Source organism: Xiphophorus hellerii, chromosome 23 (genome assembly GCF_003331165.1).
Source record: "Xiphophorus hellerii strain 12219 chromosome 23, Xiphophorus_hellerii-4.1, whole genome shotgun sequence".
NCBI lineage: Eukaryota > Metazoa > Chordata > Actinopteri > Cyprinodontiformes > Poeciliidae > Xiphophorus > Xiphophorus hellerii.
Window position 1 is genome coordinate 24455612 of NC_045694.1, and position 268163 is coordinate 24723774.

The 268163-nt window shown below is 40.6% G+C and overlaps 5 protein-coding genes across 22 annotated transcripts; 2 read left to right on the top strand and 3 right to left on the bottom strand.

The window, feature by feature from the left end:
• Positions 1 to 38033: 38033 nt before the first annotated feature.
• Positions 38034 to 58455, bottom strand: LOC116714254 (androgen receptor). The gene is made up of 9 exons (XM_032554697.1): positions 57144 to 58455; positions 52854 to 52990; positions 52415 to 52531; positions 51048 to 51182; positions 50719 to 50919; positions 48997 to 49141; positions 45722 to 45852; positions 45425 to 45576; positions 38034 to 39237 (listed from the first exon to the last, which is right to left on the bottom strand). Exons 1-9 carry the CDS (start codon positions 58016 to 58018, stop codon positions 39073 to 39075), a joined length of 2058 nt encoding a protein of 685 aa, XP_032410588.1. The 5' UTR covers positions 58019 to 58455; the 3' UTR covers positions 38034 to 39072.
• Positions 58456 to 59769: 1314 nt separating this feature from the next.
• Positions 59770 to 86116, bottom strand: msnb (moesin b). 6 transcript variants are annotated; one of them, XM_032554700.1, is made up of 16 exons: positions 85614 to 86116; positions 84881 to 84972; positions 82622 to 82770; positions 69166 to 69249; positions 68975 to 69070; positions 68716 to 68838; positions 67468 to 67619; positions 67280 to 67363; positions 67048 to 67194; positions 66833 to 66929; positions 65641 to 65804; positions 65338 to 65468; positions 64947 to 65107; positions 64520 to 64612; positions 63434 to 63667; positions 59770 to 60755 (listed from the first exon to the last, which is right to left on the bottom strand). In XM_032554700.1, the coding sequence occupies exons 4-16, from the start codon at positions 69226 to 69228 to the stop codon at positions 60591 to 60593; spliced, it is 1710 nt and encodes a 569-aa protein (XP_032410591.1). In that variant the 5' UTR covers positions 69229 to 69249; positions 82622 to 82770; positions 84881 to 84972; positions 85614 to 86116; the 3' UTR covers positions 59770 to 60590. The 6 variants fall into 6 exon arrangements, with proteins under 6 accessions (XP_032410591.1, XP_032410592.1, XP_032410593.1 ...); XM_032554701.1 differs by lacking the exon at positions 84881 to 84972; XM_032554702.1 differs by lacking the exons at positions 82622 to 82770; positions 84881 to 84972; positions 85614 to 86116 and adding an exon at positions 73541 to 73679 and having other exon boundaries at positions 63434 to 63592.
• On the top strand, positions 85301 to 96374 carry zc4h2 (zinc finger, C4H2 domain containing). Its single transcript, XM_032554707.1, has 5 exons — positions 85301 to 85481; positions 86125 to 86296; positions 86522 to 86694; positions 90494 to 90656; positions 95689 to 96374. Exons 1-5 carry the CDS (start codon positions 85429 to 85431, stop codon positions 95800 to 95802), a joined length of 675 nt encoding a protein of 224 aa, XP_032410598.1. The 5' UTR covers positions 85301 to 85428; the 3' UTR covers positions 95803 to 96374.
• Positions 96375 to 100297: 3923 nt separating this feature from the next.
• Positions 100298 to 107995, top strand: asb12a (ankyrin repeat and SOCS box-containing 12a). 4 transcript variants are annotated; one of them, XM_032554705.1, is made up of 4 exons: positions 100298 to 100451; positions 100584 to 100926; positions 105557 to 106085; positions 106174 to 107995. In XM_032554705.1, exons 2-4 carry the CDS (start codon positions 100624 to 100626, stop codon positions 106317 to 106319), a joined length of 978 nt encoding a protein of 325 aa, XP_032410596.1. In that variant the 5' UTR covers positions 100298 to 100451; positions 100584 to 100623; the 3' UTR covers positions 106320 to 107995. The 4 variants fall into 4 exon arrangements, 3 of the variants coding, with proteins under 3 accessions (XP_032410596.1, XP_032410597.1, XP_032410595.1); XM_032554706.1 differs by having other exon boundaries at positions 100300 to 100451; positions 100584 to 100908; XR_004338033.1 differs by lacking the exons at positions 100298 to 100451; positions 100584 to 100926 and adding an exon at positions 102913 to 105447 and having other exon boundaries at positions 106174 to 106661; positions 106740 to 107995.
• Positions 102786 to 165713, bottom strand: arhgef9a (Cdc42 guanine nucleotide exchange factor (GEF) 9a). 10 transcript variants are annotated; one of them, XM_032554688.1, is made up of 16 exons: positions 165422 to 165713; positions 160153 to 161816; positions 157573 to 157911; positions 156681 to 156807; positions 156478 to 156587; positions 131808 to 131987; positions 129226 to 129315; positions 126946 to 127146; positions 125118 to 125297; positions 122874 to 123106; positions 121816 to 121945; positions 119273 to 119404; positions 117407 to 117650; positions 117061 to 117129; positions 115209 to 115276; positions 113274 to 113391 (listed from the first exon to the last, which is right to left on the bottom strand). In XM_032554688.1, exons 2-16 carry the CDS (start codon positions 161731 to 161733, stop codon positions 113386 to 113388), a joined length of 3690 nt encoding a protein of 1229 aa, XP_032410579.1. In that variant the 5' UTR covers positions 161734 to 161816; positions 165422 to 165713; the 3' UTR covers positions 113274 to 113385. The 10 variants fall into 10 exon arrangements, with proteins under 10 accessions (XP_032410581.1, XP_032410577.1, XP_032410583.1 ...); XM_032554690.1 differs by lacking the exons at positions 113274 to 113391; positions 115209 to 115276 and adding an exon at positions 102786 to 102858 and having other exon boundaries at positions 165422 to 165712; XM_032554686.1 differs by lacking the exon at positions 115209 to 115276 and having other exon boundaries at positions 108679 to 113391; positions 165422 to 165712.
• Between the last annotated feature and the right edge of the window lie 102450 nt (positions 165714 to 268163).

The following is a 268163-nucleotide window of genomic DNA, read 5'->3' on the forward strand; positions in this document are numbered from 1 at the left end:
CAGCCGCGTCTTACCAGTGTTTATGCAAGTGGGGATTGGTGGTGTAATTACGCAGAGCTGTGCCTAAAACGTGCTCACGAACGTTTAGGAACGATTCGAGGTTCGAAGCCCGAAAGGCTCTGAGGTTGCCCCCCGGCCCCCTCTCATACGGCTCGACTCCAAAAAAAAAAAAAAAAATCTGCATCGGATCACCCAAACATGTCACTCACGTTTTCAAGAAGTTCCACCCCGACAGCTAACCGCTGCTCCGATCTCCCCCGTATGCACAGCCAGTTAGATCATACTCACACGCACCACAGACCTCTCTACCTCCTGTCTCAGTTTCACAGTCCAGAGCCGGGCGAAATAGCCAACACATGTTGGGGAAAATAAATGCGGAGTGTTGGAGGTCAAACCATGGTCTCTGCACAGCTCTGTTCTCATTTAGTTAAGTACAGACCACCGCATACTTAGCTTGATTGTGAGACGCTGTCTACCGTTGCTCCTTTGCTCCTTTTTTAAATATTTTATATCATCCGTAACTCGCAAGCTGCGGAAAATTAAGACCACTTTCCAACAGCTGTAATTTGAGAGAAGAAACAAGTCAGCCGAGTGCTGCATGTTGACAGTGATGTATTTACGCAGCACTGATTAGAAATGTACAAACTGCTATGTTACATGCATTAGAGGAGAAATAGAGCCTGATGTATTGCACGTTGGCATACGGCGCTGTAGCGGAGTGTTGAAATACACAGAGCTGTGGTCCAGGACCTTCGTAGGAGCGGGCCCGTTTCTCCGTTCCTTTGGCGTCGAACATGCCCGGCAAGAAGATGTATGACAAGGATCTGCAGTCTTTATGCAGCGGAACATCATGCGTTAAACCATGACTTCCTTATGTTACAGCAGTTAAAGAGGGGAATGTGGTGTTTTATCATGCGAGCTGCAAAAGTTATTTTTCTGTGCGCATGAAAAATGTTTCAAAATCTGCTGCCTCCATAAAGTGAAAGAGAGCGAGAGGAAAAAAAAGATCCTCATGCCAAGCGATGCAAAAATGACACATGAAAACCACTCGGAGTGTTCCCAGAATGTCACAGAGCCACAAAATAAAGTAAAAAAAAACAAACAAACTCAGAATCTGTCCAGATCCGGCAGGCCATTTCTGTTCTGGCGTTTTCCTCTTGTTGTTGTGGAATTATCGATCTCTCTGCGAATGTGACGGGTTGGATGCCTTTGTTTAATAAAGACTCGGAAAATGTGTGCATCAGCCATTTGTTAAAATCTGACATGTTCGCCTCACAGGCTTTCATTCACAAGCTACAACAAAACGCTGCCTTGAGTCTCAGGAGGCCGTCGCACGACACAGGGAAAAAGGTGACCTGGTAGTAAAAGTGACTAAAAAAACTTCATTAACTATTAATATGGATGATTTATGACCGAGTAATATTGAAGGGGAATAAAATGAAATCCTTAAACGACTTCAACTGTGACTGGACTCCTTGCATGCTTGTTAGCTGGACTTGGCCTTCTACCATTAACAGGAGGAAGCAGCAGAGGCGGGTCCTGCGTGGCACCATGGGGGGAAACCTGTTATTCTGTTTCCCCATAACTTTTCAGAACAAATGATAGACTGATCAAAATACTACATTGTTGGTGTCGAATTGAGATTTTATAATTTTATAAAAAGCAAGCCGTGCGGATGCTTGCAGTCTGTTTAAGTCCCACTCGGGCCCATTCAGTGTGGAATTTGCATGTTTTTCTTGAACATAACTGGGTTAGCATTAGCACTGTAAGCTAACTAAAGACTCAAACTTTAATTCTTGCTCCAAAGTTCTAAAACCATAAGCCATAAGACAGGTTTTTAGCCAAGTTGGTTTTAATTCACAAATCAAACATGTGTCAATAAATCTGCTAAATTCCAACCAATCTTTACTTACTGGAATAAGTTTTAAAATTATTTTTGCTAATCTGTTTTCAATGAAGAATTGCTTTTATAATAGCAAAAACATACAACTGGACTAAAAAAAATAGTAAGAAACTTTTCAAAAACTTGTAAATTTTCACTCTGACGTCCACAATTTAAATGTGACGTTCATATCCAAGCTCAACTTGCTAGCAAGGTTGATTTTAGCATTAGCACTATAAGCTAGCTAATTCTGGACTCAAACTTTCATTATTGCTCCAACTTTCTAAAGAAATAAAACAAGTTGTTAAATGAGTTGATATAATTATTCACAATGTAAAAACACAACAAATGAGTTTACAGTGACGTAAAGCAGCACATTTAGCTAATGCTAATTAAAGTGTTTATGTTTTTGTTACAAACAAGTTATTTTTATCAGAATTTAACAATTATTGAACATTGCATTGACAAACTAAAAGTCAATTTAATGTCTAAGATTTAATACACCCCAAAATGTCATTTTGTAGTGTAAATTCTCTATAAAGTAAAATTCAATTCAGCCTCATATAATAAAAGGAATAGAGATAGTTAACTTTTGTTTTCTTTCTGCTTTTCAAAGTCTTTTTCATAAAAATAAAAAATCCTCCACAACTCTCCAGACACCAACTCTCAAATTTCACTGTTTACAAAGCATAAAATGAAAATGTATGAAGGAAGGAATGCTTTGGCTAAGTTTATTGACATAAACACACAAAAGAAATAACAGTCCTCTCCTCACGAGGTGTGAGACTTTCCCCCCAGCAGTCGAAGGGAAACAAAACCAGAGAGCAATCCTCATGCTGGGTATGAACCAACAACAGAAGACAGATGAAAGAGTCCAGCTTGTCTGCTGTCCTTCATTAGGACTTGTCCGGAATGCAGCTGGATGTACTTACCTTTAATAGTGCTGATAATTAGCCCTGCCATTCTACATTCGCCTGACATAAACACACCGCCACTCACACACGCACACACGCGCTCTCCACAGAGTTTATTACTTGGACGGGAATCATTATCGGGGATAATTTGAAAGCAATTTTGAGGCTCACCTATTACCTCTGTTTTGGTTCCTTCTGGTCATTAGCGGAGCTGTCAGGAAGATTGAATATTACACATTTCGAGGGGGGTCTCTGACTCCAGGTGTCAAGAGAGGTTAGGAAGAGCAAACGCACTGACAGAGCGCCGTGAGCGCAGAGCCTGAACCGGTCCCACAAACTGGACCTGCACTCGTGCTTCCAGCCGAAACAAAATGAGCTCGGTTAGTAAATTTGCCCCGGTTGTGTTTCAGAGACAGTCCAGGATTTTGCTCTTGCTACTTGTTGTGGGCAACGGGCGCCTTAGAAAGTTAAGCACGTCTCACCGCCATTTTATTCTTTTCATCATCCGGAGTGAGAGATTAATCACCTTTCCAGGTGATGTGAGAGGAGAGGGCTGTGGAATATCAATAAAGAGCCCAATTATGTATGTGAGGTGCGACCATTGTCTGCGGAAGTCTTCCTCTTTGTGGGATTAATTATGAGGCTGCATTTTACCTGCTGATTTTATTAAACCCTTTCATGTCTCAGCTCCCATCTATTCTTTGGGCATTAATATGCAGATCAAAAAAGATAAAGGAGCCTGATTTTCTCCAGCAAACAGAGAGGTCATGCTTCAAATTAGCATATTATTAATCTACATTAAACTGCTCCAAAGACATAGTCTTATTAGTGTCACTGCTCTGGGTGCAGTTTCCCATCGCCTGAACCGTGACAAGCCTGAGTGGGCTTGTTATTCTGAATGTAACACTATTAACTTTACACTGGTACATTCCATGGTATGCGCATGCATACGCTCCGGCTGAATGACGCTGCATTCAGGGCGCTGTGATTTACGGCTCCTGTATCAGATGTCGCCCCATTGTAAACTTCACTACTCGCTCATCTGTTTCAGCTCTAAAGTCTTACAGGGTGAAACCAGAAGACAGAGCAGGAAGTCATGATTTTTTATTTTATTCAATTATTTTTTACATTTTCATAATGTAGAAAAAAAAATTTCTATTAAGCCACGTTTACTCAGATAATCCGAAACAAAGTATTTGATCGAACCACATTTTTCTGCTACTACAGCTACAAACATTTTGCAGTATGCTTCTCTCAGCTTGACAAATCTACAGTCTGGACATTTTTTTTTTTTTTTGCCATTTGTTGCAAAATAACTCAAGCTCAATTGAAGTCATGCTCTGTACTTCACTCCATTCATCTTCCCATCATGTCAGAGAAACTTCCTTGTCCCTGCTTAAGAAAAACATCCCTGTAACTCGATTCTGACACTGCCATATTTTACTTTAGAGATGGTATGTTATGTGCTCTAATTACGGGATTTCTTCTGCTGTCGTATAAGAAGTCGATAATTTACTCAGTAGTTTGTGGTTGTACTGTGTAAAAAATTTTTTAAAAAAATGTGTGAAAGGTGCACGAATACTTTTGGATCGCTCTGTAATTAGGGGTCCCTGAGAGGCCACGCAGGCAAGGCTGGGCCTATGAATAAACTACCAGAGAGTTGTTGGTATTTACAAGCTGAATGCAAATGTCAAAGTCTCTGTAGATCATCTGCTGCTATCCGCTGAACTCTTTAGACTGTTTCGTATTCTTACGGCGCTTTAACTTAAAGCCGCAGAAAATTAAATCATGGAATCATAACGGCGAAAGGTCAAAATATAAATATTTCATCATCTGATATTTTCTATGTAAGGGCTGGGGTTTACGCAGACTGATGTTCAGGCTGTGGGAATGCACATCCATCAGGCTTCTGCGTCTTTATTTTGACTGAGCAAGGTCACACTTTGATGGAATAGCTAAACTCAGACCGGGGTCGGAGTTGAGCACGGGTCAGTGTGCGATTCCCGTGGTGTTATTATGACCAGGGGTAAAAATACAATTACTTCCACTCTTGCTAAAACAAAATAACACTGATTAAAGTGGTTATGATAATCCAGTGTTGAGGATAAGACACAAAATATAAATCCCGGTGTAGAAAACACTGATCACAGTTCAGAAATTTTACTACATTGTATCTCTTACTTTTACTTGATTAATTTTACCATGAAGTATCTGGATATTTTACCCATTCTGAGTGACTACAGTAAGCAAAGAACAAATTTGTTTTTACCAAAATACACCAGATACAGAACCACAGCTACGGTTTAAGATAAACACAGTCTTAGTTTCTATTTGCTGAAACATTTGAAGGTCAAAAAGATACAATAAACACTACATATTGTCACTAGAAGCACTTTACCGTGTTCTGATATTCAAATACTTACCTATTGCATTAGTTTAATAAGACTTATATTGAAAAAACTTCAATATTTTTCCTGCCAAATTAAGGCAGGAAAATTAATTTGTTATTTTGTAATTGTGTTATTGATTTGTATTATTTTGTTTCATTTTAGTCTTTAAAATACAGGACTTTGCCCATAACTTTACACTTTTTGTCTGCATTTTATTATTTTTAAATATGAAATCAGATGTTTTGATCTGTTACTCAGTACTTTAGTAACTTTTTCAGCTAATACCTTTTTAGTCTTGCTTGAGTAATTTCTTGGATGGATACTTATTACATTTACTTAAGTGAAATACGTTGAAGTTGTCAAGTAGGACAGCTTCTGAATGTGTGTAGCATTCAGTAACATGTTGCTGCCCCCTCCCTCATGACCCCGCTCAGCTAGCTGAAGGGATTTTTTTCCCCCTCCTCATATGTGTTACAGAAAAGACCTATTCGGCTTTCTGGAGACGCTTCCTGTTGGGAAAGAAAAGGTCAGTCCTCAAACTACAAGATGTTTTAAACTAAAGCAATTTCCTTGTGTCATACATTTTTGTTTTAAATCTGTGTGGGAATACTGTGAAACCGTGGTATTTGTTCTCAAGGTTATCATACCAAGAGGATCTCGCACCGACCCAAAGTAGATACACATGCAGAGAGTGACAATGAACAGGTGATCACACTGACCATCTGCTTAAGATCAGTCACCTTGTTCATGGACGCATTACAATAACTAACAAAATCAGTTTTCAGATAAGAATATCCTTAAAATCAACGTTTAGAATCCACTTCATTGACAAGTAATGAGGTTCAATTTCAACTCAATGTTATCCGTTAGCAGCTAACATTTAGCCAGTGAGAGGGATTCATCATACAAACAACCTAAAAAGAAGTCGCTTGGCTTAAAGCCTTTATATCCTGCCTTAGATGACTTTATTAGCACAAAATATGATACTTTTTGATCTTTATAGAGCAACGCTAGGAGTATAACAAGCTAATCTTTTCTTGTATAGGTATTTAGGCTATTGGCTCTGGTAGCTAGCTTGTTTTTAGCTTTCCAAATGTACTTTCAAATAAGTGCTACCATACAAAGAGTGACGTTCACCACATCTTTCTTGTCCACACAATGATTTTGCAACCTTTATCTTGCCAGTAAACATAAACTTGCAGGCATGAACAAACAGAAATAGGCGGGGAAAGTGATTCTTCTCCAGACAAATGAAGAAAACTGTGGCTTTCATTTGGACCACAGAAAGTGTACGACACTGACATATGGCGGGCCTGAGCAAAGATGGGGTGGAACTAAAATGGCGGAAAATCTTTGTAGTGTTTGCTCCAGCTGTCTTTGCGTAAGTTAATTCATTTTAACACTTCGGGCAGATCAATAGGCCTCCATACCTGCCGGTGGTGCGGCCAATAAAATGGTCGAGTAACTCAAGTCTCTGCACCCTGTCCTGGAGCGCTGAGGCCCACTTGTCTGTGCAACCCCCCCGACTCCACACACCCTTTTCCTTTCTTAATGATCAGGATTAGAGAGGCTGGGGCCTCTACTGTAGGAGGAAGCAGCTGCTTCCATGCTCATTATAACCTCACAACTCCGCAGAGTGGTAACAGCTGGAACACACGTTCCAGAAGGAGAGAGCCGAGACACTATGAAGATCTCATGTGGCAATAGGCATTCCACGGCGAGCGGCGGCAACGCATGTCACGCAGATGACAGGGCGAGCAGAGGTGGACAGACTGACCCATTAACGGATCCGTTTGTTTTGGTGGCTTGCTTTGGGATCTCATGTCGATTGAAAACTCCGCGCAACTTTCCGTCACAATCATGTCATCTCATAATTACCCCTCGTTTCTGTGTTCAGATGAAGAGATGGATTCGCTGTAAAGTGACAGCAGAGTGTTACTTAATAGATCACTTTAATCAAAGGGTTGTAGTGTGGTTAAATGACAACTGTTATCTCCGGCAGACGATATCAGCTGCTGCTGATGATAACAAGATGAGGCGGGCTAATGAAATGAGTAGGGGGGGATGCATTGATAAGGCTGCCTATTCAGAGTCTAGACTCCAACGCTGCTTTAATGACTTGATGATCCTTTGAATTTATAATAGGACAGGGCTCATCTGTGGAGGGATGATAAAGCCGTACCTTAGTCTGGAGCGGTTGATGGGCCATTTGCTTTGCAGAACCTCTCGAAGCCTCTGCATACCTGCAGGGGAAGGCAAACAGATACGAGACGAAGGGGGGGGGAAATAACACATTTGCACCCCTAACTCATAACATATTGACTCTTCCTGTTGGTTTTTGAGCTGCTCTACATAACGAGTTTGCTGTGTAACAATTACACCGTCGGTGCTCACAGATCACGTAAAAGGGAGCGCAGGGAAAGAACGGGCTGTTAGGAATTTTAATTACAAAGCTCAGGTTTTCCCTCCTTTCTGTTAAGATAATAATTCTGTTGTAGTTTTGACACGTTTCAGTATGTCATGTTAATAAAGCAATTTGTGCAGCCTGCATGGCTGAGTTATTATGACCAGGACGGCCTCACCTGAACCGTGCTCACCTGAACCGTGACTAGAGATACTTATGGGGATTTTGTGGTTCAGCTCCAATCACAGATTTTTACTGATTTGGACGTCTTCCATCTTTTCTGGGTAAATTGAGTGATAAATTGAGCAGTAACACATTTACAATAAAACAAAAGCATATTTTCTCTAACTGCACAGCTGCAGCATTGAAAATCTACTGAGTAATATTCTCTGGTTTAAAGGATAAATGTATCCGTATCTTTAAATGAAAGCAGGATAAAAGCAAATGTAGAAGAGCACCGTACGATAAAAGATATTTCAGTTCTTTTCAGGAATATGACATTAAAGTAAATAACACTTGAGTCAAGCTTGATATTTGAAAGGAAAAAAAGCTCTGGTCCACGTTTACGTAAGACTGTTCATTTATTGTTAATATTCAATGAAGCCTTTCTGATATGATTGGTAAATATTTATTTACATTGAGACTAGAGTGTAAGAGTATGCAGCTCTGCACTTGAGCACATCTTTGCTTATATTTCAAAACAAGAACAACGCGATAAGGACTTTGATATCGTAAACCGTTTTTATTGTAGCAATTAACGTGGCTAGCGCCGTTAGTGTTGCCGCCAGTAAAAAGCTTCTCTGTGTGCGTTCCCTCTGTTATCAGCTGATGCATAACTCCCTCTGGCAGCAGCCTTGAGTTTCTTTTCTCAAAGCTTCCTGCACGTTTTGAGCTTCCAGGAATTTAATTCTGAAACTGAGAAAATGCCATCACTCAGTAAACCCGTGCAACCTGAAAAATGATCTCGTCAGAGCAACCCGGTACCGTTTGCGTCGCTTTCACTGGTGGGAAAGATCATCCCTCTGCATGTCAAAATTAGAGGTCATATCAAAGCACTCAAAGCAGTGGTCAAGAAAAGTGTAAGAAGGAAGTAATCTTTTGATTTGCTTGTCCGGAAACCAAACACACCGAGTTGAAACACGTGGCAGCTGGCTGGAAAACTCTCTTAAGCAGACTCTTATTAATTCGATTTGCTGGAAGTGCGGCTGAGATTCTCCAGTCGCTGCTCACGGAAGCTCCCTTCAGGTCAAAATTTCCATCTGTGATGTCTTCTGCAGCAATCTTCTGAAAGTTTCCACGTGGGAAACGGGGTCGAAGCTGACCCTTCGCTGTTCTGGCTCTCAGGGATTCAAAGGAATTTGTGGATCTCACAATAAGACCCTGCAATCAGCGATAAACAAATTTGTTTGTAGTTGATGCACAAAGAGAGTGCGAGACAGATGCAATCGCCCATCATCAATTGCTCTGAAATTAATTGCAAATTCATCTTTACTTTATAAAAGATGACTTTGTGGATCCTGTAGTGTCTGTCTTTGTGTGCTTGAGTTTAAATTCAAACTATTTTAGTATGTGGGATCATTTAACTGAACCGAGAGAGTGTGGGCTTTCATTTCAGCATAATTGTATCTCTTTCTGCTGCCGCGCTTTGATCCTGCAAGCTTTGACTTATTTTTAATACAGTTAATAAACCTAATTAGACCAACAAGCGTGCCTCTTAAAGCCCCTGTTAAAATTACAGCCACTTTCACTACAGCTTGCTAATTTAATACGACTGTTTGTAAAGTTATGCTTTAATTCAAATTACTTTTAGCGAGCAATAATTTTTTTACTAGGCAGAATAAAAAGACGCTCCAAACCTATTACCTGGCGCAGAGCAAACAATCGAATGGTGTGTGTGAACTGCTGAAGGACCAAACTATAATTACAATCAATTTATCTTCAATAAACAATCGTGTTTATAGGTTATGGTTGAAATAGCTATTACAGACTAAAGGAATGTCAAATTTTGTTATTTGCAACAAAGCTTCTTCCCAATGCGCATGGAACTCAAGACCCGGGGGCCAAATCTGACCCGCTGTAGCTTTTTCTGTGGCCCTTTAGACTCCAAATTACATCAATACTTTCTTCCAGTTTTTCACAAATCTGCAAAAGTCACACAAAATTAACAAATCTCCACATTTTGTGTCTGATTTTACTGAAAAATCTCAGAATTGGTCAAAAACATTGAGTTTAAGTGACAGCAGCCTTACTTGATGTCATGTTATAGTCCATAATTGATACAGTATGTAATAAAAGGTCATATTTAACATCATACATTAGCGTAAATATCATAAAAATTCCTTACTCCTAATTGCTTCCTAATTTCTAAATTGGCACCACAAAGTATGCGATTTTGATTGCAGAAAAAATCCACTAAAACATTCACAAAATCCTGGAGGAACAGCTATTTATTGATATTTTAACAATTTAATTAGTTCTATCAATATATTCTGACACAACCGGCCCTTTTAGAACATTCAGGTTTTTGATATGGCCCGAAATGAAAATGAGTTTGACTCCCCTGTCCTAAAGGATTAAAACTGTTTTGTTGTTTTCCAGTGAAGCAGAATTACTTAATCAGCCTGTAGTCTGATTCTGTATGTTCCATCTGTTCCTCTGTGTAGCATAACGAAGCAGGTGCCCTCCTTTTACGCGAGTGGGTTCTTCATCATGGCCGGCAGCTCACTCCTATTTTCTACCTTAGCTGCGGCAAAGTTTGACAGGGGTTGGCTGTCAAGCGGGTCAACACCGCAGCCTCCGGCATCTGCGTCTTTGTCTTTTTTTGGGAATTTCAACACCGCGTTTCGCCCATCAGTCACAGCAGAAGTTTCTGGAGTTCTGCCACAGAGTGAAGACTTGCTGGACGAAAGTAGCAGACGTAGTTACACTGAGCAGCACCGCTCTGACAGGCTGCGCGGCCCTCCTATAGAGCGTGATCAGTTACAGACAGACCACTTTCTGGCAATTCACTGGAGCACTATTTTATTTTATTTTTTTTAATTATTGCTTTGCCCTCTTTTCTTTTTTTTTCTTCTTCAGGGAAAGATGTGAGTCAAAGTATATTTAAGCACTGCACATCAGCAAAACGTATTTAAAAGTAGAGATTTATTTCCTCGGTGGTCTTTTGGGGGAAAAACCATTTTCACCAATTTAAGTGGACCCTTCGTCTTCCTCCGATTTTTGCCAAAGATAAAAATCGATTCTGCGGGGGGGAAAAAATAAAAGTGCAATCATCCTGGTTATTGTGGTGTGCTTATTTTAGCACTTTGCCAAACTTCCATACTAGCTTCACTAGTGTTTTCAGAAAATAAGACCACATTTTCTCAAATATTGCTACTCCTTCACTTTAAATCATTTGTAAATTCATCTAAAATGTCTACTCTGAGGTGTTTAAGTGTTTTTTGCTTCATCTTATCTGTAATCTGCTGCTCATACATGTATATTACTCTTTGGTCAGGAGGGCAGAAGCTGTGGTGATGGAGCTCTGGAACGGTGCCTGCCACTTTCTCTTAATGTGTTTAAATCAAAACATACTTTTGCTCTTTGGTTTTTGACCTAATATGAGTAGAGGTCTTACATAATGCTTAAAACATGGCACATTTCTGTAAAATCATGGATCTGTTGGATTACTGAAAAGCACAAACACAAAAACAATATTTCATAACCGCCGTTTACTTGTTCTGTGGAATATCACAAGGCTCCATTCTTAGTCCTCTTTTTTTCTGAAAATCTAAAGTTCCCTTTAGTTTTTAAATTGTGCTTAAAACACAGTCTCTTGCTCTTGTTCAAATGTACTGTATGTACCTTACTGTGGTTTTATTGCATTTACATTTTTGTCTTTTTCTGTAAAGTTTCATATATTTTGTTCATTTTAAGAGTTAATCTGACCTTGTGAATATTAAAAACTCTACTTTGTACCTGCACCTTGTCATTTTGCAACCTTTCTATTTCCATTTTGTACTTGTAAACAATTTTGCTCTCATGCAAATCATTGGTGATTTTTTAATTGGATATATTAAAGAATCATGGCAATAAATGGGAAGAAATAATGCCCTAATCTCACATATAATTAATTAGTTTCATTATCTGACAACTTTGTATTACAGTTTCCCCAATTATTCTGATCTTATCCCTTATAAAGAGTTTACTGTTAAAAAATATGCACATAGTAATGCTTATGAAGGAAACCATAATGAATATATTTGAATCATTTAACTTCATATTCTTACAATGTACTATGAATAGATTATCGGTTGTTCAATGAGGTACAAACTGTCCTCCTGTTTTGTGGCCACAAAACCTACAACTTCTGTATTTATGTTTCATGTTCAGTTTTTTTACATTGTTGTTTCAGATTTCCGCTTGATTTATAAACATAGTGGTAAAAGATGTGGCAACTATAATTCATTATTTGCCACCGCTGGCTTTGCCAACATTTTCTGCACAGCTACAGCAAAGCGCCTCACGATTGTTACGTTGCAAACTGGGAAAACCTTCAGCATCAGCATCTGACGAGGCGGTAGTGAGAGCAGCTTGAAAATGAATGTGCTGAGGCAGAGATCTCCCCGACACGGAAACACTTAGATGCTGAATGACTGCCGCAACCTCACTTGACACCTTCAAAAATACCTGTCGAAATTGAACCCAGCTCCTTTTGAAGTTCTCCTCGACTATCTATTTTCTCTCCTCCCCTCGCTGAGGAAATCTGAATACATCCCTGCTGGCTGGCTGGCAAGGCCAGGGCCGAGGCGAGGCGGAAAACGGTGAAAATACCCAGAGGCTCCCTTTCTATAATTCTCCACTAATTGTCTGGAAGGCTCTGCGTTCAGGTGTGGAATAATACTGACCCGGCTGCGTATTGAAATTCCGCTGCTCTACTCCCCGGGGTCACATTCGCCATATTCAGCCTCCTTCGCAGAGCAGCGAATCTTGAGTTTTGCCCCTCTGCATGAAGTAATGAAGAGCAGCATGCATTTAAAAACGAAAGTAGCTCCTCCTCCACTGTGATGAGGCCCTGGCACCTCTGGGCCCATTATCCCGGCAATGCTGTGACAGGTACAGACGCCTCACACCAAGAAACTCTGAACTTTCATTAAACCTCAGAAGAGGTGTCAAAATCTTAACAAGCACTTTTATGTTGCTACATTCATCCCATCGTGCCTACGAAGCGGCTCCTACAATAGGACGAGGCAGAGAGTTGGAGAGAGGATAACGGGGAGCGGAGGCGACAATGGAAGGTAGGCGAGACAATGAGAGACAGAGGGGGGAAAGAAAGACAAGGAGAAGAGATTTTTGCATGATAAAGTGACACATGACAAAAGCTCCACAGCAACGCCATGGCAAGACTCCTTCCCATTGTGATCCCCGTCATTGAATGTATGGCCTGCGCATACATCCGCTACCGCAAACTCCCCTGATGACTAATGACGTTGACACAGCGCCTTTCTACTATTCATGACTCGAGGCCTGAATTATTTGTTGAGATGATGCAAGCAGGCAAACCGTGTTTCCAGCTATCAAACCTCCGTGAAAAACGGTGCCCCTCTGTGGGAATTTTCTGACGAGGCGCGCCTTTGATTTCGGAAAAATTCCCGTCTCTGTTTTCCACATCAGCGCCGTGCTCCTCCGGGTGGACGCCTCGCCGTGCAGCTGTGGGGATGTGAGGTAGAAGAGGAAAAGGGAAGAGGCTAAGTTAAAGCTCATTATGCCACTTGCTTACAGAGCGCTGTGTGTGTATTCTATTAGCCATATCTAAAGTGTAATTGTACCACTGGGGTGGTGGGGAGAAGAGGGGAGTGATGGGGGGGGAGATGTTGGGGTGCCAAGCTTTCTCTCAGCGACTAGCGAAGTGTGGTAATCTCACACACCATCTCATTACAGTCTAAACCCCCAGCAGCTGCTTGCATTAGACTTTTATTACACGCTGCCGCTCACAGCTGTGCTGGCACAGCCCCGGACAGGATGGTGAGAGACGGGAACAAAGACAGACAGACACGGGGATTCCAGCGCAACATTTGGCTCCCATCAAAAAAAACTAAAAAAATAAATCCCCAAAAAAGTGGAAATATTGAAGCAGAGAGTTGTAATGACCCTAACAGCCTCTCAGTATGATAACCCTGCAGTCCCCCTCTCTCCGTCCTCTACCCCAAACCTTACACCAAGGCCAAGGACGGTTGCACAGATGGACCGAGTCAAACTCAGTCAAACTGGGATTCAATCAAAACTGCTGGAGCGCCGGTCATGCTAAAGCGTCACGCAGGGGAATGCTTTCACAAGCATTTGTCTCCTTCTGGAAACGGTATGGAGCGGCAGCGCTCTGTTATCTCAACAAATACGTCGGCGCTAAAAACAAAGGTGGGGGATGATTAATGTGCTGCGGCGCATGAATGCAAGTAGTGTTCACAACTGCATAACCCGGAGCTCGTAAGCACTGTGCTTTATACGCAGGGCCCGCTGCAGGGATGTTCTTGGTTAATGCTCCTGACCTTACTGTAAGCAAATTCTACCGCCGAGATGTAAATACACAGCTGATGTGATTTCTGCGTAATCTGCTAAATCTGATTTTGCTTAATGAAGATATGCGCTGAAAATCTGCTTCAGTGGCTTTCAGATGGAGCAATGACGAGCCTTTCCTGGCTAAATATCCCCAGCTCTATCCAGTTCACCCACTGTCCATCTGGGAGCTGCGCTACTGGGTATGGCAGGTGAAAATATTGTTCTTTAAACTGACTGCAAGCTGGACCGGGCATAAAATGAAACAGATTTCTCTTTTTTTCTTCTTTTAATTTCTTGCTTTAGGTGAGTTGTGTGATGTAGCTACGAGTAACTTCTCAGCAGGAAGTCAAACCAAAAGACACTTAGAAAATTTAAGAGCAATTTCCATCATAAAAAGAAAATATATCAAAGGTCTTCTTTGACTATATGAACACTCATTTCTGTATTTTAATGTAATTGCATGTGACAGTTGAGTTTATCGTCCTGCCTAACAACATTTTTGTTATTATACGTATGAAACTGAATCATCTGAAACCTGTGAGGTTGCCAGTACATTACAGGTCAAAACAGATAAACATAGGACAAACAACCACACACACACCCACACACACACACGCACACATACACAAACTTGTATCTTAGGGAAATCTGGAGAGACCAATTAACCCAACAGTCATGATTTTGAATAGTGGGAGGAAGCCAGAGTACCAGGAAAGAGCAAATGCATGCCCATGGAGAACATGCAGAAAAACTAAAATATGCTTATTCATCTGAATTTGTCCAGTTCAAGTGCTCAAGATAATCTGTCTTGCCTGTTTAAAAAACAAAACAAAGAAAAACAAGTATTGGTTTGTAATTAAGACATAAAACATGCAAAGTGGTGACAAACGCTTTGAACCTAGATTACCGATGTGATATGTAAATCTTTTTTTCAACTGCAGTTGTAGGAAAGAGGCTCATCTTGTAGCATGTTTGACTTTAGCATTAGAACTACAACTAACCTACTGAAAGCTGGATACAGATTTACATTCTTCTACCAACACAGAAACTCTCTCAACCATAACTCCTACCGTCGTTCCTAATTGTTCCCACATTTATTTACATTTGCTGGTGATTTTACTCTTGTTCAATTGCCTGAAAGTACTAATAGTGACTCAGTCAATCACAAGGAAGCGACTCAATGCATATTGGTAACTGGACAAGGTGAAGAGGATTTATGAAGCTCAAACTGAACACCAGCCAGACGGCCTGGTTTGAGTAATCTTCAAACTGCTGATCTACTGGGATTTTTACAGAGAGCAATGTTTCATGTTTACAGTGAAAAGTCCCCCCCAAAAAAGAGAAAACAACAAAATATCAAGCGAATGTCAAAACAAAAGCTTCTTGTTGATGTCAGAGGTCAGATGATCATGGCCAGTCTGGTTTCAGATCATACAGTAGCTACAGAAGCTGAAATAGCCACTCATTACAACAGAGGAATGCAAAATAATATCACTGTCAGCTGAGGACAGGCTGCTGTTCACAGAGGGTCACCGAAATTGGACAATAACGTTTGTGACCCGACGTGTCTCTAATTCAGCCGCAACATTCTGATGATAGGGTCAGAATTTGCCACCAACAACATGAAAGCATGAATTCATCCAGCCTTGTATCGATTCTACAGGCTGCTAATGGTGCTCTAATGGCTTGGCCAATATTTTCTTGCTACACTTTGGGCCCTTTGGTATCATTTCAGCATGCAAGGCACTGTCAGGCACTGCCGATTGTTGCTGGTAATCAGGTCAACATCACCACGGCGACGAAGGAGAGGTGGTTGACTGATGTGTAACCTGGCTCTGCAACAAAATAAAATCTCTAATGTTGTAATAATTTACTTCGTAATGCATTTGAACAACTTTGGTGGGTAATATTTGATGCCTTTCCTTTCCTATGGTCAAGTCGAGTTTATCTATACAGCACAGTTTCAGCAACAAGGCAGTTCGAAGTGCTTTACAAGATAAAAACATCATACAGAAACCAATCATGAAACAAGTAATAAATATTACATTTTACCAAAAGCCATTAACAAAATCATCAAGCAGATACACATCAAATATAATGATCAATGTTCCAGTTATTATGAATCAAAGGCAACGCTAAACAAAAGCGGGTTACTGCTAATGTGGTTTCTTATGCAACACGTGTTGTTCGGCTGAATAAACAATAACTTCCAGAGCTCTAAGTGGCAATTTATAAAAATGCATTATTAGTAGAACAGCTTGTTATTTTAAAATGTCACAATATTTCTGATCAAAAATATAAGCCATTATGATGTTGCTACATAAGATGATGTTCTGAAGTAAAATATGACAGCGACAGACAAGACTGAAAGGATGTAAAAGGTAGGATTTACAAAAATAAAAAAGTTCTAACAATTCTGAAGTTACAATCTGCATACTAAAGGTTGTTTTACAGGGCGGGGGGAGGAGGGATGTTTAGAAATATTGACTGCATTTGGTTGTTTAAAATACTTTGGTTAAATCTGGATAATTTCATACAGAACAGAGATTCTTCAAAACACAGTTTGAGATTTAAGAAACCCCTGTGACAAAATTCACTTTTTCAATCCTTTTTAAGCACTTTAGATTGAGACAAGCGCTGAAATAGCAATACATGGCCTTGCACCTGGACTACATTATTCCCCACTGATTGCAGCTTCTCTGAAACGCAGTTTATGATTCACGACAACTTAATTCTGCTTACGAAAATGACAACATCAACAAAACATATTTTCATCTCATCCAGGTAGCCGGATGTGTTGCATTAAAAGCAATCGCACATTTCACTTTAAATAGTTGCTGTCATTTTGCTCTGTGCTGCTTCAACACAGTCAAAGAGTACAGTACAATTAAATGATGCAGATGCAACTTTTTGTATTCTTTTACACATCCAACACCTGACTCACTTTCAAGAAGCAAATATATTGAGTATAACTTATGGAAAAGAATGTCAAAATGAGATACTGTACGTGCTTAATTGTAGGACACGAATGTAAACCATGAGAAAAGCATTATTCAAAGCAGCAAAGGTTATTTTCAGAACTGGCACTTAAGGTTCGTTCCATTAAAGCAGACATGTGCATGAAAGCTAGATAAAGGCACACGAGTCGGTGGACTGAGTTGCAGAAGTCTTGTAGGTGGGAGGAACAATCAGGACTAAAAGCTCTTTATGGCAGCTCATCAGCTCAAGAATGTTCTTCAGGATGTAGGCGGAGGTGTTTCCCTGTCAACAATCACTGAAGGACCTCATTAACCAAACCTCAGAAGATTCACCTCAAATGTATACTGCAGCCATTCCCCAACAACAACAAAAACCAATGGCTGAAGAAAAACGAAAAAAAAAATCAGGGGGTTGTTTTTCATTAAGTTCAGCTAGCAGATGATGGGAAAAAAAATGCAGCTATAATCAAAGTCGGCCTCTTTAATGGCTTGGATATACTCAGCGTGATTGTGAGAGGAAGTGGTGTTTATTGATGCATTTCCTTTGTGACTTTAAACCAAAAACATTAGCAGTTACACATAATCTCTAAGCAGGACAGAGGTTTTAACTCTACAACCAAAGCGCTGGAGGACGTGGAATGTGCTGGACTGGCTCAGTCAATCACCTGACTGGATTTAACTGCATACCACACGCTGAGGAGGAGAATAAAAGAGGGGGGGGGGGGGGTAAGAGTCCCCAAAACAAGGAAAGAGATGAATGTGGCAACAGACTGGGAAAGGTCTGGGAAAACATAACCACGGGGCACACAAAAAGGATGTCAAGGTCTGTGGACTCAAACTCGAAGTCAGTCGGGACGCTGCTTTCTGATGAAAAGAACTTGTGATTTTGTTAGTTTGCCCACAACCGATCTATATTGAATCTATTGTAATATTACAGCCTGACTGAAACCACAACAAAGGTGATTTACACATTATTACAGCTTTTTAGACGTATTCATTTCCTTTGACTTTTTCGTCAATGCCGTGCTACTGAAACAAGTGGTGCGTAATTACCGAAAGAAGGAAGGAAAGTGATACAAGGCTTTAAATTTACCTTTGTTTTCTAGATAGCAATCTAAAATGTGCTGTGTGCATTTTTGATTGTACCTGTTCACTCTAAAAAGCCATAAATAAAATCTGGGCCAACCAATAGGTTTCCAAAGACACCTAATTAGCAAATAAAATTTGTCCGTATTATCTCTGTATGAATATAGCTGTTGTGTGAAGGCCTTAGAGGTTTGTTAGGGAACATTAGTGAACTAACAGCAAAATGGAGACGCCAGACAGGAAAAAAAAGTTTTGGAGGAGGTTTAGGCAGAATTAGGTTATAAAAGATCTGTGAACATCTCAAGGAGAACTGTTCAACCCATCATCTGAAAATCAAAAGAATATGGCCCAACAGCAAACCCACTGATATGGCAGTTCTCTTTAATCATCAAAATATCTAAGGACATCATTATTCAAAGAAACACCCAAGAGGCCGATCATAGATCTGGAAGAGCAGCAGAGATTTAAGGGCTTAGTACGGTCGGACCAGACCAAAGTGGAACAGTCGACATGCGGTCGCGTGTTGCAGGATGTGCCCTTCAAGGCAACGAGACACAGCATGCTGAGCTCTTGTGAAATCCCTTTCTGCTGCAGTATATGTCATGTACTTGTCTGTTATTGGAAGCCAGCGTTGGTGTACCGAACATGTCCAACAGATGTGGTAGACAGATAGCAAGAGTTGAGTAGTTAAAGCGAATACACAACACTGCTGTCCAACCGCATTTCTATGTATACAAACAGGGCCATGAAATTTTGACCAATCACACCATAGTTTTGTATGCAGAGGGGGACAAAAAGTTTGCCTTGGGGGGGTTGTAATAAGAAGGAATGAACAGCAAGGTGCTAAAGACAAAATTATGTGATTTGCATCGTGCAGCTGCGACGACAAAAAACAATTTCTGCATGTCAGCCAGATGAATCTTTCCAAAGGATTGTCAGACTGAAAACTACACCTCACCCTGAACACATCAACCTAATTTGAAGACATAGTGTTCATAATGTTCTTTTTTTCAGCTGAGACAAGGTCAGAGATGATGGGAAAATAGATTCAACTAAAAAAATAAACAAGACAGTCCTGGAAGAAAGGATTTCAATTTGGACAGAGGTTTGTCTTGGAGCAGCATCAAATCATACTAATGTGTTAGAGTGCCCCAACATTCAAACCTAAATCCAACTGAGAATCTGAGGCAAGACTTGAAAACTGATGTTTCCAGCTGCTCTTCATTCAATTTGACTGAGTGACTGACACTTAAAAATATTTGACAGAGTCCATTTGGCAATGAATACTTTTGAAAGGCACCAAATGTGTACAGGCTAAGCCAAACTGCAATACATGTGCAGTTGGTATTAACTCAGGAAAAACAAATAGCCTGAATTGGAACAGAAACACCAAGAGGACAAAAATCTACAAGCGTAGATCAACTATAAAGTGCATACAGCTGTGAAGACTTATGAAGGGTCTTAATCCACCAATTATAATTGAAGTAAATGAATGCCACCTAAATTGTTCGTCAGTCGTTTGAGTCCATGAGCGAGTATTCTCCTTCTGTGATCCAATTAAATGCCATAGTCACGCTGTAAGCTGTGCCAGCCCCTTAATTGGGCATGCTCACACTGCCGGGAAGTAATGACCATATAATCAGATGACTCTGCTTTATTTCGTGTATATTTCCCTAAATGACCTCAAACAAGCTAACTTTACTTTTTACACTTTTTTTGTGCAACATCCAAATAGCAGCTAAATCCTACCATGTGTCCAGGATGAATGAATTAAACTGCACAGGTGTTCTTGTTATTTCGTCTGTTTCTACTGATCTCTGCATGGATGGTCTCTCTGTGAGGCTGCATGTCAGTCTGTGCCACCTTGGTTTGTGTGTGCGTGTGGGTGGGTGTGTGTGTGTGTGTGCCCGTATCTGTATCTCACCTTGACTATTCTGTGAATGTGGCATACTTGTAGAGGACACTGGGGCACCAAGCCCAGCTGGGGAGGGAGATGAGACACAGCTGGGGATAATTAAACCCAGCACTGTCTCTGTGAAAGGGCCAGGGCCGCCAGATTGGCTCGGTTCCCCCCGCCCTCCACTTTCCCAGACAGAGCAGCTTAAATTGAGACCGCATACATAAAAGTCCCCCCCCCCCTTCTCTGTCTTCCTCAGTTGGGGAAAACAACACAAATCCGACAGTGACACAGCAAAAGAAAAAAAAAGATCCAAGAGGCAACCAATGTGACTTTCCCATAATGAAATTACTCACACAGTCAATTGCCTTCATCCTGTCTTTGCGTCGCAGTGATAGATGATGCACCAGTTGCCGCATGTGGAAAGATAATTGGCCTGAGCCCCTGATAACATGGAGGTTAACAGCAACAAGCCCGGCCAACACTATCAGCTCAAATTTGCCTTGGCTCTTCATGAAACATGGACGCCGGCCATATCACAGCCAGGGCGTAGCGGCATCAAGCTGGGCTTTGGGAGTTTGTCTAATTTGAGGGAATACTCCTCCTTCCCGACTTTTCCTCCCTCCAAAATGCTAATTCATTTCCAGTGGCAGCTCTCTGACTCTCCCCGTCACTGGACCCGCAAAAGGTTTACTTTGGACGTCGAACCTGAAAAGCGAAACCCTCTCCGGATCGCCTGAATATCTTTTTAAAAACCTGTAGGGCGAGCCAACTCAAACAGTTTTAGAAGGTACAATGAATTGACCTGTCCCGCATTTGAATAGGCCGTATTTGGTGAGATGATAAATACTGCTTCCTAAGAGCCATCAAGGCACTTGCTCCTGCCAAAGCGAGCTGAGGTGAATGACCTAGTGCACAAAAATCTCCGAGCGATTAATCAGGAGCGTCTTGGGGAAGGAAGGCGCTGCTCTCTCTCTTGCCGCAGCTTTCAGTTCCCCCAACTGTTTGTTTAGCTGAGTTCAGACTGAGCCGATTCATTTGATTACGAAGACACTGAATTGGCTCATTAATGGGACTGTTAATGGCGTCCTCCATCACCCTGGAATCACCGCATTACTGCAGAGGCAGTCGACACTCCGCGCGCATTTTTGCCGCCTCCACTTTACTGGTCTGTAAAATTTGACTACGGATGTTTTATTTGTCACTTCGTCTACGGCTGTGCTCGAAATATACTTGTCTGAGGGCGTGCGGGGGAGCCGGGGCCAACCCCTCACGGTGTTTCCCGCTGCACTTAACGGGGCCTGTAAATAATGCAACGTTTCATTCACCTGTGTGCAATTTCGTTGTTCTCACCGGCGCGTGGGGAAAACGAAGCGGCCCGCTGGGAGATTATTAGCTTGTTGTTAGCTCATTTATTTTTCTGATTAAAGCTTCGATGGCCAGTCCTGGGGAATGTGCAATATGTCTTCATTACAGAAATCATTAGAATGTATTCCACGGGAAAAGGGAGCCTGATCGCAACTCTTGTATGTGAACTGCTGGAGGATTTCTTGATTAAATCCCGAGGCGGCGGCGAGGACTCGGATGAAATGAGCTTCATCGGCAGCGATATTACCACTTATTGCCTGAGCTTTCACAAGAAATTATATTTTAACCAAGTAAAAGGGGCTTTCTCCGATTGGACTTATAGGTGCTGATCTACTGGAAAGATGTACCAATCTCTCTCCTGTGAGCGCTGTGCTTTTAATCAGTTAGGTGTGAGTTGCAAAATAGACTCGGGGTTCATTATCAGGCGGATTAGAAACAATACTGATAAACCCTGTAATCAGAGCAGTTCCCAAACAAGTCGGCTGTGTGTTCATTTGCCTTTCATATTTGCTCCAGCCTCGGCAGCCAGTGGAGAATGACACTCATTTCATATCAGGGTAACTATGGAGATTAGCAAGCCATCCCGCTTTGGTTGCCCTTGCAGCAGCGATAACTCTAGGCCTTTTCCAAAATGACACGCACTCACAGAGCGAGCAAAGCAAACATTTTAATTTTAAAGCACATTGTGTCTGCGAGAGGATCATTAAGCCGAGGCCTAATAAACTCAGCTAACCATGATGGATGGCCGAATAGCTTCACGGTCCTCTCTCCCTGCCGGGATGAAGATAAGTTGCCCCTGCGATTCTTTATACGTGGTGACGTCTCCTTTGGGTTCTCACAGTCAGGGAAAACACTCCTGCTCGTGAATCCTTCAGGCTTCAGAGGGAAGACTCCATTCAGCTTGTTAGAGTAACACGTATGACCGTACAGGAGCCCCTAATGAGCGGCGAGCTAACCAGGAGAGCAGCGCGCGGACGACAGAGAACATAAATCTCCTGTCCTGCCCTGCACCCCACAGGGACTGCGCGAGCACCAAAACTGCGTGTCTGCTCGAGCTCGCAGAGTGTGTATGTGCGCGCGTGCCGGCGCACTCTTAACGCAGAGGACGGAGCTGAAGCAGTGTCCTCCTGGGAGTCTCATCTACGACAGTTGAAAGAAGCGGGTTGTCTGAATTATGGTCTAACAATAGTGTTCCTCTCTCAGTCTATAAATGAATCCAATATGGGCATATCCATCATTACTGCAGGACTTGCAGTCAAATCAGGCCCTCTTTTTATTTGAAATGAGGTTCAGGGATGAATTGGGTATTGCACAGAGACCACCCTGAAGGCACCATCCTTTTCTTAAGATTCAACTTTGAGGGCAACTGACTGGAAAGAGGTTTGTAATAATGGTATGAAGCGGCCTTAAAGAGGTGATTTACAGGCCGAGTTCATCGCTGCTTTGGGATGCAGTGCCTTGCAAAACTATTCCTACCCCTTGAACACATTCACATTTTGGCAGCCGCTGTGTTAGTAGAACATACTTGTAAGAAAATCAACCCACCTTTCGCTTGTACTGAAATTTCTACTCCTTGGTACATCAAATCATCTACAGGCTCAGTCAGATTAAATTGAAGGCATCTGAAAATATTACTTTTCAGATCTTGTAAATGTTTTTCCTTTTAATCCCCTAGCAATTTTTTTTTTATTAAGAAGTTTTTTCTGGTCCGAGATGAGACGGGCATCTTTCAAAATATGATAAAATAATGCAAAAGGTGTTTAAATTAAAAAAAGAAAAAAGAAATCTAAAAAATCAAGCATTTTTTTGAGATTCCATTTTTAATAACATTACTCAAAATAGCTATTTCACTGTCAGTTATACATACATATATGCATTATATAGCCTACATAGCTATTTGCATCGGGCTTTATTTAGGTGCATCAGAGTGAAGGGGGTTGAATTTGAATGCACTCCACAACAATGGAAAAAAACCTACTTGGTAATACAGCAAACAAACCCTTGATATAAATAACAATAGGTTTTTTTTTCCTCCACTGGTATTTTGGTGATTTATCTTTACTGATGACTCCAACTCTTCGGAAAACTTCTTGACACCATCCTGCCATTGGCTTGCCAATCCAAATTGTTAATATTACTTCCAGTTAGAAGAAATGTGTTGGCAAAATCAAAAGATTATTTTTAAACATGTTTTTGTGGCCTTTGTTTACCTGTAGATGGACAGCAAGAAGAAACGAGAAAGAAGGTGACGATTTGGAGCGTTGGGGTCATAACCTTTGCATATCTGCTGAAAAGTTCAATTTCTGCTTGATAGACCTGATTGCATTGGACTTTTTAGGGGTATCAGAGTAAACAGGGTTGAAAGTAGAAGCACTCTAATCCTGTCATACTTCCTACCAAAAGCAAAGTAGTAATTATGCACAACTTTTCTATGGTCTGACATATAAAATCTAAAAAAAATAAATAAATAAAAGTTTGTAGCGTATGCAAACTTTTTTTTGAAGCACTCTATGAGTTTGTTTTTAGTTCGGGATAAAACTCTGTGTGGCCAAATATAGCAGGATAGACAGACAGCCTCCATTTGTGCCAGAGGAATGCATATCATATTGTGTGTCTGTGAATGTGTAAGAGAGAGACACTTTATGTGCAACTTATATAGCCTTGGGGAGCTGCTATGGTCATATTTTAATAACTCGCACTATGTTGGATTATGTACCATGGGCTTGTAATATCACACCATCAGGGCAAAGTCCTAACAGATTCTCTGTTAGGTGGCCCTTAACAGAGAAAAAAAAAGAGAAACGCGTACCAAGGGACTCACCAAAACATTGTTTTCAGTTCTGCTGCACTTGTGAAAATGTGAGCTCCCACATGATTCCAGTTCAAAGGTATCCCTTCGCCGTTTTGTCAGCCTCAGCATGCAGCTCGGCCTCTGCCGGCTGCGAGGAACAGAGCTCCAGGTTTAATAGGCCTTAAGTAGCACAGCCACTCAGCTGCCTTTGAACACCAGAGGGTCTCTCTCTCTCTCTCTCACTCACAAACACACACACATACACTGTGTACATTCGCTCTGCGGAGCGAGCAATAAAATAAAATAAAAACCTGTACAACGGTGGCTAGCTCTCTCGCCGACACATGAAATGGGGGTGGGGGGGGGAGTAATGTGTGGAATGATGTAAGTGTAGTCCAAGGCCGGGATGCCATTCATGGTTGTAGTGTTATGGTTTCGACTGTCCAAGGAGGCTTTAAGGCTGTGACGGGCAAGCGTGAGCTGTTAAAAAGGAAAAAATGCGATCTTCTTCGTACAAAGTGCAAAGAACACAACTATATTGCTCTCACATGCTAGATTCAGAAGATAGCTCCACCATGCACCACCTTGGTATACAGTGCTTTGGTATTTACTCCCTTGCAGATTTATCATAGTTTTCCCTCTTTTGTCACTTTGATGTTTTAGATCTTCAAATAAATGTTAACATCAGGCAAAGTTAATCCTCAGCATCAAGGACGTTTGCTATCTACTGTAGCAATAACTCTCGCTGTAGAGGAATGTACTCCCAATATTTTCTTTGGAAAATTGTTGTAATGCAGTTATATTAGAGGGCCTTCAGTCATGAATTGGATGTTTTAAAGTCATGCTTCAGCATCGCAATTAGATTCAAGTCTGAATTTGGACTAGACCACTCCAAAACATTGACTTTTAGTTTTTTTAGAGGTGTAGTTTTCGGTGTACCGCTGCGTAACCCAACCGTGCTTGAGCTAAAGGTCACAAGCTGATGGCTGGATATTCTCTTTCACAATTTTCCGGTGCAAGAATTTGTGGTTTCATAAATTACAGCGAGTTGTACAAGCGCTGACGCGACAATCTCGCCTCAGGCCATCGCACGACCACCACCATGTTTGTCTGTTGATTCAATTTTCTTTCCCTAAAACTCAGTTTCTTTTACTGAAGATGTAAAAAAAAAAAAAAAAAAAGAAGACGCACTTTCCAAAAATGTTCTGCCTTGTTTTATCAGGCCAAATAATATTTTCTGAAACCATCAAATGATATTTTTTGTCAAATGCAAGCCAGGGCTCTGTGATTTAGCCGCATCAATGGCCTTCCTTCCCTAGTCTCTCTTTCTTTTTGCTGCATTCTTCTGTGACCTCTTGGATCAGTCGTGGATTAGCTCTACAAGTAATTTTTGTAGACCACCGACACCCGAGAAGGCTGAGCATTGTTGCATATTTTCTCCATTTGTATACAATGTCTCTCACTGTTGTTTGTTGTAGACCTCAAAGTCTTAGAAATGACTTTGTAACTCTTTCCAGAAATAGACGCCAATGACTTTGTTTAGGTCAAAGCAATGGCGTGTTGCTCTTTTCCAACCTCACGCCTACTTCATGTTGTCAGACAGATTCTGTTCAAGCGATTTCTCGACTCTACATGTCTGGCAGTAACCAGGCCTGAGTGTGGCGAGGGGATTTATAGTTGGCTTAAAATGTGGTTAATTCATAACTGCTACAAATTGGACCAGATTGGGTTGGATATTTGAAAACAGAGTTTTTGTATTTACTCCAGTTTATCTTGTTGGATTTGTTATTTAAAAATCTGGAAAAAAAATCTGCAAGGGGCATTGCAAAAGCAATAAAACAAGTAAACAACACCGAGGAGCTTCCCCTTCTTTCTCTCTCCTTTTTTTTGGTTGAAATATTGAAAGTAAAATGGCCCTGAGCGCACACGCAGCATGGGAGCATCTGTGTGGGTGTGTGCTTACATGCAAGTGCGTATGCATATTCTCGGGTCTCACCGTGAGCTATCGCATAACTCAGGAGGCACTGAAGGAGAAGAGGAGAAGAGGAGAGAGGGTGGTGGGGATGGGGGGACTTACAATTAGCCTTCTGCCGAAAGCGCAGCCTCATGTTTACGCTTTACTCATGCGGTAATTACATATGTCGTCTTTTGTTTTCTATTTCCCATAAAGCGGGGTAACATAATGAGGGAAGAAGAAGAAGAAAAAAAAAGTTAATTTCTGCGCAGCATTGTGTAACACTACACAGTGCTCTTTTTGTCTTCAAGCTCATTTAGGCCTTTAGGATGTCTATGGGGTTTGAAATGGGGGGGGGAAGGAAGAGAGAAGGGACTGTAAACAGGGACATAGCATCTCTCCAGATGGGAAACTTCTGCTAAAGCTGTAATGAGAATGCATAACGACTCAAACAAACTTGATGGGACCCGACGTCGCAGCAGCCTCTCAGAGATATATGAAACCGAAAAATCTATTAGGCCTCTTTCCTTCTTTTCTCCCGCGTTGTGTCCATACCGAGCAGTAAGAGGAAGAGAAGCGTCTTCCCTGAAACGTTTCAGGGAGAGGGAACACGTTTTAATTTCTGTGTCACTCTGGATTGGACGATGACAAGCTAAGCACAAGTGATGCAGAAAAAGAAAAGAAAAAAAACCCCAACCCAAACAAATAGTAGGAGTGACTGCTCCTAATGGGACTGTTTTCAGCAGCTGCATTAACAAGCCCGTTTGATTTGCTGTTCCTAAGTGAAGTTGTCAGCCCATGTGTCCGGGCCGGTTATGTTTAGGTCGTCTAAAAGAGCCGGTGTTTTCTGGCGCGGGTGGATAATAATAAATGCTAAAGGCTTGACCCCGTCGCTGCTCCTTCCGGCGCGCTGCCCCGCGGTCATGCTCAGAAACAGGCCGCGAAATCCTCCTCGAGCTGATAGGTCGGGAATCCATCACCGGGCGTTCGCACAATAACATTCATTACCATATCAGGCTCGGCGAGAAGCGGGAACAGCCTCCGGTTGTGGCGGACCCCATTCAAAAACCATCATAAAGCACCATATTGCTTTCGCTTTAATCGCTCATGTTTCAAATTAGGTTAAAATACTTGTACCTCTCCGAGTGCCGTTCTTTACATATGCAAATGAGAGAGCAGTGGATTGTCTGCTCTCATTTCCATAATGTGAGCCGTGAAGAAGCCTCAGATTTGCTTGGTTGATTTTGAGCTATGTCTAGAAACAAAAACCATACTTGGCTCCACATCAAGGCATAAAAAGCTTTCTTTTTCTTTTTTTTCATGAAAACCACATTACACATGTAGACATTGAAGGTCAAAGGTTTACATACCCTTATGGCAATGAATGTTATATTTTAGCATTCTTTTCTAAGATTACATTGTCCAACCGGAGTGATTTATAACCACAATTTTCAAAATAGCCGCACAGGTTTGAAATTATAAACACAGAACCAAATTTTTACATACACCCCAGTCGTTTTTGCTAGCAACTTGCAGAGAAACCCCCCACCCCATTGCTTTTAGTAGCCGTCAGCACGCTTCTGACATAACTCTGGCTGGATGTTTGTCTTCTTGGCAGAACTGGGTTGCTTTCCTGGCACGCTCCCAGATTTGAAGCATAGCTTTTTCAAGAAGTTTAATCCCAAGCCTGCTTTATCCATTACCAAACCAGCTCAGATATGCTTCTGGGGTCGATTTCCTGATGGAGCGTCCAGCTGTGTTCAGATTTCAACATTCTGACCCAAGCGGCCACCTTTAGATGAAAGGAAATTGGTTTAGGAACAACCCAGGAATCATTAGGCCTGTCGGGTGCTCACCACCGCGAGCGAGCTTCCCGTCGCTTTGAACTGGGAGCGCGAAGGGCCAGGAAAAGAAGCTTCTGCTCCAAAACGAGACTCTCAAGCTCGATTAAAATTTACAGCTCCCCACATGGAAAAGCAAAATACCTTCTGGAGGGAATTTTCGCAGTCAGATAGGACAAAAGTTATCTGGCTTGGCGGAGGAGACAATGGTAAGGTGTTTGTTGGGTTTGTCCAAAAGGATAATGATCCCAAACACATTGAAATAGTAGGAAATAATGAGCCTTCGGATCGCCTTGACCTCGGCTAAACCAGAAAATTGTCAGCTATTTTTAAACGTCAGGTCAATTTGAGCGAAACAAAAGAATTGAGGAGAATTTTAGTGAGAGGTATTTGTGATTGTAATCACAAATACCTCAGGAAATAAGCCTGAAGTTTATTGATGGGAATACAAAAAGTATGCAGGGAAGGTTTAGCTTGCTTCAGCCGCTCCTGCTTTCACAAACTCCAACTTGAGAACTCGACTTTTTCCTATTATTATTATTCTTTGACTATCTGACTTACTGACGACGTCTGTTGTGTCATCGTCCCACCGGAGCAGGTCTTATTTTTGTATTTTTCCCCAGAACCAGTAGCAGATTCAGCCCCAGGGTGGTGGATTGATATCACCGCCGTGAGCTTTGAAAGAAATGTATTGTCTTGTCCTTGGAAATATGGGACAGAAGTCAATAAGCTTCTGGAGTCTCGCTCTCGACTTTGGAGGCTACGTATTCTTACGATTGCTATTTGACTGATGAAACAATAGCAAGGGAGGAGATGCCGAGTCTGCGTTATTGGATTTGGATTGTAACACTGTAGGATCAAATAAGACTGGGAAGAGCCTGCGAATATCACGTTGGACCCACAACAGACAAAGGCAGATTGTTATTGCGCCGAACCGGCATTAATAATTCAATCATTTGACCCGTGACATGATTTCCCGTAAAACAATCTGATCCTCTGAGGGCTGATATTTGAAATCTATGAGTGTGTGTGTGTGTGTGTGTCTGTTTTGACCTTCGCAGTATGACAGAGCCGAAGCCTTAGGCAACAGCTACAAGTGTAATGTTTAGAAGGCAGGAGAGTAAAGAGGAGAGACGAGATACGAGAAATTGTGTGTGTGTGTGTGTGTGTGGGTGTGTGTCTGTTTGTGTGTGGGAAAGATATCTGAAGTCTGCGGCAGCCATTCCCCTCAGCGTCAGATGTGCCTACCCCCAGGGGGGCGTCAATAAGCATGCCATAGAAAATGCAAGGTCTGAGAGAAAAAAAAAAAGAAGAAACGTGAGAGGCATTCTAAAAGTCAAGTAGAAAACGTATGTAGAGGGCATTAAAAGTAAAAAAAAAAAAACAACTGCGTGTGAGCAAGTGCAAGAGAAGCTCCCCCATATCATTGTAACGCAATTGTTTCAAAGTAGGCCTTCTGCCAGTGCACGCAAGATGAATGGAGCGACGTAAACTGCACCGCATGCACACGCAGAGGGAGCAACCCGGCTCCTTGCATGAATGCACAAGCAAAAAGCAGGGGGTGCCATCTATCAGGACGCGGGAAAAGAAAGGGGGGGGGGAGGATTGGTAGAGGAGGAAATCTGTCCTGTGATGTCTGCAAACGAGGACTGCGGCGGCGCTGTCACATTGCATTTGGCTGCGACGTGGGAACCACGAAAGGGGGCTGCGAGGGATGAACCCGTCTGTGCGTGTACAGATAATGAACTTGGAAGGTAGGCTGGACGCTGCGGTTCTTGTCACAGCTGGTGGTGCCTCTGACGCCGCTGAGGGAAACCGAGAGAGGAGAAGACAAGAAGAGGAGGGTGTGGGGGGAAGAGAAACTAGGCAAGAGATATGAAGAGGCCTGCAGGAAGAGGAAGAAGGAGAAAAAAAAAAGACGCAGAGTTAATTGCTGCCGGAGTGACGAGGCAATGCCGCCGTTGTACCAGAATGAATATTTACTCTAATTAGAGACGGCTAATGTGTCCCCAGGTGTAAAGGTTACCGTGCTTCCCTGAGAATAATTAGAGACACAGAGCTCGCATTGTCCAGGAGAGCGCCGCGGAGCTCCCTTTGTACATCATTAACAGTTCAGTGACAACAAAAGCCCAGTTAATAGAATGTAATGCGGTTTCCTCAACCATGCCTTTGTCCAAATGGTCATTAGAGTAAAGCAAAAGCCAAAAAAAATAAAACCTCAGCAACTCCTCCCACCTCTTCATGTGACCCTCCACTCTTTTTTTTTTTCTTCCCACCTCCGTTCTCCCAAAACCCTCGGCCTTGTGTTTGCTCTCCCGCCGACTTATTATCGCCACCCTCCATATATCGAGACGATAAACAAGATTTCACGACACGGTTTTTGCAAAACACAGTTAAACCTCGTCTATAAAAGAATTAATTTTGCCAGAGAGAGAGAAAGAGAGAAAAGGAGCCAAATGTATAGATTTACAATTGCACACTCGAATTCCCCAGCATGTTTTAATGCATCGTAAACACTTGCTGTTTTTTGGTCTCTGTTCCAATAAAAACAGAGCGGCAGCGCGGGGGTGTAATATCTGGAGCTGGGGGAAATTAAAGCTGAGGTTCTTCCCCTCCTCAGTGCACTCCCAGCTCTGACACACACACGCACGCACACACACGGTTAATCAGCAGCCCAAAGAGAAATCTAAGACCACATCTACACCCAGTGGAGGAAACCTGATACAACCACATCTTCCCACAGCCACCCCCACCTCCACTCCTCCCCTCACTTTCTTTCTTTCTTTCTTTCTTTCTTTCTTTCTTTCTTTCTTTCTTTCTTTCTTTCTTTCTTTCTTTCTTTCTTTCTTTTCTCCTAATCATCAACACACACAGACACATGCCCCCACTGATAAATTCGACACAAGGTTCAGTATGATTAACTAAAGTTAATGAGCACTGAAAGTGATCCCAAACAAGGTAACCGTAGAAGGGAAGTATTTGAGGAAAACATTACGTCTCCCTTAGAAAATAGACTTCCTTTCTCTCTCTCTCTCTCTCTTTTTCTTTCTCCATTTCAGCTTTTTCGTTGCTATTTCTAAAAGTCCTTTCACTGCACGGTGACAAACATAACCCTTCCGACTGGTGGAAAAATAAATCATACTTTCAAGTGAAGACAAATGCCTCATCCGCTGGGAATAGCTGCAGGCTGTAGTCATAATGGCCTCTCTTTCTTTCAGCCTCCTTTCCTCTTTCTGTTTCTTTTTCCTCTCCAGGCAGGGAGTTTCCCCTGGACTAGTTTTTAAATATCCTCACAAACCGGCCTTACGCAGCAGAAAGCTGCAGTTCGGGGAAGATCAGCGGCGGAGATACTCATCTGTAGTGTAGTCGTACACTACATTACACATTTTTAAGGGCTTTTGTCACATTACAATCACAAATTTGGTTGTATTTGTTTTTTTCTGGAGATTCTATGTGACTATGACTAATGGTGAAGTGAAAGAAAATGATACATGATTTTGACAATTATTATTGTTTGCTTAAACAGAAGAAGTCTGAAAAGGGTAACAGCAGGTCTTCTGAGAGACGCCTCCACCAGCTTTGTTAAGCTCAGAATTATTCATACCCCTTGTAGATTTACATGTAAAATCATTTTTATTCAATATCAAGGTTTCCCCCAATGTTTTATAAGCCTGGCAGGCCACCAGGCTTTACTTGTGCCCCCACCAGGCTAAGCATTGCTTATTTATTTAAGTTTTTTTTAAATGTTTGCATTTTTAAGACTTTATAGTTGATGGTCAGGTATTAATCTTCCAATCTTCCAATAACGCATAATTATCAAGTGATATTTTCAAATTTCCTGTCAACTTTAAACATTTTTTAACTCAAAAACTCGACAGGGCGATGGATGAATGACTGCCCTAGCACACAACCACCGAGCTTAGCAAGTTTTATGGTGGAAACCTTGAATGTCATCTTTAAACACACACAACAGATTCACAGATAATCTAAAAAAATGTATTGAAATTTGAACAATTTGTCAATTTGAAAAAAGAATGATTCATTTACATTTTTTATTAAACATGGGACATCACAATTATTCTTATTCTCTCTAAGCAGTGAAAATTTCTTTATTGACCTTGCAGGGATCTAACCCTTTGTAAATTCAACATGTTTCCGCTGGCATTTGATGATTTTTCTTTGGTGATGAGTGAGCTTTAAGACTTGGAGGCTGGAAGGCCTCTTTTCCATCACCCTCATCTTTATCTCCAAGGACTCTCTATCAGCCTTTGACTGGGCTTAACCAAGCCATAACGTAATGCTAACACTACGTCCAAAATTAAAAGTTTAAGTTAAACCTATGTCCAGGGCATGAAATGTTCAAATTGTACTACTAGACTTTGACTAGGCCACTTTAATCCATCGATTTTGAACCACTCAATTGCAGTTTTGGTAATGTGTTTAAGATTGCTCCGGCAGTCTCAGGTGTTTTGCGGTTTCCTGTAAGTTGTCACCCAAAATGATCTCATATTGATCTCTGTTCACCTTTTCGTCGGCCCTTGCTAGCGTCTAAACAGCATGATGCTGCCACCTTCAAGTTCGCACGTGAATTGTGTTTGAAGTTAATATGAGGTGTTATTTTCCCACCGATGTTGTTTTGTATGTTGACCTAAAAAGGCTTTTGCTCTGTCCCGTGCAAAATTTGACAAAAGCTCCAAGGGGTATTCTTTGCGTCTTGTCATTAACTCCCTAACGTTAAGCATCCGGCTCAATTTGCTGCTGTCTGCTTTCGTTTCACTGAGCAAACAACAGGAGTCATCGCTCACATCTCAAAACGCTCAACGCGGGCTCGCGAGCTCGTTACTCACGTCCAATCTGGTGTCAGGGTACGGTGAAAAACCGACGGCTCTCACTCCCCCCACCCTCCCCAACACTGCCCGCTCAGTTGTGCGCGCTTGGCCCGACCTGGGCTTTGGCTCGGCTCGGGGCCGGACCAGCTGCAGAAGTCTGTCTCCCCTCCTCAGCTCTCAGTGCTATCGGGTTGCCCCTACTCCTCCTTCAGCCCATTACACAGGCCTCTTTATGCTGCGCTAAAAGCTGCTCATGTTCAGACCCTCCTGGGAAAAGCTCCTTAAAACATGTCAGGATGAGAGGCCCTGTCTGGTAAAATATTAATAGGAAGTTAATTGGTTGTTAATGGACTGGTGCTTGGGCAGGAATCATCCTCCATTAGATAGACCACACCAACACTCCCCCACTACCCCTTTTCAGGGGTGTCAATTTACCACCTTTTTTAATCTAATTGGTTTCCGGTCACTGTAGCAGTGGCGCTTGCTGTAACCTGTTTTTTTCTCTTTTTTTTAATGCAATAACTGCTCCACCCTTTCTCAAATATATTTCCTTGCTGTGTGCTCAACCTGTTCTGTTACTCTGGTGCCAAATTGTAGCCTACCCGTCCTCTCTGTTAATTGTTTATTGTTTTCTCTCTCGCTCCACGCTTGTGCAAATCTTCCCACCCTCTGAAACATAAGGAAACACTTTCCACTTTTTTTGTTGTTTGTGGTCAGCATAACTGTACTTTCTGCGGTCGTCCTCACCCCAAGCAGAAACAAACAACTGAAAAGAAAGAATGCAAAAAAAAAAAGAAGAAGAAAAAAATCAGCCTCTTGCGCTGGAGCACACATGTAATATTGATGCAGAGCAGACTCGGAGAAACAGAAAATCAAATGGAATCCAAGCTAAGTTCAAATGTCGACATCGACACATGCATTTTTGATCTCTGCAGAACCTACTAGACGGCGCTCCGTTTTAAAAGACGGCGGAGGGGGGAGAAGCCAGGCGGGCATGGGCGGCCGGGAATATATTTTTAGAAATAAGTGATATTTCAGCGTTCGCAGCGCCGTTCAGCTCCACTTCATTTATGAGAGGGACAAATACTTGTTGAAAGAAGTTGTTCAGGAAATGGGACCTAAGATGGCGGTGGAGCTTACCCAGACTGACTTGTTTCTTTCTCTCTCTTTTTTTTTTTTTTTTATAAATTGATTGAGCTTTCAAATGCACTCCAACAACAGCCAGCTCTCAAAGTGTATCAGTTTCCTGACTAAAACTTTTAAAAACTGCTAAATTAAATCAGATTTTGTCAAGACACGGGTAAAGAGGAAGAAGAAACAAAATTAATGATTGAACTCAAATATTTCTTTAGATTTTTTAGTTTTTCTGTAATTAAAAAACATCAGGAGCTACTGCGTCCATCTTTAGCACTAATATAGAGATCAGCTGACTTTATTTTTCTAAAAAGAAAAATCCAGAAAAAAAAAAACAGTCTTCGCCTGATTTAAAAGTTTAAAAGGTACAAGAGCTAGTAAATTAGTGCCATAATTTACATTTACACATTTCATCTGGGTTGATTTTTAATCCATAGAAACAATCAGAGTTGAACAGCTGATTAAATTAGATCAATTGCAACTATTTAAAAAAATGTTCTAACTCAACAGAATTAGCTCAATTTCAACATTCCAACAGAAAGGCTCTAAAACTACAGGGGATCATTTTATGTTCAGTGTTCTTGTTACCAGAGGGCAACTTTTTTATTGCCTCACAGTTGCTTTCAGTGGAAGCTGTTTATTTTATAATTTTTTTCCCAAACATGGAAATGGCCACAATAATCATTGTTGGAAAGAGGACTGCAACAATTATGCAAAAGTGTGTGTGTGTTTTTTTAAACACATATATGCATAGTAAAATATAAATAAACATATCAAAATACATTTTATCAGAAGTACACAGTAACTAATTTGAAACTGACGCTCTTAAACTGAAAGGGAAATCTTTTGATTTAATATAATAAATCATCTTCTCTCATAGAACATCTCAAACAGGAGGAAAGCATAAAATGCTCGTGGAGCTGCAGAGGAGCCTACGTTGCCACATGACAGCTGCTATAAAAAAACTCCTCGATAATTGCCCGGTTGTCTCTGCACTTTGACAGTTCCTCCTGAGAGCTGCAAAACTCTTCTGTCCTCCTTCGACAGAGACACGAGAGAAACACGAGGGACGCTTTCAAATCTCCAGAGAGGAGAACTGTAAACGCTCCATCCTAGGCCCACACTTTTGTGGAACCTCACGTCGAGTCGTCAGAATCCGTTGCGCCGGGGCGGATGGGGGCAAACGTTCGTCCTCCTGATTGAAGGCTGGATCGTTGTCGTGTCGTCGCTCTGTCCGTCTGTCCAGTTTCCGTCCCTGCAAGCCCGGGAGGAGTGCCGAGTGCTGTCCAAAGAGAGACATCAAAACCAGCTGGACTATCACTTTCACAATTCACAAAACTGCTAATTTAGTGAGTTTGTTTATGGAGTCATAAACCATTTCAAAATCAAACAGATCAGGATTTTTTTTTCCAGTCATAAAATTTTTAATACCAGTGAGAGACTGAGGACATGTCTGGGAGAAAATGATCAGCTGACGTGGGAATTAAACTGTTCTCTCAGCTAAAGAGACAGCATGGATGGTTGATAATTAATAATGACCCGAATAAATAATAATATAATGTTATTTTTATAATGCAGGATCTTTTAGAATCAATCTGATCCACTTATGGATTTAACTCTGACACGTTTTCAGAAAAGCTTTTGGGAGTTAGTGATTTGTTTAAGTAACACCAATTAGCATTTTTATAATTAATTAGCTAAAAAATAAATAAACTAAGAAGAGCATTATTGGGCTTTAGCAAAACCCCTTTTTCATCAATTTACAGCATCATTAATGGATGTGACTGTAATTAGAGCAAAGTTTTCTATTTAAAGTCAACATAAATACTAATAAGTTACATCAATGCATTTAATTGCTTTCAATCTCTAAACAAAGCCTGCATAGTTTGACACGTTAAAGTACACTTTTGTATTTGATCTGTCATAAATCAGCTCATTCAACATCAGTAAGAAATTAATATCCCATTTTATATTACTTTACAGTAATATAAATAATCGTTGCTACTTTTTAAGGAGTCGTCGTCGCCTGGCAGAAGCGAGAGCGAAGACATCCTCATCTGATTGTCAGAGCGCCCTGACCTTTGGGTTCGTTGACCCCGCATCATTCCATGTCTGTTTCATGTATATTTTATTTACCGTAGCCCTTCAGTGCGGAGAGGTCCACGCTTGTGACCGTCGAATGGGAACTGCTCTGAAACACGGGAGTGAATCTGTGTCCAATTACGTCGCGGGGCAAATGTCAATAGATCCAACAGATGTCCCACTTGTGCTTATTTCCGATTTTATTTAGCTAAAGCACCGCTAGATGGTATAATGTATTCAGACTTGGATGGCTAAAAGCTATGCTGCACCATGTGGGCGTGTGTGTGCACCACACACACACGCCCACATACCAAATGAAAAGACATATACCTTTTTTCACAGTTTAAAATGAACTCAGACCAAACTTCTCCTGTTCTAGGTCAGTTAAAATTACTAAAATTATTCCTGTTTGCTAAATGCCACAGTAATATGTCAGCAGTAAAATGTCAGCAATGTAACTATTAATTTTCATTATTTATTTGTTACAGTTCATCATAATTTCTAGGGAAGTTAACAAACCCTTGCGTCTTCTCTTGGCCACTCTTCAAAATGGGAAACACAAGGAAGTCTTGCGTTAGTCTTGACAAGTCAGAAAAGACGAGAAACAACCACATGAAAATGAAAATGGCAATTAGAAAATATCAAGAAAAGTCTAGATGTACCCAAATCAATAATATAATAATAACAAAAAAATTATATTTATTCGACAAGGATTAGGAAGGAAGTGGGCTTAGTCCCTCGTTTGATCCACTAATCACTAATTTCCACAACTTCTTGTTTAAATTTGCTACGTTTATTTAGCTGTCAACCCCGTCATTTCTGTTTGTGTTGTGTCCTGTTGAGCCTGTCTAGCTAGTGGAAAACATGGCAGAAATAAATCAATTTGACAGACAATTAATGCTTGAAACTGTAAATACAGCAGCACCACGCTATAAAGAGGAATTTTGGAGAGTATTAAATGTCAGCCACTCTTCTTTTGTTTAAGTCATGATGAAGCACATTAGTTTCATAATGTAACGTCCATAAATTAGCTCCTTTATTTTGGTAATAAATCCCAACGAAAGCTAAACATGAGACTCTAAATATGTGGATTCAGTTAGCTGGTATCCAGCTGGAAATGCTAAAGCTTATATATTCAGATGCCTCCTATTATGAAAGAATATGTCAGCGCTGTTGGAAACAAGTCACAAGATGTGTGGCTAGAGTAGTTTTTCTGTTGGAGCAAAAACTTAAGCTTGTTTCCAGATTTATCTCTTTAAGCCACGGTGCTAACGCTAGTGTCAGAGTTATCAGTAAGCTAGCATTTCTGACTGTTGCCACGGCGCGTCCTAGCTTTGGTTGTCATGGAAAAGGTTTACATTTAGTCTGTTACAATAGACCTAAAAGGTTTTACTATGATTCCAAAAGCATTTCATGCCTTAAATACAAACTCTTTTCTTCTTAACACTGAAGACCAACCAGATGATTGCATCTTCATGCTTCGTTTTTATCTCTCTGAACTTGTGGATTTTAAATGTTTTTAGAGAGAATTGGACTTAGGACTTTTAGATTACACGCTATTATCCTGGAGTTTATGAAATGTTGATTGTCTTTCATAACTTCATTGGTTCAGCAAGATAAAAACTGACAAATATTCCCTGTTTTGTCTGAGGTTTACATTATCTATAACCCAATTGATTTTATTAATAGTAATTTAACTCATTTTGTTTTGTATTTATATTTCAAACAGTTTCCACTTTATTATTAACAGTGCCAATTATCGTATTAGCAAAGAAAAAAAAGCAACTCTTCTCATTCATACTTTAAAAATGTCCAAAAGTTAGAAAAACATTCGAAGTTTTAGCTAAATGCTATATCCCTTTTAGGGTTTTTGTGTCTTCATTGATACCGTCTGTGCTTTGGCCCATAAATCCAACACCACTCATGCAAGAAACACAGCAACCAACGCGTCGGGTCTTTACTGGACATTTATTATCGAAGCTACAATGAACACATGACGACACACAAGAAAGCATTTTGCAAAGAACACCTTTAAGAAACGGTAGAAAAGTTCCACAGCATTATGAAATATCCACTTTGAAAAAGTTGTACTTGAACAGTGTTTGGCACTCCAAAAAGCTTATTTTTTTCTTTTTCTTTTCTGTTTTTTTTTTTATTTTTTTTTATAAAGTTCCCCTCAGTGTTAACTGGCAAACAAGTCTTTGAGACTTTTCTGTCTGATCATTTTCTACTTGGATCCAAAGTATTTTTTTTCATAAATATACATTTAAAATCAGCTTTACCGCAGTCACTTGCACTTTAAAGGTGTTCATTTTAACACACTGAACAATACATAAAACTATTTGTCAAGTTTTTTTTTTTTTTTTTTTTTTCTTTTTCTAAGACATGAGAACAGCTTTTAAAAATGTTTTTATATGCCTTCGGGCGAGATAACTTTTCCTCTTAGCATGCAAGTCACAACTGCGTTATTATTAACTGCCAATCAAGCAGTTTTTCTCTCTCTCTCTGACTCTGTCAGGTGCACACAATCACATTCATTGTGGAAAAAAAGCTAGTTCAAATGTCATACTGCAGCACACAGAAGAAAAGCTTTTTGGGGATGAGAATTCTGCAAACATGTTTTTCTCACTACGATACTGGCTTTATCTTTCAGCTGACAGTAATCAGTGAGAAGAGCTGAAGAGGTTTTACATGCCCAACTTCGTTGGCTGATGTGCAGGAATGCATGCAAGTGTTGTGATCAGCTCTCCAAGAAACCAGAAAAAGAGAGAAAAAACCATGTTGTGTGTGGGGGTGTGCGTGTGTGTGATGCACTGAGCAGGCAGCGAGAAAGAAGAGCAGAGTGGACTTTACTGGATTACAAAACACTGGAAGAATGCGCCATCCCCTCCGCCTGTCAGGGTCCGATTGAAAGGCTCCGTCACCTCGTGAAAACCGCAACGCGTCCCTCGTGTTTCAGATCCGCCCGGACGTGGCCGTCGGAACCCCTTAGGCCGTGTTGTGGAACAGGATGGGCTTGACCATGCCCGAGAGGATCTTAGGCACGTGAACGCTGACGATCTCGGAGATCATCTCCGGGAAGTTGACGCGCATCTGCAGGGACTGAGCTTGGATGAAGAGGTCGTAGGTGAACTGGTGCAACTTTCTCACGACCTAAGATGGAGGAGAGAACAAGGTGGAGAAAAGAGAGAGAGAGGTGGTTAGGACGTACGTGTGCACGAAAAATGCTGAAAAAGACATCTGACGTTCTACGCTCCACAGATGGGTGGAAAAAGGAGGAAAAAAAAAAAAAACCCCTGAACTGCGAGACCTTAATCAGTTCTGCCTCTTCTCTGGCTGCTCTCCAACTCGTGACACACACAGCAGAGCATTTAAGGGACAAAAACTTGCTCTCTGTAGGAGAGATCCGATCCTCTTGGGGTTACACCTCGATCAATGATCTCAGGAGTTTGTCTGCTGGCACTTAATTGTTTCCACTCAAGCCACTTCAGGAGGAAAGTGGTCGACCTGCTCCCCCTAGTGGCGAAACATTTGTTAGGTTTAAAACGTCAGCTGGACCAGTAGAGCTGCTGATGTATTAATTTGTTAAAATAAAAAGATACCCATCCGAGCGTAAGTGATTTGTAAGCCTTTTTTCCTTGAGTGAAAACATTTACTTTGTGTAAATAGAAGTCTGTTCTCAGGCGCTCCCTCGGGTCATAACGACAAATACTTGGGCGATAAATTTCGGCAGAAAGAAAGCTCACAGCCTGCCTGACATGTCCGCATGATAAACAAGCTCTCAGCCGGTGATTTATTTCAGCTTTTACTGATGGAATTTATCTTGGAGGCAAATGTGCGCAGATGTTTTAAAGAAAGAAAGAGAGAAAAGATGGTAGAGGATGGATGGATAAACCCCCCCCCCCCCCCCAAAAAAAAAACTACGCATAGTGACCCCCTTTAATCTGGCAAAGCATTCTGTGAGTTTTCAGGTTCCCGTCTAGCCATACCTTCTGTCCCAGACTTCTGTGAATGTAAAGATACGCGGCGTAATTTACGACTTTTAGAAGTCAAACGTCTGCTGCTAATTTTTCTCGGTCGGTCTGGTTTGCCGGGGGAAAAGTAAGCATTCCTGCGAGGGTGGTTAAGTATCCTGAGCTGACACTGCTAATAAAGACGGCATAGATGATTTATTGCTCCAGTAGTTCATAACCTGATAGCACAGATGTTTAAAGACGTCAACCTGAAAGTATTCATATTCCTTTGAACCCCTTTCTTTTTTGTGGTATTTATTTGTATTTGCCCCTTTTTTTGTGCTGATGCCTCAATTAAAATCCAGTGCAACCAAATTAAGCCACTAAAGGCAGCAAAAGATTTGAAACAAGGGTGGAGTTTCAACTTCCAGAAGGAAAAACGACCCTAAACACAGTTAAATTGGTTTTGGGATGGTTTAGGTCAGGGGTTTTGGGGACATTTACAAGCCAAACAGACTTTTCTTTCCCCCCTGAATCCAGCTAAATATAATCTACTATTGCAATCTTCTTTGTAAGTTTTAAAATATAAAGAACAAATCCTTTGCAAAAAGAGAATGAACTTCTATGTGATATTTAAATTTATGGAAAAATGATAATTAAAAAAAAGCACATACGTAGACAAAAAAAAACTGGTATCTCTCCATTAAAGACAAAAGAAAATCCACAATGGTCACTGAAATAACTTGAAAACTAAAGATTTACAAAAAATTAAGCCATAAGAAGCAGACATTGCTTTTGAAATGTGGTTAAACTGAATAATTTATGTAAAAATAAAACCAAAGAAACAGACCTGGACAAAAATGCTGGTATTTCTAAAAAAAAAAAAAGATTGGCATAATCGACCACAAGGATACCGTATGTTAAGCTAAGGTGTGTCCTCTAATTAGCATTACGAGAGAGACTGTCTCTAAGCAGCTTGGCGCTCCTGTGATTACAATTGCACGTATTATTCAGACGTCTAAGGTCTGCGGGACTCTAGCCAACCTCCCTGGCCGCCGGAGGAAAATTGATGACAAATTGAAGAGCAGGATAGCAAGAATGGTAACCAAAGAGCCCGGAACAACCTCCAAAGAAATTAAAGGTGAACTCCAAGGTCAAGGTACATCAGTGTTAGATCGCACCATCCATCGTTGCTTCGAGCCAAAGTGGGAGACGACCAAGGCGGAGACCAAAGCGAGAGAAAAAAAAAATAAAAACGCAAGACTGGAATTTTCCACAATGCATAGTGACAAACCACAAAGCTCCTGGGAGAAAGTTCTTTGGACAGAGGAGACAGAACTGGAGCTTTTTGGCACGACAGTTCTATATTCACAGACCCCAGAATGAAGAAAACCAAGAAAAGAACACTGTCCCTACTGTGAAACATTAAGGAGACTGGGTTATGTTCTGAGGTTGCATCTGGCACAGGGCGTCTTGAATCTGTGCAGGGTACTATGAAAACTCAAGACCAGGCATTCTGGAGAAAAATGTGCTGCCTAGCGTCACAAAGCTCGGTCTCAGTCGCAGGTCGTGAGTCTTCCAGCAGAGTAATGACCCAAAGAACACAGCTAAAAATGCCCAAAAGTGGCTAAAAGCAAAACACTGGACTTTTCTGAAGTGGCCTTCTATGAGCCCTGGTCTAAAGCCTGTTGGAAATCTGTGGAAGGAGCTGAAACATGGAGAAGGCAACCTTCAAACGTGAAAGAACTGGAGCAGTTTGCCAACTTTGGTTCCAGAGGCATCGCTTGCAGACCCCTGGTCATGTGTTGGAGTCCAGACTTAAATTCACTCAAAAATATGCAGCAAGGCTTGGTAATTATTCGTAGATGCTCTCCATTAAGTGTGATTGAACCTGTGCTAAAGACTTCAGTCTTGAGATGTGCAGAGCTGGAAGAGAGATAACTGGAGTAAAAGTTGAGAGAACAAAATATTGATGAAGATGGCTGAAGCCAAATGTACATCACACCTTCTTTTAGTCTTATTTGTAAAAAAAAAGTTGAAAACCATGTGTTCCTTTCCTTCCTTTTCACAATTATGCACCACTTTGTATTCATCCATCCTCATAAAATCCCAATAAAATGCACTGCCTGTCCAAAAAAACATAAAACATTCACAACCTTGATTATGAAAGCTAATAGGTCAAAGCCTCAAACAGGATAATTACTATGGAGATGAGTATCTTTCAGCAGACAACAAGCTATTTTACCCTACCTTGTTTATTCATTTTAGAGAAGGTTTTCATACACCAGAAACCATGTGGGAGAAACCATGGGTAGGTGATGCTTTGAACTGGGCGCACTAATCGCACCGTCCGGGTTGGCCGCCTTGCGTGTTGTCGTTGTGTCTGGTCATGCACCGCGTTGCAGATCGCACGCGCCACTTCTCACTCAAACCGGGTGATTTGGAAGGTGTTCTTACAGAGGAGGTTCACTTGTACCCGCATTCGCATGAACCATCCTGTAAGAATTCATTGTAGAAGGTCAAGAAAACCTTCTACAATGAGGTTTTCTCATTGTAGAAGCGTCACCAAGTAAGCGTCACCTTGCTTACTACACCAAGGTAAGTGTCAAGTGTAAAACCCATACCGCTCGCGCAAGCTCAATGCGAACTGCAAATATGAGTTAACAAATAGTCGCGGATGTTTGTTTTGAGAGCAGCAGTGAGAACAAAGAAAAGTGTGCGGCATGTGCTTTCAAACCTCACATTTGCTCCCTCTATACATGTTGTGGCACATGCTTGGCTCTGTGTCGGCGCTTGCAACTTGAAGAAGTTTTAATGTCGATGAACCACAACAGTCGATCACAGACATATCTTTTTCAGCCGGTGTTCCTTGCAAATCCTGCGTTCGCTTGGATAAACACCAACCAATCACAACCAGCAGAGCAAAATACCACACCAAGCAGCAGACATTATTTAATACTTGAATTTTGTACTCTAAGTATATTTAGACAAGTTTACATTGTCCATTTTGGTAATTATTTTACTTTCAAATGTGACCAGGGCTGGCCCACGATTTTATGGGGCCTGAAGCAGAATATAAATTAGGGCCCCCCTCTTCCTGTTAAGAACATCAGCACCACAAGCAACATTTTAAGATTTAGTGAAATCTGGGAGAGGAGGTCAAGTAACTTTCACCCCCAAAAATCTTACATATTGGGTCCATGATGACATTGGTGTCGTCATAATAGTTAAAGAGTTAATTGGCTAAGCTTAAAAGCACTCAGTCATAGTAGGTTATTATTTTCTGATACATATCTGTGAACAAACCCAGCTCAAACACAAACATCAAACTCCTAGCATCGTTTCGTAGCTATGGTAACAAATTATAAACATTTATTTTTTGCACGTTCACAAACGTAACTTGCCATCTTTTTTCAATTTTAAATTTAAATACTAAGCAATTTAAGGTTTTAATTTATCTCTGGTGAAGCCATTGGGTCAGATTCTCGATAAGCAAACATTACAATTCTAGATCTGTCGTCTGTGTTAAAATATAAGCAACAATATATGCCCCGGGGCCCCGAGTTGCTACTTAGTCCACTCAATGTCTTGGGTTGGCTCTGAATGTGACCAGCATTACGTAACTTGTTTTAAGACCAAGCTAATAATTATCTATATTTTTTGTGTTGTTTTTTATCAGTCTCATGGTGTGTTTAAGTGTTGTCAACAATGTCTTCCAATAACATATAATTACCTAGTCATACTGTTAAATTTCCTGTGAACTTTTGACATTTTTTAACACAAAAACATGGTGGGGCGCTGACTGACTGCTTCAGGGCCCCTACCTCTGGGCTTAGCAAGCTTTATGTGGGAAACCCAGCCAGCAACTACAAAAAATGGGTTAAGGGCTGTCCAACACAAACTGGACAGACAATGGGGAACCATCATCTTCGCAGAAGAAATGTGGTTGGGAAAACATATAAAACGATCTGGATCTGCGGTCATTTAGACAGTTGGTAAATTCACGTCATAAAAAAACAACAGCAGAACTCGCGGCTCTAGCCAGAGATTAAAGTAAGAGCATTTCCACATGCACAATGCGAAGGGAACTTAAGGGATTAAGCCTAAACAGCTGTCTAGCCTTAAGAAAAGCACTGATCAGTGAGGCAGAGGGAGCTTAAAGACTGGACTCTGGAGAAATGTAGGAAGGTCATGTGGTCTGATGAGTCCAGATTTATCCTGTTCCGGGATGAAAAGAGGCAGATGAATTGATGCAGACATCATCCCTGGACTCTACTATGCAAGTCTGTGGGGGCAGTGCTACGATCTGAGGTTGCTGCAGTTGGTCAGGTACAGGTTCAGCAACATTATGTACCCAAAGATTGTGATCAGCTGACAACCTAAATATGTCTAATGACCAGGTTGTTCCAATCAATGGATTGTTTCCCCCTAACCTGACGGCATTGGTGTATTCCAAGATGGCAAAGGTGAAATTTATTGAGCTCAGATTGTGATTCAAGAAGCATAAAACATAATTGTCGCCACCAGAGTCCAGAACCTGGGATGTGCTGGAGACTAATCCCACTGTGGTCGCATTCTCCCATCGTTTCTACATGACCTTGGCGAAAGCCAAATGCAAATCTGGATAGAAGTCAACACCGTGACACTGAATGAGCTTACTGAAACAACGGCCCAGCGAATGGCTGCCGCAACCCAAGCAAAATATTAGTGTCATTTTTTTCTCTCTTTTTTTGAACAGGCAATATGTATGAGCATTTTTGATGTGACGAAATGTGAAAAATAAATATATACACAATTAAAAAGGAGGGGAAAATGGGTAATTAATTTGATTTTTGGGGGGGAAATTAAATATGTCTTGGTTTTTATTCGTACTATTGCCTTTTGGTACTTTGCTCCAATTTTTTTATCAATGTTTTTATTTTTTATTATACTCGTCAAACTTAATTTTATTTCTTGTTTATTCACTTATCCACTTCTGACGCTGTGATTGTTGTAAATGTGCCATGTAAATAAACTTTCACTTGACTTAAACTAAACAGAGCATTTTTTAAATTCCAGCAGTGACACTCTGCAGCCAGCAGGTGGAGCCAGAGCAGAGGAGATGAGAAGAACTGAACTGAACCTTTTCTGCCAAGGAAGTTATTTCGTTCTCTTTTTTTTAATTACATAAACATAATAAGTGACTCTGTTGGCGTGTTTGGTAAAAATAAACCAACACTGTACTGCCGGGAGCCAAATACAGTGTTTGTGTTCTGAAATCCAAATGACTTTCACCTGAAGTAGGCCAAAAATGACAAAATGACACTTACATAACAGATCAGCAACAAGTAAGGAGTGGAAGGAGGGAGGTTGGGGGTTGTGTTGGGTTACAGAGTCCCATGTATTACCGACTGGAGGTAGTCCAGTAGCTGCGTGAGCTGAAACAGCCTCTGTGTCCGGGTGGTCTCCCCGTGGTGGCTCGCTAAGCGGTCCAGCTCCTTGATGTAGGAGGTCCGCAGTTCGTCAAAGCAGCGCTGGCTCCTCAGGCCCTCCACTGGCACTGTGACCACAAAGCCAGAACACAACAATAACTCTCACAGACTTTATCCCTCCCCATCAATTCTCAGGAGCATGGGCCGCGCTCTGTTCAAGTCGTATTTCACTTCAACGGGTCTGTTTTTTGGAAATGATCCCGGGTGACTCACTGATGCTGAAGAGGACCAGGGCCTTCATGCAGAGGAACTCCTCCTCGGTAACCTCCAGCTTGCAGAACCTCTGGGCGAGCAGCTTCATCCTCACACAGTGTTCGTACATGCTGGACACTTGCATACGTTGGCTGGGGTGGTGGGAGGAAGAAAAAAAAAAACCAAACACAGTATTAGAGAGAGGAGAGAGGGGTGATCGGATACAAGGTGTGACAGAAGCAGAAGTGTGAAGCCAGGAGATGTTCTGGCAGGAACATACAGAGAGGAGGAAGAGGATTAATAGTTGTGGGGACAAGAAAAGAGGAGATCGGAGAAAGCGCGGCAGGGGTGAGAGAAAAATGAGTTAGATGGATAATGGAAAAGGAGAACGACAGATAGGCAGAGAAAAATGAGGGTCAGCAACACGGGCAGGCGTATCCATTAACCGCAGCGGTCACGGGCAGCCCTGTAGGAGTGACGGAGGTCTAATGCGCAGAGAACGCGTGTTTTGCTAATGTAACACAAAATGGCAGAAAAATTGAGAAGGCGCATGATTGGCTGTACGCCATCCGAACGCCGCTCACAGCAGTCCACCAGATTGCAAGCCAGCGGCGTACGTTTAGCGGCTCACAAAACGGAGAATACCTCTGTCACACCGCGCCACCTTAAAGTAATTTCTACTGGGATTTTACACCATACACCAACACAAAGTAGTGCATAATAGTGAAGCAGAACAAAAATGACACATCGTTTTTGAAATGTTCTGTAAATATCTAATGACTAAATAACAAACTATTTGGGCCTTTGCCCAAAGATAGAAACTGAAATTCGCCCATTTCATTTCTGCAAAGTAGCTTAGTTTCAGTTGTCTCTTTGAACAGCGCCTCTCACAGTTTCTCAATCCTAATTTAGGTCTGGACTTTGACAGAGCCATCCAGACACTACTACCTATTTTGGTCTAAAACCCTTTGCTTGTAGCTTTGTCTGTATGCTCAATGTTGCTCTCCTGCTGGACGGTAAAACTGCCCCATTCTTCAGTCTTTTACAGCCTCTTAACAGCTTGTCTTCCAATATTGCTCCTTACAGCACGTTGCTGCGACCACCATGTCTCACTACAAATATACTGTGTTTGGGGTAATGTAAAGTTAGTTTTTGGCCCAAACACAGTTGCCCGACAAATTAGATTTTGGACTCGATTGACCAGAGCCAAAGGTTGCGCTAGACGTTTCTTGTTGTTTGTCATTTAGACTTTCTGTCATATTCTGTTTTTTAAATAATAATTAATTCAGTTTTAAATAATTGCATAACTGCGACTGAATTCTGGTTATTCAGTTGCATTTCATTTTTATTTGGACATTCAACGAGTTGAACAGAAAATCCAGATCCCGTCATACACCAAGCAAATGAGCACATTTACTTTTTCTCCGCAAAAGCCGCTGGCTGTGGCCCCAATAAATGCATCCAAACAATGAAATTAAACAACCCCATTTCATTTTTAGACCAATAATTTGAGTAAGCAGAGCCACTTCCCCGAGCTCTGGCTTTTGTTTTTCATCTTCCGGCTCCAGTTTGGCGCTTGTTGTAACCGCATGGTGAGTCAGGTGCAAATCATTTGGGACATGTGACTGACAGAAGCGGAGCAGGGCGGGGAGATGTACGCATTTAGTTGTCCAGCGCGCTGCACTTGTTGCAGTCTAATAAAATTCTGTGTCTTTCTTCTTTTCTTTCCCCAGTAAAGTAAACTGCCTACTCCTCTGTTTACACGAGCATTCACAACATAGCATTCTCTTTAGTTTTATCTGGTCTGTATGTGCTGCACACTTGTTAAAGGCGCCAAAGAATCCAGACCCGACCTGTCCATCCAGGTAAATAATTTTGTGCCGACAAAGCCCGAAATTCGCGTCGGGCTCCGGCTGTAGATCTAGACGCCAGCCTGAGCTCTGCCGCCACACTGGAAACTGGAATTAAAAGCAGCACTCGAATGCGTTTTGGAAGCGGACGCGCTCCAAAGCGTCCCGTCCATAACTCTGTCAGCTCCCGGTCAGCAAGATGCATTTAGTTCGGCGTCCATGTCAGAGCTGATGTTCAGAAGGATTTTTATTTTTTATTTTTATTGATTGAATTAGCTGGATGTACTCTTTGCGGAAAGTAAGTTTAAAATGTCCGCACGTCTGCACCTAGTAATCAAGGGTGTAAATTGTAATCCCTCAAAATGACGGCCGACCTTGAGATTTTTCTGTCGTTTCAAAAACAAAACAAAAAAAAAACTCTCAAATACAGAAAATATTCCGTCAACGCGACCCCTGACTCAAGTGTCACTATCATGGCTCGTGGTAAACATTAATCTGACATCGACTTCCTTCTCCATAAAAACCAGATTTATGGACTGCGTGTCAACACACCGCCTCAGCAACTCCTCCAAAGTCATCAGAAACATGCTGCCACCACCGTGTCTTTCAGTGGCAGAGGTACGCTCACAATGTACACAGTTAGCTTTTTGAAACTCATGTAAGCCACAAAGCTCCATTTTGGTCTCATCTAACAAAAGAAGCTACTTCCAGAAGTTCGCTTTCCCCCTACATCACTCGTGACAAACTCCAAACAAGACTTCTTATAGATTTGTTTCAACAATGGCTTTACCACTCTATGAATATGAATGCATTTGTAAGACACTATGTACATGCATATCACGCATTGAGATTTGTGATAAAAGCGGCAGTAAGTTTTTTTTTGTTGTTCTTTTTTTTTTTTGGGAAGTTCAAAGCAAAGACAAAAGACGAAAGTTGAAGTTAAAGACAGGTTTTTGGGTGGAGGCTGGAAGGTTGCAGCGCTTATCAAGGTGAACGAAAGCAAACATCTCAATGAGACGTCTGCTTTGGTAAAAGAGAGATTAAATGGAATAAATCATCAGAGGTGATCCCTCTGCGGCCACGCGTATCAGATGCAGAGGAAGTGCTAAGATCAGAACGCGCTTGTTTACCGCCGCGTCTTGAAAACGCACGAGTTTCATTGTTTGATTAGTCAGTCTTTCTCTGAAGCGCGTATTCCACCGTGGTTCTGCTTCCCAGTGACGGTGACAGGTGGAAATCTCTCGATATTTCCAACAAACCCCCACGCCGCTGCGATTATTACAACTCATTTCGCCCCAAACAAACTTTTTCCTCCTCCCCCTCGCACGTTTTCTTAAGACGAGGCGACAGGCTTGGGAAACTTTAGTCAACTTGCTCAACTTGCAACCAAGAACTCCTTCCAAGTTTACACGTCTGGGACGGAAAAAACTTTTTCGCACGACTTACTCGTTGAACACCAGGTCGGGCGCGAAGTAGAGCATGGAGCAGTTGGTGAGCGTGTAGGATCTCCAGCCCAAGGCGAACACCATCACCCCCATCCATGACAACTGAATCACCGACATCTGGTCGTCCACATGCAGGTCACGGAAACCTGTTAATAAAATGGACATTTTAGAAAATGGGAAAACTATAATAATAATAATATGAATAACATAATATAGACCATAATAATATCAAAGATCACACTGGAGACCCTGCTGGGCATTTTCATTTCTCTATCATCTCCTTAAACAAGAACACATCTCCCTCTAGTGGCTTATAGTTGAACAGGCTAGCTTGCTCTGCACCAGACTGCTTCAGTGTTTAAGGGATCGGCCTTTTTGTTTCTTTTTTTTTTTTTTAAAGTTTGCAAGCAGTTGGTGTTTTTACCTGCAGTAGACAACTCTCGTGGTTTCTACATTTAGTCTACGATGTATTTACAAAGATCTAATCTCAAAAAATTCACAATCGTCTGAGTAAAGCATATTTTACGACCGTATGTTTTTCTTTGGATGGTTGTACACACGGAAACTGAGGACCATAAAAATGACGAGCCTTTCTGTGTGAAACACATGAAGCATTTCCCAGTCTGAGTCTCCCTGAAATAAATGCAAAAACTGTATAAAAGGCAAAAATTATAGGCAGCACTGAAGCAGTTATGGGCCACGCCGCGTTGCAGGACAACATTTCATGTATACGTGGAAGCAGGGGCGTCGGGTGACGATAATACGCTGAAAAGAGACACATGTGCAAAATCTGTTTTGGCACGAAGCGCTGCGGTCATGTGACCGGCGATGTGCCTAGCACGGCAGCAGATTTACCATTCAGCAGGGGGCCTTTGTGGTGGATTCTTCAGGGAGATCCTTTGTTTTGGACCGGCTGTCTGCATTAGGGTCAGATGTCTGCACTATAAAATGTGTCAAGCGCGCCAACAGGCATGGAGAGATGATACCAGGGAGACAAATGTTAGTTGTAGGAGTGCTGGTGGGGGGAGGGGAGGCGAACTGTTTTTCAAAATAAAACATTTCCGAGTCTTTCTCCGACGTGGGCAACTCCTGATTAGTGACCGCTAATGTAAGAGAACGCTAGCTTTCTTACTCACATGGGAAATGCTTTACATGTTTCTCTCTCAGTTCATGTTTCACTCTGAAATATTATTAGTGGTGCACCTCCTCCAACCTCCACTTCCTGTGTAAATAATCCTCAGCTGTTGGATAAATTACTGCGCAAAGGCAAAGTGAGAAAACTGCTTAATGTTTCACAGAATGCCAACATAAAGTGCTGTGATTTTTTTTTTTTTTTTTTTGGGAATTGGATACCTTCTGAGGTGGACCGTCCGGCCCGTATTTACACCGAATGAAAATGCCTCGAGAGTTATCTGCTGCAGGTGAGATATTAACGGCTTATAACCTTTTATAATTACCTCTTAAACTGAAACCCAACCCTTTCGAGGTCACGCACCGAGCTAAAAGATACTTCGCGATTCTCGTGCCAGCTTTCGAAATATTTTCATAGCCCTATAATCTGATGAGTCACTCAAGTGACTGCGTATCTGTGGACAGGTCCGACCAAGCGGTGCTGTTATTTATCACATATTGAGACGGAGACAGCTGCCGCAGGTATTTTCAGCTCGCGGCGCTTTTCACAAATAAACATCTGCCCCCTTCGTCCCGGCTCATACCGGTTTACCTGGTATTGCCTTTGCCCAGCGCACGACGGTCACCAGCTGTCTTTCCCCGAGCTCGTTGAGGCTGGTGAGCAGGGAGGCGGGGCTGTCCGGCTGGGCGGGGTCGTGCCCCGCGTTAACCACGGCGGGCTCGATGGACTGCAGGATGGTGAGCAGGGAGAGGCAGGAGCGCATAGTTGGGGGGATCCCTAAAAGTTGAGGCCCTGCAGGAGTTCACACAGAAACAAAAGCAGAAGAACGATTTATATATATATAAAGATATATATAAAATGGTCACACTCTTTGCAAATCTCTTTGATATTTGAGCTTGTGAGCCACTAATCCTCCCCACCTTGAGCCCTGGCAGCAGCATTTCCAGGCTCCAAGACAACGTTGTGCTTCCCTTCCGTGTCTCCATGCCCCCAGGCACCAGGCTGCTGTTCTTCCTCTCCCCCTCTCGTCTGTCCGGCTCCCTTCAGCCTACGGCCTACAATCACACACCAGGTGGAAGATAAATTGCTGAAACAGGAAGAGCCACTTACAAGTGAGCTCTTTCTTTTTCGCCAAATAATGTCCCTAAAGAAAACAGCAGCACGTGGTTGCTACAAATGAGGCTAAAGTTGCTCACAAGCTTCTTGTGATGCTTCCTATCATCGACACGTCGGTTAAGTTCCTCTTTGACGGCCAACAGGCAGACAGGACAGAAAAGCTCTTTTTGACCTCCGTTGAATTGAATTTGTCACGCTAAATTTTAGCAGGAACAGTTCTGCTCTGCTGAATGTTAGGCATTTGACCACACTGACCCATTCTTTATCCACGTGCGCAGGGAATACAGCATCCTGCTAAAGTGTTCATACCTTTTGAACTTGGAATTTTGCCACACTTAATGTGTTTTATTGGAGTTTCATGCGGTAGACCAACACAAAGTACTGCGTGTTTCTCGGCATTCTTTTTTACAAATAAAAAAAAAACACACAAAAAAAAAAACGCGAAAAGTATGGCATGCATATGTTTTCAGCTCCCTTTGGTCTGACAGGCCTAAATAAAATCTAATGCAGGAAATTGCCTTCACCTAATTCGTAAATCGAGTCCATCTGTGTGTAATGTAATCTCCAGCTGTTCTCTGAAGGCCTTAGAGGTTTGTTAGAGAACACTGGAGAACCAACAGCAGACAGGTCAGGGAGAAAGATGTGGCGTTTAAAGCGAGGTTTAGCTTCGGAAACGTTTACCTAAAAGCGCGGCTTAAAGCGAAAACCCCAAAATAGAAAGCGCACGTAGGGCAAAACTTCTAGAAAACGAATCGGAGAGAAGCAGCTAAAGGCCCCGACATAACTATAGAGGTGCTGCAGAGCTCAGCGGGAAGAAAGTGTTAGCTGTACTATTAGTGTTCTTAAAATATTTGGAAGAGAAACAATGAGAAAGCCGTAAAAGTTGTGTTTGGGGCGTGTCGAAGACATGGTGAACATCGCTCTGAAAACTCCACTCCAACTGTGGAAAACGGCGGCGGGATGGCATAATGTTTTGGGGACGCAGTTTTAATTGTAGGGACAGAAAAAGTTGGTCAGAGATGAGGGGAAAATAGATGGGAGATAAATTCGGTTTAGGTCAGTCCTGGAGAAAAAAAAACCCCTGTTAGACTGAGGAAGATATTACACTAAAGGTTGTTGTTGTTGGGGTACATTTCTCTCCTTTAGGTTTTATTGCCTGCAAGCTGCGTACCTTTCAGGCTCATTCCGGACATGAAGCACCTCTTTAGCCGACACGAGGCGCAGTTTTTCCTCCTCAGCTTGTCGATGGTACAGTCGTTCCGGCTGGCGCACAGGTGGTTCTGCTTTCCTGGAGGCACACCAAAAAAAAATAAAATCCACATTGCCTCGGCCTTTTACTCATAGCAACGCCATGTGGGTGTTTACTGATAACAAACTGCTTGGCCTCATAATGTCAGGTCACTGTGCCCTGACGGCATTAGAGAGTAGGTGGGTGTATAAAATTAAATCAGGGGATGCATACTGTAATTTTGATGTGCACTCAGGGATGCTGGCGTGCGTGTGTGTGTGTGTGTGGGTGTGTGTGGGGGTGGGTGTGTGGGTGTGTGTGTGTGGGTGTGTGTGTGTGTGTGTGTGGGTGAGTGTTGTGGTGTTGTTTGCATCACTCCCACCTGCAGCAGCCCTCTTGAAGAACACTTTGCAACTGCCGCAGGTGACCGCTCCGTAATGACAACCCGAGGCGTCGTCGCCGCACACCTGACACACTCTCCTGTCTGACAGGAACACGCCTGGGAAAAAATCCTCGTGCCTAGAGGTGCACACACACACCCCCGCACGCACACACCCGCGAGCACACACCCACACACACACACACACACACACACACACAAATTGTGACTGTTATAATGGTTAGCCATGGTTTAAAAAATGTTCCAGTTTCAAGAATCGCTAAAGTTTTCCGTCATGGTTTGGACCGGAGATGTTTAATTTAGGGTGACGCCATAAATCGATTCTAACATTTAATCGAATTTTTAAGATTCAATTTTTGGAAAATTTTGATTTATTTATTTGTTATTAATGTGGTTCTTGGGTTCCCATAATCCAAAGTGGCGTCAGCACTCCCAGGGCCGCCGTCTTGTGTTTTACAGGTTCTATGTGTTTGCACTTTGAATTCAAGTCAACATTACAACGGAGAATAAAGTCGGAATATTACAAACATACAGGAGCACTACAATTGAGTTGGAATAATACGGGAATAAATACGTAATCTTAGGACAAATAAGTACTATTTTTATGAGAACTCCAACAAGAAAAATAACAAAAAATAATTAGAAATGTTGAGCGCTGTGTGAAGTTATACTTTGGCATTAGTTTTAAAGGCAACACATAATACTTAACAATACTTTATATTTTAACTTAGCACTAAATTATTATAAGTAGCAGGAGTTTGAAACATTCATGCAAACGATTGGGTCTGTTTCGAAAAAGGAACCGTACAAACTAAGACGTTTCTTTCTAGTGAAATTACATTTTTACTGATAATATTCTGGTCTCTGACTATATTCTGAAGAGTAAACAAAAATGGCTCATAGCCTGGGCCTGGTACTCCATCATACAACTCACGGAAAAGATAATTGAAATAAAAGCCACTCTTTGAAAATATTTTCTGTCATATGTGTTTTCTATGACAGAAAACACATATGGGGGAGGGATCTGGATCTGGTCTGAAACAAATCGTAGGTTTTATTTTGAAGCCCTACTTTAAATAAGATGCCAGAGAAAGACCAGGAGAGTCTTTTTTCCAGCTGTAGAGTAACACAGCGCTGCCACCTTCCACACGTTAGCTGCACACTGCAATCAGCTGGCTGAAAGAAAGCTTCTACTATTTTTTCTCACGGGCAAGAAAGAAACTACAAACAATCATGATGTGAGCGTTAAAAAAGCACCACTTCTGCAAATTGCTTTATGGCTAAAGAGTATAACACAAAAAGTATTTGAAAAATGTCACCAAGTTTAATTTAGATTTATTTATGAAGTCTGCATGTCTAAGTAAAAGTAAAAATTTAACAGATAAGATTGTTATAATTGACGTGATACATTAATATACCATCAGTACAAAACAAATTGTTAGTTTCTGTTTTAAATAAAGCAACTAAATCATGTTATCATCTGACTGCCACCTTGGGTCGAAGCGCAGAACACAATACTGGATTCACAAGAGTACGACGAGGATTTTTTGGAGTGATATCTCAAACAGAACAAAGGTTTCATAAATCACAAGTTTTGTTTAACTTTTTTAAAATATATTTTTCATTCTGATCAAATTAAAAAGTCCACAAGCCCCAATTCAACGTAACGGTGAATAGAAATCTTAAATCAGATGCCAATTCTATAAACCAGCCAAAGCGAGCCGCCATATACTTCACAGTCCTTCCGCCGTGCACAACACCCCCCTTTCACACTGGCGCCCTGGGTGGTGAGCCGTGTTCCTGAAAAGCCGCCACCGACGAGGCCAGTGGATCTCACTCCTTCGGTAAAGTTTCACAAGCACATTAATAACATCCCTAGATTCTTTCCTTTAGCCATAAAGTTATTTCAGGCGTCTCAAGCCGGAATCAGCCGCTCGCGGAGAGGCGCTGAAAAGAGGAAGAGACGGATCAGCCAAGATCTAATGAAACCCTGCGCAGGATTACTGAGGCAGACACCAACTTAATTAGCCAGCAGTCGTGTACAACCATTATTTCTAACACTGTTTAAGCTCCACTTCATGTTGCACAGGTCAGTAAGTGATATCTTTTTTTTTTTCTTGTGCCACCCACTAACCCAAGGGCACCCTGGGTGGTGGGCCATAGCAAACCCTACTAATGATGCATTTTTGCTTAAAAAAATTACTAAAGCGTAAGTGATCACGCCATGACAGCCTAATGCTGACCAATGTCTGAATGGTTTTAAAAGATGCATAAACAGTGGGGGGAGGCGACAATATTAGAGTGTTTCAGGGTCCGTTTTATTACTTTCAGTCATAACATGCATGAAAAAAAGCATTTAAGGACACAGTAAATCAGATATATTTCTAGATTAAGGTCAGTGGGATCTGTTCCATGTGGAGAATTAGAGCACCAGCCCTTTAAATCCAATCCAATTACAACTAGTTTCCCTATCAGACAGAGCCGATGACACAAGAGATGAATTCAAATAAGATACAAATAAAAACTTGTGATTAAAGAATGCCACAGTTCTGGAAATCAGCAACCCGTGACATTTAGACTCTTCCACTCCGAGCAACAGGTGCTGTATCTCTTGTTTATGGCCACGCTGATACATTAACTCCCTGTCTGGAAGTCGGCTCTAGCTGCAGCACAAATAAAAGGACGTTTCTGGAAATTTTGGGGAGGGGACTGGGTGAACTTTGCTTCACAACCGCTGTATGTTGAAACGCAGCTCGGCCAAGGCCAAGAGCAGAAAAGCGCCAAAAAAAAAAAAGGGTTGGGGGATGTGTGTGGGGCAGTTCTCATGTAGGTACGCAGCTGCTGCTGCAGCGGGACAGGCCATGATTCCACAAAGTAACAATGCGAGTCATGGCCAATAAGGGGGGCACGGTCACGTTTTTTTTTTTTTTTTTTTTTTTTAATCAACACACAATCTATTGATGCCATGTGGCTTTTCAAAGAAAGGGAAATTGGGTTTGAAATCAGATATCAGGGGGTTTCACCACCACTGCGCTTTAAAAGTAAATGCCTGTCAGTAACGTTGCTGTAACGAAGCGTGATCCCCACCAACACGTTGCTCTTTTGTTTTCCACCATGCGCAGAAGGGATTGACTGATAGCCCGTGAAAATTAAAAGTGGCAGGACCCAGACCAGACCCGGCCCAAGACTGTATGGAAAACCCTGAACAAGAATTTCATTTGAGACCCCATTTCCAGGTCACGTTTCAATAAAAAAAAAAAAAAAGAAGAAGAAGAAGAAAAAAAGAAGCTGTAAATAAACTGCGGAGACAAGCCTGGGTTTGGTATTCGTGCCTGGAGTGCAGCAATTCAACGCACACTCAGCAGAGTCTGGAAGGGGGGGATTATTTACCTTTTAATTATTGATTAGTTTGTAATCACCTGGGATATAAAATATGACTTGAGCTCAACACAAGGAGAAGAAGACACGGTTAAGGTCAATTTAAAAACTTTAAATCGAAAAGAAAAATATCCACAGTATTTGTTTTAAAGGAATGCCTTTTTAAAAAAAAAACAAAAAAAAACATTTAATCAAAAGCAACTAAAAACGTAAAGTTTTGAGATGGTTTTTGGTCTGTGCCAGAAAATAATTCAAATCGCAATGAACAATATTTGATTTTTCTCCCCCCCTCGACACACACAGCTACAAAATCTGGCAGTATTTTTTTTTTTTTTTTTTTTTTGAAGATGCATTATGTTTGATTTCTTGGAGTTAGGAGCTTGGATCTGTGAACCCGTAATACAGGAGTTAAAGGCTCATGAAGCTAATTGTTGTGGTGTTAACAACCAGGAGGAGCACAAGCTGATAAAAATTTAACTAAGCACTAAAAGAACATGTTCACAAGTAGAGACTGCACTGCATTGTGTATGCAACAGGTTTCACGAGATACAAATCATCAAGTGTCCTAATTTATAGTTTTCATTTGGCAACTTTCCCCATGATTTATGTGCGGCAGCCATATTGGATCCAAAGTTTGGTGCTGCTGAGCAACTCTCCGACACTCCTAGTTGGAATTCTGGCTTAATGGGGCGGTCTTTATGACTAAGAACTTGGAAAATTCAAGTGCAAAGAGAAAACAACATATATTCTGCGTGAGAGGTCAAGAACTCTTGCGGTCCTCCTGGTGGCCTGGGTGCCCTAAGCAGTTGCTTACTTTGCTTATGGCGGCTCTGGAAAAAGATTGTCCTCTTGGTTTGAAACAAATAAAGAAGGAACTCAGAAGCAGTAATTTACCTGAAGCCGCGATCTGTGCAGTGCACCCAAACGGAAGGTTCAGTCTTGATAGTGGAAAAAGCGCTTTGCCCTTGAGGAATCGCGTCTGGGTAACTTTCCACTTGGCCGAACGCCTGAACCGTCGAAACTGGCGCGCCGCCTTTACCGCCCCGCTCACCTCTCCTGTACCACACACAGTCGCACTCTTGCCTGGGTCCGAAAGAGGTTTGTCCGCAGTATTTACACAAGAAACTGTGTCCGTCGTATGCGCCTCTGTGCGGCTCGGGTCGCTCGCCGTATGCGCGCTCGGTTGCGCACCACACACCTTGGGTCTCTCTGTACAGGTTCGCCTCGGCGGAGTAGGGGGAGTACGGTTTCAAAGATCCAACTTCAGTCACTTGAGGGGTCGTGGGAACCTCCGCTATCGAGTTCATGAACATGCTCGAGTCCCTGCAAACAAATCTGGAGATGACCGAGCCGCGCGTCACAGACTGCGCACCGTCCATGTCCCCCGAACTGAACTGATCCACGCAGCTCACCTGCCGCAAACCGTGGCATACCTCCCCAAATTCGTCCACTCCGAGGCTGCTGTCGGCTCGGACCAGCCTGCTTCCTTCCGAGCTCGCGCTTCCAGGCGTGCCCAACTCCGGCGCACCGCAGGAACTGTTTCCGCCGGCGGCGGCGGGCTCGCAGTCTCCGAAGGCGCTGCTGGGGCACTGGTTCAGACCGCCGAGCGGAGACGACAGCGGGTCCAGCCCCAGAGACACCGACACGGCTCGGCTGAGCTCGAGAGTCGGACACGCGTATGCATCGATGGTCTCCATGCGATCCCTCTCTGTCATCCTCAGAGAGTTTGCCGTCTCGTCTCGGTCGGGCAGCCTGGAGCGAAAGGCCATCTTCGGCTCTCGTCCTTGGAGTTAAAGCAGAGTGCACGGAGAGCAAACAAACCACTTCCCCCCCCCCCCCCCCCCCCCCCCTTCCCGGCGAGAAAACGCCTACTCAGTAAGACTCCACTCATGCGTCTCAGCGGATGGGGAATTCAGATCAGCCGACGACGTCGCTGAAGGGAAGGGACGTCCCGCCGATCCGATCCGCAAATGAAGCGCTGCACAACTTTTTTTTTTTTCTTCCCTTCTTTCCTCTCTCCCCGTGTCTCTTTCTTTCTTACAAAGAAACCATTTTCAAGAGCGGCGCTTCGGGTTAGGCTGTTTGCACGCTACTAAAATTAACCTCAACTGTAACCGATAGAGACAGCAGTGGGAGGACTTTGAACCTTGATTGGCTACACTGTCAGAGCTGCAAAGTGAACAATAACTCCGCGGTGCACAGGCGAGCCGTAACGTAACTTATCTGAGTGAGGGCTCGCCCCCCTGTTATTTGGGGGGCGAAAAGTAAATAGATCTCGCGAGAATAGCAGCGATTAGGCAGTAAATCCACTTAATGTCACTGTCCACACCTAAGAGCAAAAGACTGCAGCTGTCATACTTCAGTTGCACAATCTAGTTTGTCCCCCCTCCCCCCCCTCCCCCCCCCATCATTCCAAATGATAAAATCCCATTAAGTGTGGGCCGGATGAAATATTCAGCTAATAACGTCCGTGATCACAAAAAAGAAAAACAAAAAATCCTTGAACTGTTTTACCTTTTATGACGTTAGTGGATTCTGAGAGAATTTTCCACGATAGTAGAGGCCAGTTGTGAAGGGAAGTAATACAATATTATTGTTAAAATAATTTCATATTCAAAAGAAGAAGAGGGAAAACGTATTCATAAATGAATGAAATGTATTCCAAAACTGGATTTTGATATATGTGAAATGCTGCTTGAAGGCGAAAACTAACAGTGCATATGTCCCTCTGCGTACGCAGCCTCCGGTATGAAATTAAGACGATGGCAGCATCATGCTGTGGGTGATGCTTTTCCTTCATCAGGGACCGGAAGGCTGGTTGGAACTGGGTGGACGATGGTTTCAGCTAAATAAAGAGGGGAAAGGAAAGAAATCTCCAAAAAGACTTGAGAATGGGGTCAGAGTTCACCATTCAGCAGCCGGAGCTACAATGGAACGGCTGGAGTCAACGTGTAGCGGGTCATGTGTTAGAACGACCTAGTCAAAGTCCATTACCCGAATCCAACCGAGGGTCCGTTTGGTGCGAGTGATATTCAGAATGCCAAATTTGAGCGTTGCAGTCTTTTAGTTTAGTAAAAGCCAGTCCCAAAAACACAACGTAGAACACGTTGTTGTACAGCGGCAGCGATGCGTCGAATGGATACCCGACGTTTTAGAGTATTCTTTGGAAACATTTGGACACCGTGTATCATTTTTCCTTCCTGTAATAAAAAAAAAAAAAGAAGAAGAAAGAAATCATCTCTAGCTTGTGTTGGTCCCAAAAGAAATAAACTGAAGTTTGTTTTTATACTGTGCGACAACCTTGTGTATATTGAGTTTAAATGATTTCTTATTTACTTTTAAGAATCATTTTGGGGTAAAAAAAAGAGTAAAAAAAAAAAAAAAAAAAAGGGGTGGGGGATTTTTAGGTCAACACAAATGCATGCCACACTTTTCAAATTTCTATTCATGCCACGTTTTACAAAAGACAACAAAAAAAACCACTCAAGTGTTAAACCACAGTGAAATATAAACCGACATGTACCCAGGGTGCACTCTCTCTTTATTCTCTAATTATGACAAGCTTACAAGTGTGAACAATTCACTCATGTTTAAAACAATTATTGACGGTAAACCAAACAAATATAGCCTAATAATGTACCTTTGTATTTTCATTCATTAGAGGAGGGGAGGCGGGGAGGGAATAAAGACCCAACAGAACTGCTCCAAATCTTTGATTTGTATCCAAACACATTCATTTTTGCAAGACTGGGTAATAAAACTGTAAGTGCAGTGATGAGGAGATGATGCTGGGAACTTGGTGTTTTGTGTACATGAATGGCAAAAGTTATAATTGGCGACTATATGCCTCATTAGGCACATTGAAGGAGAAGCTCACTTTTTTTTCTCCTCTTAATTCTCTAAGACAGACAACAAGTGTAACATGGAATACCTGCAAAGCGGCTCAAAATCTTTTCCCGATCGGTCCACGGCGGGGAAATGTTTCACAAGGACGGTCGTTTTAAAATGGCAGCTCTGTGTGTGTGTGTGTGTGTGTGTGTGTGTGTGTAATCAGACTGTCCGGGACATCAGGCGGGGGAACAAAGGGCGAGAAAGATACAAGTTTCCAACTACTGGGTGGAACTTGAGACGTGCTTTCAGGGGGCAGTTTGTTATTTTCCAAAAAAAAAAAAAAAATAACAGAAAAAAAAAGGAGACGCCAAAGAACTCACAGCGTGATAAATTATTTTTCTGTCACATTCGGTTACATCGAGACGTTTTCCTGGGTAATAATCAGCCTCTACTCATCTAAAATCTCCACTTCGTCCTCGCTGTGCAGCGCAGCTCTGAGCCTTCGCCGTCTTACATGGACTCGAACTCGTCGATGCGCTGCTTCGTGTTGCCCTGGCGAATCTGACGCAGGGTCTTGTATTTGTCACGGCCTGCCCTCACGTTCTCAGCGTGGATCAGGTCATTGGGGGTCTTCTTGCTCTCGTCTACGGCTCTGGCCAGCTCGGTGCTCAGGAACTGAAAGCGAAAAAGGGAGAATAGAATCTTTTTTTTTTCTTTCCTTTTTTGCCTCATTCTGCGAGACTATTCAGCAACCTCGCTCCTCTCTCTGCCACACTCTCCCCCCGCCGAACCCCAGCCCCCACGGTTCCATCTGACAAAAAAGAAGAAGAAGAAGAAAAAAACAAAACAAAACAAAACGAAAAAAAAACCAACCTCTCGATTGGCGTCATTTATTCAGGTTATTTTTCATCCAGCCTGCTCTAAAACACCATATGTTGTTCAGATGGCGGACGAGATCCGCGCATTTGATCGAAAACCATAACAATCATGATGTACCATGAGTGCAACGATGTTTAATTATGTAAAGTGCACTTAGTTCTGGTGAAGCACAATTTGGAGGAGCAATTACTCTGCCATATTTACACAAAGAGTCAAAACCCGGGGTAAAAACAGGAAAGAACGAACCAAACTTTCAGAAAAATTTCAAATTTGCTTTTCCAAGTATAAACTGGTTGACACAGAACAGGAAATAAAGAACTTGCCGAAAGGGCAAGAGTAAAACAACTCTGCAGCCCAGTCTTGAATGGATTCGTAATCTCTTCTGTTTATCACAGAGGACAGCTTCGGTTAGTTAAATGAACGTATGATTCAAATAAAATAAAAGAAAAAAAGAAAAATGCTCATCAGCCGTGTCAACAAGCACTGCCTTTATTTGTGAATGTGAATTTTCACGTTTAGACATTGAAAACCGCACTTTAATGGATTTTATTAGGGTTTTGTGTGAATAAACAACGGCGTCATTGTGAAGCGAAAGGGAAAAATATACATTTTTTTGCTAATAAAATGCAATTTTCAAGTCTTCCCACAAAGACTCAGTTAGATTTCAGGCTGGGGCTTTGACTGGGTCAACCTCGCGGATAAACACAAGCCGCGTTTCCAATCATCCGTATGACTGTGCAAATTGGAATTAGGAAAAATAAATTTGCCTAATGGAAACACGTCCATTTCACAAAGAGTCACGTTTTTCTATAAAAAGTTTGTGCGCTTGCCTGAGGTGATTTGGGGTTTTTTTCCCATCTGTATCAAAACTAGCGATATTTTTCCAAAACTACCGTGGAACCACATTATTCTTTCAACGCACGAGTCGTGTAATCTAACAACAGGATGTTGCTTCCGACTCATCCCGTTAACAAGCGTATTCATGTGTGATTTTAATCGTGCGTCTCACCCCATCAGTTCAGGAAGACCTCCGCGTCTTTTCCATTTTTCAGTTTGTAAATTTTAGCTGCGTCAGATGTTCGAAACTTGGGATTATCGTTTATAACCCAGATGAAATTTTCTCCACAACTCCCTCACCTCTGAGGCCTTCACCGGCTGTTTATCTTGACGTAAAACTGCAAAGGCAGCAGAATGCAGACACACACTCCACACTTTTAAGATGTTTTTCTTTGCAAGAAACAACTGCCACGTTTTGTTTTTCTTCCGCTCCACAACGATCCAACTAGTTTGTGTTGTTCTATCATGTAAAACCCAATAAAAGCAGAGAAAATCTGAATAAGTTCAAGGGGTTTGAATATTTTTATTTTTTGGTTATGTACTATTACAGTCATGAAGTGCACTGTTCTTAGATTACTTTTATAAATAGAAAGGGCTTAAGCCTATGTGTTAACATGGACTTGTGCAGATTTCTCAGCTTGCCAACAGAGCTAAAGCTTTGTATTTAGAAAGAAGTAGGATTTGTCCCTCTTAATGCAGCCTTGTTTGGCTTAATTATGTTATCTGCTAATAAAAACTGCTCATTCCCTGTCTGCAACATTTGTCTCCCCTTTCAGCAGGAGCGCTTTCCTAATTCGCAAAACGCGGTTCCCAGAAAGTGCATTTCAAAATTAATTTGTTTAATCTCCTAAAAGCTCCATGCGGCTCGGGAACGTTTAACCTGTAGCTGGACCAGGACTCCTGGAACCAGTGGTGCTTGTTGCATGAACAGCGCCCTGGGCGAGCAGGAGCACCTCTTCCTCGCGCGCCGATGTCAGAGGAGCGAGACGAGGCAAGTCGAGGCAGGAGATTTAACAATAATTTTTTTTAAGAACACTGACAATTTTCGCTTTCATGTTGCGCAGACACATTAAAAAGATTCACGGTAATAATGATGATAAACATTTTTCTGCTCCTTTTCACCAACACAAGCGTAGGTTTCGTGGAGTCTGAAACGGGTTTTAGCCCCGTAGCCGCCACCCGCGACACGCTAGGCGCTACCCGACGGGTCCGCGGCGGACGCGGGTGTCGTCACGGCACTCGAGGGCCTTTAAAGGAGCTCTGTTCAGAGTTCAGTTATCCAGCTTAGTTTAGGCCAGTTTGAGTTTTTTTTAAAACTTAAAAAAAAAAGAAGAAGAGGAAAAACTGCAAAATGTTCACTAATGCTGAATCAGAAGCTATGAATCAGGGCCGCATTAGTCAGTGGTGGTGAACGCACCTCGTAAAAAACACCCAACGCCTTGGCGCGTTGGGTGTTGGCGCGCTAATAAGCAACAGAGACGTTGCTCGGCTCGTAAAAAAGGACGGTTAAGTACCTGCGACTCCTCCAACCAACCCAAACGGAATGGCGCCCTGGGCAGTGAGCCGTTTTTGTTTTGTTTGTTTGTTTGTTTGTTGTTTTTTCCCGAAACCTCTGGAAAAAAAACACACCCTCTCACCTTCAGGTTCTTCTGCAGCCGCTGGTTCTTCTGCGCCTCCGTCACCCTCTCCTCCTCGCTGCGGTCGCGGACCATGCCGGGGGCCGTCAGCTCGGCGCTCGCCTCGGCGCTGCTCTCGTCCGTCTCGTCGTGCTCGTGCATGTGGGGGTGAACAGAGTTCTGGATTTGGACACCCATTAGTTTAGTCTTCAGCTCGTCTTTGGTTCGCTCCAAATCAGCTTCTACCATCAAGGCCTGTCAACACACGGTGAGGCGCTGTGGTTGGAGCCTAAGACGTTTTGGAGTTGGCCTGCAGATTTGCTCCAAAAATATGGAGTTGCTTGATTTTAAGGAGGATCGTTTAACTTAGTTTGTTCTGTTTGTTACCTTTTGGATTCCTGCACTGCAAAAAACACAAAATCAAGTATGTTTGGCCTGCCTTCTAGTACATCTGAAGTAAGACAAAACTGACTTACAGTCAACTTTTAAGAAATATATCAAAGCTTGTTTTAAGTCAAGAATTCCTTAATATTGATGAAAAATGTACAAGTTCCACTGGCAGATTATGTCACTTAAAACAAGACATTCTTCCCATATTATAAGTGCTCAAATCTGCCAGTGTAATTAACACTTTTTGATCAATATTAAGGAATTACCTTTTAAAAACAAGCTCATATATCATGCTGAAAAGTTACTTGCTAGTTTTGTCTTATTTCAAGTGCAGAATCTAGACAAAAATAAACACTTGGTAACATTTAGGGGTTTTTTTTTTTCAGTGTAGTCATGATATGTTTGTATCTGAGCCACTTTATTTTCATAATAAGCTGGGACAGTTTTGCGCAGCAATAACTCCTAAGTTTTACATGCGGGCTTAAAGCAATATTTGCGCTCCGATTTGCTTTGCATACGCTTTACGTGGCCCCTAAATGAAATCTGCATTCGAAACAGAATCCCTTCCTAGATCAAACACCATCACCCAGGACTGCCGCTGACAGGACACAATGAAAACATACCTGCTTTCTGGTTCACAGTCATCTTCCACCCGACACGGACCTGCCGCCACACATCCCTCTTTCATCCTCTATCCCCTCTCTAGTTTTCTCTCACCCTTTTCTGCCATCGCTGCGCCTCCTCGTCCTTTTTCTTCTTGGCTTCTTCCAGCTGGGAGATCTTAGTGGTAAGCTCAGCCAGCTCAGTGGCCTGCACAAACCATGCACACAAATGGAGAAAGAGTTAAGAGTGCTTCAGATCTAAGGTCATTGTGCTCCGCTCGCGCGTGCGAAGTGTGAGGGAGAGCGCGAGCGCGCGTGCAACGTATTTACATGCTGGATTTTTTTTTTGTTTTTATTATTTATTTTGCATAACCGTAAACCTTTCAGTTCTGACTTTGAGGCCCAGATCTATAAATCTTGAAAGGTTTGGTTGTATTTCAGGTTCATCAGCCCCCGCCCCGCCCCCCCTTTGGCCCCCTCAATGCTTTTATTCTGTTCAACCAAAGATGAAGGACAACAGAATGTGCATTGTGCGTGAATACCAGGCCTTCCTGGCTCTTGATCTGGGTCTCGGAATGGTGCAGCAGGGCCGCTTTCGCCTCCACTGCAGCTCTGCGGTCGTAGTCCAGACGCTCTGCCTCCTCCTGAGCAATTGTTCTCTCCTTTTCCAACTCCAGGGCTCTGCGGGTCTGCTCTTCCAGCTCTAAAGCAACATCCCCACATGTGCAGGTCACACACACACACATACACAGAGAGGGGCTTATACATGGTTTATTCTACAGGAATCCTAAAAAAATTTAAAAAATAAAAAAATCAAGCCTGTTTAAACTTGTGAATCTGGATTCTTCTTTTCTTTTTTTTTTTAATGCTCTTTAGAAGAAAACTAAATGAAACTGAGGTTTGTATCGGTTTGTAGTGGGAAAGTCGTCAGACCGTCTTGAGCTCTCTTTGTCTGCTCTTCAATCTGTCTCAATCGTTCCATCAGCTCCATGGTCTCCCGGGCAATCTTCTCCGTTTCCTTCTCGGCGTTTTCTCGCTTTTTTTTCTCGCTCTCGAGCAGAGCCCTGACAAGGAGAATTGTGCATAAATACACATTAGAAAAACTTCATCTCCTGACAGTTTTCTTTTCTCTTCTTTTTTTTTTTTTTGCTTTTTGAAAGTAGAGAGAACACAAAGTAGACTGTAAAAAAAAAAAAAAAAATCAAATGAGAGTTGTGTTATTTAAGCCTCCTTTACCGCTCCATTTGCCTCTTGTTCTTCTCCTCCCTGGCCTGGGCCTTCATCTGCTGCACCTCGATGGTGTCGGGTTTGCGTCTGCGCATGTACAGGTCATGGTTTCCCATGCACAATGCCAGGATGCGTTTGTTGATGCGGAGACGAGGTACATAGAAAACAAAGTCCTGCATCAAAGGAATCAGCAAATGCTTTTAGCCATAATGACATACCGATATTTTTATTTTTTTTAATCCCCCAATAAAGCGATGGGTCTGGATCTAAAACGATGTTTTTTTTTTTGAAGAATTTTTTTTCTCCCCCCCCCACCACATCCCTCCCAATCTCTTGGATGATTCCCTAAATCTGGGCATGGAGTCAAAAGATGGGGCTGCCGAGGCAGAGCTCATGTCTGTAGATGAGATCAAGTAGCAGCTGCTGTTGAAATTCTACTCTCTGTAATTTGTGCTTTTTGCAAATTGATATTTTCACCAGAATCAAATGGGTTCTGTCACACCTCCTGTTTACAGACACAGTTAAAGAGATACAAATCTCCATGCCTCAGAAGGCAAAAAAAGAACAAAAAAAAACAAACTTTCCATTTAGTTATGCAAGTTCTAGCTAGTTAGTTGAGAAAGAGCGTAATTTGTTTTTCTTTTTTCTTCTTTTTAGCTCAATACATGAAGACGTTTCAAAACATCCGAACTACAAATATTGTGTTTAAGGGGGAATTTCATGTCATGGTGAATTCTTATTCCGGCTGCTCAGTCCATGTCCAGCCTCACCTCGTCTCCAACTTTCTCTCCCTAAACTGCCCATTCTTAGCCGTTCCTCTGATCTGCTCATTTCTAATCCTCTTCATCCTGGTCAGTCCTGATGAAAATCTCCGCTTCCTCAACTCTGACACCTCCAGCTCAGTCTCCTGTCTTGGTCTCACTGCACTCTTATAGACTTTCCCTTTTAATCTTTTCGATATCCTTATGTCACCTATCTCTCCGGACTTCTATGTCACAGTTTTTCGTTTTGTTACTTTTTCTTTTAATTCTTTTAAATCACATATCTGAAAAGTTTTGCATTATTTTAAGTGGGGTTTGTGTGCTTATTTTTTTATTTTTTATTTTTTTAAAGAGGGGGTATGATACGCTTTTCCCCAAAGATGCTACTGAAATCGAACGTATGCACTGTGTTTTTGTTGTGTTTTTTTTTTTTAACTTACCGGGGCTTTCTTGTCAATTGGCTTGATGACAAATTTCTTGTCGTTGAATGAGATGTTTCTTATCTCACTCCAGGGGAAGCCGATCTTTGGGGTCATCCTGCGGAAACATTAGCAGGCGAGTCGTTTCGCAGCAGATGAGATGTTTTGGTCAAACCGATGCGTTTTGACGAACTGAGGTAAATCTGCGGCGGTTTTCGGAGCCAGCTGCAACCTACTTGTCTTTCTTGTCATAAATGTTCAGCCCCAGCGCGTCCACCCCCAGCCACAGCTCGGACCCTTTCTTGTTCTTGATGTTGAAGTAGTTGACCCCGTACATCTCCAGGTCCTGGGCTATCTTCAGATACTCCAGCATTGCGTCCTCCCTGCAGTGATTTGCAGTTTAATGGCATGCCGAAACACAGGTTTGCTAAGAGCCCATTAACTCTCCTCGCACTGCGATCTCCCTACCTCAGCATTCCCTTGTGCTCTTGATGCCACACCTGGATTCTTTCCTCCCACTGATTCTTATTCAGCTTGTGCTGCTCCAAAACCCTGGTTTTATCCGGAAAGAGGACACACCGATTAGAATTCAGGTGACTGGGACTGGAATTAAGGTGAACCTTTTGGTTTATACTTATATGAACGGGATGCTCTACCTCTGTGGCAGCAACTTCTCTTTGGTGAGGTATCCCGGTACGTGATAATCTTTGCTGTAGTCTCCGTGTTTGACTTGCACTGCATACGATGCCAGGAGCACTGCAGTCTCGGGCGGACAGTATATGTCGTCGTTCAGGATGCTCTCCTTCACCTGAAACCGGGAGAAGAGACAAAGGCTCCTGGGGGAAAGGTACAATGCACTCACTTGTTGCCTCCCCGAGAAAACAACGCATGTGCGTAGACTCTGCGCCTTACAAAAAGTATTTGAATTATTCCTGTTTTGTCTCACTGCGACTGCAAACTTTGGTGTGTTTTCTTTTGGGATTTCAGGTGGAAATCAACACAGAGTGCCACGTTATTGTGAACTGGGAGGAAAGTAACAATGATCTCGAATGTTTTTACAAAAAAAAATAAAAAATAGTCTGAAAAGTGACATGTAGTTCCCCCCCCCCCCCCCCCCCCCCCCCCCCCCCCAATCTTTTTTTTTACTCTGCCTTCCCTAAATAAAAGTTGTAATGAGACCAAAATGTGGCTTTTTGATCTACATGCAAAACTTAAGACTATTTTGTAGAAAAGTAAAAACGGAAATCGTCTGAACGCAACATCCCCGTGACAAAACAAGGTGGTGGCAGCATCATGCTGTGGTTCAGATTTTCTGTAGGGTCGGGGAAAATACAAGGAACTAAACAGAGACATTTAGTGAACCTCCATCCAAAGTGTATCATGTAGCATCATACTGAGAGCATGCGTCTCTTTGTGAAAGCGTGGTTCTGACACGATGGGAGGTTGACGCCACGCTGTTTAAATTTTTATTCGTCGACGTTTTTAAAACAATATTGAATTTTCCTTATGTAAAAGTATCACATAAAAAAACGGATGTTAAAATATACTGACGTTTTCGTAGTCGCGGTGAGACAAACTGAGAAAAAGTGCGAGGTGTATGATTACTTTAGCAAGAAACTGCATGTCTTCCACATGAAACTGTGCTTTGTTTTTGTTTGGTCTTATACAGAACACCCATGTGGATTTAGAATTTGTGTGTGAGTCATCATGAAAGCCTCGCCGGTCATTAAGAGAGGTCCTACATCTTGTTTGGATTAGTTTTCTTTCTTTATTTCCTTCGTGGGCTACTATACATGAATATTAGAGGACGACTGTTGCTTCTGTTTCGACAAGCGAGATGCTCGACAGCTGGAGGACGTAATTCCTTTCTGTCGGGAGGAAACAAAGACACGGCGCGGTCCGACCTGCAGGAAGAAGAGGCGCTGCGTTGCCTCCTGGATCAGCTCCTCGGCTACCTCCTCCGGGTAAAACCTGGCCCTGAACTTAATCAGCAGGGGGTTGTTCTTCTTCACATCTTGAGCCGTCACCTGGGATTGATGCCCCAAAGTGGTGGAGTTTAAGAATAAGTAGATACTAATTAGCCTCATTAGGGTAAAACAAAAAAAACAACACAGACGTTTACACAAGCAGGGCGATACAAAGCCTTTCAGACTTTCAACTCACTCTCTTGTTCATCTTGAGCCAGGTGGAGAAGCCTTTGCTGTCCTGATACTGAAGGCCGAAGAACCATGTTTCTCTTAGTCCGATCGTCTTCACCACCTAAGCACATCCGTGGGTGGGATCAGGGTCATTCTTTGTTTTGTTTTGTTTTTTTCTAGCAGACTTCCTATCTGGTTGCAACACACCCGTTGTACCTGGTCAAAAAGCTGTTTGCCAGTCGTGCTTGGCAGGATGGCAAACTCCAACTCCGCGTCCATTGTTGTAACTCGGACATTGATCTGCCAGAGAAAACAGAGGAAAAGCTCCCAAATGTTCATAAGCGTGAGTCACTGGGAAAAGTGTTGGAGTGCATGGAAATGCACAACTGGGAGTACAGGGAACACTAATTCTGCGAGAAAATGGCTTTGTTCTATGCAACAAAGTTATAAGAGCTGGCTTGTTTACAGGGAAATAAGCAAAAAGAGAGTTCCTGTAACATTCCTCTGTTCAGTCAGGAGCATCCAATCACAAGAGGTTGGTGGGGACTACAATCAAAAAAAATGAGCCAGTAGTGCATTATAGTCTTAATTGAGAATATGGAGCTCCTTTTAAGGCAAAACTTTGGTTGACGGGTCAAAAAAAGTGAGACTACGAGCAGTTGTACAACTCTTTAAGACAAACTGTCAGAGTTTCTTAATCTTTTCAATCAGCACCTCTACATGTTTGACACTCATTCAGCATAAGCACACATAGTCCTACATAAGGAAGAACTTAGGTGGTCATCTGAACTAACTAGGAACTTATGAAAGTCATAACTATCTTCCAGGATTAGGAACTACTGGATAAAATGACAACAGCCCTACGGTAACCATTAGGCAATGGTAAAGAAACATTTATTGGGAGGCAAATCGGCGGTAATTCTGACTTTGTTCACAGAAGGATACAGGCAGCATCACTTTGCTTTCACCTCTGCAATTTCTAAGGCGGTGGTTGAGTTATCGGGGCCAACAAAGCTAAAGGGTGAAGGTGATTCGCCACTGGCTACGTTGACTGCCACCTCATTCGAATGTCTTTCAGGAACCATTTAATGACATCAACAGTCAATGGAAATATTGAATAACATCAATGCTGAAGTGTACAGTATCGGTTCACAACACGTTCCCAGAGGTTCGGCTTTGATGGGGTAGAGCTATAAAAAATGCCCAAAGGAGAGCCACGCTGAAGTTTGGACAGGAGTACGATCATCTTCACCGAGTCACGTTTCAGCTGAGCTCAACACATAGGCTGTCTAAAGGTTTTAACGGAGGCCAAGTGACACCTAAAAGCCAATGTGATTGATTTAGTGCGGCAATCACTGGGCACTAAAGGAAGCTTGCTTACTTGTGCTCCGGCAATGTTACCCAACTCTGAGGATTGGCTTTTACCAGCAGAAAAATTAATTGCCACACAGGTAGGTCCACCAACATGCAGGACCAAGCCATTCCATCTCCTGAACTGAAACACATTGAAAACTTCTAGAATATAACCAAGAGGAAGATGAACCAAACACACCTGAGTAGGCTGGAGACATTAATCGTTGATGTTTTGCACCAGGACTTTAAACGGCTCATTCTGACATACGTACATAAATGTATTCCCTTTGGGAATTGAACTTCTGCAACCTCTAACAGGTTATCTTCCGGTGTTGCCTTGTATTTACCTCCATCCAGCTACCTATCAACACTGTCCAACTTATGTGTTCTTGCAAAGAACATGCGTCACCACATCAAGATGGTGCCACCAATATGTTTTTACATGTAGTTGTCCTTCACTCACAGTATTTTGCATTTAGGTCAAAGGATTCGGTTTGACCAGAGCATCTTATCCCACATGCTGGGATTGCTGTGCCTTTCATCATGTGACAACTGCAAACAGGTCTCGTGGCATTTTTTTTTTCCCCTAGCCACTCTTGCATAATGGTTAGATTTGTTGATAGAATCAAGACTGGAAGAAAATCCTCATGACAGTTAAAGGGTTTTAAATGAACATAGCTGAGCTGCTTGGAGATTTGTATCATGAGTGGCACGACGTCAACCATAATGTGAAAGGCTGGATGACCAGTGTTGTATAGTAACGAAGTAAAAATACTTCACTACTTTACTTAAGTATATTTTGGAGTACTTCATACTTTCCTGGAGTATGAAAATTTTTGATGACTTTCACTTTTACTTCACTATATTTCCGAACTTAATTGCGTACTTTTACTCCGATACATTTTCAATGTGTGGTTTAGTTACTCGTTACAAAAAAGCGAGAGAGAGAAACGCAAGTGTTTTGACCCCACCTACTGATTAGCAAGTAGCAAGTAGGCTACCGAACAAAGTCCGTAGCCTGCTTGCCTGGGCTTGTTCATCACCACCAATAGGATACTTCTTCTTCTTCTTCTTTTCTATTATGGCGGATCACAAGCAACTTTAAGGTGCATACCGCCACCTACTGTACATGAGTGTGTAGAAGCATTACTTCATATCTATTAAATTCTACTTTTTAATTTTGTATTCTTAAGATAAATAAACAATGCTTTCCTTAATTTGTGAATATCTGTTATGTTTCCTTCATTTCCTAATATACCTTTAAGATTCCATTCATGCCCCATATTTCTAACTATTCTCTTTAATTCTTCCCTTTCGAGTTCATTTGACTTACAGTTCATCAATATGTGTTCTACATTTTCTTTCTCTCCACATCTCTCACATTTATCATTATTTTTCCTCCCTATTTTATAAAGCATGTCATTTAAGTAGGTATGACCTACTCTTAATCTACTAATTATTATTTCTTCTCTTCTGTTTCGTTCATTAATGCTTCGAATTCAAACTGACTTTTGTACTTCATATAATCTTCTTCCTTTCTTATCTTCATTCCACATTTTTTGCCATTTCTTGATTTCTTTACTTTTAATTAGGATACACCTGTTTCGCTTCTCCCATTAAACACAAAGCAAGTCTCGCAATCAGTAGCAGTCACATGGAAATTCTATCTTACAAAAACTCCCCGTCCAACTTGAAGAAACACATCGAGGTAACGTCTTATGAAATGGTTATAATCCTCCTGTTTCAGTAACTATAGCTTGGTCACTAGGCACTACTGTATTGTGAAATCTTGACCATAAATGAACTTTATTTGGCATTGTTTCAGTTCCACACGTGGTGTATTTAGCTTAGGCCTAATGTTGACTGTAGCAGGCTACCTAGACTCCTCTGTTCAAGGGGGGACAGAAGCCATAGCGATAGCAATTTAGACTAAATTTAACGAATATAGGAAAGGCATGCAAGTTCAAAACCAGGTTTACAGATGCCAATAAGCTGCATTTCCCTCCCAATTCTTTTTTTCTTTTGCATAATGACCAGTTGTGTGCACCACCTACTGACTGTAGCATTGACTGATTCACTGATTTGTGAAGTAGAGTAATCGTAACAGCTCTTTTTATTCATGTTGGCCGCATTTTCTGTACTATTTATTTTTCTCATTTTCAGCACTGACCTTACTTGAAGGGAAAACTTAAGGCTTACAAAAACTTTGTATTTTTTGTCCTGGAGGGTATACTAAGAAGCTGGTTCAGTTGTAAAGCAGGTTAAGTTAACCTTGTGCTATAGGTAAAGCACCTAATTTTCTTAACTAAATGATGCCTGCAGGTATATCTATTAGTAGGTTTAATTTTGCCTGCACTTGGTTGGGTACATTATTTTAAGTGTATTTGACAAGTTTACCAAAATATAAAAAATGTCATTCAAACTGCATTTGCTTTGTTTTACTTTTTACTTGTACTTTTCATTACATTACTTGAGTACATCCATTTTTACAGTAATTTCCATACTTAAGTACAAGAAGTTTCAAATACTTTAAGACTTTTACTCAAGTAACATTTCAGTCAGTGACTTCGACTTTTACCAAAGTCATATTTTGGAGAGGTACTTGTACTTTTACTTGACTCTGAGATTTCAGTACTTTATACAACACTGTGGATGACAAGACACACGAAAGCTCTGATCAGAGTTGATCCCACAAATATTGATTTCTGAACCAATTTCTTATCTAAAAAATGTGGAATTTAAAGGAGAAAGTCGAGAGTAGTTTATGAAATAATAAAAGATGTTCAGTTGACGTAAAAGCATACAAATGGAGGTCATTTTGCGGTTGCTTCTTACGTTTCACCTTGTTGTATTTGCAGGAGTTGCCACAGTCAGAAAGCAAAGAAATCAGTCAAACTAACCCTGTTTGCAATGAGGGCGCTTTCGGTTGGTCCCTGCTATTAGAGAAATTATCTCGCTTAAAACACTGTTATTATTTATAAAGACAATAATGAGCTTGCTAAGGTCCTCTCGCTAATGGACTAAATCCGACAACACAGTAACAGTAGGTGGGAAACGTTTGGCTAATATGTCATTTGTTTAGCCAAATACCTTTCCTCCAAAGACGCTTCCAGAACTACAACCCATCACAACGTTACAGCTTCGACTGAAAACACACTTCACCAAACTGTCATTCAGAGGTTTAGAGAGGAATGAAGCATAACCAAAATATGGATATAAAACAATAATATCTACTTACAGTTGACATTTGTGCTGTTTCTTTTTTCGGCAGCTAAAATCTTTCTTCACAGATTGTTGGAGCCTTTTCTCTGCAGAGTCATATGAAAGTGCTTGCAATACCTATAAGGATTACGGTGACTGAGAATAGGCCATTGTATTGTTCCTAAGTGCTGCTTGTTTAGTTAATCCAACTGCAACTCTGGCCCAGACATTTTAAAGAGGCAGGCTTTGCCTTCTCTAAACACCTTTCTCCTAAATTATCATAGGATGTGATTTTGTGTTGCTCATGTGACAGTTTTTGTTCAGCGCAGAAAGAAAATGGAAAATAACCGAAATGGATTTTCTGAGGATAGGGCTGCACACAATAACTAATGTAGACGTGGCAGGGGGCAAAAGAAAATCATCTTCTTTTTTTTTTTTCGCCGTAAAAGATCTTTATTCAGGGTTCCCAGTCTGCAAAAATCACACCTCATAGCATGTTCGTTGAACAAGACGGGGGGAAAAAAACAAAAAAACTTTCTAGTTTGAGGGAAACACAGCTTTCCGGCTTGTTGTTTGTGGAACATGTGGTGGTAGTATCATGGTGCTCATCTTTTATGGCTTCTGGGTTGTAATTTAGTGTGTCTTCGTCTTCTTGTTATTATTATTCTGATTATCATTATTATTATTATTATTATTATCATCTGCTATTTTCCTTTTCCAGGGAAAACTTCAGACAGGATTTTTTAAATGTGGTTTTCTTCAGAAATGGCCCATCAACAGATTTTTCTGACTGAGCTGTGTATCTTCGGACCTCCTCTGGTTATTAGAGTTGCGATCGATGCTCTTCCTTCCCAACAGTCCAGCTTACATGGACAGTTGGTGTGGATTTTTGATATGGGTGATAAAACTCTTAATCCAAGGCTCAACTGAGTCTGAGGGCCACAGGAGTGGGGGAAAAATAGAGAAAGGGACAGAAAAGGTCTTTCCTCAGTTAATCACTAGTCAACAGTGTGTGGGTGGCCCCCTGTATTGTGCAGAGAGGAAGCATGGTCAGAAAAAATGTGGGGTGCTGTGGTGGCGCAGGGGGAAAGCACAACCATGTGTTGAGGCCTTAGTCCTCGCGGCAGTGGTCGCAGGTTCGATTCCCGGCCTAGCGACATTTGCCGCATGTCTTCCCCCTCTCTCGTTACTCTGTTTCCTGTCAATCTACTTTCACTAGAGCCAACAAAACCTTAAAAAAAATGTGGCTGGCTAATGACAAAGTTGGTATTTCTAGGCTACACTAAAACAATGTTTTTAAGGAATCTGGAACGAATCTTGGCAGCTCTGGTTCAAAACCTAGTTTTTTTACGCATTTTTTTTTTTTTTTAGAGTTTTTGTGGCAATCAAGACAAGTTCAAATTGAGAGGACCATGAACATTGTCATACATATACTTATTCTGGTCTAACGTAGACTGATTCAAAGAATCTAGTTGTACAGATTCTTTGAAACTCAGTTTAGGTTTGTGAAACCTGTCTTTAAAACTGAGAGGAAATTGTGATACACTGTTTTACAGGTTTGGATTTATGCAAAAAAAAATAAAATAAAAATGTAATCACCTATGCATACATTCATGTGTTGATAGGTTTGCATTTGAGCTCCACTCTTTTATGACCGTTTGAACTGAGATGTTGTTTCAGAACCTCTCGGCAACTTCAAACCTGACGTACTCCTGTGTTTTTATTCGCAGTCTATTCACAAATGCTTTCTGACTAGCATTTAAATCTGTCACAGAATGGTTGTTCTTGTGCTGAAACTAAATTACACTTTTGATGATCTTATTTAGAGCTGTCAGAGTGGGGGTGTCTGGGACCAGACATTTCAGATGTTTACTTGGGGGTGGGGGGGAACTTGGAAAAAATTTAGCATTTTTTTCTTAGGTTTCACTAAAATGCACTCATTTGTGTTGGTCTAGGACATAAAATGTCATCATAAAAATGGAGACTTTTACAAGACACTGCAAGTTAGGCTCTGTTCCAACTCAGAACAAGTTTAAATGTGCAAAATAAAACAAAGACATGTTTAGGATTCAGCACTAGATTTAGGTCAGCAGTCAAATTTAAACAAATTTGTTGCTTGACCATGCCATCTCCTTTTTGAACAAAAGGTCAGATTTCCTTAAGTTTTATTCCTTCCACTGAAGCACGTGTTGAAAAGGAGCTCTAACACTGAGGTTTGTTTGAGGAAATGCACCAGTAGCCATTGTTCACCTGCTATAAAAGTGGGTGTATCGCAGGCCTCCAGCAGGACATTGTTATAGTGAAAAATATGGCTGCAGTACAAAGAAAAAGTATGAGAAGATTATTTTTTTGGTTTGTTTTCTGAAGCAAACATGTGCTTTCATCTTAAACTCACGGCTAGACTGACGGTCTCCAAAGAGGCAGAGTCAATAAGGTTGACTAAAAATGACCACATGCTAAAAAGATTGAAGCTGCAGCGCTTTGCTCATTGAGAGATTTAAAAAGGTATGAGCTGACTGAGAGAAAAAAAACAGGCAAAATTCCATTCAACGTTTCACAGATGATGGAAAAAATTCCTGTTCAGAGCTGAGTCCAAGGTAGAGGTTTAAACCAGCAGGAGGGAGCGTGTGTAAGGAGGCAAACAGGAAACAGAAGGATTCAGCGAGGTATTAACATGTTGTTGACTGTCATGAACCCCCATCTTGAACAGCTGAGGCTTTCTTGAGTTATAGCCCCACACTTTTTTTTTTGTTTCACACATTTGTAATTATAAATTGTTTCATTTGACGTGTGTCCGAGGTGCCTGCCCGCGATTCAAAAACACTTTGACCTCTTACTCTTTTCTGATGCTATGTTTCCTATTATCGCCATGTGAGAAATGTTCTGCTGGAAACCTGAAGCACAGTCATATATATAACAGGTGAATGCCGGGTGACAGTAGGCTTAGGTGATTGTGTCAGTGAAGAACAACCTCCTGCTAAGACCTTTCACTCACTAAATTACCTCAACATCAAAACTCTGAATCTTGGCCCGCTCCTTTTTTCAGGACTGGTTTAAGTCAGACTCATTGGAGGGTTTTGGAGCCTGTGTACGGTCATACCACGGCATCTCGATGGGTTTTAAACATGACCTTGACCATCCTGTTGAGCCATTTAGAGGCGGACGTGGCGGTGGACTTCAGATCATCAACCACTTGCACAACCCAACATCTCGAACTCATTGACTGACGGTTGGACATTAGCCCGGTAGTAGAAAAAGCTTTTTACGACGCTTTGCTTCGCATAGAGCGTCTGGGTCCTCGGCTATTGAGAAACAATTGCTGAATACTGTTGAAGTTTTGAATTTTATCCATTCGCCAGCGTTTGGCCGTGACGTATGTTATACGCCATTTTGACGCTATGAAGCTAACTGGAAATTGCCTGTGCTGTAAACAACCATCTTCCACTATAAAGAGAGAAGTGCCAAGCTGAACAAGATGGCTGTTGATGCTAGTTCGATATTTGGAAGTGTGGCCAACACGGACTGAGTGGCTATGTTCAATTCCTTCGCCGCCACTGCTAAAACTACAGGCAAACTACAAATCTAAAACAGCACAGAAAATTAGCATCATTATTTACAACTTCTCCCTCTGTTCTCAAAATACTACTACCAGGTCTGGCTGTTGGTAAGACATGTTGTTAGTTTTACAGCAGATGCAACACACTTTCCTGAAGTTTCTACTTTTGTATCGACAGTCCATAGAACCTTTTCCTCAAAATGTTAGGGGATTAACAAGACGGGTTTCTTTATGTGAAACATGAAATGGGCCCTTTGTGTTCTTTTTGGTCAGTAGTGTTTTTTGACTTTCCCCATCAAAGCCATTTTTGTCAGTATTTGGTCATTTCTTGTTGAATCTTGAACTAAACTTAAGTGAACGGCTCCCGCTACAGTTAGCTAAAGTCCAAAAAACCTTAGAAACTCTCCCAGTTTGATAAATGTCAATGACATTGTTTCTCATCTGTTCTTGAATTGTCTTTAGTTGGGTATTTAAGCAAGATGTACTGGCTTTTGAGATCTTTTGATCTACTTTGTGTTGTCAGCCAGGTTCTAATGAAAGAAGCTAAATTAAGGACAATCCTAGAGTTTTAAATATGAGGCAATCCAAAAGACTTAAAACTTGGAGAGAAGCTTCTAGTAGCCCTAAACCTATAACAAGGAATGGTCCAGATAAAACTGCTTGATGTATTTGATTTTAGACTAAAAGTACAGTCTAAATTCATTTTAAACATTAACATGTTGCACACTCTACATTCCTTGTTTGTACACTCAAACTCGTGTAATAAAGCTAACTCTGATTCTAATGTTAACAGACGCTTTCCATCCGATTAACTGAGCTTGAGCTATTTAAGCTAAGATGAATAGCCTCTTGCAAAGCTGATAAGAATACACCCCAGAAGACTTGGGGCTGTAATTGCTGAATACAAATGCACTCCAGACTTTTCAGATTATTATTTGTAAAAAGAAAAAGAAAAAACAGAGAAGAAAATAATGTATCCTTTTTGTCCCACTGTGTAGGTTATGTCCTCTTGTCTTTTGATCTGTCACATTAAATCCCATTGAAATACATTGGCGTTTGTGGTTGGAACCTATCAAAGTATGACAAAGTTCAAAAGTTATACTGCACAGCATTGCAATTTGATCGAAAGGAGAGGGAGCTATGTAATGCACATTTTACCGGATCACAAAAGTCCCCAAATATGTTTGCTCTCTTAGAAAAAAAACATTATAAACACAAAGAAAAGCAGCATGGTTTCCCAGTTTGAGCCCTGTGATGATGTGGAGTATTTAACTCCTTAATCACCTCTGAGTATACTGTGTCTTAAGAAAAGCACAGAACCTTCAGGTGTTACCATGGGGCCACTATTTAATTTCAGGTGGATTTTTCTTTCACAGGACGACATAAAAGAGCTGCTTTGCGGGGCGGGGAAAAAAAGGAAGCTCCAGTAGCTGCTATATTCTTTCAAGCAGTTTGTAACTTTGAAATGATTGTATTAAAACCATTTTTAAAGGAAAAAACATCAGCTGATTTGCAACAAATTTGATGTACTGTATGTGGTAACATTAACCATACTCCATTCAAGCATACTAATACTTTTATAGCCCGCAGAGCATCAATAAATATTTTACTGCTGTCAGATGTTCGCCAGCATCACACGGCTTGTTCCGTTGGGGATGTTCCCTTGAAAAAATAAAAAAATTCCAGAGGAATCGGTTTCAGATACACCAGAGGCACCGCCTAACTACGTCTTCTTAGTTGATCTCAACAGGAAGCTGTAATTATGGAAACAAGCAGGAAATAACCAATAGGAGTAAATGTTGGATAAGTTATTATTGCAAAATGTCAACACTGTGTTTTGATAAATCTTACTTAGAATATCTCAATTACTAAAAATGATTTAGTAGTTGTGAATACATTGGTGTTAATCTGTTGTTTTATACATGTTTAAGTATTTCCAAAATATACTGTTGCTGTTTTTTTTGTTTGTTTGTTTTTTTACCCCTGCAGGGGGTCTTTTTTGTGGGCTCTAGTGTCCCTTATGTGATAGTAGGCTGACAGGAAACAGGGAAGGAGAGGGGGGAAGACATGCGGCAAATGTCGTCGGGTCCGGGAGTCGAACCCGCGACGGCCACGTCGAGGACTGAAGGCCTCCAAATACGGGTCGCGCTACGCCCTACGCCACCACGGCACGCCCCTGTTGCTGTTTTTTAATCAAAGTTTGCAGATGTTTCTTGAACGTGTTCTTATCCAAAATTCTATTTCATACATTATATCAATAGGGTGTAGCATCTAAACTACACCCTAAGTATTGAACTACTGGGCGACTGTGGCTCTTTGGTAGAGTAGTCGTCTTGCGATTGGAAGGTTGTAGGTTCGATTCCAGCTTCCTCCTGCCACACATCGATGTGCCTCTGGGAAAGGCACTTAACCCCAAATTGCCTACCGATCTGCTTATCGGTATATAAATGTGTTTGTTTGTGAATGTGACTCTAGTGTAAAGCGCTTTATAAGTTCAGTCCATTTACCCTTTGCTACGTATTTTTAACCTTAATACGGGGGTTGTAAGATTAACTTTTCTGAATGCAAGTGACAAAACTCCTAGAGTTAACCTGAGAGAGAGAAACGTGTAGAGATGAAGGTGGCTCCAAATGTTCTGCAGGACTTTTGGGGGGGGTTGTTCTCCTAAAAATGCACTACTGTAGGTTTTTAGTGAGCTGTCTGTTGGGGTCACAATAAGGTCACCTTAAGACAGGGCTTCCAATTGTGTCCACAGTCTGAAATATCACACCACATTTCCCTCTGCAACAGAGATGACCTGGTAGCTTCTCAACTTATAAGGTATGTTTTATGTTCAAGACAAAAAAAAAGAAAAAAAGGGAGAAACATAAAGTTAATGAGGATTCTAAACCTGCCAGAGAATTGGATGAGGTTCTAGTCATCCCTGCTCCTCCGACTCCTGTTCAAGAACTGAAGTCCTCCTCTTCAGTTCACTCCAGCAGGACTTGAAGAGAAAGGTATTTGAGACATTTCCGACACTCAGTTATGAGACAGAATCCCCCTTCTCGCCTCATCTCCAGCAGCTCGCAGTGCACCTCTTGCCGAATTTCCTGGGAGTACTGACATCTAAGACAGAGAGGTTGCAACTGGGAAAGGCCACCTTGGTTTAAGATGATCCTTTCCCTGTGAGTACTTTGAACCCACAATTTTCACTTAAGTCTAGGAGGAGGTGAAGACATCCTCGAAAGAGATCGATAGACACCCCACCACCGCTTGCTGATGAAAGCTCTGACAGTTCTTGTAGAGAGGTCAACCTGAAGGAGGACTGACTCTGCTGCTACATGTTAATCCACCATCTCTTTTCAAACCCATGCTTGTTGTTGAAGTTCACTCTGAATCACCAGGAAGCGATGAGAAAATTGCTTCCTTCTCTGACTCATATACAATAAAACAGTCTAGCTGGTTTTTTTCATTAGACTAAACTGAACTCTGTCGTAAATCACATCATTCTCCACCCACTTTCAAAGCACTGCCATCAAATCCATTCAGCGTTCTATGATGCTATTATAGGTTGCTAAGCATAACATAAATTATATAGTCAGTTTATTCAGAGAGACTAGATCCTGGAATCCAGTAATTTAGAGGAAATATGAGGTTTGTATTTAGATTTTGCTAAATGCCGTTCCGTGTTCAGTGAATGGATTCATTTTTAAAACTGATACATTAACCACAACGGGATATAAAAATATGTATGTATGAATGTACAGTATATGTCTTTTCTATTGTGATGTTTTGTTTTTATTTTATTTCATCTTTGTCATTTTATTCTTTTCTCATTTTATATTTTCCATGTGTCCTTGGACAGCACTTTTGTGTCGCTTCAACCTGCTTTTAAAAGTACTATAAAATAAACTTGATGAGGCACAACTATGATCACTTAAAACAGAAAATAAATTAGGCAATGAGAATAGTTCTTAAAGGTGACCTATACTGCTTCTTTGAACAGGTTAGGATGGGTCTTTGGGCTACACAAAACATGTTCACTACATTTTTAGTTTTTTGGGGGTTTTTTTTGCAAAAAATCATTTTTAAATAATGAGATTTCAGTCTGGTCAGGTCTGCCTATTTTCAGATTGAGCTGTTTTAGGGCCTCTTGTCACTTTAAGTCCAAATAAGCTGCTGCTGATCACGCCTCTCGACTCAATGCTTACACTAGCATGTGAAAATGCCAGCAAACAGATGCGCAATTATACAACCGTACATCTTTGAAAAGCAGAAGTGGAGTTTCCTGCACAACAATCGAGAATGCAGCGGGTGGTTTACGAGTGGTAAGTCAACACCCAGACATTTGTCTTTTCCAGCAGCCATTGTACAGCACGGTAAAACCATCTGACCAAACGTGCTTTAGCTTCAGGTAGGGTTGCCAGGTAATGGCACAGTGCCCATAGATTGTGACTCAGCATTTGAAACTGTTCATTTTCCAGACCCCAAAAAACATCAACTTATTATTGCCAGAAAATGGCTGTGTGATGTTTCTAAGTGCGTGGGCTGTTTTTCAGAAGCAGCTGAGATACAAATTGAAGAATAAAACGTGAAAAAATGAAATTTGCATTGGTCCCATTTAAGAAAATCCCAGCTTGTAACCAGTCGACAGAACCGGAATCACCCGTTCTGTTTTATGTTAATTATCTTTAATTCTTTTAACCTTTATTTACCTTGGTGAGTAACTGAGAACAAATTTTTATGTACAATAATGACATGGTGGGAAATAGATGACACATATGCGGATCTCGAAGAGCACGGTTAAAATAAACAACAAGCATTAACAAAGCTGTTGAGGTCATAGAAACATTACAAGCAGAGGACAGAATTTAACACTAAATATATTATATTTCAGGCGGCATCTCCATTAAAATATATTTTTTAAATTTCTATTGAAACAAAGGTGCAGAGCCCAATGGATAGATACCTCTCTAAATGTTGGTGTAACTTTGGGAACATTGAGCATAATGTGTTGGGGCAAGCATGTGCTCTGGGGAGTAACAGCAGCTTGTAACAAGTTGCAAAGATAGGGCGCGGAAAGATCACAGACATTTATAAACAAACACAGACCAATGAATTTTTCTTCCTTTGTTTTACGGATGACCAGTTAGCAATAAAGTGTGTTTTACAGTAATGTGTGTGTGTGTGAAAAAAGAGGCATTAGCTATAAAACATAAAGAAGAGTGGCATAACATCAAGTCTCTGTAATGAGGGCTTTGGGACTGACCTATATAATATTATCGTAGTCAAACGTGGGATTGATAGTCATCTGAACCACATTATTTTAAAAAGGATTTGATATTCTTGATGCTTAATTGAATTTTAAGCAAGTAAGAATTTATTTCTTCCTCGTTCAGTTCAATGCAGATTATTTATTAAGTCACATTCAGATTTAAGGATGAAAGCCTTATGGTCGGATGAAATTCCAACACCGAAATCAGGTACAACATTATGACCACCTTCTTCACAGTGTGCCACATTCCACAGTGTTGTCTGTCAGACAAGATCATCATCTAAGAGGAAACGACTGGATAAACTCACCAGAAAGAAAAGGTCTCGTCAGGAAGTCCCTTCGACACGGTGCAGGGGGCGAGGGACCAGCAAAACATCTCTCTTGGAAAATTTCTCCCACTGCATGCATGATACTGTTACAGAACTGGAGAGCTCCCTCAGTGACGGGGTGTTGCGTCCTAAATGCACAAAGAAGTGTTATGGTTGGTCCTTCCTCCATGCAGCTGTTAGACTTTATAACCATCTCTACTTCCCAAAAAGCACAACAAACTGTTCACGTTACTGCTATTATTTGCACAGGTTTCCATATTTTATTTCTTCAAATATTTTGTTTTTGAATTAATATACAAAAGCTTTTACATTGTCTTATTACACTTGAACGTTTTGTTGCGTCTGCTATTTTTCATAACTATTATAGTTGTGGTAGCTGTTAGTATGCCTGCACAGAATTATGTTCTAAAATGTTGTCAGTAATGTTCTGTTTTTTTCCGTTCCTACAAAGAGGGGAAGTCCAACTCGTTTTTATTTTGGGCCATATCAAGATCACACATGTCCTCTAAGAGTTAAAATATTAACAAATAGCTATTTAATTTGGCAGAATACAAATAAACATTTCTCTGATTAATACAATAAAAATCAAGCACGAAACTTTTTCTTGAAGGTTTTGTCTATCTAGAGGGCCTCAAAAAAACTAATGCTGGCCGGATTTGGCCCCCAGGCCTTGAGTTTGACACATGTGCTCTAAAGGATTTATTGGTGTTCATTCATTTATTTCCATTTTCTAACTCAGCTTAACTTGGAATAAAAGTGATACATAATTCTGTTTTATTACACTCCTGTGATAGAAATATGTAGAATTTATAACATAATATCACGCTGTTGATGATACACCTGGTGAAATAAAAATCCCTGTGATCCTTATTTAATCATATCATAGTAAAGAAAAAAACTAACTAATCACGCCTGCAGATCGTAAATACATAGAGCATGACGAGGATTTTTACATGATGGTTCAACTATTTTATTTCTCTTGGCTCACCAGGAACACTCAGTGGAAACTCTAAGTCAACATTGTGTGTCTGACATTGCATGTTGTCTGTTTTGGTGGGTTTGAATACAATGAGAGTCAGAGATACAACTGTTCATAAGTGATTCTTACCGTAATTATTCTAAGAATCTTCTCTGTCAGCGTGGCTATTACCCAGTCAGATGAACAGGTTTATTTAGAGGGTATTGTCATCGAGTGCAGTGTTTCCGGTCCCCGGGGACCACTGTTCTGCATATTTAAGATGCGTCTCTGTTCCAGAACACCTGATTCAAATGATTGCATGACGTCCTCTGGATGCCATCAAGTGCTGCAGAAGCCTGTTAATCACGTACGTATTCAAGTCAGGTGAATGGCAGAAGGGAAACACCTAAAACATCCAGGGCAGCGGTCCCTGGGGACGGGAATCGAGAAACACTGATCCAGTGTATTTATCATGTAATGGTTTGCCATAGTATGCATGTAATTTAGATTAGGTCTGTGAGTTTCCCTAGGGTTCCTTGAGTTTCACTGTCCCGGAGTTCTCTAAAGGTGCTAATCCTGCTTTGAGTGGAGGCATTAATAAAGTACAGATAACTATTCCAAGCATGGGACTCTGCGGAACGCAGTAACTTAACTGGTGTGTAACGCAAGATTTTAGCGTAGGATTAATTATTAACACAAACATATTGGTAGTTAAATTACTGGGACAGGTTTCCTGGTGTGGCAACAATTTTATTGGTAAGGGGTTGGATCAACAGTTAGCTCATAATTGTAAAGGTGAAGAGAAATGTTTTTCTTTGTTGTTGTTTTTTTTTTAACAAATAAAATTTGGCAAGTGTGGTGTGCATCTGGATTCAGATGCAGCTGCTAATCTTTCTGGGGTGTTCCACTGTCAGTAAAAACTGCACATGTATACCCTGAAGTAATAACCTATTTTTTAATGCAAAAAAAAAAAAAAGGCTCAAATTGGATGTAAAGCAAGCAGGAGTTAAACCTCAAGTTTTATTTTTATTCTTTTCATGCTCTGTACTTATCTCCATCTATCTCCCTAACTCTCATCAGAGTCCCTGAAGAAATGCATCCCTCATATGCAGTATGATGCTGCCACCGCGTCCTGTCCATTCAGGTTGATGTACAACAGACTATTAGTTATCCTTTGTAAACAGAAAATAAAAGTCCAGTCTCATCTGACCAGAGAACCTCTCTACACAGTTTGTGATCCCTACTTGCCTTGTGATACACTTAAAAAGTAACTAGCTTACCTTAAAGAACGGCTCTATTTTTGTCACTGCTGAAGCCTGTTTAAGCTTTATAGTTCATCACCCTTGGTTGCCCTGTCAATAAGTTCTCCCACCTGAAAAATGTGAAGAAAGAAAAAAAAAAAAAGTAGTACACACGCCAGTTTTCAGATTTTCATTTCGAGAAAAAAAAAGAAAAAAAAAGAAGTGGAAACCGTTAACCATTGAGGTTGAAGTGGTGTGGATACTTTTCCAACGCTCTGTACAGAAAGCAGATGACAGAAATAATGGCTCCATAATTTATTTATCGTTTTGCCCTGCTCCTTTGCATCTGTCCTTTAGGGTAAAGGAGGTAGAAACTAAGTAATTTAGCTCGTGCTTTCTCTGTCGTCTAACGTTGCCACGGTTTCACTTTGCGCGCGCGTGCACCAGTGCGCGCTCACGATGGCTATTGTGGGTTTTTTTTTTTTTTTTCGTTTTTTTTTTTTTATCACCAGGAGACAACTGTGTGGCCTTGCTGGGGTAACGGAGCGGGTGACCAGCTGAATAATAACTAAGGGGCATTAAAAACCATGGCGGACGAACAAGAAATAATGTGCAAGCTGGAGAATATCTTGGAAATACGGTAAAGCGCAAATTCTGCCTCTTCAATGAATGTTTTCCAGATGTTTGGCTAGTGTTTCGAAGCGTTAAGTTAGCTAGCTTTAGCCGTCTGGGAATAACTCCCCCTCCCCTTGGCTTCGCTTTTGTTTCTTACCTCGCTAATATTAGCCGTTCTGCTTTGAATTAAAGGCGTTGTGCTGCTCTACATCTTCCATTATTCTGTCTCTGACAACGTGGACAGGCGGGCTAATTGTGTAACAAATACAGACGGAATTCGGGTGCTGAAAGCGCCTATTAGGGCTAATGCATCAAAATCCCAGATGTATCACAACAAATGCCAGATGTGCTCTGCTGAACTGTGCTAGCTAGGTCCTTAGCTTAGCTATCTGTCGTTTGGCTGGTTAGCAGAAGTGGACGGGATGGTGGGATTTTTTTTTCTTTTTAATTAGCAGCCTTTTCTTTAGAAACAGGTTTGTGCAGTTTTGAACACTGTAATTACAATTTACGGAATTGATGGGTCACTTTTTTTCTTTCTTTCTGTAAAAGATGTTATTGTTTGGGGTATAAATTATCTGACTCGTTCGTGATAGAGTAAACCTATTCAGAATCCTGATAGTTGGAGGGGAGGAAAAAAACCAATAAAAATGTGTGCCACGGGCTTGCAGAAACAAGACGATCCAGATGCAGAAGATTAAGTCTCGCCTAAAGATGGAGTTTGAGGCTCTGGAGTCGGAGGAGAAGCATTTAAAAGAATACAAACAAGAAATGGATCTCCTTCTGCAAGAGAAAATGGCCCATGTTGAGGAGCTGCGCCTCATCCATGCAGATATTAATGTGGTGAGTTGGTCAAATTCCTAAATGCTCTTGATGCCATAAACCCATTTGGTTATTGTTAAATAAAACTTCCAGCGGAGTTCCAGCCACTGAAAGGGTGTTATTTGAAAAATTCTTCATTGTCAATCAAAGGACTGGCATCTGGCTCTAAGTGGAATCCATTGTTTCAGGCTCTGAAGTCTTACCGTCTTTTTTGGCTAAAACGTCTGTATTAATCTGTCATGTTAGATGGAGAGCACCATAAAGCAGTCAGAGAACGACCTGAATAAATTGCTGGAGACAACTCGCCGCCTCCATGACGAGTACAAGCCTCTGAAGGAGCATGTTGATGCACTCAGAATGACTTTAGGTCTGCACAGACTGCCCAACTTGAACGAAGAGGAGGAAAAGCTCTCTCTGGAGTAAGTATATGCACACACTGACAGGTAAATACAACACAGCAGATGTTCTACTTAATGCGGTCCCTACTGCATTCACTAAAAACATGTGTCATCTTGAGTTTTCTTAAATATGCATTTTGTGATGTTGCAACCACAAACCTAATTCTGTTTTATTTTTTGTGATTGACAAACACATATTGGAGTATAATAGTAAGTAGAGAAGATGTAGAAGTATCCATAGTACACATAAAATATTTAAAATGTGATGTACATTTGTAATTAGCTTTGTAAAACAGCCTTCTTTTACAAAAACTGCTGCCAGTCCCTTAGGCTTTGCACTACAGAGATTAAGATTTTTGTTGCAGTATGATGTGGATCTGGACTTTGGAACAGAATTAACTCATTAATAAACTAAAGCTGCACAATATATCCAATCAAAACCACCATAATAATTTCATAATTTGCAATTTTGCAATTGCATAGAACTGCTTGGATCCAATATTTGATAGGCATGCATGCAAATATTCTGCATACTGACAGTTTATTTGGCCAGTGGGAGAAGCAGTCATTGCCCATGATGGCCACACTTGATGTGTATTTTGTTGTGACTGTGCCGCGGCGGGTATCAGGAAAAAGTGATTTACTCTGAATCAATCTGGGCATCAAATTATTCAGCAAAAGTATCCTAATGACATACTTGCGCTGCAAGGGAATCTAAATCATTCCCTGGTGTCTCTGATTGTATGATTACAGTAAGATGCCCTGTAATTAGCTCTTATCAGCTGCTAAATGCTTCATGACCAGCTTTTTCATTGCTTTCTTTCAACAATGTTTTCTTTTAAAGCTCCCCTTCCATAAATGCCAGATTTGTCGAGAATCAACGGTTTTCCTGTCAATGTATGTCTGCAGCTTTTGAATAAATTCTTCATCTGGCCTGTCAGCTGTGCCACGTTCTTTCCATTTTGAAATGGTGGATGGTGCAGTGGCCTGTGAGACTGTCAAAGATTTTGATGCAGTTTTGTGATTTAATCCTTCTTTGAATTTGCCCACAACTTTTTCCTTGAGCTGATTGTTCACTTCATGTAAGTTCTTCATCATATCATCCCAACAGAACAGCTGTGTTTACAATCTAGTAAGGTAAAAACCTTTCAGGGACAAAAAAAAAAACTGCACTGAAATTTGTGGCTGTGATTTGACACAATGTGAAAAACCCTTTACGGGATGCTGTAATTTTTTTATTATTATTATTCTACAATTAATTTGTAACAAGTCCTGGAGGTAAGATACTTTTTTTGTTATTTGAATATTATGTAAAAGATCTTGTATACAAAATGTCTTGATATTTGCGTAGTACGCTTTAATTCGTTTTATTTGCCTTTAGTATCATAACTTGTTTACTGCTTGCAGTGATAAAGCAGAAGCCTTACAGATGAAATACAGTAGGTTAAAAGTAATCCTTTACAGGGTTTATTTTAGCATCATGGCGCATTGAATATTTACAGCAATGGATGGCATTTTAATGTGCATTCCAGCTGACCTCATAGCTTTACGCTTTGAAGCTATTGACGTTCTGGTGTTTCTCAGGCAAGACCATGTAATCTTACTTTATGACAAGTCACAGCTACAGTTACCAGCGCAAAATAGTTTTCGAGACAAACTTGGTATGGGCCGACACTGAGTTAAATCTGACGCATGAAGGATTATAGAGTGGATATGGCTATATGTTGGCCATATAACAGACGTATTCCTTGTTGGTTCATTAGTGTATAATTACAGTTTGGATGTGTATGAAAATTTGTGACACTCTTTTGTGGGCTTTAGCTTGAAGGACAAATTCTGTGCATATTATTTTGAGAACACAAATTTGACACGCTTTATCGAGTTGCAGTTGAGTGGGATGTGATCTTTTTGCAAACACTGGTCCAAGAAGTTCCAGTTTGATTTTAATTTCAACTAAGTATGACAATACTGACGATAAAATGGCTAAGTTAGCGTTTATTTACTATGCTGTACACAATCTGAAGTAAAAATGCTAATAAATTATCGTGAAATGCCTTTTTTTGTGTGTGATTTAGGTGAACTGGTCCTTTAAAAACTCCATCCTTTTGATAGTGTTTTAAAACCCTTTCAGTTTCTCATTGGTATTTTCTTGATCAACTGGACAGTTCAGACATTAACATCCATCGAAAAACTTTCTTTTTTATCCTAATTTTGTCCAGTCTTTTCCCAGCTGTAGAAACTGCCAAAATGATGGTGACGAATGAGGCCATTTCAGGCTTCATAAAAATCCGTGTCATCCACAAAATTGGAGGTACATCAGGGTGGTCTGACAAGTAGGCTTCCAGCAGCACAAACCGCAGGCTGACATCCATCAACAGCAGATGATTGTACAATTTGCCGCTGCAAATCATAGTTAATGGCGCTAGAACATAGAAGTTAAACTCATCCAGAGTTTTTTTTGGACGGACAGACTTTCAGGTATCCCGAGTCCGGAGCGTGGGGTGTTGTTTTTAGTTTTGTCATCCGTGTTTTTGCTCTACGGGAGGAGTGCTGAAGTGTAACTGAAAGATATTCCTCATGAAAGTTTATTTATAATTGCCGTGTTTATTTACACTGAAGGCCACGTTCTTGTCTTGAAGTCAGTTTAAGAAAGAAAAACTTTTCATAAGAGATTTTTCTTTTCCATTTTACTAACCTAAAGAGTGCTACTATTAACAGCTGGAAAATAACATGTGAGCTTCCTTATAAGTAATAAGGCTCTTGAGATTTCTTGTAGACTAAAACACTCACAAAAAAAGTGTGCAGTAAGAGCCCTGACCTACTGCTGCTCCGTGGGCTGACAACATTGTTGGTCGGTTCACTTTGCGATTTGGCCGTGTATTGTGCACAGGCTCGAGTGATGAGTTCATTGCTGGCCAGGTGGTTGTTGTCTCTCCTTCCCGTTCCGGTGACATTCCCACTCGACTATCAGCCGGCCATAAAAGAGACTTCGAAAGCTGAGGCTTATGTTCCCCTGCGGTTTTTCTTAGTATATGCAACTCATCGCAGAAGCAGAGTGACAGATTTATGGAGTAATTGTAGTAAATAATAAAAGTTCCCTGCGAAACTGTATGACAAGAAAGAGAGAGAGCAGATTTGAAGAAAATGAAATCACACCCCCAAACAGCTTGCTGGGTACGTTTTAGGAGAATATCAGAGAGTGACATGTCGGGAGAAAAATGAACATTCTATGCCTCAGAAAATGGGGTGGGGGAGAAAATCTCCTGTGAAATATTAACCTGAATAGAAGTTAGAAGCTAAATATCAGAAACACATGTGGGTTATGCAGTGATAGTAAAAAGGCCAACATGCTTGGCACAGGGGTCACTCGTGTTCACAGGAAATGTAACACATTAAATTTGTTCTGTGAATGCACAAAGATCTGCTCTAGCCCGGACCTATTTTGAGAGAAACCAGAGAGGGTAATGAAAGGGGATATCACTTTTTTTTGTCTTTGAAAAAGGGCCAGTCATGCATAAAGTCCAAGGCCACATTTCTTTCCCAGCCCTCCCCTGCACACACCCACGTGCACCCCCTCACGCACGCACGCGTACACGTGTTAAGCGTGCTAACAGTCTTTTTTTAAATACTTCAGGCGTTTGGTCCGACTTTTGCATTAAAAAAACCCCCAAAAAAACGGTGACACAACTGTAATTTTCTTCTGCGTAAGATGCTCATTTTGGACTGGGGTAGTGTCAGCTGTGGGAATTCTAAGATCTAAATAAGATTTGCTTACCAGCTTTATTTCCTTCTCTTTTTTTTTCCATTATGCTTTGAACAGTTATTTTGAGAAGCAGAAGGCAGAGTGGCAGAAGGAGCCACATGAGCCCGCCATCCCAGAATCTCTTGCTGCAGCTGCAGCAGCGGCGCAGCAGCTTCAGGTGTCCAGGAAGCAAGACGCCCGGCAGACGGCCACCTTCAGGCAGCAGCCGCCACCCATGAAGGTATTCTCATTTAAAACAGATGCAGCAGAGATCAAAGTGCGTGGATAGACACCCTTTTTTTATTAGGTTTTTTTTTTTAGATATTAATAATATCTTTATAAGAATTTTAAATAAATAATTTATAAAGTGAATGCTATTTTAACACTATCCATTATCAGCAGATTTTCAATCTATTTTTTTTTTTTTTTTTTTTTTTAGACTTTTTTTTCATATTTTTTGCATGAAATAAGTCTTCAGTATGAGGGAAACTAGTACAATTGAAGACTTGTTTCCCATGAATAAGAGTCAAATATTTGACTGGAAATTACCAGTTTTAAGTGGTTCAGTCATAAGTGGAACAGAGGAAAATGAATCTATTAAGCCCTTTATTCAAAATGTTATGTAAAGTGAGTACAATGTTATTAACTGTGAGCATTATTTATTGGTTTTACCTGGTTTAAGTTGCATTTATTTCCATATTACCATTATGTACATGGATAAATGTGATCAAAGTGGAATAAAGCGATTTGTCCTGGTCCATAAACTCTCACATTAACACAAGCAGACACTGGGTTGATCAATGACCATCTATACATTTATATAATAAATGTATATTTTATCAAAAAACATGCATCCATTATATAAGCTGCCTGTGTTTCTGCAGTTTGCAACAAAATCTTATAAGAGGGCCCAAACCTTATATAACGGTTATTATCAAGTGCTTCCATACTTAAGAACATTTGGCCGTAAAAAGAATAATAATACAAAACTTTATTTGGATGTAAAGCAAACACTTTCTTCCCCCCAAACATACGCAGTTGAGTTCAGCTTAGATGGAGCTGAACTCAACTGCGTATGAAGCACACACACAAACACACACCCCTACACCCACACCCACACACACCCCTACACACACAAACACACACACAAACACACACCCCTCTGCTGACTGTAGCCAAGGGTTTTTACACACAGGAACATGGAGAAAATCTGTTTCACCTCTTGCTAGAAAGCTTTAAAATACAAAAGAGATTGTCACCAAAACGTCATCTAGATTCAAAATAATGTCAGCAGATTATTAATAAGAATGGTTTGATATAAGCTGACAAGAAAATCTTAATTAAGGACATTTTTATGCATTATTGCCTAAATAACTGAACTGTAATTCCTTCATTTAACCATAATAATCCAGAATGACAGCACCTCAAAGAATGCAGGGATTATTAATCCACTAAATACTTTCTGGTTAAAAGAAAAATCTCTGCACAACTTTTACTCAGAGCTGAACTCAATGACCATCAATACATTTGTGATAAACATATATGTTGTCAAAAAACATGATAGCAAATGGCCAGCAAATGTATTATAAACTACTATGCATATATAAGAAATGTTTGATAACAGATTTGTACAGTTTGCTTTTCACAGTGGAGTAAGTCCAGGGGTTTGTCACCAGAATGTGCATTAAATAATGTTTATGAATCCCAATCAGCTGCCTCAAATTAGATATGATAATAGAAATATTTGCATTCAAGTATAAATAGACCATCCAGGAGAGATTTAATTTTCTTTGTGTGCTGTTGATATTTTCCAGAGATTTTCATGAAATGTCTCCTGCCTTATGTGTCTGTGTTCCTGTGACAAAAAACACCACGGATAAAAGAACTACTACACTCTATTGACCCTGCCTTCACACCTCTTTTATTAGTATCTGGTTTAAGTGGCTGGAATGAGCACAACGCTTTGATCAGCAGGATGACTTGTTGAAGTTAAAGATCAGGGTGATGGCAAGGAGGCCGTCTAACCTCAGCCTTGGAGCACATCACCAAAGACGATATGTAATATTGGCATACTGGGATTGATAGCAAATATAACCGATTATGCTCGGATTAGCTAATATATCACTATTGGTTACCAAGGTGCTAATAGCATGTGAGCTAACAGTAAAAGCTATTTGCTATGCCAATAGCCGGAATGTGCTATTGGCAAAATTGCTTAACGTGAACTAAATGCAAATATCAGCATGCTAGCAATCAATCGCAAAGGTTATATTAAAGTTGGGCAGTATGCCACTGTTTGGTATGATGTTGGTAGTAAGCAAATGACTTATAACATGTTACCTAACAATAGGTGTCACTGTCTGCTACAAAATATTATCATTAGCTTGGCTAATCTGCAAAAATTAACATGGCTATCACTAGAAGATTAGCCAGGATTAGCTAGCTTTATTGCTAATAGTAGCTTATGCTGGTATTGGTTAAATACTTAAATTTGCTAATATGCTAATTTAAGCATATTAGCCAGTATGTCAGCCAACATTAGAGTTTAGATTTATGACCTGAACTCGACTCAAAATTCGTACCGGGTCGAGCCAAAATTATTTGCTTGATGATCGGGTCAGGATTGGCCTTGTGTCGCGGTTAGTTGGCCTACAATACTTGTAGTACAGAGAAACCCAAACGAGAATGCACAATATTAAGTTTGTTAATCTACTACTTAAGGGTACAACAATTTATTGGAGTCAATTTAATCTTCAGAGATTGGTCATCCGCTGATACTTACTGTACATGTGAAACCAATCTTATCCATCGATCTTGTCTACCTCCAAAAAGGTATAAAAATCAGCCACTGTCCTCTTTTGTTCTCTGCCCCACCAGGGCATGTTTGCACATTTTCAGTAATAATAGTCACCCTGCTGTTGCCAACTCGGCGACTTTCTTGCTATATTTCGCAATATTTAAGACAAAACAAAATCGGTATCGGCCAAAGTCGGAATCGGCAGGTCAGACTTTTTAAAGATCGGCAATCGGCCATAAAACTGTAATTGGTGCAGCCTTAGCCTTACTACTTATAGTCTAAATAGAGAAGTTGGCAGCTTACCCTATTGAGGAAAGCAAAAAAAGGTGCAAAAGTTCGTTAGACTTTAACAAGCACAGTGCATTGCACAATAAATGCGCACGCAGACCCGCCCTGCTCCGCTCCTATCTATCACACACACCAGATTATTTACACTTGACTCACACTGCAGTCACACGCAACGAGATGCTGCTTGAAGACATTACATAAAATCAAAAAACGGGAGAAGCTGAACTACTTACTCAAATTATGTTCTAAAAATGAATGCTCTAAAATCGTAATTAAAATAATATGTCAGGTTTACTTCGGACGCCGGCCTATAATTAAAGTTAATTAGTTGGGTCAGATCGGGCTTGGACACGATGTCTACGGGCTCTGGCCAGATCGGGCTGGATATTTTTGGCCCCAATCTAAACTCTTAACATGTACATTCTGCTAGCAGCTAGCTAAAATGCTTAGCTAGCAAGCTAAGATTAGCATAAAAGGGGCTTTCAGTGTATTAATTTGCAAACCTTTATGGTGCTTTTGTTAAACCTATGCAACCAAGAAGCCATGCAATATACTTATTGTTCATCAATGCACTACTGTCTGTCCATAGCTGTGGTAGCCACCAGTTAGAGCTTTCTAACTTCTAAGAATAGAAGTGCAGCAACAAATTGGCTTTTTAAGGCTTATTTGAGAGCACCCAAAAATCAACAAAGTATTCATACGACATCTACTTCCCAGGTTTAATGATTTAAAAGTGGATCTTGGTGGAAGATAATGATGGGTAGGTCTTGATAATTCTACTCAGAGCTGGTGATGTACCAATCTCCTGCAACCTTACATCAATTTGGATCCACTCAAGCACAGTTTTTGGTTTTTTTTAATAATCTGTTCCAATTTAGTTTGGCATGTTTGTTGGTAAAATATGTTTAAAGTGGGTTGCATTTGGTTACTCATTTACAGAAGACCTTTGTTTTCTATCGTTTTTATATCAAACTAATTCCTTTCAAGCCTGTAACTAAACACTGGGCAGTTGGTGCTTGTGCTTTGCTTTAATTGTGTGTGGGGTTTTTTTTGACCATATGTTGTAACTGTGAAAGACCTAGAGAGTTGTTCAGATTTGGGACATTGCAAAGACAATTTCCCAATGCGCCTCGGTGACAGAAAATTTGGGAAGTGCAGCTGAAATGCGAACACAGATGGAACACATCGATACTAATATTGTTAGCAGCAGGGTGTCACAGCACTTTTCAGTTACCTTTTGATCTTGGAGCTCTATCTCCTGGTTGTGATCTATGAACAAAAACTAGTAAACAACCTAAGTGCTGCCCTTACTTTAAACGAACAGGGCTTTGTTTAGGTCAGTGTAGTCATAAGTTTATGTTGCTCATCTTAACAGATGTTCTCACATCCTGTTAATGAGTAAATCCATAACTTATCCACGTAGCACCTTTTTATATAGGAAGAAATGCAAGTTTGGTTTCAGTGGGACAGTGCTTCACATCCCTTAAATTTTTTTGTTCCCCCCACATTTTGTCTTGTTACAACCAAATCCATTTCTTATCCTCCACACTGAGTCAATACTTTGCAGAATCAGTTTTTGCAGCAATTAAAGTTGCTTGCTTTTAGGGGGTTTTCTGCTATTCCTCTTTTAAAAAAAAAAAAACCTCAATCAGATTGGACGGAGAAAAGGATCTGAAATTCAACTTTCCACAAGCCTCTTAATTAGATACATCAGGATTTTGTTGGGCTGTTCTAGCCATTGTACAGTCTGTTGACTAATTAGGGGACTGATGGGAATTTGTTACGATAGGTTTGATTTAGAAACTCTCTTTGTAGAAGTAGCTGAATGAAAATGGATGCCACACTTTTCAGATTTTTATCAGTGACGATGCTGAAAGCCTTATATCGTTCTCTTCCCACAGTTATGCACTACTTTGTGTGGGTCTATCAAATTAAATCACTGCCAAGCACATTGATATTTATGGTCATAACATAAAATTTAATAAGTATAAGGAGTGTGACTACTGCCTGGCACCGCAGCAATCGAATCAGTCTGACCAAAGTCATACTAACCTTACTGGATTTATTACGTAAATCGGTTTAGGGAAATTTTACATGACTGAATTATTTCCTTGATTCTCCATGTCGGAACAAAAGCAGCACTCAATAAGTGTAGAATAAAGTTTTTGACTGGACCTCTTCTCTGCAGGCATGCCTGTCCTGCCATCAGCAGATTCACCGCAACGCTCCCATATGTCCGCTGTGCAAGGCCAAGAGCCGCTCCCGCAACCCAAAGAAGCCGAAGAGGAAACCAGATGAGTAGATCCTTGTCACAACATCAACTTCTCGGTAGGGTTTAAACTGCTCCGATCCACTGATCTTGGATCAGCCAGATTTATTCCCCCACATGACTGGAGGAAGGGAAAAAAAAAAAGGTCTGAGCTTGAGGACGATTTCAACACTCTCTGTTTCAGTAAATTGTCTCAGTATTGTCAGCGCTTAATTGTGGATTCAGTGATGTCATACAAGTCGTCTGTGTTTTCATCGCTTTGGATGTGTTTACTCTATGTAAATGTGTGACTTCCACCGTAGTGTACCAGCTCCCTGAATAGTATGTTGCAATAATGCAAAGTGAACTCATTCAAATACTGTTGCCATTGTTGCTCCTGTTTGCTTTTAATTATCTTGTGTAATTCATTCTTCTGCAGTGCATGCCATGACTATTGTGTAGTTTTTGTGACGATGTAAAATTACATGGTTTCTCTAAGTTAAACGCAGTTACACTATTGTTTTATGTTTACAGTCAAAACGAAAGAGGGAAAAAGATAAAAAAAAACAGCTAGTATGTTTAACTTTAATACTGCGAAAAGGAAATAAATTGATGTTTTGTACTAAGTTTGTGCCACGTCTCTTTCTTGTGTGCATAGAACAATTACTAGAGCTAAACATCTTGTGGTTTGGTGTTATAGTTTCCAAACATTACCCAAAATGAGACATTGTAAAGTGTGACATGCCACACATTTTTATGTCTGATTGGACCATTTTAAAACATGTAGATGCTTTGACGTCAACCTTTACATTAAAGCTCTGGCTGAATGATTTTTGAGCCCCATTTTCAGGTGTTTTTCTGCCTTTAATAGATTTCATCTAAGATTGCCTTTTTGCAATTAATCCACACATCCTTCTCATCAACTCTAGCCACCTTGCTGAAGAAGAGCATCAACTCGCAATTTACCACGGCATTGATGCATTTAGGACGACTTTACTTGTGCTCTAAGAAACTCCTGATGCTTTCACAAAACAACAGCTTTGAGATTAAGCTTCACGCAGGTGGAATTTGTCATAATGAGGCGACTTTTGACGATACATTGTCTTGTGGCGTCACAATAAAACTGGAGGGAAACACATGCCACACTTTTCAGTTTTTCATTTGAAGGAACTGTTAAAAAAAACCCCAAAAAACACAGCCTCCTCACAATTATGCTTTTTGTCGTAATATTCAGAAAAACAAAAAAGTTTAGAGGGTATCATTACTTTTATGGAGCCCTATAAACATTGCTAGCAAATGGATGGACTTAGCCTTTGTTTGAAGATAAAGAAGGAGGAATATGTTTGACTCCAGCGCATCATTGTGCCTTTCACTCTGTTAATATGCTGTCATGTCTGCAGCTATCTGTCTGAAAAAGGACAGCGAGGATTTGTTAAATGAGTTCCTGTTGCGTTTTTGTCAGGGTAACCCCTCATTTCATCTGTTGCCAGGGCAACTCCACGTTCTTTAGTGGTTGCTAAGGCAACCCTAGGTTGCTGTGACCGCATATTTTCACCTAAGAAGTTCCTCCCAAATCCAGCGAGGGCCGGAACTCTGCACCAACTCCCACATAAAGAGTCCAATGTAGCAGAGAGGAGACATTTAAACGGCAACAATTAAGAAAGTGTAACCTGTCCGCCAAGCTAATCTGTCCTTAAGTCACTCGCTCAAGTTTGTGTTTAGTCTGTCCTTCAGTGTCTGGAAGTGCAGTTGTGTCTTTTTCCTCCAGATAAAAGTTGCCAAGGCCAGTTAGGGCTGTTTGTGCTCACAGACCCTGCAGACACTGGGACGGGGGAGCTCCGCCCGCCTCCCCAGCCTGTCAGCACAAAGACATAAACAGCAGAAATAAGGCCTTCTATCCTCATAAAAGCTACAGAGCTGAACCACAGAAAGATGGCCTCTCACATGTCCATTCCCCTTGGACCGAACAGGGACAGGCGGGACATCCGGACCTTGACGCAGATTAAAGAAGGGATGGGTTTCTCCTTCAGTCTGTCCGGTCAGCTAGAGGCAGGTTGGAGAATGCAGCAAGCCTTTCAGTGTTGATACCATAACTTGAAATTATTCATCTGAGACGCCTCCTCATCTATTCAAAAGAGCAAAGAGAATTGCTTTTGTTCCAGACACATAAAGTCAAACTGCAGCAGTAGCTTTTAAAATGCCTCGTCTTCATCCCAGGGTTCCAATATATGCCTGGGATGAATGGATTTCTGCCACACCTTTTGGACAATTGTATGCTGGAGAGAACAGGGATATTCCTAAGTATATAAATGATCAAAACTGAATAAAAATACAAATTAAACTTCTGTTTTTTAGTGCTTCTCTTTTGTATTGTTTTTCCAGAAAGTGCCATTCATTCTGCACAGCTGCCCAGTCAAAAATACATACTCATCTCAGAGTTAAAATATTTCCTGTGAATTAGGCATTTTTATGCTTTTTAAGCTCTTTATTAGAATAGAGTAAAAAAAACAAAAAAAAAAACACTAAGGGATCAACAGAGGCAGCCATTAAAGAACTCATTTGGCTTCTTTTGGCGGTAACTTCGTTCACTTGGAAAACAGCTTTCCTCTATTTGCTACAGTTACACTTCCTGCTACAGGTGCGCCTCTACCGCCACCTGGCGGCTCATGAGGGAACCGGAAAGAGCGCACCAGTTTTACTTTCCAAACGGCTTTGTATAGCTCTTTTTATGCTGACATTGCACTGCCATAAACACGCAACACTCCCGAATAAACGACCAGACGCTGACATTTGAAGTGCTCTTGGAAGGAGGACCGAAACTGTTAAGTCTACACCCATAAAACCAAAAATAAATCCAGGTGACCCATATATAGTTCTGGTCATAAGAGGGTTAGTGAACTATGGCCATTGGGGTTTTGATCTTAATCCCCAGACACAAATAGTCTGAAAATGATTCGTGGCTTTGCCTGGAACTTGTTTGTTTTTGTGCAATTTATGAATCGTAGTGCACGTTACAGAATATGTCCTGACTGCTAAGCGCCATTAGTCGGAGTGGCGGCAACAGAACACCTTAAGGTTTTATTTGGAATGACAGATATATTTCACTAACTTGGCGTGAAAATGGAAAGTAAACATACCTCTAGGGAAAATACAGATTTCTTCTACAAGAAGTGCTCTCAACACCCCTCATTGCTATGCAAGCCAAAACATTCTGGAAATTGGGGGGGAAAAAAAGAGAAAAAGTCCAGTAGAAAGAATTTCATCCTTAGACATTATGCAGTAAAGTATGCTAGTACACTAGCAGCAAGTAGAAGTGCCAGGTAATAAAGAACACAGAGGTTCATTTCAAAGGCTTGGACTTAAAATGCTGCGAGTTTCACTCTCCACATGTATTTACTTCCCTCTAAGCAAAATGACCCACCATTCTCAATAATAGAAGTCTGAAAAATGTGGAATAATCAACCAGTTTCAATCTGGCACTCTAAAAAAGAAACTCCAGTGAGTCCAACTAGCTAACTATGCATGGCCCAAAACTAGGACAGTACATTGGATTCAATGAATACAAATGCATGCCACAGGTTTAAGGTTTCACTTAAAAATAAAATAAAAATGCAGCCCACATCTGCTTTTCCTTCCACTTCTAAATAAAATAAGCTCTAAATTTATGACACAGAAGTTTGAATCTTGTTTCTGTAACACGACAAATTGTGAAAAAGTTCAAAGGGTATGAATACAAATGTGTTGTGACACGTCAGAGCAAGAGAAGGATTCCTGGACGGCATTCAGCTGCTCCTGCTTCCGGTCCAGCTTTATTTATTTGTTTATTTATTAAATGCAAAGAAAGGGATAGAAATCCAAATATAGATTTTTGTATTTCACTAAAAGATTTGGCAATTCTACAAAGAACCGACACTATTTAAAGACGCAATGCAAGGAAATTAACCTGTGTGGTCAAAATGCGGTTAATGGTTTTTCATCTCATATCGAGTCTCTTGTTCTTGGAAAGGTTTCAGTGAGCTTGTATCAGAGGACCCTCGCGTGTCCGCACCCATTTCATCTGCGTCTTCTGTGTGCCCCGGCAAGTAAGCGGAGCTTCTTTGTGGGTTTGAACAATGCCGTAAATCTGACAGGCTGCCATCTGCGGCGGAGCCTCCTGTCTAAGCATGGGACAGTGAGAGCACGCGGGCCGGGCGGGAGCAGCTGACCGGATTCCCCTAAAGCCCCCCGCCGACGGCCTCACAGCTGACGGTTACTAAGTTAGAGGAATCAGGAAAGAACAACAACAAAATAAATCAATCAAAAGGGCCCGTTTATATTATTCACTCAGTAAGATGTTCTTGTCCACTCGATGAGGTGATTCTTTATTTTGGTTTTATGTGGCGAAGGAGGGAGGAGTCAGTCATGCTCTCAAATCACAGTGTCATAGCTGTATCACCTTTCTAATTATAAACCTGAGCCTTCACTCTCCCAGAATGGAAGTTTAGCCAGGCCCCTGCGTGGCCTAAAATTAGCCCCCCAATGGACCCCCACTAGTAAGAAGCCTCTACCACCCATATTGTTAACACGCACACACATGCGCACACCCACACACACACACACAACGGGCATACTGCACGTTTTACAACTCACTTCTTGGAGGACCTCTCTGTCTTTGCTTCCTACTTTAACAACGCCAACATCAGTGGGGCTAAAAGCAACTTAAGGTAGGGGTCTCGTCTCTTCTGAGTAATCTGTGAAGTTTATGTTCTACTGACACACACACACACACGCCCACAGAAAAACAAAAAGAAAGCAATCAAGCTGTTCACCGTGAGTAAATCAAAAATGATTTGCAGATGAAGTCGTCCTGACCCCTCCTTTGCTCGGAGTGTCGCGATGGCCGTGGGCCAGCCTGTCAACATGAGTCTGATGGACATATCGAAGATCTTCTCCCTGCTCCAGCCCAAGGAGGAGGACGAGGACGGCGAGCAGGCTCGGGCCTTGAACGACGCCGTGGGCGCCGACGACGCAGCTCTGCTCTCCGAGCTCCTCGCCCAGGAGGAATACCGGCGGTGCATCAACGCTCCGAGCGGCTGGGGGGTCCCGGTGACCCCCCTGCGCACCGCCGCTGCCCTCGGACGCCTGAGGTGCCTGGAGCTCCTGTTGGGGCACGGGGCGGAGGTTTGTCACCGTCGGCGGGTGTGTGTATTGCTTTTAATGACATAAATCGCATGCTGCGCTGTGCCGCCACCGGTCAACCCAATTAAGAGAAAACACTCAAATGGGAAAAGAAGTTGGCACCGATCTCCGGATTTATTTTGTGTATTTTAAGCCCGCCGCGATAAATAATTTCACACGAGTCGTGAATCAAACGTCTAAGTATAGCGGCGTGCGTGGCGAAGCAATTGCTGCACTTTGTTTACCGAGTGCCACTTCATACCAAAAAGTACAGTCGTCTCGGATGCCTCGGCTCGCCGGGGTTATGTTTGGAGCAACAAAAGCAAGAAAATAAATCATTATTTTAAATAGCCGCTGCATGATTGGTTGAGGAATGCAGTTTAATTATATGTCATATTTTTTGCGCAGAAGTTGAAAAATGAACCAAAAGCTCCCCAGAAGGGAAAACTATAAATATAGTTTGACCTCAGAATCAAATAAGCTGCCTTGCTTTGAAAAGTATTTGCAGCCTATGCAAAAAGAAAACTTCAAAAGATTCTTTGTTTTCGCTCTAAGTTGCAGCCTGACGTTAGAGGGGGAGGAAATATTAAGTAAAACCCACTTTTTGGTGCTTTTTGTCACGTTCTAAAGTCATTCCCTCGACAGAAACAGAGTTGCCTTGATTCTTTTCATGCGTGTTGCATGCATGCCATCCTGGGGGCATCTAAATGCTCGCTCTCACAAAACGCTGCCTGTTTCCACACAGCTCCAGTCTCCAGGCGAGCTTCCGCCTCACAGAGCGCCCCTCCCCCACGCCTTCTTCTTCTTCTCTCTTTTTTTTGTTGTTTTTTTCCCCCTCAACTACATCAGGCTTAGCAGCAGCAGCAATTAGCAAACACCTGGTGGAACTGAGAGTCTGCTGAGCGTTATTCGTTTGCAGTCGCATACGAGGACGTGTTTAAAGCGCCGGAAAGAGCAGAAGCTTCTTAAAGAGACAGAGGCGCAATTTCAAGGCGGCCAATCTCAATGCCAAACGTCTTTTTAGGTCGTTTTTGATATACAAGTCGTTTTGAAGGTAACATAGCTGAACGACTGTGCCATGAAACGACACCTGGATGTCGGTTTATATCACAATGTGCCTCTAAAATACATAACCGTCCCTTTAAATGGTGTTACAAAAATATACAAGTAGAAGGAAAAATCTTCAAAATGTGGCTTTACGTTTGTATTAAGGCTCCCTGATACCCCGAAATTAAATTCAGTGCAACTGTGTTAAGACTTCTCATAAGTACTTTGGAAGCTCCTTCATTTTACATGTACATTATTAGCTAGCAGTGCAGGGTTTCCCCCTGAAAACCTGCTAGTCCCGGTGGTATTAGCAGTCATCCAGCGGCCCACCGTGTTTTTGAGTTTTGAGACAGGAAATTTGAAAATATGACCAGATTATACCTGCACACCAACTACAAAGTCTTAATAAAGGCACATAAAAAAAAACACAATTATAGTAAATATACATATTTTGCACTTCGGTTGTTAGCATGTCGACCGGTAAAGACAGGAAGTGGTTGCAGAGTTTTCATTCCCCCTATATGTTCACATACTGACCCTACTGTGTTGCCATTGTAGTTCTATCCGTTTCACCAAACAGACACTATCACTGTTACAGTTCCATAAATAAACCTACAAAAAAAAAACCTGGTGGGGGCAAGTAAAGCCTGGTGGCCCGCCAGGCTTATGATACACTGGGGGAAACCCTGCAGTGCTAAACTGAGCATATAATTTAGAAAATCTCACCTGTTTTTAAGAGGTAAAGTTGAGCTTGGAGTCATTCCCAGATCTAAAACTCCCAACTTTAGAGGTGAATGGAAAGCAGCAGACCGGCAGGCAGCAACACTTGTTTGTCCCTTGTCCTCTGTCATCCTCTTCCTGGGTATTCTCAAAGGCTTCCTCACTCTGATTCTCTCTGAGAAGTTCCTGATAAACCACAGATCACAGGGTTTTTGAATAGCTCATCATTTAGGAGAGGTTTTTTGTTGTTGTTGTTGGGTTTTTTTTTTTTTTAGCTTTTTATCTTAATGAGCTTCATTGTATTTAACTTGGAAAGAATCAATAGCGAGATTTCTTTCTGTGTACCAAACTTGTGGCACAGTTTGAGAACAATGTGTGTTCTGCATGACTTTGTATCCACATCCCTACAAAGTGAACTGATTAGTTAGAGCCAACACTCCCAGTGAGTGAATCAGCAGTTGTGCTGCCCTCGCTGGTGACCATTAGCTTAGCATATTGTCCCCTCATTAGAAGCTCATTGTGCTGTGGAAGCCTCTCAATTAACTACATTTTTTCCCCCCCTTTTTTATTGTAACAAGCTGCCGAATTCTTGGCTTTATGCACAGAGCTTGCGCAGACTAAACTCTTCCCAAACTTGGACAAGCTGAAGAACTACTAAAACTGTTCACTTCGATACTGCATGCAGTTGGCAGGTATGGAGCTGTGCAGCACAAAGTTTCGGACTGCTTCAGTGTGTTGCATCTTTAATCAGGTATTTCTGACAATAAACATTTTATATTTATCAAATGCAGGGTTTTTTTTGTCGAGAAATCCATCAAATTTTGGCAAAGCGTTTTTCGATGAGTTTGGAGGTGTTTCCACCAATAATTTCAGTGTTTTGATCCCTTAGATATTTTGTCGTTTCCTTTTGCCTTGCGGCACGGAGCTCCATTGTGCCGGAAAAATCCGTGATCATCATCAAATTACTCCCGGACCATTGAGCAAAGTTGCTCTTGGAGGACATTTTGATCCCATTCCTTACTCATGGCAGATTTAATAGGCAAAATCATGAGTGAGGTCACTCTCTCGCACATAACAAGAGGCAAGCCCAAACATAAATTGTCTGAAGGCTTCAGTGTTAACGCTAGCATTCACCTTTTTCTTCCACAGACAATCATTTTCCCAGATCCAGAAGACAACAATCCTTGTGTGTCCTTCTGTATTTCAGCCTGTCCCCTCCATGTTTTTCTCCTTGAGGAAGAAACACACTAATCCTTAGTTACCCCTTTAGCTGCCACATCTTTACCCGTCTACTCCTTTTGTTGCAGAGCAATGACGGCGTTTTCTTCAAGGTAACCGAGGTTAAAAAAAACAAAAAAACGATTGACTTCAAACACAAACCAATCACATGTTCCAAAGCAACTCTTTGACCTCACCATGCAGTCACTGAAGTGATGCCAAGAGGTCACTTAGGGACAGGGTCAAAGCAGTTTAAATCAAGCTTTCTGGATTAGGTACAATTTCCAATTTCACTAAAGGGAATAATTAGAATCACCCTTTATAGCAACCTAGACGCAACTCAATCAACTCCCATAAGAACTGAAGGTTATTTCTGTCAGTCTCTAAACGTTTGGACATTACTGTGTGCTACTAGACAAATGGATCATAAATCATATTTCTGGGGGGGAAAAAATCTTATGAAACAACTTAATAGTTCCAGATAATTGGTTATATTTTGATATGTATGCTCTGAAAGGGCCGGTTGTTCCAAAATGCATTGATAAAACCCATTAACAAATTGTTAAAATATTAATAAATAGCAGTCCCTGCATTCAATAAGTAACTTTAACATTCTTTAAATTAAATAATATTATTCACATTGAGCAGTCCCTCCACGATTTTGTGATTTTTATCAAAATCGTTGATATGTGGTGCTACTGTAGAAATATTGGCAATATTTGCGCTTGTGTTTGATGGTAAATGTCACTTTTTGTTGGTGGCCACGTAAATCCCGGATTATAACTTGACATCAAGTAAATCTGAAGCAAAATTGTAGTAGAAGTAAGAAATGCTGCCACCTGCAGGTGAGCGTTAGCATCTCTTAAATCCAAAAGTTAGACCATTTTTGTGAAAGATTTGCTGTAAACTCAGTTGCACGAAAACGCTCCTTCGTTGTATTACACTTCGCTTCGTGCAGAGGGTCTGGGCTCTTGACCATTGAGAAATTATTTCTTTCTGGAGGTGTATATTGTGTTAAGGTTTTGAATTTTACCCAATAGCTAACTGTTGCCCTTGAGGTATGCTCCAGTTCAGCGTTATAAGCTTACCTGAAATTGCCTGCGCTGTAAACAATTATCCTCCATTGTGAAGGCTGTGGGTGTTAATCAAACATTTTGGAAGCGTAGCCAACACTGACTGGACGGTTTTGTTCACTTCCTCCAACGTGTTGCTAAAACTTCTTCTTCTTTAGATTTTAATGGCAGCATGTGTCCATTAGTGTTGCACTACTGCCATCTCTTGGATTTTAATACTTATCTTTTCCCAAATTCTCCTAATGAGACCAGTATTTTTTATGTTTATGTGTATATTTCCTTTTTATTGCTAAAACTACAGACAGACTACAGCACTGAAAATGAACGTCACCGTTCACAACCTCTTCTTCTGTTCGCTGATTGGCCCGGTAGAAAATCTACTGGAGGGAATCCAAGTGAAAGGGGGGAAAAGCCCAGACTGTACTGTAAGGTCAGGCTAGCTAGCCATTACTGGCGGACGTCGCATCCTTACTGTGGTGAATCGGTGTGTGAATGCAGGGCTTCAGTTTTATGCTTGCTCTACCCTCAAAGAACTGAATTTCCTCACAGAAAGTAACATTGCCCCTTCCTCCGCCCCTTCCTTCAAAATCCAGATAGACGTTTTGGATGTGAAGGCCCAGACGCCTCTGTTCACAGCTGTGAGTGGGAAACACTTTGACTGCGTGGCGGCCCTGCTGAAGGCGGGAGCCGACCCCAACGGCAGCCAGTACAACAACTGCTCCCCGGTGCTGACCGCCGCCAGGGAGGGTGACGTAGACATTCTCCGGGAGCTGCTGCGGTTTGGAGCCGAGGTGGACGTCCGGCCAAAGGTCCCCGAGTGGGCCACCAACGCCACAGCCTGCAGAGGGCCCCTGTACATCTCAGCCGTCTATGGACACCTGGGCTGCTTTAAGCTGCTCCTGCTACACGGGGCCAACCCCAACTATAACTGCACGGATGAGAAGATGCTGGCCAGGATCAAGCAACCCAAGACGGTTGTGGAGGTGTGTCTCCGTTACGGCTGTGGGGTGGAGTACATTCAGCTGCTGGTAGACTTCGGGGCAGACGTCTATCTACCTACACTCATTATTGACAAAACTACAAAGCAGAACGAAGCGCTACTGCTGCTGCTCAGAGAGAGAGGTGAGTCCGATACATGTAGCTTCTGGTATGACTAAATTAAATACTTCCTTCTGCAAATGGTTCACAGTTGTCATTTTTACCCAAACAGTTTGTCCCAAAACACTGATGTCACAGACTCGGCTGGCAATCCGAAGACACATCCCGTTTGCCGACAAGGACCCTGCAATAGACAGTTTGGACATACCTCTGGTCCTGAGGAACTACTTAAAGCACATAAACGCTGAACCTGAGTGATTTTAGTCTGAGTTTACCGATTTTTCTGTTGTTCGATTTTGCTTGCTTGATTTTTTTCCTCAAATTTCCTCAGTGAGCAGGACAAGACAAAAACTGTAGCAGCAGTTTTGTCCTGTCGCACTCCTTGAACTTCTCCACATTTTGTAGCTACCACCACACTTTAGTGGATCTTAGTCCGATTTTGAGTGATAGAGTAGAACACAATAGGGAATAATTAGAATGTGGAGGGGAAAACAACAATGCGTGGTTTTCTACATCTTTGACAGATTAAAATTTTAAAGATGTGGTATTGGTTTTATTCAACCCCTGAGTCAATGCATGGTAGAACCATCTGCTGCTGCTGTAACAGCTGCAATTATTTTTGTGGTACATCTCCAAAATACTGACATCTTTTGCACTATTTTATAGCTCAAACTCAAGTTTGACAAAAAGTAGAACATGAAGATCCATTTTCGTCTTGCTGTCTTGCAAACCCAGTTGGATTTGGTCAAGCTGTAACCGAGATATTCTGGCACAACTTGATTAAAGGTATGTAAGAAACACCAGTGTACACATTTCAGAATCTTATTTATGTCGTTTTCCAATCTATCCACAGTCATGCACTACTTTAATCTATCTCATAAAATAGAAAATATATTGAATAATGTGGTCATAGTCTAGTTGCAACATCTGGAAAAGTTCATTGTTGAAGCATCACGCAGGCTCTTTAGATCTCTTTGTGTGTTTCACCAACTAGGACAAAGGATTATCCAAATGGAGTCCATGTTGGAGGGAAAATGTGTGTAAAGTGTAACGCCGTGTCCGGCCACTAGAGACCACAGTCACACCGCACAATGTTTCTGTCCCCATTAGAGGCTCCTCATGGGCAGCTTGGATCATCCAACCATGGTGTGTTTTTGCATCAGCTTCAAGACCCCACTGAATTTAGACCCAACTGAAAAAAAGACATGCGCACACACACACACACGCACAGGCTGTCTGTAGCGCACCAGGATGTCTCAGATCTCCGGGAGCAGAAAAGAAGAAGAAGAAGGAAAAAAAAATCTTGCATCTTTGGACTTCAAAACATCAGGAAGCGGAGTGAACAGCCTACGATTCGGCGTGGCCAAGAGGGAGATACGTTTGCGTAACTCCCATTACTTATTCATCGCAGCAGAGTCATATGCAAGCTACCGTTTGTGGCTGGGAGTGTGTTGATTTTTTTTTTTTTTTTTTTTTATTTCTGTGACGCGATCGTGTTTATCTCATGTCCTTTAATCTTTCCTTTGTAACGTCTCCTAGAGTGAGTGTGTCATGTGTTGGAAACGGCTCCTACAAACAGGAGGTGATGTCACGCGACAGGAAACTCAACAACAATGCAACCCCGCCGTCCCCACTCTCACACACACACACACTGATGCCTCGACACGACGTTCTGTAGAGGTTTTATTTTCAACAAAAGTACAGCTATATCAGATATGGATTTATTTTTTTTCTTTACAGCGAAGTACAACATATTCCCAGTGCTTCTGATTACATCAAAACATATAATGTACATACAGTTGACATCTCCACTCTCCCATTCACAGTTTCTGGATTGAATAGGCATTATTTTTCAGGTTTTTATCCATTTCTACAACAAATAAAGGCCAGCAAGAAAGAAAGAAAGAAAGAAAAGTAGAAAGGAAGAAAGGGGGAAAAAAACACTGTTTGCATATGGTGTCAAAAAGATGCGGAGTACATTTTCCTGTGACAAAAAATAAAATAAAATCCGGACCACAAACCTGATGGTAATATACAATGAAAAGGTTTGCAAGTGTGGGGATTGAAGTCTTCTCGTCGTCACTGAACCACATGAATATATGGCTCGTTGAAGACTTTGTACCCTGACTACTCTGAAACAACACAGGACCGTATAATCAGCTGTGAGGAACTACTACTGAATATTCGGCGACAGTGCCTTGCAAAAGTTTCCAAACGTCTTGTACTTTTTTTCAAATTATGTCACATTACAACTAGAAACTTCTCTGTATATTATTGGGATTTTATCTGAAAGTTCAACACAAGGTTGTGCCATATTGAGAAGTGATGAAAGCACTGCTTATTATTTTTTATTTTACAAATAATTATTTTTTTCCAATATGGCCTGCATTTCTATACGAAACCCAGTTCGTCATACAGCCACCTGTTTGGGGTTTCTTGCTGGACAGAGAGCTTTTAAGCAAATGAGCTTAAAACAAATGCAAACATTTGTTTTAAAATCTTGCAATAAATTCTCAATCGGATTTAAACCCCGACTTTGACTGGGCCATTTTTTATATTAGTTTTTTCATTGTGGTTGTCCTGATGTAAGGTAAAACCTCCGCTTCAGTTTCAAGCCTGTTCTGTTTAGCTCCATCCATATTCCCTTGTACTCTAAAACGGATGATGAGAAGCATCTTCACAGCATGATGCTGCCACCACCATGTTTTGCTGTTGACAGTGTGTGTTATTCTTCACAAATATCACTCCGCACGTCGGCCAAAAGGCAAATTTTTGGTCAGGAGTACATTGCAAATGACAAAGTTTATTGGTGTTGTTGAATAATATATTTCTTTTTAGAGTCTCAGGTTTTAAATTAAAGTATTTTTTTCTGTATACTGACAAATTACATCAACGTAAAAGATGCTTATTATTATTTCATTTTAAGATGCTGTCATTGAATGTAAAGAAAGCTGCTTATTAATATTTTAACAGTTTGTTAATAAATAGTTTCATCAATAGTTTCTGCTACAACTGGCAATTTGAGGACAGTTGTGATCTTGAAATGGCCCAAAATGAAAATGAAACACCCCTGATTTATTTATGAAGGTTGGAGGGGTATCACAGATATGTCTGCCACACCTTTCAGATTTTTATTTGCGCAAGGCATGTATCATTCAACCTCTCAAGAACACAGCACATTACGTTGGTGTATCAAATAAAATCCCAACAAAGTCAATTAAAGTTAGCAGCTATAACGTTATAAAATGTGCAGAAGTTCAAGATGTTTTCATACTTTTGCTCGGCACTTTGTGCTGAACGTGGATGGCTCAAGTTAACTCTGGACAATAAAAACCAAGAATGACAAAAATCTAAGCGTTCTCTAATGGATTTCTGTCCGCTAACTTGGCTTATATGGGCAGAGAGACAGAAAAAATAAAAAACAGACCTCAAAGTGGACAGATGGCTGTCCGTTAGGACTCCTACAAGGTCAGATTGAAAGTTATATAAGAATAAACAAACCCAATATATACATTATTTAAACTGTTTGGCCCAAACTTAATGACCCTAATACTGATAGCAATAAATAGAGTAGTAAATTTTCCATGTCAAGTCATTACTTAAACTAGAGAGAATGATTTGAATGGGTGGATCTAGCTTTAGCTTGTGTAAAGAGGAGGGGGGGAGATTCCACGTGTTTTCATGTCTTCTGCTCTACTACAATCTATACACGAAACAGCCGCGATCAGAGCTAACTCCTATTTGGTTCACTGTTGTCATAGAAAAATTATACCCGTTTTGCCTCCGCTTGATGATGGCACTCCAAACAAAACACGATAAAGTCAAATAAAAATAACCAGCAGTCTGCAGCGTGAAAGAAAAGCGTGCTAAACGAAAAGCTACGGATTAAAACGCCCATTTTTCTCTGGGCACGGAGACCATCGGTGTCTGTCGTTTCACCTAACGGATGTTTGATTCAGCATGAGAGACTGACATGCTGTTCTAAGTGGCAATAAATAAAAAAAAAACAAAACAAAGCACAGGCTACAACTTTGGAGCGTGAAGTGAGCAGCACACAGGTGGACAGAGAAAACAACTCCCTTTAGTGAGATGGCGTGGCTTCACGAATGAATGGTTCCGCTATGAGAGGAGGGGAAAGAAAGAAAACAAACAAATAGAAGAGAAAAGAAAAGCGTTCGGAAGTTCGATGAACGTAAATAATCCGTTAAGAGTTGCCTTAAGTCTCATGCAAAATATTGGATGCCACAAGCATGCATTTACCTGGGTACTGAGGTCTACCGCACGCTAGAACTGAAACAACATTCGTCTCCAACGCAAAATATCCAAATATATGATCTGTTCTTTTTACACTATTTACAGAGTGTAGCAGATAAAGTTAAAATAGATGACTTCTTTCAATTCATAACTCACTATTAATAATATACTTTGAAAAAGTCTAACTTGAGTAATGTGAATCGGTTTCCTACTCTAAATTCAAATCAAATCCTCTTTCTGCGAGATACATAGATAACAAAATGGAACTCTACGTAGCTGGAATTAGAACAAACTTCCTCTCTGTGCAAGTTGATTGCAGCTATGTGAGTGTAATACAAAATAATAACAGTAATAAAGTGTTTCAAAGTGTTTCAGTCAGACAACACTGTAACTACTGGAGTGGGTGGTGGTGGGGAGGGAGGGAGGGAGTAGAAAGGCCTGACCAATTGTTGGATTTGTTGGAGTTTTGGTGCACTGGGAGTTGGAGTCGGGGGTTCGGTGGGGTGTGGGGGGGGGAAGAGGAATTCCCAGTGTGTGGACGAGAAGAAAAGAGAAAGGAAGAAATGCACCGAAGGGAAAATACATGACTAATTCAAATCTGCCAGTGAAAACTGAATAGATAATCACTAGTGGAATGCTGGAAGGCACTGTTAGATAGCATCTCTCTTCTCCGCAGCAGAACGGGCCAGCAAGTGATTGTGCATTTGTGTCGTGCGTGTGTGTGTGTGTGTGTAGTTGTGTGTGTGGTGTTGATCTGACGGGGCGGTGAGTAAGGGGCGAAGAGGGTGGTGGTGGATAGGTGTAGCACGGGACCTGAGGTTATCATGGCCTGGGAACCATTTCTTTTTGCTGTGCCAGGCATGAGAGTCAATCTTCCAAGACAATCTCACCGGGAGCCATCTCTACAGACACCAGCAGCCGACTCACCCCTTTCTCAACTTCCTTTACTGAAACATAAATTGCACGACATACAAAGCAAGCCTAAGGTCTTGTTTCCGATAGGTTATAAGGCCCGTAAGAAGGCAAACAAAATGACATAGAACAATATTTATCTCTTTCATAGCACACCGTAAATGAGTAGTGAAGATATATAATGATATATCACATTGCACAATTGTCATACTGTATATGCACTGTCCATCAGGTGGTAGAATCCAACACAAAATGTAGGTCTGAGGTCAAAACATGATCACACAGCATGGACAGATGGTTCACTTACATTCCTAGAGTAGAATTACACCTTCGTGATGAGTGTCAATCGGTTTTGTTTTTTTTGTTTTGCTTTTTTCTTTTCCCCTCCTCAGATATCCTCCCTTATCTGAACGCCTCGCCAGAAGGACGGCGAGGATCTCTCTCCCAAAGCAGCCAGAGGGACTTTGTTGATTAAACAAATCAATCTGATCGGGGATCGGTCCTTTGTAAATCACTTAACGGTTGCCCGAGCTAACTGCCAGAAACACGGATCAGATTTGGAAAGCGACGTGAAGGAAAGGGGAGTTGGGTGGGAAGATTCAAAGTGTTAAGAGATTAATGAATCTGTCAGGAGGGACGGTGCATGCTACAGATTAAATACACCTTTTCGTTCCCCCTCCCATCGTGGTATTGACTTTTTAAAAATCCGAACAAACTCCGAATGTCCTTAACCAGTGCGCCGGTTGGGATCCTGGCTAATTTCTCCACTCTGTAGCATTGCATATTTGTATCCCTTGTATTGAAATAAGAGCAGAAGAACTCAGACTGGATATATTTAACAGTGTGAACACTACAAAATCAACTCAAGAAGTCCGTTTTTTTTTTTCTTTTGTTTAGTTTTTTTTCTTTAGAGTGAGATATATATATATATTTTTTTGTTTTGTTTTTTCTTTTTGGACCTTGGCCGATGCATCAACTTGACTTTTACTGCTCATTTCTGGAGGTAGGCTGTGCTCTTTACCAAACACCCAGTAAGCTGCCAGCACAGTGCTACAGGGGTGGTCTCTGGGGAGAGTGGCGGTGGCGGTGTGGGGGGCTGTGACGCAAGGCAGGCGGACCATACCCGGCCTATCTCCTGCTCGCAGACGGCTCATCTGAGCGGGACGCGCTGAGCATCTCCGTGAGCCGATGTGAATACCCTGCCACGAGCAGTTGGCGAGAGGATGTAAATATTCTATTGATGTTCCGACTATTGATTTGTTCCCTGACCTGTCATATCATGGCCAATGGCAGGTTTCCAAAAGAATGAAACTCTTCCTCTGTGAGCCACCGGCTCACAAGAAGCTGAGCAGGTGGACCGGGAGATAGAGAGGACAAGAGGAGCAGGAAGGGAAGACTTTAAAAAAAAATAAATAAATAAAACGAAGAGGGGTTTTCATAAGTAAGGGATCCGTCTGGGATTGTCGAGCTGGGCGGATCCCGAGCCCATCGGGTTCCCGTGTCATCCGTCGAGCTCACATTCAGAGGGATCGCGGCGCGGCGAGGTCTCGCTCCCACGAGGACCGACCCAACTTAACCTCGAAGGCTAGCTATTTCCAGATGGTGATGATGATGACGATGGACGATGATGGGCTCAAAACGAAATCATTTAACAATCTTAATAACTCCAGAACATTCAGAAGGTGTGAATGTGTAGAATCGGAGGGATAGAGTTTGTGACAGCAGAGTCAGCTGGAGAAGAAGCGTGATGACGTTACTAACAAAGAAGAATTGTTGTAAAGGTGTGTCTTTTTTTCTTTTCCTCAATTTTGAAATTCAAGTCTCAAAGTCCTCTTGGTGTTTCCGATCAAATCATATAGTAACATTGGTTCTTAACTTCAGAGTCTCCTGTGTGTTTGTGGTGGTTGTATTTTCTTCATCATGGGACGTAATCATCCAGTGTTTAGTGCTTCTAAGAAAAATAGCTGGTCCTTCAGAAGAGTCTGTGTTTATTTCTTAAATGGAGCTAATCTACTAAAATTCTGCCAGAAAGGCCCCTGGCCTCTTTTGGATTGACTGAATTCAAAAACCTCTCCTTGTGCCATGTCCTCGGTTACCTCATACTGCCCCGCGCTGAGGGGGTCCTGCGGGGGCGGGTATGAGGGGGGCGTGCACCTGTTCACACCTGGGAAGGCAGGCGCAAATAAAAACAAGCAAGGGGTTCAAGGGATTTTGGGGGGTGGGGGTTGAAATAGGGGTAAGGAAGCGGTGCAGATCACAAAGCAGAAAAGAGAAGAAGAAGAAGAAGAAGAAGAAGGGAGGCAGCAAAGGGGAAACATCATCAGTTTCATGTATGAAACAGGCAAAACAACTAGAGATGCAGCGATAAACCGGCTGGTGGCCAGACTGTCCCGAAACAGAAAAATCCAATCGTTTCCCGATGAGTGAAAGCAACACTCGAACGCAACCGCATTGTGCTGACAACGAGACTATTCAGTGTGGACGCTGTAACTGAATGGAGGAGACCCAAACTATTTTCAGTATCAGACAGGTGTTTAAGTATGGAGTCAGAAAGAGTAGATTGAAAAGACAAATGTTTCTTCAATTTCAAAGAAAAAACAAGTTCGAGAGGGCTAGACCTCTTTTATTCTTTCAATCTTTTGGGTCTCATGCTGAGTTTTGAAATGTTGGTGCATTTTTGAAAATCACATTGTTGAAGTAAGAATCTGCATTTTCTGTATCCTATTGTTAATATACAATGCTGAACTCCATAATTATCTCTCTTTGACCAAGAAATAATAGTAAAAGTCTGTTTTACGTGACTGGTCTGTTATGTGGTACTGTAATATCACCTCTGCTCCTAATAAAATAAACTAGAAAAATGGTCAGCTATCTCTATATATCTATGATTCATTCAGTTTTCAAGTCAAAATGTCACACTGTTTCAGATATGAATTTGTTTTGAGGCCAATAAAGCTATTAAATTGTACATTTCTTTAATTTATGCTTTTATCCATGGGCTCTTTGAGAGTAACTACAATATTCAATGTACCGAAATGGTTTGTAAACTCGACCCAATTAAAAAAAACAACACTGAATTAAAAAAATAATTAATTGATTTAGCAATGTAAATAAAGCCTGAAAACATGCAATTTTACACAGAGATATCAGAATCGACTAAAACTGCTGTCGCCAGGTTCACGTTTTACACAAGTCGGAATTTGGCCACCAAACTTTTACCGGTGCATCTTGGACAACACAACATCAAGACATGCTTCACACTGAAAACAGGCACGCAGGCGAACAAGATTAGCTACCAGTTATCATTCCTGCATATTTAATCTTGATACGTGATACACTTTGGTCAAAACGACGAAAGCTGAATCGGCAGAAATGTGAAATTCAGCTGTAGCGATGACACAGTGGAGGACGGCGATGCTATTCAGACAAACTCTGAGGCAGCACAACGGGAGAACTGACAGGTTCCACCTGAAATGATCAAAACACCAGGCGTTTAGAGTCTGTTCTTCTGAGATTGTTGTCTGCGCCTTTGTTTGAATAGCACCGTTTGACACTTACACGCACCACACACACACACACAGGTGGAGAAAGTAGAGCCAACAGAAAGCATTTTAATATGCACTAATCTACAGTCTACGATGTCGTTGAGCTACAGTCTACAAGCATCACAGCTATGCTAGTAGGGATAAGGAATCAGAATTTGAAGATGAAATATTGAAAAAGTTGCCATGGCATCTTAGCAAAAAAAAAATCAAAGAGATGAGAAACGGTGTCTTCTGTTTTAGCAGTCGGAGAGGTTGGATCTATTTGTGTTAGTAGAGGCTGTTTATCTTGGATTGTCAAGATAATGCTTGTAAACAGATTGGACAGTGATTGCATGCTCCAGTGCCAACGTTATAAACACAACACCTTCCAATGCTGCTTAGCAGTTGCCATGGCATCTTATTGTGCTAGCTCTAAGGAAAACTCTAATGCATATACCTTTATCATTTTCAAACCATGTCCATACAACATGGCCCTCTTTCTCAAGATGAAATCTATAAATGAATCTGAAATTCAAGAAAGTACTTCACCTTGTGCCAGCCACGTACACATACAGCACTTAGAAACAGACAACATTTACTTCTCACAGACATCTACGGGGAGGGGATTCCTAGCATCAGAGAGAACATTCCAGCTCTAGTTATTACTTCATCGATACCTTAAATGGATGGTCATGCTTATCTGGCAAGAACATCAGTAATGGTAAATGTACAAACATCTAGCCTAGCAGTTTAAATGGCTAAATCTTAAAGGACTGATGCCAGCAAGTCAGGGCATGTGGGTGCTCCGTGCAGTTGGAGAAAAAATGGGTTTCTTTGACGTGTTCTTCTGCTACCGAGCTCACCGCTGCATGTTTGGTAGTTATCCCCGTCCCAATGACATGGACAAAAAGTGTAGTGCCGAAATCCTCGCTCCAGTTCGCCACGCCGTGCTGTGGCAACATTACGCTGCATTTACAGGCAATCGGAAGCTATACCAAACGCCTTTTAGCTCAGAGAGGGAGAGAAACGCGTCTAGAGTGCTACTATTAATGGAGTCTAGACGAGCGTGACACAGGACCCACATGTCCTGAAGACTGGGATCATCCTTTAAACTTCATGCAAACAGCCCTCTGTCTTTTCATTGATGCTTAACGGCTGCTTTTCCAACTTGTACTGCTGACTAACGCTTGACTCAGACGGAAGATGTTAGATATACAGCACCCTCCATGATTGTTGGCATCCCTGGAAAATGTGTGGGAAATGCCCTGAAATAAATTCATGCTTCTTTGCAGGAGAATAATCTCACATTTGAACTTAATTTGAAGTTTTTTAGTGATTGTTTTAAGCAGAATAACCGGTCCTGGAATTGCTTACACCCCTGGGGTTAATAGTTTGACTAGCCTCATTTGCCAATAGGGCAGCAATTTGCCTGCTTACTAAAAATAGGGAGAACATGCAGAGACGGATCTTTGACTACTCCTCTCTGCAGAACCTGGAGCCTGTTGTATATAATCTCCTCTCTTCAGCTCACCTCAGGTTTTCTATAGGACTGAGACGGCTTTGGACAGAAGGTAATTTTAGATTTGTGATTGTAGAACAGGAAAGGCTTTTTTTTTTGTCAACCAATGGGCATGTGGATAGTGTTCAGTGGAAGTTATGGAGACCTGGTGAGCCCAAAGTGCGTCTTGTTGCTGCTGTACCATTAATCATTGGAGGGGTTTTTTTATTTTTACTTTTTTACTTTTCTTATAATCCAGCTTGCTTTGCATACAGTAAAAACGCAAACAGGTCATTGAGACACTTTGTTTCTCAAAGAGTCACTTTAAACTTTTAATTGATGCTCTGATTGTAGATATGTAACATTTTAGGCCAGCAGCTCCTTACTTGTATCAAGATTTTACATTCATTTTATCAAAATTGGTAGGAGTGGCTTAAAAAACACCACAAGATAAACATAAAGGTCGGATTTTTCTTCCATTTCTCAGTGTGAGATTATGCTGCTGCAAAAAAAAAAAGAAAAAAAGAAATTGATTTATTTTAAGGTTTTTCACACGTTTGCTACTGGTGCCAACATGAGTGGAGGGCGCTGTAGTACGAGTAACCATAATCTCTTGACTGTTCTGGGTTACTGGGTCCAAGACTGGCCTATTTCCACTCAGAAACAAGGCATGTGTTAAACAGGGTGCAGAAAGTAAAAAAGGAGAGCAGGTTATTAAAGACAGAGTAAACAGCGATGAGAAGACAGAGTAGATCAGTGAGGAGAACAAAACAAAAAGGGAAAATCACCTGGTATCTTCTTGTTGCCTCACCTTTCTGTTTGGTCACCTTTCTCACTGTCATGGCTGCCTGTCGCTTCTGGTACTCCGAGATCTCAAAACCTAAACAGCAGCACAGGAATTTGGTCAGACATTAATGGAGGTCAATGAGAGCAAAGATTGTCTTTTGCAGAAGCAGAAACAGATTTAAGTGAGAGACAAATCAAAAATTTTCTGCAATCCTCATGACGCAACTTTTATGAGTTATTTGTTTCATCCTGAACAGAGTCCAGCAAGTCCGAACTAGTGTTGGTTTATTGCAGTGTTTTTTTGTTTTGTTTTGCGACTTTATATCAAACAATTGAATCTACACTGGAAGCTACAGCGGGTGTGTGATTACCAATTTTCTCGTCCTCTTGCACCATCTTCCGCTCTTCGTGGAAGGCCCTGAGCCAGCGGATCTTCTCTTCTGGCTTTTTGGCCAGGAAGATGTGGATCTCCTCGCTGTCTTTGTTGAACAACTTGAAAGCGTTCTTAACGCTGACGTTAAAGTCGTCGTCCCGGCCGTCGATGGCGTCCCGAACTTCGTAGCGATCCATGTCGATGCGGCCCTTGTAGTAGAGTATGTCCCGACGTATCAGGTCCTGGTGAAGAGAGAGAAGAGGGTTTCAGTAAGAGCAGCTGCTTTTCCTTTAGTCTCTTGAAGGCACTAAATCAAGACAATGCAGAACGGCGAGGTATAAATTGCACACAGGTGGACTTCTGAATTAGTCGCAATGAATTTTACTGGGTTGTGTCAAAGTAAATGAGGATAAATACAAATGGATACTTTCCAGATTTTAATTTGTAAGTAGGTCTGGCAGGATAACAATAAATTGTCCCAGTAAGTCCCAGTAATTATTGTGGTAAACATTAATGTTGTTTTGAGACCATTTTGAAGTATTATACTGATAGAGGTGTAATAATGCATGTTCATCCTCTCAAAGACCAATAAACTTTCATTTTGTAACTGGAAGGTGTTTTAAATATTCAAAATAAAACATGACAACCAAAAACAAAATGGAAATAAAAACCTCTTACAACCGAAGTCATCAATAAAATTGATTATAATGTCTCTGTAAACAAAATATTAATCACCAAAATGGAAATGATTGAGCTAATCTTAATTTTTTATGACATTAATTGATCAGGTGCTTATTACAACAGACGTATTTGCAGCAAAACAGCAAAATGTTAAATCCTGTTTTATTTTCCTCCTGGTTCAGCATTAGACACCTCTTTCTCTTCTTTATCTCATAAAATCCAAAATACAATACGATCTTTTCGAAAACGTGAAAGAGTAAATGCAAATTTGTTCTGCACTCTCCAAACCAAAACAACAATCCTTTCTTAGCATGAGCCTCTTTACCTTGAACACAGAAGGCAAACTTTTTATTAATTATTAACATAGAAAGATAAATGCAGATCTTGTGTCGATTATTATAATATGCGATGAAGAGGTACAGGAGTACAAAATGCTTCTGCTCTGATGCTACTTAAGGGATGGTAGGGTCTCGAGCACACATTGTATTGACGATGCTAGATATTAAATAATCAGAAAATAGACTGGAATTTATAATTTAGAGCATATTGAGGCAGAATCCACACAGGGAGGAAAAGAACAGTTACATAAAGACCCAACAAAATACCGGGGTTAATTTTGAGTGCCAGAGAGTCTCAACTGAGGGAACTGAAGGGTGGAAAAACAGAAGGACAACATGTCTATTCTCCTTTTCATTTTTTTTTCCATGTGTCTGCGCTGTGATGAAACTGTTGCTCCTCTGCCTGCGTTAATGCAGTGATCTGGCTCCTGTGTGGTGTGTGTGTGTGTGTGTCTGTGTGTATTTGTGTCTCCATCTCGGTGAGTGTATCGAGTCCATCCGAGCGTAAACATTCGTTTGACAGGAAGAATAACAGCCCAAGTGCATTAGAGCCCAAACGACCACAGCTCCCATTTTGTGAAATGCGCCGAGGATTTGAATGCGTCTTCCCAGAGGACTGGTGTGTCTCATGCAGCGTTATGTAATCTATTTTCAACTCCTCACTAAGGTTGCATGGAGTCATACTGCGTTCAAGCATCCCCTCTTCACCAGCCATGTGATACCGCGACTCGCTGGAGAACAAACTGGGGATTTATGTTTTCGCAGCCGGCTTTGTTTACACCCATACAAGCGGAGAAATAAAAAAGAAGTTGAAATAGACAAAAAAAAGAAGAAAAAGCGCTTACCTTCTTACAGAGCACCAGCTGGTGATCAAAGAGGAAGAAGACTCGCTGTTGGCTGCGTCCATACGGCTGATAGATCCATGACAACTCCCCGGTGTAGATAAGCTCAGAGCTCCTGTCTAAAATATCATCTCCCTAGATACAATCACAGAAAAACTTAACTAATTAAAGGGACACTGGTACTTAGTACACTTACAGTCAATTTACTAATTATAGCTACACTTTCTCAGCCTTTGGAAGGCACTTATGTAATGGTTTTTGTGGCTCTGAGGGAGCTTTCAGATTTCTGTGCTGTCATAAAATGGGAGCTAGCCAGTGAGTTGCAATTCGAGAAAAACAAAAGCATCAAACATGACCTTTAACTCACTTCCTCTTCTAGGTACTATTATGATTTTCTCTTAAATCAGTAATATCTATTAATATCATCATATAAAAACAGCTTTTGAAGACTTTTCTTTTTGATAATTTCAACATATTTTTACTATAATCTCTTCTCCTTCCTGTGCAGCAGTTGGTACGGCAACCCCAGGTAAGCATGGACCAGGTATCAGTATCAAGGTATGCAAAATATTTAAAATGTTACCGATTCAAAACCCTTAAAGTGTTCCATCAAATCATCCCTTTGGTTTAAATCGATTTAATGTGAAGTTAGAAGAAGTGCTAGAGCAATCACAGTTTTCACTGGTTTTATGGAGAACAGGATAATGTATAACGTGTAGCATATGTTGCTATACATTTGGCTTTTTCAGAAATATTCCCATTTATGAAAAACAAAAACTGCTAAGGCAGATTCTGTGAAAGTATTTTCAGTAAAGGTTAATTGTAACATAGACATATCTCATGTCCAGTACAGGAAACTTGCAGCCTTTAGAAACGTAAACCAATCCTCAGAGATGCGAAAGGCCAACATCTTGTCAAATGGACGTCCCTATTTTAGCTGCCTTAACTAACCTAACCTGCCTACATTCACTAATATCATATATCCACGTTTTCACTAGATATTGTTTCAAAGTTTGAAGCCATTTTCTTAGATCATAGAGCACATTTAGAACATTTCCAAACATCACAACATCTAGAGAAGCACAAAACTATTCTATGTACGCAACGGCACAACTGAACACCTAATGCAAAATCCAAACGTTTATGTACTCTACTAACTACTTTTTATATTTTTTAAGCCACCAATAGCACTGCACCTGAGCCAAGCAGGCTATGTTGTACCTTTTATCGAAGTTGAATTTTTAAAAACTTCACTCTTTGAAACATACAGACAAAATGGCTGCTTGGTTGTTTTTGAACAGATCACTGTGAGTTGATCACACGGTCACATAAATATGCAGCTAATTTTATTGATTTTAATCTTAAGAGTTGGCTTACAGGCTGCCACACTGCTTACCACCCAGTGCAGAGAGCACATATACATATTTATACTCAGCAGCTGATTGAGCCAAAGCTCAACCACAACATCTTTGCTTTCTTCTGGCTCGTTATCGGTCAGTGTAAGGGACAAGACTTTTCTTTCGCAGAGTCCCACATCCTGTGTTCAGTCTGCTACCTAAACAAAAGCTGCATGTAGCAACCAGAAACTTTAGGGTACGAGTCCTTCACCCCATCTCCAGCCTAAACCCGAACTAGCAAAAAGGACCAGCCAGATGCTTTGTTGTTTGACTGAAAAACTAAATCTAAATCTCAACTCTTCTAACATTTTATCCTATGATATGTTTTCAATTTCTCTTATCTTAAGTGGCTAAAATTGTCTTTGTAGCTGCCAGCCTTCCACAACTTGCAGGATTTTTTAGTTTTTTACAAACTTGGTGCAATTTGACATTTAACTACTAAAAATAGACTAACTGGCAGTAACTTTGCATAGTGTCGCTTCAAAGTATCAGCACTATCCCTTAAAGTTAATGCTGTTGAAATATGTGTTACAATAAGCAGCGGACTGCAGAGCTAGCTTCCTGAGAAGCTAGCTCTGCTAATTAACCAATCAGAATCAGCTGCGAGAAGTGTTAATCTATAAAAAGCAGAGCAGCTAACAGATAATATTTAGAGCAATAAGTATTCAAAAACTACAAATAGATGCATCAGGTTTATGTTCTATATTTTTACTCAAGACTTTATTAAACTACAAATGACAATAAATGTTACATTATTAGAACTGTAATATGTTACACAGGACAAATTGTTGCATTAATAATCCTTGTGTAGATACAGCAGTATCATGGTCCTTTTGCTTGTAGCTTTTATTGTGTGTGAATCTTAAACTTAAGTTTATATTATAGCAATAGTTCATACACAGAAGTGAGTGAAACGAAGTAGTGTTTATTTAGCTAGAACACATAAGAAGAGATTTTCTTTTCAGTTAACTGAACTGGTGGTAGGACAAAAGATGAAGAGGTCTGATTTCTGCTGAGTAATTTTTCAACTTATTTATTATAATTTTTTGTTGCTTGACACTTCCATCTTCCCCAGCTTTTCCAGTGTGCAACAACACAATTTTGAATCAATAAGCAGACTGGATAAAATCTTTTTCACGGTGCACATACCTCCCAGTCGAGAACGGAGGCTTGCCACTGGGCGATTTTGTCGATGTTCTCCAACCGCCTCTTCCTCTCATTGATCTGCTGAGTGACGTTCCGCATTACGGCCAAAGCAGCTGCCACGTATCGATAGTCGCTACAGACACAAGGCATGCGTAATTACTCGGGAGTGTTACGGGGCGAAGTTATAGCTCTTGGAGTTTGTCCACTCAAAGACATATTACGCTGCATTTGAGCCAGAGGCAGCGGTAATAAACTCCAGTGAGTGAGTGGGGTAAGTCCGCTGAAATACAGTGAAATTAACACACAGCTATTTAATTTTATTCAGCCGTCTCTTTATTCACAGTAAGGTCTGACAGCATCTATGCAAACTGAGCTGGATTTATCCCTCCGGCTAAGATGCGCTACGGATCCAATCCTCACTTCGCAAGATAACGTGTGTGTGCGTGTGCGTGTGTGTGTGCGTTTGTGCCCCAGTGTTGTGTGAACAAGTGAGACAGACACAGGCCTATATCTGGCAGATTCTCCACAGCTCTCAAACAGTGAAACACTGTGATCTGGCAGGCTTTTCTGGCAGAGCTGGCACCTGTCCCTCTCTGGCTGAGAATGCTTGGTTTGTGAATGACCTGGAGCTGGCGGAGACACGCTGAATTAGTTGCACAGGGTTTCTGTGGGCTCACATGGATGAGTTTGCACATCTGGGAGCTCACATCATGCATTCTGGGAGGGCTTGAGGGTGCATGTGCAAATGTTTACATTGCCCACACCGGCTCCTGCACTGAGCATGTAGTTTGTGAAAATTGTAGCACGTAGCAAAGGAATCTGTTAATATTTACAGTTTGGGTTGCAAAAATCGCTCCTGGAAAGTGCCATCAAAACAAAACGTGGAGTGTGACTTTCAAGTCAAGATGCATACTGTTGACTCTGCATCTGCTTCAGCACAAGCAAGGAGAATTACCGCCTTGGTGGAATGAACTCAACATCTGCGGTAGGAGTATCTCAGAACACAACAGCGCATCAGTACAGCTTCTAAAGCTATGGAATAACTCAAAAGTGGACAGTACCTGTGGTCTTGTGCTGTGTATTTGAGAAGTTCGGCCAACTGTAGGGGATATTTGCAGATTTTCTGGACAGGGGTGAGCAAGAAGCCGTCTATAGCGATGTCAATCATTTGCTGGAGAAGACGACAAGCCTCAAAGAAGTGCTGATACCTGCCATCCCTCATCAGTTTGCTTAACTCCATGCAGGCATCCAAGTGGTTGTTGCAGTATTCTGAATAGATCCAGAATCCATCTTGCTGCAATGTAAAGAAAGTGAGAGTCATCGTCAGAGGAAATGAGACGGTAAGAACAATTAAGCAGACAGCCGGACTGCCAATATCTACAAGATGGTGGCTGTGGCGTCTAGATCTTTAATTTAAGGATAACAAAATTTTTAGCTTTAACTGTCTGATGGTTCCCTCAATTTTAATGTTACATTAAGATCCTGAGATAGTTTAGCTCTACTGTAGTTTATGCATCTAGAAATCCGATGGAAATGGATTATTTTTTGCTGGACCATCCCTGATCGACAATCGTCTGGTCAGAAACTGAAAGTCTAATCTTATTTCTTTGTTAATATACCATCTGTAAGATTTAACATGTTGCACTGACTGCAACACTCTTCAGTGTGGACACTGTTACTGAGGAAGGAAGCCATTTGCTATTTTCACAATTAGTGAAGTCAGAGGAAGCACAAAAGCAGCAAGAAAGGAAGCAGTACTTTCTACAGAGGTTGTTACTGTAAAACAAATAACACAAAGATGATCATAATTTAGCTCTGCTGCTCAGTTTCACCCTTTTGAGTAGTTAAGGGCTTGTGCTAGCGATGGTAATAACATCAATCATCCCAATAGCTAATATAAAATGCCAAGGAGAGTTGTCTTTAATGTCAATGTTGTAATTATTATGCCTTTGTTTTAAAGTAGCAGTAAAATCCTGTTTAACTGCAGTACTGTGTAGCACAACAGCTCTCTCACAATGATGCTGCTCCCAAATGACAGAAAGGTCTCCTGAAGCTGAACGTATAACATCGAACCAAGCCCAGAAGTCTGGCCTGCAGAACTTTTTTACCTCAGTTGAGGAGCCTGTTTTCTGCAGTTTCTATTTTAAACTGCGGACGTCACTCTAAATTAAATCTGCATGTATCCAGCAACTCATAGACAAAGAATAAAAATAAAATAAATAAAGAGGAGAGCATTCCCGGCATAAACTGAACTTCAAAGTTTTACTGTACTATTTTTAGAAGACGATGTAACATTTTGGAAAAATTATTCCCTCTGTGTTCATAAACCAGCTGCTCTTTTGGTATGGTCAGCGCCGCTCGTTGACTGATATAGGAATTTACACGACAGGCTAAAACGACAGGACAGAAGGACATGAAGGGAAGGCATAAACCAAGCATGAAGCCTTTGGATTATTACAATAAATGAACAACTTTACAATATTACATACAAACGTTTTCCTCTCAATTATTAACCTCTGATTGTTGTTTTTGCCGTGATGTGGTTGAGATAAATTGCTATCTTGTAATTTGGTACACATTACAGTCACTACATGTGTAGAAAAAAAAGTTTTAAAAAAAGGATAATGATTCATAATTGTTAATGCAAGGCAGTTATAGAATATGCTGCAAGATGTTTTGTGATGCAAAGGGTCTGTATTTTTGGTAATCAGACAGAAAATGTGGGGGAAAAAAACATCCAGCAAAGGGTGTCAAGGTCAGGGTCAAACCCCAGACAGCGAGCTGCTGCGCTCTTATCACTGAATTTGTAGATTTTTAGAAGCAGCTCTGTAATGTTGGATTGTTTTTATTAAAAAAATACCTCCTAAAATATACTCCAGAAACTATTAAAACAGTTAAATATTCTAGTGATGCACCGATAAGAAAATTTGGGGCAAAATTGATATCCAGTATTAATAATAATCCCCTCACAGTCCTGTGCTGCATCATCATTACTGTCACATACAACACATGCCCTGCCTCTCCTGAGACACAAATGGCAACAAGATGGAAATAAAAATCAGTTGTTAATGTCGACCCAGGTTTACTCATTGGACTGATACAGTATGCTAAAAAATGACTAAAATCAGCCAACACAGATGCTTATGCAAACATATCATGCCAACCCTCAACTTATATAGAAAGGAGAAGAATTGTTGCTATTAATCAGAAACTATAATCAGCTAAAATTTGCAACAGAAAGTTTTTCGAAAAACGTACAAAACCTCCTCCTTTTAAGCGTGAACAAAAAAAAAGAAAATACTTACGTGTTCTAAAAAGCACGGCCCGATTTCAGAGAGGTGCGGTTCCTCTGTGTTGTACTGTTTCTCCAGATCTCTAACAAAGCCCATCTGGAAGCGGTAGATGTCCTCTATGTTTCCAAAAATGACCTTGAGCTGGTCGTCATTGAACATGTCCACACGCTTCCTACACTGGCGCAAGTAACCCTGCAAAAATAATAAAAACGATGATAAAAAAAGAAAAGAAAAAGAAAACAAAATAGGATAACACTTTTAAAAAACGAGTTTCACATATTTCTTACTCAAAATTGCGTGAAGGGATTGTGACATGGCTGCTAGTATTTAATTAAAGGTCATGATGCTTTAACATTTAGTGAAAATATCAAGTTGTCAACTTGTCCAAATAATCACAGTCAGATTTCATGTCTCTGTATTAAGTAAGTGGGCTTTTGAAACTGGGACACCCCTCCACATAACAACCTTTATGCAGAGTGGTTCAACTAGCATGAGGTGCAGAGGTGAGAAGGTGAAATTTATGCTTTGCTGCAACTATTTTTAAACATTACGCTTCATGCACAGAACAAGCAAAGGGCATACAGAGGATTAGGCCCAGATGATTAGATAAGCCAGAAATGTGCCTGAGAAACCACCCCAAGTCAAAGTGGTCTATTTATCTGCTTTATCTGGTCTGGAGCTGCTGATGCTGTGCACACATGCAAAGGCTGACGCTGGCTCTTTAAGAAGACAAGAATTCAAACCAGAACCAACTTGTGTTTACCTGAGTCTATTGTACTGTAAACTATAGTTTTTGTTAATCAAATAACAATCAAGAGAAAAACAAGAGGGATTTACTTAAAGCTACAAGGTGGTTTTTTTCTGTAAAATCAATCGCACACTCACTCTAGATATGGCTTGTGTCATGGTCGTTTTCTGTTTGTTGTGCCACTTTGCTGTAAAACATTATTTATCGAGATAAAATCTAAAAAGCAAGCTTCCACAAACACATGCTTCTGCTGACATCACCTAAGGAATGAGGCAGCTAATCTAATTTCTTTTGAAGACATACATTTTTCCCTTGCCTTATGGGAAAAGGCTGCAATAAAACACACTGTTTGTGAAGAGGAACTCTACGTCAAGATCTACTAAAAGTCACTTTTGTGCCATAGCTTTTATTAATGTGGCCGAACAGCAAGAATCTTTTGCCTCTAGTGATGTCATCGTCCAAAATAAATGCATCAGAATTGGTTGGGTTTTTTCTTCAGCATGCTACTTATGAACCGTATTGTGAGATACACTCACTCTTTATTTTCTAGATTCACATACTTCAGTAAAAAAAAACAACAAAAAAAACCCAAGTATCTAGTATTTTTAAATTATGCGACTGGCTGATTAGGAATGTGGTTCAATTTTAAGTTTTTAATCAGATTTTGATTAAAAATCAAATCTGAGATTTTTCTGAGAAGCACTCAGGGAAGGGCTTCTTAAAGAAATAAGATTGCGCAGAACTAGGCTGAATTTTATTAAGCGCGAAATTCAACTTCAAACCTCAGCATAACTAACAAGATGCATTTGTTATAGACAGCCAAAACTATAGAGTGGTCTCACATGCTTCTGACAAGAGGAGTCTTAGCTCTGGGCTGTTTTTTAATCCAAAGAAAAAATATGATTAAACCAGATACAAGTGTGAATGTGGGAGTGGGACTGATTCTTAATAGATCCTTGTGTAGCATAACATCTCACAGCTGCTTTTGTTTATTCCGCTTCTTGCAATTTTACTACCTCCCCTGCTCATCCTAGTACTATTAGGAAATGGTACGGAGCGCTAGTGTTTCTGTTGCTGGACATGTTTCAGTACCTCACAGATGTCCTTGAGGTGTTTAATGTAGTGTCTCTCTGTGCTCATGATCTCATTGATGACGTTCGCCCTCATTTGGTCTCGGTTTTGAAGGGGGGAGCCCAGACACAGGCAGTCATTGGTCGGATCTAGGTGCCCGTTCTGCACCTCGCTGGTCCCCTCGGCCGGCTCTGCAGCACCGTCCTCCTGGTTCACCCACAGCTGAGGACAAACACGTTCACACACAGTGCCACTCCGTAAGAGCTCGTATGAGCACTCTTTGGTTTCATGCACAGATCTGATGGAAACGGTTTCACTGACCATATTTATGCAGCAAACTCCACACCTATTAGCACCACAAGATGTGTAAAAGGCCTTCAGATGAATTCAAACTTTACTGCAGTAGCATAATCTCACATAAAAAAAGAAAAAACATTTTTCCGATGAAAAGATGTGTAACACAGTTATTGGCATTGATTCTGTTAGTATTTTGCGAATGGGACAGCACCTACTCCTCTCTAGTTACATTTAGCAAGGTTGGGGCATCCAGAGAGATGGATCTTTGACCATTCCTATTTGTACAGTTTCACTAGAGTCCGATCACCCAGAGTCCTGGATCCTCACTAATGCTCACTTCTCTTCAGCTCAACCTCCCAGGTTTTCTGCAGGATTTAAGGTTTGGGCATAAAGATACCCTTGAAAGAAGGTTGATTTTGTGTCTGATGAACCTTTTGTGTTAATTTGTCATTCAGTTTTGCATAATTTTCTTACTTAAAGACTCAATGTCAACACATATTCAATGTTCTGGGTGACTACATACAATTTTATTCAAAATCTCCTACTACCCAGGCTCTTTGGAATACAAAAAGGCCCACAAGATCACAGACTCTCTACCATACTTAACAATGAAAGTATGTTGCAATCTTGTATTCGTTCTTTGTTTCACGCCAAATCCAGCAGGGGTGGTTGTTGTAAAAATGCTCAATCTTAGTCTAACCAAAGCACCTGACTTTAGCTAAAGTCCAGGTAAAGTTTATGTTTTCTTTAATTTGTAATGGTATGACGGAAAAAGGCTATTTTTCTTGAACGCCTATCAACCAACAGGTTAGCAGGTAAGCATTTAATTAAGCCACTCTTGGCTACACTTTATTTTTTTATAATTTAGCTTTGGAGATTCATTAAAAGTACGCTGGTTAACTTAAAAAGTAATTAATAACTACATGCATGTTATTTCTAGGAAGAACAGTTTTCGAGATTAAGTAAGTTTATTCAATTTTGAATTCAATTTATTATTTTTTTTGCAATTTGAGATTATGTTACTGCATTAAAAAAGGTGAACTTTATCAAATACTTTTTACCCAGTTTTACCAATGGCTCCAGTAAGTGTGGAGGACACTGTATGATCAGCATAATCATTATTATTAATGCGTGTGAGTATCACAAAACTGCAGTAATTTACATTCACACATTTGCTAAACATGTATCAGTCACTCTTCAGCATGAATGCACACCTACACACACACCCACAGACACACAACATATATATATACACACTATTTAAATTACTTTTAGAGAGTTTCACAAAGTTTGCACAATAAATAAGTTTTGGGTTAGCATCTCAAAAAAAGTTCCGGACATACTGCCAATCATACTTCAGTCCTGCAAGATACTTATAATACTGTCTTTATTGAAGCTGTGCACACCATTTCCTGACAAAACTCATGCAGCCTCCAACTCGCACTTCACAGACAGATCCACATGTAAAGCTTATTCCAGTGTTTCACTGAAGGGGCCAAGTGAGCATGGTTTGATTTGCCCAGCAGCCAACACCTGATGACACACAGTTTGCCAAGAGTACATCAAAGAACCGACGTCTAGAATGCCAAACACAAAATGGGAAATGTAGCGCCACAGACAAGCAGAGTGACAGGTGGTTGAGCACTGACGAGAACTGGTGGTGCAGCAGTACGACTGAAAAGTAGTCAGAGTCAATAGTAAAAAAAGTACTGAGGGAAAATCGTCATATTTGATGTAAATACGTGTTAAAAAATGTCATCCTGAAATGACATTCTTTCACATGAATATGTGAGAATTTTACTCTAGGCCAGTAAGAGGGCATTTCACACAGTCTTTACTTTTGACTCATCGGTAGCACCTCTCTGTTGACCCCGTTGAGGAATGATGTGATAACGCCATGGGTACATTAATGTCTGGTAATGTTAAGGGAACGTTGCGTGGACAGACTGGAGCGGGCAGGCTGGATGGGTTGATGGAAGCTGGGGGGGAAAAAAAAAAACGCACCTTTGACGTGGTGTTTTGGAACCGTGGAGTTGCTATGGGGTTGATATAGAAAACCTGTTTTGTTTGGGGCTGAGGAGGATGGGGTTCCACCTTGGAGAGAGAGAATGACAGAACAGAGAGATACTGTTTGGTTGACAGTGACTCAGCCTGTCTTTCCTGCCCTCTCAGGAGTGAATATGGAAGGGTGGACAGGTGGGAATGGCCATGAGAAGAGTCTGGAGGGGAGGTGATCTACAGTGGAAGGACTCCAGCTACGGTACAGCTGCTACCTTACTTATATACTCCAACTTCACTGGGTTAAATATTGCCTACATGAACATCTAAAGATATGTAGTGCTTTGGCTTACAAAAGTATTCAACCACATTGTGAAATTTTGTAACGTACAACCACAAACTTCAACGTGTTTAAATAGAATTTAATATGTTAGATCAACTCAAAGATTCAGCAATACATTGGGGTTCAAGCTCTATCCTAGGTCACTGTTCAGCTGGAAGATGAGCCTCCATCCCGTCTCCAGTCTTCCACAGTCTCTAGCAGTCTTTTTTCTAGACTCGCCCCATGTGTAGCTATGTCCATCTTCCCATCAACTCTGAAATGCCTCTCTTCCTACACCGAAGAAAATGATCCGCACAGGGTGATGCTGCTACCACAACGTCTCAGAGGAAAGACGTGTGTGATGCTAGTTTGACCCCAGATAATATGCTCTACAAATATGCCAAAAGTTTTGGTGTTTTCTGGGGCTGTGTCTCCTACTAAGTTGTTGTAAACGTTCTACAGGAACTTTCAACTTTCTTTTAACAGTGGCTGCTTCATTATTGCCACTCTTCATAAAGACCAGATTTATACATTTATTTATATTTGTACAGCTAATAGCAGAATCATATTATTTAAGTTGAGCTATAGATCTCTGCATCTCCAGAGTTACCCTGTGCCTCTTTGCTGCTTCTCTGAATTATGCTCCCCCTTTCTATCTGAGATGATGGACTGAAACATGTTCTACCTGACCTGTCTGCTGTGATCCAGGGATTTTTGGTTTTTTTACTCCTCCAGGGGGTCTTTTGTGGGCTCTAGGGTCCCTTATATGAAAGTAGACTGACAAGAAAGGGGGAAGAAGAGGGGAGAAGACATGCGGCAAATATCGTCGGGTCCGGGAGTCGAACCCGCGACGGCCGCGTCGAGGACTCAAGGCCTCCAAACATGGGTCGCGCTAACCACTACGCCACCACGGCACGCCCCGATCCAGAGTATTCTTGATGGTGTTTATTCTGTTTACTAAACAGCTCAGATTAATAAATTACACACAGAAGGGCTTGATTTATTTATAAAGCAACTTCAAGTGGTTGCAAAAAATTCCATTTAAGAGCATCAGAGTAAAGAGAACTGAATATAAAGGCTCGTGATATTTTTTTTAATTTTTCTAGTACAAAATTTAAAAAATTTAAAAAATTCTTCTGCTATACCATTTGCACAACGCATTTATGTTTATTAAGGTTTGTGGTTGTAAAAGACCAAATTTTGAAAAGTTTGCTATGAAAAAAAAAATATTTAAAAAATTTATTTCAAAATAAGTTTATAAGATTAGGTTCTGTGTTAATCTTAATTTGAAAGCAGCACAAATTTTTTAATTTCTCTATCAAAGTTTTGTTAGTTGCAAAATGGACCAAGTCTTTCCTCTGTCTGGCTACATGCCTTTCAAATTAGCTAGGAAAGTTTCGAAGCTTAACAAGGAAACGTGTAAACCACAATTATTTTGTCAATTTTAAATTATACACTTCTCAGCCATAACATTATGACCACCTGCTTAACATTGTGTTCATCCTCCTTTTGTCACCAAAGCAACTCTGGCCAATCTAAACACTGACGAAAAACAGTGTTTAGATAATAATCGGTGTTGATTATTATCCATGCACCCTGTGGAGAGTTGAGGTGTCTTTTTAGACATGTTTCTTACAAAATACATTTCCTTAATATCTAGCTAGTGTAAGCTGCTTGTCCCGGTTTTTATGTGGCAAATAGTTTTGTGTTTCAATATCCATCAGGGCTTAGAGCATTAAAAAACATCTATATCATGCCAGGCTGCTTGTTTTCATGCCACAGACACATTACTTCATCACAATGTTTTGGCTGTAAGGTGTTAACTGACACCAATTAAAATCCTAGATAGTTGCAAACAAAAAAATACAAGTGCAGATGTTGGCACCAGACTAATCTGAAACAGTCTAATAGGGAGTGCAAGATGTTAGAATTATCACAATATTGGCTCCTGGAAAATTAATTTCATTAAGGACAGGAGTTGAAGGTGAAAGTCAAATAAACGAGAACCTCATTAGCATCTTTGTTTTACTCTTTTTGGATACAAAGATGCTTAGCTAACTGTTCTCTCGTCTCCTGGGCAATTTGTATTCTTAAAATAAATTAATTCAAAACTCTGTGTGCATTTAATTAAATATGTTTGACGTGACCGTGCGATTGTGCGTTTATCCCTTCCACTCTGTATGCCGACGTGCTCACTGTTTCTGTGAGTATGAGCATGTCTGCCGGGTCAAAGGTTCACCGACAGCCACAGCTGCCTCCAACTCACCCGTACAAAGCTGGCAGGGAACCATCCTTCCTCCTCATCAATCTGGCCCCACCACCAGTCCTTGTTGGAAGCGTCCAGCACCTTTATGACGTCGCCGGCCTTAAACGCCAGCTCCCGATCCGCCATGGTCACGTGGTCCCATACCGCCTCAGCGTTGACAACTGAGCCTCCACTTATCAACTAGAGGAGAAAGACAGGGGATCTGCTTTGTTTTATTCTAATTACGTAAAAATACTGCTGCGCAGCAACAGAACACGGCTAAACAAAAATCCATCAATAAAATGCACATTTTAAGCAGCACAGAAATCAAACTAATTTTAAAACAGTAGTACGCCTCATTTCGGCCTCAACCTGTGAAGCCTTTTAGTTAAAACCCTTAGATTACTAATTGATGCACAACTAAATGGAGGAATCCAGTGACAGTACAGGGATTGCAATGCAAATACGACAACACAACAGTATTCAAGGTGCAACAAAAGAAACACACAAAAAGGGCATAAATGGAGAAACAACACCGTTCAGAGGCAACATACCCGTCTCTACATGGGGCTGTAATTGGCTCATTATGACATTGTAATAATTACAGGTGTTAATGTAATATAACAACTAAGAAGCAGAACAACATGAAGAGATAACCTTCCATGCTTCCACCAGGGTCGTGTTGATTTGTCTGCAAAACAGTCTTCAGCAATCACGGACCAGTGACTCGTCAGCTTCTATGTATTGATTACCAAATCATGAATAAATAATGTGTACATCTTGTCGTAGCATAAATAAACAGTAGCAGCGCACAGCTGTGTGCAGAGCCTGGAGCAGAGCAAGATATAACAAAGTGCTTCACAAAATCATTCATCCTCATTTGTTCGCCTCTTGAATTTTTTCATACCCTGTCATGTTACAACCACAAAGTTGAACTGATTTCGATGAGTTTTTGTGCCATAAGACACTCAAAAGGCCACACATAATTGTAAACTGGAAGAAAAATTCGGCATAGTTTTTAAATATTTTTACAGATAGTATATAAAGTGACATCATAAACTGATTGACTTTGGGTACGGTGTGTTTTGTGGTAGCTGTGTGTCACACATTGCATTTTGAATATATGCCTAACAGTTCTTTTATAGTCTCATCTGACCAAAGAGCCCTCTTTCAAATGTTTGCTGCCTGCCCTACAAGGCTTGTGGAAAACTGCAAACTGAACTTCTTTTGACTTTCTCTTGACTATAATTTTCCCCTTGACTAGCAGTAAATGGATTCTCTAACCTCAGCTGTGAATTTCTGCAGTTTTTCCACCAAAGCAGGTCAAAGTTTGAAGTATCTCTTACTGAAATCCTGCTAACCTCCTCGGTCATCGTGATGCTGCTTGTTCCTTAACATTCCCTAACACACCTCTCATACCTTTACAGAAAACCTGTACTTAACAACAGGTGCCAGAGTAAGTCTAGTCAAGTTTATTAGTTTAGCACATTTCACCAACAAGGCAGTTCGAAGTGCTTTACATGACAAATGAGGCTGGGCACTAAGGCACTACTTACTGTGGGTCGATCACACAAAATTCCTATAAAATACAATGCTGTGTGGTTATAACAGGGTTCGCCTTAACCAAATATCTTCCATCTTTGATTGAGTCTTTTAAATGGTGACAGAAAAATCCACTATTTTGACAGATTACACACAACTGACCAAATGGTCAGTGACCAGAGTGTCATCTCTGGTCTGGACGCTGTCTGAGTGCTGATGGCGACGCGCTGAAGGGTTTTAGACAAGAGGCGTTGGAGTGGTTCTTTGGAGTGGTTCCTTCAGTTCTCCCACTGAAGTAAATGTTTTGGGGCATCAGGTAATGTTCAAACAGTCTTGTCGAACATCTGACCACTTCCATTGGTGAAATGTTCCCTGATTTCAAAACTCTCACTGCAGAGAAAATGGTAAATGTAATTGATGTCATTGTCAAATGTATTTGATTGATGACATGATGTAGATTATTTGTTCAGCTTGTTAAATAACAATTAAACAGAATGAAAATTAAATGCAAATGCCAATATCATTTTAAAAATTGATGGGTAAAAATACAGGATTTTTTTTGACACCGCTACTCAAAATGATGGACAACGTAAAAATCTAGCATGACCTCTGAGTTTTAATGTGATAAAATATAAGGTACAAATACTTTTGCTGGACATTTAAAAAATATCAGGTAAATATCAGAGTAAGAACACTGAACCCAGTAGGGTGATGAGTATTCGTTAGGGGACCTGAAGAAGCTAAATGTTTTTCTTATTAAAGGAAGAATAGGCAGCAGATAGTGTTCTGAAGGCAGAACCGGACCTGACATCATCAGTCTACGGCCTCGCCATCCATCACGCTGACTAGTCAGCTTTCTTGCCTTGACAACTAGACGTCCATGCATATTTGCACATGTAGAGCCACACTTCTCTCTTTGTATACGCTAGCCCTGTGAGTCGTTTCTAAAATTGTTCTCCCTGCAGTAGTGTTCATCAGCATTCTCCAGTTCGGAGCTAACCATGCATCCATTCCCTCGGGCTGTGGGCAGAGTAGCCAGGGCTAACCGAGCCTGACAGGCGATGCTTGAGCTCCAGGTAAGGAGTTATTAAAGGCCTGGAGACGACTGTGTCCCATGGATGGGTATGAATTTTTCTATATTCATTTCAGGCACCGTGTTTTCTTTTTTTTTTTAATCAAAGAAGCTCTATTTCCTTTTATGATTTAGTTTCATATCTCTAGTACAAAAAAAACCAAACTTCGCCATGAGCTCTCAGGCTTCACAGAACCTTCAACCCGTACAGCTGCAGGGGATATAAGCCAATCAGGGCAGAGGAGTAAACACAAGAGGAGGCATCCACGCCTGCAAGGCAAGGAATGGGTGTCGTCATGGTGACAGATGAGGATGCTTCACTGATGCTGACAAAGATGATGGGATGAGGCAAGGACACTTCAGGAAGTGCCAGAATATTTCCAAATGTGGGGAGTGAGCGAGCTGTCACAAACAAAGAGTGAGCGCTGAGCAAGCGTGCAATCATTCTGTTGTTCAGTTTTACACGCTCGCAAACCTGCCGCACTTCAGTGCAAAGCTCGGTGACGTCTGATGTCAAGCTTCAGAAAACTGTTGACATCGAGCAGGTAGGTGTAGCACCTACTTTAAAGTTGGCTTAAGACACCTTTGGACAGATGTATACAATTGATCAGGCATGGCATGTTACTCTCAGGAATGATAACCTTAATCAAAATGTAAACTTCTTGCTTTTCTAAGGGTCTCAACAGGCAGATTGCAGCAACAAGCTGTGGCCACTCTGATACTTCGTCCTGTCGTTGGGACTGTAAAATCTACGTGCCTTAAAAAAAAAAATTGCAACTTTGAAACCAAAACCAAAAGCCTGTTGTACATTGATACCTACAACAGATCAGATTTGCATTCAAGTCAGTCTTGCCTCCTGCGCTTCCACTGCCACTTCATTTCCAACTCCATTCAGCACAAGCACAATCCCTCCAGTCCCTACCAATGGACAGGAACACAGAAAGAGAAAGTGAGGCAGAGCGTTTACTGCTGAGACCCCCGACCCCATCCCACCTCACTCTCCTTTGCGTCTTCCCTTGATCTTCCAAATGAGCCCTGCACTCTCCAATATATTGCATCCCTTTCCCCTTCTCATGTCTGAATAAATTAAAAGCCTTACATAATCAATCATCCCCAATCCTCTAGAACACCCCCATACCTAGCCCTAGCTTGATTATTTGGCATACGGTAAACACAAAGATAAAGCCATGCTCATTATTGCCAGTTTGTCTATCTGTTCTTGCTGTTAAAGAAGCAACATCAAACATCAGCGAGCCTATAATCACTCTTTAAACTGCAAATCTTCTATTTAGGTCAATGCAAATAAATGCAGAGAAATCTGTTCCCATACGTAGAAGCATATGACAATGCTTTCTGTTTTTTTTAAGGCTGGCAAATGTGCTGGAATAAAAAGCTGATTCATTTTCTTGTATCATCTTTGCAGCTCAACACATCAGCATTCACCGCACTGGCAGACCCACTGCATTCCAACATCACTCTGTCTCCATCCACAGCACAGCTGCACCAAAACACCTATAGCATCCCCGAGCAGACGCACGCATGCCTCAATGTTCAACCTTTACCATGTTGGTGACATGCAGCTGTTCGGCGAGCGTATGCATGGAGAAGTCCGGCTCATTCAAATCATCGTAACTGAATCCCTTTAGGAAGCAGTCGAGGCGACAAGCGGTCCTCTTTAGATGTCAAGTAACAAGACGACGTTATCCCTGAAAGAGGCTTCTCTACCCCGATGCACCGAGTGAGTATCGCAGTCCGTCCTCCCTGTGTCTGCCAGCCCTCTTATGTAATACACTTATTCCCCGAGTCTGGGAGCCAATCAAAGATGCTCTCCTCAGAACTGGTGAGAAACACACGCACATCCTCGCACAAAACGCTCGTCTCACTCACTCACTCACTCTCACACCATCTGCACATCCACACTTCTGGCTGCACTGCACACAACCCGGCATGGCTCCATCTAAAGGTACCTGCCCTGGAGGAGTTACACATTCAGTAAGGAACAACGGAGAGTGCCCAATCAAAACCAGCAGTCAGATGCTACTTGTCATGCTAACATGTGAACACATCTGTAATTAGGAAAGGTATCAGCGGTAGCCACAACACCTGCAGTTGATGTTATGATCTTGTCTCTTCTGAATATTTTCTTTTTATACAAGTAATTGTTTTGGGCCCTGTGAGGTCACAGCTAAGGAGGATGTTTATGTGATCTGCCACAGGGATGACAACTCCTGCCCACATGCTCTGGCATGTGATGAAGGCGTCGCTAGCAAACCTCTCCCTTTATGCATACAACCTGATGGGCTGATGGTTAGCGGAGAGCAATGGCCTCAAAACTGAAGGTTTCATGGGCCTAAAGATAGTTTTCTATTTGTTGAAGTAAACATTTTAATAAATTTGCAGACAAATTTATTAAAATGTCTGCAATTTTAATAAATGTAAAATTGCTGATAACACTTTGCTTATAACAAAAGACTGATAACACTTTTGTGTTTGCGACTGATATTTATGCCCAGTCCTTCTAATTCTTCTGAAACACAAATGCAGAACTGCTCCCAAAACAGCTTTCTCCACTGACGTTCACATTTTTATGAGGCAAGATGGGAAATCCACTTATATCAATGTGCGTTTATGTCAATTAAGACCAGGCTGTTTGCACAATCCAGATCACATAAAAATACCCTCTGCTGAAAACTGGTGGTAATTTTGCCACAGAAGATATAAAATGAAACACTTTGTGAATGTTTTCTGTATTTACTAAGTGAAATAAACTAAATGTAGTCATACATGTGTTCATTTTGTTCTCATATAACTAAAAGTTAACAAAGTATACATTTTCATAAATTACATTGAGCAATTTAATAAACTGATCCTTTCCTGCTAATATTTGTTTTTTAATCAAATGAAACACTTAACGTGATGCATTTGTCATCATTTATTGGTTTAAAGTTACAATTTTGAGGAATCCCTTCTTAAGTCAGGAGTTTTCTGTTAGCTAAAATAATTTCATAAGTTGAAACTATTCTCTTGATCTTTTGGATAACCTTGCAAATGTTGCGTGGGTGTATAAACAGTGGGATACTGTGACCTTAAGCAAAAATAGGTGCAAATTGCTCCCATCTGAATTTGACAGCCATGTTTGCATCTGCATGCATATAGTGCACTCTGCCTTGTGAATGTGGTGTATAAATAAAGCAAATGTATGCAATTGACTTAAAAGTATAAGCCATTGCACTGAGTTGTAAATCCCCTCCCACAAACGTTTCCAAACACAGCTTGGTGTTTCATTTGTTAGATTTCCATGCAGATATTCAAAACATAACCACTTTAAAAGCACTGCTGCTAACCTAACCCTCAACTCCAGGCCCATCAGAAGTAACAGCAGCAAACTTTCAGCATCATCTATACGCTTTCTTCTTTGCTTTTGGTTTATCTCAATAAGAGTGCAACATCACCACATAAAGTCTTGGCATAGTTATTGAAAGCTTTCAGTAAATTTTATAGACGAATAAAGCTATCTTGAGATGTGTTTATTAAGGATAAACAATGATTGTTTTAAAAAATTAAACCTGTGAGTTGATGTGCCTACCTTTCAAGGAAAAAATAATTTACATGTGTCAAAGAAACTTGAGTTGGTAAGGCACTAAACTGGGCTTCAGCCCCAGGGGGACATTACCTTCTAAATGCAGCCCTGCATACAACACTTACCACTTAAGCTCAGAGGTAAAAAAGACAAAGCACTTTAACTTTAGTGTGAAACAGCACATACAGTTGCTTTAAAAAAAATCCTCGCCAGTATATCTCTAAAAATAGCTCTTGTCATGGATGGCTCTGGGACAGGCTTTTAGCATATCTATTTCTGACATTCATTCAACATTCATGGTTCCTGCCTCCAATTCTTTTATTACACTACAGCAAGAATAGGATAAATGTGTTTTTCCCCTCTCTCTATTATCACAACCTGACAAGCCTTTCTACTCAGAAGACGCTGTGCCTGAGACAAAAATTAATATATAATTCCACACCTATATTCATCACTATAAAATGAACAGGTTGCACACGGGTGTCAGGTGGAAGCTGTGCAGACTGGACAAATGAGAATATTGGGGGCTATGAAATGGGAGCTGGGTTTAGCTGAATCTAAAATGGGGGAAACCTGGAGTGATGGAGGCCCTCCTTTATTAGGCCCAGCCCTGCCTGCTGTCGGTTACTGTTCAGTTGAGATCACAATGATCCTCCAGAGCAGCCGCCTGGGTCTCTCACTTGCAACGCTATTTGCTACAAATACCACATTAACTTCTGCACAGAGATCACTGAGCAGCTATTAGCTGCCATGTTGTGAATGTGGCTATGGTGGATCATAATAGAAAAGAAGAAGAAGAAGGGGGAGAGGGGGGGGGGGGGGGGGCACAAGTCCTGACGCAGCAGTAGGACAGGGTTGGAAAATCTGATTCCATGTTCATCTTTAAGACAACAACACTGCATGACAGATATTAGAATACACAACATGGGGGAGAGGAGGATCGAAATATTTAGGAGCTGAGTACGAGTGATATAAATTTCCAGTTAAGCACAGAAAAGGTAAGAGCATCACAGACCTGGATCCGCACAACTACAGCCACCACTAGACAACAGCAGCTATCACTGACGGTGAGAGGACACAAGACATAACGAAGGTTTAGGGGAGAAGGAGGGGGGTGGTGTCGGTGGTAGTGCTGGGGTTGGGTGAGGAGAGGAGGGGGGACACAGAAATACATTATGTTGTACCAACGTCATTCATTTCAACGCGTAGCCGTGATGGAGCGCCGGGTGTCCCCGCTCTCGACCAACGCGCACCGCTTTTCTCTCCTCTCCAGAGCGTGGTGCGCTGCGAACCGGGCCCCAAGCGCAGATCCATTAACGAGTACCGAGGATGAACATCAACAGCACGTTCACAAGCACCAGAACCGCGATCACCGTAAACACCGCGCAAGTCTGGACATCCAAGGCCATGGCGCAGCGCTGCGGGCCGATGCTGAGAGGGGGGCTCTCTGTTAACGGCTTGTTCCCAGCTCGCTCTCTCTTTCTCTCTCCGACCCCCCCACCAGGTCTAGACGCGAAGCTTCAAAGCGGCCGAGAAATCCACCATAACCGATGGGGAAGAAATGGAGAGGAGAAGATACAAAAAAAAAAAAAACATTAAAAAAAATGTCTTCCTATGCCTCTTCACAATAGCGTTTCACAAAGGCACGGGAAGAGATGCATCATCCTCACCATCATCATCGTCATCAGTCTGCACCGCGATTTCTCCCCGCTAGTCAACACCTGTCGGTGTTTTCGCCTCTTCCCCTGCACTGACCGCCGGCCAGGCCAATAGATTCGCAGGGCTAACAAGAGAAAAAGGCTGTGCGCAGGCTGTTCGCAGCTGCCGAGCAGCCTTCCGGTGAGTGGGAACCAAGGAGATGTACCGGGAGCCTGAGAGGCGGTCCTCCAGTGATCAGCGCGCTGCTGCTGGACTACCGGCTTCAGACATCACCTACAGCCGGGGGAGGGGCACAGCCAGCCCCCTTTTCTGACTATATCGACCACCGAGACCACAATCATAACCTCATTTATCTCCCTGCCCACCTAAAAATATCGTGCTGGAAGCTGTGGTGATTTATGGCCCATCATTAGCAGCTCAACACGAAGGGGATTGGACGTAAAATAATAGTTCAATCTCCATCTTCTTATCACGCTGCTCTACTGGCGTGATGTCAGCCTTCTTTATTGCAGTTTCTATCAGGTGCAGTGATCACAGGTGGTACTGTGTTCAGCAATGTTTACAATCTTTTTCACAAGCGTTAACACCAAGATGATCAGAGTACTCAACAGCTGAAGTTTAATAATAATAATAATAATAATAATTGACATTCAACACACACATCTTAATACTGTTTTTAATTCATTTTACCTACAGAATAAGACTGGGTAACTATAAACTGTAACAACTTTTGTTATATTATTAAATTCTGTTTCCTGAAGGTCAACATGTGTCTTTTGGATTTAACTTAAGTTTCAGTGAACTCCCTTGCATTTCACACATTACTTAACTAGAAGTTTATATAATTCTTCATAAGAAAGGCCAGAATAGATTGTATGAAGCTTAATAAGAATGTTTTTTAAGTTAATGATACCAAAATCTATCAAATATCTTTATTTTATCGGTTCACCAACGCAAACGTTTTATATATGTTGTTGGGACACAAAACAGCTTTAAAACGCTTATGTTTTGTGTTAAATCAAACAACATTGCACTGTTGAGTGTTGGTATTTTTTAATACAATCTGTTACAATAAAAAAAAAAGTAGATTCAGAAGATTATTCTGAAATCCTAAAAGGTAGACTTTCTGCTTTTGTAGAAACATTTGAAAACTGTCCCTTCACGGGTTCATACTCTCGGTTTTTCACTCGACAAATAAGCAAATTACTTCATAACAATTATCTTAACCACGGCATAGCAGCTTCTGGCACGACGAGTAAAGAATGGAGGACCCAAGCACAGACATGTAGCAGAGCTTTTTTAATTAGTGTTCAACATAGGGAAACGTACAGAAGGACATGGGACAGAGACCAGGAAACAGGCACGGTAACGGAGGAGACAGTGGGGAACCATACAAACCAGAGAGCTTAAATATGCAAACAGAGAGGAAAGAGAGTGGCATATAAGAACCAGAGGGACTAATCAGAGGTAAGTAGAGGCAGCTAGGGAAGAGAGCAGGCAAAGGGAAATAGGGAGATGTGAAACAGCTGAGTAAGGAGAAAGAAACAAATCTGAGACACAGGAAAACCATAGATGAAGGAGAAAACCCTCAAACTAAGGTAAACAATAAACACACAAAAAAGGAAACAAGTTCAGAGCACAAGCAATGAAAAAAAGTGAAGTAAACGTTGAACAAGTGAACAGTCGTGCGAGAACAAAATTTAAGACCTGTCATTGCTATATTTAAGGACAAATCACGTTTTAAAAATGAATCTAAGACATTTTAAGGCCTTAATTTTAGACGCAGGAATTTAAGAGTTTTGAAGACTTTTTAAGGATGCACAGACAGCCTGATAATAGCTACTAAAACCTTAATATCGGACCTTTTTGTGTTTTCTCCATAAAGTGGACGAACGATGAAAGTTATACAGTTGACACTGAGTGAACTAATACAAGAAAGTTAACAAAGTTTCCAAGAAACCTGAAAGTAAAAACTAATAGAAAAGAAGAAAATTAAACAACAGGGAAAGAGACGGCTTGTAAAGGTAAGAGGTTTCAAAATTATTAATCTGACTTAGCGCATCAGAAGAACAATGTATAACATCAGGGCTTCCATCTGCTGTGTGGTGATTTATTAAACATTGCCAATCAAGTTGTTCACCTTGTCACCAGCTTCAAAATGACCATATCCAAAAATAAAAGTGCTATGTAGAAAAGGCTCTGGTTCTGTAATTCTGTTTAGTTTTGATCAAGTTCTGTCACATTACTTTACATTTGGATCTCAGGAAACAGTGAAAAATTAGATGACTAGTCTTAAAGGACTGATTGCAGATTTGTTTTGTATTCTGACAACAGGCACAGAGCAAAATCTGAGCAAGAGCTGCTTCGTGTGCATTTTGTTGCCGTATTCAAACAATGCATGTGAGTAGAGAGGATTAGACGAGCAAACAGATGTAAAGGGCGGGCCAGAGAGCAGAACACCAATGTGATGCGTTGATGTCATAAATATGCTAATATGCACAATGTGTCATCTGGTGACATTTAGATCACTTTTTCAGCTGACTTTGGCTACATGTCTCATAAAAATGTCATTTTTGTGAACTGAACTTTGACTTAGTTGGCAATTAGTCGGAACTTGCGCAGAGAATTCAGCTGAATAGAACTTTATGCTTGCAAACAAACAGGTTTCCTTGCTTTGTAAGGTTTCCTGGGAATTTACAAATGAGGATTGTTGAAATGAACACAATTCAACTCCACCAATATATTGCTGGCCTATTTTAATGTCAACTAAATATGGCACAGTAGCTTTAGATGCCACTGTTGTAATGAAAGACATTCCCTCTTTGTTCGGCATCGTATAATTTATTTATTTATTTTTTTAAAACAGAGAAGAAATTATTACAAAGTATTTCCACCAGTATATTGGTCCCAGCCTTTTTACTGCTACTGGAAATACCCTAACCAACCTGATGGAGCTTTATTACTGTCAAAGAATAAAACTGCATCTGTTGTCATCTCCATTCTAGACATAGTAAATATTTATCTTATTACTATAAATAGTTAAAGCTTTTTCCTAATGCAGTATTATTCATATTTTCGTTATCTTTACTTGTAAAAGGTTGTCTACTTGATGATCATGCTTGTTCTCTGTTCTGTTTTTGAGGTTATGCCAACAGAGTCTTGCAACAACAGTATTCATAGCCCTTAAACTTCTTAATGTCTTGCATTGCATAAGATACATTACAACCGCAAAGCGCTTTTCAGAGGACTTTATGTGACAGACTGACACAACCCATACAAATAAGTAATTGCAATTACATGGAAGGAAAATTATGCATAGTTTTACTTTTTATTTTTTCCATCATACAAACCAAGGGACCGACCAGATGGGCCAGGGAAAAGTTGTGGAGAAGATAACAAGTAGGGTTGTTTTATAAAGCAATACATGAAAATTTGATGCAGCACGTTTCAGCCCATCACCTGAAATTGAAAGAGTATGACACGACTGCAGCCCTACCAAGACACGGCCAACTATCTGAGATGACAGCCTGCTCAAAAAGGGCATTACTCAGATAAGCACAGAATAGACCAATGATAACTCATTGGTCTATTCTTTAGAGGTCAGTCTGCTGACTAAAATCAGGCTTTATGGAAGAGTATCAAGAAAGAAGCCTTTAAAAAATAAACCCTACGGTGAATTAAATACTATTTCATCATCAAATAACATAAGAAGGGTGGAGGAACAACCCTAAACATACAGCTAGAGGTAGTTATTAGATCAAAGAATGGCCTAGTTAAAGTCCGTACCTAAATCCAACTCTGAAGCGAGACCTGAAAACAGATGTTCACAGATTATGTCCATTCATTCTGAGTGAGTGTGAGCAAAGCTGGTCAAGGCATACCGCAAAGCTGTAACTGCAGTCACTGGTGAATTCACAAAGTCAGATGGGGATGTAACTGTAGTCGTTTTAAGACCTTAAACTAGCTGTTACACCGAAACATCCTGTTTGTGATTCCATTTCATAGTTTTGCTTTTGTCGTCAACGACGTTGTATCACGAAGAACATTTCTTGACTGTGAACAAAGACGATCTGCGCTATAAGGCAGTGAACGTGAGACGCCCTTCACCCAGAGAGACACCGTGACACACACTTTAGAAGAGCAAGCAGCTCTTACACATAGTGACTACTCTCTGAGTCTGCTGCACACTGTAAAGCAAACACAACAACAGCACATCTTATGTTCCGATTACACAATCAAAGCAGCAGAAACTTTAACTATTAATGTACTTTTTCCTGTCTTGCCCAATGATTCCAATTACTGCTTTCTCAGTTTGCTCTTTGCACTGCGAGCAAACTCCTACCACAGTTGTGGGCTGACTTTCTTGGGCAACAGTGTGGCGGTTTGGAACATACCAAGCATATTGATGATGAATGCCGGCAAGGCAGATTATGCTTTGGGAGTGTTCTGAGTAGTTTTAATGGATGTTTTGATCCCCCCCTCACCGCCCAGCCCCAAAAGATGTCGCTGCTGGTGTAAGCCGCAACAGCCGAGAGATCCATGCCGAGTGCGGGCAAAGTCTGTTTCCAAGCAACATTTCAGCGCTGCCTTTCAAACATACACGAGGAGAGTGTTTGGTATTCAAAACGTATTCCGCGCGGGGCCCCTTTAAGGCTCGGCAGTTGTGAGTGACAGGATGAAAATGACCCCAGTTCCCATCTGAAGCTTGTTCTTACCATTGGCATGCAAATTGTCACTTTGGCCTTTATTTTGCCAGCGATACTTAAAGTGAACATTGTTATACTCGTGAGCAGGCCGCAGCACTTGTCCTGTAGCTCAGGTGCAATCGTTGGATTGTAAAAAGAAGTGTTGAAAGGGAATACTGATGCTACAGCTTAATCCCCCCACACAACAAAACTAGCCCAGTTAGCCGCCCGACACACAGATACACAAAGGCAAGCCCCTAAGATCCACCTGAGAGCTCTAGTATGGATAAAAAGACCTCAGAAGAAGTTCAAAAGAACAACACCAAAGGAGCGCAGTATATCAGTATTTTTAAAGCCATAAATAATTTCCGAGGCACTTTCTGCACATGCATGCTGATAAAAGCAACGGCTTCTGAAAGGCAGGCTTTCAGTGCACAGAGAGGGGTATGGTGCATCACAGCTGAGATATGACAGTCGTCCTCAAACATGCTCCCACACCCCCCTCATCTGTGGTTGTGTGTGTGTGAGAGACTCAGTGAGCAGATTACATAAGCCTGTCCTACCTCTGTGGGCTCCCTCTCCAATCTCCCTGACATTTAGACAACAAAGGTCACATCTGAAAGTCTAAATCTGTACAGACACCAACGCTAATATACCCATACGTGTACAAAGAGACAGAGTATGTATAAAAGGCCGTAATTTCTCACTGTAGGCAGAAATCTTATATCAAATTAGACTTATTGCTGTTTCATTTGACTGCCTTAATGTGAGGCAGCAAGATTAGATCACAAGGTCACATTTTCTTTTACTATAAGTCCAAATGATGTACAGAGCTTATGGACCAAGCATGACACTGGAGAAAGTTGAATATGGGGTGTGTGTTTTGTTATTTGTATTTGCAGCTTTTCAAAATCCGGTCCGGTTGCAGCCACACATTTCACTGTACTTACTGAGACATGTGATAGATAAACACAGATCATTACGTAATTGTGAAGTGAAATGAAAATGTGTTGTTTTCATACTAATTCATAGATAAAAAAATTTTATAAAATGTGGTCTGACCTTTTGTACTCAGTAACCTTGAGTCAGCCCTTTGTGAAAAAAAACATTTAGCTGCTACAGCTGGAAGTGCAGTGAGGTACAGTATGTCTCAATCAGCCTTGCATATAAAAAAAAACAACATTTCTTTGCTAAATTGTGAACACCAATTTTCAATTCTTACTACAGATTTTGTACTGGATTTAGGTGTGGGTTTTGACTGGGCCATTTTAACACATGAATTGGCTTTAATCTAAACCACAGGAAGATCTAAGCATGTAAGCGGAGCTCATTTTGGCTTTCTCTGTGCACCTTTTTCATAAACGCCACTATTAGCCGTTCTGTCAACAGATTCTCCCACCTGAGCCATGAATCGTTGCACCTCCTCCAGAGTTACCATGGACACAATGCTCCTTTAGATCTATGCTATTTTTCTTTCACTTCACAATGAAATAAAATCCAAATAAATACATTTGAGGGACTTTTCAGACCTCGAGTGTTCCTCAGTTTCCAGCTCACTATTCTCCCAAATGTAAATCAAACTAAGTGTCTTATTGAATGTTGCTGAGTTGACTCCAGAAGAATATTGTGACAGGGAGAAATGATTTCCAACTTCCCCCATAGAACCTTGAATCCAAACAAATCTTTAATTTTGCCAAGGGATGGGATGAAATGTGGTACTTTTTACAACCTGAACCTCTGAACCAGTGGTGACCAAACTCGGTCCTGGAGGGCCGGCATCCTGCATGTTTTAGTTCTCTCCCTGGTTTAACGCACCTGGATCAAATGATGGCTCGTTAGGAGGCCTAAGAAGAACATTGATATGCTGAAAATGTTGCTACCAACACCAGGGAGAGAACTAAAACATGCAGGATGCCGGCCCTCCAGGACCCACTTTGCGCACCCCTGCTCTGAACTGAACTTTGATCTTCTTTTGAAAGTACATGTTCAACCACTAGTTGGCAGTACAGCTAATGTAGGAGTCATAGTTGTATTTTTTTGTTCATTTTGTATAGAAATAAAGCATATTATCACAGCAGAAAGTATGCTGGATAAACTATTCATACATCAAATACACCAGATATTCCAATTTGCAATTACATATTAAATATAGATATATTGTGTTTGGGGAAGGGGGGGGGGGGGGGGGTGTTGCCAACTGTGATTTTACTATGTAACAAAATCTAAAAAGAAAAAATAGCTGATTAAAAAGAGAAGTAGAAATGTATTCAGCACAGCACAACATACTTTATTACCCATAACGACAAAACCAAATTACAAGCTATCAGAGATATGTCCCACCTTTTGTATCTCTAGGCAAAACTAACAACATAAACAACAACAAATATAGAAAGACCAGATCATTTCCTATTCTAAGGCCTCTTTCGTAAGGTTTTCTGAGGGCGCTGAAGTCATTGCTGTCCCCTTTGGCCTTTGGCTAAGTAGCTACATATTTAGAAAATCTTTCCTCGAATAAGACTTCAATTTTTAGAGCTTGCAAATGAATCTGTTTGTGGTTGGTAGGTATTTCACTAATGGGAGGCAAAGCCCACCACACCCATTTCCCCTTCAGTCTGCTCCAATTCTTTTCTTCTCCTCCCATCCCCACGGCAACCACACTGACTTCCTGCTTCCTCCCAGGCCTCCAAGCCACAAAGCGCCCTAAAAATAAAATCGCTGGACTTTTCCTGAGCACAGTTTGTGTCACCATTGTCCGGCCATCAGCTGTTTACTCGTTCAGGATCATTTAGAAAGTCAAGTCAGTGGGTCAGAGCACACAGAGAGCTAAGAAGAATAGGCAGACAGATCAAACAGAGGGGCTCTGCCAAGTAGGATGAAGAAATCCTAGTCATATGCTAAACATCACAGGAGTATATTTTCTAATGACGACATTAGCGCAATATCTGTGTGTTATCCAAACAGAACAAGATGAAACTATCCTGTGACTGTTTTTTCTTTGATTCAGTCTCTGGTGAGACTTGCAAATGAACTTGAGAGGATTGCTAGAACTGAAGGTAAACTTAAGACAAGTTTTTGAATTTCCTCAGCCTGAACTTATTATAAATGATATTCAGGAAAGGAAATGCATCTGAAGTAAAGCTTAATTAAAAAATGCGACACTGGGGACAGGTTTTAATTTAACATGTCTCAATGGTTTTGCCTTCTTCTTTGACGAAGATTACCACTTAATTCTTGATGGTTCTTGTGAATATCAGCGGTGAAAATCAAACACAAGACCCATGCAGGGAGGAAAAAAAGTTACGCTCTTATCTACCTTTGGTTCAAGCAAATCGCTGTTAATTTTCTTGATGAAAACCATAAATTTTCCAGGACGAGAACTAAATAAAAGCTCTTGCGGAGTGAGCAGAATGTGTTTGTCCGAGAGTAATTCAACTTCAGTGCAATGAGATGCTTTTAGAATAATAAGAAATAACAAAAAAGTCAGGAAAAAAATCCTGACTGGGGATTTTACATGAACTATATTTCTGATCAGCTAAGGAAAAATGATGAATAATGAATAGGAAACAAAATGCACAATTCCTTAGGAAAAAGAAAAACAACAGGCCAAAACTAGAAATGCCAGATCAGACTTTAAATGAAACTGGAAATCAATATTGGCCAAGAAGAAGTGACGTGTATCTCTATCACTGCCTCACATTTTTGGGTAAATATTTGTCCATCTAGATTGTTAAATACACAAAACGTTTAGAAATATACACATTTTTCACTTGGATTAAAAAACCAAGCTAGTATCGGAAGAACAGCAATTTGCCACAATTTTATATTCATTGCACACACACGTCAAAGTTATTAATATTCTCATTTCACAAGAAAATATTCTATTTTCCCTGCATTTGAAACTATGGCTGCAGATCTGATGAAAATAAAAGACACGATTGCATGTTTTATTTCTCAGCCCTTCATTGAGTCATCTTTGCTAGTACTCCTTCCACAACAAAACATAATAACAAAGCAACAAGAAATCAACTTTTAGGAGAAAAGATAAAGCCATAGCCTCCCCAAATCTATTTATGATTCTCAGAATCAGTACCAGTGTATTATAAAATAAAGCAAAACAGATCATTTGAAATCCCAGCTGTGGCACATGGGAAACACTCAAATGAACTGTGTAATGATTTGCTTGGTTGCCTGAATCAGTGCCACTTTACTCCCATTCTGCTGCGCTGGTTGTGAGTGTTCATGCTCACTATTGTCACTATTCATCAGAGTCCTGACTTTGCCACCTGCGGCCCTGAGCACTGGGAAGCAGGGGAGAGATTTGTCCTTTCGGATCCATCCTGAGGTTACTGTTCATGCCGTTTATCAAAAGAAAAATCATCTGCGTGAAGATTTTTACAGGTCCCTCTAAGTAAATTGACATTTATTTCTGTAATTCACTTTAAAAAAATTTTTTATTCATTTCTTAATGTTCACAATTTTAGCCCCAATTTCTCAAAAAATTAGAAGATAAATGTCAAAAAGATTTTCAATTAAAAAAATGTTTACTTACAATATACACTCATTACTTGATTGAAGCTGCTTTTGCATGGAATGCTGCATCAAATCAGCATGACGTAACATATGGGGTGATCATTTGTTCTTTTAAAAGTGGTTTATAAATACATTTGGTATTATGCAGATTTATAACACCAGCAGATGACGTGACTCCCCAAATCATTACGACTGTGAAAACGTCTCTCTGGGACGCTGGTTCCCAAAATCAAATGCATCATTTATATTCAGCTGAAAAGAGGACGTTGGGCCCCTGAGCAACATTCCAGTCATTTTTTCTTCTTAAGTAAGACAACTCTGATGTTGTCTGTGGTTTAGGAGTGGTTTAATATGAGGAATGTGACAGTTGGAGCCCATAATGTCTTTGTGTTAGTTTCAGTCCTTGTGAATATTCCTGAATGGGTTTTACTTTATACTGCAGTAACTATCTCTGCTGCCTGTTTGGCTTTTTTCCCCCAAAACCTTTTTCCTTCCACTCAACTTTCCATTGATGTACCTGGATGCCGAACTCAGTAAAGAGCGTCAATGCAATAATAGCTCTCTACTGAACAATTGTAAAGTAAGCAGTGACCCTGACACGTGGGAAGGCCGCCACATAATATTTGTGCTTTTCAATTGGTATTATGCAATATTCAGATTTTTAAATAAAGTAAATGTAGAGTTTCTATTTTTATAGTTAACATAAAAAATAAAATATATCACTTTGAATGAATGAATTCTCACAATATATAGTTTGTCACAATTATATAGTTTGACTCCCAAACTAATATGACTACACACAGGCATGGATGATCGCAAGAACAACAACAACAACAACAACAAAAACATGCATACAAACACTTTCACACACACACCAGGCTGCAGCAGGCAGGTGTTCTCACATGCCTGAAGGGGAGGAATGGGATGAGGCAAGGGAGGACAAGGTGAAGGGACACAGAAGGAAAAAAAAACATTAGGGGAGAAAAACTGATCCGTAAAGAAGAGAAAGAGGGAAAGGAATGAGTTCTTAGGTCACAGAAGAAAAAAAAGGAGGCGCGCAAAGAATGGAGAATGAGGTAAAACTACAAAGACCTTGGATGGGTGGTTGCATAATCCGTGTCTACAGTGGAGAGTTTGCTCTTATGCCACATGCGGTGTAGCACAGTAGCAAGGAGGTCAGAGGGAGAAAGTTAGGCTAAATAATGTACACGAGAAGTGGCAGCTGCCAGAAAAATGCAGCCCATCGTACTCAGAGCCCTCCAGGATACATCCAAACTCTCAGGAAACTGAGAAGGCAGTTAGCTTCTGTCTCATTATTTTATGGCAGGATAAAGGGATCATGGTTAGAGGAGTGTGTTTGATTTAAATTACAAAATGCAGCTGGGGTAGTTAGTAAAATCAGACTCTCAGAGCACTTGATGATTCATTGTTAGCATGATAGTTCTGGGCAGTGTTTTACAGTGAAAGCTACAAACCTTTTCCCTTCTCTGAATGAAGAAGCTGCACAGACAAAAACATTTATAAAATACAAATACATGTGTAATACATGCATAATGTGTCATTCCTTTCACATATAAATACAATTAAGAGTCTTGTTCGATAATGAGAAAACATCTTTGGAATCATTTAAAATGATAAAAGAACCAAAAACATACGTAATAGCTATGTTCATGAAAAAAACAAAAACTGAGGCAATCATTGAATAGGAATTAAGACCATCAGCTTTATAGCATGTGAAAAGAATCTACACCACATACTGACTGTCTGTTTTCTAGGGCTGAGCAATGAGTCCAAATTCAATTTCACTATTTATTTTGAGAAAATTAGTTGACAAATTCAATTATTACTGTAAATTCTTTGGCTTCATCTTCATTTCTTCTTTTGCTTCTTAAGTGTAATAAAGAAAGATCTAGTGGGTAAAATTCAATATGGAATGAAAAACTGAACAGCCTATAAACTAAAAACTAAAACTACTTCAACCATATGGCAGGATATCGACATTAAATTGTCTGTACCCTGCTTTTCTAGTGCACAACAAATTATACTGCATCAAAATTCAACATGATATGAGACTCAATATGAAATCCACAACCTGCTCTATGAAGTCTGTGGTGAATTTCATTGGACAAAATACATAAAATGTCTACATGAGCTGATTATTTGACTAAATAGTCCACTAACATCAGCTTAGTTTGCAGAAAACTTATTATCTGCAAACTAACTGAAAAATTAGTTAGGCTCCTACAATTAGAGGACGCTTAAGTGCTAAAATTCTGTCAATGTTATCGATCAAATTGTTATCACTCTAATAATAATAATAATAATAATAATAATAATTGTTTATTATTCCAACTTTGCAATATAAAGGCTGTAAAGTAAGTTGGGAAAAAGTGTAAACAATTCAGAAAAAAACGACACAAAATGATCACTAAGACTGTCCTGTCAGACAGACTGACAGCATGTAACAGTATTTTGACTGAAGGCCCTGGAATGGATTAATCCTTGAAAACCAACCATCTGGCCTAAAAATAAACAGTGAGTCACAAATAGTGGACAGTGTGAATCCTGGTAAATTAGAAATGGAACACGACCCAAAAGAGACCGCTGCTGTTCAGCAGAAAGTGTTTATGTGTTAAAAAATGTCATTATAGGAATCACTGCCTGTTAGTGCAACCTTGTTATTACTCCTCCAACGTGCCAGCAGCGCAGCATAGAGATGGAACGGTGCATACTCCGGCTCTGATGAGACATGAGCTGCACACACACAAGTCTGTGCATGATCTGACAGAATACAGTGTACAACAGGACGAGGCTGTAAAACAGGATGGGCCAGTGAGCACGGCTCCTCCAGTACCAAAGAGCATGCAGCTCTCCTGAAAAGTCCAAATGGCTTTTGCAGTGAGCGGTGGAATCCGCCTTTATGCTTATGTAAGAGAAAGGCCCTGAGCCTTTCTCCTTTCCCTAACACGCATACAAACACACTCAGCATAAATGTGGTCACATAGCCATGTATACACCATCAACCCATTTCTTAGGGAAGAATCAGCCCGGGGAAGCTCTGATCCAACCATCCGCTTCAGACTCAGGCAGGGACACTGCTATTAATCAGAGCTCACCATGTACTCCCAAACAGCGACAGCTGTTGGCGCGCTGGCAGGTGAACAATGCTGAATGAACGCTGATGAAAGATTCTGGATCGCCTTTGGGTTATCGCGCAAACTATGCATGTGCGCAGTTATTTTGGGCATGGATCTATTCCCAAGGCTTCTCTGAAATAAGGCCTTAGGTGAAATTACATGTACAGTGTGTTTGGCTACGATATCGTTAGCTGGTGCTACTCGCTACTAATCTAATAATAAAGATGTCAATGTAATGACTCATCTGTCCTGACAGATTTAATACTGAATTCTGGATAGCAGCATGTAAAGGGTGTACACGTGTGTTTGAAGAGGATGCATCATTCAAACAGAGTCACTCTGTATTTTAGCAATAAAAAGGCAAAAAAACTCACACAACTTTAAGATTGTCTATCTATAAACACAAACTGCAGTGTATATGTTTCAGATTTCATGTACCCAACAAATAAGGGGGGAAAATGTGAAGCAAAGGAAATCTAGAGGCAGTTTCTTTCTGCCAAAATGACCCAATTAACAACTGTTATGCCTAGTTAATATGGCAAGACGTTTATACCAGTTTTCTCCTTATGGAGAATCTTAAGAATGCCCTGATTCTCACGATGGGTCTTAAGGTAATTTCAAGAGTTATTCCTGCTGAGTTTGGTGTGTTAAGAGTGATCTGGTCCACTTGGAAAGACATCAGGACTGTTTTCAACATGTTGGATTGTCTTGACCCGACATCGCAGCGTGTGCAGTGTCCCCTGAGGACAGATGAGCACGCAGCCTGTTGAACCCGACCTGCAGCCAATCAGAAAGCAAGGGGATGGAAACACACAGGGGGATTCTAAACAAAGAAGACAAAACAATGGCCATGGCGCACTATAAAGTCTGGCGGACATCAGAGACATCTTTTTCTATTGTTTTTTTTTTCTGTTAGTCCATAATGTATTGCCATTGCTTCTTGTCAGTCGGCCATGTTTGTTAATCTGAACTCACGTTTGGTGTCGGGAGGTTTTGCGAGGTTTCCTGTCTCACATCTAAATGTTTGTGCGTGATGTTTTGCTCTTTCCATATGGCTCAACTCCACACACTTCACACCAAACATGTTACAGGTAAAAAAAAATTATCGTCATGTGTTGTGTCTCTCCAGCTTTGAAAATCAGCCGACAATTTAAAAATCTGGCAGCGTGAACCAGGCATTAGCTTTCCATCACCCAAAATATTTCTTTCTTGTCTAATTTGTTGTCTCCCAGATAATCTGTATTTCTGCTTAGACTAAGTCACACACGGGTCCCTAATAATGATGTAAATTAGATTTTATTTAGGGGTATCAAAGTAAAGATGGCTGGATATAAATGCACTTAACACTATTCAGTTTCATATTTGTAAACATTTTGAAAACGATGTATAATTTTCCTTTCACTTCTCTGCTATTTTTATTGGTGCTTCATATAATCCCAAAATAACATTTAGCTTTTTGTGTGTATAAAGCAACAAAATGTGAAAAAGTGTTTAAATCGTTTGTATTAGCTCATTTTTGGTGCTGCTGCTCCTCACAAGGATAGAAAGAAGAACAAGAAGAAGTCCTTCAACTCAACTTTGCTCCTTTTCATCCATGCCTTGCTGTTCGGCCAACTAGCTCCTGCCTGCTGACTCATGTATTCATAGTAACTGGATACCATTGCATAATATGATTAATACTGCAACTTAATCATATACAATTTCTGTTGAAAGTCCTAATCTGCATGAAATCCCTAATAAGACAACTCCCCTCCTTCTGGACAAGTTGACAGCAGAGCTCCGGGCGCAGAAACTAGCAACACTCATCACGCAGACCTGTTATCTGCACAGGAATTAAACACTGCCACTGCACACATTTTTATTTTTCATTTTTTTAATTCAAAGTGTAGAATGGGACGGGACAGAAGTGGAGACGAGTGGCGGGTGGGGCGGGGGAAGGAAGCCATGATGAAAGTGTAACACCAGAGCAGAAATGGAGAGGAGAAAAGTAAGGGAAGGAGGAGAGCAGAACTGGGGGAGAAATCCATTTAAATGAAAGGGAGAAAAGAGGCGTCAGCATTAGTAGCTAATCCACTGCAGTGAGAATGCTTTCTCTCTGCCTGCGGCCTCACGGCTTCAGTCGTCATCATAACAGGAAGACTGTAACATACACTTAACTGTATTCCAAACAGCACATCCAAGCAAGACAGCCCTGTGAGAGAAAACCATTTGCCTGCAGGGAAGCCAAGATATCTTGCAGCCCCATTTTTTTTTTTTTTTTTTTGTTCACTGTTGATGTTTCTTATTAGTATTTCATGAGCGACTTTCGGATTTGTTCCATAAAAATAACAGTATCTCATTTGAATCTCAGTCTCTCGCCATTCAAGCTCGAATTCTTCAGCGTTACATGTCCGTGTTCGCAGCCCCCAGGGGAGGGCCGTGACAAAGGGAGCATCTCTCTTCCCTTCTCTCCCACCCCTTTTTCTCTCTTTTCACCCACACACTTTCTCTATTTAGCTCATGCTTAAAAAGGATGCCTAAAGATAGAAGCAAAGAAGCTGAACGGGAGCCAGCCGAATGTCATAGCAACAACGTGCCCGGTTCACAAATACAATTTAGATCAGGAAGAAGAAGAAGAAGAAGGGGAAAAAAGTTATAATCAAAGTCAAAACGCAGCTTTCTCGTTTCCTCAAGGACGAAGCTTACTTGGTTTCAACCAGAGACGTGGCAGCCGTGAAAAGCTGACAGTGGGGGCTCATAATCTGCCACTTCAACAGACTGCATCACTGTAGTGACAATGAGCTGCCTATATTACTTAATTTACTATCTGCAGTCGTCTGTGGATGCAAATCACGAATTGTTTCAATGTAAAGAAAACATTATCCAGATGCTTTTATGACATTGCAGGCATTATGCATTGCCTTACATCACAGCATGCAGATGTACATTTCACAGAAACATAGCTGTTAGCACACTGAGGAAAACTCACTGGAAGCTGAGAAGTGGCTTTTTGTGATTAAACAACAGAATCAATGTGGGATCTATGCATTCAAGGTTTCACGGACAGACAACCCGGGCTCAGCTGGAGAACTGTTCCCCGCACCGTCATGGATATTTTAGAAAATTTTTGCCTCTCCTTCCCCTGGAGTTCCCAAGAGGCCACTTGCACATCAAAGGATCGGCGCTGAAAGGCCCAGATTTGCTTCCTGTGTAGCATTACATCTACTGCAGCTAATTTTTACACAGCTGACAAAGACGCAGCCTTGTAGATACACTGCTTTACAAAAATATTGACATCCTGTGATCTTTTTTCACATTTTGTCATATTAAAATCACAAAATTTAATCTAATTTATTGGGATTTTATGTGGTAGGACCACACCAAGCGAAGTAAAGTGGGATATGATTAAACATGAAAATAAGTAAGTTATTAATGAAAACCTTAAAAGTGAGGCACACATTTGTTTTTCTGCCCTCTTTTTTTCTGATACCCCTAAATAAACTTTAGAAGAGACATAAAAATATGGCAGAAGATGCTCTGACCAGATGAAACCAGAGAATGAACATTCAGTCCTCCATACCAAACACTGGCAGTAATACTGAACATCCTCTTGAGCACCAATGAAAACACGGTGGTGGCAGCATCATCCTGTGTGCATACTTTTCTTCAGCAGGTACACTAAAGCTGCTCAGCGGTAATAGAAGTCACTTCTTGAAGAAAACCAGTTTGGAGGCTCCAAAAGATAGGACAACAACCCTAAATATACCCACAGCTACAATGGAATAGCTTAGATCAAAGCATAGTCATGTGTTGGAATGGTCCAGTCAAAGTCCAGACCTGAATTTAACTACTTTTCCTCTAATCTGAGTGAGGCTGAACTATTTTGCAAAGACAAATGGGTAAAAACAGTCATAGAGAGGTAACAGCAATAAAAGATGGTTCTACTATTGACTCTGGAGGGATGAATACAAATGCAAGAGAACTTTACAAATCTTTATTTGGAAAAACATTGAAAACCACGTATCCTTATCTTTCCACCTCAATATTATACCCTACTTTGTGTTAATAAGTCACATAAATCCTACCAAAATGCCTCTGGATGTAACGTAACAAAATGTGGACAAGTTCAAGAGGTGTCAATACTTTTGCAAAGCACTGAGTTGGCTACTATGTGAAAATATTATTAATATATCAGCCAATTTTCATTCAGATTTCACCAGAAATTTGATATTTTTTATGTCAGAAATTTAAGCGTGAAAGTGACCTAACTCCTTCAGAGTGCAGCATGACATTCCTCAACATCTGCACCTTTTAGATGAATCATTTCCCTCATCTGATTAAACACCCACTAAAGCCATTTTAGCACTTGCTTATTTTCTCTGAAAAAACCTCACTGGGCTCTGCTTGCATAAGCCAGGTCTCGGTATCATAAACCTACTGGCAGAAATACAGCCTAAATAAAGCTGCAGCACTCTGCAAGGTGATTTGAGGGGTGTGTCTGACTCACTATGTTGACCTGCAGTGGTTCTGACCCGGGTCTCAACAGCCTCTTCCTCCTGCAGCTGGTGGAGCCTCCAGACCTCAGGCGCACTGACGAGGACGACTGGCCCATGTCCACTGGGGTGGGAAGCACACGGAAAAACGGGTCAAGAATTAAGAAAGCGTGCATAAATCTGCAAATTCATTGCTAGCAAGAATATGTGCTATTACCCGAAGAAGGCAGGAGCAAAGCCAAGGCAGTGAGAGTGCTGGGGGGAAGAGGCAGCGAGCGACACCGCTGCAGAGATGCCCTTTGTGGGGGCTCGAGTGGCGACACTCCCGGAGGGCGAGACAAAGCCTAGAGGGTACTGGGGTAGTTAGGACATATATTCCACATAACGCGACTGCAAATCACACAATCACACACTGTTCTACCCTTCACCTTAAAAGAAACCTTCCTCTCTGCGTTGTCCCCCTTTTTTCCTTTTTTTTTTTTTTTTGCTGTGAATATAATTATTCCACATCCCAGCAACTCTATTCTGGTGCACTGGCCTCCATGCGTGCTCCGCAGCAAACCAAGAGAGACTATACATCATGCCGACCAAGGCGTTCTCTCAGGTTAAAATGAACTGACTCCGGGTTAGGCCAATGAGAGGTAAAGCTTACGGGAGCGATGAGGCAGAAAATTGGCCACTGAGAAAGACTGAAAATGAAGGATGGATACAGAGAAGCCAAAAAAGATGGGAGAAGAAGGGGAAAAAAAATTGGAATTGGTGAGATGGAGGGAAAGAGAAAGAGAGGGAAAATGCAGTGTTCAGAAATGCAGGCCTCTGTAAATGAGGCAGAGCATGCAGGCATTGTTGTAACTAACAGTGAGCGGCATATAAATACTGGGTTAGTACTGGGCTGCCCTTCAAAGCCTGGAGAGTGTGCTTGATTCATTACGGACATGCTCTATATTTATCAGTGAGTTGGTGGAGCCCACTAGTGAGTCTTGGCCATCCTACTTTTAGCTAGATATATTCTCACATCTGCATATTATAGACTCTGAAAATGCACATTTTAAGGTAGTATCAGATTTATTTTTTAATTTTAGAAACAATCGAGCTCCTTGACATCTTACTCTGTGAGGCAGCTCCGTCGACAGGGTCTCTCTAGTAACACTGCTTTCTATGACAGAACAAGGCCTGGAGCGCGCAGCCGTCCGTCTCTGCCCTGGGGAGTGCAGCATGGTGGCAGCGGGCCTGCGTCTCAGCCGGGGCAGGGAGCCCACCTCGCTATAATGTGTGTAGATCTCGCGTTCCGGGTTGGACCTCCACAGGTCCAGCACCGCCGAGGCCGGACGGGGACGGTGGAGCAACCGCCTGTGAGGCACAGAGGTCTTCTCTGTGCAAGACTGGGCCGGGGCTGGTCCGGGCTGCCTCACACTGCAGCCTGTCTTGCTGGCAATCTGCTCACACAGCTGGGATTGGCAGAGATACTCAACTGCTTGGCCCACATACAAGCGCAACAATGCATTTCTTGTGCAGGGAATAAGGAAAGTACGTCTGCAGTTTTGACAAGCTACGCTTCATATTTCTGTGCAAAAATAAATTCCATCAGTCGACACTTCGTGTCTCTACTTGCAATGCATGTGTGGGTAACCAGGTAAGAAAAACCACTGAGTTTAAGAGACAGACTAACACTTTTTTTCCTTTTTCTTACCATGAGGTAATTATTAAGAAGGGTTGTAAATAATGCATATGTTCATTTCATTACTTAATCATGATGAAAAGTCTAAAGAAAACTACTTTTACAGTCTAGTTTGCAGCCCTCAAACTAGATCTGGAAACATGTTTTGACACATCACTAAATCAAGACGTTCCATCATACCACAGGGGGGGTTTCTAAGTTCTGGTCTTGTCTGCTGCAGCTGTTAGCTGCACATCATATATGAATAAATAAAGAACTCTTCATTCTGCATGAAGACTTTCTGTAGGTATGCATGTACTTCAAATAAATAATTATTTCCAGATATTTTTGATGGGGAATGCATGATGGAACAATAGTGCTGTGCCAAACAAGAAGTTATACCCCTTAAGCTTCAATTGGTATAAACATCAACATTTAAGTAATTTTCTACAATCTCATAGTCTAATGAAACTACTGATAAAATTTGGGTATCTGTGCACACCTGAAAAGGCAAGGTTTTGATTTATTATTATTTCTTTTGACAACAAATGCATGGCTAATAATTGTGTCGCTAACAGATTTGCTCACGTGTCCATAGTTATCATGGGCCTTTTAGCTACTTCATTAAAACTCTCATTTTTGGGTCTGTTAGTTTAGGTGGCTAGCCAGATGATGGCTCAAACAGCACAGGTTGCTTGAAGCTTGGGAATTTGTCTCATAATCTATCTCTGCTTTAAACTTTATGACGCTGTTTGTTCACTCAAGTTCTCTAAGAAATCCCAAAAGTCTTTACAGGAAAGCTATGTTTATTTTCAGATTATATCACACAGAGATTAACTCTACATGCTAGTTGAGTGATTTTACAAGGTATTGGCTCCACTGGATTTTATCCAAGACTGTCAAACTAAAGAGGTGTAAATGTAAAACAATTTAAAAACCATTTGTAATGATCCTTCCGCTTAGCAACAATGCATTACTTTGTGTATAAAATCTTAATAGAATGTGCAACCTTTTAAGGGGGCACAAAAACTATTACAAGACACTGTGTGTAGGCTTCTGTACTCCAAATTAAATAAGCTACCCAATGACATGAATTTGTCTTTTTAAGCAGTAGTGGTTTAGAAATTGAATTTTGAAACACAAATGGCTTAAGGACATCATTAAAAAATAAAGGAACTCAGTTGAACTTTCATGTATAGATCTGATTCCCACCTAGATGTAAACGCAGGACCTTGCTACACGGTTGTGGGACACAAGATTAGTACTTTTCCCTAAACAAAAGCTCCTAAAGCTCTTGCCTCTGCATAATAAACCCCTATGAAAGTGTGCTGAGTATTGAGATGTCATATCTCATTTAGTCAGAAGCTAACGTGCCCTGACTCGTTGGGATGACTAGGAGGGAGATGACTAATTCTGAGAAGGGGAGGTCGCCGTTAAGAGGCGCTGACGTCACGGACCTCTGGGGCCGCTGCAGCCTGACACTGCAGGCTCGATGGGAAAAGCAAGTTTTCCTTGCAGGCTACAAAAAGCTGGCCAAACGGGGAAGGACAAACTTTTGTAACATGCTGCTGTGGGTTTTTTTTATTTTTTTATATTTACTGTAACCTCTTTTCTCCAACAGATGGGGCAAAAGGACAACATCAGGGCTGCTGTCTCATACCTATCCATTCAGCCACTCCAGACCGTATCATAAAGATATATGTAGCAGCTCTGATGCACTTTATATTCCAGGTTGCGGGTGACTTTTTTTAATAAGCAGAAGAATGACCATGGTTAAGGCAGTTACATAAATGAACTTTTTAGCATTTGTGCAGTAATTACATGACACATGCCTCTGGGAAAGTTAATGAAGGGGAAAATGCCTGCAATGAAATGTGGTTATGGAAAATAAAAACACAACATATTACACATGGATATGGTATTCTCTTAAAGAAATAGAGATACAACAACAGCTTAATAGAGATACAACAACAGCTTAACAAAAGAAATAATAATAATTATTATTAGCACTTTTCAGGTTTTCATTCCTTACCTTAAAAATTTCTTCAGTAGAATCTGAGGCTGCTACGCTATTGGTTGTGCTTTCTTTATCACCTTGTTGTGATTGGACATTCACTTCCTGTACTTGGTGGGAGTCGAGCGGAGTATCCCTGGAATCCTGCTCATTTCCTTTCTGTCCCCCTACCTTTTCCTCTTGACACAGGCAGTTCAACTGAACCCTCTCAGCATCAGCTTCAGCCTCCACGCTTAAACTTGAATCCTGAATATGATTCTCTACAATCGCCGTGGATTTGTGGTTTGTCACGTTGTCCGGGTTCTGAAGGCCATTAGCAGCTTGAGATCCTGAAGAAGCTCTAAAGGCTTTTAAGGCAAGTTTGGGGGATTGTCCACCGGTTGTGGTCGCTGGCGTTTCACCGTCAAAGCTACTGGGATTTGAGGGTTGAGCAGCGAGCGGCAACAGTTCTGTTGGTTGGGGTTTTAAAGATCCTTCATTGTGGAGTGTGAGACAAACACTGTGAATGTTGTCCACTGAGTGCTGTGGGGCCCGCTGGGAGGTCATTGGAGTCCTCTCTCCCTCCGGAGGAGAGAAGGACCGTGAAGTTGTCCGCCATTTTCTGGCAGATTCTGCTACACTATTAAAAAACTTAAAGAGACCACCAAAGTGTCCCTTTGTGTCCGATTGTTTCGGGGGCGGCGGCTGAAAGTCTCTGACACTCTCAAAGTCTACAGATCCAAAATCTGAATCCGTGGTTTTGTCCAACGAGGGGAGCTCAGAGTCAAAGCTTCTCTCTGAGTACACAGGATTACTTTTCCCCAAGAGGGAAATCCTCCTCAGGTAACTCCAAACATCTTTGTGCCTCCTCCCTCCACTATGATGGGTTCTGGGGCTACTCCTAACACTGGGCTCCTCACAGTCTGCGCTGACTTTGTTGCAGCTGTTTGAGTTGCTATTGTTTCTCTTAGAGTATGAAATTCTTTCAGAAGGTTTACAGCCATTCTGGACAACAGTCTCTCCTGTAACAGTGGGCTGGAGGCCATCTATTGGTGCAGATAAGTCCAGGTCTTCAAACGAGCAGTTGAAGTCCACCGAGTAGCCGGCATACGAATGCCTCTTCCCTCTATTTCGAAGGGTGCTCTTGCTGATCTGCTGTGGAGTGCCGATGTCACGGCAGAAAGACTCCTCGTCCACCAAGGAGCTGGTGAACTTGGCAGTGGACAACTTCCCGGTTTTTCCTCTGAACACGGCGGGGGATTTTAGCTTCTTAAAAGACCGAACTTTGTCTGCAAACGAGAGTTTAGGGATAGAAGCTTCTCCGGGGAGGATCATGGAGTGGGGTCTCCTTTCCATCTCAGGGATGGCTCTTTTTCGGTTTAAGATGCGCCAGATGCCCCCCGTGGCACGGGCCCTCCGGTTGACCTCCTGTCTGTCCTTGACAGGGGTTTGAGAGGAGGCAGCTTGGCTCTCTTTTTGCACCTCCACGGGCCCCGGCCCCGTCTCCTGAATACAAACACTGCCTGTCTCGTTCTCCACGTCCAGAGAAACATTGAACATTTGGTTGACATACCCATTAGGGTTGCTGCTCTCTGAGGCAGGGCTGTCTGTCTGCTCCATCCTCTCTCATTCTACAGTGTCAGCTATCAGCTCCGGTGAACATCATGTTTAGGTCCACTCTCTCTCTTGTTTTTGTCAAACACCTGAAGGAGCAAAAACACATTCTTATTCAGCAATCTGACGTTAAACTGACAACACTGTCATTTCATATATGCTCCTTCAATTCTAACTTACACCGAGAAACCCGGAAATGAATGCAATGAATGCCAACGATGTTACAGAAAATATAGGGGAGTAAAATCAGTCTGACAGCTGTGTCTCACCCAGGGTCAACTTTTCAGCAATACATGATATGAAGATTATCACAGTGAGAGAGTTAGACTGTGATTCTCAAACAGGGGCTTCTGTTCCTCAAGTCAGCAACAGCTCCACCCCCCACCCCCCCCCTTTCCCATCATATTTGGTACCAATTATCCAAAGTAATTATTTGAGACACAGTCCCCCATCCCCCGTTTAACTGGGAGGCTGCGTTGCCATGGAAACACTTACTACAGGGATGTCTGGTTATTTCAGACCTGCTTCTGCTGTGACATCATCGCACCACTTAGATAAGCTTCTTTTGGGGATGATGATGATGCTTTCTACCCGACCACATGGTAATTACCCCTGTTTGGTAATCCCTGTGATGTATATAGGGGGGCATCTTACATAATCGAGGCCTTTGGCAGACATTGCTCTTGTTGCTAGACTTCTGAAGCAAGGATGAGTTTCAAAGTTCTGGCCTGTTCATCGGATATCACAATTCACATTTAACATGTTTTTTTGTTTGTTTGTTGTTTTACTGGTAACATTTTTTTAATCAATACAAAGTTTTCTACAAATGCAAATTCTGCGATCATAGAGATAGGAATGGAAACATCTGAACATATATTAGTTTGATACAAAATCTTATTTTTCACATTTGGTCATGTTAAAACCACAAGCTTTAAGTTTTCTTTATAGGAATTTGACATGTGTTTGTATTCAGATCCCTCCTGAGCCTATAATTGGTAGAACTAAACCTTTATCCGTATTTGATACCAGCTTTGTTTTATTCTCAAGAAAAATATTTCTGCTCATTCTCCTTTGCAATACAAATCAAGCAGAATCAGTCTTGAGAGCATAAAAAAATAGCTATTTCAAGCCTTCCCATTTGTATTTAGGACTGAGCTTTGACTGGGCCACTCTAACATACAACTCTGCTTTGAGTTGAGCTATTTTATTGTAGCTTTGTTTTCTTGCTGAAAGGCAAGTCTCCACCCTGATCTTAAGTTGTTTTCTTCCAGGATTGTCCTGTATTTAGCTCCAGATTCCCCGTCCCTGTGGAAGATGGGCTTCCTGGCTGCTTCTCTTGATTAATGCCTCCATAGGTGGACTACCATATCTGGGTTACTTTGCAAGTGTAAGCATACGCTTGCCCCTTTCGAAGATGGATTAAGCAGTGCTCCATGGCATATTGTTTTCTAGCCCGGGCCCTGATTTACACGACTCCACAACTCTGCAATCCCTGTCCTGTCAGCTGTGTTCCTTGGTCTTCATGCTGATTATTGTTCACAAATGTTCTCTATAAAATGTCTTCACAGGCCTTCAGAGAGCAGCTGGAATGAAACTGAGATTAATTTAAAGCAATTTGACTCTGCTTAACAATTATGTGTCTTCGGAAGACAATTAGTTGTGCTTTATTTTAATTAGGAATGCCAGTGAAAGGAGGGCTGAATAAAACTTATTGAATGTGTATTGTTTAAGAATATATATATAAAAAATATGTATTCTTTTTTTTATAAATGCTACTTTGAGTTGGTCCAGCAAATAAAACACAAATTAAATACAATGGTTTAAGGGTTACCACTGCTTTTCAAAGGCACTCTAATATATACAGTATATGTACTTGACAACATTATAAAAAAATGCTGAAATTCAATAATCGGTTTTGGTTTTGGGGTGCCACCCCAAGACTGTCACTGACACCGGTTGTTTCTAAGATTTGAAGAAAAGAAAAAAATTAAAAGAAAGACTCTATAAAGAGAGGCAGCTTTTTACTTATTGTTTATCTGTATCATAAGCTACAGAACAAAGGAAATAAAATTATATAAAAGCTTTCTTAGTCTATTCTATCAAAAGATTTGGGGATAAATAAGATTTTTTCATGTACATGTAGCTATTTCAGAGAAATTAAGCAAAGAAACTCTCATAGCAAAGCCAAGAAGCAAACCAAATCAAATATGTAAGAAGATCTAAAGTCCTCACAAGATCTACAGAGCTCAGCACATGGTGGAAGCCATTCATAGGCAACATTTAGACAATGCGCAACCTAAAACATGTTAGAAAACAAGAGCAGTTTCAGAGCACTGCCCTTTTTGGGTGATAAATCAAAAGATCAACCTGAAAATGTCCTGGTTGATTTGAAGCATCCAAACATGACATGGGTGATAATGCTTCAAAAAGTATGTTTTTAAAGTCCAGGCCGTGGGTTACCCTGTACTTCACTCGATGAAGACAAAAGCTGAGGGCATAAAAAATTCCCACAAACAAACTGCTGCTGGAACAGGAAGGGCTTGGCAAAGCATCACAAAGGAGGAAAGCCATTCTTTTGATGATGTTTGTGGGCTTCAGTCTTATGCCAGTCACGGCCTGCATGGGTTCTGCACAACACAGTGCAATGGACAACTTATATTTGGTTAATCTGTTAAAGTCACATTTCACGACAAATGTGTGACTATTCAAACTGTAGGTGTAAAAACCTTTCAAGTGGTCGGAGTTACTTGCTGGTGATTTTGAGAGTGCTTGAAAATTGTCCCGGCTAAAGAGTCCATGCAGTTTAAAAATAAAAAAAATAAAAAATAGCTTGTTGTAAAGCCAGAATGTAAACCTTACAAAACTGTACAAAACTTTTCAGAATGCAGTTGTCTTAAAATGGTAAGATGTCCACTTTGTTCTTGGGTCAGCTTTGATTAGCTGCTAGAAACTAAAAAGTTTAAACAAAATAAAAAATATAGGCAATATCTCCTGTTTGAAGAGCAAGAAAGACCTTGTTTTTAATAAATATGAGCAATTCCTTTAAGGAATTTATTGTTGGCTCACTATAGCTACCTTTTGAGCAAGTGGAGGTGAGTGCCTGTTACAATAAAGATCCAACATGGACAGTAAGAAGCAGATATAGGTTTGCTGAGGTGGCTGGTGGACAAATAGTTTGAATGGAATGAGTTCCCAAAATTAAATTTGGACAGGCTCTGTTACAACTACTTCCAATCAAGTTTTTAAACTACGCACTTAATTTATTTAAATCTAAACATATTATCGCAGCTACTACTCATAAACTTTATTTCAAATTATACAGTAATATCCCACTAGTAATGTGTAGTACAGTTATTAGAGCCTATGGCTACTAAGCGCTCACAGGCTGTCTTTTCCTGTCACTGCTACAAAGTTATTGCGTAGCTACTTAGTTTTAACTAAAGAAGAATATAGTTAGTGTATTTTTCTCCGTTTCTTTGGGCGTTAATTTTTGCTCTTATTTCACAGGAATGTTGCGTCTATAAACACTCTCGTTGAGGCAATTTACCTACTTCAGTCGGACCCAAACACTGACATTGTCCCGTATCCACCGGGGACAGTTTTACAACTAACAAACGTGAATAAACTGAAACGCGTTTTTTTTTTTTTTTAGCTAACCTAAACTCAAAAAATGAAGTTCCAGCTGTGGACTCACCCGCAGCACAGTTCCGCCGTGTTCAACAGGGCATCTCCGCTGCTGTCCCGTAACGTAGTCAGACACCGCCTGAACAGTGGGTGAACTCAGGCACTGCCTTAACTTTCAGTCCGCCTGTTCAAAAAAAAAAAGGAGAGGAAAAAAAAAAAGGCGGATGTATTATTGTGGATAGCTACTCCCTTTATTTCTCACGTGTTTGGTTTGTAGGGCTTTAAAACTTCGTCAGCTTTCACCAGAGCTGAAGAAACTCCCCGAGTTTAGACGGAGTGCGTGAACTCTTGCCCCGTAAAGCTCCTGCAGATGCCGACAACTCTGATTTGTGATAAAGCTCTCACGCAAACACACGCGCAGACACGCACGCTCTTTCTCTCTCTTTGTCTTTCGCTCTCACACACATACACACCCCACCGCCCCCAACAGTTCTGCGAAAATGGTATTAACCCTAACCCTATCAGCCAGGACCGGCCCAAAGTTGAACAAGGTCCTAAGCAGAATTTGGTCCGCTGCCCCCCCTGAGCCCCCCATCACTTCTCCTACCTTGCATTTAACCACATCACAGGCCTTGTATTTTTTTCCATGCTTATGTGTTTATTTTTGTATTCTACATTTAACAGTTTGTTTTATAATTAACAAGAGAGACAGGAATATTTATTCAAAATTCCTTTTTGAATGTGCTCGGTTTTACTATTATTATTATTATTATTATTTTTTTATAGCAGGATTGTCTGTTAAGTCAACCAAACTTGTTCCAGATCACCAGTAAAGCCACATGTCATGGCCTGTTTTTCTATTTATTTTCAACATATTACGTAGGTGAATTACACCTTACCAAAGATTAGTTTCTACATGCACATGGCTCTAGTAACCTTACTTAAAGCAACTCAAGTTATATCAGCAGTTGTGAAAGTAATTTTTTTTTTCAGTTCACGCTCTAGCAGCAAAAATGATATGTGATGACTATTTTGTTAATTTATTATTTTCTTTTTGTTTCATTTATTTATGGTCTAAATTTCAAGTTGTGGTTTTCCTACTTGGTATCTTCGGCCAGCAGGGGGCTCTAAACAGTTGCAAAGCTTCCTTATATTTTAGACCAGCTTTGAGTTCAGTTTAAGAAAAAAGAAATGACTTGCTTAGAAAACGTTAAACATTGCTCCTTGTGCTCCTCATACATACTTGAAGTTTAAATTAGCTTTTAACCCTGTATTTATCCTTTTGTTTCCTTGAAAAAAAAAATCCCCCATCCATTTAATGCTGCTTTGGAAGCACACAATTTTTGGGTGTTGCTTTTAAGTTTTGTTCACAGATTTATTTTTTTTAAAAAAAGAAAAGCACTTATATTTTCTGAAGCGACAATGAAAACAAGTTATTGACTGAACTCTGGTCTCACTAGCTGATATTCCTCTGGGATTTTCTCTGAATGTGAAAATCCTTCTATTGAAATGGTACAATGGGGAGAGGGAGCTCTGGGAGGGAGGGAGCAGGGGGAGAACTGAAGGAATTCTGAAAACTAAACAGCTCCAGCGCTCCATCGCCCTGAAAGAGGAGATGGTGGAAGAGGTGGCCTAAATTTAAACATTTCCTCTTTGTCTTGTTTTGGGCCCATTGTCATCGCATGGCGTTCTCCCCTCCTGCACAGGAAGGAGTGGATCTGACATCAACGCTCTCGGCCTGACAATGCCAGGAAGTCTGTCTGACTGTATGTAAATATCTCCGGGTGTCCACGCTTCCCTTGCTTGCCCATGGAGAGGCTCTGCGCTCCTGCCTTGTCCCTTGGAGCAGCTATCACACAGTTACGGTTTTGCTGGTGGTTGTGGCAAGACGGTGATTTACACGCCACACTTCCCCGATAATTCACTCGCAAGCCCTCCCTGCAAATTACAGCGACGATGACCTTTCTGAGATGGAGCATTTTAGTGTACGGCCTATAGTGGTTTGGGTTTATTCTTCAAACACATAAAAGGTTTTGCAGTTTCAGTTTTGTCTTGTTTGTGCCTATGTGGTCATTTTCTGTCATTGTTTAACTGTGACTCACTGTTTATTGCTCTCCGGTCTTAGATTCTCCCCTTGCTCCCCTTCTTACACCCACATATGAAATTACTGAGCGACTTCTTTAACCCAAATGCTTGGTTTATGCCATTGGCACTGAAGGTAAGCAGCTTTAAATAAGTTTTGCTCCATGGTCAATTTTATATTTAGTCCAAGCATAGTGCTAGCTATGCTCAACATTCCCAAGTTTAATTTCAGCAACAAGGCATTTCAAAGTGCTTTACATTATGGAAATACAAAAATAAAAAGTCATAAAGTCATTGGTGTTTATTTAAATCTAATTAAATTGTTCAATTAGAAAGCTTTGAATAAGTGATCAAATATTTGAGCTACATTTAAGCCAGCTTGTGTTTAGTGCAGCGGTAAGGGCAAGAGTCATTCTGTAGGTGTGACCATAAAATGTCAAAGCTGCTAAGATTTGGTCTTTCAAAGGATGCGTCTTACTAAAGCTCTTGAACTTGGAGACCCCTTAATTGTTTAAATCTAGATTTAAAGTAAAAACAGAAATATTACAGGCTTTGCGATTGAGTTTGGTTTGGATAATGAATGAATGTCATTTAATTAATAGTTAGGAATAAGACGTGCGGTTGCATTTTGTTGGAGCAAGAGTTTAAATTTGTTCCCAGTTTTTAGCTGGCTTTGCTAATGCTGAAGATAAACATGATAGCATGGTGAGCTTTTGAGGCAGTTTTAGCTAATTAAAAGCAGATCTTATTCGTGGTTATTAGGGAAATCGTTCAGACGTTACCTTATTTAAATAGATTTTAAAAGCTGATCAATATATTTGCAGTCCAATTCATTTTATACTTTTAACAGTAAACAAAATAGACAGGCAAAATGTGATTAATAACTAAGAATCTAACAAACTTATTTGAGTAGATTGTGGGTTTAAAAGTAGATTTTAAACTTTAACTACCTTATATCAGTTTGATGTTAAACTCACATCATTTACATCAGAAATATTTAAAATCTGCGAACATAAAACATATATAAATTGTTCCACCAATTATATTGGTTACATTCTAGCAGTTTGTCTGGTGAAATTGGATTATTTTACTAACCCAAATTGCGTTGGTAAGATGGCCTGATTTAGGCTGAGCAGTTATTAAAGTGTATTCACTTCCTCTGAAGACATTCAGCCATTACAGAAGACATCCTGGCTCCCTCAGGCCAAGTGCTCATCTCAAAGTTCCACTTTTAAGATATAGCTACATTGAACAACTACTTCTCAAACTAGCAAGCGTCTGAGAAACACAAAAGCTGTAGTGACCCACATCAAAGTCACTAATCGACAGAGAAAGACGCCACGATCTGCGTGTCTGAATCAACATGTTTTGTTGACGTACGGTGAGTTATGTATTTACTATGCGAGTGGCGAACATGCCGAACAGAGCTCTTTGAAATGATGTCATCAGCCTCTCAATTTTAGAACAATCGACCCCTTCCTCCTTTTCCTATGACACGGCCTGTACTCCGCAGGCCCGGTGGAGATTATCGGAGACAAACACTGGCCGAGTTAAGGCCCAGCTGTAATTATTTCACCAGTCTTTGTCAAAGCTGCTGAGTGAAAACAGGCTGCCGTGAAAAAGCCAGCCAGCCAGACAGGGAGGGAGGAGAAGAGAGCTACGGGATGGGAATGGGGGGTAGTGGTGGTGGGTTGGGGTGGGGAGCTCAGATATGTTATGATATCAAATGAAAGGCTTACTAAAGCCTGGGAACTGCATTCAGGAGCTGGGAAACTCATGTGAGGACAGCTGGGAGGTCAGCTGAGTCTTGTTTTCAGTGCAGGTGTTTGGGAACACTCAGGCTGAAACGGAGTGTGGAATTTTACCACATGCGCTCGAGCTGGGAGGAATTCCTGATTCCCATCTTCCTCGCGGGGAACTGAAGACAAGAAATGCTCCAAACATGAACATGTTTGGAGCATTTCTACCACATGCTCCAAAATGTGACACTTTGGAGCATGTAATGTCGCACTTAAATGTGACATTATATTCTGTCACATTTAAGTGCAGACTTGCCCACTTCAAAAAATATATATTATCAAAGAAGTAGTCGGCTGCAGTGGCAGAAAAGAGTTTAAATTACCCTGACATTCCTGACATTCCCATTGGACTGACCTGCATACCTTCCTGACTTGGCTGCACAGGGCATCGCACTCCACACCCACACACCCACCCCCCCCCACACACACACACACACACACACACACACACACACACCCACACACTAATCTGAACCCATCCTACTGGTTCACACGTTGACATCTGTCTCTTTGATCCCAAGTCTCAATCAGTTTGGGTTAATCAATCAGTTTGAGTCTTTCAACCCATCCACCTAATGAAGCCCACGCGACAGCTGGAGCATGTTATTCCGTAAAAAAGGAATGCCTCCTAAACAAAACTTATCAACCAAACTTATCTGAGAGACAGCAGGAGGGAAGGACGAAAAGAAGGAGAGGGAGAAGACAGAGAGAACGTGCCTCTTTCTGAGTGTGTGTGTAGGGGGTGTGTGTGTGCGTGTGTTAGGCATTCGGCTGGGGATTTTCAGCTTTTATCAGAAGGAATCTAAAAACAGGAAGGCGGGTTCCAATAAACAAGACGAGCGGAAGACAACCACAGTTCTACTTCCTGTTTCAGAGCGAGGGAGGAAACAGCAGATTTTTGAGGAATTTAAATCAGAACACACCACATAAATCTACATTACTTGGAAAAATAAAATACTCATATGTATCTATGTGCCAAATATGACCAAACTTGGGGTGGGTAGAGAGTGGTTGCTTGTGTGGTCTATTTAGCAGAACTTTTCTCTTGTAGCCTTCAAAAAAAAAAATCCAATGAGACAGATGTTTACTCCCCTCTCACCAACTCTGCATCCACAGGCAGATCCAAACTTGGCTGTGTTTGTGGGTCGGCATCACTAACAAAAAACAACAACAAAAAAAATACAGCAGCCGGTCTCTGCAGCTTCTTCAGGAAGTTTATGAGTGGGCAACCCAGGGGACTTTGTGATAAAGGGTGGGACTACAGTCAGGAGAAGAGACATTTAGCTGCTGAGAACAAAAGGAGATAAAACTTTTCTCTTTTTTTGATCATCCTGTCGTCTTCTCGGTGGGACACAATGTCGGTTCTTACTGAGGGGGGATCTGAGGAGAGATAGGAGACAATTAGTTCTGTGATTGAAAGCAAACCTGTGTCCTGTTAGCTAATTTGTCTTTTGAAAAGCTTTCTTTTTTTTAACAGAGCTGTCTGTTTTATCTGCTTGACGAATGTTGCCCTCTGACCGGATCATTGTGTCTGCTTAGAGGTGTTTTAGCTAAAGAATTCAAGCGCCGGAGATATTTTTTTTTTTACCAGGGATGGATCGATAAGTAAATCCATCGGGTGAGATAGGATTTAGGGTTCAGTGGATTTTTCAGGTCCTAATCCCAAACTTTTCCAGATTCGCACTAGCTCAGTTCAGTTTTTATGGATATAATGTAAGAGTAACATAATTATCAATGTAAAAGTTCCCTTTGAATTTACTGTGGAAAAAATGCGAGGAGAGTGAACTTCAAACTGAAGGAATAAACAAAGGAAAAAGGGAAGAATGCAGAATTTAAAAAGTAATAAGGAGTAATAATAATTCTGAATATAAACCTACCAAAACTATGAAGAAATCATGCTGACTCTCATGCGCAGTGTGCTCCATTTGGTTTTTATTGTCTCCCAGCTGGATGAGAAGGCCCTCATACCACACTTCAGTCACTTGATCCAAATGTTGATCAAATTAACTAAGCAGTCTTCACAAAGTCCCTCAAGATTTAGTTATTTATCTGTTTTCACACTCAGGAGCTCATAAATCTATTTAAGTAGATGTTTGATCCTATATGAGACTGTGTTTAATTAAAATTTCACTCTTTTTTCCCCAGATTTGTCTTTGAAGCAGATATACAAGTGAGTAAAGGGAGACATCTAGAGGATGTAACTGAAACTGCAAATAGTTACCTTCTTGATCAAGAAATGCACACTGCTTATTCAACTTTACATGCATGTGACAAATAAATGTCTTTTCAAATTTCTTTCAATTAAAATCGCTGTGATCTTACTGTCTAATATATATATATTTGTTATTGTTTGAGCATTCTCTTTGAAGCGTTTCAAACTCAAAAGCTGCAGTTATGGATATCCTCCACATGATGGCACTGCAGCTCTTCCACAAGAGCTCAAAAAACCGGCTCTGACTCAAGTTGAACTATGTATTACAAGGCAATCCTTTATTATTAAAAATCAGATTGAGCGTGCATTGGAGAATAGGGTCTATTTCAGGAATCATGCCACACAGGCAAACACAGTTTTCAGCAGAATCAAATTTCATGAAATGAAACCGAAGGAACTTATCAAAAATGATAAAGTGAAATTGATCAAATTTGCTTGGAGGATTTTAATTAACTGGTAGAGCCTCGAGGTTCAGTTCGCTCTCCGATTGAATTATTGGCTACTGTAAGACAGGTTCAATGAGAAACCTCCAACAGTACCTGATAACAGGGCTGGGATTGTGCTCTGCTACCGGGTTTTGGACCAGCGCTAATGACTGAGGTGGCCTAAGGCGGGGAGGGAGCTCACTCTGTCGTGGAGGTGTAGTTACACATGCAGAGACTTTTTTTAGATTTCGGCCTGGATATGTGCAACCAGGAGTCCTCCCTCCTGGGATTCAGCCATCAGTCCCATGTTAGTCGATATATATCACAGCCGTCCTGCTCAAGCTGGGACCAGAGATACCTTTTTTTTTTTTTTTTTTTTCTTTTTTGAGAAAATTCGCCTTGAGCTAAAAAGTAATTTGAGGTGAAAGTAAAGAATTAAACTTTGCGATGTGGGCATTTGAGTCAGGCGTGATAAAGGTTGCCAGCATCGATTGGATCTTCGTTACAAGGTGCCCGGGCCTGAGGATGTTCTGCAGAATGGGAGAATGTTCAATTTTTATAATGTTACACTGTGACCCTGTGAGATGATTTCTTTTGCTTTACACAACTGCAAAGAGGTTGAAGGGAAAAAAAGAGAGAGAAAAAAAATGCATGATCTAACTCTTTTTTTTTTTTTGCTGGCTATCTTTATAGAATCCAAGGATGCCTAATTGCTACAAGCTGGGTAATGGCTTGGTTTAAATTATATACCACAAGTCAAGTGGATTTTTCTCTCTTTATAATGAGTGAATCAAATTGCTCTCATTCAACTGCTTTACAAATGAAAAGGCAATGAGTATTTTCTGTACATGTGATACAAATTATCGCACACAAAAAAAGTACATCCAGTTAAATTTTCCTTTTTTTTTTTTTGCTTTGACAAAAATGGACAATCCGACAGCCTCTTTTCTTAGTATATTAAGGCTTTCCAATGATTCTCGACTCAATTGGGCAGAATTTCACTTTTTTTGGTCGCATTATAGCCACAAATCTCAACTTTATGTGACACCACCAATATAAAGTAGAGCATATTTGTGCACAATTGCAAACCTGAAAGCCCAAAGGAGAAGCTACCAACACTGGAGGAGCTGTACAGATCTACTGATCAGACGTAGAGGAATCGGTTACCAGGGGAACCGCTTGTTGTGCACGCCACAAATCTGGCCTTTTTGGAAGAGCGGCCAGATGCCACTCTCCATCCATTCTTCAGGGGATGTTTATCATGAATGTTCTTCAAAAGAAAAAATTGACGGTTGTTGTGGTTTATTTGGCATTCTTAGAAAGTTTTGTTCCTTATTTAGACTTGCTTTAACAAATATACCTGACCCGCGTTGCATTTGTTTATGATTAAAAAAAATTTCAACAACTTGCATAATATTGATTGTAATGCGAAGCTACTGCGGAAGAAACGACGGCTCTTATTTTAATGTTGAAATGATTTAGAAAATTATTAAATAATCAGTGCATTCTGAAGTCACAGGAGAAATGGTGGACGGCTCGCTTCTTTTGAGCTTGTTTTCTTTTACCTCGTTGCTCATTTCTCCCAAGATTTCAGCGACATTAGTGGCTAGAAAAAAAGCCATTGTTCAAAGAAGAAAAAAAAAATCTATAAAAGCATTGTGTTTGCAGTTTGCCACAAGCCATGTAGCAGACACAGCAAACATATGGAAGGAGGTGCTCTGATCAAATGAGACCTAAACTCACCTTTTTTATCCTAAGCCAGAGGAGGCACACCAAAGAGAGCTTACAACTGTGATTTCTATGTTTTTTAGGTGACCGGCAAAGCAAGTGTAGAAACCGCAGTTAGTCAGAATGAAAACAAAAATGGAGACTTAATAATAGATTGTCCATTTTCGTCAAAAATGGAACCCAAGACTTAAAATAAAGTGTAAGTCTTGGGTTCCAACATTTTAGATTATCAGAATATTTGATTGTATTACTGCCTCCTAAATGTCACTCGACCTCTGGTTCCTGACTCATTACTAAACAGAAATCCTCTTCCATATTGAAGTCCACTAGTTTAAAAAGAACAACAAATAAAAAATTTCCCTTCGCTCTAACGAGTCTCATCACCTGATGACATCCTTAAAATAACATTTTCCAAGCTCTAATTTTCATATGTCCATGTCTAAAACTCCTTTAGCTCCAATTTACTCCATAGAAAACAACACAATATGTTGAATTGTCCCTTCCTGCTCTGTGCTTTATCTAAAATACCCAGCTGCATGTTTTCCTACGATGAGAAGAGGCACTGTTCAAATTACCAATTCGAAGCCAGCTGATTACGACCTGTTTTCTTCCTTTCTGTTACCGTAGCTCCTGACCTCTCCCACCTTCGGCTGCACAGTAAATAACTAGCTGTCTTGATTTTGTTGTGTCTCCCCTGATTTTGATTATTTCTTTCTTGCAGATTTTGAACATTTCTTTTGAATATCTATTTTGTCTTTTCTTAGAAATTCAGCTTTTTTTTGGTATTTTCTACTACCAGGGATACTTTTATTAATCTGACCTTTTATTAACCTGATACTTTTATAACCAAAGAAGTGCTTTTTTCCCCCCGTGTGCAACCAAGCGTGAGTTTGGTGACAAGATTTGATAGGCTATTTCTGGGTGACTGTTGAAAGTTCATGTATCACTAGACAAGGGTGCTGGTAATGAACAACAGCATAATACCGTGAATATGTTATACCTATTCTGAAGCAAGCCATATTCTTAACCACTCTGCCATGAATAGACTTGTATAAGTCGATGTCCTTTCCCCTATAGAGAGCGAAAAGGCCAGGATATTCACCGCCACCAATGTTGCATCTATTAGGTCTGAGATACTCTGTGTGTTTCCATATAAAGGCCTATAAAATCCCTGAATCAAATCTACTGCCTTGTTTGTATTCTTAATATCAATTGAGTGTGTGTATTTAGTAAAAAAAAACAACAAAAAAAAAACATTAAGATAAAAGTTAACTCCATGTACTTTCAGTTGTTATGTTTTATTATTTTTTTCCAATCCACTCTTCAAATCCAATCTTTACGAGCATTCCTTAGATGGCTTTCACTTTGTCCACTAAAATGTAATCATCAGGTTGCTGTGTATTGCCCCCCCCAAGTCATAATGGCATTTTCCTGTTTCAACCTGCAGGCACACACTGGTGCTGTCCGTATGTCTCCTAAACTTTCCATAAGAGCACCGGCCTGTACAATATCTAATTTACAAAAAAGGTGATTCAGTTGCACAGCCACACTCACAACACATCTGTACTTTTCGATATGTATATATATATATATAATGTTTTTATTATTATTATTATTTTTTTTTTGACCTGCACCTTCCTGAGATCATTGTCCAGACAAATAAGTAGATCTGTGATGCTACTTTCTTTTCTAAAACCACCTTGATAAGCCTCTAATAAGTTATTACCTTCTGAAAAGAGCCATCAGCCTTTCATTACTCAGCCAGGTACGGAGTTGGTGAGCTTCACACGTCTCTCTTCAAAGGACGTAACCCTGCCCACATATGAGGAGAAGGAAAAAGCAGACCAAAACGAAAGCCAAACTCACCAGGACAATGATGCCCTAAACAGGTAATTCTATGAAAAACTAACTAAAAGGTTCGGGAAAAATTCCAATGAAGATGGAGGGTATAACGTCACAAATGGACCTTACCACAGGGGCCGCTTTTCATTGGTTGATGCCCATTCTACGTGGTCACGTGCGTGGCCGTCTCACAAACACACTTAGCTTCCCGTTAGCTAAGTACAGCATAATGGCAGAACTGATACAACTTCTACACCTTGAAGCCTGTCTGCTACACAGTCTTAGGTTAGCTAAACAGATCAATATGCAATGTGTCTGTATCTGACATACACTAAAGATTTTATTTTAGCAGAAAAGGCTTTGGACTAAACTGTTACTCGTGTTAGCCACGCTAGCACCAAGTACAGCTAGTCAGTCAACCATCGCTGTGTTCAGGGAAGCGCTGATTAATAATCGAGAAATAAATATCAACCCTGGAAACTTGATATCATAACGGACTGAATGTTATGTTTTTAACATAATCTTTGCTCGTCTTGCAGGGCGCAGGCGGTTGCCACGGTAACAGGTGTGCTTAAACTACAGAGAGAGTAAAAAGGTAAGAGTGGTTTTGAGTTGATCACCTGTTCGGGTTATTTTACCTTTGTTTACCTTTGCTGTGGCGCATTACAGCCGCTGTAGTTTCTAAATGTTGGACTAATTACCTCGTTCGTTTGTGAGTATACCTCATTCACAACAAACGTCAAATAGAACAAATATATTTCATAAAATTTTAACAAACAAATGGCTTCTACTGCGATAATTATGTGAAATTAAATTAAATGAATTATATCCCAACTTCAGAAGATTTGCCTTTACCTTAACAGAGCTCTTTGGTTCCTCCTATCAGTCTGCAGCTTCTCATATTGAGGTCATCAAACCAAATTTCAGATCTACCATAACTGACTGACACCTGCTGGCCTCGGGTTTGCAACCAGTTTGTGACTGAGAAACCAGTAACCTCCTCCCAGATGATGACATGAACTTGTTAGTTCCTCTGTCCATTGTAGTAGCTGATATATTGTGTCATAATCCGGTAGAAATGATGCACTAATCGAGTCATGTTTACATAGAAACAACACACCGCCAGGCTGTGTTTGTGAGACTTGCGGTCACGTGGGTCGGTTGTGGGCGGAGCTTGGTAAGGTCCATTACTTGTTTTGGAAGCACTCTTCATCACTAAATGGGCAGTGTTATGCATTTTCCGTGTCATTTCCTAGCACAATCAAATAACTGTGTTACCTTTAGTTGCTTTAAAAATACTATATAAAACATAATTTAAACTGAAATTGGGCCTCTGTCTCTTTAAGAAGTTCCCGCCCTTTCACACAACGACGTTTCTCCATAGCCTTTAACAACGTTCCTACCAGTGTTGCACTGAGAAGTACTGTAGTTCGTATAATAAGCTCCCTAATGGCAAAGGATTTCTCAAACATGCATGAAAATCGAAGCAGCACTCCAGGTATGTTTTTGATGAGGGAATATCACAATAACATTAAAAAAAACCTCAAAAAAAGTTGATTTTACATAACACCCTCCTTTTAAATGCTGTTAAAAAAGTCCACCAATAAGCTAGGACGTTCTCAGTAATGGTTTTATTCAGCTATGCTAATTCCATTAACCAATAACAATGGATATAAAGGCTAGCTTCCTATGTCAATATAATTTGTTTGCTTGGCTGTTTTTTACATAGCCAGTTGAAATTTCTCTTGACATGAGCTGTATTTGTCGACGTGACCCCGTCTGGCTCCACGCACCAATATAGTCACGTCTATCCGGAACATGGCAACATCAGTGGATACTCGCGCTCATTAGTGTTCATGTGCCCCGTTTCTGTTTATCCATTTACCTGTGTGTGCACGTCCGTGTTTTAATGCATGCCTCTGAGAGTGCGGAGAACGTGAACGAAAAAAAAAAAAATCTGGTTATTAAGGGGAAAACCGTTGAAGAGGTTATAGGGCCCAACACTGCAAGCCGAAGCCGGTTTTGCTTTCATGTCAGTAGCTGTCCAAGCCAAAAATGGCCAATTACCATCATTTCTCTGCTTGTGGTGGTAATGTCAGCGAGATGGACGGAGAGAAAGAGAGAGGCGATGGGGGAGAGCTGCTGAGAGGAGCAGGAGGAGATGAGTTGGAGGCAGGCGAGATAAGCCAGGAAATAAAACCATATTTCCACAGCATGGAAATCGGACATCCACCATGACAGAAGGTGAACTCATCATTTGCAAAGGAAATGGATTCAATTAGACGAGTCCCTCTGCTGTGTAAATACACACAGATGCTGTTTTTATGGTAACAATGAGTGGAAGTCCAATGTTTCAGAGCCTCTCGACATGAAATATAATATGTATTAAGGGAGAGAGAAAGAAAGAATATTTCAAATGATGTTAAGATCATTGTACTAATTTAGACATCCTTAACAAATGTTATAATTAACTTTTAATATTGGCTTTTAATGTTTTTTAGTGAAATGATAGGATATAAAAAAAGAAATAAAAGCATAAACACAGACTTTGTCATTAGATAGATATTTTGGCCACAGTAACAGTTTGTTGCCATTTTTTGATCTCAGATGGTTTCCTCTCTACCTAAAGAAAGCATTTTAGACAAGATCATTTTCATGACCTACTTATTGCAATGTAGCCCTCACTTTAACCTAAACCAACCTCTGATTGGCTGAGCCATGTCTGTTGATGTCTCCTAACCTGGAAGTGCACGCCTTTAGGCATATTCTATCCGACTGAAACGGGCTATCATTCGCTTGTCAGACCTCATCTGCAACGCTTGCTGTCACAGATAATTACACCAGAAAACTTTTAAAACTGTGTCCACCCAAAGCCAAAATAGGGTCTGAAGTTTTTTTTTAAATAATTTGTTTAGTCTCAGAGAAATAAACAGCGGTTTCAAAGCCATTAGATAAAATATCTCAAACTGGAAGCAGCCTTCTTCTCCATTCAAGGTCTCACTCAGTTATTTTCAAAGAAGAAAAGACACATGCTCCCAAAAATACCTATTTAAAGTTATATCTAATCATGAATTAATTTTGGAGTTGTATGCTAATTTGTAAACTAGCAAATTATACTTGCAGAAATATTTTCACCTGGCATCTTAATAGCATCTCCAAGCCCCGATTTTAGCACGGGCTTACCGGGGCTGCAGCCTGGGAAAAAAAGCGGAACTAGCTTTAGCTTCCAGCTAAAGTTCCGCTAGCTTTAGCGGGAGGAAATGTCCTAATCATATGGCGAAGGGCCGACTGTACAAATTAGCTCGAGTGCGTCCTGCCCTGCCCTGACACGCAGCTAAATCCAGTCATCACCGAATAAAAGTTTTGACCAGGTTTGGCTCTCAGAGGGGAAATAACCTGATTATCTGAACTTGGTAAGGAAATAAATCTGATAATTACAGAGAAAGATACAGTTGATAAAAATTGAATGAGGGAGGGAGACAGATAAAGATAGAAACAAAGAAGGATAAATAAATACCTTACATAAAGGATGGATAGAGCTTTCCTTTTCTTTGGAAAGCTCTGTTGAATAGACGTACTCAAGATGTTCAAGTATTTCTTTAATAACTACTAAGTATATTTTGTTTGTAGTAATGATCTTTACATTCATTAAAGGTGCACCAGTAGCAATTTTCTGGCCGATCACGATCTTTAAAAATCTGACTTGCTGAAATATTTTTTGTGCGTGCAAAATATAGCAAAAAAGTTGGCAATCATGGAGGGACTGTTGTAAACCTTGCATGGAGAGAAGACCTGGTGGTTGGGACTGTCCATCAGCCCTCTTTCATGGTGGACAGTGGCTGATTTTTGTGACCTTGTAGGTAGATAAGGTTTGTGGATAGGATCGGTTCCACAAGTAAGTCACGGCCAAGCGCCGACCACCCAAAGGGAAGGAAATCAGGATAAAGTAGGGCCCGCACCTTGACTCAAGCCCCGGGGCCCACACCCTCTTAAGTCCGGCCCTGAGCATCTCGGTTATTACTTTTCAAGGTTAACGGTGAGAAATATAGACTCATCGCGAACGTCTTGTCAGAAGCCTTGGCCAGAAGTATTTATTGGAAAACTAATCTCAGTTTGATCAAGGTAAGGAAAGTAAAGTGTTACCTACAGCATGATTATTTCCTACTCTAAAGCTCCACACCTCTCTGGTTCTGTACTGTTGTAAATAGACCTCTGGAGGTACTTGGGCTGCCTTCAGTCGTACCCAGAGGAATATTGGTATTGACTAGAAAAAATCTCGAAGATATTTTGATTGTAACTGCCTCTTGTGTATCATTTTCCCTTCATATGAGAGGTTGCTTTGTTGATTTAAACCCAACATGCATTGGGTTAGAGTTAGTGTGCATCTTTGCGTCTGTTACATAATCTTGTGTGAAACAACAGTCATCTGTAAGTGTGTTAATCTGAGTCCCCTGTTTGAAAACACACCATAGAAATGAAAGCAGATTTCTGAATCTGACTGGATGATGACTATCATCATTTTAAAACGGCAAAAGAATGTTTCTTGTTTTTATTTTTTTTTTTTCATGGATCTCATTGAGCGTGTAACAAACAGAACTGGACAGACACAATTTTGGGGGACAAAGATGCAAACACAATTTTTTTTCTCATCTAGGGAAGTCTGGTGCGACAGTAAGAGTTTACTTAGCAAAATGAATCCCATTATTTTAATTCATATTTCTAAGAACCATTCTAAAGTCTCCTTATATTCTCTAATAAGCTTAAAACGCAAATAGAAATCATAAAATATTGAAGCAATTTTATGTACAGGCCTAGAAAGCAGCAACTGACACAAAGAGGAACTGCTCAAGCATATTGACGTTTGCATCACCAGAAACTTCGCAAAATAGCTTTTTAGATCTTCCAGCATGAATTTAATGAAGTACATTGAAGATTATGTTGAGACTACTGTTGTGATGATTTAGTAAGACTTTATTATATTTAAAAGTTGGGATTGTGTCTTCATGCGACATTTCCCCTTTCTGTTTTCTTCAAACTTGGAAATGCCCTCTTTTGTTTTGACTTTGTTTTCATGCCATTAAAGCACACGCTCTTTTAAAGTGTACATCAAGATGGTGTTACCTAGAAACCTCGGCATTTAGAGGACTGCTACTTGTTATAAAGTTTGAGAATCACTACTCTGCAGAACTCCACTTCAAAAAAAAAAAAAAAAAAAAACGCAAGAAAACAAAGCCTTGACCCTACTGCAGTAAAGAGTTTGCTGGGTTCCATTCATAATTTACGGTGTCATCCATTTCCAGTTAAGGACCCGCTCTATTACAGAACGTAATTTCTGCCCAAGTCTGAGAAACATCCGTACGCTTCAAGGTGTTGAACGGACCAGACGTCCGATCTTCCTGCCATGGTGACAGCGTGATCCCTGTTACGTCCATTCAGTTTGAGAAAACCGGATGGCCGAACTGTAGTTTACACCCTTATCTGGTAAAAATCCAAACTACACCTGCATGACATCCCAGATAACTGCAAACAAGCCCCCCAGAGAATCGGTTCCATTAGTGAGACTGACAGAGAAAGGTGACAAACAACTCAAACCGAAAGCTGACATCTCAAACAAACAGCCTTTTTTCCCCTCCAACTCTAGCATTACCAAGCCCTGCTGAGAAATAAACTCGAGGTCGTTTCCATGATGGCTCTGGAGAAAGCTCTGCCATACAGTCAAACGTGTAAAAAACAAAAAAAAGACTATCAAATTATTAGTAATAGGTTTGCAGTCCCTGCAAGCGAAAAAAAAGGTACACATACATATTCAGCTTTATTACAATGCATATGTTACTGTTAATGTCTCAGACTTTCCCCCAGAGACTCTTCACTGATCTATGTCTCTTTTTAATCTTCGCTGGAGGTAAACGCTGTTACAGCTTTAAAAAAAAAAACATCACGTCTATTATTCCTTTTAAAGGGTGCATAAATTAAGTAGAAGCACTGTTGTGTTTTCATTCAGCGTTCCTTAAATTTGGATAATAAATTTATCACTTTATTGCGCCAATCTTTGGCAGATCATGTCGGTTTACAAGTGACAGCCAGTGCTCCTCTTGATACGGCACAAACAAGCTGCTGCAGCTACAAGCCGAGGGAAAAAAAGAAAGAAAGATGACATTTTTCAGGTCAGATGAAAGATGGCGTGTTTTTTTTTTCATCAGGACTGATAATGTAGTGCAAAGTGTTATGTGTGGGTGGCTTAGGTTTCTGCTGAAAAGAAATATCTTGAGTCTGCTTGATGACCTTTCATTCCCACGGCTAGACCTTACCAATGGACTTTGCTCAGAATGGACAATGTTCTGTCTGACGGATGAAAAGCGAGAGAGAGTGGAAGAGACGGAGAGAGAAAACATGAGCACATAAAGTGTCAGGAATGTTAATGAGAGATTTAAAAAAAAGAGAAAAAAAGCACAGATCCAATCATATGAGACATTCAGTTGATCATTCTTTATGGTCAGACTAAGGCCTTGTTAATTCTCATTAGGTCTTTACAGTACACATAATGAAGGCTGAGATTATTTTCATTTGATTAAATCTGATGCCGTTTTGCCCAGGCTGAGATAACAATGAGGGTTGCATGTCTCACTGCCTCCATCTGTCCTCCACCAACATGTCTGGGAACACAACATCTCCAGAACGGTTAATCTGCCTTATTTACTTCTCCCAATATGGCTGCTTTGTCACACACATCATTTGTCCTGCAGGATAAATATTTCCCCAGCGTTGGTTCGCAATAAATGTTTGATTTATCCTCCGCCTGTTAAACTGGCCAATCTGCATATGGCGTGTTTGTCAGGAGGCATCCACTGTGACAATATATACTATAATTATAGTCTAAGTGTGGCAGCCGAGCTGTACTTGTTTCACTGGTCTGCGGAGACCTGGGCATGTGAACCGAGTTGTCGTTTATGCATAACGATGGAATCATGTCTAACAAAGGGCTAATTTAACGACGGAACAATTTAACGTCGTCTGATTTTGTCGTAATGAAGATCTCCACTCGCTTTGGCCTCATCAAACAACGAGGAATCAGGGGCGAGTCAGAGGGGAAAGAGAAGTGAGACGGAGATGAAGATCTGATTCATCGTTGAGCTATTTATGTTGCCGAAACAAAGAGGATTTGGAGCAGGCCATTTAACTTAATGCTCTCTCTTCTTTGCTAACGGTCTGAAGATAATTAGTATACCTAATCAAAACACTTGTGTCTCCACTCCCCTGTTGTGCCATCTTCCCTCAGGGCCATTGTGAAATGTCTTCTGTTATAAAGGCTCCTCCTTTCTTCCTTTTATGTTTCCACAGGATCTCACAATCTGATGTATTTTCCATCTGGAATGTTGATCTTTTTTCTTTTTTTTTAGCTATAATATCTTCATTTTATTGTCCGCCATTGTGAGGTAGCAATCATCGTTTATATGAATACAGGAAATGTGCTTTTCAATATAGCGCAATGTTCACAAAGAGACTTAGGGACTTATTCACAAAAGGACCGCTCATCCATAAAACATGTGAAAACCTCCGTTTGCATATTTGTCTGTAAAATGTCCAATTTACTGAAGTATCTGTAAGAGTCAAATGATGTCTGATTCTCATAGACCAGTGCTGTTTGTGACACAAGTTTGGCATGAATTATTTATCGGTGGTCCTTCCTCCGCAATAGAAGAAATATAAAAAAAAACTTGTTGGTTTTACAAATGGAAGATAAGAATGGCATAGTAGGTATAATTATGCTTTGCTGACATTGTTGCATATGAGTTTTTCCGGAGTTTACCCCAGTGTTTTATAAGCCTGGCAGGCCACCAGACTTTACTTGCTCTCCCACCAGGCTACGAATTGTTTACTAATTTATTATAGGTTTTTCTAAACACCAGTAACAGTGATGGCAAAGACGGGTTAAAGAGTTGCTTTGATGAAACGATTGTAAGCACAATGACAATATAGTTTGGTCAATATGTGAACACGAGAAGACTGAAAGAAGTCAGGTGTCTTTCTATTCATCTCTTCCGGTCTTCCTGTTTTCAAATTTCTTGTCAACTTTTTACATTTTTTAACCCAAAACCGCAGTAAGGTAAGTAAGTTAATCAACGCAGTAAGTTGAATAACCTAGCGCCTCTACCACTGGGCTTAGCAAGTTTTCTGGAGAAAATCCTGTTTTCCATTTGCAAACTCTTAAAAAACAGGAGTCTTATTTTTGTTGTTCTATATTCAGAATACAAACCCTGTAAGAGCAGGTTTAATAAAATATACCAGGAAATATTTATCCTATTTATTATTCGAAAATAACAGGATGCAATAACAGTAAAGAAAGGACAAATTATATTTTTTATTGGCAGTAATTAACAAATAACTATAGTAAACATTTGTATTTAATGTGATGCAACATTGCTAACATTTGCTATGCATTTAATTTCTGTCAGTTTTTATAGTGCCAAATTACAAAAGATCTCTAAACAAACAACAAAAATGTGGTTAGAGCAGGTGGAATAAGAAGTGAACACATCAAGGCTTTTCTCGTATGTTTTCAAATATTTTTTATTGACATAAAATTCAAACCCCAAGCCTATATTATCCACAGACAAAAAGAAATCAAAGCCATTCCATCGACAAATACAGCTAAATAAGATGGAATGTCACTGGGAGTTTATTCTGAACACTGGTACATAAATGCATAAATAGATTGTGAAACATTAACCCTTTCTTTATAATGACAACTTCAAGATGCCGCCAGTTCGGAGAAACTAGTCACATGCAAGTGAGATCTTAATTTATTCCCTTCACACAAACTGTATTCAAATTTTGAAGGTCCTATGGTTTTTCTATACATTCTAATCTTCAGTTCTTTACATGGATTTCCATTGTGTACTTGAATAGCTTACTTATTCTCTGTTCATGTAATTGAGAGTTGTCTTAGTGTGTTAGAGACTATAGACTTTCTTAGAAATCCAAGCTCATTTATTCTCCTGACTCTTTTTAAGAGTGTTCTGGTGTTTGTCTATGCTGTAAAACAGCCCCAGATCATAGTTTGCCTGCCTGCAATCTTTAATCTTGGCATTGTACCTTTTGGGGGATGAGCAGAACAATTTATCCTCAAAACATGTGTCTGAACAGATTTAAAGATTGTAGCTTTGGCCTCATCTGACCACACTGTGTTTCCCCAGTATTTCTTTTGCTTGCTCAAATCTTCTGCTGCAAACTTTACAAAAGTGGTTTATGGTAAAGTTATGTTCTTTCTACTTCCAGATTATAGCTCCATTGGTGTTCAGTGGAACATGCAACCACAACCATTGGTGTTGGACCTGAGTGAGTACAAAATCAAACAAATATGGTGTTAATGAATTCTGCTATGTTTATGCTGGTTTGTGAAGAGAAGATTTTTCATTTGTGCTGCTATCATTTTAAAGCTATTCATAAAAAATGTGTCCAAAGGTCAACCAGCCTCCCACATTTACAAGATTGGTGTCAATCAACTCTCCTGTGTTTGTGCAAATTCCCCATATCAATCACATTTAGTCACATTTAGATCCAATTACATATGTTGTAACTCATCCATCGTCCAGTTTCTTATCTAATGAGGCAAAGCAGGTTCCATCAGGGGTCTGACTTGGAAGCAATCTCTCCCTTTAAACAAGCTTGTGGTGACAGTAGGAAAGAATAACTCTTTTTACAGGAAGTAACCTCAAATACAACTCGCCTAAGTGCTGGGCCAACTGCTGAGACTGATTGTAGAGATACAAAAAACATAGAAGCAATGGTCCTAGCATAATCTCTACAACAAAGAATCAGGTTTTAAGTAAGATTTAGAGGAAATGTCAATATCAAAGTTTCACAATTAACTCAATGGACAGACTTCCTGTTTCCCCAAGAGTCGGACAAACGGTCCGATCAAGACGATAGACAATTTGCCGTTGAGACAGTTCTTTTTTTTTTAAGTGATTAGTCACACACAAGCCACACAGGTGGAGAGGAATGTAATCTCTTTTTTATTATGTACCAACCAAAAATGGTGGGGGTCTTACAGGAAGATCCAGTTTAAGTAAAATAATTTTGCTGCACAATATGTTAAAACACAACACGATATCCTGCTGTTTACTTTCCTTATCCTTTCCCTTATATGAAAGACCAAGGAGATGGAAAGCTGAACTTAGCTCCGGTTTATTTTGCAACATGCCCTGTAATTGAAGCTGAATTTGTCTTAGTATCTTTGCAACACAGGCTGTCAGTGTTTATTTTAGACTTCACACATAATGAAGACATAGCAAGCGTAAATTTAAAAAGAGACGGTCAGGAGACCAGTACACTTGTTTCTCGTGTGAACTTAAAAGCAGAAGAAAAAAAAAAGACATCAATTCTTTCATGTTCCAAAGACATGTTTGTAGACTGAATGTCAAATTAGTTTGGCCCAAACTCAGAGCTGTAGACATAACTAACTCTAGTGCATGAGAATGATCTTTCACTAACATAAAAAAACAGGGATTCGTCATATGAATGAATGAATTTCAAGTCTGGGTAAAAGAATATTATGGTCAACCATATCAAATGCCACACTGACATCTAGCAGGACAGGTGTAGTTATGAGTCCATTACCTATGGCTATGGAATATCATTAGTGACATACATCTGTTACTGATTTAGAAATGCCAGCCCAGATTTAAAACTAAAACTAAAATAAGTTGCTGTTCTGACAGTAGTGCCCTGAAATGTCCGCCAGGACCATGGAGGTCACTGTGAAGGAAGACTTTAGTTGTTTCTCTCTGTCAGTTTTGTGACTGCCATGACAGTAGTTCATATTTAGATTGTGTTGTTGAGGAGAGCTGAAACCTGATGGTCACAGAGAAACAACACAAGAGGGAGAGGGTAAAAACAAGGGCTCAGTTCGTCAGCTGACTGATTCTAAATAAAGTAAATAAAGTTTATTTACTTATGAGGAATGAGGAGATGACATGGATACAAAGTGTCTCTCTGAAGTGAAACTCATATTTACTCTTCTCTTTAGAGAAAGTGTAGTTTTAGCAGGAAAAACAAAAGTACAAAACAACAGTGGTTTAGCTTTCTGTTAGAATCAAGAGTTTTACAAAACAGGTTCAAGAGGTTGTCGACCCAAGGACAAACAGACATGCTTCTGGAAAATAGTTGATGATTTTTTTGTTGTTGTGGTTTTTTTAAGTTTATTCTCTGTCATTCGTCGGAATTTTCAGGTCAGCAAAAAAATAAATAAACAGACAAGTTTTTCCAAATGATAGCGGCAACAATGTTTACAGCAGCCATTGAAAAAGATGGAGCAAGCCACTTGGCTCCACTTGACTCGTTCGATAAGGGGAAATGCTTTTCCAGAAGGTCATAGTCGGCTGACCGTGGAATTATGAAATACATCGCAGATTACACCCAATTACTCTTGAAGCATATTGTCACCTCGTGAGAGGAGACAGTGGCCGGCATGAGAGCTCACACCAAAACACCCACATAGCTATATAACACATTTTTGCTGTTCTTATGTGCGAATTAACCCTTACTCTTAACTGTGTGCTAAATTGAATCTGAAATTATTTTAAATATCTTTTGAATAATTTCAAATTAGTTTAGGAAGCTAACTTTTCACTATGAATCACTTTGAAACTTGTTTATTGTTGACAAACATAACTTCCATCTTGCTAGTGTATGCTCTGCTCTCACCCTGCCCCATATAGCACATACAAGCTCAAGCTAAACAGTTTGCTGCAGAGAAACAACCTAATGTTAAAGGCAAACAGTTTATCCACCATCATCAGTGGCTGTGCTAACTAACCTTAGCATTCAGGACAGGATCCATTGTGAGGAATTAGCTGTAGCGTAGCACAGAGCAACGGGGAAGGGTGTGAGCAGTGGTACACAACCATGATTGACAGCGTTAAGGCCCTCCTTCTGCCTCTGATTGGTTGTTTCTGCCCGGGAGCCATGTGTTTCTGCAGATAGCTGTAGCACCTCAGAGAGGAGGCAGAAGAGCTTGATATTTTTGTATCTTGTCTCATATTATACTATAAATACATAGCAACAGTTTTAAGAAAACAGTTTAAAATAAATGAATTATAAATGTTACCTATTGCAGATAATTGAGAGCCATTGATGAAGACGCGAATAAAAAAAATTTTAGGGAACATGAAGCTACGTTTCTCTTGAAACAGTACAGTTTTTTGTCTCCTTTCTAATGACACTCGACTCAGGAGGGTGGATATTGTCTGAGAGGAAAAGGATCATTATTTGAGACCTCATCTCAATAAAACACAGCCTGTCATGGATTATAGATTAATTAGTTTGTCTTCACCTGAGACCAATGAGTGAAATCCAGTGGTGAAAAAAGCCAATTTTACGCACCTCTGATTAAATAGTGTAAAATTACTTTTTAGAGATAAGAGCCCAGAGGAAATCGTTTTTCTTCCCGGGTTGCGCATCATGAAGTTACGTTTGCGATGCAAAGTGGGTTGATAAGACGAATTGGACTTGCAATTAAAGTAAGAATAAGTTTCTGCCTGTCTGCGGCTCAGTAAGAGACAGCGGGCAATTGGAAAACGAAGCTGACGCGCACTGTGAGTTTCACATCAAATGTCTTCAGATGCAGTATCACATCTCCTCGGCTGTAACTGCAATATCAGGAAATGAATGGTGTTAAGTTACTTGCGTTGTGAGGTCTACATCTGATAGAGCTTTCCCTCTGCTTGAATGGAAGACATTTAGATGCTAACAGATCGATAGCTTTACAGGAAAACATCTGTCCTTTGTGTGTTGTCATTATAGATATTCAGTAAATGAAGGATTTTGTCTACAAAGAAAATTAAAAAATAATGAGTCTGACTATGAAAGTTTTGAATTACTTGTTATGTGAGGTTCTCCATGACTGTAATTTTCCCCAAAAAATGTATTTTAAGTATGGCCAAGAGAGGATATGTCGTCACACCTGAACTATTCTGAAAAATTTGTTTGCCTTTTTTCCCATTTTTGTCAAACAATGCATTTTAGAATTAAATTTTATACCACAACTGGAAAGCTTATTTCCCCTTAAACGCTGGTACTTTTGTACATTATATTAATTTGACAATTGTATGTTCTGAATATAAGACATTTGTCAAATCTTCTTAAGGGTTTTTTGCCAAGTAACTGTTGATTTTAAGCCCAATTATGCAGCTTAGTTTTCTTGTTTGTTTCCAGCATCTAAAATGAAATTTCACAACTGATTTCTCCTTGGGAACAATTTGTTTGAGCTAAATAGAAGATTATTTCTCACCCACGATTATGAATTCATTGAATGTCACAGCATGCCTGCTGCACGATTTACATGGTGGGCCTGTTAGGCCATGCAGCACTGTGAAATCACAGATGACCGCATGTAAGTCATACAGCCACATTAAGCCAAGCTTTCAACTCGGACATACTGATTTAGACTTAGGATTTTCAAGATCATAAACAGAAACGCTTCAGAAGACATTTTTCTTTTACAATAATGATAAGCTGATCATCAAAAAAAAAACAACAAAAGTCCACTGTGAAACTCCCTCTTCAGCGCTAGTGGTACAATTTTTTCGTCAGATTGTCAAAGCTGTCAATAAGACTCAACGCTCCTGTCAGCTTTTCGCGTCCTGTCTCAGCCTCGCTCATCAGTTGGTTGATGTGGCTATTTTAATTAATGCTACCAGACACCGCGAGCAGCAGTGATATTTCTGACGTCTTTCACAACAACAGGTGAAGACAGACCGAGGAGACTCTAGAGAGGCGGGGTTTTTTTCTATGTTTATTTGCTTGGAAATTATGAAACCTAACTTAAGACGTGATGAGCAATCTGACATGATGGATCTGACAGTAGGCTCGATGGTAGTTTTGGAAGGAGCGGAAAGCTGTCAAAGAAAGTCCAGAGTGGGGGGAAAACACAGGGCACATTGTACATTCATTTATGCTGATCAAAAGTAAACTTGGTGTTGATGAAGGTACTATTTACCATAGTATGCTGTTGGGTTTTTTGTCTGCTGGTTGTATGCCTTTTGGGTTAGGGTTAGGGTTAATTAATTAATAAACTGCATAGTCAGACATTTTTGTTTTTTAGATAGGTCTTTTTGGTCAGGATCCCTATAAGTCTTCCATTTTAAAATCCCATGTATTTCCAAACATTACATTTCTTGACATTTCAAGAATTCTTGTGAAATTCTTGACAATTTCCTGCAGATTTTATTACTTATTTACTCCACAAATCATAAAGGAAAAAAATTGGTAGAAAAGGCCTTAAATCAGCTACGTTTAAAAAAAACCCCCAAAAAACAACTTTAGCTTAGTTAGTGGATTTATTTTGTTTGTAAAAGTAGATTTGCTGTGTTTCTCCTCTATACTCTGCACAGCTTAAAACTCCCAAATTCAGTTGATGTATTGTGCTTTTCATGTTTCACTTTCATCAGTGACATGATGTCCAAAACCTCAAATAAGGTGGACATGAAATTACAGATCCATTTCTTTCACAAAGTTGAATAAAGTCAAACATTTCTTCCATACTTGTTACTTTTTGCAATTTTTATGAACAGAGAGCTGCCATGTTAAGAGTTTTATATTTGGATTAGTACAGACTCATCTGTACAATTATCATTGTCAAAAAGTTATTACTGAGCACTAATTGGTACAAACCGTAGTCAATGCTGTGTTTATTCTTAAAGTCAAGTGTTGAAAAGCCGCCGAAGAATTAATTTGCCGCTCCTGAAAGTGTATTATTATTCATGAGTCACCTTTCTGAGCTACATCACTGATCATCCAAAGAAGCCGTTGAGGCCAAAGCAAGGATCAAACCCGAACAAGGCGGCGAGAGTGACTGCGACAAACAATCTCCGGAGAGACAGCAGACCTTGATTGGTCTCAGACATCGCCGGTGTCTGACAGGGTCTCTCTCTGGGGACTTTATTCATGAAACTTTTTGAAAAAGCCAGATCAAATGAGCTTTTCTGCTCCTTGTGCTTGATGATGGAAAGTGATATCTAAATAAAATATGAAAAGTGAGTGGGCTTTATAGTTTTTTCTTTCCCTCCCCCCTTCTTTTTCTCTTTTCGTGTGTTTATTTTCAGATGCGTGCCCAGGATATGACAGCTGACGAGGCAGCGTGCACATTTGAAATGAAAAGTGCTAATCTAAAATCTCATGCATATTCAAACATTAAAGGTGGGGCGGCGGCGGCGTCTCTCGAAGAGGTTTCAGAGCGTTCCAGCTTTACTGACTTTTTGTCGCACACTTTCCGGTGGGCAAGCGCTCAACTTAAGAGACGCTTCATATGCTTTGCGAAGAACTGCTTTTCACAACATGTGCTTTTTTGGCGAGTGATCGGGCTGGTGGCCAGAAGAAGAGCCAGTGCAAAAAACACGTTTCAAAAATGTGAAAAATATCATTATCTTTCATTTAGTTTGGTCTCAGAAACGAGTTCCACCAGTGAGAATAGAGTGTTCCTTGCAGCTGGCGTGATTATGTACAATATGCACTCGGTGTGGTGTGTGCGGATGAATAATTCAAAACCATGTGTGTTTGAGTGCTTACATTTGTATGTGCATGTGTGGGTGTGCATCCCTGGGAGACGGTATTAAGTGTAGATAGAGTTTTCGGAGTAGAACTGATCTCTCTGAGAGCTGGGGGGGTCTCTGGGCTCTTAGAGAAGAGCTTCAGGTCTTCTCCTCGCCATTCCCCCCTCAACTCCACTTCCACTTGCCTCAACTCCTTTTGCTTAAATATCGTAGCGGCCTCGGGATAAGACGTGGATAAACTTTGTTGGTCCCAGCAGCTGTGGTCTCTGTTTAAAACAAGCCAGCTGTAGAAGGACTTGAGAAAGAAAAGAGAGCGGTGCTTCCCTTTTTCAGTTTTTAAAACCTGTGAAATAAAGTTCGGTTCACGGCGCAGCGCGTCCGACAGGGACCTCGTCGCACGTTGTTTTCACCAGAGTGCAACATTGAGTTCTTAAGATGCTTATGGTTTTCAGTGGTGGCCATGGGAGAGGGGAGGAATTGTTTTTGTCCCCCCCCCCCACCCTCCTTTCTTGAATTTCACAGAGCAAAATTGCAGAGACAAGCAGACATTACCCTGCAAAGTCAAGACCCAACATTTGCAATGTGAATTGACATATTGATCTGGCTTAGCAGCTATTGGCAGAAGGAGTAAGGCGGACGGGGCAGAGTGTGTGGGTCCGCGGGAGCCCGGTGAGAGCCAGGCAGCATTATGCACACCCAGAGAATGAGGCTTAGCATATATTGAGTGTTTATGCTGCAGAATAGAAAGTGTGGAGCACCTTTGCTTAAACTCACTGACTGTTAAATTGGGCTTAACTAAAAATCCCTCTTACACAAACAGAAAGCGAACCGTGGGTGTTTTTTTTTTCTTTTTCTTTTCCTTCCTTCCCTGTTTTGCATAAGATTTATTTTCATGTGGGCACTTTTGTAAACACAGCCTTTTTTTTTACTTATTGATAAGGGTTCTCTGTTTTACATGAAAATAAATACGCGGGTACATGAAAAAGATCAAGAATGAGAAGATGAAGGATAATGTGTTGAAAGAGGTGATCTGGAGGAGAGTGAAGGATATCCATTGTTTGTCTTCTTAAGGGCAGGGCACACACGAGGGATGGAGCTGGAGTGTATGTGGATTAGCGTGAGACTCTGTCCTGAATATATAACCAACCCAAGGTCTTCTCTCCTTGGTTCTCCTCTCATCTCCTTCACTACGATGGCCATTATGAGAATAGGGAGACAGTGAAATACTTACATCCCCCAAGGTATTAGATTTGGACTCCCCCTTGATGTGAAGATAGCACAAAATACATAAAATAAGTACGGAGCTTATGCAGCTCGCTTATGGGTCAAATTGTGAAATTGTGGTTTGGGGAGATTGTTTTTATTTTTTACAGGGTTCTTTTGAGCATCAACAGAAACAATGCGGCAGAGGCCACTTCATTAGGTACACCTGGGTTATTACAAATAGCGCATCAGCCAATCACAGTTCAGCAAATCAATGCATTCAGGTATCTGGGCATGATAAAAGCAACTTGAAATTGATCAAAAATGGTGAAGAAAGTTACTTTGACCGTTGCATGTTGGTTGGTATCAGAATAATTAGTCTTAATATTACCGATAGTAGTGTTCTGGAATGGGACAGAAACAGAAAATATCCAGTGAACAGCAGTTGTTTGGGATAAAAATGCCTTTTTGGTATAAGAGGAGAATGGGCAAGTGATAATAAAACAGGAGAGACTAGCTCAAAAAGCCATTTGTTATGTCCGCAGTATACAGAGTACCTTCTCTGAATGCTCCATGGATCAAACCTTGATGCGGATGAGCTACAGCAGCAGAAGGCCACACTGTGTGCCTCTAAATCTGATCTGTTCAGCACAGGAACCCAAGGCTGCAGTTCGCACAGGGTCACCAAAAGTAAAACCGTTGCCTGGTCCAGTGATAGCACGTAAACAACTTAGACGCATGGATCCATCCTGCTTTGTAGCAATGGTTTATGTAGTTGGTGGTGGTAAAATTCACAGTTTGCACATTTTTATACTTCCGTTTGGCTCTCCGCTGCTTCTAAAAACAGACCAAGTGCTTAAAAAACCCACCCTATTTTTTTTGGCAATAAGACCATGGTTTTTGGTGTCTGGAAAATATGCCATTTCAAAAACCTCCTTGTTAAGTCATGACTGATAGGCACTATGCTGTTACCTACTAACCCCACCAGAGCCCAGCTTCTCACCTAGCAACTCAAGTAGAGCTTCAGAATGTTTGGCCAGCTTGTTTTACCACTGTACAATGACTGCTGGAAAACACAAGTGTTTTATTTTTGACCTATCATTCCGAAACCACTTGCTGCATACTGATGCTTCTCAAAGATGTACTGCTGTAGAACTGCGCATCTGTTTGCAAACATTTTCATGTGTAAACATTGGAGTTGGGGGCGTGGCCAGCTACAGCTTATTTGGATTTAAAGTGAAAAGAGGTCAAGGCAGCACTGACCAGACTATACTCACATTGTCACAGAAATATTTTGTGTAAAAAAAATGTGCTGAACATGTTTTGTGTAGCCCTTAGACCTAACCCTGATTACCTCTTGTGTATTTGATCCCACCTGTGCCTGTGTTTCCCCGTCGGATCCTTGTCGTTGCTGCCACACGTTGTGTTGCTGATTTAGTTCTGTACCAGTGCTACCAGTGATTGAGCTCCTAGCTTTTGCTCACCTGTGTTGCCTGGACTTTTGTATACGCCTGTTATTTTGACTAAATCATCAAATTTAGTAACTTGTGGCCTATTTCACATGACAACAACTTCCACTCAGAGTGTTACTTTATGTTTAGTAAGTACACTTATTGGGAAAGGATCAGACTGGATTTTTTTTAGCTTTTCAATAGGCTAATATAAGCCCCATACTCTCATCTAAGATAAAAAGCTGAAATGAGCAATATATTTTTGGACAAAAACAATGTAACAAAACACCTTTCCCTTTGCAACAATGGAGTTTCATAAAACAAACCTTAATCTATGATGTGGTGTGAAATATAAAGTAGACTAAATGACGCGCAACAGACGAGCAGTCACTCCAGTGTTACTGGATCCAGCAGCACAAGGCGGCTTGTCTTTAGTTTTTCCTACAAAGAGACATGCTGTTGCCTTGTAGCATCAAATACACTCCAATGAACACCTGAAACATATTCGTGCCTCGCATTGGAATTGTCTGGCTTCTTTTATTTTCCAGCAATTATGAGCTTAACACAGTAAATCTGTGCTTCGGCTCTGTACAGCACACAGATTGCATTAGTAACAAGAAACATAAGCAATCGCGTCAAATTACTCTAAATTTTGTTTTCTTTTGGGCTTTCTGGAGCAAAATGTCCAACAGCTAAAATGAATGCATTAGCGTTTCAGCATAAAACAGGTCAAGCAGTGGGCAATTTTTCCACCCCCTCACTGACCTTGTGCTGATACAGAGTCTGAGCAAATGATTGTGTTCGATTTGCGGGCTTGCAGCATGTAGCCTGGGAGCGATTTGGGCTTGATGACGAAATTTATTGCGCGCGGATAAAATGTGTTCTCAGATTGGTCCGCTGGGTTGCGTGCGGTGTGAATGGCCGCTAAACAAATGCAAACGAAGGTTTTATAGAAGGTAGCTCTGATGAAGGCAAACACATCGTCAGCTGTCTGCACAAAAGGCCAGCTTGTAAAGAGTTCTTTTCTCCTTTTCTGTACAAATAATTTTCAAAGCAACATTGTTCGAGGTGCACCTCTTTGCTGAATAGATCAAAACATATTCTGATATTAGTTGGGAGCCCTTAGCTACTATTTTGAACACACCAGGTATCTCCTCAGGCAAGAGACATATAGGTGTCTTAAAAAGCTCAGTGGATACCACAGGACCTGAAAAACATAAACCAAGACATCCAAAACAGCTAGCATGCTGCTTTGGTTGTCTCTCTCTCTCTGTATTTTACCTCCTTTTAATTGCAGTTAGAAACTAAATCACTTCTTGTTGTTAAGAAGCAATGAGTTTTCCTTAAACCTTTTTAATTCTGGAGGGTATAAATGAACCTTCATTGTCTGTGTTTGTGGTTGAAATGTTGAATGTGTCTTTTATGACAGCCGTCTTGGGACCCTGCTAAAGAGGAGGCCCGCCTCAAACCCAGCTTTTTTTTTTAATAGGAAGAGCTGGAGTTTAATTGGCTGAAGCTTAAAGTACGTAAAAAGAATAACATGATTTGTAAACGTTGCATCTGTATACATAAAATGATATTTTGATAAATAATTGTTAGTGTTTACGTTGTATATGAAAGTTAACTTTGTTTCTCATTTTATCCCCACTCTGGTCATTGGCCGATGTAAATTGAGAAGGCGGGGTTTAACTGGTATACAAGTGGCCTGCTGGACGGCAGCCATTTTAAAATCTGCTGTGGTTCATGAGACTTGATTAACCAGCTTTGCTTGCTGTGCATCCAAGTTTGACTGACTTTTCTTTACACACCTTTCTGCATAACACTTTTGTGGGAGTACAATAAAATTTTTTTTTAAAATTTACCTAATTTGAGATAGAAATTAGATTTCTTGGTCTAGAAATCCGGCTCCCAGCCTTCACCCAGTTTCTTCCTTGGAAGTATTTTAGAACATCCGATAAGATCCAGTAGTTGTGGAGATCCTCTAATCCAGTTTGGTCCTTGTCAAATCCACTCGCTCGCTTGCTCTCCCTGCTGCTGACACGTAAACTCTGAGGACACAATGTCTCTTACGGCCTCAGACACCCCCACTCACTAGCGGCTGCAATGATCAGGAAGTAGTAAGTGTTCTTCACTTCATCTCTCAGTGTACATTGATTGCTTAATCGCTGACAGCAAATCTTAACACCGTGACAAATTATTTCATTCAATAATTAGAATATTGTAGGCGGTTGCCGTGTATCCTTCAATGTGAGTAACGGAGGAGATAACTTGTTAAAGCATCATCCTAATTTACACCAATGATTATTTTCCTTTCTTTTTCACTAATTAGTAAAACAAGGAAAATAAAAATTGATTTTGTTACTTTCACTGACAAGAATAAGCTGAACTGATCACTGAATAGCGTCTACAGCCGGCATTTGGAAACTCATAGTAACAACTTAAAGCAATAGCAAGACCCATCCTGCAGCACTCCTGATGATTCACAGGCTGCGTTTCTTCCTGCTTCAACCTTTTTCTGTTAAGTTGACACATCTGACCTCTCACTCTTGTTTCATATTTAACAGAAAGGTTTCTGAGAGGCACTGACTTTGCCGAGGGAACAAGTGTATTTCCTAGGTTGTAGAGTTATGGCTTTAATCTGGAATCTCACCTTAGCGTTGTCTTTTTTTTCTTTTCTTTTTCTGAGGGCTGTTGTCTTAAAATGTTAGATCAATATACAAGCTAAGGTTGTTTTATTCATACTCTCTTGTTTTCTGTAGCAGCCTTACAAAATGGCACGCATTTTAAAAGAATGTGGCAAATTCTGTACATCACAGATTTGGAGTAACTCACATCAGCAAAGTCAGAAGTTGAGAAAAACTAGTCATGCAAATGTAAGTAATTGTAGTTATGCTTCAGATGAGTCTAAAGGACTGCTGTTAAGATACCCCCAGCTGAGGAGGCATAGCTTAGTCTGAGTTTTACAACTAGACTATTGATTTACTCATTATCTTCTTCACAGGCGATCCCCCTATTGGGGATCAAAGGACACCGCTCTACTCTCCTCTGTTTAGTTCTGTTCTGCTGCAAAAGAGATCTTGCCATCGTTAAATAGGCCTGAAGCTTACATGGTCAGTGGCCTAACCAGGACATTTAAAAAGATCTCTGTGACTGTTCAGTTTCGAGAAATGCCATTTATCAAATAGCAATCAGATGAAATGAAGAAAACGACGACAACAAGATGATGGGTATACACTCTGAATGACCTTTAGAACTTTAAAGGGTGACTATCATATTTCAGAGTTTGAAAATTTCAGAAATCTTAAACGTTTAGTAAAATTAACAAGTTTCCTGTTTTAGTTATCCCACTTTTCTGAATAAAAAGTCCCCTGGAACAATGGCTGTGTTTGGAAAGAAATTATTTTTATCCTTAATGGAAAAAAAAGACTAGTGGAAAAAATGTGGACTAGATGTGGCAGCTTATTATAATAGTGACATTATGTCACTATTATAATAAGCTGCAACATTTACTTGTTTTTTTTTAAGTGCCTGAGCCAAATGAAGGTGAAATTGTTATTAATAGCAAAGGCTTGAATTGATGATTTTGGGTAAAACAAGTTGCTATAAGAAAACTATCTTTCATTTAAAGGGATTGATTGCTTTGACATAATTTCTGAAGAACGTCTTGACAACTTCTTGTAAACCCTCATAAGTAAAACATGGACCAAATATGTGGCAAAATGTGAGACTTTCAATCACACCCTGCTTACCAATAGTACTGATGCATCAGACTAATAATGCTGCTCAAAACCTGAACAGAGATCTAACCTAAACACCCAAAGATTTTTTTTGTTTCGCTTTTAATTTCAGTTTTGTCAAACTATATTTACCACCTTGAAAAAATCTAGGTAGACTGGTCTTATCACTCTCTATCAACGCTTCCCCTGACGTCCTTCTTTTACTGGAAAAATTACGATATAAATCTCCACTTTACGATGTCACATTGGAGCTTGAGATTCACTCACACAACTTGTTCTTCAATGACTATTGTTTTACGCTCGGATGCCGCTGGCCGATACCGTAGGCCTGTCACAATAGCAAATTTTGCTGAGCGATTAATTGTCTCAAAAATTATTGCGATAAACGATAATATTGTTTGAAGATCTTTTTACACTGATTTAATGGAAATGATGTAATAATGCATGCGATTTCCTGCCAAAAATAGATACACTTTATTTTCAAAAGAACACTAAACACTGGAACTGATAAACAAAATAAACAAAACAACCAAAAACAAAAATAAAATGGATTCTCAGTCTCCATTAACAAAAAACTCACTTGGAAAAAAAAACTAAACAGCATAAAGCCAAAGTGGAAATAAATACTGCATTCAACCAAAGAGTGCAGATTATGAAGTCTGCATACTATGTTGCCCTTCAGTAATAATTAGATTTAAATAGAGAAGATGGGCACATCGACTACCTGATGCAATAGTTCACACTACATGATTTTTTGCTCCTATTTTTCCCCTTACAACAATCTTAAAACGTTGATCTTTCTAAGATTGTGTGGTGTGTTAAGGTAGATCGTCGTTGCTGCTCCGATCTAAATCAGGGGTTTTCCCCACTGGGAGCTTAACGCAGCCTGTTGAATGTGACAGGTAGCCAATCAGAAAGCGTGGATTCTCCTCCGTGTTTTCTGAGGGGAAATTACGTCGGGGAATCCCAAACAGCTGACACGACGCAACACCAAGTCCAGCGAACATTGGAGATGATATGTGGAAACAACATTAATGTTTATTCAACATGCAAAGAATATAGAAATGACAAGAGGAGGAGTTGGAGCGAAATTGCTACCGCAGTTGATAAACCCGGTAACTTTTCAGCTGTTCTTCATTAACGTGACGTAAATAGGTTATAATGAAGTGTGCGCTGGGCTTTACACTAAGGAAATGAGGAAGGGAGGCACCGGAGTCTAGCCTTTTTTCATTCAGTCTCATTAGCTGAAAGAGAAAAAGGTCGGAAGAGACGATAGTGCCGATAATTAAAATGACGTCGATAGCTTTAATTTATCGTACGATTAATCGATTTATCGTTTATCGCGACAGGCCTACGTATGCGCCATCATCACTCCCTCTTATGGCTTTGTTCTTGGTTGCTTTTTTTTTCATCAGGTATTTATTGAATTTGGACTTAAAAGTGAAAATAGTTATGGTGAGCTACAAGCATGAAAAGAACCAAATAAGAAAAGTTGTTTAAGAAAAATAAGATATATGGCCTTTAAATAGAGGAGGAGGCTCGGCTTTCCGTTTACTGCTTACATGTTTTGCAACTTATCCTGCTGTCGTGAGTCGTATTTTATCGATGCCGAAGCAAGTCTGAAATGAGTTAGGAATTAACAGTTTTCTGTTCCTACGTCTTTCAGAGCACATAACCTCTAGTTGTCTCTCCGCATTACAAGATTTTCACAATATATGAATGTGGATGTAGATATTGACAGACTCGGCCTGAGAATCAATGCGATATTCCTCTGTTTATGCTGATGGTATTAAAAGTCAGCACAAATCACATCAGGAAGGAAGTGTGTCATTGTTCTGTAATTGAAATTATGCAAATACTCACAAGGCAGGATTTTGTAATAACCACATTTATTCATATATTTCCTCTCTTTTTTAATATTAGTCATCTCTGAGGCATGGTCTTTTTTTTTTTCTTAATATCATTTATGTGGTATTCATTATTTTCTGTCACCACCTTATGTTGCTTTTATTGCGTCAACTTGTAAACAGGGGGACACGGAAGACATAAGCGCATTCTATTGAACGACGAGCAGGGAAACAAAGTTAACAGTCAAAGAAGCTTTTCATGCATAAGTGTTGATTTCTCTGGGGATGCTCAGCAGGCACTTTTTCTCTCTCTCCCTATTCGATCTGCTCCTGCGCTGCAGTAAAGTCGGGCTCTGAAGAGACAGAAGAGAAATCCATACGCGTCTCTGTCTGGCCATTGATATTCTCCTTACTCTTTTCCTTTTCTGCACACCTTCATCACCCCATCTCTCATTCTCCCTTGTTCAAGCGTTCTCCGGCGGGTCCGCAGTGGCCAATCCATCCTCACGTCCTCCACCAGGCCAGGTCAGGACATCCAATATCCCATGGATCCACACTCCTCCTAAGCCGCCCGCGCTAACGTAACATCCTCCAATGACCCGCCCACTCGTCCGCTCCATCTTGACCTCCTAACATTCTCGAAATCGTCTTCATTTCTCTCAATTTCTCCAACCTGAAACGTTTGCTTTGGATTTATTTTTGCAGCCCCTTTGATTTATATATTACAAATGTTATTTTTTATTGTTTTATTTGTTTAAAAGGGAAACACTTGGATTCTTTTTAAGGAAGACATTTTCCATACAGCGAGTGATGTCAGGCGTATCTGGATGCGAGTGCCTCTTGTCATTCATTTCACAACATAAAATGATCACATTACAATAACTTGCCCTTGAAAATTCTTGAGTGACTTATTTTTTTCCGTCACGAGAGCCTTGAGAGAGGTTCGAATCGTGTTTTTTGGTTCAGTATTTCACTTGGCCTCCATTGAAAGTGGAGCACTTTGCTGCCAGGATTCACCACTTGTACATCTGGGCTGACCTGGTTTTGTTTAGAGTTCAGCGCCGAGCCCGGAGCTGTGTGGTATAAGTCGTGAGCTCTTCCTCGAGATGTGAGCAGCGGTTGTTGGCGGGTAAATGGTTAACTCCCAAGCAGCAGCAGCAGCAGGTTGGCTGCGTTGTAAATCATAACTTCTCATTGTCTTCTTTCCCACTTGTGCTGTGTGCATTCTCCGTGTGATTTGTGGACCGAGTTCTCCTTGCAGCTGTTTTTATGTGTGTCAAGGAAGCCTGAGGAGTATGGCAGGAAACACACAGTCACACATGCTTCTGTGCTGGAAAGAGGAGTGCTATAGTGCTGTGGAAAAAGTATCAGGCCTTTTACAGATTCCTTGTTTGTTTTTGTTTTTTTTTTCATGTTTTTAGATGTACTTAGATTACAAATGTGCCGGAAAATGCCTGTTTTCTGCTAATGTTGAAAAAATAAAATTTCGCAAATGGGATATTAACTTTAAACGAGAAATAAGATAAAAAATCACACGTGAATCAGCTTGTTCGCACTATGTCATTAAAAATCATGGCAGCAACGGATGTAAACAATTACATGAGATTTATTCATAATGTAGTCATGACGCCCTATCATCATCTATGAGCCATCAGAGGAGACGTCTGCATCTTATTCAGCTGTTGGAGTGACAAACCTCTTCTACCTGAGAGTGACTGCATGTGCTTCTTTTCCAAGTAACACCGCTCTATTGGCTCGGCCGTACTCTGCTCTACAAAAAGTGCATCGCGTTTCCACCGGCCAGCTTAGCCGGTAGCAGAGGAACATCTTGTGTTGCGGTAACTCTTTCTACACTAAGAGTTGCTCTTGAGGAGTGTGCGCTACTGAAATGTGGCGTCATTTGTGGAGACAACGGAAGAAGAGAGCCATGAACAACATTGGCCCTGTGTTGTTGCTGTTTTTTAATCTTATGGGGATTCTCCTGAGATTTAACCTTAACCCCTCTGGAGGACTAGAAGTACTAGAACAGCCGGGCTCCGAAGCGGAAAGGCATGATGGGGAAAGCCATGTTCACCTCCGTCTCGTCTTCAGCCTCCACACATGAGGGGATAAATCCTGTGCAGAATACAGACCAGATAAATAAAATGCGCTCGGACTTGAGGACGCAGAGCTCAATTCATGCTCCGCAACTTGACTATTTTGCCATTTACAGTCATTGTTTTACGGTTTGTTGGTTTGTTGCGATAACACACAAATACTGGCTCACGTTTAGGTACATGCATGCAAAAATAAATAAAACCATACCACCGGAATGTCCTCCAACAGCCAGGTGGCGGAGTCCATGCCTCCTTCCCGTCCACAACTAGCAGGGCGATGACCATAAATTGCGTCAGTAAGGTCAAACCACCGCCACTGCTTTCGATTGAACCCGCTCCGCCCGTTGTGGTCCTTTCACGTTCTTGTATTCACTTTTTAACCTTTTAAACTTTTCCTGGCACTGTCGCGATGTTCTGTTGTATTCAGTGCCGGGCACCCATTTTGCAACATCAACAAAAGTTTTTTGTTTCTTTTTGGGTTTCTTGTCCCCAGTAATTGAGAGAAAAGTCTGCACCTCGTTGTTGCTCCAAGGAGTATACTTTTGTGAGGACTCCATTGCTGCTCTCTCTACAGTTCCAAAAATGTCTGTCGTCGTTTTCTTCTCTCTTTAAGCTTGCACCTGACCACGCCCATGACCAATCAGTGAGCAGCAGGACTTAAAGCTTGCTTTTTATATAGTACCTCCTCTAGCATTTAGCAGCATCCTCTAGCGAGGACCTGTAGCATTTGCGGGGGTTGGGACCCACAGTCGCCCACCAATTGCTGAAAATTCACAAATACTAAGTTCTCCTCTAAAATAGCTTACAGCCAACTATATTAATTTACTTCAAATATCTTTGTACTTTAATATACAGTACAAACCAAAGGTTTGGACACACCTTTTAATTCAATGAGTTTCCTTTATTTTCATGACTATTGACATTGTAGATTCACACTGAAGGCATCAAAACTATGAATAACACATGTGGAAATATGCACTAAACAAAAAAGTGTAAAACAACTGAAAATACCCCTTATATTCTAGTTTCTTCAAAGTAGCAACCTTTTGCTGTGATTACTGCTTTGCACACACTCTGCATTTTCTTGATGAGCTTCAAGAGGTAGTCACCTGAAATGGTTTTCACTTCATAGGTGTGCCCTGTCAGGTTAATAAGTGGGATTTCTTGCCTTATAAATAGTCATGAAAATAAAGAAAACCCATTGAATTAGAAGGTGTGTCCAAACTTTTGGTCTGTACTGTACATTAATACACAAACTGGAAACCATTTTAACACTACAGCAGTAGCCACTAAAGTCTTCCTTACCTATGGTTTTTCGGCTACAGCCAAGCAGCTCCAAGGAAAATGAATGGTGCTCCTGTTTAGCAAACGTCAGCCAATAGCGTGTCAAGTAGCATTTTAAATAGATATTTGGGCTTTAGAAGTGGCATTTTCTTTCAAATATTTTACATATGCTCTCCTCGATTAGGCAATTTTATTAGTAAATAACTGAGTTATATTCTTCTGAAAAATCCAGGAATACTGAACCGTGAACAGGTGGGGGTCAAAGTGTACACAATCTAAAATAAACAAGTTCTCCTTTAGGTGGCATTTTTAAGTTGATGTCACTTTTACAGTAAATAATCCATCGGCTATGTTCAGTTGAATGTGTACCTGTCAAAATGAATGGATTTTCAGACTCTGCCATAAAATTGTTATCATTTCTGTTTGGTTAGAGCGACTCGCACTCTGTAGAAAAAAAAATAGAAACAATGGCAATTTGTCCAGGAGGCTGACAAACACCTGCCTCATTTTTATTTATTTCTGCTGTTGTGCGATACCGTTTATGAGACCAACGGCAAGAGAAATGGCTCAACAACACTGCGACAAACGTCATGTTAGGATGACTGTGACTTGTCAAAAACAAGTTGAAAACAGACATTTCCTTTAAACTCTACACTGTAAAGTATAGCGAAAAAGATTCTGGCAGTTTGGAAAAAGTCAGTACACGGAGTGCGAGGTCACAAACGCCTGTTGGATCCGTGTGTCCTTCAGTGTGTCGCAGGACTCACTGCATCATCATTATACCACTGTGATCATTACAGCCTCCAGGGCGCTAAACTACCGTGGAAAATCATGGTTTCGCAGCAGGTTCTGCTGCTGCATCAAGAAATTAAATCCTAATCGCCGTAATGATAACTCTATCAGTTCTTTGCAATAATAACCAAAATCTATTGCTACAAGCTTAACTGCAAAGTGGAAGGTGTAATACACACCTTTCCTCAACGATCAACAATGCTTCCTCTGAGAATTTCACCCAGGGAGTTGCATGTTGTTTTTATACATAGTTTTAATCAATCAACAGCCTCAAAAACGCTGTCAGGGATGTTTTGCCAAAAAATGAGTTCTTGTTCCATCCATACAAAGTCATTTCTAACAAAGTTTAAAACATTTAACATATTGGGAAGTTTAAAATAGAGTGCTGCTAAGGTTTGCTGTTGGGGTGGCTGGCAAGGTAGAAATGAGCGCACAAGCAGCTTTAGAATAAAGAGGAGCAGTTTTTTTGCTGTGTGCATAATAAAAGAAGTAGGACATCCAATAAAAATTGTAAGGCAAGGTTAGATTTTAATGGAGCCAAAGGTCGCAGCGGTGAATGCTGCGACCATCCAAACAGCGTACCTAGCAACGGTGTACAGCATTGTTACAGCTAATCCAAACTAGAGGCATTGATTTTTAGAGCAATAAACAACTTTCGGCCAAATTATGTAAACCTCCTTAAACTCTGCAGTCCAATTAACTCGGATCCCCGCCACTACGCGGACTAAATCTGAAGTTGATCGGTTGAGCGACCGTCGAGAAAAGGAAAGAGCACATCCAGGCGCGTGAACAACAAACAGTTGGGGATTTATTTGTTAGCTACAGAGATGTGATATGTGGCATTCAGTGTGGGAATACATAATGAGCAATTGATTTTTGCGCCGAGAAATGAGGCTGCAGCGGGAAAGGTAAAGAGGAACAGGAAGTAAATGCCTTGGGGTAAGAGCAGGAGAAGGAGCAGGTGCAGCGTTGCGCATACAGGGTTGACAGATAGTTATAAACCCAATTTTCTATGAGAGATGGAGACTGCATTTTCTTTGTGGTCGGAACAGAGGAGCCTACTCTGGACTGAGCTGAAAGCAATTGAAAACTCCAATCAACAACGTGACCGTGCTATCTACATTTTATGAGTGCACAAACACTTGAAGCATAAAAAGGATGGCATTCCGAACACTAATAGCGGCCTGGCGTGTGTGTATGCGTGTGTGCTCTGAGCGGACATATTCGCCTGCCAAAATACTCAAATGCTTTGAATCAGTCTTCTCCAAAGTTTCCATCAGGTGTAATAGAAAGGAAAAGTTTGTCAAAGGTTGCGTCGGCCTGAGAGGAACGGATGTCGGACGTAATCAAATCATTTCCCACTACGACAGCATCTGGTGTGTGGCTCCGCTGTCATTTCTTTTTACTGTAGCCACCCCTTTTGGGTGGTGTTCTGGCTAACCTCATTTTGTGCAGCAGCACCCCTGTGAAGGCAGTGGGAAGGCAATAAAAATCAAAATTAATACGAGATTTAATGTATACATAAACCCACACCTGGAATGGCTGGTTGGTGCTACTGTTACTACAGGGCTGCCACTGGGGATGGTCTAAATGGGTTGCTCTAATGCAACTGCTTTCTCTTGGCTTTGCCATGGAGAGGAAATTATACTGTTACACACAATCTGAGGTGAGTTCCAGTGACAGAGTTAATTTTTTTTTAGTAAAACAAAAAAGAAATAACCCCCATATAGCATGGTGGACCCCTAGTCTGACTTGGACGGTCCATTTCTTGTGCCATTTGACCGTCGAGAGCATAGTGATGCAAATTAGGCTGCGAACATTTTTCTTTTACCTTTTCAAACGTATAATTAGTGACTGTAAATGGTGATCATATTCAAATGTGGACCCTTTTGGGCGAGAGGGGGGTCAAATTATCCCCCACAGGATGGATATTAAAATTCAACGCGGCACTCGGACTTTATATTTTAAATAGTGCCGCGGAAAAAAACTTCGCTCGTCTCCCTTAAAATCGGGGTGCATCTCTTAATTATGGACACAGAGCCAATTTGCGTTGAACATGTCTCCCAGCAGATAATTATAATCATTATAATTGCTTCAAGCATTTGTTTCATGCAGCAAAAGCTATAATGTTCGCACAGATCCTCAGTAATAAAGGCTTTGGCTCTGCACTTGGCTTCTGCCAAGCTGTTATACAGTGACTGGACGTGAATAATCAATAGGGAAATTGAAATGCAGGGGTAAATACATGGCTGTCTCTACCCTATCTTCTGTACTGCCAGTCTCTTTCTCTTGGTCCCTGGGTACAGCGCCAGAGACTGATCAAAGACTGTGTCTGATTCACTCTGAATCATCAAGGAGAGAAGACAGGGAGCTCTGTGATTACTGAACGTTGATGTCAATTTCACTCATTCAACAATGCGGAGCTGTCACACGGCAGGTATGTTATGTACTCTGTCTGATCACCTGGGAGCCAGTCATGCCAGCTTTTATTGATCATGAGGGTTATTCTTGCATTTTTCATGAGGGGAGACATTTTGTGATCAAAAAGTGCCACCGGTTCAGATGCGCTGATTGCCTTGAAAGGCCTGGGCTTGACAATTCGGAGATGTTCGCACTCGTCTGCACCAACCCCCTTGGCTTCATCAAATGCGTTGTGAGGGAACCTCGCAGAAGATCAAATAAAAGAGCATTACCGTCTGCATAACGTATAAAGCAAATCTTTCATCTCAAGACTTTTGATATGGATTTTCGAAGGTCAAAGCTGAAACAGTAGAGAGTGCAGTGAATCGAGTTAAGGGATCACTGATATTAATCAGAATGATTACAAAATGGTAGGCGGTGGACAAATTACACTGAGATGTCATAGAATACCACAGAGTACAATAGGAAGTGTTGTGATGTGGTGCCACTATGATCACACAGAGATCCAGTTGTTTCTCATCTGTAAAACAATTTTCATATGACCTCCTCTTAAATATGAATCCCTTTGCATTAATTTCAATGATGCCAAATGTGTAGGTATCATTTTTATATGAACAATGTTGTTGTTTTTTTCCTAAAATGCAACTTCACTTGGTTTCCTTTTTTTTCCGTCTCTGGCAAACTGCTGTAATATTATTTGAAACAAGGGTGGATTTCCTTAAAACATTATAACACAAACTATGACCTAGAATAATGACATAATTTTTGTACATTTAACAACAGACTTTAACTATATTGCATAACAAACTTTCAAACTTCAAGACGTGCAGTATCTGATAGTCTGAACCAGTTTGAAAATGATGTTTTTATTGGTCAAAGAAGGATAACTTTGGAGACTGGGTGTAATTAAATTACTTTGAGCAGCCACATATCTCTGCTGTTTGTTGTTACAAATAAGAAAAAAAAATGTAAGTATATTTTTGACCTGTATCACTCGTGTTTTATTCATTGAGATTATGTCCGGCTCAAAAATGTCAAGCATAGCGCTAAGATGTGACTCAGCTGAGCTCCATGCCTCCTTAGCTTTCATCAAACTAGTTTTATTTATGGAAGCTCACGTTTATATGGGATGTGATTAGCTTGATTGCTACTTCAAAATGAACAATTACTGCTTACAAAAGGGTTTCTTTTTGAACCTATTTGATTAGCCTACTTTGAGAAACAGGGTAGTAAAATATATGTTCAACTAATATCAATGAATATTGTAGTAAACACTGGTTTTCTCCTTGCAATGGATTTTTATGATAAGCTGTGCTAAGCTAACGCCTTTCTATTTGCAACTTTAACTTTTAAATCAATTTATGGCACCAACCTGAACTAATGTAATCACTAATACAAGTTTTAATGGAAACGAATATATAAATGTCATGTTGATAATATAATGTATCAGGGCGTTTTTCATTATTATTGTTTAATTTAGAAATGCCTGACTATTTTAAATAGTTTTAAATAGAAAGATGTGAGGATATATTTCTAGTTACACAGGGAGGTGAACTGGCACATAAATATTTGATTCACAACAAATGAAATAAATTCTCACTGCTTGGTTGCTTTAAGGTTTTCAGGATCACGGCGAACGGAGATGTAAGCTGTTTTCCTTAAACAGGAGACGTACGGTAGTTCCCTTTAGGTGACAGAAACATTTGTTTTCCGTAGCGGTTCAGCTGTTTACTGAGCTCTACATGTATGAATAAAACATTCAGACCTGCTAGAGGAGGCACCTTGGCTGGAGGGTCAGCTGCCCAAAATGCAGGTGGAGTGCAGATGAGCACCCCATCACGAGAAATGTACCAAATTGCTAATGTGTGATGGAAAAAGCCACGGGAACTGAAATAGGAGGAGACGGCGTGCAGCGCTAAAGCCCTAAAATGCATATCCACAGGTGGGTTGCTATGGGGTTACACTCTTTTTGTGGATTACACCAATATCAGAGTTAAATGTGTAATCATACAGTGAGGCCACACTCTGGATCAATGTGGATACCCTTCAAAACAAATAGTCTGACTCTGAAAGGAGGCTCTTAGAATTATTCATAAGGGAAGGTGATAAACATCACGAGTTATTTGCATTTAATCTTAAAATGCTGATTTTTATGTCTATCAAACTAATAACTAATTTTGCTGCTCAGTGCTTTCCTGTGGATGGAATAAAAATGCACATGAACAAGACAATGGAGTGTAAAAACATTGCTTTATTGTTGCATTATATGCCATGACCATCCTAATCAGTGAACCTGGGAAACAACGGAGCCTATTTGGAGCCTTCATCTCAGGCATGAAGTAAACCAAATGGATTCGAGATCCAATCCCATAACTTTCCCTTTCTCTTAATTTCAAAACTACTCCTTTGATTAACTTTCTCTCTTCCATTCTTGTCTTTTGTCCCTTAGGGAAATAAAGAGTAGGGGCACATAAAACATGACTGACAGCTACGGGTGTATCAACAGCTGCCCAAACCTCCTTTTTAGATCCGCAGATGTTCTATTAAAAAATTAATCTGACTACAAGGAGAAGGAAAACAAAATGCAACGCCAGATTATATCTGCTTTCCGTCATTTTAAGTCATCTGCAAAACCCCCCCCAAAAAACATTTAGCTGCCATTTTAGTAAACTGTTTCTTGTTTAGGTTGACAAAATGAAAGCATTTAGCTGAGACGTGAGTGCTACTCGACCTAAAAAATGTATATTATTTTGGCTTTGAAAGTAAATTTGTGACTTAAGCTACTGCAAAGCATCTGTAACTTGTGTAAATACCATGACATTCATGGCTAGACTCTACCCAGGCCTCGCAACAAACACACTGCACTCAAAGTAATTATATTTGTGTCAGGGTCAGTTGGAAGACCACAAAATGCATCAGATAGGAAATGAGCAGATTTCAAATGAAATGAGGCCAAGAGAGAGCACTGCTCAGATAAAACCCTCACAGCTTCATAGGGCAACAGCAAAGCCTGGAGTTGTTGTCGTTAAAGGGATATATTATAATTTCTAAAGTGAGATTCTGCTAATTGTTGAAAGCAGTTCATATCTTACCCTACAGCAGATTTAGTTCTCTTAGAACCTTTGGACCCAGATCCAAAGTAGACTTTTAGCATCTTAAGATAACTTCAAAGCAGTTTATGCGAACACTATTTTATAAACCTGTAAAATGCCACAACCTTTGCATTGGGTGGCTATAAGGTATAGTTTGACCGGAAGACCCAAAACTCATCTGAGCAGAACTTTTCCGTATGTGGTGTTGGACAACTTTTGTGTGATTGGTATTCAGAGGAGGGAAGGAGTTTCTCATGGAGCATGTAGTAAATAGCAAGAATAGTCGGAACTCAAGTGAGCTACGTCAGGGCCTGTAAACTCCATATGTGGTTCTCCTACTCTACTGCTGATGCACGTGATGCTTTCTGTGATTATGATACTTAAAAGGTAGAAGGCTGTACGCCAGGGGTCCCCAAAGTCGGTCCTTGAGGCATCCTGCATGTTTTAGTTCTCTCCCTGGTGGTAGTAACAACCTCTTCGGCATGTCAATGTTCTTCTTAGGTCTTCTGACGAGCCATCATTGGATCCAGCTGCGTTAAACCAGGGAGGGAACTAAAACATGCAGGATGCCGGCCCTCCAGGACCGACTTTGGGGACCTCTGCTGTACACCATCAATGATATTCTGAACTGAATGTGTTGCTCCACGTTACACTCCCCCCTCCCAAAAAAAGAAAAAAATACCCGTCTGCATCAAAAGTAAGGCTGAGTTGAATGAATAAATTAATGTCGACCTAAGCTAATATCTTACTTTTTGAACCACCTGCCCACTCTGGATGGAAATCCTTTGTGTTTTGTTCTTAGTACATTTAAAGGTGGTGAACCTTCATTTACCTTACCGATATTTTTTAATTTCAGTGTTAATAAGCATCTGGTGTGAATGTGACAATGATTTAAAGGTTTATTAAGCTACATTTGGTTAAACAAGTGTAACATGACCTACTAATCAAGATTTCTGCTAAATTCAGCCGGCAAAGGAGTTACGACTAAAATATTAACTTCCTATAACGTGTGGACAGAACCTCACTTAACCTCACGTTGCAACAGTAGGGTATGTTTTCTAATGTACAATTGTGTGAAATTGGAAAACTCTGTCTCTTTTTAAAATAGATTGAACTTTTTAATGTAGAAGGAGTCATCAGACATATATTCATATAGATGTGAATTTTCCATTTCTCTCAGCTGTAACACACCTTTACATCTCTGGTCTGACTATCAGCTTTAGCAGACCTCATGCAGAGTTTTTTTTTTTCTTTCCAGGCTAATTAGGAATGTCCATCATAGCTAAATTGACCTTTATAAGTCAGTTCAGCAGAGCCAGCCTTTTAACTAGTGCAGAGAGTGGAAGAGCTAATCCTAGATAATTTATCTAGAACTTAATGTCATAATATGCAACAGATTAAATGAACTAACAGGAAGTTTATTAAGATGACTATTTATATTTCCGTTCAGTAACCATGATATACTGGCTGCTTAGGTAGAGGTATGCATATAAAGCCAAGAACATAATGTTCCTCACAGAGTGTTAAAATGCTTTAATAATATACAACCTCCAATACAAAATACATGTAAATTAGTGTGATCTTTTACTACATACTAATCAGAACAAAAAAAAAGCATGTGGACCATTATCATTTCAAGATATCATTTTAAATATTTTGTTTTGACCAATCCTGCCAGTATCCTAATGATAATACATTAACTATATTACCAAAGTTAAATTTTTCCTTGTATTTCTGAATTTTTAGGAAATTTTGGGCAATAAACTCTGGACAAAGGAGTAAGCAACACTTTCCGATGAAGGCTGTGACAGAGTGGTTCAGTTTCTGTTCACCACTTGTTCCTTACTCTTATTTCTGATTCACGTACTTTCTATAGTTGGTTATAATGCTTAAACTTAAACATTACTTTGCAACGTTGCTTCACTTACTATCCCGGGTTTGTTTGTGTTAGCAGTAGGTTGGAGTTTCCATCTATTTATATGTTTAGGTTGAAGCTACTACTTCTGGATTATTGGTTAAATTTCTTTATTTTGTGTCAAAGTATATTTATGGTATTTGTTTTCCTTTTTACTCACCATTGTTTGTCCCCTGTAGATCTGCAGCAGGGCAGGAGTATGGGAGGGGGCAGCCCAGTATTTCCTGCTTAAATGGCTGGATGATGTCATTGATTACCTTGCTGGGTTCTACCAATTAGAAGGTTTTCTTTTGAGTATTGCCTTATTTGTTTTTTTAAGTAACTTTTTGAGTTATCTTGTATTACATGGTTTATTTTGCAGACCATTTCATTATGTAGATGAGTTTATAAATTAGATTAATAATTTTATTCTTGTTTCTCTGTTTAGATTTCTCTCTTTTTTTACCTGTTTAGTTGTGGCTTGGTCCACTCAAGTGCAGGTGTGTTGCAAATTGGCTGTAAAAACAGTGAGTTCTTGGAAGCTCTGGATGGTTGTCAGAGTCAAAAGCAACAAATAAAAGTCATCAGAAGAATCTGGAACCGGTGGCTGATGCTGTTTTTTTTTCACCTTGCTGATCCTTGACCACACTACCTTACAAATGGTGGCAGCGGTGGGATAAAAAGCAATAGCGGGGCCATGGCTGGTTGGGTCAAGATGACCGGCTGTAAGTGACGTACAAGTGCTGAGTGAGCGGCTGGTTGTCTGTTGCCATGGAAACACACTACCTTACAAAGGCTGTCATTCAGTTCCATCCTTACCTACAGTTTTGGTTCTTTAACATCCCTGGGTACAAAATGAAGCTGTCTGTCTTTGGATGTTTTTAGATTTAGATTATAATTCAATTAACAAACACCAAGACTATGGCTGATGCCACCACTGATGGCCAACAATTTAAAGTAATTTCCCATAATCCCCTCATGATCTCCAATAAATAACATCTCCCAGTTGCTGTTTGCCAATGGCTATTTTAGTTTGTTTGAAAATATGTTGGAATTTTCCAAATGCTGGGTTTAAGCTTTAAGCTCCTTATTATGTAAAAAAAGAAAAATATGAATACTATAAATATATGAGATGCAATGTTTTGACATGATTTGCTTAAGTTACAAAGTGGAGGTAGAAATTTACTAAATAACAACACAGGCACTACCTGGTAAAGAGGGGGATTGACCAAGAACTGTTAGTGAGAGCCTACCAGGGATTCATTGAAAAACTCCAGTTACATGCATTTCTATGTATTGCTTTTGATTTTGCACCCCTGTTTTGAATTGCCCATGTGTATTATTATCAAGGGTTTGAAATTCACAGTGTTCAATCAATTCAGGACAGGGTACAGGGTTTTGGGGTGAAGTCAATGTCTTGTATGATCTTACTTAAATTCGAGGATCAACTAAACATGTGGGAATAAAACATTAGTGTGATATGATATGAGAGCCTGCAGTTGCTTTCAAAATTCCTAGCTACCTTTACTAGAAGTGTATCTTCTTGTTTCAGTTTCAAGCTTCCAGCATGCTGAGGTGAGTGAAACATGTGGACAATGAAACTAATCACAGCTACGGCAATTGTATAGCAGTAAAACAAAAAGACTAACCTGTATGATCCATTAGCAACGATACTAATGTTACGTTTTGTCGTGTATATATTTCTTTCCCTGCAGCTGTCAGGGAAAGAGAAGTAAGAGAGCAAGGCCTCAATGTTTCTTAAACTGTGGAACCAAATAATTGGTTTTATCACAAATATGTCAGAATTGTGGAGATCCTGAGAAAGAAAATTGTCAATACCCAGAAACGTGAGGCAGTTTCTGTGAAGACACTCAAGAGTGGTGTAGCTTCAAGCAAAATCACACCTCTAACTTTTTTTAATCACACCCTGGAGGGGCATGTTTGACCTGTGCAAACATGTCGGACTGTTTGAGCGTGGGCTCCACCGGTCAGCTCGGGTCATCCTGTCTGTTCTGGACCCCCTGAGATCTTCTTTTAAATGATGTCTGTAGTACTGACGGGGTTTGAAGCATAACCCACCCTTTTCTCTTCCCTCACAACAGAGAAGAAACTCCTCTCGCCTAATTTAATCCTCCGAGCATTGACAAGGAGCCAGACTGAAGTGCACACACACAATTTTTTTAAAGTCTTTGTTGTATTTTAATGTACATTCTCTGCTGTTTTATGTTTTTTTAGAATTTTTGCCGGTGTTTGGCAAATTGATTTGTGTTTATGTAAAGCACAAAAATTTACATTATCGTGGGAGAATATAGAAAAATTCAATCTTTAACTTAAGCACATAAATCAAAAAATAAGTAACAGATTCACTGGTGACAATTCTTTTGAATGACTGTAACCAAATGTTTTATTTTAAATTTGTATACTATTCTTTTTTCCATTTTTTTTTTTCTCCGAAGAGTTTTTTTGCGGCGCTAGTGGCTCGTATTTTTTCTACAGTAGGCAGACAGGAAGGAGGGTGAGGAGAGGGGGGAAGTCGTCGGGACCGGGAGTCGAACCCGCGACGTCCGCGTCGAGGACTAAGGCCTCCAAACGTGGGGCGTGCTAACCCCCTGCGCCACCACAGCACGCCCCCTGTATACTATTCTTTTAATCTGGTCCAATTTTCTAGATACTTCTTAATAGTCTGATGTTTTCTTTCCCTAAATATAACACAATTACAATTTCTTTCACACATATGCTATAAGACTTTTAGACATAAGCTATAACAATCCCTGCAGTAATAGAAATAACGCATCCAACAAAGAGTTTTGTGTCTTACAATTGCTGATAAAAGGCCTTATCTGAATTTAGCCAGACACTTGATGATCCATATTGTATAGACTGATGAGACAAAAGTTTAACTTTTTGTAAGAGACCTGTCTGTTAAATCTTGTGTAAAAGTAACATTGTATTTCAGAAAAAAAACATCATACCAATACCAATATCATACCAATAGTATAATATGGTGGTGGTACTGCGATGGTTGTTTTGCTGCCTCAGGAAAAAAAGAGAATCAAAGATCTCAAGCTAAGGCCCAATTAGATTCTGCAGCAGGATAAACAAAAAAGACGACAAAGTCCCGAGCTGATTATGATTGAGATCCCGTGCGTGGCCTTCAAAGGGCGGTTTTGCTCTAAAAAATTGCAACGTGGCTGAATTACAACATTTGTGCCAAGAAAAGCTATCTATAATTCCGTCACAGTGCCGTATAACCCTGGATTTACTCTGCATACGCTCCACTGAGAAGCCTAAAGGTGAAGCATGGGGAATGAGAGATCGTGCCATAAAGCCAGCGATAAAAAGGGTGAGTGGTGTCATATAAATTATTGTACTTCTCAACTTCCAAAATTAACATCTTTCCCTACGTTGCTCTCTCACTTCATCTGCCTTGACCATTACTCTTTTTGTGACTTGAACAAGAGAACTTGGTTTCAGAATTAAATCCATGTTTTGTGCGTAGTCGTTGTCATAAATAATGCATGCAAATGGGTTTCAATGGAGAGTTTGAACTGTTGCCAAATGTGTGGCCTTGTCTTTGTTACATTGTAAGGCCCATTTTTCCAACAAATCCTACATTGTGAAGACCCACAGAAGAAGTTCTGTTTTTGGTTGCGGGCTAGGATTAGGACTAAGGTGTGAATTGAGTTTAGGTTAGGCTTAGGGTTAAGGAATGTACTGGTAATGTTTAGGCTACGGGTCAAGGTTAAGCTATAGAAATGTATGGAAATTGAATGGAAGTCAGTGCAAAGTCCCTGTGAATATGGAAAGACATACTCTGTGCACGTGTGTTTGGTTGTATGGCTCTGTATTGCCAGGTACAAAGAATAAACTGGTGAAAAAAAAAAAGTCTGTAAACTTGGCGGCCCACACTTCGCTACTAAAATACAGTTAAAGCTAAGAAAAAAATATTTCTGTATACTGGCAATTTTATCACCTCATAGCAAACAACACCTCCAAATATAAAGTTCAATAACATTTTCTTGTGCCTTCCCACCTACTCAGTTATGAGGCTGAGCTAGTGCGAGACTGGATCATCTGGAGAATCTGTGGATGTCAAATCGCCTGCATGTTTGCAGTGTTAGAGGAAAAGGAGGAGATGCTAAGCTGTTGCTGACTGAGAACAACGCCGAAGATGATACGGCACAACAAAGAGTCAGGGGTTCGCATCAGCTCAAACCTCCCATTTTGGGAGTCACTAAAGACCCGCAGCAGAAGAGATGAGAACTGGCCCTGAGGCATGGCTGTGTTCATATCCAGAATAATGTAATCTGTTTTAAAACAACAAACCTCTGCCTTTTTTATGTCGTGTTTTTTATTCGGCTGAACGTGTCCCCCTAGAATGCATTCTTTTGTACAACAAGCTCTAAAAGAAGAAACACAGGCATTTTTAACATCACAGCTTTTTCCTTGTCAGCTTTCATTTCATTCAGATTAATGTTGAGCTGACTATATCTGCATGACTGTACAATATGCGAATCTGCAAGACGGTTGTGTAGAAAAACTTGAATAAGGCCCATAAATGTGAAAGATGATGATCTTGGCAGTTTTTTTTTGTCATTTAAAATGACACATATCAAAAACTTGCTGTATTTACATTTAGTTTTCAACTTGCATAGAACTCTATTACCTTCTGGATTAGCTGCATAAAATTATCTTAGGTTTCAAAAGAGACAATAAAATACTTGGAAAAACATTGAAATAATCCAGCAAAAAAAAATTTCAACAGTCACCTCAGTGCATTTAATTAAATTTACCAGAAGATATTTTTAATGTATGTTTTTTAAGTTTTTTAAGTATCTAGAGAATTTATTAGTAACACATAACTTCCTGTTTCTCTGGCTTACGAATACAACATGACAAAGAGAGAAAATAGAAAACGCAACAAAAGTATTTAAGAACATGAAGCATCAAGGAAGTTACTTTACTAAACGTGTTTATGTGTATAATCAGGGAAATAATTGAAACGTTTCAAGGACTGACAGAGGCCCATTTGCCTTCTATATAGCAAAAACAAGATAATCCGCCATTCAAATAATATAGACGAGTTTCTTAAGAAAAGGTTCCTACAATTGATTCCGTGACAATGAAGGCTACAGAAGGACTTAAAATTGGAAAGGCTACTCTTAATTTAATACAGACACTTACACCTCAAATGTGCGTCTTCACAATTGTCTTAATGCAAGTCATTTTATAAGGACTTGTATTTTAGTCCAGAATCTAAAACATAAGGAGTACACAACCTTGTTTGGTTGCTAATTACGACAGTGTGAAATCTTTCTCATCCTGGAGGAGTTGATTTCCTTCTCCAGTGCAACCGTGTTAATTCTGCCATTTGTCCACCTTTTTCATTCATGTACTTTGTGTGAGCTTTGTGCAGAGTTAATGAACGACATTGTGTTTTTTTTTTTTTTTTTCATCCACCGTGGCAATGTCCTCAATGTAACTCAGTGAGTTATTCCAAGTTGTGTTCCCCATTGTCATCGTAACAGTGCTGTTGAGATCCAAAGTTGCCACAACTGCAATGACCTGATCGTACTCCAGCTCGTCGTCTGAGGTGAGAGATTGTTGTCCGGAGGCGCATTTCCCCAGAAACCCGACTTGGAACCGCCGTGACCTAAAAGTAACGCTCTCTGTTTTGTTTTGTTTTGTTCTGCTCAGATTGTGGTCTGGTGCTTGCAAAGTTGTGAGACAGCAGGAAGAATTAGGAGTTAGAATTAAGGCCATGAAACCCTTTTTCTGGCAGCTTCCGATGACCAGATGAGCTCCTGCCAATTGTTCAACTTTCATTTCGTTTTGATTCAAAGGTAAGAGATCCGAATTCATGTAGCACTTTTGTAGAACGGACCACTCAAAGCACTTTACATTAGAGCCACTTTCGCCTAGTGCACACAAAACATTGTAATCCACTTATTAAAGCGACATTATGTAACTTTCATGCAAAATGTTTCATACAGTCACAACATGGTGGCAGTTTTACCTTAACATGTTTTGTATAAAGTTACATAATGCAGCTTTTATATGTGGATTACAATTAGTGTCATTTGTTTGTCCTTTAGCAGTCTCTATTTATTTTGGGGATGTTTATGTTTTCTTTGATTTGCTGGATGATGGAGAGTTGTTTGCAGCAAGAAGGTCCCTGGTTCAAATCCCTGTCTGGGCTCTTTCTGAATAGAGTTTGCATGTTTTCCCCCCACCAAGGCATGCGTGGCTCCTCTCAGGCTACCTTCCATGTTGGGTTAATCGGTCTCCATTGACTGTCCTTAGAAGTATGGTTCTGTGTTCACCAGTGGTGGACGGAGAATCTTTCCTCATGTCTTGCACGTGTTTTACTTTGTCATTTGTAAGTGAGTAGATGTCGGTTGATTTATAATGCGTTTAATTCTGGATTTTTTATTACTTATCTATGCTTGAGCTGATTGTAATAAATTTTGAATCCTTAGGAATATCCATAAATCTCCCCATTCTCCTAGTGTGTAATAAATACGTCTCCCTGGAAACGCAATGTTCATCATTGAGATCGCATGGTGTTGTCAGACTGATTTATAAACAGGGATCTAATGTATGTAGCTTAACTTGAGCACGTGTACAATAGGATGGATGGCCAGAGAGAGAGAAGAAAAACTGCATGCATTTTGTTTTTGAAGAGTACGCAATCTCTTTTTACTCATCTTCACAAAATGGATGCTGGTAAATGAGAAGGACACTGCTTCTTTTTCTTCCTTCGTTCATCTGCGCACGTGGCTGCCTTCGCGCATTACCGTCACATTGGTATCTGCACATAAATCCAGGTACTTGCTTTTGTTTACGCGCGTCGTTTCAGTGCACGCGGCCGTGTGGGTGCGCCGAGCCAATTTGCATCCATGTTTTACTGCCATTCCAATCATTTTTCACTCCCAGGTCTAAGTGCGTGCTTTTCTGGCTTTGCAGCGTTGTGCCAGCAGCTCAGTCCCTGGCTCTCCCCTACCATCTTTTGCTTTTTATCATGCATGGCACACTGCTGGTCTACTGCAGGCACAAAGCACTTCATCACCACAGCCTGCAGAGAAAACCAGAGGCAGATGGGAAGATGGGCTCAAGGTTCAAGAAGAACCCTATTAGGACAGGTTATCCTCTCAGCTGCCAAGCTCGGCACCTTGTTTCTTCGTCACCCCGTGATGTTCTGACTTGTTGGATAATAGGAAGCAGCATGGTACATCCTTACATTTTAAGATTATTGGCAACAAAATTCTTGGCGATAAGGGGACAGATCAATGTTATTTGAATTCACTCAAACCAGCAGGCCTTTCCCTCCTTAAATTCCAGCCTGAGGGGATATCTTTAGCTAACAGCCTTGTGGAGAGGATTCAGCACAGGATTCTGTCAGAGGACATCTCCGCTGAGGAAAAATGTTGAGCTGAAACAGAGGCAGCGGGGGAAGGAGACTGTTTCCTGGTGTCAGCTCTAACTGGGCTGGGACTATTGCAGCTTCTCTCAGGTACACCGATGTCATCCCTGACTGCCTGCTGCGGAGAGAAACAGTTGCACCGAGGTGTCAGCTTTAAGTGGTTAGGGGGGAGTTTTGTCACCGATCACCCATCAGTATTTCACAGCGACTTGTCGGTGAAGTGTTGTTTGAGCTTCTCCCATCTCTGCCTTTCCATTTTCTTTATATATATAAATATATATATATATATACAGTATATGTATATAAATATATATATGTTTTGCTCCATCTTTCTTCAATCCGCACCTTCATTGCTCCGCATCTGCTCTTTCCCAGGAGAGTGAATAATCTCGCTCAGTATCATGGATAATGGCTGCTCTCTATGACGGCGCTGTCTCTCCAATTCATCAGGCCTGACCTTCAGGATGCATCTTGATGAGAGCCGAAGGTAATGACAGCCCTCTGCTCACCAACGCCAACAAGAAGGTGGGGAAGAAAAAAAAGAATACAGTGGAAGACCATAATCAAATCAAGTTTGGATCCGACGTGATTGTTCGATCTGATAAGATTGTTACTAGCGATGACACAGACAGAGAGAGTATTGGCTTTCTGCTATTTCTTTACTAGCCCTTGCAGCTCCAACGCTGCCCTCTCGGGGAGTTGGGGTGGTGGGTCTTCTCAATTCAATTGCCTGGAATAGTTTTCACCGGCATCTGAAGCTCATCTCTGGGAGAACTCCGAAAAACGAATGGGTCCATGTTTTAAAAGAAAAATGTGTATTTAAAAGTCCTAGCGTCCCTGCAGGCGACGGGACCGGCGAGAGGAAAGCGGTGACTGTGTGGCGGCACAGGGCTGATTTCCACGGAGACTTCTCTATTGTCTGTCTGGGTGTCTGCTCCACGCTCCCTGCCAACTTGCCGGCAGAGACAGAAAGCGCGAGCAGAGTCGCTGCCTCATAAAGGACATTCTCTATCCGCTGCCTGGTTCTGGGCTGCCGTTCAACCGTAGGCAGGCGGCTTCCTGCGTGTGTGGGTAGAACAACTCTATATCATCTGCTGGTTTGAATAGACAGCGCTATGTAGAACAGCTTAGTGTACCGTTTGTCGAGGGCCGAGCCAACACATGTTTGACAGTGATCGAATGTTCACGCTGCGTGTGGAACCTCCTACTCAAAGCGGTGAAGGGCAGCTCCAGCGAATCAATACGTATCAGTTTTAAAGTGAAGAAAATGATGATAAATGACTGAGTAGTAGTGGGGGGGGGGGCAGGGGGGGCGACTGATGAGCAATAGGCTGATGTCTTCCGAATGAATACAACATTTTTCTCCCCGGCCGCACACTCAGGTGCTCGTCTTTATTTCACTTTGGATCGTCTTAAATAGCGATTAGCAGGCGTCCTAATTAGTGACAGGATTAGTTGGGTGCTTGCATAAGTAGTTGGGATTAACTAACTTGATCATTTGTCACTGTGTTAGTGCACATGTCCATCTCCAGCAGTGATGAATAATTTCCTTCTGTAGAATAATCGCTGATGGCACAGACAGGAGTCTTCTATCTCTGAGTTAATGAAACCAGCCTGACACATCATTCTGCCAACACTAACTTTTATCTCCTGTCCTCCTGCAGACTGCAGTAAAATGACAATTATTCTTCCGAGGAGCGTGTTTGTGTGCGTGTTGCATGTGTGTTTATGCCCATTGCCTATGTATGCGTGAGGAGCCCCCTCTATTCATCAACATGTCACCTGTAATGGCTGCTAAATTAACCATGTGTTTCGGGGAGCAAAGCTTGGCTTGATAAATTTCTCTGTGGCAGTAGGTGTGTGGTCCACTCCCATCCACCTCTACAGTGACCTCCTTCGTTTGGTGAACGGACCGTCCTCTGCGCTTCCTCGCAGTAAATTTGAACTACACCAGTATGGATTAATCATAGCCGGTTGATCAACTCGATAAAAGAAGAAAGTCAAGGTAAACAGAACTTTATGAGGCCGGTGGTTCTCAAACAAGTACAAGTACGACTCGTTGTGTTTGGGATGCCTTTAGTGGTCCTCAGATGGTATTTGAGTATATGTGCAAAGTAAATATGAACAAATTAGTGTTAAGGTGAAGACTTTCAAAAGTAACATCCAGAGAAATCAGCTGTTTGGACATATTGACTTTTGCCTGAAGAGACAGATGTCGTGATGAAAACCTTCAGAACTTCCAGCAAAAATGAAGCGAATAAACCAGAAGAATGTCACGCTTTGCTGCATTAACATTTCCGCTTTGACTCGGATCTAGGAATGACATCAAACCCATTTGCAGTTCAAAACTGAAAAACTCTTGGGAATTGGTAACATGGTCAGTGACTTGGCTAACTGCTGTTAGCAATACAATGAATTAAGCTACTTCACTGCAGTTTGTATTTTTAAAGGCTGTAAGAACATGTCCAATGAATATTAGCCCTATTTATACATGTATGTGTTGTATGAAGTGCTGAAACTCTGCTTGGGCAAGTGTAGGGCACCAAAGACAAAGAACCAAATTGTCGGAACAATAAATACACATTTTGCTTTGGCTATTATTAGATCATTAGAACTTTATATGTCAAGTTAGCAAAAGTTTTTAGTGAAGAATCATGATGCTCTTTCTACTCTTTCCTCTTGATCACAATTTAAATAGAATTTTAATTATAAATACCTAATTTCCCATCAGGTTAAGCCAGCATTTTGGTTAAGTATACAATAGTTTCCAATAAGCTATTTTTTAAAATGGTTTATTTTAAAAATAAGTCTAGATAGTTTTGCACTTCTTATAAACTGGCCAACACATTGATCTCAGCATTAACTAAAAATGTGATAATGAAATCAAAAAACCCAAACAGAATCAGCAAGTCACTGTGACCTGATGTAAATAAGAAAAACTTATAAAGCTAGCAGCAGCTAAAGGAAATTTTCTGCTATGTCATGCCAAACATGAAATCTTTGTCATTCCCTGCTTTGCGATGTAACGCTTGGGAGTTCGACAAACTAATCTAGTTTTGCTAATTGCTTTGTCTGAAAGCCAAGCTATGGTTGACTGTTTTTTTTTTGTGTGTGTGTGTCTGTGTGTCTTCAAGCAATGTCAAACGACCATCTTTGTCTTTGTCAGAGGCGGGAATAAAATCAGGCACAGTTGGCTGACGGATCACACCGAATGCTAGAGGATGGGGAGTGTTACTTCACACCGCACATGACCACAGGGTCTTTCTGCACTTCTGTTTTCACACATCTAATTCTACATGAACCATAGTTAAATCTTCAGTGATTTCACTTGCCAGGAAGCACATCCATGACTTATTTGGGGAGCCTTAAATTACTGGTCTTCAAAAGAATGCTTATTTCTGTTCTTCCTAATGATGTTTGTTGTATTTATAGTACAGCGAAGGCCAATAAAGATGTGTTCTTTAAGTAGTACAATAGTGAACTTTTTACAAAGCACCCTTTGGTACAACATAAACTCATCCAAATAAAAGGTAGAAAAAAATGAAATTAAACAGTCTGATAGGAGGGGGGGAGGGCAAGAAAAGATGAATATGCCACACTACAGTGATTTTGGCAAAGCTTTAGAACAAACGACTTGGATTGAGGTGAAAGAAAAATAAAAGAACACGGTCTGTAACAAAAAGAAAGAGCACAACAAAAAGACTTGTATCCTGGGGTGCAGATTGATTCTTATCAGATGATACATAGACAGTGACCTGCAGGGAGAGCTTATCTTGGCTCATGCTCTGTCTCTGCAACATTTTGATCCTACTGCTGTAGGGTGTGGACCGGTTGGAAGGAACAGAAGAGGAGTAGCTGGCTGGATGAAGGGGTGGATGGTTATGATTCATGAAGCGGCGGCCTTATGAATCTTTAGAGGGAAGAAAAGGGAAAACAAAGGAATACAAGAGAAACTGGAAGAAAGGTTGAAGGAAAGGAAGCGCTGCGTCTGTAGGTAGATGTGGGGCAGAACGGGGAACGAAGGTAGAGAAGGATGGCGCGAGAGGGAGAGAACCTCCCTCTGCAGGATAATCAGGGCATCATCAGCAGATGGGAGGGCAGGGAGAAAAGAGCGAGAGGGACAGCTGGGGAGATGGAGGAGATAAAGCGCATACAACAGAGACGAGGGAGGGGAGGGGGGGAAGAGATGCAGAAAAGAAACATGGACAGTGGCCAGCATGTGAAAATTGAAAACAGAAGATGAAAAACACTGCGAGCTCAGATGCAGAGAAAACAAAGGCGAGAGAGGCTGACAGAGAAAGTTTGTGATGAAATGTTGAGCTAAGCCGGCCGACGCATTCACCGCGGGGTCAAGGTACAGGCCACCGCATATATACTCAGGATCAATCTAATGGTAGGAGGACGGAGAGGAAACAACTGCTGCATGTAAGCTTCCTGTAATCCAGCCTGTTGCAGCATTTTCTCAGGGCCACGCTAGGAAAATGAAAATAAAATAAAATTATGAGAAAGTCAAGACTTGTAGAAATGTAACAAACATTTATAGAACGACTTTTGAAGATGAGTGAAAACTTTCATTCAAAGCAAACCTCCCACCCATAGACTATTAGAAATCGGTGAACACTGCTTTCAAAGCTAACCTGTGAGGTCCCTGCAGTTTCTAAGGTAAAATTAGCTAAAAAGCTGAAACTAGCTAAAAAATTAAGCATGACGCCTAATTACTTAACACCACAGACACTGCTGCATCTACACATGTCGGCAACTACCGAACCAGAGCGTTGTCCTGCAGGGGCGTGAACTTTATCTACTAGATACAACTATCAAAGAAGTTTTTGATTGTTTAAAAAAAATGATCTATTGATTCTATTTCTGGGTTATGAGAAGCTGCGTATGAAGATCCCAGATGTACACTCCGTTTGACAGTCAGCTTTGACAGGTGGAGGCAAGATGGATTGGTTGTGGAATTACAGACATGACTGTCAAGCAAGACACCAGGCATGTTTTCTTTTTTTACTTTTCAAAAATCAGTGTTTTCTGAATTTAGTTTAGACTAACGTTTTTCTCTCTCTCTTTCTTTTTTCACTTCTGATCCATTCATTGTGGTATAAAAACTTTTAGCTGAGTTAAGTTTATAATAGATACAGGATATTTAGAATGAAAAAAAAAATAAAGTCTCTAAATTCAGCATAACCCCAACAATTCTTCACACAATGCAATGCAAAAGTATTTTGGAAGTATTTCTGCAGATACCTTGAACTTTTTCCACATTTTGTTTTGGTACAAAAACAAAATTGGTCTGTCTCACAAAATCCCAACACAATACACCGACAGCAGAAAGAAGAAGAAAAATAAACCCGAACAGTGTGGCAGGCCTTTGAACGACCGATGGATGAATGACTGCCGAGCGCCCCATTTACGGGGCTTAACAAGTTTTCTGGGGGAAACCTTGTACTATGTGATTACTTCCAAACATCCATTAGAGTTTTGTTTTTAAAACTTTGAAAATCTCTCCCCACTGACGTATAGAGGCCTAAAGTAAAGACATATATCTGGCCAGACCTGCTCACATGGCAAAAAAGGGACTGATGTTATTCTAATGCTGTTCTAACCAATTTCTACTGTCATTTATTCATGTTATTGTATTTTATGTTCCTTTCGTCTTTTACCTTTTCATATTTTTCTGTAGATGGCCATTAAAACAATTTGCCTCCCTAAAACAGGCCTAGTGACGCCACTGTTGGTCTCTTAACAAACTTCTGAGGTCTTCGCCGAACCCCCACATTTCTCACGTGTTGGATAATTAGTCAACAGAGTCCACCTTTGGGTGACATATTCTCAGACTTTTGAAGGTAATTGGTTTTACTAGATTTTTATGTATCAGCACAAAAGGGGCCGAGTAGAACTGCATCTCATTCAGCTTTTAAGACGTGTTTTATTCTGATGCCTCTTCTCACCTCGTGTAGTTTTGTGCAAAATGTTGCAAAAAATTGTTTCCCTTCAGGTATAAAAACATTTCTTTTTTTTCCTGCTTTCCAAATTAATTACAGAGATCGGTGCTGATTCACAGACGCTGACCTTGCCTCCCAGCTCATTACTTCTTCTTAAGTAGATCCAGTTCACCATCAATTAACTAACTTTTAATGAAGAGAAGGGCTGTTGAGCAAGACCTACAACTGTTCTGATTGTAATGTAACACGCCACTACCTTTACTGCTCCTCATGATGACCTGGGAGCCTATCATCGCAGGAGAATCTAGTTTCAAGAAGCGAGCCGTAATAGTTGTGAAGGGCAGGCTTGGCGGAGCGCCACAGAAGTGGAGCGGGAGAAAATTCCCATCCTTAAGAGCGTAATTAATGTGTGCAGTAAAACGTTAAATCTATATTTTCCTTTTCGACACCTCGGGCGGCCGAGACGCTTGTGATGTTAAACGGATGCGTGTAGTTTACATTTGGTATTACAAACGTAACGCGGGGCTATTATTTTTAAGCGCTTGGTGGGGACATAAAACAGACCAACAAAACGGTTATTGATTGGGTCTGTGATTCATACACACATATTCAGCTCATAGTTACCTTTTGTCCTGCGGTGTCTTAAGGCCTTGGTTATGCTCAATGTGTAACCAAGGCACATTGAGCTACTGTACATGTATGTTAAAGAGGCTAGCGAAGAATTTTAGTTAGAGACAAGTGTTTATGGTTTTAGATTGAGCAGCCTTTACATTAAAAATATATATTGAGGGAGTATTGTGCAGCGTTGCAACATGATAATTAAGCATTTACTTCTAAATTATTTACTCAACATAATATTATTTCGCTATAATGAGGAATCTTACAATATAACTTTTTAGATTTGAGAGGCCATAATCACTTGTACTTCAAAGGAGTCAATACTGCATGTGCTGTCATATATACTGTATGTTCACTCTTTTGATAATTAATGTGATTCATAATAGTCTGGCTGTAAAATTTTGATTGCAGATACACATGAGCACCAAACTTTTTTTCAGCCACGTTGCCACGTGGTTAGACAGTCCAATGTTTAATATTTAGAGTTTGCGGTCGACTTAAAAAAAAAAAAAAAAAAAGAAAAAAAAGCTTTAACCATAAATTTCTGGCCGCACATGGCGCACAAAACAAGTGCACACCTTTAATGTTTCTGCAATATAAGGAGCTTAAACACTTTCTGTCTGAATTAACATATTCTTGCCTCTGGATAAATGAGATGGCCAGCTGATTCCACTTTTGATCCTTTTCAGAAATGTGTCTCTGTTGCATTACAGGAGGGCCTGTATAGTTGCTTCTTTTTTCGTTTCTTTTTTTTTAAACAACCCAACAAGGACATAAAAAAAAATAAAAAAAACAGACAGAAAGCAAGAAGCTCAAAAAGGAAGAACCCAGCGCTGATGAAAGGTGTTGAGACAAAAGGACGGCTGGTGGTGGGACGATGCCGGCGTTCTTTTTCCGAGGCAGAGCAGCTTTCCGTTTGTTCCTTGTGTTCAGAGATGCATATTCTAGGATGCTGGAGGAGTTTTATAATGTACCTAGTAATGGAAAAAGAGAAAATAATATGTGTTTTTGTGTAGGCATTGCTGCTGTACAAGGCTGACGACGTGTTTGCATTAATATTAATGGAAACGCATAACTATTTAGGTAGGAAATGCTAGCACAGGTATGACTATACAGCTGATTTAGATTAATGTCCAATTTTTGGAAAAACTTAAACTTCTAATGACATGGATACTAGTTTCGTGTGCGAGGTCAATAGAATACTCTCTTTTTATTCTTTTTTTTCATAAATTCATCTTTAGACTGCAAAATTGTTTGGTCTGCAAGTTCGAAGTTGTAGAAGTAAGATGAATGAATTTATATAAGTCTATTTTTTTCACTTAACATATGGCAAATGAGCCTCTTAGTCTTCAGATATAGCTTGCAAGTACAGGAGGCAAAAACAGGCTGTTGTCAGGAAGCCAAAGGAAGACGGAACATATGTCATGTATATTAACTAAACAACAAGTTGACAGGGAAACAACTTGAACTCATTTAAATGTGCAAAAGGTGAAACAAAGATTAGACCCTTATTTTTTTAAAGACATTTCTGGAAGTATATAATCATCTTCTAGTGCTGCATAAGAAAACAGATTTTGCGGTAGTACACTTCCTTGAGCTTAGAGGCTCTGAATATGGCCAACAATAATTCAAACACAGAAAGGAAAAGAACCGAGTGAGAGGCTAACTTTAAAAGCTATTCTTTCCATTTCACGGATTGTATGTTTTATTTTGCGGTTTGAACAAAAAATATGGAAAATTTGCCAAAAGACCAAACAAAAAAAAAGTCCATGTTCCACTTTGGCAACAGAATTTGTTTGAATTAAGACGCAAATATGAAGTCAGAAAACCTGCAAGTCTGGCAACTGTGAAGCAAGAAGTCAAATAAACCAGCTTGTCATTTAAGAAAAATAAAAAAAACGACACAAAACAGCCTTTGCAAGCACACATCTCTAAATGGGTATCTGCTTCGTTACGTATTATTTAGATGGAGATGTGGAGTTTGCAATGGCAGAGCACAACTCCGAATAGTTTCCAACGGGAAACGGATTGTTTCTTGTTCTAGAAGTCCCGTCTAACACCACAAGAATGCAGAGAGAACTTTGGCTTACATGAGATTTAAGAAAGTGCTTGAATATGTGGCTATTTTTACATGATTGTAAATATACTTCTACCATATGCATCTAATATTTAACTGAACATATAAGTCAGATTTTTTGGTATTTTGTCGGCCGAGGGTGATTAAGAGCACACGTGATTGGTGGATCGCTACCTAGCATTTAAAAATGATGGCATCTCTTTCACCTTTTGCTTATTTAAATGAGTTCACAGAACCTACAGCTCATACTTTCCCCCCCACTCCGAGAGTTGAGCTAAAATTGTGACAGTTAAACAAGAACTGGTGTTGAACTGCCTCGGTAAAGTTTTTCAGCACTCAACGCCTTGAGTTGTTACTTTTTCCATTAGTGCACAATCGTTCGTCTGACCTTCCTTGTCACCCGGTTTCATTGTGACTGCCTATTCACATGTGACCCTGCAGGTTCCTTTTCGTCGTGTTTTTACAGGAGCAATGCTGACACGTGCCCTTCTTCTTCTTCGAACAGGAAATTAAAAAGTTATCCGTAAAGTTTTGAGTGGGGAGGAAAGTAAAAAAATAAAAGTCTATATCTGTGAATACAGTAAAAGTAAGTAAAAGGTACCTTCACCTCTTCATTTTGTAAACCAGTGAATAATAATGGATTTGAATGATGGTAATATGAACATTTTACATTTTACGTAGGAGATTACAAAGGCTTTTTCTCTTTTTTTCCCCCCCCCATGGCTGTTATTTGCGCGCTGTTATCCAGAGACCTTGCATTGCCTTTATGTTCGCTCACCTTCTCATCAAGAGCAGACAGCTTCCTTTCAGTTTTGTGCTGCGCCGCTGAAAGCTTGTCTGGAAATTTTTCTTCTTTTTCTTTTTCAGGCTGGTTGTTTGAGATGTCATCCATTAGGCTTTTTTTTTTTTTTTTTACAAATTACAGCCTCTGATATTATGTCAAAATTATGAAGGTTGTTAGGCAGCAAAAGTACCAGATTCAAGATCACAGTCTACGAAGAATCCATCATAGTTCCTTTTTCTTTTTTTTGCTGTTTGCTAATGGGAGAAAAACTGTACTTTGGATCAGTAGGGGTGTAATCCTGGCAGTTAGAGCCACGCCCCTTTAAAAATGCCAGATTTTTGTGATGTGAAAATATGAGAGCAAGAAAATCCATTTTAAATAAATGCCTTTTCAACCTTTCCTGTGCAGTTCGGCTAAAAAGCAATGTATTAACTTGTTTGCAAAAGTAGCTTGTTGTTAAATCACCCTTCGATTATAAAGCAGAATTTTGTCATGCTTGGTTGTGAGTATTAGCATGTCATATTTTGACTTTGAAATATTTACATACTCTACTTTGCCAAGTGATTTGACCAACTTTCTGTAAGATTAGTCCTGGTCTATTTGGGCTATTACCAAATATTAAATGTTTTTCAGGTGAATCTATTCAGTTGCTGTGATCCAGGAAAATGACATCTATTTTCCTCCTAGGGTTTCTAGCAGACACTGTCATAATCTGTGGGACTTTTATTTGTCACTGTTTGTGCTCTATTTTTGGCACATTCTTTAGCTCTGACATTTCTAATGTTTATTTATATTCGGCTTTTATTTGTCTTTCACTCCTTCTAAAATCCTTCCATTTACCCTGTCTTGCGATAGATCTGTGGTCTTGTATTGCGGTGCTGGTCCTCCGTTGTCTAACCATTTGTTGTTTTCACATATTGTTAAGTTCTTCTTGATGCAACTCCAATACAAATGCTAAGAGGTACCCGAAGGTTTCGGGTCCAGATAATCTTACCCAACTTGTTTTCAGCCAAACGTGTATTTTGGAGATGTGGCCCAAATGGTTGAGTGGTTTCATCAGACAATCTCCCGGAACATTTTTGGAGATTTGACCCAGGTAGAAAAAGCTTCTACTCTACTTATAGAGCTTATACATATACTTATGTATTTGTTGTCCAGACCAACAAATACAGGAGGTTATGGTCACATGTGCAACAATGCCGATACCTGAAATACTCAGAAATTTTAGAGGCTTCGTCAATGTTGCTGTTGGCATCTTGTTAGCCTTCCTGACCAATTTCATTCTGATTTTTTCCTTAGTTTTGGTTCTTACTGTCTTCGTTTTGCTGTAGCTTTGGGTTAACAGCATATAGAAGCAAATATCAGAAAAACTCAAGTAGGACGGCTGAACTTTTTCAGGGTAATCCAATGCATTATATCTGATTTCAGGTGTGTACCCAGGTGGCAATTGGTTCAAAAGTTGCTCATACAAATTTTTCTAAAGTTGTTGCAGCCTTTCTATTTTTGCTTATCTTCTACTTGACAGCATATTTGCTTATTTTTCAGTTGAATTGTACAGTTTAGAGGTCAAAATGAAGTTGACCTGTCACCATAATTTGACATAACCTTACTTTTTATATTACTTAATTTCCAGACATCCTAGTTACTCTTGGTTACAGGGGACTAAAAATTGCATTTTTTTTTGGTCTGACTGATGAAAATCTTGACAAAGACAGACTCTATTTAGATGCCTCCTCTGCCAAAGCTTCTGCAAGAGACTTTGATCATGGCTTTACCATGCATTGTAGCCGTACAGAAAGAGAAAAAGCCACCGAATTATACACCACAGAAATGTCCTCCAACTTTTATTCTCACATCAAGCAAAGCACGCATGGCCGCTCATGCTAAACAGAAGAGGGAGGAAATTTGGCAGGAGTCTGCTCTGACTCAAAACCCAGATGAAGAAAATGAAGAGCGGGTCGATTTTGAAAGCAGATTTCAGACGACGTTCAGTTTGTCCTTCAATGAAGACAAACGGCTACAGTAGGAGGAGCAGGTTCTGCAGTTGCAGAAGTAATATTGGTTGCTGTGTGGAAGATCTGCTCTTTGTTTTCCTCGCCTCGTGCAATGACAGTATTTTTTTTGAAAAGCCTGTCAGCGTAGATGTGGTGACACTTTCTTACTCTTGTTTTCTTTACCGCTTTAGTTGGCAGAGAGGTAGAACAAGGACAGGCGGAGGAATAGCGTTCTTTTTGGTCTTTTCGCATTTACTTTTAAACAAAAAGAAACATATATATATATATGTATATGTATATATATTGCAGTGTTCATGAATCCTTTTGAGCTGCCAAATTGACAGAGGAGGAGCCATGCTTATCAACTGGTCTGACGATTTTAAGATTTTTGTAGGGTAATATTAGTTTACGTCTGTTTTCACAAACTGCGATTTAGACACATTCAGGGTATCAAAGGAAATTCGTAACCATATAAACATTTAACTGCACTGCAGTAGGTGTTTTCACTGGCTTAACTGAGTACAGAAAAGCCTTTTACGCCTCTGTACGTAGGAGAAGAGGACAAAACTACCAGTGAAATGCAATTAAGCCAACAATTTGTTTTCTGCTTTCTTTTGTAGCCCAAACGTGACCCCCTCCCCCTCCAACTTGTGAAAATGCCTTTCAACAATTTCCAAGCTTTCCAATATTAATGGCTAAAACCCATAAATAAACAGAAACATTCGAATGGCAACGAGGAGCACGGCTCGACGCGAGCGTCCTGGCAAGCCGGAGCCGCTGCATTTCATTTTGTTTGTTAAGCTCTCTGCCTTCGCCAAAGCGAGTCTCTGCGTGAACGCTGCTTTTGCCCTGCGTTTCTGTGCCGTGGTTTTCTTTCTGCATATTCCACGAGAGAGGTCACAGCTGGAGGCTAAAGTCTGCTATTCCATGCGAAGAGGCTGCTTGTTGAGGTCCACAGGTTGCAGCTGTGATGAACTCTTTCACCTGCCGCAGCTCTGTTTTCTCGAGCTGAGGGCTAAACAAGACACAGATCGGCGTGGCGTGCAATGAAACCGCATTAAGTGAGTTATCACCCACCGAGACGGCAGCAGAAACACTCGAGAGTGATGCTGTTTTTTTTTAATGGGAGCTGTCGCTACAATCAAAAAAGCGGTCGTTAAAAGGGGGAGCTGGTTACTTCATCCCTTTGCCTTCGGCCTATCTACAGTTTGGGTTGATCCACACTGAACAGGGCAACATTTTTCTACAGTCTACTTATGTTCTCCCGGAAGGAAATGTGCTTTTATGACTGCTGTAGATAATGTTTGCCATCAAGAGGTTTCTTAGATTTACCTTAGTTTTTTTAGGGGTCATAATCTGTCATATTCTATGAGGGTCAACTGGGTTTAATACATGGAAATAGGCTGTAATATGAAGTTTTCACATGCATTATTCATAAAAATACCTTACCACGTTGGAAAAATGAACACATTAAACATGATTTAAGCACATGTGTACAAAGTGGTTTCAAAATGAAAGCAGGAAAGGGTGACATGGTAATTGACCTCAAGCAGCTTAAATACATTAAATAGCCTGTGTGTTTAGCTTTGTGACAATGAGCAAAAGTCATGTGATTTTTGTTGAAATCCCTGTAAGTTGCCAATCAAAAAAGCAATAACAACATGTGGTTAGCTAGGTTAGCTGGAGCTTGATAAGTCAAATAATTCCTCGTTTAATCCGATTTTTGTTTTGTCTACGTTTTCTCTTGTTTGGCTTTTTACAATCTTCTTTTTGTTTTATTTTACATTGTATTTTTATACTAAGATTCAGATACAGGTCAATGCCATTGTGTCTGACAAAAAAAGAGCAAATCGTCCGCAGAAAGAAACACCAAAACTGACTGTAGTTATCTTAAGAGAATATTTTTATCTTTAACATGAAATCAGCGCAAAACAAATTGGTGTTCAGTAAAATTGTATAGCTTGTCTTTGATAATAATGAAAATATATTTTTGGTTGCTGTTTGATTATTCTTTCAAAACCAATTCATGCTGTGCTTCAGCTTTGCAATAGAAAGCTGAAACTTTGTTCCAGATTGAACTTCCTCTGAGCCATGAGCTCAGTTGACAGCCACTGATCTATAATGTGCCTCCTTGTCCCCTTTCTACCCGTCCTCAGACAGATTCACCTTCATGGGCAGGATTAGCCTTTTTCTAATTGGCTATGCATTACCAAAGTGACACAAAGTCAGGACACACGATTCTGTCTTTTTTTGTGGGTATCTAGAACAGTTTTTGTTTTATTTTGAGAGCTACCAAGGACTACAAAGTACCACTGAAACTCATGTTCTTCTCATACATTCATGCTATCAATGCCTATGGTTTCATGCTTTCCACACTTAGTCAAATGTCATTGGCATTATGTTTGGTCCAGATCTTCACATCTTTTCAAAGAATGACTTGTACTCTGGATTCCTAGTCCCAAAGCATGACTGCTCAGTAAACTGGTCTCTGTAAGGGTTGTTTGCCCTGTGTGCCTCTGTGATAGACTAGCAATATGTTCAATGGCTGTGGCCCTAGAATGATAAGCGGGCATAGGCAGTTGATGTATGTACAGTACAGACCAAAGGTTTGGACACACCTTTTAATTCAATGAGTTTCCTTTATTTTCATGACTATTGACATTGTAGATTCACACTGAAGGCATCAAAACTACGAATAACACATGTGGAAATATGCACTAAACAAAAAAGTGTAAAACAACTGAAAATACCCCTTATATTCTAGTTTCTTCAAAGTAGCAACCTTTTGCTGTGATTACTGCTTTGCACACACTCTGCATTTTCTTGATGAGCTTCAAGAGGTAGTCACCTGAAATGGTTTTCACTTCATAGGTGAGCCCTGTCAGGTTAATAAGTGGGATTTCTTGCCTTATAAATAGCCATGAAAATAAAGAAAACCCCTTGAATTAGAAGGTGTGTCCAAACTTTTGGTCTGTACTGTATGTATCCTTTTACTTTCACTTCACACTTATCCTCTATCAGTGATTGTTCTTGCACAGATGGCGGGATGGCACACCAAAAATAAACGGCTGTGGTTTAAGCAGGACAAACTTCCTGCACAATATGATGAAACATGTTTTCCATTATGTGCGCACAATGGTCTACACCTGCGCTTGATGTTAGCCTTTTTAATTTCATTTATTTCTCACCAGAAATGGTCTCTTTCCTTTACATGATATTTTACAGATGGTCTTAAAATGTATTTTCCTTTTGTCGCCATAGCTGGTAGTTCTAATGGTTTTTGTTGTTAGGCATTCAATTTGTATGGAAATGTTCAGCGACCATTATGACAGTAGGTAAGGGAGAAGACCAGCGAAGACATGAATGTGTGACAGAGTGTAGCAACAGTTTTTCCCTTTTTTGTTTCTCTTCTCCTCCACTTATGCAATGTGATATAACAGCATGATGTACAACTGTTACTTTGGTTGTTTGTCAAAACACAAAACTAATAAAACACTGTAAAAGAAGAAGAAAGGTATTTCCTTCAGTCTAAAAAGTTTATCTCCGCTAGGTGAATCACTTTGTGTCGATAAAGTTCATACATTAAAGAACAAACATCTGCATGTTCAAATCAGGCTTTCATTAGCTTTCCTGATTTTCCACATTTCCGTCAGGCAGAGGTAAACCAACTCTCAACTTGTGATGGACTATTGTATCTGTTGTCTCCACCATTTTCACAGGGTAATTCAATCCCTTTTATGGTTTCCCTTTTGATCCTTTCTGGGCGTCTGTAAAACTTCCCATTATCCGAAGATGAATGTTGACCCCAGGTAGATTTGGCCGTCCGCTGACTGGCACCCCAACAAGTCAATGAAGCCTCAGCAGATGTCAATGAGGGGCCAAATCTCAATTGAACCTCTCGACTGTTGCGCTTGTCTCTCGCATATCAATAGGTGTTTGTAGCTCGGCATCAACTTTAATGAAGTCCGTCCCTTTCTCTGCTCAAACCTTTTAATCTTTTATTGATGTGTCTTGCAGGCCTTGTGATAACAGCTTATAAGTCACCTTTATAGAGACAACAAATAAAGCGCTAACTACAGTTGTGGAGGGTCCGTCAGTGCTAGTAAAAGATAAAAAAACCCAAACAAACAAACATAAAAAAAAGCCTAGTAATAGGATTCTTTTGGGAGCTGATGGGTGAGCCTTGCTTTACGACTATTGAGGGGGAAATTGAGGCGAGATTCGAAATCGTTTTTGAGATCTTTTTTTCCCCCGTTTCCATCTGAAGGGTGTGGGGGTTTGTTTTGTTTTGTTTATGCTTTTTTTTTTGTCCATCACTCATCATGAGCGCTTACACTGTCGTCTTTCCTTTTGTTTTAGTTGTTTTTGTTTTTGTTGTTGTCGGTTGGCGCGCAGGAGGCCTGGGTGGGACTGCAGGTGCACCACCATAAAGAACATCTGCATCCACGTCTCGCTCTCAAAAAAAAAAAAGAGAAAAAAAGGCAGGCATTAAAACCGAAAAGCTGAAATGGAATGGCGGCCGTCCTCAGTGGGCATGTGGGTGTGTGTGTGTGTGTGTGTCTGTGATGCTAGCTGACCCCTTCATTGTGATGTAGATAAGCGTCACCCCGCAGCCGCACCTCAGGTGATTAACCGCAGTGTGTTTGCGCAGCATTGTGTAAACAAACAGGTGTCCTGCACTCCCTCTGCAGCTCATTATCCCTCCACTCATTTAGAATTGTTTTGTTTTTTTTTGCGAGTGTTGCATCTTTATGAAACGAATAGCCAATATTTCTGATGGAATAATACACTCGCTCGTGCTTACAGGTTGCTGTTGTGTGCATTGGAGTGTGCACTGATGCTCTGCGCGGCTATTTCCAATCTTCCCGGTGCTAACGTCTCGGGTCTCCGATGGGGTGTGTGAAGAGAACACCCTACGCCTCCTGTGAAATGCAGGTTAAAGATTCAAGCGGTTCGTGCAGAAGGACCTGAACAGGACGCTACGGCGTGTTAACGTTTGCTTTTACATGCACTAGAACAAAGGGCGACTGAGGGAAATGATGCAGAAGACAAAACAAAGTGACGTCTAACGCGGCTCATGGAGAAGCCAGGCAGAACGGAGCATTGTTAAGGAAGCGAGGTAGGGTGTCACCGCAGGCTGTGTCGGATGCATTCATGAGTGCACCGTCTGATGCTTCCCCTCAGAGCTTTTGTGCGAGTTTGCAGGGTGGGTGGCTTTGCGGCGTGCTGCAAAAAAAAACCAAAAAAAAAAAAACCCCACATCAGCATCTTCTCCTCTCTAGCAACCAATTAGCTCAGATGTTCAAAAGGGAAATTTTTAAATAACTTTTTTCCCCCCATTTGCATGTTTTTCATTTGCTTATCTCTCATTCAACCGGCAGCGCTTTTCTTTGCCTCTGAGACTTTCTTTCTTGAGCTTCCCCCTGATGTCACACCTGCAAGATAATTGGATAAACTCAATCCAAAGCAACAAAACAAAACAAAACAAAAAAAAAAAACATGGATACCAAGACAGTCCCCCCCGTTTAACCACTGCTGAGATGGGACTTTGTTAGGCGCATCCAAGGTAAAATGTGAATATGCTATCTCGGGGGATGCAACAAGGTATTTGCATTTGTTTGATAATCTAGCTAAACCTACAACCAAGATGCGGTTGTTCAAGCACAGAAAAACAAATCACACTTTTATTGTTTGACTTTGTTTCTTTAGAGCTCTGCAGCTCCTCCAATGTTGCCAGTGGCCCCTTTGCTTCCTCATTGATTAATGGTGGTAGTTTTGAAATAGGGCTGCACAATACTTGCTAGCTTATAAATTCTAAGTGCCATGAACTTGAGTTTTTAACCCAAATGTAATATTTAGCCAGTTTGACAGAGGCTCACAGCAGCAAATAGTCATACCAGATTCAAAGTACATTGTTTAACTGCTAAATGCCACAGTGATGAAAGCACAGATGACTTTAAGTATTTGGAGTGCATTAGTTAATGTATATATATAAATAATTGTACATCATTCTTTGTCAATTAGAGTTGAGCTGCATTTAGATTTCATTTGGTCCGAAATTATGCAAGGTCGCCTGTTTAGAAACCTTTAAACGTTCCTTACTGAACGCTCAGGTGAAGTTGGCGCTGAAATCGCGCGTGATTTCGAAGTCTCGCGAGATTCCGCGAAGGCGGCAGAATTCACTCTTGATAGTAAACACAGCTTTCTACCGGCCGTCCTTAGCTTCAAAGGTGACGCTAAGTGAAGCTGAAGGCTGGAGAAGTAAAGCAGAGCTCTCTTTAAGGACTTAAAAACCTCTTTTCAAGACACGGACCCAACGAGGTATATGTTTTACTTTGTTTTATCTTTGTTTATCACAGCCGAATGCTATTTTTGACTTGTAGCTTTCATGTTATGCTTTATATGTATTTTTTGTGTATTTTATTTTAAGTTCTTGCGGCGTTGTGGCGTGTGGTGTCCCATGACGTTCTGACATGATGACCATGATAATGGAAAGACGATATCAATTAAGACATACTCGTGAGTAAACGCCTGTTTTAAAGAGCCCACCTGTGTCTGATGTAGTGAAGAGAGGGGGTGAAAAAAATCTGAAATATTTTTCAGCTATGGTAAAAAATTATCTAAAATTGTGCAGTTGTGCCATGTACGGAAGTTGAAACTGTTTTTTCTTTTTGTTATGTTTTTTAAGTAAAGACTCTGTAGACTCAGAGAAAACAAAAAGTCACATCTGAAGTATAAATACACAGTTACAGTAACTCTCCAATCATCCCAACTGCGCTCCCTGTGGATCAATTCCCTCTGAATCTTGATGAATTATTAATGCCCACATTCAGTGTTTTTTTTTTTTTACTGAAGAGGAAATCATTTGACATGGATTTTTTTTTTTCTTAACCTCCCAAAGAAGTCATCAGCTGTTTAAGGTGTCAATATTACCTCTTGACATGGTTCCACTAGAAATAAGCGCTGATCAGGATTCCCAACGTCGTGACGCCTTCGCCTCGACCTTGAGCCGAACGCTTAACCCCAGCATGCATCGATGCATGAATTTCATCATCGGGATCATGTCCGAGCAGCACGCAGAGTAAGATGATAACACACAGCTGAATCCTATGACTTACCGCAAGCAAAATGAGAGCTTGAGTAGGGTTACATGCCTCTACTTTTGGTTTCATTACGACTTAATTAAAATTTAAATGTAATTCAGCATCTTCAGAGGCAAAATGAAAGAGGATTCCCTTTCAAATGCCACAATGACTCTGCGATAAAGTGACTGGAGCGATAAACGACATTGTTAGCCTAATGTCAAGGGATGCTGCCAGTGCTGCTTTGCGGCGCTGACTGACGGCTGTGTTTGCGGGGAGACCTCAGCCAGGAAAGGATGAATAGAGCACAGTTAGCGTTGCCAGCCGAGATCAATAGGCTGCGCTCTCAGGTAAGCACTGTGGCTTCACCCTCTGGGCATTTCCTGAAACGATGATAAATGCAAGATGGTGGTCGCTTTGAAATGGGATATTTTTTATTTGTCACATTATATCATGTCATATCAGTGATTATACAGGCAAAGGGACGGAGGAGCGGAGGCCACTGCGAGGCATTATTTCATTATCTCTCGGAGCAATGTTTTGCACAGCCTCGGCGGACCTTGATAACGACAAAGCAATATCAACGCCAGGATATTACAAATCCACGTTAAAAGTTTTCGCACGTCAGTTCTTGTTCCGAGAGAGAAAAGTAAGCCAGCCGTGCGCAGGACGTGTCGGCGGTAAATTTAGAAGTCCCCTCCCAGAAGAGTCGGTGTGTTTTCGGCGCAGTTAATAACATAATATAATTAGACATGAATTGCACACGGAAGAGGAGAAAAGAAACGCGGGACACAAATGTCACTGGAACACGACTGGCTGCCTGTCGGAGAAGTGAGCCAACCACGCCGGCTCCCGGGGGAGCTATCACCATCTGCGGTGACAACAAATGGCTTTACTGGCTGGTCCCGTATAGCAACCACAGGAGGAGAGGGGCTCTGGGAATGACCTGTTAGCCAAACACATCACCACATTCAGTCTGTAGCCTTATTAATCTAATCAACAGCTCATTGAGTGCTCCTCGGAGACAGCCATCACAGCATGACAGAGAAACCAAAACAGACAATGACAGCCTGGTCTATTGGAAACTGTTTTCAGGATGAGTTCCTTTTGCAATTACAGAGTAAAATAGATAAGGGATTTAAAAAGTGAACTATGTTGCTCCGGAGTGATTGCTTCTGAAGTTAAATACGGGGGGAGCGCTTGTTGTTTACTACGCTTGCTCGTCTTGCATTTGCGTCAAATGGAACAATGAGATCTCGTGCAGCTCTCTTGTTGATACAGAGAGAAAACAATAATGCATATTTAACAATAATATATACTGTATATATATATATATAAAAAAGAAACTTAAAAAATTCTAATTTGTCAAAAAAGAGAGAAGAGCCACACTGAAGTGACAGAAACAAAAACATGAGACTTGACACAGACACCCAATCCTTGAACTCATGTCTTATGCACTATATTTATTGCATGTTGCCAGGGTTGGAATAAGTGCAGGTTATTTGACTAAATGATTCATCTTGAGCCCTCTGAGTTACTTGTAGTGTGTACAAATGGTCGGTCGTCATGGTAATGCTGAATACAGTGAATTTCTGTAAAGGGCATCAGACAGTACATGTAGATAATAGGAATAAGTGGGCAGTTTTCAATTCACTACAGAATTGTAGTTCAATACAGTTTAGATGGTCACAGAAAGAGTAGAGTTTTTTGGCTACTCTTCCAAAAAAAAAAAACATCTGCTGTTTTTAAGACATTTATCAAAAAAACTAAATAAATTGCTTAGTGGTTTAAATGTTAAATCTAGTGAACAATTAAATCATCCTCATGTTTATATTATTGCTGGATATTACATTTATATGCTATTTACACAGTAGATGACAGGAAGAGGCAGGGGTTTGTGCATCTTTAATGTTCTTGTCTGAAACACATACAGAGAAGAGAGTAACTATTGAACAGTTGCCTTTTTCCACTGCTTTATTTTCATATCAACTAGTTCTGCAGACTAAAAATGTCTTAAATTGCCCGATTTTGCACAAGAAGATCACTTGTGTTGCACCGCCTCCAAAGTCCATTTCCTCTCTAACTAGGCCCGGGTTTCTTTGTAAATAATCACCCAGGCAAGCACAAGGATAGATTGAATGATCATTAAAAGAGCGCTCGCAGAAGGCACTGCGATGTCCCTGGGATTGGGCTTGTTTTGACGCAGTAAAACAAGACCACATTGGTCTTGGTCTCTCTCAAAGTAGCTGTTCAGCCCAATCTGTTATGAAGATATTAACAGCTTTTCACAATTTAACAGAACCTCACATCTAAATATCCCTTTGAGACAGCTCGGTAAGGTGAGCTTGAACAATTTTGATGCTTTCTGATGGTGCTTGAGCGATTAGGATTTGCGTCAGTGGAGTGATGATAAATGTACCAAATGTTTATTATTGCGTCTTTGCATTAATGGGAGCAGTTCAGTTTCTTCACAAAGACTAAGACCTTCAGTATGGAGATCTAATTGTACAGCACAGAAGCTTAACTATAACCTTGGTCCTTTAGTACAAAACATCCATGCCCTACTCCATCCACACATTGTCAATCTAAACCCTCTACTATTATACATGCAGCTGCTGAAGAAGACAGTACTAGGTTAGTTGAAGACAGATTTTTTTTTTTTTTTTTTTTTTTTGAGTCTGCAGGCTCGGTTTTACTATTGCCATGTCCTTGAATGGTTATCTCTGTGAACGGGCAATTACTGTCCTCGGCACCGGTTTTTCCCTTCCAGACCTTTACCAGACATGACACCTAACAGGACGGGATGGAAAAGACAAATCAATACAAAAGGAACACGGCCAGCACAGTGTAGCAGAACAGAAAAAATTGGGTGTTCAGGTTGTTTCTCAAGTGACAGTGCGTGACCTCGTGTTAACCTTAACTTTACTTGGGTTCATTGTTCACACCTCTTCCTCTTTTGTCCACTATGCACAGACGAGGTGTCAGAAAACACAGTGAGGAACATTGGTCAAGATTTTTTATTTTTTTTTGTCATTTAGTTCAAGATTTCATAATAAAATAAAACAATGACAAAGCTCTGTATGTTATTGTAGAGATCCCCAGGAGTTGGTTAGGAAAAACTTGATTTATGATCTCGTGGTCAGAACTTATAGTACTTGACTCATAAAGCCAATAAATACACAATATAAGCATGTAGTTGTATGTCTAAAAGTTACTTAAATACTCATGAAAAAGGCCTGTCCAAGCATAGCAGAAATTGCAAATATATTTCTGTTTCATAAAACAAAACTAGGAGATGTTTTTTTTTTTTTTCTTTAGCAGTGATAAGCACAGCAACACTACAAAACTGACAGAAGCTAACTTTTACTTTCATAGAAAAGGAAATGTTACAAATCTGAGAATTGGGAGTCACAGAAACGTCAAAGGGAATAGTTTTGTTTTGAAGTGAGGTTATGTGGAGTAGCTGCTAGTGGGCAATACTTGGGGGGATTCCTACTATCTGAAAATACTGTAAGTAGCAGTCTTAAACATTTTATATCGGTTCATTCATTCTACATCATAAACTATTGCCCACTACCACTAGGCTCCTCTGTGGACATTTTGATCCAATGCAATTGTTTGTGAGAAAGAAAAACTCAATAAAGATGGTACCAAACAATCAATAAGGAAAGAAAACAGCAAGTCAGATTAAAAACAGTTCTGGACGAAGTAAAGGAGACTTGATGCTGTCATAATTGAGCATTTGGAACCTCAAGGACACCATCCATCCATTTTCTAACACCCTTGTCCCCAGTGGGGTCAGGAGGTGCTGGTGTCTATCTCCAGCTAACGTTCCGGGCGAGAGGCGGGGTTCACTTATCATTATTCTGTGGAGGAGGGACAGTACAGTAGTACTATATGTGCTGCAGAGTCAGAGAAAATTCTGGTCACTTTTTCTCTCATTAAAAAAAAAAAAAAAAAAAAGTTGGTATGGTACCAGTAATTGGCCTGTGCCTAGTGGGAAAAACCAAAAAGACTTCAACGTATGTGTTGGTCCTTAAGGATTTTTGTCTGTAGAAACAACCTGCCGGAAAGGAAGTGAATGTAATAAAACAAAAAAGTGGCGTTCATTTTATCATGTTTTAACAATTAGCTTTTAAGAACAAATTACTTTTGAATCCGATAGGATTTCTGCCTCTTCAGACTTTCAGCCAGGAGCAGTTTGGACCATGGTTGGTTTATGTTGAAATGACAATCCCTACCACACCAATTATATCTGCGTTTAACATCGTATTACTACGCAATTATCACATATTAAGAAGCCACTTTCAAAAAACCATCAAAGCTGTTTCCTAACCAAGTTGTGGAACATTTTACTCCAAATGTATTCAAACTGCATTCAAATGTAAATCCATTTGTAATGCGAGTAGACTTAGTGCTGTAAAAACGGCCACTGTTGACCCCATAACATATGCACCAGAAGCAATGCTGGCTTTCAGTTGACTGATTAAAATTATGGCATCACAGCGCAGCATTATGCAGCATCCACCAACACAAGTGCCCCTGTTGTTTCTGCTGGTATTTTAATAATTGTATATTACACAGAGGACACCGACTCTGTTCTTTTTTTCTAGCTTGTTCTTTGTGTTTGGTAAATCCCTAAATTCTCCAGCTGGTCTTGCTGTTTTATCCCAGAACTAAATAATGTTTGTTTTTTTTTTTTGGCCAGGGTTTTATTTATAGAGTAATGAATGGGAGCTGCTGCTGCCTTTCAATAGTGCACACAAAAACAGCCACAGTCACATTGAGGCTGCTCCACAAACAGCTCGAGGTGAACAGAACTCTGCTCACAGAAACACACCTGTGAAAATAATAATCATTATTTAAGTGTTTGTACTTACGGAGCTCATCTTCATTAAAGCACTATTTCTACTGCAATAAAAAAAACTGCTGGTAGGCCCATTTGAGAGCGACATATACAGTCAAGAGTTGTTTGGATTCAGCCGAGCCACGCGGTGACTGGAATTAAATTACTATGTGACGATAAATGAAATATTAATTTGTTGTTAGAAAACACCTAGTCCGCTGGGATCTGTTCGCTCCAACTTCACCGCTGTGTTTAATTCCACCTAATTAAGCCTGTTTTTAAGGAATGGCAAATGAAATTTCCCAAAGAAAGAGTTATGTGACAGCAGCATTTGAACTTGCTGCGTGTTTTGCAGCATCATGAAACAGATTTTCATCAGCTAATTAGCTATGAAGAACGTGTCTGAAGTAAATAAAGTACTTTTAAAGTAAATTTTTTTTGAGATGAGGAAATATTCTCAAGCGAAATCCACTCGAAGTCTAGTGGATAATAAACCTGAAGTACCCTTTTCAATCATATTAAAGTTAAAATAAAATAACCTTTTGCAAGCACATCAGAGGCTTGTAGACCCCATCGGCTGTAATGGATATTGGCATCGCCGTAGAGGCGAGAGAAAGGAGAGATCACCAGGGTTCCTTCAAAATTTCATGAAGAAACGGCAGACTTCTCAGACTCAACTTTTCAGAGTTCTCAGTCCCGTACGTCGATTTAAGAATTTATATTAGCTTTAAATGAGAGGCATACAAGAAAAAGCCCAGAAGCTGGAAGGAAGGAAATAAGAAAAGATTCAAAGGAAGAAAAGGAGGACACATGAAAGAAGGGCAGAGGTGAATGAGGTCAGACACAAAAAAAGAAGGAAAGAAAGAAAGATGAATGCAATTGATCGACGCCAGGTTGAAAAGAGGTATATGACAAAGCGATTGGAGAGCAAAACAAAACGAAATATACAAATATTGGGAATGGATCAAGGAAGAAGTCCAGACATCCTTTTGCCATCTGAAGCTGAAATTTTGGGAAACTTTTTAGGAAAAAGACTTTCAAAAATTAAAGTAAATATTACTCTTTGATAGTACAGAGAAACGCAAGAAAATATATTTTTTATAGCAGTTCGCTTATGGCTTACACAGTAACTCCAACTTGGAACTGAAAGGTATTTCTTTTTGGTTTTAGCCTGTAGTGACGCTAAAGGGAAACGATACAAACAAATACCTTTAGCTGAAAATCCATTCCAAATGAACTGCTTTAGAAAAAAAACAGAAAATCCAAAGGACACTGTGTCTTAATTCCAGTTAATCAGCATAGACAGTAACTGAGCAACACTTAGATCTGATCTACAGGCTAATGTGTTCATATGTACTGGAAATGGTCCACTAAAAGCACAACTGAATCTGTTTTCAATAACGAAAGTGTACTTAAAGCTACTGGGCCCCTCTGCTTTACTTTGGCAGAAAAGAAAAACTGGGCATTTGTGACCTCTTTTCACAAATTTACCTCTTCACTCAGAACTAATGGGAGAAGGGGGCTGCCAGGCAGGGCGCAGAGAAAGAGCCGGTGAGAAAGATGGGCTACCTCCTTGTTTGTTTTGGTCTTTTTTAATGGGATCCGCTGGGGTTCTATGCAACATAAATCCAAGAAGAAGAGCAAATAGAAACTGTTTCTTTCTTTCCCCCCGTTTCTTAACGGCAGTTTCTTCAATACTTTGCGTGGGTTCTGCATCTTTTTTTTTTTTTTCCGGCTTGGATGAACGAGGGGCCCCGCAATGTCACTCGGGTCACGGTCCTGTCCGACGAAGCAATAATGCATGTGACAAATGTCAGGGAATCTGGTGCCGCTCTGGACCTGTATGGATTTATCGATCCCCCACCTCTTTTGTTTCTGTTTGATTCACCAAAGCTCCGACTGCATCTTCATGCCCACTGGCAAAGTCATAAATATTTCCTTTAGTGTAAAGCTCGCCTCAACGTTTGTCTCCGTCTGCCACCTCTTCCTTTTATGTGACCGTCCTCTTCTTCTTTTTGAGTAGATTAGTTTTGCCTCTGTTGTTTCGGCCTAGGCTAATCTTCCTCATCAGCACAGCTTTTACTCCCCTCCTTCACTTGGAAAGGCTGTTTGTAGTAAAGATTGCAATCTAACTGCTAATCTTTAAGGCTTTCTCTGGAGCAGGGCACTGGGCTTATAGCTGAGTGATTTGCCGCAGATGTAAAAAAGAAAAAAAACAAAAAACTCTCAGCAGTCTTGAGAAGTTCTTTACAAGCCGAGTTTGAAGGAAAGTGTTCCTACACACATTCCGAAACGCCAGCTGTCACTACCGGAGTTGTCAAATGCGGAGCCAAAAGGTGTGTCGGGCTGTATTTTGTTTAATGATGATGCTCATTACTTATAACTTCTGCCACTGCTCCGCATACAGACAGCCAATTATTTGAAAAGAAAAGAAAAAAAAAAGTGCAAAGACATTTGCGTGCAAAATATTTCCAACTATTCTGCCTCTACTGGCTGGAAAAGCAACGTATATCTGTCGTAATGAGGAGCAAACGGAGCTTTACCGCCGAGCCGCCTCTCATCGCCAACGTAGCACAAAGAGATTTACTAATACAGGCTGTCAGCGCAGCCAGTTTTATACTCGTCCCAGTTTTATACAGCCGTACAGATAGCGGTCCCCGGACAGCATGCATTATACACATCTAATTAAGTCTTCACATGTCTATAATAAACTGCATTATGCCTCTGGGGCTAGAGGGCAGGTCACGAGCGGGCACTGATTGTGCCCGAGACAGTCAATTTTCCGTGTGTGTTTATTCACGTGCGCTTGTTTTTCTTGTCTTTTTTTAAAGAATCACGTCTATGATGCCTACTTAGCGTTCAGTAATTAACCTAGAGTGAATCAGGGCAGCACTGTAAATATTTGTTACCCAACTGGGAGCTGGAGGACGGAGACATTCTCCACGGAGGATGACGTTAAAAGGACAGGGCGTTCGGAGAGAGAGAGAGGGAAACTGTGGGTTTTTGAAAGCGAGCGACAGGTTGAGACAGAGCGACACCGAGACAGAATGAGAGCGAGAGAGAGAGCTAGAGCTGGGCTGAGGAGGGCATCCAGCCAGCTGCTGGTATGCTTTGATTGGCCTGTGGAGAGCTTCCTCTGTCTTTTCATGGCACCAGTAAAGTGTGGCGCTCCCAGTAGCAGGTGGCCGCTGCCCATCGGTTACCTCCCTCGGGAAAGTGGTTGGGGGGGGGGGGCTGACGGGTCGGGCCGAGATAAAGATCATCATTCGCTCCACTCTTCTTTATTAAACACCTTCACGGTTTGGCTGTTCCGCGGCTAACCGGGAAGAAAACGGAGAGGGCGTTTCACACGGAATACGTAATCAGCACATAAAAGTGTGGAAAAAAAACTATTTCTAATGGCACCGGGCTTCAGTGTACTCGCTGTTGTTTTCTCTGACATCAAAGGCTTGGAAGACCTGATGCTACAAATCAGAGGCGGCTTCAAACAGCCCACACAGATTTTACACAGCGCATTTCAGGCCTTGGGGGTGGAGGGTGGGGGCGGCAAGTTGTGTGTGTGTGTGTGTGTGTGCGTGCGGGGAGAGGAGGTTGGGGGTATAAAAGTGTGCGAGTACTTGCCTGTCCTTCACCGAGCCGAGCTTGGCAGGATGTGACGGATAAGGGTACAGTACACCGAGGAAAGGAGAGCAGGCCTGTAAGTGCTCTGAGTGCTTCTCCCCCAGCAGCTTGACAGCCGGGTCCCGGTGACCGTGTTTGTGACAATCAGGCTACCTCGCATCATCAGATGGTTTAGCTGTTGCCATGGAAACGCGCGGCGCAGGCAGCACGGGCCAGCCTAGTCTCCATCTCCGAGTTGATACTCCTGATGTTTGCTCTTTGCAAAGCCAGGAGGAGGGGAAAAAAAACTGTATTTCCACACAAGAAAACTCTATTTACTCTTATCCTCTCTTTTTCTCTGTCTTGCACATCTCTCTCTGCCTCTCTCTCACTCTTTTCTCTTCCTCCTCTCTATCTCTCTTTCTCCCTCCAGAGGGGCGCAATTCAATTCTGTGTATACACTTCAGAGAGGAGGAGTGCGAAGGCACATTTAAGCCTCCCTAACGCTTGTGAGTTTTTGTACCAAATGTTACTCATTTTCACTGGCTTTGAGTCTTGGAAGTCGTACATTTGCGTTTCTGGCTTTGCCCAGTTATTCAAATATTCGGAAGCTTATTTTTCTTGGAATCGGAGATGGAACTGGAGGACGGAAAGCTGCAAACTCTTTCCTGTCTAATTTGCCTGAAAGGGTTCCTTTTTTCAGTTTAAATGATTAGTCATCCATCCCTTCCTTTCGTTTTCTGCGCCCACTTTATCCTTGGAGACAGCCAGGACAAATAACCATGCACACACATTCGAACATAGGGGCAATTTAAAGTGACCAATTAACCTAACACACATGTTTTTTTTCTGAACGGTAGGAAGAAGCAGCAGAGGGAGCCGTTGTAAAGTGAAATTTTACTCGTATTAAAAAGAAGGTCTTGCACAGTTCACATACAAAGCTTGCTTAAGCACCTTACATAAGTGATAGGCCAGTTAGCGAGGGTAGCGTTGGACTGCTCAATATATTGTAAATATATAATCATCGCAAAACCACTATGCTTAAAACAAACATAGCGAAGAATTGCCTGGACTGCAATAACAGCTTGCTAATTATTTAGGACCAATGCTTTAAGGCTTTCTGTGCCTGTGATATATTTGGTATCAAAGCGTTTGATGAAGCATAAAACATTTCAGAAGGTAAGTGCGCGTGGTAAGGTGATTAAATCATTAGGGAATTACAACTACTTGATTGAACGCCAAAACAGCATATGATGACAAGAAGCAGCTTTTTTCTTTTTTTAAAAAAAAAAAGACATAAATAACTTACAAGTAGCTAAATAAACTTTCCATTATTGGAATTTATGATTGCCATAAACCCAAAGCAGGAAGATTAACAATGTTTATATTTGTTCAGTTATTGCAAGCCATATTTTTACTGCAACCAACAGTTTGCGTTATGAAAAACTGCGTTGTGTTCCTTGGTGAATGTAGATTTTAAAGCTGCAGCATGTAACTTTGAAATCATTATTATTTATTTTACATATTTGTTGAAACTGTCACTTTGCCGTGACTTTGTAATGTCTGTTAAAAAAAAAAAAAAGATCCTCTGCTTTTTCCCAGTGCTAACAAGAAATAACCAATCAGAGCCAGGAGGCGGGTCTTGTCGCTGTCAAACAGGCCCGTGTGCACGCTCTCCATCCCTCGCTCTCTGCTACCACTTCAGCTTCTCTCTGTCAGCAGAGCTTATCGTATATAACCGTGAATAAACAGCTTCTCTGTAATGGTGAGTTGTTTCTCCACCGTAAGCACATTTAGTGCTGCGTTTATGAGGTTGATTGACAGCGCTAAGATGCTCCTCCTGGCTTGGGGTGGTTGTTTTTGTCTGGTAGCGGTCCATTTCTTAAGCTGGCAATAGCAGCACAGGGTGAAGGTAAAGGACCTGCCACGACATGGTGACATTTGATTAAATATGTAAGGAAACCTTTTATTTTTTTAAAATAAAAATTATATAAGAGTAAAACAGAGCAACTTTGCTTTTGTCTGTTCAGCCTTCCTGTTATCCACTTTACATCTATCTCTCTCACAGCCTGAAAGGCAGCACAGGCATGTCTCAACATAATAGAAGAAAAATAGTTTACTTTTTGTTAGCTTTCTACTGGGGATGCACTGATTTTGGGGTCTCTAAAGGTTATGCTTCTTGTTCCTGATTTTGGATAATTTCCCTTGAAAAAATAAAATTAGACCCTATCTTAACTCAAACTGAGGGTCTGCCTAATTTTTTCCTAGGGATGTGGTACTTTGTCTTTAACCTGCAACCATTGGATATTGTTTTATGGAATGAGAGTCCTAATTATTTGAATGTTTTCCGCATTATAATTTGGTCACATCAGTTTAAACTTGTCTACGTCACTGTTTCCTGGTTAACTTTGTCGGTAATAGAATAGTATTTTAGGGTTTTGAACTGTTTTGAGGGAGAAATGAAAGCCACGACTTGCCTGGTTTGTTAAAAAGATTTTAAGTTGAGAAACAATGTGACTGCTGTCCTCTGTCTGTGTGGTTTAAGCTTTATCTCTCAGGCTTTATTCATTAAAGTCTGTGACTCTTGCCAACTGTCTCCGACATTAAGGTGATCTCACTTCTTGAGCAGTGTATTCTAACGCTGGGTTGTTCGCTTTCTCTTTGTCCTTGCTTCAAAAGTGAGACAAGAAATTTGTGTCTGCAAAATTCCTTCAAAGTTTTTTTTTTTTAATGGTTATACCTTTTCATGGAGCTTGTAGTGAAGGTTAAAAATTACAAAGTATAATCACTGTGAATAATTGGTTGTAGTTGCATTGCTGAAAATCACTGATGAGGGGGCCTCTCACGCTCTCCGGGGAAGTTACCCCTCTCTGTCTGTCGTCTATATGGCTGGCCATGTTTTGGACCCACTGGTGGAAACTTTCATTAAGAAAACACATGGGTATATTAAAGAGCTCAAGGGAAAACATTTTGTTTTATGGGTCTCATCATTAAAATTCAGCTTTTGTGTTGGCACAGTCTCCCGACCAATGTTAGCAGCAACACTTAGTACGGCGTGTTGATTACTCAGAAAAATATCCGACTCTTGTGTTTCCAAACAACTGATCACAGGTCAGAAAATTCTCAGATTCAGTTCGACATTCGATCTCTGTGCGTCTGTGATGAAAATTCCACGTGACCTTCTTGCTGCGAGGCATCAATATTTGTAGTGGAGTAGGAGTTTAATGGCACCTTTACACGAGAGGAACATTTGCTCGAACTAAAGTGCATAACTCTACGTTCTGCCAATCCAACTTTTAAAAGTGACTCCCAAACTGAGGAAGGTTTTTTTAACGTCCCATTATCAATAAGAAAGAAATTCAACAATTGCAAGTGAAGAAACTTTATGCCAGCAGTGAGGAAACAAGGCCAGGTTCTGGGGTGATTGTTCAATACAACTTAGAAAAACTCATACTAAAACACAGTTCTGAGCAACAAAAGGTACCTTTCACTTCTTGTTTCATTTAATAAAAAAAAGAAAAACATTTTAAAAACTGTCTCTTGGAAAGCCAAATATGTCAATATTGATTGTATTCAAATATGTATGGATTTCATTGTTATCTTATGCAACTCCAGCTGAATAAAACCAAAACTGAAGAGGAACAATCAAGTGTCAGCAAGCAGTTTAAGTTATTATAACTACAAACTAGAAAATTCCTGAAGAAATTTAACCGGGGCCTGCCAAAGTGTGCTGGTTGGTTTAGACACAGCGTTCTGATGCTAAAAATTAGCATCAGTGCTAAGCTAAGCTAAAAAATTACACAGTAGCATGTGGAGAATCAGAAGAATGTTGACTAGCATGGACTTGCACCATTGAGTATGTTAAAGTAAGTGTATCAGTTGAAATTAGCCAAAATGCTAATGTTAACATGCATGCTGTGAGTAGCATGTGGGGTATCACTAGCATGTTGTCTTACATTCACTTCCTCCATTGAGTATACTAAACATAGCTAATGTATTAGAAATAGCTAAAATGCTTATGTTAGGGGATCATAGTGGAAGGAAGTGAAATGCTAATATTTGTGCTAATGCATTGACTTGCGGCGCAAGGCAATACACTACAGATAATAGATAATGCAGGCTAATATTATTGCACCGCCCATGGCGGTGCACTAACCTGAGAGGAATATTGAGGCTTTTATTTTGAAATTTTCAGTAAGCTTCAATTTAAATGGCAACACTAATCCCATGTGTAACAGTGGTTGGGGTAAATCAGTTATATAATGCCCAAAACATTCTGCCGTGTCTGTAGTTCCAACATTCAGCCACCTTCTGCATTCAGTCACAGTTCTTCCATCATTGTAGTTTCTTAGCTGCCAACTCAGCCCTCCTCTGTAGTAACAGTTATAAAATTATTCAACCAAAATTATTTCTTTGTAGCTCTTCAACAAGCAGGCAACATTTCTTGTCACATTTTACAACAGCAGCAGCAAATGCCTGTAAGTTACATTTAAATTTTTTTAAAGATATTTTTATGTCATGATTCAAAATTTTAAGCCTGACAGAATGATGAAAACCCCTACTTAAATTAATGGTTTTAATATACCATTGCCAGTCTAAACTTAATATTTAACTATTAAAATAGTTTAACTGTTTTAATCCCTAGCCTCCTGAAATATAAACTTCTGATGTCCGTCATGATTAATCATTCGCCTCGAATGATTGACGCTGTTGCAAAGGGTTAATAGTTTGAGTCATGCAGAACTGATCTATGTCAGTTCTACATAGATCTATGTCATAGATCAAAGAACATCTAGGGTTATAAATGCTTCCATCTCAAAACATCAGGTATTTCACAAGCAGTTCTTGGTCTCTTAGCACGGTGTTTTTCAACGATCTTAATATGGAGCAAGTCTTGGCTACCTTTTTTTTTCCCCTGACTTTTGCCACTGGATATATGATCACCACTGGAGTGAGGAAAGTTTTCAACCAGCTGCTTCCAGGTATTGAATTTGACACCAGTAGCTACCAGGATGAGAACACAGATTATGATGAGTTCGATGAGTGTCTTTTCAAACCGTCTCCGGCTGAAGAAGGTTTCTGTGAGAAAAACTTGAACCATCAGAACGAGTGCACCGTCTCTGACGCGTTCGATGACTATCTTTTCAATCCTCCAGCTGGGAAACCAGAGAAGGATTCCATGGATTCTCTGGCCAGAGAAAATGCAGCAGAAATTTGCATTGAGATTTCAGAGGAGTGCTCTGTAGAAGAGAATGAATCATCGAGTCTCTCTGAAGAGCAAACAGTTCAGTTTACTGTCTCCTGTTCAGAGCAAACGTCTGCGGCTGCAAACGTTTGCTCTGAAAAGGAGACAGTTGAGCCCAAACTGTCTCCTTCAACTTCTGCTGAAGTGGCATTAAAAGACCGGACCCAGGAGAAAAGATCGGTCCGAGGGGATTTTGGCAAACGTCACGAGTATCCAAAAGTACCAAGACCACCAATATTACCAGGTTGTGACGTTTGCAATGAGGAGAGAAGACGTCTTGCTGCAATGAGTGAAAGTCAACGCAGACGTCATACAAAAAAACCTTGTTGCCCCATATTTTAATTCACATAATGTTCCTCTGTCACACTCCTCTTGATTTTAGTATGGCAGGTTTGCATCTTCTCCGTGTGAATGAATGGGTTCTCTCTGGGTACTCCGGCTTCCTCCCACAGTAAAAAAAGATTTTGTGCACATTAGATAATAGATGGATAATGGATTTTTTTACTTGTTTCTAATAATAATTATTTTTCTTAGTAATAATAATAGCAATAATAATATGAATACTAGAAAATTCCTGAAGAAATTTAACCGAGGCCTGCCAAAGTGTGCCCGTCAGTTTGGACCCAGTGTTCTGATGCTAAAATATAGCATCAATGCTAAAGAAAGCTGCAGTGTAATCAATAGCATTTGAAGAGTAACATTCATGTTGACGAACCTGGACTTGCACCATTCAGTATGTCCACATACTGAATGGTACATTAGCATTTGGCTAAAATTAGCCAAGTGCTGTCAGTAGCACGTGGGGTATCATTAGAATGTTGTCTTAGATTGACTTCCTACATCCAGTGTCGTAAACATGGCTAATATGTAAGAAAAATAGCTAAAAGCTTATTTTAGGGAAAAGGCTAATGCTAATGCATTTTCTTTTGTAAGACAGTGGCCTGACCTGAGAGAAAAAGATAATGCAAGGTAATATTATTGCACCGCCTATGGCGGTGCACTAGTGGGAGGCAGTGAAATGCTAATGTTTGTGCTAATGTTAATGTACTGCTTTGCTACACAAGGCAGCGCACTAACCTAAGAGAGAAAGATAATACAGGCTAATATTATTGCACTGCCTACGGTGGTGCACTAACCAGTGGGGAGTATTAAGGCTTTTATTTTGAAATTTTAAGTAAGCTTCATTTTAAATGTCCAAACTAATCCTGTGAGTAACAGTGATTGGGTTAAATCATTTCTATAATGCGCAAAAGAGCAATTACCTGATGTAAAAATTGTCAAGGCTTTTATTTTGAAATTTTCAGTAAGCTTCATTTTAAATGGCCACACTAATCCTGTGTGTAACAATGGTTGGATAAAATCAGTTATAAAAAGCCCAAAAGAGCAATTACCTGATGTAAAAATTGTCAAGGCTTTTATTTTGAAATTGTCAGTAAGCTTCATTTTAAATGGCCACACTAATCCCATGTGTAACAATGGTTGGATAAAATCAGTTATAAAAAGCCCAAATCACAAATAGTTCTAAAGGCCAGCTCAGTCCTCCTCTGTAGTAACTGACAGTTCCTCCATGTTGTAGTTCTGACATTCAGCTCAGACCACTTTTGTAGGCACTGAGTGTCCGCCATGTTGTAGTTCTAACCTTCAGTCATTGTAGTTCTAAAGAGCAGCTCAGCTGTTCTGTGAGTGAGACAAACAGGGAGAGACAGAATTCTAATAGTTTGAAGTAGTTAGTTTTTCTGAAAGACCGTAGAGGATTATTCAGGCTTTTATTTTGAAATTTTTAGTAAGCTTAATTTTAAATGTCCAAACTAATCCCATGAGTAACAGTGATTGGGTTAAATCAGTTATATAATGCCCGAAAGAGCAATAGCGTATTAGAGGGCTATTTGTCTTCTCCGATAGTCCCGCGATTCATATCTCTACCTCACTCACAGTATTAACAGCGATGAGAGAAAGATGGTGTGTGCCGAGGTCTGAAATTTTCCGGAAATACATGGAATTGAATCAGGGAGAGCGTCAGTTTACCCTGGCACATGATTTCGCTCTGAAGCACCTTGACAGAAAACTGTAAGCCCTAGCGAAATTTTGAAAACATTTTACCGGAGCAGGCATTCGTATCAATGTCATGACTGAGTTTGATACCAATATGGCGATATTTGTGGGCGTGATGGCGATTTCAAAATTTTGGGGGGGTCAAAAATTCTCTTCATTTCACACTCTAATGGAGCGGCAGTTGGTGTCAGTTACACTCTGCGTTTCGGCAGTCGGAAATTTTGCTCGTTTTTCGCTTTTTACGTCGCCATCGTAACTCCGAATACCACTGCAAGTAATAGCTCCCCTCCCCTCCCGGCATCGGGCCGCATGTTTTCATACCACTTTTGTGGGTGGGCACGCAGCGGTACGAGCCGCATTAACGGAAGAATGCACCGCGGAAGAATAATAAATAAAGAGGCGTTCTATTGGGTGTAGAACAATAGGTGCCTGCCATGCAATGCATAAGGAGAGCAGTGGCTGACTTGCAAGTCAGTCACTGCAGTGAGTCTCCTTATGCATTGCTGCGGGCAGGCCCCAATGAGTGATCAGGCCCGGAACCTGAGTGAAGTGATAGACTCTGACCTGAACCTTCAAAGTCACATAAAGACAGTTACAAAGTCAGCCTTCTGAAGAACATTACCAGGATTAGATTAATGTCCCAGCAAGATCTAGAGAAACTCATTCATCTTTAGTCACATTAGTTACTGCAACAGTGTCCTCACAGGTCTGCCTGAAAAAATCAATGAGACTGCTTCAGTTGATCCAGTATGCTGCTGCTCATGTTCTGACTAAAATCAGGAAGATGGAGCACATCACTCCAGATGTCCCTACACTGGCTCCCTGTAGCTCAGAGGATAGACTTTAAAATACTGTTGTTAGTTTATAAATCACTGAACGGTTTAGCACCACAATACATTAAATATCTGCTCTTGTATCAACCCTCCAGGCCTCCCAGGTTTTCTGGTTCTGGTTCTGCTCTGCATCTCCAGAAACAGAACCAAACATGGAGAAGCAGCATTCAGCTTCTGTGCACCACAAATCTGGAACAAACTTCTAGAAAACTGTTAAAACAGCTGAAACATTGACTTCCTGTAAACCAAGGATATAACTGCACTGGTTTAGATTTGCTTTTAACCCATAATAACTGGAACGTTGGCCAAAATATTTGATCTGTATTGATGATTTTAATGAATTGACAACATGTAATGTCTGTTACTGGTTTCACAATTGGTAACTGTGTGATGTGTTTATGTTAATTTAACCCAGAACATGAATCAAATCTATAGTTGGAGCAACAAGATCCAGAGGATTTGACTCAATCCGAAGCAGGAATTAGAACAAATTTAGGATCCAGAGAAACTTATTAGCTTATCTAGAGAAACTACTCATTACCGTAGTTCAACATTATCAGAACAAGAATCCGGAGAAAACTCTGCTAGTTCATAAATCATGGACTGCTTCTCCTTAAACCAGGGGTTATACTTTTCTTTTTTCTTCTTTTGCTCTTTCCTTTGGTTTGTTGTTTTGTTGTATTTCCTTCAAATTCATGTAAAGCAGTTTGAATAGCCTTGTTGCTGAAAATGTGCTATATAGATAAAATTACCTTATCCTACCTTATGATGTTTTCATGATGCAAAATACTGTTTCTGAAATGTGTTGTAAAAATAAACTTGACTGATTTCTAATGCAGTACTTATTTTGTGGGTTTTATCCATGTTTTTGAACGCCAATCTGCCAATGGGACTCGAGATGGAAACTAGCCACCTGGCTATAATCTCATGTATTAACATGATAATCTTCATTAACATGGATTATCCCATTTTTAAAATTAACTTGAACTGTTTACTTGAAATTGCATCAAGTCAAGTGTGAAAATAAATAGCTTAAGTTCAAATCCAGCTGCTTGCAGTTTTCAGCCAGCTGCCAGTGCAACAGGCGTCTTTATATCAGCAGAAAAGTGATGGTACAAACGTGTTCAGATGAGTCTTAGTGACTCATAAGGGTCTTCCCTACCAGGTGTGTCTCTACGGTGCATTCAATTACTACACAAACCCTGGATTCTCCATATGTGGGGGGGAAAAAACACCTAAATGACTGAAAAACTTTTTTTCATTATCAGAAAATATCAGAAGCCTTATTAAGAAACTCCTACAACCTTGACCATTTCGAAGTGAGTTTATTTTTTGTTGTATAACGACTTTATTTCATGAAAAAATCTAATCACAGCTCTTGTCTCACCAGTCATGTACTGGTCCCTCACTAAAACGTACCAATAAAATGGAAATACTGTGAAGAAATGTAAACGATCTGGTTTCATTACTGACTACAGCAAAAAAAAAAAAAAAAAGAAATGAAAAAATCGAACATTTTGGTTTATTCTTCTCAACAAGGAAATTGTGACTTTAAAGTTGAGGTATGTATCTAATCATGACTTTTGTGTGTGGGCGTGTGTGTGTGTGTGTGTGTGTACACGCCTACAAACAAAGCCACCTGAACTGAAAATGATATTCATATATACCATGGGGGTTGTTCTGGCTGTCCAAAGCCAAATATGTATTGTTAAGAAAAAGTGATTGATTTTAATGCTTAATACAGTTAGTCTTGCGACATGTGTAAAGGGATGGCCAACGCTCTTGTTTGGAACAGTTTTCTGTTGAGCATGGGGAAGCAGGGCCTTTTTCCTCCCCCGCTGACACACAGAGCAATAAAATTTACAGGCCGATAGGGGTTAGAGACTTCTTGGCGCCTCGGCCCGTGTCGGACGGAGATGGGCACGGAGTGGTCCGCCCTTTTGCTTGGACAAAAAACAGACACCTTTGCCATAATGAGGGGAGTTTCCAAGTTTTCTGAGTCCCTACGGAGTTTCTAATAGGTCAAAGAACGGAACGCCTTGACTGCATATATTAAATAGGGAAACACCTCTTTACTTTAAGAATCCGTGTTAGGAAAAATCAGAGAGAGAGAGCGGCCGCTATTTTTGCCTTTTTTATCTGTGTCTTATGTTTGTCTGTGTAAAGAAAATAATTATTGTTTGGTGCTTAATATAGCTAATCCACGACATGTGTAAAGGTATAGCCAACACTTTAATTTGGAATAGTTTTCTGTTGAACATTTGGGAATTCAGCTGAAGAAGCAGGCCAAAGCAGGGCCTTTTTTCCTCCCCCGCTGACAGACACAAAGCTATAAAATTTACACTCTGATAGGAGTTACAGACTCTTTGGCGCCTCTCCCCGTACCTGGCGCGGCCCAGGACGAAGTCGTCCGCCCTTTGACTTAGATAAAAGCCAGACATCGGAGCTGAGATAGGGGGAGTCCCAGGATCTCTGGGTGTTGAGGGAGTTTCTGATTGGTCAAAGAACGGAACGCCTTGCCTGCATATATTAAATAGGGAAACACCTTTTTACTTTAAGATTCCGTGTTAAGAAAAAGAAGAGAGGTTTTTTTCCATCTTTTCCTCCACATTTTGGGCGCCTTTGTCTGTCTTTTGTGTTTCGTGTTGTCTGTTCTCTTGTCTGTATAAAATGTATATCTCTGTACCTCTGCAGCTTTGTTGTCGATTGCTTTGTATGAGATTAAACTCCGTGATCTGTGACGTCAACACGTTTTGTTGTTGTTTCGTTTTAACAGCACGCGGTTGCGGGTCGCTCATGGAGAACGCCGCTCGATCCCGGGCAAAAGGAAAAGAGGAAGGATCCAAAGGTTTTGTCCAAAGCTAGCATTTAATGATCCTCATTTTTTAATATCTGTCTTCCCCTTTGTGTGTGTTTTTTATTTTTATGAAAAATGCATATCTCTGTTCCTCTGCAGCTTTGTTGTCGATTGCTTTGTATGAGATTAAACTCTGTGATCTGTGACGTCAACACGCTTTGTTGTTGTTTCGTTTTAGCAGCACGCCGTCGCTGCACGTCACCCACGGAGAACGTCACTCGCCGAGGATCCCGGGCAAAATTAAAAGAGGAAGAAGGAGCCAAACGTTTTATCCAAAGCTAGCATTAAACTACCTCTTTTTTTAATAGTATGAAGCGCAAACCCAGAAGTGGTGAATTAACCACAGTTCCTGTATCAGACATTGTAGCTATTATCCGGTGAAAATAAAATGTCTGGTTCGCCGCTTAAACGATTCTCTTTGTCATTCAAATGAACTCATTGTACAACTTCAGCACCGTGAAGGCAGGGCAAAAAGAATCGGAAAGTTGTCCAGTGTATTACTCAAAGGTGAGACAGACTGTTGGAACAAAAGCTTTGAAAGGCATTTTGTAGCACTCCCTACTCCTCTCAAAGGTTATCTCTCTCATCTGTCCTTGAGCTTTTCAAGCAAGGTAACTGACATTTGGTGGCACAAAGTTCATCTCTTTCGAGAGATACGTTTATTATGTATCGCGAGGAGGTAAGCTAAAACGGCCGTCCGTGTGTAATTAGGATTATAGTCACATTCAAACAGAGTGCTTACTCGGCTTCATGTTGCCGAGCTAAGCAGCGAAAGCTTTTCTGCTTTTGGATATGAGCTGGCAAAAAAAAAAAAGGGCAGGATGCAGGCTGGCAAGAAGGGCACCGTGTCACTGCCGAAAGCTCTCGGAGGAGCTTCTGCGGTGAGCGAAGCGATGACATGCTTCACGCTCTGCTGAGTCGTTCCCCGCCACTGTAATAAACCCAATTATAACCTGGACTAATTGGAATGGCGCTTTGTTTCTTCGGTTTTTTAGGGGAGGGGGTTTGGCTTTCTGTTATTTCAGAAAGCTGACAGCAACAACTCATGGAAGGATCGATGGCGGATTACGAGGCTCATGGAGCTGCATAGAGAGGAGGGCTCAGACTGAGGCTGCGGCTCTCATTAAAACCCAGCCTGATCTGGGCTAGGCTTTGGAAAAAAAGAGAGAAAAAAAATAGGTGGCTGAATAAAGGCAGGAAAATACAATGGGAGGAGGGATGGAGAGGCAGGAGGAAAGGGGACGGAGGAGAGAGAGAAAAAGAAAAAAAGTTTACTGGCCCCTTTGGACATGGCTTCTGCTGGACTCTTATAAATGGCTATTGTTCCCCATGAAGCACAGCGAGTGTTTACAGTTTCCCATAAAGGAGGCCTTTATTCCTGCTCAGGGATGCATTGTGACAAGATAATTTGAATAGCCGAGGTCTTACCACAAAGCTATAAAAATTTACGGGCAGTTGACACGGAGAATAAAGAATGAGCCGCGTAACCTTTGAAAGGTGCCGTCTGACGACGACGAGACGCGCGGCCGACTACTTTGAACTCGCCTCTCGTCATCATCATCATCATCATTGGCAATGGGGTTAGACGGGGAGTGAGAAAATGCAAACAAGTGAACAAACACAAGCAGAGGAAGAGAGATAGAGCGGGAGACAGCGACTGTGAGGCAGTGCGGGCGTTTTGATGTCCCCTTTGCCTCGTTCCGCAATGAAATGGTGGTGTCTTGTTTTAATGTTTTATCACAGGAGCCGACCGCCAGAGCAGACCCGCGGGAGCGCCCAGACATGAGGCTGAATTCGATTAGACGGTAATCGGAGATGGACAGGCATCGGTGCAGTCGGCCGCTGCGGGCCGAGGAGACTCCATGATCAAACTACTGCCACCGCTTCCCTTTTTCGCGCCTTCCGTCGAGGCGGCCATTAGGCATGTTTAGAATCTGAACACCAACATCCACGGCTTTTGTTTTCCCTCGCAGAATCGTCCTCCTGGGGTGATAATATTAGGTGATAAAAGAGGGCTCAGAGTCATTAATAAATTACCCACCAGCTTGAGCTCACTTCTTTGCCGTCTCCATAGGCAGAGCAGCAAAACCGAGTTCTCGGGGAATTAGTCACGTCGCATTATGAGACTTTCCTAGTGCGCTCGCAATCATCTCTGTGCATCTCTTCGGCTCTGTCCCTATTGCGGAGCTGCTGTTCCCCCTGCGCCATGCTTGGCATTCTGTTCGTTCTCTGAGATGTTTCCAGCGCAACCAATGATTAACAATTATGCCAGTGCCTCTAATTAATGCTGGCTAATTATGAGGTTGAGATGCTGACAGGGAACTCGGTGAGGGGTGGAGGGTAAGGGGGTGAGGCTGCAGCATCAGAAATAATCAAGAGAGAAGAAGGAGAGGTGGTAGAAATCAAGAAGATGAAGAGAAGGAGAAAGTGAGAAGATTGGAAGTGAGTGTCTTAATTGGCAGGCTCGGTTTTTGTCTCAGGACCTCGAGCTTATTACGCAAAAATATGGATAACTTGTGCATAAAATTACGGAGGGGATACTCGCTCATCTAATTTGTTGGCCATGTGAGCTGTATTAAAAAGGGAGCGAATGAAAAATAGGAAGCCTGTTTCTCCCATCTGTGCTGCACACTTAGAAATCGAGGTGCAGAACCGGTCTCTAGTTTGTCCCTGCAGACATCCCTTAGAAGGTGGTAGAGTTTTTAACTTCTGCTTTGTAATTATAGAAGAATAATTTTCCTCTTGTGCCTTTCTGTTCTGGAATGAAAATATACCCAGTGGAAGCATTTCAAGCTGAAAACCCCCCCCAACAAGTCGGCCTACTGCTTGTTGCTCATATTGGAGTGATGCATCAGTGGTTGGTTGTTGAATTCGTAGTTTCAAGAAAGAATTATGATTCAATTCTTAATATTTGAAGCGTTTTCTCATCAACGTACATTAAAGATGGAATAAATTGAAGAACAAACTTTTTCACAACAAACACTAATTGGTACTTAAATTGGTGTTTAAATAATGAAACTTCTTCAAATACATTATTCATACGTATTATTAATGAAAAAGCGTAATTATGCAACCGCAAAAGGTTGGTGTGAATATTTGTATTGCCTAAAGTATTTTCAGCTCTTCTACTTTTCACAAGTGCTTTAGATTGTTTTTATTTTGTTTATAAGTTTGTTCATTTCTCTGTCCAGATCAATATTTTGAAATTTAATCAAAGGACACATATTTCAAGATTGTTTAATCATGACACATCACATGTTTATCTTTCTTACATGGGGATGATATTTTTTTACATTAGCACTGAAGAGCATTTTTTTTATTTTTCTTATAATAGTAAAAGCTCAGTGACGGAGTGATAAACCAGTGTTACGCATGGAAATTATCATATTTTTCAGAAGCTGGACATTTCTCTTTTTAATATACCTTTTTTATTGATCCTAAGTCGTAAGCATCAAACTGACTTGAAATAAAGGCTTGAGATATTTCACTTTATCTAAGAAATCTATACGATTTGTGTTTTATTTAAAAACTATTTGACTTTTTCCATGTGTTCTGATTATTTTTTTTAAGCTGCACTTGTATATCTGATCTAATCGTTAGCATGTTAGATCTCACCAGAAAATCTGCATGGGCCTGTTGACGTGTGGCTAACCTACTGTAGCTGTGTAAAACCACAGCTGTGGTCCCTTTAATAATAGTTGACCAAGAATTTGTGTTTTTAAATCCTGGCTGAAAACTGATGTTTGAAGATGAACAGAAAAAGTCAAACATAATTAAAACAGGCTAACATTTGCTTTCTCCTTCTCCTTCCCACTGTTAGCATGGCCGGGTGACGGATAAACAATTTTCCTGAATTGGTAAGTTGTTCCTCCGATATTAGCACATTTAGCAGCATGTACACAAGCATGACTGACAGTGCTAAGACCTCTCCTATTATACTGTCAGGAGATTGTGACAGTTTACATACTTTCAAACATACTTTGATCAAAGTTACCTGCTGCAGCTTTCAGGTACAAATTTAAACTCGTAGCTCTTATAAATGCAGTTCTGAGCAGTAAAAGTAACAATAATTATCTGTGCCTTGTTGACTTGTTTTCTGAGAACCCCACCCCTGGTTACAGAAATTAAACCCTTATTTCACTGTGTGGGGATGGAAAATATCCTCTAACTGCGCGAGTTCCCCCCGGAGTGGCAGTGGAACTCGAGCCACAATTATGTCTATAAAATGGTCCCAGATTTTTAATCTTAAACTAATTTGCTGTTCATTTGTCAGGAACTGGTAAACTAAAACAGCAAAAACACATAAGCCCCGCAGGAAAAACATAAACTAAGATCTTTAATATATATAAGTCACACACACACACACTAATGATTCCTCCTGTCCCTTCGTTTCCCTTTCTTTTTTCTCTTTTTAATTCTAACACTGAGGACCTCAACCTATTTCCCCCATCTGAAGGAATACTTCCATGGGGAAAAAGAAGAAGAAAAAAGCCAAGAAAAACGACCTCTCTCTGCGGCTCATAATGAGGCTGTGTGAAGCATTCATTAGCATCGTCAGTGTCTGCAGCACCCTCTGTATACTGGGGCGTAATGCTCAGTGACGTTTTTACTCCGGCAACTATTCTGTGAGGGCTCCATAATAATGTCCAAGAAAGAAAACACATCGTATATTTAACGAACACGGTTTTTGCTTTTTTATTCAAATGAGCACGTCCAAAGAGAGCAAGTGGCAGAAAAAATGAAAAATAAAGAAAACCAGATGGTGGCAGGATGGGTGTGTGTGTGTGTGGGAGTCGGGGGGGGTTGGGAGAGGATTACCTGTAGAATGGTAATTATATTCAGAGGGGCCAGTTTAAAGAGAACGTTTGTCGTTGTCAGCTTTCACCAAAAAGAGGAGGCACTCCCTGCAGCCCAGAGCGGTGACGGGCTTCCTCTTCGGTCCTCCAAAGTGGATCAAACTAAGTGATTGACAGTGACTCGAACCGCATGCAGCCCGAGGCAAATTACGGAGGATGAGAGTTCTTTCAGGAGATCCGCCGCTGCTTCAGAAGAGGACATTTGTTTGCCATATAGAGGCAGAACAAAGCACAGAAATGCACCTGCACCCCGTGAGTCTGAGCTCGACCTGACTGTGTTCGTCATGTTTGCCTATAAGGTGCTGCACAGGATAGGGTTATGTTTAGCTCTGTCAAAGCCGCTGCTTGTTTTTGAGGTGTTCGATTTAATAGTCCTACCTCTCGGCGAATCCAAGCCTGAGAACATATATCCATTAATTCTCCAAAATGCACCCCCTCCCCGCCTCCCGCCCCTTTCGATGTCAAGGTAGCGAGCATTAGGTTCGATGGAAAGCCTAAGTAGAAGATCGATAGCGTAACATTCTTACTCTGAAAGTTTTATCAGTCAATATTCTACATCATTAAATCTTGCCTCTAAATTTTACTGGTGTCATTAGCCCAGTGATCTTTAATAAGCACATTAACTTCAAAAAGAGAGCTCAGGACTCAGAAGAGGTCTTCTTCAAGGTCCAAGTCGAAATAATTGTAAATAATTCATGGTTGATTTTTCTTTATTTTTATTTAGTTTTTAAAAAGTTGTCTTTTAAGTAAAAAAAAACAAAAAAAAGTCCATTAAGCTGTTGCAAACTGAATGGTTCCGATTTAAATGTGTGCCTGCAATGCACATTAAACCCTCCTTCTTTCTTTTTTTTCCCCACAAAATGACATTCTTGTTAACCAGAGCTTAAGAATGATTTCTCTTTGAGTTGCGGGAAGCTGAACTTTGGGCGTTTTAGTCGCGAGGCTTTTGACAGAACTAAATGTCCAGTTAATTAGTTTCTGAGTGTGCAGGCACACATGGAGGGAGAGAGGGGAGCAGTGGGGGGGGTCCGCTGAGTCGGCTTTTCAAGTCCATGTAGCAAATGCCTTTTCAGTGAGGGCGGAGTTGGATGTAGTTGTCGGCGGACAATAGATGAAAAATCCCCACAACATCATCATCTTTTTTTTCCTAAAACACAGTCTGAGAGCGGCGGTGGGTTTGGAGGTCTTCTGGGGAAGCAAACATTTTTTATCTTGGGCAACAAGTCGCAACGGCTCCCATCACGTAGGTACATTTCATTCCATTGATATGATATGATGTAATACATATTTGAAGTGCAGTAAACATCAGTGGGGGGAATAGCTCACTGCTTGCTGGTGTGCGAGTCAATAGGGCCGCAACAACATAAATCCTTGGCAAGACAACAGCCCAGAGCTTATGCAATGTTCTACTAAATTAGGCCTGTAACGGTTACAGTGCTGCGGGTTTTTTTCTTCTTCTCTTCTTTCACTTGTGACCTTTGATGAAGGCTCTGCCAGTGAGAGGTAGAGTACTCCACGCATGGCCAGTGTGATTGCATAGAGTGGTGCCAGGTTAGGAATTTATGAGGCAACTGTGTGTGTGTGTGTTTTATTTCATGTGCACATGAATACATTTATAAGATAAATTTCTGTTTTGTTCATGTACTAAGGAGAAATGGGACGGGTGAGGGGTGGATTAGTTACCTGATGTCATTAAGACGGCGCTCTATGCAAATAATTTCACGGGTATTTGCTGTTTCCAGCCCACTTCTCCGTCCACGCTTAGATAGCAACGGAAAATTGCAGCTATAGCTCATATTGCGCCCCAAATGTTGCCTGGGGGAGAGCTCTGTTCTTTCGTTGAAAGTCTTAAATAATGCGCTCTGTAACATTTTCCATGTAGTGACCCCACTGTTTAAGGCAGCATGCTGAATATTTTTAATGCGGCGAGATCTTAAATCTTTTTACAGCTCTTCCCTTACTTGTTTTATTTCGTAGCACTACTAAAAATCACAAAACAGCGGTGTGTGTGAAAACAGAAAGGGCAGTCTTTAATCCCCCAGCATGGCTTTTACAAGGGTCATTATGGTTACTTTCGACGACTTTATGCAAAACGATGAGCTAAGTAGAGCACCTTCTTAGGGGAACCCTTGGTAATTGACCTTGCCGCCATGAGCCTAGTCAGCAAGCAATAAAGAACGGTTAAATGTTAAGGCAGAAACCAAAGTGCTTGAAGGGCTGGACGTACCCCGTATTAAGGAAATAATGGCCCAGTTTTTTTTTCCAGACTCATTGTGAAACCAAGGTCACTGTTTCCTATTGTTTAAAAGCCATGCGAGGGACTGAAGCTCCCTGTTGAACGATTGCGTGTCTGGCAGAAGTTGATAGACCCACATCGGGGTGTTTCTGTGTGTATTTCTGTTTGTGCTTCCGTCCAAGCAGATCAAAGTATGTGAAAGGCTCTTTATTCCAAGAGGAAAATGAATATTGGAATGATTGCAAGTTGATTAACGAGCCAGTTAAACAGGTACAGTATATGGGGCTTCTGCTTTAACAATGCTGACTTATCCGCTCACTGATTAAAGTCAGAATTAAAGGCTGTAAGAAGCACCCAAATGATTTTAATGAAGGTTTCTTTTAAAGTTGGAGTTGCATGCGGTGATATTTTTCCTTCCTTAATTTAAGTTCTTTTGTTAATCTAATATCACAAATAGTCACACTTATTCAAATGTTCCTTGCTAAGGTAAATATTTGAACTCATAAATAAAAGACCACTTGAAGGGTATTGCAGTTCACCACTTTTTTTATTCTGGCAGTTTGTAAAGATGAGCAGAGATCCGCATTCGTGGCTGATTTGTAGTTCACAGAGTTTGTGAAGTTTTAACTTGACAATTTATTTCTTATTCTTTACAAACTGCAAAGACTGGAAACACACCAGAAATACTGTTTCAGCGATGTTTGAAGCATGAAAACGAATCAACCCTCTACCAGGGCTAAATGAAACTCAATGAAACATAAACATTTTCCCATCTTATTTCCTCACTTTTGATGATTAAATGAGAATTGTAAACAAACAAGTTAAGATTTAAAAGAATACAGCTGTAAAATTGAACAAAACTGAATAAACAGTCATCAACAAAGCCATCTTTCTTTTCAGTAACAGTCGAAGGCTTTCTGTCCAACAGATTCTCACCAGGGTAAAACTCAGCAGATGTAAAAGTCTCAGTAAAAATTGGATGTAGAGCTGGTCACGTGTTAACCTACCAGAGCTGGGAGTTTATTGGGTAGGGGTTTAAAACGCATGTCGGACAACAAAACCTGGTATGCTTAAATTAAATATGCTCCAATTTATAAAGTTGGGAAAATGGATATCATATTATGCGAAATTATTCAAATGGTGAAATTCCAAAGACTTAACTTTTAAAAACCTTTCTGATCAAGGTATTGATCATCCAACACCGATGAGGATCAGGCGATAACCTGGTGCGTCACATCTGGGAACGTTTGAGTCACTCTTGGACTGCAAATTAAAGCGGAAGCCTTCAGAGTCCAGTTGTCGCAGCTCCTCCGAGCATCTCTATGGTCAGCCGCGGCGATGATAAGCGGAGCATGTTATTGGGCTAATTGAGATGGCATTTTCCCGTCTCCTTCCCAAGAAGGTCATGCCGGAGTCGGCGCGAGTAGGTGCAAATGTCGCTGTCTCTCCTCGCCTCATCCCTCTGTAAAGACACACACATCCATCCGAAGCTATTAAAATCGCGTTGGCCTGTCCCGCTCCCGACCTGCTGTGATTATCATCTATTAAACACCGGCACCACTGAGACGCCATTAACTGTGAAGGCAGCTGTCGGCCGAGCTCAAAAGGGATCGCCATAGGTTACACCTGCGAGTGTTGGTGTGGTTAGTAACCATATTGAGAGCTTGAGAGGCAGCAGCAGGAAACCTCCGGGAAAAAAGAAAAATAAACCCTCGCCGCTGTCGGTTGCACATGCGCACCTTTCTAATTAAATTACACTTTCTGGATCTGGCGCTATAAATGCGCTGTGATAGTAAAAGCTGAAACAAAACATAACCAGCAGTCAGGAAAGAAGGAATTAAAATAAATGTGTGTGCAAATGACAAAAAATGGAATACATATCTGTCATGTCTTATAACTTTAATATTCCAGTCAGGATTGTAAGCTAGTTAAAAACAACAACAAAAAAAACAGCCTTAACATTTTTCTAATTTCTCCTGCTGCAGTGTTTTTAATCACAGCTGACCAAGCAGCAGCAAGAAATGAAAAAAAAAAAAATAAATGAAAAGCTCTTTTTTTCCCCCCCCACATCCCCACTGCTCTTTATGTCAGCGATAATCTGGTTACTTTGTTGCGACAGCGATGAGTATCTGTGGGCTTTAAGGTCTTGAAAGCCTGTTTTTATTAAAGTTGAGCTCACTGGTATGAAGGTGAATATGTTGGGGTTTTTTTTGCAGCTTTTAGTGAGAGATGTTCATCTTTCCACCATATTTATAACTTCTCATTTTGTAATTTTGTCAAAGGTTGCAGAGAAATGACATTAGGTGTGAAACGGCAAAAGTTGAGAGGTCGACGCACAAAACGATTTTAATCTGGTCGGGAGAGTAAGGTCAGGAAATCCACTATTTGAATTTTCACTTTTAAAGCAAGGATTCTTTCGGTGTTGAACTTATTTTTCCTCCCACTCAACGAACAAATCTTACGGCGATCAGTAGGAGGAAGAACTATTACACGCCAGTGGACCAGCACCCAAAGATTTTGAGTCACGATCAGTTTGATTCACACAAACAAGAAATTTGAGCGTAGCTGCTTTTATTGAAGACATTCCATAAAAAGAGAAAATGAACAAAGATTTTGTAAATGTGTGTTTTAGTAAAAGAGGCAAATCAGGTTGAATTTATACAAATGTGTCTGCAAAGGTTCTAGCTGCCCTGATGATACTCTTTGCAAACCTAATTGCTCATTGTGGTTTATGGTTTCTTAATTTATCCTATGTTTTAGGCATTGTTGGGTGCTGTAAAGCAGTGATTGTATATCTTGAAAAAGAATAAAGTTCTACCTACTTTACTTACTAAGAGGAGGCAGTGTGGACGGTGCTTTCTGGAAGCTCACCGCCTTCTCCACTGTACTGTGCAGGATCAGAGCAATAACATAAACTAGTAAGGAGTTTCACTGACGGGTCTGCTGAGGCGCGGTGGTTTGTGTGGAGAGAAGAAGAGTGGGGAGAGAATGCGTCCCTGGGGGGGTCGCAGTGCAGATGTCCAAAAGAAGATGCTCCTCAGTCTTATCCGCTGCTGCCATTCAGGAAACTGGTGATTCATTGACTATATGTCTGCCTGGTTGGTGTGTTCTGTGGTCTTATTTAAATTCAGCTGGCTTATGACTATGAAAAAAATCAATTACAGGAGGTTTTGCTTCAAGGATTTCCCCCACGTTTTGTAGATTTTATTTTTTGGGAGAAAGTAAAAGTGCTCATAAAGTCCACTACATGTACTGCACGGTTGCACCTGTTTTGTTTTAGAAGTCCCTCCTTCAGTAGGCTGTGATTTCATTGGAGGAGCGTGTGTGTAGATTGACTGGGGAACCGCCAAAACGGAGCTCACTCTGATTTGACAAAATCAAGAAAATGCATATGAAACAAAGACAAAAAACAGAGCAGGGTGACTTGTTCATAAAAAAAAAAAATAATGCAACAGAGTGAAATGCTAATTTTAAGCGTAGTATTAATTATTCTGCTTCTGGCTCATTCCCAGTTGTATCTTTTCATCAGGATTATGGAAATTAGCTCTGGCGACAACTGTTGGCAGCTGCATTGGTGGATTATTTTCAGTGGAACGGATTCTTAAAGAAAAAACTCCGGGTTACAACTTTTGAAAAAGAATTTAGCAGTTCAATAATTTTTCATTTTGTCGTGAAGCCAAAAAATGTGCAAAACAAGTAGAAACGATCATAAGAATTTGACACCCTGGGATGTTTGTCTTGATTTAGTTTGCGTAGTGTCAGTTTTTATTAATGAACCTCGCCCTTCTTGAGTTCTAGGGGAGGAACAAACTGCAATATGAAGATGATTTGACAAATATTGTGTTCAGCATTTTTTATTCTTATCAGACATCATTGCTCTTTTTTTTTATTTGCTTGTTTGTTTTCGTCTCCCTGTCACTGTTTGACAGATTTTGTCGCTGCAATTTTGCTCTGATTCCATGTTTCATTGATGAGATGTTGTGAACAACAGAAGACAGTTCAATTTACATCTGTGTCACTTGGCAAAAACAGAACTGTGTGTGAGGAATACTTAATGGATTGCAACCACCAGTTGGTCCTCCAGTTCCTTCATTTGTACTGGTCAAAGTGGATGGTCAATACCTTAATCCTCCTACTTCAGATACACCTAGATATTTGTAAAATGGCTGTTTTTACCTGTTTTGGTTTTTATTTCTCAAACTAAAATGCTTATTACTCTGGCCTCATCTCCTCAAAATGAAGGTGACACCAATATTTTTCATCCCACTGATATTTTCCCCTCGTACTTTTACTCTACTGAAACTTGTGATTTCCTTATGTCCAATTTCTTAATGATGAAATCAAAAAGGATCCATCTACTCTCTCCTCCTTCCTCATCCCACTATTCAGCTATTTTTCACTTTCTGCTTCCTTCCGTTTCTTAAATAGCTGAAATCATTGAGAAGTCCAAGGCCTCCGCATCGTCCCTAGATGCTATTATAAAACCTCTTGTGAAAGTCTTGCCTTTTTCTCTTCGTCTGAATATGTCTGCCATTATCCACTCCTCTCTCTCTCTCAGCCAGAAATGTTCCGACTCTTTTCAATGACAACGAGGCAGTCGTCAGCCTCGTTCTCAAAAACCTGAATCTGATCATAGCAATTTTGATAATCTTCGTCCCATTTCCAACTTTCCATTTGCGACCAAGATGCTTGAGAAGGCATCTGCGTCAAGACTCCATCTTCACCTAACTGAAAACTGTCTGTATGAACTATTGTAGCCTGGTTTCCACCCTCGTCACGTCACGGCTCTCCTGAGAATCACTAGTGCCGTTGTCATGGCTGTAGATTGTGATTTGGTTTCCCTTCTTATTCTCCTTGATCAAACTGCAGCCTTTGCTGCCTTCTTAAACATCATTCTCCTTCATGGGC

Excerpts from the sequence above, each read along its gene's own strand:
- LOC116714254 (XM_032554697.1), bottom strand. The coding sequence starts at position 58,018 with ATGGCCTTTCGCTCCAGGCTGCCCGACCGAGACGAGACGGCAAACTCT. Across the intron at positions 52,532-52,853 it reads CTTCAAGAGGGCTGCTGCAG|GAAAGCAGAACCACCTGTGC; the intron begins GTGGGAGTGATG and ends GTGTGCCTCCAG. Across the intron at positions 49,142-50,718 it reads CTGGGCAAAGGCAATACCAG|GTTTCCGTGACCTGCATGTG; the intron begins GTAAACCGGTAT and ends TTTTATTAACAG.
- zc4h2 (XM_032554707.1), top strand. The coding sequence starts at position 85,429 with ATGGCGGACGAACAAGAAATAATGTGCAAGCTGGAGAATATCTTGGAA. Across the intron at positions 85,482-86,124 it reads GAGAATATCTTGGAAATACG|AAACAAGACGATCCAGATGC; the intron begins GTAAAGCGCAAA and ends ACGGGCTTGCAG. Across the intron at positions 86,695-90,493 it reads GAGGAAAAGCTCTCTCTGGA|TTATTTTGAGAAGCAGAAGG; the intron begins GTAAGTATATGC and ends TGCTTTGAACAG.
- asb12a (XM_032554704.1), top strand. The coding sequence starts at position 105,136 with ATGTGTCCATTAGTGTTGCACTACTGCCATCTCTTGGATTTTAATACT. Across the intron at positions 105,448-105,556 it reads ATCCTTACTGTGGTGAATCG|ATAGACGTTTTGGATGTGAA; the intron begins GTGTGTGAATGC and ends TTCAAAATCCAG. Across the intron at positions 106,086-106,173 it reads GCTGCTGCTCAGAGAGAGAG|TTTGTCCCAAAACACTGATG; the intron begins GTGAGTCCGATA and ends TTACCCAAACAG.
- arhgef9a (XM_032554686.1), bottom strand. The coding sequence starts at position 161,733 with ATGGAGCAGACAGACAGCCCTGCCTCAGAGAGCAGCAACCCTAATGGG. Across the intron at positions 157,912-160,152 it reads CTACTGAAGAAATTTTTAAG|CTGTGTGAGCAGATTGCCAG; the intron begins GTAAGGAATGAA and ends TGCCAATCCCAG. Across the intron at positions 121,946-122,873 it reads TACACAGCACAAGACCACAG|CGACTATCGATACGTGGCAG; the intron begins GTACTGTCCACT and ends TTGTGTCTGTAG.
- msnb (XM_032554698.1), bottom strand. The coding sequence starts at position 69,288 with ATGAACATTTGGGAGCTTTTCCTCTGTTTTCTCTGGCAGATCAATGTC. Across the intron at positions 68,839-68,974 it reads GGCTCAAGATGAACAAGAGA|GTGACGGCTCAAGATGTGAA; the intron begins GTGAGTTGAAAG and ends CATCAATCCCAG. Across the intron at positions 64,613-64,946 it reads TCAAGAGCCAGGAAGGCCTG|GCCACTGAGCTGGCTGAGCT; the intron begins GTATTCACGCAC and ends TGGTTTGTGCAG.